We start from the raw sequence: 226,180 nt of genomic DNA, 5'->3' as shown, positions 1-226,180 counted from the left end.
GTTGCCCAGGCTGGTCTCAAACTACTAGGCTCAAGTGATCCTCCCACCTCAGCTTCCCAAAGTGTTGGGATTACAGGTGTGAGCCACTGTGCCCAGCCCAATCCCACTTTTTAAAAAGTATACCCCCAAATCCATACACTGGTGAGGAAGTGGAGAACGTGGAATCCTCACACACAGAATGTAAAATGGTACAGCTCTGGAGAACATTTTAGCAGTTTCTCAAAATGTTTAACGTAGCTACTACACGACCCAGCAATTCAACTCCCAGATATACACCTGAGAGAACTGAAAGGATATGTCCACACAAAAATTTGCAGAGGAACTTGTACACACTTGTTCACAGTAGCATTATTCATAATAGCCCAAAGTGGCAAAAACGCAAATGTTCATCAACTGATGGACAAATAAAGCATGAACAACTGATGGACAAATAAAGTATATCATTCAGCATATAAGAAATGAAGTGCTAATACATGCTACAACAGGAATAGACCTTAATAACATTTTGCTAAATGAAAAAAGCCAAACAAAAGGTCACATGTTGTATGATTCCATTTACATAAAAATACCTAGACTAGGCAAATCCATAGAGACACAAAGATCAGTGACTGCCCAGAGCCAGAGGGAGTGGTGAATGTGAAATGGCTACTAATGAGTACAGACTTCTTTTTGAGGTATTGAACATGTTATGGAATCAGATGGTGGTGATCAATGCATAACTTTGTGAATATACCAAAAACCACATGAAAGGTACACTTTAAAAGCCTGAATTTTAAGGTATGTGAATTGTATCTCCATAAACCTGTGATTTTGTTAATATACGCTTATTTGCAAATGAATACATGGATAATGAGGAATAATATGAAAGGTTAATGACAACCTTGGTGATAGGGTACAGGAGACTGGGAGAGGAAGATAAGTGTTGAGGTAGAAGAAGACAAAAAATAAAAGGCTAAAACAATAATCCAGGGCCAGAGGCCATGAGTTGGGAGATGGAGCAAGACGAAGTGTACAAAGAAATGAGCATAAATCATAAAAATGAGGGAACTAGGGTTGAAAACTCCAGCAAGTAGTTTGTAATGGGGGAGATGAAGCAAACCTAAGTAACTGCAATGATTCAACGGAATTTGCAGAAAATGCAGAAGGGCGAGAAAAGCAATGAAAAAATGGATCAGAAGATTTAAAATTGGCTCTACCCCACCAAAGTTTTAAAAAGCAAGCAAGAAGAAAATTCAGTTGCTCCTGGGCAAGAATTCTTGGGCCCAGTGGGGTAGAACCAAACCATGATAAGGAGACACCAGTGTTTTGTAAGCAAGAGAATATATTAAGGAGAGAAAAGGGGCATTTATTGAGAGAAAAGGTCTCACTGTGATTGTTCTGGAATAAAGTAGCCCCATCGGACTGCCTCAGGAACTCATGGTGGAAGAGGTGCCACTGGAAAATGGCTAAGTCGGGATCTTCCCCAAGAACACTAGAAGAGACAGAGGAAGAATAGAAGAGACAGAGGAAGAATAGAAGAGCTTTAAATTTTAGCAGATATTTCTTTTTCTTGTTTAATTAAAATAAATCTTATTGACCTAATATTTTTGAGACTGGGCTCTTGCAATGCTCCCCAGACTGAACTCAAACTCCTAGGCTCAAGAGATTCTTCCACTTCAGCCTCCTGAAAAGCTGGCACTACAGGTGCACACCACTGGGCCCAGCATAATGGCTATTTCTTGACAAATCTTGACAATGCCACCAGTATGTTTTTCTTTAGAGACAGAGTCTCGCTTTGTAGCCCAGGCTGGAGAACAGTGGTGTGATCCTAGCTCACTGCAGCCTCAAACACCTGGACTCAGGAGATCCCCCTGCCTCAGCCTCTCAGGTAGCTGAGACTACAGGTGCGCACCACCACACTTGGCGAATTTTATTTTATTTTTTTTTATTATACTTTAAGTTCTAGGGTACATACACCTGGCTAATTATAAAATGTTTATCTGTACAGACAGGTTCTCGTTATGTTGCCCAGGCTGGTCTCGAACTCTCGGCCTCAAGCAATCCTCTCCTCCTCACCTTCCAAAGCCCCGAAATATGCCCACATCCAGCCTGCCACCAGTTTCTTTGCATACTTCTTTCCTAGGCTTGACCAAGACCTTTACTTTCTTCTGTGTACAGCTCAGCATTGAAAAAAAACAAAAAAGTTTAGGCTGGGCACAATGGGTCACGCCTGTAATCCCAACACTTAGGGTGGCCAAGGTGGGAGGTTTGCTTGAACCCAGGAGTTCCACACCAGCCTAGGCAAGATGGCAAGACCACATCTCTCCAAAACAATTTTTGTAAAATTAGCCAGGTGTGCTGGTGCGGGCCTGCAGTCTCAGCTAGTGAGAAGACTAAGGCAAGAGGAACCCTTGAACCCAGGAGTTCAAGGCTACGGTGAGCTGTGATCACCTCTCCAGCCTGGGTGATAGGGTGAGACCCAGTCTCTGAAAACAATTAAAAATAAAAAAAGTTGAATAATGAGTCTTCTTTTTAGAGGCAATGTATTTTTCCTCTTTTTGTTTTCCTTAGGCTATATGCACAATAGACAAAGTTGAAATTTAATCTTAATCTCGTAAACCCTTACTGTCCAAACACATCAAACTCAAAAAAAAAAAAGACAAAAACAAAAAAGGTGAAAGGTGTACAAGAGAAAAAAGGGAAGTAATCTGTGCCAAATGTACATTCCTTCCACAATTTGGGACAAAAATGATGCCTACCTGGTCTCTGGGTGCCAAAATAAGACATTAGAGACACTCCCCTCCTTCAAGAAATAAAATTGGAATCAGACACTAAGATACAATTAAACAGACTTTGAAAGTTGGTATGCACTACTGGGAGGTGTCTCACAGCTGGCAGGGTCAACTGCAACTAGAAGAAAAGCTCCTAAGGGCAGAAACTAAGTGGCTCACTTCCTCTGTAACACTGCCGTGCCCAGCACTGTACCAGCACCCCAGCAGAGTCAACAACTTTCCGTCAAGCCACACACTTACGGTCTCATCGTCCAGTGGAGGCCGCAGATGAGACATAGTGTGCCAAATCCCAAATGCACAGGGTGCCAGACAAGTCTGCGGGAGGCAGGAGGACTAGGGAAGCCTTCCAGGCAAGGTGATGCCTGAGCTGAGTTGTTTTTCTTTTGAGTTTGGAACATTAATTTAATCGGAGGAAAACAAGGGACATGAAAAGGGCAAGGAAATAAGAAAATGAGCTGAGTTTTGAAGGCAATGATCAGATGAAGTGAGAGAAGAATATTCCAGCAGAGGGAGACAAGGAGACTGCAGAGATTTCAAGGGGCCAAGAGCTGTTCGGTGCAGCTCAGTGAAGCACCTAAACAGAGGTGGGGGAAGGAGAACAGGGGTCAAAGCCCAGTATTGAAGTGTTCTGGATACCAAGCTAAGGAGACCTTATTACGAAGGTACTGGGGCTGCTGAAGGGTTTAAATGGGAGAGTGATTGTGAACAGATTAATAGTTTGGAAAGATACAGGCAGAAGTAAACCTCTGGATTTAACCAAAAAATAAAGGACAGAACCACAATGAAGATGTTGGAAAAGATCAGGAAAAACACTGTTAAAAGATATTCACTCTCGGGGCCGGGCGCTGTGGCTCACGCCTTAAATCCCGGCACTTTGGTAGGCCGAGGCGGGCTGATCACGAGGTCAGGAGATCGAGACCATCCTGGCTAACACGGTCAAACCCCGTCTCTACTAAAAATACAAAAAATTAGCCGGGTGTGGTGGCGGGCGCCTGTAGTCCCAACTACTCCAGAGGCTGAGGCAGGAGAATGGCGTGAACCCGGTAGGCGGAGCTTGCGGTGAGCCGAGATCAGGCCACTGGAATCCAGCCTGGGCGACAGAGGGAGACTCCATCTCAAAAAAAAAAAAAAAAAAAAAGAGAGAGAGAGTCTGACTCTGTTGCCAAGACTGGAGTGCAGTGGCGCGATCTAGGCACATCACAATCCCTTCCCCGCCCCCGGGTTCAAGTGATTCTCCTGTCTCAGCCGCCGGAGTAGCTGGGACTACAGGCGCGTGCCACCATGTCTGATTAAATCTGTATTTTTACTAGAGACGGGGTTTCACTCTGTTGGCCAGGCTGGTCTCCAACTCCTGATCTCGTGATCCGCCCGCCCCGACCTCCCAAAGTGCTGGGATGCGTGAGCCTCCACGCCTGGCCACTAATTTTTCTTTCTTTCTTTCGTGTGTGTGTGTGTGTGTGTGTGTGTGTGTGTGTGTGTGTGTGAGACGAAGTTTCGCTCTTGTTGCCCAGGTTGGAGTGCAATGGTGTGATCTCAGCTCACTGCAATCCCCGCCTCAACAGGAGAGCAGGAATCTTCAGTGATCCACTGGCGGATCTGCAGCCATTGTGCGCGCCAGGTCTTCCCAAGTCTTTTGTGCGCGCGCCTCTCCTTCCAGTACCTATGCCGCCAGCGTCCCCTAGCCTCCCGCCATTGCCAGCAGGTGCTGAGATCGCGCCATTGCACTCCAGCCTGGGGGACAAGAGCGAAACTCCATGTCAAAAAAAAAAAAAAAGGATGAAAATTTTGGGAAAATATGGAAGAAACCAAATGGATTTCTAGCTCAACTAAATCGTAATTATTCAGTGTCTAGTTTTGGCAAGAAACCACATATTTCATGTCCACAATCAGGGACACAGTCCCAGCTCTCAAGTGTGGGTCTTTCCTAAGCAAATTGAAGAACACAGGCATAAAAGTACATTAAATCAATAAACCTTTTTCTCTCTGTCTCTCTCTCTCTCTCTCTCTTTTTTTTTTTTGAGGTGGAGGTTCGCACTGTCACCCAGGCTGGAGTGCAGTGCTGAGATCTCGGGTGACTGCAAGCTCCGCCTCCCGAGTTCACGCCATTCTCCTGCCTCAGCCTCCGGAGTAGCTGGGACTACAGGCGCCCGCCACCACGCCCGGCTAATTTTTTGTAGTTTTAGTAGAGACGGGGTTTCGCTATGTTGGCCAGGCTGGTCTCCAACTCGTGACATCGTGATCCGCCCGCCTCCGACTCCCAAAGTGCCACAGCCCAGGCCTTTTTTTTTTAAGACAGAGTCTCGGCCCGGCGCGGTGGCTCACGCCTTTAATCCCAGCACTTTGGGAGGCCGAGGCGGGCTGATCACGAGGTCAGGAGGTCGAGACCATCCTGGCTAACACGGTCAAACCCCGTCTCTACTAAAAATGCAAAAAATTAGCCGGGTGTGGTGGCGGGCGCCTGTAGTCCGAGCTACTCCCGAGGCTGAGGCAGGAGAATGGCGTGAACCCGGTAGGCGGAGCTTGCGGTGAGCCGAGATCAGGCCACTGGAATCCAGCCTGGGCGACAGAGGGAGACTCCGTCTCAAAAAAAAAAAAAAAAAAAAAAAGAGTCTGGCTCTGTTGCCCAGGGCTGGAGTGCAGTGGCGCGATCTCGGCGCATCGCAATCCCTTCCCAGCCCCCGGGTTCAAGTGATTCTCCTGTCTCAGCCGCCGGAGTAGCTGGGACTACAGGGGCGTGCCACCATGTCTGACTAAATTTGTATTTTTACTAGAGACGGGGTTTCACTATGTTGGCCAGGCTGGTCTCCAACTCCTGATCTCGTGATCCGTCCGCCCCGACCTCCCAAAGTGCTAGGATTATAGGCATAAGCCACCACGCCCGGCCTCTTTTTTTTCTTTTTCTTTTCTTTATCTGGAGACTGAGTTTTGCACTTGTTGCCCAGGCTGGAGTGCAATGGTGCGATCTCAGCTCACTGCAATCTCCACCTCAGCAGGAGAGCAGGAATCTTCAGTGATCCACGGGCAGATCTGCCACCATTGTGGGCACCTGTTCCTCCCGCGACCTTTGTGCTCGCCTCTCTCCTTCCAGTACCTATTGCATGACCCCCCACGTCCGCCTCCCGCCATTGCCAGCAAGTGCCTCGCGCGGGTACCTGGCTGCGCTTATTAATCCGTTAAGCTCGCTCTGTCACGGGCGCCCTGATGTGCTCACGCGCCCGCTCCCTCAGGTTTAAAAGGCGCGTTGCCCGGCAACAGAAGAAACTGCTGGCTTAGCCGTTGGCCGAGTTGGCGGCTGGACGAGGACGCTCAGAGCCCAGCTCTCGAGAGTTCAAGCAACCGACGGTTCCCCACTGCTCCCAGGAGCGGTTACCTGGGCACTCTGTGCCCCTCCTTCCTGTTCGGGCCCAGGCCGAGGACCTGCCAGTAGGGCTCAGTTGCCTGGAGCCCGTTCAGCCCATCCCCCAGTTCACTTTGCCTGTGGGATCTCCCCGTTGCTCCTGCCCGTGGACTGAGTGGCAGGCCATCCTACAAGCACCCGGACACTTGACATCAGTGGTGTCAAGACAACTCTAAGAAGGTTTTCCGTGATCCTGCAAGCCCTGCCTTCCTTCCTGGGATCCTGCCTTCAATTTGATTGCACAGGTACCACAGCAAGCCAGTGCTGTGTGCTCCGAGTTCCAGGGCGTCCTCCAGCTCAGCCACTGCACTGAGAACATGGACTCTCTGTGGGGCCCAGGAGCCGGGAGTCACCCCTTTGGGGTCCACAACACCCGGCTGTCCCCAGACTTGTGTCCAGGGAAGATAGTGTTGAGGGCCCTCAAGGAGAGCGGGGCAGGGATGCCTGAGCAGGACAAGGACCCTAGAGTCCAAGAGAATCCTGGTGATCAGAGAAGGGTCCCCGAGGTCACCGGGGATGCACCGTCTGCATTTCGGCCCCTGCGGGACAATGGAGGCCTCTCTCCCTTTGTGCCCGGGCCCGGGCCTCTGCAGACAGACCTCCATGCCCAGAGGTCAGAAATCAGATATAACCAGACATCCCAGACCTCCTGGACGAGCTCCTGCACCAACCGAAATGCCATCTCCAGCTCCTACAGCTCCACGGGAGGCTTGCCGGGGCTAAAGCGGAGGAGGGGGCCAGCCTCATCCCACTGCCAGCTGACCCTCAGTTCCTCAAAGACAGTGAGTGAGGACAGGCCTCAGGCTGTCTCTTCAGGTCACACCCAGTGTGAAAAGGCAGCAGATATAGCACCAGGGCAGACACTCGCCCTCAGGAATGACTCCTCCACATCCGAGGCCTCTAGGCCCAGTACACACAAGTTTCCCCTGCTGCCACGCAGGCGAGGGGAGCCTTTGATGCTGCCACCTCCCTTAGAGCTGGGGTACCGGGTCACTGTTGAAGACCTTGACCGGGAGAAGGAGGCGGCATTCCAGCGCATCAACAGTGCACTGCAAGTTGAGGACAAGGCCATCTCGGACTGCAGACCCTCACGGCCTTCCCACACTTTGTCCTCACTTGCAACAGGGGCTTCTGGTCTGCCTCCCGTTTCTAAAGCACCCAGTATGGATGCACAGCAGGAGACACACAAGTCCCAAGACTGCCTGGGCCTACTGGCCCCCTTAGCATCTGCTGCAGGGGTCCCCTCTACAGCTCCCATGTCTGGGAAGAAGCACAGACCACCAGGCCCCCTGTTCTCCTCCTCAGATCCCCTTCCTGCCACCTCTTCCCATTCCCAGGACTCAGCCCAGGTCACCTCGCTGATTCCTGCCCCCTTCCCAGCTGCAAGCATGGATGCGGGCATGAGAAGAACAAGGTGTGGCACTTCTGCTCCTGCAGCTGCCGCAGCAGCCCCTCCCCCCTCCACATTGAACCCCACGTTGGGGTCACTACTGGAGTGGATGGAGGCCCTTCACATTTCTGGGCCTCAGCCACAGCTGCAGCAGGTGCCCAGAGGTCAGAACCAGAGATCCCAGACCTCCCGGACCAGCTCGTGCCCCAAACGAAATGCCATCTCGAGCCCCTACCGCTCTACGGGAGGCCTCCCGGAACGAAAGCGGAGAAGGGGGCCAGCCTCATCCCACTGCCAGCTGACCCTCAGTTCCTGAAACACAGTGAGTGAGGACGGACCTCAGGCTGTCTCTTCAGGTCACACCCAGTGTGAAAAGATGGCAGATACAGCACCAGGGCAGACACTCGCCCCCAGGGGTGGCTCCCCCAGATCCCAGGCCTCTAGGCCCTGTAGATGCAAGTTTCCCCTGCTGCCACGCAGGCGAGGGGAGCCTTTGATGCTGCCACCTCCCTTAGAGCTGGGGTACCGGGTCACTGCTGAAGACCTGGACCAGGAGAAGGAGGCGGCTTTCCAGCGCATCAGGAGTGCACTGCAGGTTGAGGACAAGGCCATTTAGTACTGCAGACCCTCACGGCCTTCCCACACTTTGTCCTCACTTGCAACAGGGGCTTCTGGTCTGCCTGCCATTTCTAAAGCACCCAGTATGGATGCACAGCAGGAGAGACACAAGTCCCAAGACTGCCTGGGCCTAGTGGCCCCCCAGCATCTGCTGCACAGGCCTGTAGTCCCAGCTACTCAGGAGGCTGAGGCAGGAGAACGGCATAAACCCGGGAGGCAGAGCTTGCAGTGAGCTGAGATCGCGCCACTGCACTCCAGCCTGGGTGACAGAGCGAGACTCCGTCTCAAAAAAAAAGAAAAAGAAAAAAAAGTTATTGTGACATTTCTGTATGAAATCAGCCTTCACTACATGGATAGGACCAGCACGCTTCCGTGGCACGACTCTGCAATCATACTACATTTTTTTTTTGTATTTTTTTTATTCCTTTTGAGACAGAGTCTCACTCTGTCACCCAGGCTGAAGTACAGCCGAGATCTTGGCTCACTGCAACCTCCACCTCCTGGGTTCAAGCAATTCTCCTGTCTCAGCCTCCCAAGTAGCTGGGACTACAGGCACACGTCAAAAGGCCTGGCTAATTTTTGTATTTTTAGTAGAGATGGAGTTTTGCCATATTGGTCAGGCTGGTCTCGAACTCCTGACCTCAGGTGATCTACCTGTCTTAGCCTCCCGAAGTGCTAGGATTACAGGTGTATGTTTATTTATTTATTTAAGATGGAATCTTGCTCTGTATTTATTAATTTATTTAGTTGAGATGGAGTCTTGCTCCATCACCCAGGCTAGGGTGCAGTGGTGCAATCTCGGCTCACTGCAACCTCTGACTTCCAGTTTCAAGCGATTCTCCTGCCTCAGTGTCCCAAGTAGCTGGGATTACAGGTGCCTGCCACCACAGCTGGCTAATTTTTGTATTTTTAGTAGAGACAGTGTTTCACCGTCTTGGCCAGGCTGGTCTCGGGCTCCTGACCTCATGAACCACCTGCCTCAGCCTCCCAAAGTGTTGGGATTACAGGCCTAAGGCACCATGCTCAGCCATATTTATTTAATTATTTAGAGACAAAGTCTTGCTCTGTCACCCAGGCTGGAGTGCAGTGGCGCCATCTCAGCTTACTGCAGCCTCCGTCTCTGAGGTTTAAGCGATTCTCATGCCTCAGCCTCCTGAGTAACTGGGACTACAGGTACTCACCACCATGCAGGGATATTTTTTTCTATTGTTTTATAGAGACACGGTTTCACCATATTGGCCAGGCTGGTCTCGAACTCCTGACCTTAGGTGATCTGACAGCCTCGTCCTCTCAAGGCACTGGGATTACAGGCATGAGCCGCCAAGCCCGGCCTCTCACTACATTTAAGTGACGCCATGGCTCATGCCTGTAATCCTAGCACTTTGGGAGGCCAAGGCAGGTGGATCACCTGATGTCAGGAGTTCGAAACGAGCCTGGCCAACATGGGGAAACCCCGTCTCTAGTAAAAATACAAAAATTAGTCAGGTGTGGTGGTACAAGCCTGTAGGCCCAGCTACTTGGAAGACTGAGGCAGGAGAATCACTTTAAGCGGGAGGCAGAGGTTGCAGTGAGCCAATCTCAAAAAAGAAAGAAAAAAAAAAAGAAAAACATATGATGCTGGAGCATCTCGGCCTCAATACCTGCATGAGCACAGTCATGTCCAGGCCAGGGCTGCTGGTCGAGGTCCGGCCCCATCTCTTCCAGCAGAAAGGGAGTAAGCTTGCAGGGAGGCTGGGGGACAAGATCCCAGGATCTCAGCCTCCGCTCATGGATCAGCTCTGAGACCCCGAGTGAGCTGGGGGTGCTCTGTGTGCACTGGTTTCCCCAGCTGTCAAGTAAAGGGATTGGATGAGGAAGTCTTGTCAAGGTGGAATGATCTCAGATTTGGGGCAGCAGTGAATGATCCCGCTCCCTGGGCCATGCCAGTGGCCCGGCCTCGGCTGAACACAGCCCCAACACTCTGGAATGGGGATGAGGGGGCAGTCAGCTCTTGCTCCTAGTAAGAGAGATGCAACAGGGCTCTGTGGCTGAGCTGGGTGCCTTGCCTCACACCTGTAATCCCAACCTTTGAGAGGCCAAGGCAGGAGGATTGCTCGAGGCCGGGAATTTTGAGAATAGCCTGGACAACATAGCCAGACCCCATGTCTACAAAATAATAAGAAAACACACAGCTATAGTCCAAGCTACTTGGCAGGCTGAGGCAGGAAGGTCCCTTGTGTCCAGGAATTGGAGGCTGCATTGAGCTATAATCGCACCACTGCACTCCAGCTTGGGTGACAAAGTGAGACCCTGTCTCTAAAAGAAAAAAAAATCGGCCTGTGAGCATGGGCTTGATTTTCAAACAGGACCCGGAGGGTAGGGACAGACAGTGCTGTCACCCTTAGGTGCTGAACACTCAGAAACGGGCCAGCGGCAGCCCTTCCCTCACCTGCAGACACCAGATTGGGCAGAACAGCACGTGGCACTTGCAGCTCTTGCAGTGAGGGCAGAACCCAGTGTCAACCCTTCTGCCTGTGGAAGGGGCTGCTGAGGCCTGCGGAGAGGCCAGGGTGGAGGCTCGTCCCCTTGTCCAGCCCTTGGCGTGGTCTCCACCAGGTCCCCAGCCCACCAGTGCAGGGCGCCCCTGAGCCTGCTGCTGCCACGGGCCCTGTCTCTACCCAGGACGTCCCCACACCCTCGCAGTGTCAGGGAAATGATCATGGTGGCGGTGACACTCCGCAGGCAGGGCTGCTGAGAGAAGCTGAGAAGGGTCACACCGCAGGCAGGGGCCCGTGTGACAAGCCCCTCTCACCCCGAGAGAGCTGACCAGGCAGCTCACGAGCAGAGCCACATCCCGGGAGTCCGAGAAAGGTCCTGGCTGGGCTCAGCCACCTCATTGGCCACGGGCAGCCTTTGTCGTGTGAGCCTTGCTCTCCTGGGGAGGCTCAGGCTGACGGCTGATGTGGGCATTGCCGAAGGTAACCTGTGGCCCAGTGTATATGGCCGGGTCTCCTCAAGCTGCATTCATTCAAGTAGGACCCAGGGTGCATGCCCATCTCCAGCCCAGGGCAGCTCCCCTGTAAGCTGGGTGAGCTACTGAAGCCAAGGCGGGAGGCAGCTGACAACACCCACAGCCCATGCGGAGGTGGTGGAAAGGCTGGACTCAGCAGCAACACCAAATCCTGGACCAGGCAGAAACCACCCAAGACTGAGGGGCTCGTGCCAGAGCGGTGGCCACAGGTAAGAACCCGGGCCCAGGCTGTGTGGCAGGAATCCTCCATGTCCCAGGGCTTAGCATAGCAAAGGAAGACCAGCCGGGTCACCCTGGTGGCCATCTGTCCCTGTCCCACCTGCAGAGTCAGAACAGCCTCTCCCCAGTGGGGATCATCTCTCTCTGCCAAAATAACAGCGGTCCCTGCCCCAACCAGACTACCCCACTCAGTGGGGTTACGGATGCTGCTCCAGCATCCTAACACTGCCCAGCTGGTGCCTGCCTGTGCTCACCCACACCCCCCAGGCCGGCCTTCCCTGCAGCCTGGGCTTGGCCACCTTGGCCTGATTGAGCACTGAGGCCTCCTGGGCACCCAGCCCCATCACTGCACCTGCTGCTTCCAGCCCCACCCCACCGGCTCAGGGGTTCTTCCCAGCGGCGCTGATCATGAAGTCAACATGCACGCAAGTCGTCTCAGGAAACTTCTTAATGAAAGTGTCGGCCACGGTGGTGTGTAGGTGGCTGAGCTCAGATTGCAGCTGCTAAGACACCAGCCACTTACCAAGAGAAAGCCAGGCTGCTTCAAACCCAGGGCCCACGGCAAAAAAGCATCACTTCCGGCCGGGGAGTCTGGAAGCCACGCCTTGTGGGAGGTCACACTGGCATCTAGGCCTTCGCCTGCATTGCAGAAGGAGAGCCGGGTCCCCCTCCTGGAGAACGCTGCGTTCCCCAGCCCCACACCGGCTTTGCCACCACACAGGCTGTTGAGGCAGGAGGCGGGTAAGACGTAGCTGTAGACCCAAAGCAACCACCAGCCCTGGGACCCTGCGGGAGAGGAGCACTTTTAGAACATGGAAAAGTGTGGTCATCCCATCATTAGACAGCACACATCCTACATAAATAAAAAGTCGTATGGGGAAGGAGGTTGGGGAGGGAATAAAAAATTGGCACAGACATTGATAGACTGGTTTCCAGTTTCAAGGTAACAGATGCACATCATGAGACCAGAGGAGGCAGAGACAAGGCTGGATTTGGCTTTTCTAAGCAACACGTGTTCCTGCGCAGGGCTGAATGGTTGCTGAGACAGAGATGGAAGCCAGGACAAGGGAGCCCACCGGGCCCAGATAGGTACAGAGAGCAGAGGCTCCTGTTCTGTCCTCGCCACCCACGAGGGTGACACTGCTTGTAAATGGTGGCTGTGCTCTCCCAGCAAGAAAAAAGCACAACTAAATCCACACTGCACACAGACGCAGACAGAAAGCCTTCAAGTGGCTCTGTTTTCTGCTCCCTGCCTTGCCAGGTCCACAAGCAGAGAGGAGTGTCAGGCACATGGCCCCGCTGTCAGGCTCCCCAGTGAGCTGCGGGCTCAGCAGGAGCTGCCCACTGACACACAGGGGACACCCACTCCTGCCACCTTGGGAGCGGTTGCCAGACAGAGCCGTACTGGGTGCTGGTGTCATCCAGGGACCCCACACACTTCCTTAAATGTGATCCTGCTTCCCTCTGCGCAGCTGCATCCTCTCCTCCTGCAGGACCGTCTGGAAACTTGGCTCTCAGTTTGCTCTCCCTTCTCTCCTCTGCCTGCCCCAAGCCCCTCTTTCTAAAAAAGTGATGCCACGTTCATGGGATTATTTCTTGAAAATACTTGGCGGCCTCCATGCTTCTGTTTTCTTTGAGTCAGGTAGTCAGGAGGGTTTACAAACAATGCCTGGGCTCCCCCGCAGGTGCCGGCAGATGGGGTAGCGAATGGTCCTGTGCCTCCACCTGCTCCGGGAGGGAGTCTCCCGTCTCTAGGCCTGGCCCCTTCCTAACCCTCCACGTATCCTGTTCTCCAGAGACTTCAGAACCCACTCCTGAGAACAGCGGAGCCAGGCGCTTAGAGGAAGACCAAATGCTGCCAGGACACGGATTGTCCAGGGATTACATTCCAGCATCTTATTAGGTATCTGGATCTGTTGGGGAAAAAATTAGAAACTATGTATAAAACTTACAAATATTCAAGTATCAAAAGGTTATTTAGGATGAAAGTTTTAAAACAAGTCATCAGCAAGCTGCTACCACCAAGTGGAGACTTATACAAAAGTTGAGCGAGTCCACTGAGCTGAGAGGACAGAAATGAAGTCACCTGTGCTGGGGCAGGGGCAGGGACACTGGGGGCAGGGAGTGTGTGGGCAGAGAAGCCAGAGAAGTCCAGGCCTGTGGAAGCCAAACAGGAGAGCGTGGGCCGGAAGGGCGGTCAGGATCGGGGGACGAGGTCGCTCTCCCTGGAGAACGAACCCTAAAGTGCGTAGCCTGGGATTCCCTCCCTGGGGGTCCTGTCCCCCGACGTTTCACGGGCCTTCTGAGCTGCCTTCCAAGGAGGACTAACACGGCAACAAAAGACCCATTTCTGCACAAAAATCCCTCTGGGAAGAAAAAGAAGAAAGCCAAGAATGGAGTCAAAACGCTACCCAGTGCTGACCAAGCCTCTCAAACCCTGTTCTAAGTGGACTGTGGTTTCTAAGTCAGGGAAATGGAAGAGGCCCCACCCACACAGGGACAGGGCCATGGCCCCCACAGGATGAAGCAGCAGCGTTTATTCAAGATACAACAGTGAGGGAATCCAGTCACGTTCCCTTCTCCCCAGAGAGGGCGCTTCTTGACAAGTGATTCAGTAGAAATCTTTTGGACTCTATAAGTTAAGTTCATAAAAACCACTGCTTTCACCCTGTCTCCCAGGGCCAGGCCTGGACTCCGAGATGAACTGGTTTGGGGCGCCCTCGGGTGGCCACATAAAAAACCCACAGTCTGAGGCCAGCCTGGGGCTTTCAGACCTGGGCGGGATCTGCCCAGGCCACCTGTCCTTCTGCTTTGGGCCGCTGTCTCTTGGCAGATGGCCTGACACCTGGGGGTGGCCCAAGGATGCCTCAGAAAATCTTGATTCCCACTCTACAGATGGCCTGATTAGCCAGAGGTTTCCAGGCCGTCTGTCCGCCTCCAGGAGATGGACTGGGACCTTTAGACATCGGTGGAGAACAGGATGCTCTGTCCCTTGCTGTCCAGGGCAGGGATGGCCTCCAGCCGCAAGAAGTACAGCAGCACCTCGACCTGCCCTCGCGGAGTGGGGAAGAGGAGAGTGGCTCGGAAGGGGGCGCACAGCTGCTGGTGGGAGGTCTTTGGGGCCCAAGATCCCAAGTCCACCTCAGGTGCTAGAAACCCCTGCTGGTGTCATGAACCCCTTACAGTGAGACGGGGGTGGGGTGGGGTCCTGACAAGGCATGACTTGTTGGGTGGGGGGTGGTTATTTATTTTAGAGATGCACAGGGCCTTGCTCTGTCCCCCAGGCTGGAGTACAGTGGCTCCATCATGGATCACTGCAGCCTCTAACTCCTGGGCTCAAGCAATCCTCCTGTGTCAGCCTCCCAGATACCTAGGATTACAGATATGTGCCCCAATGCCTGCCTAATTTTTCTTTGTATTTTTTCTGGAGATGGGGTTTGCTACATTGCCCAGACTGGTCTCAAACACCTGGGTTCAGTTGTCCTGCCTCGGCCTCCCAAAGTGCTGGGATTACAGGCATGAGCCACCACACTCGAACACTTGGGGTGGTTTTAAGCCCCCAGCAAGGTGCACCAGCAGGACCAGGAGGTGGCCTAGGCACCCCCTATCACTCCCATCCATGCAAACCTAGGCAAGTCCCTGTCTCTGAATCTCAGCCACCACCACATACAATGCAAGTCGGAAGATGGGCAGGACTGGGGGTGGGGCAGGCAGAGGCCACCTCTGTCAGGCTGGGGTTGCATGGGCTGGAGGCTGTCTTCCCATACCTGGGACATGACCTCCAAGGACCAGCTGTCAGTCATGGTGATGGGCTGGCTGGGGTTGGCAGGGAGCTTGCTCTCCTTCTCGGAGGGCCGGAGCAGCGTGGGGCCAAACACCGTGCCAAGGTTGTGCAGGGACATCTTATTGACTGCCTCCTTCTCTGCCATCCTGTAGAGGACCGAAGCAGAGGGTGCTGTTTCAACGCCACCACCAGGAGAGAGGCAGAGGGGCTGTGCCGTGCTAGAGTCCTCAGGGAGGGAGTGACCTCGACCCTGGCTGTGCTGCAAGCTGACTCCAGCCTTGGTACTTCTGGGTCTCAGTGGCCCAGGACAAGGGGCCAGCTCTGGGCTGATGGGGAGGTCTTCCTGATGTGCTTGGGAGGGAAGGGGGGGCGGTCCAAATGCACTGCTGGCCACGGCCAAAGCTCTGAGCTCTTTGTTAAGGCCACAGTGCAGAGGGAGGAGGGTGGCAAAGAGGAGAGGCAGGGGCGGGGGTGGCAGTGGTGCTAGTCCTTAGAAGCAGTGAGTTACTGCAGACAGGGGTCGGGGGAAAAGGTCCTTGGTGCTGGGGGTCTGGTGGGAGCAGAGGGGCACCCCACGGCCTGGAGACCTGGAGTCCTGGGCAGCCACAAGAGAGCTGGGCTACCTTTCCAGGTGGTCTAGAAGGAAAAGGAAGGTGAGCAGGTTGGCCTCCGGCAGGGACGACAGCAGGTTGAGCATGCAGCTCTTCTTTGCAACTGGGTCTGAAAGAGCTGCAGGAGGCAGTGGGTCACTCCCCTGGGTTACGACAAGCCGGAGACCTCTCCCGAGGTGGTCACATGGAGCGCCAGGGACACGAGTCCTTGCGCAGTTTAGGCTTGTCATCATCGTCACACCCACAGCGCTGGCCGCCAGTGAGGACCCTGTGAGGGGCACCTGTGTGGGGTGTGAACCACCTGAACGCCTTTTCTCTACCTCGCAGGGGTCAGCAGCACCCGGCAAACAGCAGCAGGAGGAGCCGCTAGAGCAGCTGCTCATGGGCAGAGCTGCCCTCGGGCAACTCCTGCCACCACCCCCTCCCCAGGGAGCCCAAGGCAGGGGAGGCTCAGCATGGAATGAAACAGGGGAGTGAGGGACACAAGGAGGTGGGAAGTGGGAGGGTCCCAGCCCCACCAAGTACGCAGAGACCCCCTCGACATCCTGGACACCACAGGGGCACCTGCAGGCTGGGAGACCAGGTCCTCTGTGCATGGGCCCGGGAGGCAGACCTGCCCTAAGGGTGATGCACAGGCTACAGGTGCTGCACGCTCCAGCGCCCACTCTAGACATCAGCCTCCAGGTTGACTAAGGGTCAGGTCATGTTTGAAACCATGCTTGGCTGGACCAGGACCCATGGCAAGAGCACCTGGGCACCAGTGTTTAGCCCTGGTCTGCAGGAAGGAGGACAGCAGACTTTAGGACCCCACAGCACGGCAGTGCTGACCATTTCACCCACTTGGCCTCCTTGAGAAATATGGATGGGGAGCCCTCTGGGGATGGGCAAGGCCTTCCAGGATAGGCTCAGTTTTGGTCCCCTGCTTTTTGAGGTTGGGTTAAAATTCCGACCATGGCAGAGGAAGCACAGCTCGGGTTCCCACACCTCACTTTTCACAGCCTCTGAGGGCAGCAGTGCACGTGGAGGAGACGTCTCCCATGAGGCCAAGGCCTCCAGTGCTCACCGATGCCCTCTGCGAAGTTGGGGTAGAACTCGTCAGTGAAGAGGGGCTCGGGCAGCTCACGGAAGTACAGCTTCAGCATGCCTGCGATGGCGTTCACGTCCATCTCGCTCATCATCACTGACACGTCCTTGTTATCTGGAAAGAGCACGGAAATGCAGCGGCCTCCTTGAAGATCCTGAGTGAGTCACCCACCATCCCTGCCTTGGCTAAAGCACCGTCCCTGCCATGCTGACCACTGTGTGGGTCCCTCCTGGGCTTTGAGCAGCTCATCTGACTCCTCCCAAGAGCTGTGCATGGTTCTGTGTCTGCAGAGTTGATAGGGGTGCGTGGGCATTCCCATTCCTCTCCCCTGCTTGGCCTGATGTGATGGCCAGGAGGAGGCCAGCATGGCAGGACACAGCGCCTGCGTGGGGATTGGGTGGCTCTGCCCTGTACATAGCAACCACCCCTGCACCAGTGTCTTCTGATAGCAGGAAGGCCGTGGGAGAATCTGATTGGTTTCAGTGTTTGAACCGGTGTCTTCCTTTGGACCCAATTGGCCATTGGTGCTTACATCCTCACCACAGGCCAGGTTCATTCTGGGCCCTCAGAGGGAGCTGAAACTACCACAGGGCCCTCCCAGGGATGCTGGGCATTCTAGGGGTCCTGGTCAGGGTGGGTGGTGTGTGCTGCAAAGAAGGATCTGCAGGCACAAAATCCTGTTGCTTTGAAGATGCTGGGAAGGACCCTCTGGGGTCTCAGTGCCCTCCCCTGGCATTTGAGGCAGGTCCGGGTCCTTCAAAGCCTGTGAGGGTTGGTGAGATGGAGGCGGAGAGGCTGCAGCCCCGGCCTGCGCTGAATTTCATCAGTGCCCTCTGCCCACCACATCCTCATACAGGGCAGTGGACAGACCGCACTGAGTCCTGGGCTTCCACCTCCTGTCCAACCCCAAGGCAGGAAGGCCAAGGCCCCGCAGAAGCCCCTGGTCCACTGCACCAAGTGGCACGAGTGGGTACGATGGTGTAAAAACTGGCTTCTATAGAAGCTGTTTGTACAACTCTTGTTTTCTCTTTTTTAAAAATAATAAAACAGTAAATGAAGAAAAGACACAGAGAAGGATGTGACATGCCTGGGCCATGGAGCACTCTGAGATCTCATCGTGGACACCACTGCCCACACCTCCATCCCGTCCTGCGCAGGCCGACACTCACTGACGTTGAAGCCTGCCTTCAGTGCCTGGATGTCTGCGGCCACCCCAGACATGCGGTAGATGCCCACCTCCTCCATGCCTCGGCGCTCGATCTCCTCCACGCACTGACGCACGATGTAGGGCACCTTGGACCTCTCTCTCCTGCGGGAGGAGGGAATGTTCTCAGTGTCCTAACAGCCCTGCTTGGGCCATAACACAGGAGACCTGCTCCCTATCTGCGCACCCGGAGGTGGGGTGAGGACGGTGACGAAGGTACCCAGGTCTGGGGCTGCACACAGAGCCTTCTGCATGCCTGTCCTCCCTCTGCAAGCTCTGTCCTCATTGCATGTACTTTCTCAGGAACCTTTCAAGCGGCCAGAACCCCTGCGAATCACACATGACCTTTGTGGGAAGGTCAGGAGGCCTGTCTAAGTCAAGTCAGCACGGGAAGGGCATCTGACAGATTCCAGGCCTGGGGTTAGCAGCCTGTGCCCCCGGCTGGGAGGTCAGACCCGGTGTTGGTCCTGCCACCCACGTGCTGTGTGAGAGGAGAATCCCTGACCCCTGCCCTGGGCCTTAACACACATCCGACGAATGAATGAAGGGTTGCCTCAGCACCGGTGCTCCAAGTCCTGCGATGCTAAGTGCTTTTCTCCTCTGAGTCTTAGCAATGGACAATTCCAATACCTCCACACAGGACACTAGAGTAAGAATCCTTCACAGTTAGAACGCAGTGCTGTGCGGAGGCCTTAACTTGAGTTCTGTTTTGCACCTGGATTTACCAGCACATCAAAGCTGCTTCGCAAGCCCCCTCATCAGCAGGGCTTATGTGGGGGAGCTGCTGATGGAGTCCTCGCTGCTCATGCCCACAGCCCTCCCAGAGTGCTATGCGAGTGGCTGCCGTGCAGTTGGGGGTGGGGCGTGGTGTTTAGACACAGATAGGAGTCCAGGGTATGACTGATGGAGGCCCCGGCCCACGTGACCAGCAAGGTCAGAGGCCCAGCCAGATTCCATCCTGGGGAAGCAAATGAATTCTCAGAGGAAGTGGTCTGTGTCTGTATGAACTGCTCTCAAACCAACAAATAGGCTTCTCTTGGCAACTGACTCGTGACAAAGGGTTCAAGATTGTTTGAAAAAAAAAAAAAAGGGGGGGAACAGGGAGGCAGTAGGTCCTGGAAAAGTAAATTCTTTATTTTACAATAAGAAAGTGATTACATATTTTATTTTTTTTACAATGGTGGAAAATTAGAAGTGATTGTGAAAATGATGTCTACCCGCCTTGCTGATGAGTAGGATGTGATTTGGCTCTTTAGGAAACTGAATTTGCAGAACTTAAGAATATTGATTTATAAAGGGCATGGCCATTGACCCAGTCCATCTTATGCAAATCTGGATGCCATAAATAATATTTAAAAATGAAAGTATTGGGGTGGAGGTTGCAGTGAGCGGAGATCGCCCCACTACACTCCAGCCTGGTCAACAGAGTGAGACTCTGTCTCAAAACAAAAAAAAAAAAAAAAAAAGGAAGAAGTCATTCCCAACATTGCTCATCAAATTATGACCATAAATTTCCAGGATCAGACTAACGGCTAAAGAGACTGATGCATCAACACCAGGCAGAGAATAAAGCAGATTTTTTTTGTTTTGTTTTGGAGAGCCTCTAGGAACTTGAAAAATACATATGCCACACTCTTAAGACCCGGTGGTTCTTAATCAGGGATGTTCATTAAAATGCTGGAAAACTGTAAAGACTTCCAGGTCCCATCCAAGGAGATTTTGCTTCTGATTGACTGGCTAGTGGCCTGGCCATTGGTATTTTGAAAAATCCCTCCAAGTGATTCTTTTACATCCCAGCTAGAAAACCCTAAATTAAAGGTGAAAAACCAGACACCAAGTGGCATTTAAATAAATGTCAACTTTAACTCCACAAAGCATCTGGTTGCACGTGGACAGAAAGAGAAGGAAAGAGGGCCCTATATCTGGATAACTTGGAAATGTGCTCCCCCTAGCAAGATATCTACCAAAATTAAAACCATATTTGAGGATGCTGGCACTGCGAGCAATATATAAATGATGCATGTAACATCATTTAATATGATCTTATTTTTAAAAATGAGTAGAGTGGTGTTTTCTAGCTGTTAGTGTTTCCAAATATCAATGTAGAAATTAGCCTTCTGCAGCTGCAGAGGCAATTCAGTTTGCAGCTTGCTTGCATGTGGCCTAGAGCCACCCAGCCTGATATGTACTAATTTTTTGTTTAACTTGCCAGAGTAGAAACTCAGTTTCTGGGCCAGGCATAGTGGCTCATGCCTGTAATCCCAGAACTTTGGGAGGCCAAGGCAAGCAGATCACAAGGTCGGGAGTTCAAGACCAGCCTGGCTGACATAGTGAAACCCTATCTTTGCTAAAAATACAAAAATTAGCCCGGCATGCTGGCAGGCACCTGTAGTCCCAGCTACTTGGGAGGCTGAGGCAGGAGAATCACTTGAACCTGGGAGGCAGAGGTTGTGGTGAACTGAGATCATGCCCCTGCACTCCAGCCTGGGCAACAGAGTGAGACTCCATCTCAAAAAAAAAAAAAAGAAACTCAGTTTCTGGTTACATCTGATCTTTATTTTTTATATATCATCTAAGCTATAAAGTTATATTCCCTATTTGTGATCTTAAAAGAAGGACTCCAGGAAAGTGTTCAAATATTCATATATCTAAACTGGAACATATGTTTATATTTTTAAAAGTAGCCTGAGAGGTTGGCAACTAAAGTCATATGTTGAATGATCATTTCTCAAGAGTTTCATTTTATGGTCTTTCTCTTGTTCTGTAAAATGTGGGCATGGATAGATATAAAGTGCCTGGTGTCCATGCTTTTGTGAAATCCCTTCCTCTTCCATGTGAATGGGACCTGTGACTTTCTTCTAACCCAGAGAACACAGCAAAAATGATGTGATTTATCTGAGTCCATTGATGACATTGATTACGACTTCCCTTCACCACATTATTTAGGACTGCGTCGTAGGAGACTGGGACACATATCCACTTTGCTGGCTTGATGAAGTAAACTGCTAAGTTGAGGAAGCCCACATGGCAAGGAACTGTGGGCAGCCTTCAGCCAACAGGCAGCAAAAAGCTGAGCTCCTTGGAGCTACAGCCTCAAGGAAGTTACTTCTGCTAACAACCTGAAAAAGCTTGGAAGCTAGTTTCTCTCTAGTGGAATTTTTAGGGAAGAGCATGGCCCAGGCAAGATAAATAATGTAAGTGGAAAAACCTGTCAACAATAAAGGTTTTAAAGGAAAAAACAAAAAACATGTAATTTAGAAAGTAACTGCCAGGAAAAAAAAAAAAGAGACTGGGCCAGTGGCTTACTACACCTGTAATCCCAGCACTTGGGGAGGCTGAGGCGGGTGAATCACAAGGTCAGGAGATCGAGACCATCCTGGCTAACACGGTGAAACCCCGTCTCTACTAAAAATACAAAAAAAAAAAAAAAAATTAGCCGGGCGTGGTGGTGGGCGCCTGTGGTCCCAGCTACTGGGGAGGTTGAGACAGGAGAATGGCGTGAACCCCGGGACGTGGAGCTTGCAGTGAGCCGAGATCATGCCACTGCACTCCAGCCTGGGCAACAGAGCGAGACTCCATCTCAAAATAAATAAATAAATAAAATATAAGGTCTCAGGAACGTAAAGATTGACATTTACTCCCAAACTATTAATATATGTCCACCCACCTTTCTTGTAGCAAAATCTTAACTTGACGTTTGTTTCAATAGTTATTAAATTTAATTATAATGTCCTAGCCCAAAATACAGTAGAGGTAAACATCCAAGGTACTGGCTTGAGGCCACTGGCCCTGTATCTATAAAGGAGAGGGAGACCATCAGGGGAGGGAGGGTAAGAAAGGGAGGAAGAGGGCAGACAAGTTATCAAAAAACAACAGTAGGCAGGGCACTATGGCTCATGCTTGTAATCCTAGCATTTTGGGAAGCCAAGGTGGGCAAATTGCTTGCACTCAGGAGTTCAAGACCAGCCTGGACAACATGGCAAAACCCCATCTCTACAAAAAATCGGCCAGGCCTGGTGGTGTATGCTTGTAATTCCAGCTACTTGGGAGGCTGAGGTAGGAGGATCACTTGAGCCTGGAAGGCAGAGGTTGCAGTGAGCCGACATCATGCCACTGCACTTCAGCCTGAGTGACAGAGTAAGACCCTGTCTCAAAAACAAACACATCAGTTATTCATATTTCAGAGTAAGGACAAAACATTTTTAAGTAGCTGGCAAAGGACATCCCTATATTTCAGAGTAAAACAAATAGGCAATGCTTATCATTTGACATATTTTTAAACATTGTATCTGAAAAGTGAACAAAGAAATGAATGTGCTTATGATTAAATTGACTTTGTTACTTTGTAAACTTGTAGCTTTAGACCTGTCTCTTAGCATCACCAAGCCTTGATCTTTTCATCTATAAAATGGGCATGGTAATGCCAGCCTTGCTATGTTTATAGGTCACTTAGGAATGAGGTATGTATGGTGTTGACCATGGTTTCTGGCAAGTGGCATATATTCATTATACCATAGCTCTTTTCAGAAAGCTAAGTCACCACGTACATGTCAATGCAACCTGCTGAAAATAGGCATGGAAAAACTAGAAAATCTAGAAAAATTAGAAAATCACTGAAGAGGATTTTCTTTAAAAAAATACATACTTTAGTGTTTGAGTCATGAAGTCCTTGCCCGTGCCTATGTCCTAAGTGGTATTGCCTGGGTTTTCTTCTAGGGTTTTTATGGTTTTAGGTCTAACATTTAAGTCTTTAATCCATCTTGAATTAATTTTTGTATAAGGTGTAAGGAAGGGATCCAGTTTCAGCTTTCTAAATATGGCTAGCCAGTTTAGTTCATGTCCTTTGTAGCGACAGGGATGAAGCTGGAAACCATCATTCTGAGCAAACTATCGCAAGGACAGAAAACCAAACAGCGCATGTTCTCACTCATAGGTGGGAATTAAACAATAAGAACACGTGGACACAGGGTGGGGAACATCACACACCGGGGCCTGTCGTGGGGTGGGGGGATAGGGGAGGGATAGCATTAGAATAAATACCTAATGTAAATGATGAGTTAATGGGTGCAGCAAACCAACACAGCACATGTATACATATGTAACAAATCTGCACGTTGTGCACATGTACCCTAGGACTTAAAAGGATAATAATATATATATACATACACACATACACTTTATCCATGCATCTGTTGATAGACACTTAGGTTGTTCCCTATCTTGGCTGTTGTGAATAATGTGCCATAAATATGGGGGTGCAGGTACCTCTCTGACATACTGATTTCAATTTCCTTGGATATAGCCAGAAGTAGGATTGCTGGGTCATGTGGTAATTTTTTTTTTTTTTTTTTTGAGACAAAGTCTTGCTCTGTTGCCCAGGCTGGAGTGCAGTGGCATGATCTCGGCTCACTGCAGCCTCCACCTCACGGGCTCAAGCAGTCCTCCCACCTCAGCCTCCCGAAGTGCTGGGATTACAGTGTGAGCCACTGCACCTGACCTCATGTGGTAATTGTATTTTTAGTTATTTGATTAATTTTTGTGCCGTTTTTCATAATGCCTGTACTGATTTACATTCACTCCAACATGTACTAGGGTTCCATTTTCTCCACATCCTCTTCAACACTTGTTACCTTTCTTTTTTTAATATTAATCATTCTAACAGATATAAAGTGATATTGTTGTGGTTTTAATTTGCATTTCCCTAATGATTAGTGCTGCTGGGCATTTTTTTAAAAGAAGGAAATTATGTCATTTGCAACAAAATGAATAAACCTGGAGAACATTACACTAAGTGAAAGAAGCCAGACAGGATAGATAAGTACATGATCTCATGTATATGTGGAATCTAAAAAAGCCAAATTTATAGAAATAACAGGTAGAAAAGGGGTTATGAGAGGCTGGGGTGTGTTGGGGGGTACAGCAGACAGGGAGATGCTGTTCAAAGGGTACAAAGTTTTCATTAGGAGGAATAAAGTTTTGAGATCTATTGCACAGTATGGTGGCTATAGTAAATAATAATCTATCATATATTTCAAAATTGCTAAGAGTAAATTTCAAATGTCCCACCACAAAGGTGAGCTGGATGATGGATATGTTAATTAGCTTTATTTAATCATTCCACATTGTGTACACATATCAAAACATCACATTGTACTCAAGACATCTATACAATTGACTTGTCAACCAAAATAATAAAAATAAAGTCTATAAAATGTAAAATAGTTTTGTTACACAGTTTAGTGTTCTTTAAACCATATTGGCTGAGCTTCCTCTTTGCCTTGCCCCTTTCTCAAGTCTGGGTGCTGAATGGTAAATATAGAATCAGTTAATGTTTACTGAGGATCTAGTATGTGCCTCACACTGACCTAAACATTTTATAACTAATTTTTTCAATACCCTGGTGAGGTGGTTTTTATGATTATCCCATTTGGCTTGAGCTAGATGATCTCAGAGAGGTTAAGAAATCTTCAAATCTTCACAAGGCTGCAGAACTACTAAAAGGCAAGGCCTGTATAATTACTTGTTGAAGGAATGAATGATATGAGACTGTTTATTGTTTTAAATTATGGAACAATTTATACTTTGTAAAATGCAGAAGTTTTAAATGTTCACTTCTGTGAGCTTTGACAGTTATAGACCCTCATGTTACTATCCCAGTCAAAATATAGAACATTTCCAGAAAATCCTCTCACATCTCTTTCCAGTCAGTACCTTCATGGGTCAAAAACAACTACCTTCTGAGCTCTGTCACCAAAGATAAATTTTTCTTATGGCTGCATTTCAAATAAATGGAATCACACATCCACACTTTTCAATGTCTGGCTTCCTTCTCTAAATACATTTTTCTGTTTTGAGATTCACCCATGCTGTTGTGCGATTCTATAGTTCTCTTTTAATCACTGAATATATACTGTTGTGTGATACACCATGGTTTATTTATTTATTCACTGTCAAAGGACATTGGCTCATTTCCAAGTTTGGGTTAACGTAAATAAGACTGCTATGTTAGATTCTAGTACAAGTCTACGTAGGTGTACGTGTGTATACATACACATACATACACATACATACACACATAGACTTGTACTAGAAAAAATGTACTAAATGTACTAAAAAATGTACTAAAATGTACATTTTTATTTTTCTTGGATCAACAGCTTGGAGTAAAAGTGCTGAGTCATAGGTTAAGTGTATATTTAATATTACAAGAAATTGCTACACCATTTCCAAAGTAGTTGTTTTACAATTCCACCAGTTTTATGAGAGTGTTGGTTAATTCTTATTTTCATCAACATTTAGTATTATCAGTCGTTTTGATTTTGCCATTACAGTGGCTAAAATGTGAAATCAAATGAAATTGTATCTTGAGATTTTAACTTGCATCTTCCTGACTGTTAGTGATGTTGACCATTGTTTAATATACCCACTGGCTATTTGTATGTCTTGCTTTGCAAACTGTCTGTTCAAGTTTTTCTACTTTTTAATTGGCCTGTTTGCCTCTGTATTGTTAACTTGTAAAAGTTCTTTATATGAGATGAATTATTTGACAAATGCATGTATTACATATATTTCCCCAAGTCTGTGGCTTGCATATTCATGTTTATAGTGTCTTTTGATAACCTTTAATTTTCACTGAAGTTTAACCTATAAATGTCTTTATGTAGGGTTAGAGCTTTCTGTGTCCTTACAAGAAACTTCTACCTGTTCCAAGGTTAGAAAGAAGTACCCATTTGTTTTCCGTATGGAGTGAGAATGGGATGCAAATATTTATATTTTGTTATTCAAGCAGCATTTGGTACAAAAATTCTTCTTCCCTCTTTGAATTCCCTTGTCAACTTCTGAGTTCACTTTTTCCTCATGCACATTATTGGTAAGCATTTTGTGTAAAATAAACTGCCTTTATCAGAAGTGTACAATTTTTTCAGATATCTTTCCATAATCCTCTAGATTTGAAAGGTGATTTTTGGTTCTCTTGCTGACATGTTATAATTATAGCTCCCTTCTGCTGCCATGTGATTTGCAATCCTTTTTAATCTTTCCATTTAAGACCTTTCTTACTCCTATATAAAAACTATAATTGTGGCCAGGCATGGTGGCTCACACCTGTAATCCCAGCACTTTGGGAGGCCGAGGTGGGTGGATCATCTGAGGTCAGGAGTTCGAGACCAGCCTGGGCAACATGGTGAAACCCTGTCTCTACTAAAAATACCAAAATAAGCTGGGTGTGGTGTGTGTGCCTGTAGTCCCAGCTACTCGGGAGGCTGAGGCAGGAGAATCGCTTAAAGCCAGGAGGTGGAGGTTGCAGTGAGTCAAGATCGCGCCCCTGCACTCAGGCCTGGGTGACAGAGCAAGATTCTGTCTCAAAAAAAAAAAAAAAAAAAAATCCTATAATTGCTTTAGTCATGCATATATTGAAACACTGTGTACAATAATTAGGCAATTGAATTTTTGTATTTTTCTAAAATTCAAAAGGAGAAAAGCTAATCTAGTTTGTAATGATATAGATTCACTAAGACACTTGTTTCTGTCTTTAGGATAGAGCATTCATACTAACAGTGTGAGTAGTATGGATAAACCAGCATATATATTTTTTATTATGTTGAATTTCAATATCCAGCCGAATTCTGTCTAGTTGCATTACTTACAACATTGTGTTACAGTTTGAAATCAAGAAGAAACTTGTGAATGACTTTTCTACAATTTCTCTGTAAAACATAGATTTGTCAGATAACATAGTACCTTATGTGGTAATTAAAGAAATTGTTACAATGAGAACACATGGACACAGAGAGGGGAACATCACACACCATGGCATGTCAGGGGGTTGGGGGCAAGGGGAGGGAGAGCATTAGGGCACATACCTAATGCATACCAGGCTTGAAACCTAGATGACGGGTTGATAGATGCAGCAAACCACCATGGCACATGTATACCTATGTAACAAACCTGCACATTCTGCACATGTATCCCAGGACTTAAAGTAAAATTTAAAAAGAAATTGTTACATAAATGTTTTAGTGGCTTTAATTTTTAATTAAATTGTGTTAACTTTTTAGGACACGAAAAATTAAAATATGAAAAGTAAAATTTTACTATATGCACAGAAAAATCTCATTTACTTCTGTGAGGCAGGAAGTCTTATACTCTGAGTGGGGAAATATAAATGGCACCTAATTCCTGCATTTGATTATTACCGTTCTTGGCTGTTGCCACAATAGGTTTATCTTTTTACACATCAAAAAAAGGAAATTATGAGGAATCATATATCTGAAAGGGAGTGTTATCTGACAACAGCAGAAACTAACACTACAGAGGGACAAAACATACAAGACCCAATACCCCCAAAAAAACTGGGCAAAAAAACCTGAATAACAGACATTTCTGAAAAGAAGGTATGATATTGATTAAAAGGTAAAAAAGGTGTTTCTCAACATCACTGGTCATCACAAAACTGTAAATAAAGACCACACTCAGATACTATCTAACGCTAAGTAAAATGAATAATACCAAAACAGAAATAATTTAAAAATAAAAGTTCAGGGTGCTGTTAGATATAGAGATCCTCTTATACACTATTGGGAGAAATTTCAATGATGAAACGCACTGAGAAAACCACTTGGAGCACCCTCAGAAATTAAAAATGCAAGAACTGTTTCATCTAGTAATTCTAACCGTGGTTGTGAGCTTAAAGAAAATGAGATCGGTCTGTTGAAGCAACAGCTGCCTTCTGAGGTTTAGTGACCTACTACTCACTAACAATGAGTAACCAAGGTATGAAATCAACCTACCTGTCCACCAACCAATGAAAGGATGAAGGGACTTCAGCATACAGACATGATGAAATATGCCTCATGCATAAAAATTCATGACAACATGTCATTTGCAAAAACACAGACGAACCTGGAAGACATTACATTAAATGAAATCGACTAGGTAGAGAAAGGCAAACACTATGTGATCTCACTTATATGGAATCCAAAAAACTTTACCTTCAAGCAGAAGGTACAGTAGCGGTTTCCTGAGGAGAGGGGAAGGAGGGGGATAGGAGGGGGATGGGAGGGATCGGTTATGGAAACAAAGTTACAGTGAGTTTGGCGAAACACATTTTGGTTTTCTATGCCACAGCTGGGTAACTCTGGTTAACAAAATATTGTATTTTTCAAAAAACTAGAAGGGAGCAATTTGAATGTACTCACAACAAAGAAATAATACCTCAATGAGGGAATAGTTATGATAAGTACCCTGATTTGATCATTACTCAAAGTATACATGTATCAAAATGTCCCCAAAGAAAAAAACATGTCCCAGCATAACTTCTAATTGTGTATGTTATTATACATGGCAAAAATTTAAGAAATATGAATATAAAATGCTAATATTCACATAGAACCACTAATGGCCCTGAACCTCTAAGGAATCCTGAGAAATACAAACTAAGTTGGGAGACTCACAATTCCTGATAGCAAATTACATTGCAAAGCTGTAGGTAGCCAATATATATGGTCATGTGATGTGCTACTGTGCTCTCCAGCCTGGGTGAGAGAATGAGACTCTGTCTCAAAAAAAAAAAAAGAAAGGGAATCATGTAAGCGATAACTCAATCACTGGTTGTTATCAAACATATACACAGAAAAAAAATACAATGTAGCAAAATACATATCCAAACCAATACAAAGAACTTGAGTAGACATCTCTGCAAAGATGACACAAAATTGACCAACATGTAAGAGAAACGGTCCTCAACGTCTCTCATCAGAAAAAAAATGTACCTCAAAACCACATTCAGATGCCGTTTCACTTTTATTGAAATAAATGTTACTAAAAAGTTTTTTTTTAATTTTTTGAGACAGGGACTCAGACTTTGTCACCCAGGCTGAAGTGCAGTGTCGTGATCCCAGCTCACTGCAGCTTTGACCTCCCTAGCTCAGGTGATCATCCCACTTCAGCCTCTCAAGTATCTGGGACTACAGGTGCACACCACCATGCCTCATCCTCCCAAAGTGCTGGGATTACAGGCATGAGCCACTGTTCCTGGCCACAAAATTTTAAAAAGAATGCTGGTATGGATTTGGAGAAAAGGGAACTCTTATACCCTGTTGATGGGAAGATAAATTAGTACATATTCTATGGTAAAAAGTTGGAAGTTGCCATTTTCAAAAAACTGAAAATACAATTACCAGAAGGTCAATGTGGGCAGATTACTTGAGCTCAGGAGTTCGAGACCAGCCTGGGCAACATGGCAAAACCCTGTCTCTACAAAAAATTTAAAAACTTAGCCAGGCATGGTGGTGTGTGCCTGTGGTCTCAGCTACCATAGACTGAGGTGGGAGGGCTGCTTGGGCTGTGGAGGTAGAGGCCACAGTGAGCTGTGATTGCACCACTGCACTCCAGCCTGGGTGACAGAAGAAACCCCGTCTCAAAGAAAATGACAGAAAATGCAAATACTGTAAGATCTAGCAATCCCACTACTGGGTATAACTCCAGAGCAAATGAAATCGGCACCAGAGATCAGAAAGACACAATGGGGACAGGAGAGTTTCTTCATGAAATCATTTTGAGGAAACTGATATCCATATGCAAAAAAGAAAAGAAAAGAAATAGGACCCTTCTGTTACACGATACACAAAAATCAACTCAAAATGGATTAAAGATTTCAACACAAAACCTGAAACCACAAAACATTATTAAATTCCTGTAAGAAAAGATAGGGGGAGCTTACTTTCAGGACAACTTGAATCCATGCTCATCAGTTGGAAAGAGTTTCAAAAAGAAAAAGAGGAATACATAAGGGGTAAAAACCTCATGGAGAATGGAATGGTTTGTGAATGATTTTTTTAAATTGGGGACCAAAATCACAAGCAAGGAAAGCAAGAACAACCATGTGAGGCTACAAGAAACTGAAAAGCTTCTGTGCCACAACGGAAAAAATGAGCCCGAAGTTTGGACGAAAGTTTTGAGGAATCATATAACTGCTAAGGGGTTCTTACCGAAAATATACAACACATTAACAGTACTAAATAGCAATTTAAAACAACAACAAAAAATAATCCACCCCAAACTGGGCAGAGGCCCAGAACAGACATTTCTGCAAAGAGGACAAAAAACCCACACCGAGGAGTCCCTCGCCCCTGGTCAGGCGGCCACGGTGGGAGGGACACGAGAGGACACGCGCTGCCCAAAAGTGAAGAAGAGTGACCCCTGGGTCCTGATGGCAGGAACGAAGATTTAAAAATGCAGCAAGGCCCAATGCAAATCCTCCCTCTGAGGCTTGGACACGAGGCAGCCAGCCAGAACTGGGCCTGGCCCTGACTCCAACCTGAGCGGGGCTTCCCTCTCTCTCCCTCTACACAGGGGAGGTTCCCTCAGAAAAAGTCTTTTTCTGTTGTTGGTTTGGTTTTTTTTTTTTTTTTCAGAACTAGAAATGTATTTATTTATTTATTTATTTTTAATAAAAACCAAGATTTTTTTATTATTATTATACTTTAAAGTTTTAGGGTACATGTGCACAACATGCAGGTTTGTTACATATGTATACATGTGCCATGTTGGTGTGCTGCACCCATCAACTCGTCATTTAGCATCAGGTATATCTCCTAATGCTATCCCTCCCCCCTCCCCCCCACCCAGAAAAAGTCTTAAACCCCTAAAAATACCACAGTCTGCTACACTTGACACCCTCAAAAGCCTTCAGAGAATGAATACCACTGTAAAATAAATACTAAAACACTACAAGAGAAAGAGGAAAACCAGGGAGAACAGGAGAGGAATGAACAGAACATACCAGAAAACTAAAGCTTCTGTACTCACCATGCAGGAAAAATGCCAGGGAAAAGTGCATGGCAGCTTCCTCCTCAGCACTCAGGGCCCAGACAGGAGCGGTTTTCTCCCCAGGACACAGCTCCAAGTCGTCCAGAAGCCTCCGTGATGCCCCTCCTGGCGGGTCCTGAGGGTATCAGAGCTCCTCTCCTCCTCACGGTGGATGCCGCCACTCACTCCATGCAGCACCTGCGGGGAGAACACTGCAAGAGCACGATGTGGGGCAGAAAAGGTGGTTGGGGCGCCCCCTGATGGTCACGGTGCAGAGTGAAGAATGATCTCATCCCATGGTCAGCATCGGCCCAGGCTGCGGCCCCATCGCCCAGGAACTCCTCCCGCTCCTGCTCGGCGTGGGGTGCCACAGCCACCTCCTACTCTTCTGCTACTGTCAGTGCTGCCTGTCTTCTTGGTGCTCCAACGCTGACAATTTGGGGAGACATAAACACTTAGGCTATAGCAAGGAAAATCCAGAATGGTGGTGGAAGAGAAGGACTTAGCATCAGTCACAGTGTGAGACCAGCAGCAGCAACAGGACCTAGGATTCATTCCAATGAGAATCACCTGGAAATCTCCCCCAGGAAAAGAGATCAAACAGATTCCTGGAGGAAATGCTCTTGGGGTTTCTTTAAAGAAGCTAGTGGGACTAAGTAACACAAGACTGGGGCTTTTGTGGAAAGAGTGATGTCCACTAATAATGTCCTCTTAAGGACTGAACATCTCTTCCCAAATAGCTGAATGTGATCGGCAGTAGGCATCAGCTGAGACCTTTTATGACGGCCCTTGGGTAAGGAATCACTCAAGCTCCCTCACTCTTCCAGGGACACAGTTAGCACGGTGATGAAGCTCCAGCGCTCTCACCACCTCTAGACTCTGAGGGGCCATCCCAGCTCCAGAGCTCCCCACAGAAGTGGCTCTGTTTGTTGTAGGTGCATCACACCGAGGCTGGTTCTTTAAATTAACCCTGGGAGTGTGATGAAACCAGCAGTAAGTAGAAAGGACAGAAACAGGGAGTTGCTGCTACAAGACCCGAAAGTGCAGGAGGATGAGGGTGCACTCCTTCACCCCCACAGACACACACTAGAGGACCTCAGTCCCCAGCTTCAAGTGTCTGTGAGTGCCTAGGAGAGAGTCATGCCCACAGACATCCTGCATTGTAGGTCAACATCAAGCCCACCCAATAGCTCTGGTGCTCAATTCTCAAGAGATAACAAACAGCCAAACAAAACTTAAGGCTTTGATGTTTGGTGGTGACAGAGGCAGGAAAGAGCAGGTCACATGGAAAAGATAATCTTTGAGTAGTAAAGCAAGGAAAGATGAGCACACACATGACACTTAAAGGCCATAGATGATGGCTCTTTTAATTATGTCACTTTTTTTTTTTTTTTTTTGAGACAGAGTCTCACTCTGTCGCCCAGTCTGGAGTGTAGTGGCATGATCTCAGCACCGCAACCTCCGCCCTCCCAGGTTCAAGTGATTCTGGTGCCTCAGCCTCCCAAGTAGCTGGGATTACAGGCGCCCACCACTACGCCTGGCTAAGTTTTGTATTTTTAGTAGAGATGGGGTTTCACCATGTTGGCCAGGCTGAGCTCAAATTCTTGACCTCAAGTGATTCACCTGCCTTGGCCTCCCAAAGTGCTGGGATTACAGGCATGAGTCACCACGCCCAGCCAAGATACCCGATGTAAATCAAAATTAAAAGAATGCAAAACCATAAAGCACAAAATATATGCACATGTTGAGGTTAAAGGAACTCTCTTCTAGATTTCCTGATTCTGGTTGCTGAAGTGCAACCTTTCTCATCCCTTTCCTGTCCTGACTTTTCTGGGGCTCTAAGCCCATCCTTATCTGGCCCCCTGGGGGAGCTAGGTCTGCATATGGGATCTTGAGTAAAGAAGGAAATGAGAAAAAGCCTCAGGCAAAGGAAGAGCATGGACATGCAAAGGCCCTGGGGAGAAATAAGTATGACAGAGAAAGGGACTGGAAGAAGAGTCTTGAACATCTGCAAAGTGCAGACACACATTGGGCTAGAAACTGTGCTTTTACTGAGCAATTTCACCTAATTTTCACAAAACCCAATAACATGACTACAGATATGTTTTTTTCTTGAAACAGGATCTCACTCTGTCACCCAGGCTGGAGTACAGTGGTGTGATCACAGCTCACTGCAGCCTCAACTTCCCTAGGCCCAGATGATCCTCCCGCCTCAGCCCCCTGAGTAGCTGGAACTACAGTCGTGCACCACCATGCCTGGCTAATTTTTTTTTTTTTTTGTAGGGATGGGTTTTTGCCATGCGACTACAACTATTAATCCACTTCTATGGATGAGCAAACTAACATGTCGAAAGGTGAGATGCCTTGCTGTGGTCAGCTTAGGCTACACTATGCTATGATAACAGATGACCTCAAAAGTCCATGTCTTAGAGTAACAACCATTCCTTCCTCTGGAATGTGACACACACTTGCAGCTCAGCTCTGGCTCTGACCCTCATCACTTCATTCCAGGATTAAGGCTAAAGAAGCAACCCCCTTGTGGAAACCTGATGGTCTTGGGGCAGCAGTAAAAAGGGAAGGTGAGGCACAACCCTTGGAGAATAATAAATAAAGACTATCCATAGTATCACAAAAAGGGAGACCAAAGGGTGACCACAGAAGGGCCCTTAATGGGTCTGCCCAGAATTAGCACATACCACCTCCACTCATATCCCATTGGCTGAAAGTCACCCAGCCAACCTGACACCAGTGGGTAAAGATACGAAATCTCTTATAGACATGACCACATAGGGAAGGGCCCTCATAAGGTCATATATAACATCTCAAAAATAGCCAGACAGGAATTCAAATCAAAGTAGTTTTTCTCCCCCACACATACATCGTGAGCTCCATTCCAGCCCCTGGGCTATGCACTTTAGAGGACTCTGTTTGCTCAATAACAGCAAAACTCAGTCCTTCCAAATTAACCCCTGAAGGAAGGAAGGAAGCTCGAGCAAAGGAGAGGCAGCTGGACTACAAAGATATGATGCCCTTCCAAGATGCACTGTCCCCTTAAAATCTTATGCATCCTTCAAAACCCACCTCAAAAGGATGCTGTCTTTCCCCAGCTGAGCAGACCTCTCACTCCTATATGCCCACAAGTGGGCACCATACGTTCCTCTCTCAAAGTTCCTGTCCCCGACCACTGCACAATAACCTGTATACAGGTCTGTTTCTCCTACCAGACTGTGAATATCATGGAGACATAAGAATGGTGTCTCATTCAGCTCTAAACACAGTGCATAGCTTACTTGAGACATGCAGTAAAAGTCTGATGAATGAATAGGTTGGTCAGTGGATATATATGGGTGGTTGGTGGTGGAGAGGGTAGAAATCAAGTTTGGAATTAAATAAGAATTCTAGCTTTGCCACTCCCTGGCTGTGTGACTCTGGATTATTTACTTAACCTCTCTGGGCCTTTATAAAATAGGAATATAAGTATGTCTCTCACTGGGTTGTTAGGTTAGCAGAATGCCTGCCACACAGTAGGCACTCAGGAAATGGAAGAATGGATGGATGGATAGATGGATGGATGCATGGATGGATGCATGGAAGGATGCATAGATGGTATAATTTGACTTTAAACAGACTTGAATTTGAATCTGAGGTCTATCATTACAAGATGTGTGACTCTAAGAAGTACTTTTGCCAAATATCATCTCCTTACCTCTCCTGATCCACACTCCATATTCCCCCAACCTGGATCTCCCTGGGAAGCTGGCTTCTACTGACTGCATCAATAAGCTGGCTCCCTTACTCAGCTTCATGTTAAGATCAGCCAAAGGAGAGCAACAACAGAAGATGAAAGTGAGAAAGTGGCCGGGAACGGTGGCTCACACCTGTAATCTTTGGGATCTTTGCCATCTCTTTGAGAGGCTGAGGCATACGGATCATGAGGTCAGGAGTTCGAGAGCAGCTTGGCCAACATAGTGAAACCCCTGTCTCTACTAAAACTACAAAAATTAGCTGGGTGTGGTGGCACACACCTGTAGTCCCAGCTACTCAGGATGCTGAGGCAGGAGAATCGCTTGAACCCAGGTGGAGGTTACAGTGAGCCGAGACCTCGCCATTGCACTCAAGCCTGGGTGGCAGAGTGAGACTCCATCTCAAAAAAGAAAGTGAGAAGGCCGGGCGCAGTGGCTCATGCCTGTAATCCCAGCACTTTGGGAGGCCGAGGCGGGTAGATTACCTGAGGTCAGGAGTTCAAGATAAGCTTGGCCAACATGGCAAAACCGTCTCTACCAAAAATACAAAACATTAGCCAGGCATGGCGGTGGGCACCTGTAATCCCAGCAACTTGGGAGGCTGAGGCAGGAGAATCCCTTTTACCAGGAGGTGGAGGTTGCAGTGAGCCAAGATCACGCCGTTGCACTCCAGCCTGGGCAACAAGAGCAAAACTCTGTCTCAAAAAAAAAAAAAGAAAAAAAGAAAGAAGGAGGGAAAGAAAGAAAAAAGAAAGGAAACTGAGGTCAGGCTATTTATTTTTCTAGCTCCCTCCTTGCCAAGTAACTATGGACTAGCTGTGTCCTTCAACCAAAGGACCCAGCATCTTCCTGGTGGCCCTCTCCCCACAGCCTTCTGTGTCTCTCAGCTCCTCATCTATTCATGACTAGGGCTTGTAATCAAGTCCCGCCACTGCTCTTCCCAGGGAGCTGCAGTATTCCTGGTGGTTTCCTGCTTCCTGTCTCTGCATTGCAGAATACTAAACTGGCTGCCAAGATTGTTGCTCCCCTGGTGAACACCCCCTGCATAATGCCCTCCCCTTGAGGATGGGCTGGACTTGCAAATATGATGGCATTTCACACTGTTATTAGGTTGACTTTGAGTTAATCAAAAGGAAGATTATCCTGGGTGGGCCTGGCCTAATCAGGTGACCCTTAGAAGTCAAAGAGAGTTGAAGAGTGAGAGACAGCCACCTGCTGGCCTTGAAGGAGCAAACATCCATGCTGTGAATTGCCTGTGGACTTTGAGTGTGGTCTCTAAAAGATAAAAGTGGTTCCTGGACAACAACCAGCAAGGAAGTGGGGGCTTCAGTCCTACAACCACAACTAACTGAATTCTGCCAACAACTGGAAAAAGTCTGAAAGAGAACCCTGAGCCTCAGATGAGATCACAGCCTCAGCAACACCTTGACTTTAAACTTGTGACACACTGAGGAGACAATCAGGCCATACCTGGCCTGTTAACTTACAGAACTATGACCTAATGGAGGGGTGTTGTTTAAAGTCACTAAGTTTGTAGTTATTTATTATGGAGAAATAGAAAACCAATATACTGTCGGGCGCAGTGGCTCATGCCTATAATCCCAGCACTTTGGGAGGCCGAGGCAGGCGGATCACCTGAGGCCAGGAGTTCGAGACCAGCCTGGCCAACATGGTGAAACCCCATCTTTACTAAATCAGCCAGGTGTGGTGGCAGGCACCTGTAATCCCAGCTACTCAGGAGGCTGAGGCAGGAGGATCGCTTGAACCTGGGAGCTGGAGATTGCAGTGAGCCGAGATCGAGCCACAGCACTCCAGCCTGGGCGACAGGGTGAGACTCCGTCTCAAAAAAAAAAAAAAAAAAAGAAAAGAAAAAAAAATCAATACACTGTCTGCACCTCTGTAAATGGTACCTGTATTAAACTTTTCTTAAATCAGACTAATACAACTTTGCCATCTAACTGCTTGGCTCTGATGGGTGCTTCATTTAACCTCTGCATGCCTCAGTTTCCTCAACTGTAACGGGAGATAATGGTAGCAAAACTCTTGTTAGGATGCCTTGTGGCCAGCACGGTGGCTCACCCCGTAATCCCAACACTTTGGGAAGCCGAGGTGGGCGGATCACCAGTGGTCAGGAGTTCAAGACCAGCCTGGCCGACATGGTGAAACCTCGTCTCTACTAAAAACACAAAATTAGCCAGACGTGGTGGCGAACGCCTGTAATCTCAGCTGCTCAGGAGACTGAGGCAGGAGAATCGCTTGAACCAGGGAGGCAGTCGTTGCAGTGAGCCGAGATCATACCATTGCACTCCAGCCTGGGCAACAAGAGCGAAACTCTGTCACAAAAAAAAAAAAAAAAAAAAAAGCCTTGCACTTTTAATTTATTATTTATTTTATTTATTTATTTATTTATTTATTTATTTATTTATTTTGAGACTGAGTCTTGGGCTGGAGTGCAATGGCACGATCTCAGCTCACTGGAATCTCTGCCTCCCAAGTTCATGCCATTCTACTGCCTCAGCCTCCCAAGTAGCTGGGATTACAGGCGTGTGCCACCACACCCGGCTAATTTTTGTGTTTTTAGTAGAGATGGGGTTTCACCATGTTGGCCAGGATGGTCTCGATCTTCTGATCTCATGAGCCGCCTGCCTCAGCCTCCCACCTTGCACTTTTTAAGGGTCCACCACATAAAGAATGAGAAGGATGGAGTCCTCCTGGGGGTCTTGTGGTCTTGTCATTCTGGCTGGAAAATCAAAGCCCTGAATGTGGGTGGTCCCACCCCTCCCTAACTTTCAGATGCCCAGTGCCTTTGGGATGAATACCCCACCCTTCATGCTCTGTTTTGACTGAAGATTAGGGGGATCTTAGTGCTTCTGGGGTGTAAAAAGCCATTGTGAATGGTTTGTGCATAACCCAGTTTCCAACAGAAGGGCCCATTCTATGGAGAAGCCCATTTAAATGGCCTCAGCACTGCTCCCTTCAATGCCTGGTGGCTGAAAGGAGAAGGGGAGAAATGGGAAACTCCTCTTCTTAACCAAATGTCTCAGGAGGGCTTTTACCTGGGGACCAAGTTTGTTAAGAGGTTGATCTCAGAGCAGTGGAGAAACAGCTCAGAGGAGAAGGAGCTGGACTGCTGGCACTCATCATCCATGACTGTCAACCAAAAGTGGCTCTGCAGCCTTTCCTACTATGACATGCTGCTTTAAATCTCTCTTCCACCCTGGTATCAAAGTACTTCATTGAACCGGGGAGGCAGAGGGCCACATCCCCTGTTCAGAGATTATCTTAAAAGACTCATTTACTCAGACTCTGCATAAGGGATATTGCAAATAAAACAGACACTATTCCTGCCTTCAAGGAGAGAACAGCCAGTGGATACTACAAAATGGTAGGAAAGACATAAAAAAACCTGGATTTATGATATTAGTATAGAATTATTAAGAGGAAATCTTGGCAAGCTCCCTGAGCAGTAGACCTTGTAAAAACAGGTGTACAAAATATATAGAGGGAGAGATCTGTGTTCAAGTAACTTTGATAAACTGGTTCAGTGAAATGATGTGGGTGTCATTATTACAGGACTTTTCAGTGCCTTTAATGTGACAATGTGCCTTGTGAATCTCTCTAAGTTTGGCCAGTTGTCAGAATCCCCCTGGAGGCTTCTCAAAATGACAAATACACCACAGGCCTATGGAATCAGAATCCTCAGAAGTCAGGCTCAGGAAACTGCAGTGTTAAAAGACCTGCCAGGATGATTTCTGATGGTCAGCTAACTTGACCCGGAGATTACAATTTATGACTATGGGAATTTCCCAAGCTTCTCTGACTCCTGAATATATCTGTTGGTACCTGCTGAAACTCTTCAGCATGCGTCAGTCTGGATACTGTTCCTAATTATATTTATTTATCTGTTGTCCTCCACTCACCATTAGGAAATCTGCTGTGGGAATCTCAGTTCAATCCAGATGTGTACATTAAAAGAGCCCGGTGCACCCTTCACCACAACCAGCCCAGTGTGAGGAGACAGATATCCCTGAGTGCTCCAAAGCAGATCATGCACCTCAGTCCCCTGGGATTTTTCCATTGCAGAGCCTCTGTTGGAAGATCTGGTTTTGTTCTGGGTTTTCCCAAGGATGGAAGGGCATGCAGAGAACCCACTAAGGAGATGTCTCCAGAGGCTGGAGCTGGGGCTGTCTGGGTGGGTACTGGGAGTCCTAAAGCAACCAGAAGGCAGTGAGTGAGTTCTAGAAAGAGAATGGTCTTAAAATGTGGGGGAGACATGGCTGTCTCAACTCTTGGTTCTGTCTGTACTCTACAAGATTTCAAGAGGCTGACTGCCAACGTACTAGTCACCTTCCTCCTAGGGTGCTCACTGGCTACCTTATTATCTTTCAACAGCCTCATGCTGATAGCACACCTTTTAAGAGGCAATATGGGGCCGGGTGCAGTGGCTCATGCCTGTAATCCCAGCACTTTGGGGGCCAAGGTGGGTGGATCACCTGAGGTCAGGAGTTTGAGACCAGCCTGACCAACATGGTGAAACCCCATCTCTATTTAAAATAGAAAATTAGCAGAGTGTGGTGGCCCATGCCTGTAATCCCAGCTACTCAGGAGGCTGGGTCAGGAGAATCACTTGAACCCGGGAGGCAGAGGTTGCAGTGAGCCAAGATTGTGCCACTCCACTCCAGCCCGGGCAACAGTGCGAGACTCTGTCTCAAAAAAAAAAGCAACAGGAGGTAACTGACAATCATGGAATTTGTTAAAATAATTAAATATAATCCCCATTTCTTCTCTAGACAAGTTATTCAACATATCTGAGCCTCAGTTTCCTTATCTGTAAGCTAATAGAATAAAATCTACCTTCTGCCATGGTAAACATTAAATAAATGACATTCCAAAATACCTAGCACATAGTAAGTCTTCAACAGATGTGAGTGATTTTTTTCTTCCTTGTTTCTTTCTTGCCCCAAAGAACTTTGCGTTTGAGAGTCAGCAGAAAGAGGATAGTTCTTCATTGGCCTGCAGTGTGACATTGGACTTCTCTCAGGCTCTAAATTCCTTGGGATACTTTTGGCTGAAAGTAACAGACTCACTCAAATTGACTCAAGCAGTGAAGGGGTGGGGGGAGATCTGATGCAGCCAGGTTTTGGGAGGGGCCTGTGAAGAGGGCCAGCCCCTCCACACCTGTGGGTATTTCTCGTCAGGTGGGACGAGAGACTGAGAAAAGAAATAAGACAGAGAGACAAAGTATAGAGAAAGAACAGTGAGCCCAGGGGACCGGTGCTCAGCATATGGAGGACCCGCACCGGCCCCGGTCTCTGAGTTCCCTCAGTATTTATTGATTACTGTTTTCACTATCTCCGCAAGGGGAATGCGGCAGGTGAACAGGGTGATAGTGGGGAGAAGGTCAGCAGGAAAACATGTGAGCAAAGGAATCTGTGTCATAAATAAGTTCAAGGGAAGGTATTGTGCCCGGATGTGCACGTAGGCCAGATTTATGCTTCTCTCCACCCAAACATCTCAGTGTAGCAAAGAGTAACAGAGCAGCATTGCCACCAGCATATCTCAACTCCAGGCACAGGGTGGTTTTCTCCTATCAGAATAGAACAAATGTACTAGTGGGTTTTACACCGAGACATTCCATTCCCAGGGATATGCAAGAGACAGAGGCCTTCCTCTTATCTCAACTGCAAGAGGCCTTCCTCTTTTACTAATCCTCCTCAGCACAGACCCTTTATGGATGTAGGGCTAGGGGACGGTCAGGTCTTTCCCTTCCCACGAGGCCATATCTCAGGCTGTCTCAGTGGGGGGAAACCTTGGACAATACCCAGGCTCTCTTGGGCAGAGGTCCCTGTGGCTTTCCACAGTGCATTGTGCCCCTGGTTAATCGAGAATGGCGATGACTTTTACCAAGCATACTGCCTGCAAACATATTGTTAACCAGGCACATCCTGCACAGCCCTAGATCCCTTAAAGCTTGATTCCATACAGCACATATTTGTGTGAGCACAGGGTTGGGGCTAAAGTTACAGATTAACAGTATCTCAAGGCAAAACAATTTTTCTTAGTACAGATCAAAATGGAGTATCTTATGTCTTCCTTTTCTACATAGACACAGTAACAGTCTGATCTCTCTTTCTTTTCCCTACAGGCCTGGAAACAGGAACTGAGAGATGCCAGGAAATCTAAGATGTATTTTTTCTGTGTCCCTCATTCTTTTTTCTCCTCTATGAGCACCACTTCTCTTCGTTAACTAGTTCCCTGTTCACAGGAAAAATAATGGTGTCAACAGCTCCTCTAAATACTCAAGCTGGGTCAGTAAGATCCCTTCTCTTAAACTTAATTCCAAAATCTTGAGGAAGAGCTCCATTGGTCCAGCTTGGGTTGGACCCTACCCACAGTCCAATCAACAACATCCATGAGTGGGGCCATGAGGCTTTCAGTGGCTTGGCTTAAGATGGGCTCTATCTCCAGTCCAGTCAACAGCAGCCATTGGTAGGGCCATGTTGCGCAAATATGGTGGCTCCTACTATAGCTATGTGGATGCAGAAAGTAAAGGACAGTCTCCAGAGGACAGCTGGGTATGCCAAACAACAGGTGACTTGCTAAGAGCAATGAGAAATAATACCTGCCCTCAAGGAGCTTATAGTTTCACGAGGGATTCAGACCCAGAGACACACAAATACCATTCCTACTCAGAAGAGGCTACTACATTGATATGACTCAGAGACATCCACATAACCAGAGTTTGATGACAGAAGTTACCAGAAGTTGCACCAACTGCTGCCCCAAAGCCATCCTAGGACCTGATGAGCTAATTAGTCACAATTATTATTGATGACAGCACCAATCCACCTGTTTGTGTCACAAGACAGTTATTGCTGGGTGAGGTGGCTCACACCTGTAATCCCAGCATTTTGGAAGGCCAAGGTGGGAGGATCACTTGAGCCCAGGAGTTCAAGACCAGCCTGGGCAACATAATGAGAGCCCATTTCTACTAAAAATAGAAACTAAAAAATTAACCAGGCATGGCTGTGGTGTGCCTGTGTTCCCAGCCCACGAGGTCAAGGCTGCGGTGAGCCACGTTCATGCCACTGCACTCCAGCCTGGGTGACAGAGCAAGACCTTGTCTCAAAAAAAAAAAAAAAGGATGCTCAAAACTAATAAATTGAAACATTACAGGAGGGTATGCCATGAAAAGTGAAAGCCTCCTTCCTCGTAGTTACTATAAATATTTTACTTGTTTTTTATTTTAAGGTATATTCTAGACTTTTTCCATTAAAATTGAATGTTAATTTGAAAGTTTTTTTTTTTTTTTTTTTTGAGATAGAGTTTCACTCTTGTCGCCCAGGCTGGAGTGCAATGGCGCGATCTCGGCTCACCACAACTCACGTCTCCTGGGTTCAAGCTATTCTCCTGCCTCAGCCTCCTGAGTAACTGGGATTACAGGCATGCGCCACCACGCCCAGCTAAATTTTGTATTTTTAGTAGAGGTGGGGTTTCTCCATGCTGGTCAGGCTGGTCTCGAACTCCCGACCTCACGTGATCCACCCGCCTTGGCCTCCCAAAGTACTGGGATTACAGGCGTGAGCCACCGCGCCCAGTCAGATTTTTTTAAACATTAAAAAAACTCTTATTAGTCTAAAAGTCTAAGACTTTTAATGAGAAATTAATATTGAAATATGGCTATTCAAGACCATCGTGATTTTCGTCTTTGACTATTTTTCTTGTTTAGATTAATATGCCTAATACTATGGAATCATTCAAGCAGTCCCAGAATAAAACACTTAGCCATGGCATTTTATTCTCTACCTGCACAGTTGAGCCTTTTGTATTCATGTTTTATTATTTTTTTAAACGATATTCCCAAATGAGGAGTAGTCTGTAGTCTGTGGTCTTAACTTTTGTATATTACCCTTGGAATACTGTAGTATCAGAGTTATGATCAAGTTTTAGGAAAAACTATAAAGCGTCCAGTCTTGTGTTCAAGAATATGTTACAGGGCCAGGCACGGTGGCTCACACCTGTAATCCCAGCACATTGGGAGGCTGAGGCGGGTGGATCACGAGGTCAGGGGATCGAGACCAACCTGGCTAACACAGTGAAACCCCATCTCTGCTAAAAAATACAAAAAAATTAGCTGGGCGTGGTGGCGTGCACCTGAAGTCCCAGCTACTCTGGAGGCTGAGGCAGGAGAATGGCGTGAGCCCAGGAGGCGGAGCTTGCAGTGAGCCAAGATCACGCCACTGCACCCAGCCTGGGCGACAGAGCGAAACTCCATCTCAAAAAAAAAAAGAAGAAAACAAAAAAAGAATATTTCAGAGAATGAAGTTTCAAAGTATTCATTTACAAAACTATGCAAATACAGTGCTTTTCAGTGGGAGATATTGTTAGACTTCTTTCCAAATATTTTCCAAAATTAGTATTCTATTTAGATTTTCTTTTGCTGATTTTGTCATTATAGTCTCTTAGAAATACCATCAATTTTATCAATACTTTCTAGCTTATTAACATGGAATCGTATTTTAATTAATTTCCTTTATATCTGTGGCTGCCACCTTAAAATTTATTTTCATTTGAGAATTAGGAGTATATCAGTTTTGTGTTGTCAAAATGTATAATGTTTATGTTCTGTGACTATAATGAAGTTTTCTTTGTTTTGTCTAAGTTGGTCATAAGAATTGAAAACCAGTAAATAGCATTTATAATAATTATGGTAATGCACATTTTATTCCCTGCAAAGCCAAGTCGTGGTGTGACTGGACCCAGAGAGAAGGCAGATAGATGCCCCGCTGCTTTTGCAGAGAGCTGTGCAGGCTTGGGTACTGAAGAGCTCCTCCTACTTTTTTTTTTTTTGAGACGGAGTCTTGCTCTGTCGCCCAGGCTGGAGTGCAATGGCACGATCTTGGCTCACTGCAACCTCCACCTCCCAGGTTCAAGCGATTCTCCTGCCTCAGCCTCCTGAGTAGCTGGGATTACAGGCGGCCGCCACCACACCCAGCTAATTTTTGTATTTTTGGTAGAGATGGGGTTTCACCATGTTGGCCAGGCTGGTCTCAAACTCCTGACCTCAGGGGATCCACCCACCTTGGCCTCCCAAAGTGCTGGGACTACTACAGGCGTGAGCCACTGCGCCTAGCCCTCCTCCTATTTTCTTCCTAACTTTCTTTGCTGCTTCTAGATCATAGTCAGCTGCCACTGTTTTATGTTCACGGCAGGTTTTTTGGATTACTCTTCTGATGATTTGCTAGTCTTTTCGTGGGCAGCAGGAATATCTATATGTATGTAGATGTATTATACATACATACATATTATGTATACACATACATGCTTGATTGTGTAACATTTCTTTTTTCCCCCATAGGGATTGAGGATGGTAATGTTTTCAAGTTATTGAATGTCTCGCAATGTCTCATTGTGCCCTCAGTGTTCTGGTAGTTGATTTGACTGAGTATGGAATTCTTGGGTTGAAATATTTCCCTCATGAAGGCTACACTGCTTTATGATTGTGTAGCTGGTGAGGTGAGGAAACACCCCTTTCCCTCTTTCTGACCACACTCACTGGAATTTTTTAAAGTTTTCTTATGCTCTCTGATGTATCTGTTTCCTCTGCATCAGTTCTTCATTCACCTTGGAACTTTGCCTTTTTAATTATTTTTCTTCAAAGACTGTTAATCCTCAATTGTTCACTTTGCAATGGATTATTTAGAAAACTTCCCTAAATATAATATAGAATTGCTAGTTGTCCTGATTGAATGGTGATATTTTTTAGTACTGCTAGATCCTCAGTTGATCAGATTTTACAGTTTCTTTCTCCAATAGCATTTTCGTAATAATTGGTTTGTTTGTATTTTTTTGTTTTTTGTTTTCTTTGAGACAGAGTTTCGCTCTTGTTGCCCAGGCTGGAGTGCAATGGCACGATCTCGGCTCACCGCAACCTCCGCCTCCCGGGGTCAAGCGATTCTCCTGCCTCAGCCTCCCTAGTAGCTGGGATTACAGGCATGTGCCACCACGCTCAGCTAATTTTGTATTTTAAGTAGAGACGGGGTTTCTCCAAATAATTGGTTTGTAATATAAATAATACTTCATTTAATATTAAGGAAAAGGCCAGGCGCAGTGGCTCACGCCTATAATCCCAGCACTTTGGGAGGCCAAGGGCAGATGATCACTGAGCCCAGGAGTTTGAGACCAGCCTGGGCAACATAGCAAAACCCCATCTCTACAAAAAACACACACACACACAAAATGATTTTGACATGGTGGCACGCACCTGTGGTCCCAGTTACTCAAGGGGTTGAGGTGGGAGAATCACTTGAGCCCAGGAGGTTGAGGCTGCAGTAAGCCATGATCGTGCCACTGCACTCCAGCCTGGGTGACAGAGCAAGAGCCTGTCACAAAAAAAAAAAAAAAAAAAAGGAAAAAACTTTAAAAATCCATGCTGTTATGAATTAATATCCATTTAATAGTCCCCCTACATCACTCATGGTTTATTTTTCTCCTGCTACAGTAATTCTTTTTTATTGTATTGTAACTTTAACTTACTGAAGCTTAAAATATTACATTTATAATTTGAGAGAAATATTCTAAAGAAATGAACTTTAAATGATTTTAATTTTTATTTTTTAATTTTTTATTTTTTTGAGACAGAGTCTCATTCTGTTGCCCAGGCTGGAGTTCAGTGGTGTAATCTCAGCTCACTGCATCCTCCACCTCCTGGTTCAAGCAATTCTCCTGCCTCAGCCTCCCGAGTAGCTGTGAATACAGACTCATGCCACCACACCCAGCTAATTTTTGTACTTTTAGTAGACACTGGGTTTCGCCATATTGTACAGGCTGATCTCAAACGCTTGACCTCAGGTGTTCCGCCCACCTCGGCCTCCCAAAGTGCTGAGATTATAGGTGTGAGCCACCGCACCCAGCCTATTTTAATATTTTTAATATATATATATTTTAATTGGGATGGGGTCTCACTATGTTACCCCAGCTGGTCTCGAACTCCTGGTCTCAAACTATTCTCCTGCCTTGGCCTCTCAAGGTGCTGGGATTACAGGGGTAAGCCAACATGCCCAGCCTTAAATGTTTTTAAAAATAAAGTTTGGCAGCCAGGCACGATGGCTCACGCCTGTAATCCCAGCACTTTGGGAGGCTGAGTCGGCTGATCACCTGAGGTCAGGAGTTCGAGACAAGCCTGGCCAACATGGCGAAACCCGTGTCTATTAAAAATACAAAAAAAAAAAAAAAAAGACTAGGTGCGGTGGCTCACACCTCTAATCCCAGCATTGTAGGAGGTGGAGGGGGGAGGATCAATTGACATTGGGAGTTCACGACCAGCCTGACCAACATGGAGAAACCCCGTCTCTACTAAAAGTACAAAATTAGCCAGGCCTGGCGGTGCATGCCTGGCCAACATGGTGAAACCCCGTCACTACTAAAAATACAAAAATTAGCTGGGAGTGGTGGTGTATGCCTGTAATCCCAGCTACTCAGGAGGCTGAGGCAGGAGAATCGCTGGAACCCGGGAGGCGGAGGTTGCAGTGAGCCAATATCACACCACTGCACTCCAGCTTGGCGACAGAGCGAGACTCCGTCTCAAAAAAAAAAGAATTGGCTGGGTGTGGTGGCGGGTGCCTGTAATCCCAGCTACTCGGGAGGCTGAGGTAGGAGAATCGCTTGAACCTGGGAGGCGGAGGTTGCAGTGAGCCGAGATCTCGCCGTTGCACTCCAGCCTTGGGAACAGGAGAGAAACTCCTTCCAAATAAATAAATAAAGAAGTTTGGCCTGGAGAATTTTAATTGTTTCTCATTTTTCCTGAAGTGTTCTCGAGCATCCCATTTGAACGAAAGACTTAGGTAAACATTTCAACAGTAAGACAACGACAAGAATCACAATGGACTTTTTTTGGGGCACGGGACAGAGTCTCGCTCTGTCACCCAGGCTGGAGTGCAGTGGCACAATCTCGGCTTACTGCAGCCTCTGCCTCCCAGGCTCAAGCAATCTTCATGCCTCAGCCTCCGAAGTAGCTGGGACTACAGGTATGTGCCACCATGCCTGACTTATTTTTTTTATTTTTAGTAGAGACGAGATTTTGCCATGTTGGCCAGGCTGGTCTTGAACTCCTGGCCCCAAGTAATTTGCCTGTCTCAGCCTCTTGAGCCCGGGAGGCGGAGCTTGCAGTAAGCCAAGATCACACCACTGCACTCCAGCCTGGCCAACAGAGCAAGACTCCGTTTCAAAAAAAAATTCTACCCCAGTATTCCATGTCACATCCTCAACTGTCCTCTATTTAGATATTATTGAAATAGTAGATGATATCATGTATGAAAATGTCATTGTTCCTTTTTGGGGGTGTCTTGAATTTTTCATTTGTTGATTTTTTATTTCTGTAATCAGTATTAATGAAAGTGATAGCAATTAGTAATAAAGTTCCAAATACATTAAAAAGTAGAGTCTAGAAAAATGAACCCCAAGTTCCAACAATTACCAACTCATAATCAGTCATATTTCACTCTTATCCCTTTTCCCAAAAAGGATTATTTTGGAAATGCCAGTCATCTGTTATCTCATTTTTAAATATTTCAGTATACCTCAAGAAGATAAGGGCTTTCTTTAAAAACATAGCCATAGTAATATGACATTGAAAAAATAAATAACAGTAATTTTTCAAAATCATCAAATATTCAGTGTTTGTTTAAATTTCTTCATTTAAAAAGTTGACTTGTTTTGGGTGGGTGCAGTGGCTCATGCCTGTAGTCCCAGCACTTTGGGAGGCCGAGGCGGGTGGATCACGAGGTCGGGAGCTCGAGACCAGCCTGGCCAACGTGGTAAAACCCCATCTCTACTAAAAATACAAAAATTACCCAGGCGTGGTGGTGGGTGCCTATAATTCCAGCTGCCCAGGAGGATGAAGGAGGAGAATCGCTTGAGCCCAGGAGGCAGAGGTTGCAGTGAGCCGAGGTCACACTATTGCACTCCAGCCTGGGCAACAGAGCAAGACTTCGTCTCAAAAAAAAAAAAAAAAAAAAAGTTGACTTGTTTCATAGAAGCCAAAACAAAGTCTGCACCTGGCATTTGGATAGCACACTTCATAAATCTCTTTTAATCTATAGGCTCTTTCTCCCTCCTTTTTTCCTATTTGCAATTTGTTTGTGGAAGAAACAGAGCATTTGTCCTGTCTTGCTCAAACATTTTAACTGGCTTCTAGTGTTTTTCTAGCTGGACAAAGTTGGAAGTTGACAAATCATTTCTGTACTATTGGTCCAGTATGCTTTGTGGGAAAGAACTATTTGGGGATTGATGTAAAACATAGGTATGTGAGGACTAAACTCTTATTTTTTATTTTTTATTTTTATTTTTTGAGATGGAGTCTTGCTCTGTTGCACAGGCTGGAGGGCAGTGGCGCGATCTCAGCTCACTGCAAGCTCCACCTCTCGGGTTCACGCCATTCTCCTGCCTCAGCCTCCTGAGTAACTGGGACTACAGGCGCCCGCTGCCACGCCAGGCTAATTTTTTTTGTATTTTTAGTAGAGACGGGGTTTCACCGTGTTAGCCAGGATGGTCTCAATCTCCTGACCTCGTGATCCGCCCACCTCGGCCTCCCAAAGTTCTGGGATTACAGGCGTGAGCCACCACAATATATACATATATATGTTGGGATTACAGGCGTGAGCCACTACACCCAGCCTGTTTTCCTTCTTATATTCATGTCTGGCCACTGGGGCTGCAATCTAGCATTTCTTTAGCCTCAGTTGTCTGGTATTAGATTAGGTTCTAGAAGGTTCATATAACTATTAATAGCAATAGTTTTTTTCCTTCCAGAGACATATTTATTCCTCATGCAAAAATACAGAACTAGTCACTAAATAAGGTAAAATCTTGAAAGAATTTTGGATAAGAGATTTCCCATAAAAATGTTTACTTTTAACCTTTTTTCTTTTGTTGTTGTTGTTCAATGAATGAGTTATTTTTAAACCACTATCAGTTTGTTAGCATGTTACAATTAATGAAAGAAGTTCCAATGCAAAATATTTTAATAGGTTGTCAAATATACAGTTATTCGAATTATCTATCACTTATAAAAATCGGTACATCACATTATTCTATAAAATAAAAACACAAATCACACATTGACAACAACCCCTGCAGCCCAAGAATACCCTGCCGAGAGTACAAATTACAAACACATTTTTTAAAACCCTGATATGGGCCCAGCACTTTGGGAGGCCAAGGCGGGCCGATCACAAGGTCAGGAGATCGGGACCATCCTGGCTAACACGGTGAAACCCCGTCTCCACTAAAAATATAAAAAATTAGCCAGTGGTGGTGGCGGGTGCCTGTAGTCCCAGCTACTTGGGAGGCTGAGGCAGGAGAATGGTGTGAACCCAGGAGGCGGAGCTTGCAGTGAGCCGAGATTGCACCACTGTACTCCAGCGAGACTCTGTCTCAAAAAATAAAATAAAATAAAATACTAAAAAAAATAAAAACCTGATATGGTTTGGCTCTGTCCTCACCCAAATCTCATCTCCAGTTGTAATCCATATAATCCCCATGTGTTGAGAGCGGGACCTGGTGGGAGGTGATTAGATTATGGGGGTGTTTCCCCCATACTGTTCTCATAATAGTGAGTGAGTGCTCACAAGATCTGATGATTTTATAAGGGGCTCTTCTCCCTTAGCTCATTCATTCTGTCTCGTCTGCCACCATGTAAGATGTGCCTCTTCTTCCACCATGACTGTAAGTTTCCTAAGGCCTCCCCAGCCTTGTGGAACTGTGAGTCAATTAAATTGCTTTTCTTTATAAATTACCCAGTCTGGGGTCTTTATAGCAATGTGAAAACTAATACAAACCCTAAAGACAAATGCATTTAAACCAAAGTAACTGTGACTAGACTAAATGCATTCATTCATCAAGTACAATAGAAAAATTTAGCACTGCTGCTTATAGTCACTAATAACACAACTTTAGGTGCAATGTCACATGCTTTCATAAATCTTCCAGTACAGTTCCCACAGTAAAGAGACATGGTGCACGCCATTTTCGTTTATTTGTAGGTGCATCACACATCATACTTAAGACTATTTCACTTCACAAACTGTTTATATATATCATAACTGAACACCAGGTTAAAACATTAACCTCAATGATGACAAAACTTAAAAATGAAAGAAAATTCCTGAAAACATATGCCGATTTAATTGCCTAAATACTATTTTCACTTAGAAGCTGTTAGAATAAGTAATGAGAATTGAAATACTAACTCAAAAAAAGATAGAGGCTCCAAACTGTCCTAAAATATTAACACATTTTTAAAGTAATAATATAATCACTCCATAAATCAAAAGTAACTTCCTATTCTTTGCCAAATGTAAAACACCAGTGATTTGAAGAGAAGACTGGGGCCTAAAATCATGCTAAATTGTAAAATACAGGAAAGAGTGTGCAGCTAATTAGCTTGTGGATATGTAATAGAATCGCTTTCACAGGATTGTTGTGTTAAATGCTACTTTTTTTATTTATGTATGTATGTATTTATTATTTATTTGAGACAGAGTCTCACTCTGTTGCCCAGGCTAGAGTGCAGTGGCACGATCTCGGCTCACTGCAACCTCTGCCTCCTGAGTTCAAGTGATTCTCCTACCTCAGCCTCCTGAGTAGCTGGGACTACAGGTGCCTGCCACCACACCCAGCTAACTTTTGTATTTTTGGCAGAGACTGAGTTTCACCATGTTGGCCAGGCTGGTCTCGAACTCCTGACCTCAAGTGATCTGCCCACCTCAGTCTCCTGGGATTACAGGGAGCCACCACACCCAGCCATGTTAAACACTACTTTAAATGGGTAGTCTAGGCCAGGCGCGGTGGCTCAAGCCTGTAATCCCAGCACTTTGGGAGGCTGAGGCGGGTGGATCACGAGGTCAGGAGATGGAGACCATCCTGGCTAACACGTTGAAACCCCCTCTCTACTAAAAATACAAAACAAACAAACAAAAAAAAATTGCCCGGGCGTGGTGGCGGGAGCCTGTGGTCCCAGCTACTCAGGAGGCTAAGGCAGGAGAATGTCGTGAACCCAGGAGGTGGAGCTTGCAGTGAGCCGAGATTGCAGCACTGCACTCCAGCCTGGGTGACAGAGTGAGAAATAAATAAATGAACAGTCTAAATAAACATACCTTTACCAGCAAGGAAAGTGAAAATTAAGGCTTTTTTACACTATCTTCAACTATTAACACTACCCAAACTTAAAAGTCAAATAGAGGTTACAAACCTGCAAAATATTACTTCTAACATCTCTAACATACTGTTAGTTGCTTCCTCTCAACTCCATACTTATGTTATATAGATGCGCATTTTTCTATATCTCTATCTTAATTAAGCCCCCATCCCACCCCAACTAGACAGAATGCCAAAAATGGTTAGGGCCTTATCTGATTGGTTCACAACTGTATACTGTGAAGCTAAAAAATGCTTGGCACATGCTATAAATTAAATAAATATTTTTGAATGAACTAAAAACCCTGGCCTTCAAAGGCAACCCAAATTGTTTTCCCAAAGCATTAATAGATCATTGTTACCTCTTTAACCAGATTGACTATTATTATTATTATTATTATTTTGAAACAGAGTCTCACTCTGTTGCCCAGGCTGGAGTGCAGTGGCACGATCTCAGCTCACTGCAATCTCTGACTCCTGGGTTCAAGTGATTCTCCTGCCTCAGCCTCCCAAGTAGCATGTAATCACAGGCACACGCCACCACACCTGGCTAATTTTTGTATTTTTAGCAGAGAGGGGGTTTTGCCACGTTGGCCAGGCTGGTCTCAAACCCCTGACCTTAGGTGATGTGCCTGCCCTGGCCTCCCAAAGTGCTGGGATCACAGGCATGAGCCACTGCGCCTGGCCAGACTGACAATTATTAAGAAGAAATTGATGCCTTGTAGGCTATGAAAACATCATAGGATGTAATAGAAAGGATAACTGAGGCCAGGTGCAGTGACTCATGCCTGTAATCCCAGCACTTTGGGAGGCTGACGCAGGCTGGTTGCTTGAGCACAGAGCCTGGGTAACAATGGTGAAACCCTATCTCTACAAAAAAATTACAAAAATTATCCCAGCATGGTAACCCACGCGCCTGTGGTCCCAGCTAGTTGGGAGTCTGAGGTGGGAGGACTGCTTGAAACCAGGAGGGAGAGGTTGCAGTAAGCCAAGATCGCATGCCATTGAAATCCAGCCTGGGTGACAGAGCGGAACTCTGTCTTAAAAAAAAAAAAATCAATGAATGTAAACACTTTATTAAACTATTATACAATTTAAATTTTTATTAGAGAAATGTATTATTCACATCCACAACTTCTTTTTTTTATTTTTTGAGATGGAGTCTTGCTCTGTCACCCAGGCTAGAGTGCAGTGGCACGATCTCAGTTCACTGCAACCTCCGCCTCCTGGGTTCAACCGATTCTCCTGCCTCAGCCTCCAGAGTAGCTAGGATTACAGGTGCCCGCCACTGCGCCTGGCTAATTTTTGTATTTTTTGTAGAAATGGGGTTTCACCATCTTGGCCAGGCTAGTCTCGAACTCCTGACCTTGTGATCCACCTGCCTCTGCCTCCCAAAGCACAACTTCTTAAAGTCCTTTTTAAATGAGTATAATCCATAATAAATATGCTAAAATTATTACTTATGTTTCATAGGGGAAAAAAACTATGAGAATCCTATTAACCCAAGCTATATCCTTATTATGCTTATTTCTTAAACATTTGCATGTTCAGATATGCTTGGTGAATACTGATCATTCATACCAATAGTGGTAAATTTCAGCATAATCTTTTTTTTTTGAGACGGAGTCTTGCTCTGTCGCCCAGGCTAGAGTGCAATGGCATGATCTCGGCTCACTGCAACCTCCGCCTCCTGGGTTCAAGCGATTCTCTTGCCTCAGCCTCTTGAGTAACTGGGACTACAGGCGCCCGCCACCACACCAGGTTAATTTTTTAAATACTTTTAGTAGAGATGGGGTTTCACCATGTTGGTCAGGCTGGTCTCGAACTCCTGACCTTGTGATCCGCCCACCTCAGCCTCCCAAAGTGCTGGGATTAGAGGCACAGCTCACTGCAACCTCAAACTCCTGGGCTCACATGATCTTCCTGCCTCAGCCTCCCAAGTAGCTGCAATGCAATGGCATGATCATGGCTCACTGCAGCCTCAATCTGGGCTGAAGTGATCCTCCCACCTCAGCCTCCTTAGTAGCTGAGACTACAAGTGCATGCCATCATGCCCAGCTAATTGTGTGTGTGTGTGTGTGTGTGTGTGTGTGTGTGTGTAGAGATGAGGTGTTGCTGTGTTCCCTAGGCTGGTCTCAAACTCCTAGGCTCAAGCGATCCTCCCGCCTCAGCCTCCCAAAATGGTAGGATTGCGGGCATGAGTCACTGTGTCTGACCAGCAATTCCCATGTTTTATAGAAACACCATTCTCATGCAGCCCACAGCGGCCAGCTTCAGAGCCAGGTGAAGTTGAACGTGGCCCCCGTGGCCGTCTTCCAGATGCTCAAGTCGATGTGTGCCGGGCAGAGGATGGCGAGCGAGCCCCAGGACTCTGCGGCCGTGTCTCTGCACACGACGAGCGTGCCCGAAGTCAGAGCCGGGCCCATTGTCCCTGCCCCAGTGGTCGGGAGGTGGGGTGGAGAGGGGCAGGGGCAGCACAGCGCCAGCATGGCCCGGAGTGACCACGCCTGTCTGTCGGTCTCAGCCCAGCAGCTGCAGGGCCCATCCGTGGGCTCTGCTCCCTGGCTTCGCTGTTATCCTTAGGAGGCATGTCCAGGCCAGGTGGACGCAGAGTGCGTGCCCCACGGTGCTCCAGGTGGGCTAGGGCTCCTCCTCCTCAGCCTCTCCCCACCTCTTCACTCATGCCTCCATTCCACAAAGTCAGGAATCAAGACGACTTTGGGCTAGGCGCAGGGGCTCATGCCTCCAATCCAAGCACTTTGGGAGGCCAAGGGGGGAAGGTCGTTTGAGGCCATGAGTTTGAGACCAGTCTGGATGACAGAGTGAGACCCTGTCTGTAAAAAAAAAAAAAAAAAAAAAAAAAAGATTTTTTTTTTTTTTGAAACGGAGTCTCGCTTTGTCGCCAGGCTGGAGCGCAGTGGTGCTATCTCGGCTCACTGCAACCTCCGCCTCCCAAGTTCAAGTGATTCTCCTGCCTCAGCCTCCCAAGTAGCTGGGACTACAGGCATGCGCCACCAATCCCAGCTAATTTTTTTGTACTTTTAGCAGCGACGGGGTTTCATCATGTTGGCCAGGATGGTCTCGATATCTTGATCTCATGATCTGCTCACCTCGGCCTCCCAAAGTGCTGGGATTACAGGTGTGAGCCACCACACCCAGCACCCCCAAAAATATTTTTAAAAGACAGTTTTGGGCCAGGAGCAGTGGCTCACACCTGTAATCCCAGTACTTTGGGAGGCTGAGGCAGGCGTATCATTTCAGGTCAAGAGTTTGAGACTGGCCTGGCCAAAATGGTAAAACCCTATCTTTACTAAAAATACAAAAATTAGCTGGGTGTGGTGGCACACGCCTGTAATCCCAGCTACTCTGGAGGCTGAGGCAAGAGAATCAGTTGAATCCAGGAGGCGGAGGTTGCAGTGAGCTAAGATCACACCATTACACTCCAGCCTGGGTGACAGTGAGACTCCTCTCGAAAAAAAAACAACAGCACAGTTTTGATCCTGTCTTGTGGCATTACAGCCTCCAGGAAAGTGCCGAGGGAGCAGGGCAGGCAGAAGTCTTCCTGCCACCCCCTGCCTGTACCCCACTTGGGCCCAGGTCCTATGCAGGGGCTTGACCAGCCCTGGCCAGCTTCCCTCTGAGGATTGCAGGACAAGAGTCAGAGGCAGAACTCCCAGGGTACAGAGGCCTGCGGGGCCTGAAGGGCCTCCTCTCTCCAGCATGGTGACTGGGGCTGAGCAGATGCTGAGGCTGAGAGTGTGTCATGGTGGAGCCTCCGTCTCTGCTTTCCTCCCCACATGTTGCTTCTGCTCCTGACGGCTCCCTCTGAAATGCAGCAAAACCTCCCCGGCCACTGGAAGGAGGCCCAGAGCTGGCTCCCCACCTGGAAGCATGAGGACACCCACACAGGCATCCTGAGAAGGGGCGGAGAGCCGGCTGCCCCCATGGGGGCAGGGCCTGGGCACCCAGTCCCCCTGCCCTGAGAGGCCCCAGGCACCTGCGCAGAGGCCTCACTGACCCCGCGCTCTGTCTGCTCTCTTTGCGTCTCTCTCTGACCTCCAGAGGCCTCCTTTTTCTCTGCCAGGAACAATAACCCCACTGCGAACCCCTCTTTTCCTTGGGCCCTTGGCCTGCGGGCTCTCCGGTTCTGCCCCACAGCCTGGCTGCCACACACTCACCTTTCTCTCCAGCCCCTACCCCACCCCATTCCCTCCGCCTCTCTTGCTGCCTGTTCTTTCTCAGGTCGTGGTTATTGGCTTATCTCTGGTGGTTGGTGCTCTCCCTTGTTTCCATGGAAAGTGCCCGGCCCCAGGAGGCAGGAAAACCTGTAAGCTGCAAGGGCAAGACCATGTAGGCCAACGCTGCCCTGTGGCTTAGCGACAGGGCACGATTTCTGGCTCTGTTTATTAGAGACATGGTATGGCCCACAGTTGGGCTGGCATCTGGGGACAGGATCAACATCCCACACCCCAGAGGCGAACTGTGGTGAGTGAGACTTGTGCCCTGTAAAGAATTCCACCCACCCCAAGGGAGGACAGCAGGCTGAGGGGTGGTGTGCTGTGCTGGAGAGCACAGCCCCAGGCGTGACAAACACCTTGCCTCTTAGAAGCTGTCCCCTACCCCGACAGGAAGTCTGGAGGCTGAAACAGAGGCTCCCGCCTTCTCCGAGCCTCCTGGGCAGCACCACACAGATGCCGTGTGCTGGTCCCGTGGCCACACTCCAGCACTCAGCCCCTTTGCCCGCCTCACTCCTGAGTTGGGGCCACCTTCCAGGTGTCACCAGGTGTGATGAAACCAGGGGCCCAGAGCCAGGGGCCTGTGAGAGCCCAAGGGGCTCTGGTCGCACCTCCTGTACGCTCCTCCCCACAGCGCCCACCTCACTGCCAACCAGAGCTCAGGCCCAAGGGAGGGTGAGGAGGGGCTGAGGGACAGGCTGGGGTAGGGGTGCACGGACTGCAGGCTGAGATGAGCAATTGAAGGGCAGGTTTCCACGGGGAGGAAGAAACTGGGAACAGAGTCCTTGTCATTCTAAGGGATGTTGCCATTCACCCAGGGATTCTGGGTGCCGGGCCCGGCTGTCTGTCAGTGCAGAGGGTGTGGCAGTGAAGTGAGATGGTCCCACTCGTTCCAATGAGAGGTGGCGAGAAAAACCGCCAATGATGGAGGTAGGAGGAGGCTTCTGAGCAGGAGAGCAGTAAGGGTTACACAGGGCGGGACAGGAGGGGTCAGCAGAGCCCCGAAGGTGTGAGCTGGGGTGGTGGGAGGGGGTGGGCGAGGCAGAGTGCTGTCCAGGCGCTGGTGGGCCCAGGGCAGGAGGAGGGAGGTGGCAGGACATAGTCAAGATGTATTCGGGGGCCAGACGCAGTGGCTCATGCCTGTAATCCCAGCAATTTGGGAGACCAAGGCGAGCGGATGGCCTGAGATCCAGAATTAGAGACCAGCCTGGCCAACATGGCAAAACCCCATTTCTACAAAAAAAAAAAAAAAAAAAAAAAAAAATTAGCCAGGTGTTGTGGCATATGCCTATAATCCCAGCCACTCGGGAGGCTGAGGCATGAGAATCACTTGAACCTGGGAGGCAGAGGTTGCAGTGAGGTGAGATCACGCCACTGCACTCCAGCCTGGGAGACAGAGTGAGACTCCATCTCAAAAAAAAAAAAAAAAAAAAAAGATGTATGCGGGGGTCGTGGTGCTGGGAACACGGGCATAAAGGGGCCAGGAGGATCAGGGGTGCCGTGTGGGTGAACGGGGGCTCCGAGAGAAGTGAGAGGATACCCAAAACACGAGGACTGGAGCGGCCTGGCATGCTGGGCCCCTCAGGGTCTTTGCTCTTCAAGGGCTCTGTCCTGCAGGCTGGGTGGCAGAAGGCCAGGATATGAGGGCACAGAGGCCCTGGGGGGATGCCCCGTGGGGATAGAGGGAAACCTGGGGAGAAGGTGGAGGGGAGTGGGGCAGAGGTGGGGCCACACCAGGAGTGTGCTGCGGAGTGAGAGGCAGAGCCCGCAGATGGGATACCGAGAGCTCTCTGAGACCCGCGTGTTGCAGCATCCAAACACACGGAGCTCCAGCTGCCCCAGTAATGGCAGAATCTGGGGTGGAGAACATAAGAGGGGGTTGTCAGAGTGATCCAGCTGGAGGGCATGGAGGCCATAGATTTCACACAGGACTTGGGTGTGGAGTTCTCCAGGCCGCGGGCCAGGCCCACTCAAGCCTGCCTCTGTGAACTGCAGCAGGCGCCCCAGCCTCTCTGGATGCCTGTCCCCCAGCCATCCAGACAGCCTGCGGGGACCACCGCCACCAGGCTCACTCATACCCACAGGGAGGGGAAACAGAAGACACCAGAACAGACGGGCAATGCTTGTGGTGAGGGTCTGGAGTCATTGAGGGAAAACTAAATGCAGTCAAGCGGTCTCTAAGTTTAGGGAAACTACACATTTTTTAAAGTTGTCCAGAGCATGTAAGATGACGTTTGGTATGTGGAAGCCATGAGTCTCACATGAGCTGTGCTGCCTGATACGGGAACCACGAGCTATATATGGCTGGCATGGTCACTGCACTGCGTGTGTTATGCACAGCAGGTGCCAAAGGACTGGCACAAAAGTGAATGCAGGGCGTGGTAGCTCACGGCTATAATCCCAACACTGGGAGGCAGGGCAGGAGGATCACTTGAGGCAAGGAGTTCGAGACCAGCCTGGGCAACATAGCGAGATCCAGTGTCTACAAACAAAAGAACAGAAGTGAATGCAGGGCCAGGCACAGTGGCTCATACCTGTAATTTCAGCACTTTGGGAGGCTAAGGTGGGTGGATCACTTGAGTCCAGGAGTTTGAGACTGGCCTAGGCAATATGGTGAGATTCCCATCTCTATTTAAATAAAAAGGAAAAAAAAAGTGATTGCAACATTTCATGAAAAACTTATGTACTGATTACATGTTGAAATGATAATATGTTGGATATTTTGGGTTAATTAAAATATATTATTTGAATTCTAATTCCACATTTTCTTTTATTTTAGTGGTTACCAGAAAATTTAAAATTGTGGCTGGGTGTGGTGGCTCATTCCTGTAATCCCAGCACTTTGGGAGGCTGAGGCGGGTGGATCACCTGAGATGGGAAGTTCGAGACTAGCCTTACTAACATGGCGAAACCCCATCTCTACTAAAAATACAAAATTAGCCGGGCATGGTGGCACATGCCTGTAGTCCCAGCTACTTGGGAAGGTGAAGTAGGAGAATCGCTTGAGCCCGGGAGGTGGAGGTTGCAGTGAGCAGAGATTGCACCATTGCACTCCAGCCTGGACAACAAAAGCGAAACTCCATCTCAAAAAAAAAATTGCATGTGTGGCTCATGCCCCTGACTTGGGTTTGCTGAAGGCATGTCATGAATGTGTTGGAGCAGCACTGTCCGACAGGAGTATTAGGCGAGCCACAGACTAAAGGGCCTGCTGTGCTGCCCCTGCCCCTGCCAGTGAGACACCACTGCTGATGCCACCTGCCCTGGCTGCGGCTGCTTCTCAAGCAGGGCCAGTGGTGGTTTCCTTCCCTCTCAGTTCTCTCACGTCACCTCTGCCCGTTTTCCTTCCTAACACAAATGTTGGTCAGCCCATGTTGCCGCAAGTTCGCGCTGCCACTACGAAACAAGAAAGGCCACCCTTGGGGACCAGCAGAAGGGACACATCTTCATTCCCCAACCAGCTCTGCCCAGATGGGAAATGGTGGGGAGTTGGGCTCACATAGGCCACACCAAAGGTAAATGGCAGAGGGCGTCCCAGCTTGGTCTGGCCCACTCCGCAGCTTCAGGGATTCCCCAGATCATGAGAGGCTGACAGGCTGCTGCATTTTGAGATTTGCTTCGTTAGGGGCTCACAAAATGCCGAGTGGTCACCAGCTGGTTTCAGAGTAGCAGGAGCACTGACCTTGAAGAGAATGAGCCAGGCTGTTTTTGGTTTTGTTGTTGTTTTATTTTTGTATTTTTAAGTTTTGTTAATCTAATTTTTTTTTTTAGAGGTAGCCTCCCTCTGCCACCCAAGCTGGAGTGCAGTGGTGCAATCATGGCTCACTGCAGCCTCAGACTCCTGGGCTCAAGTGATCCTCCCACCTCAGCCTCCTGAGTAGCTGGGACTACAGGTGCAGGCCACCACACCCAGCTTTTGTTTGTTTTTTGGGTTTGTTTTTTTTTAGAGATAGGGTCTCACGTTTTTGCCCAGACTGGTCTCGAACTCTTGGCCTCAAGGGATCCTCCTGCCTCAGCCTCCCAAAGCCTGGGGTTATAGCATGAAGTCTGTTTTAACATGCATTGGTCATTGACTGTTTTTGGTGCATAGAAGGACCCTCCAGGGACCAGGCCTGGGGACATCAGTCACCCCACCCTCCCCCCCAACTTGCAGTAACACTTGGTTCAACCCCACTGTCCAACCCATCTGACTCAGTAGCCCCTCCCAAGGGAGCAGAGCTAAAAAAAAAAGCTGGTTTTCCCACTGCAAGATGCTGCAGGTCGTTCTCTTCTGGGCCTCCTCGTCCTTCATAAAGTGAGGAGGCCTGAACAGGGCTCCTCACTAACCCCAAGAGCACATGATTCCTGAAGGGTTCCAGAATTGTTTTCTTAATATCCATTATGGCTCAAAGTTATGTTAAGGGTTTGTCAGCCCTGTCAGATTTAAAGGTAAGCATTATTAGTCAGGTGTGGCCACATGCTTGTAGTCCCACTACTCTGGAGGCTGAGGCAGGAGGATTGCTTGAGGCCATGAGTTCAAGGCTGCACTGAGCTGTGATTGCATCACTGCACTCCAGCTCAGGTGACAGAGCAAGACTCAGTCTCTAAAAACCAAAAAAATTTTAAAAAAAATTTCAAAACCCTTACTTCCTCCTTTCTGCTTCCCTCTCATCCTTGTTTCCAGAAGGGACCGAGTCATTACTGAGGGGAAGAGAGGAAGCTCAGATGGTGCCAAGCTGAAGGGAAGCCAGCTCTGAGTCAGGCCCAGGTCTGCAGACTGCCCTGCCGTGTGCTGTGGGGAGCTGGACATTAGTCACCCTGAGAGCACGGGGACACCTAAACACCGCGGCTACAGACGCTCTGACTCTGTCTGGCCTGGCCCGCAGAGGGACTGTGGCCTCAGAGGAGGATGCTGGCCCATTGTGGGAGCTGCTGCAGGGTGGTGGGGCTCATCTGCTCATGGGAGATGGGGTCCTTCCCCCGACCAGTCAGTGGAGACTAAAATAATGGCAGTTTGTACCAAAGGAAATGCGAGGTGGCCATTCTCTGCTTTGTGCCTTTTCCACGAGTCACTGGTAGACTGAGGTGGCCAAACTTCACCCACCACATGCTTCTGGCTGCACCCCTCCTTGGTTCTGGGCAACCCTGACTCCGTCTTTCTTGAGTTGAGTGTGCCAAGCTGACAGAGTTCCAAGCGTGACACCACCATAACCTTCACCACCCACCGAGCAGCAAAGATCTCATTCTCTGAGGAAGAACTCCCCAGAAACTCTCACAAGGAGGGCCATCCTATCCCTGCAGGGATTTGGGGAGAATTTTCTTTTCAGTATTGGCATGGAAAGGGAGCTGGAGTGGCCTCTGGAGTAGCCAAGATCCATGGCGTCTCAGACACAGGAGCCTCCACTTGTTCAAGATGACAAATGGTGAAACGGAAATGTCCTCATGGATCCCTAAAACACCTGGTTGCATCTTTTTTTCAAGAGCGCAGTTTCCAATTGCAGGTGATTTGACTAAACTTGGTAAGAGGCCAGGGAAGAACCAGGATTGAGGCTGAGTGTTCTGTTGGCTGAACCGTCATCTGGTCTCACCCCAAAAGTGGTGGCAGGAGAGCTCCCGCAAGGGACTGCCCCAGACCTTCCACTTGGGTGACTGAGAGCCAGTTGGGATGAGAGCCAGTTGGAATTCCAAAGGAAGAAGCACTTAATGTGAGGGTGGTCAGTCCAAAGCATGTGTTAGGGGAACTTCCATACACACAAGGCTGCAGTATGGCCTCACGAGGGACGGCAAGGATGGAGGTTCTGCCTAGGCATGCTGCAGTGAGGGGGTGGAGTGTGGAGTTTATATAAGGGTGCAAGGAATTTGGCTGGGGCGGGGCCAGTTTCCACATGCTTAGCAACATGTCAGATCTTTTACTGTTTCAGGCAACAAACAACATGTTTATCAGTGTCTGGTAAGAAGCAAGGCCCCAGCTAGGGTTTGAGCCTGCAGGGGGAACATACAGCTGACCAGGTCACAGAGCAGTCAAGGCACACTCTTGGTCAGGACAAAGCTGGGGGGACAAAATGGGAGACCCAACACTGTGAGTCAAGCAGGGGACACATGCCCTGGTTAGAGCCCATGGGGCAGACTCTACCAGGCCAGAGCAAAGGAGAGCCCTGGCCAAGGTACTCCACATGGGGGGCTGTGACCCCATGGGCAAGCCTTCTACCCAAGCACATTTGTCCTCTAGAGGGTCCTCTCGGTCTTGCTGATGCTGACAACACCAAGTCCAGGGAAATCCATCCCGTTAAAATAAAGCTCTGGCCCAAGTGTGGTTGCAGATCTTTCTATCTTCACAAAAAGGAGTAAGCAAATTACAAATCGAGGGAAATCTGAACCAGTGGTCTTCATCTGGGATTCTCTGGTGGTCAGAAGGAAAGTCTCAAGCATTCAGACCACGGGAGGAACCCAGTCATGGAATCCAGTAGCTAAACTCCAGAGTGAGAGGCTTTATTGAGGGATCTGGCCAGCAGCCCGCAATGCAATGGGGCTCTCTCTTTGCTCCTAGGTGGATTGGCAGGTTGAGAAATAATAGACACACACAAGATAGTGAAAGCTGGGTCCAGGGGGTCACTGCCTTCTGGTCCCATGGTGCCAACAATGCACTGGATATACCAGCATTTACTATTAAGTTTAGTGAGGGCGGGGGTAGGTTAGTGAGGGATTTAGGGTCATTTGATTATGAGGTGAGATGGTCACATGGGGATGAAGTAATTCTTTAACATAGCATTTGTATGTAGAAGTACAGTACATTTGTATGTAGAAGTACGGTATACAAAGATAAGAATTTACAATATAGTGTGTGCATCAGTAATTTCTAACAGAGTCTTAGAACAGAAACACAGTCTTTCCATAACCTATGATTAGCAAGATATTAATCAGCAGTAACAATTGCAACAAAAGCTGGTTACAAACAATCCATGGAAACAGGACGTGAAGCTAGACAACTGGTTAGACCAGAAATTCTCAGAAGGGAGTATGCCTTCACCCTAAAGAGGCCTAGAAGAGCTGTGGCAAGATGAGGGCGTTTATAGCCGTATCTTATCCATATGGACAGGCGCCCCCCATGCATCCGTTTATAGGCTCTCCACAAGGGTTGCATTCCATTCCCAGAGCTATGAATATCTGCTTTTCTGGGATAGGAATCTTGGTGATGTGAAACCTCCCTGACTGCACGTCCATTCATAGGCTCTCTGCAGGTGGAAGGACATCACGTGCTGTTGGCTCGTTCTGGCAGTCCAAGCTGGCATTGTCTTTACACAATCCTGCATGCAATTTTGTATTTACAATAATCAGGAGCATTTCATCTTTTATTCCATAGCAATAGTTTCAGGGTGTCTCCCTACAAGGCTTGACCACTGTTTGCAGAATACTCGGGTAGGTAGGAAACAATGTGAGAGCTTCCAAAATCAAAATCAGAAACCCAATTCCAGTACTTGGTGACTGGAGTGTTTCCTGCCTGTCACCATCTAAGGCAGCTCAGATGTACAGTTCAGCGTGAACACACCTGGAGGATGAAGTGGCAAGTCCCTGCTGCTGCTGCTGCTTGGCGCCATCAGGGCAGACCAGGTTCCTTGTCCAGGCCAAGTATGGACCAGCCACCCTTACCCTTCCCTAAATGGACCCGTGGCCAAGGGCTTCTGGGGCATGACCTGCCTTTGGCAGTTCTGAGCCTCAGGACTCAGGACTGATACAGGGCTTTCAGCTTGAAGTGGCTTTGAGGGAAATGTGCAGACACAAATGTTGCTCAAGGAGCACACTTCAGTAGGTGCTGCAGTTACGGGGCTCGTCCGTTCCTATTGGCTGCGCTTTGTGTCTCCTCAGGGAGAAACAAAGACAGCACCTCCCTCGGGAGAGTGCCGGCCCTGTTGGAATGCAGCGGCCGCAAAGGATCCAGCCAGAGGACACCCCGCCAGCCCAGCGCTACCAGGCTGCCCAAGTGGGGTGGGCCTGGAAGAAGGCAGCAGGTGCGGGGCAGCACCTAGGATGGGCCAGAGACTTGTCACACCACTGTCCCCAGCAAAGGCTACGTGTTGTCTCCTTCAGTTGATAATAAGTCTTTCTGAGATGCAGAGGGTCCGGGTCATATGTTCTCTACTGTTTTTTGATGATATTATGGCACAAACATAGAATGAGGTTTTTATGCAGGTCCTGGTTGTGCCACAGCTGAACTAACCAGGTCACTTCACCTTGAGTCAACTTCCTGGAGCTGACTTTGGTTCTGAGAAAAGATATCTGGATTCCCAGGTCTTTTACAAACAGATGTTAACACACTTCACTTGAAGTGAAAGGTGCAAGGTTTTCTACCAAGACAGTTGACAATGCTGAGGGGCAAGGTGACCGTGTGTGTGCGTGGAGGGTAAATGCTGCCTTCCAGGTTACCATGGAGCAGTGGGGGGTCAGGATGGGTGTGTTGTGACCTTCTGTGGGTCACAAATACTGTGGAGAACTCAGTAACACTTTCCCCCTTCTAAAATGTCCTGACCTTACACATTTGACCTACAGCTTTAGGGATTTCATGGACACGCCCCATTCATAGACCTCAGATTTAAACACTCTGCTTCTAGGCTCTTCTTTTTAGCCAGTACATCCCATCAATAGAAAAGCCCCAAAAATTGCAAATTCAGTTGAAACCCTGACTTAGCTTTCCTAGAATTTAGGAAACCTATCCACTCAACGCTTGGCTTGTTTCTCCTGGGTCAAGTCACTTCCATGGCAGCTCCTTAAGTACATACACTCCTGCTGCACCCCAACCGCATGCCAGCAGGGCAGGCTGGGACCCCACTGACTGTCCATGCAGGCTCTGGGGTCCCACCTGCTCCTGTAGGCAGAGCCAAGCAGCATGACACACAGAGGTCTTGGTTTTATAGAGAAACTTTAATTGCAAACAACCTGAAAGCAGCCATGCTGGGGGCGGCAGGAGAGCCCACCACACCCTCCCCTCAGTATTCTTTGCCTTCTTCAGCCTCCGCTTCCACAGAATCCATGCCCACCTCTTCATAATCCTTCTCCAGAGCTGCCAGGTCCTTGCGAGCCTCAGAGGACTCCCCCTCCTCCATGCCTTCCCCCATGTACCATTGCACAAAGGCCTGCTTGGCATACATGAGATCAAACTTATGGTCCAGGCAGGCCCAGGCCTTGGTGATGGCTGTGATGTTGCTTAGCATCCACATGGCCCATTGCAACTTGGTCAGGTTTCCCCCAGGGACCACCGTCAGGGGCTGGTAGTTAATGCCCACCTGCCAGAGAAGGGCAAGAAAGCGGTCCGTGAAGCTTGTATCAAACCTAGAAATGGTGGCTACCTTTCCTCAAACAGAAGACCCCCTGTAGGTGACGAGGAGAATGCTCAGTTCACCCCCACAAACCTCACTAAGCCCTTCTCTGTGCCAGGCAGGGTGACGGTTCCAGCCAAGGAATAAAGAGAAAAGAGCCTTGGAGGTGGCCACCCTGGCAGGATCCCAAGCTGCCCGAAGGGCTGTGTCCTAGCAACTGTGACATGTGATAGGTGCCCAGGTAAAGACTGTCTTCCCTCTGAAAATGTACACTACTTGTCTTCTTTATAGATTATTTACTCCAAAGGGTTTTACAAGATAGTAATGAAATTCTGTAGCTCAACTTTTTCCACCCAGATAGATTGTGAGTACACAACTGTGATACCACGGGGAAGGTCATACCCCCTGCTGTCCCACCAAACAAGCCACTGTGAAATATGCAAAGGTGACAGGTCAAAGATCACTTGAATGGAGCTACCACAGCAGCAAGAGTAGTCCATGTGCTTGCTTGAGTAGGAAGTGACATTCCAAGGTGGGAACCAAAAGGGAAGCATTCCAAGTTTCAGAACTTGAGAATAACACATCCTGAGTAGTGCATGGGGTCAACTAGAGCAGGGGTCAGCAAGCCTGTTCTATAAGTGACAAGATCATACAAATTCTAGGCCTTACAGGCACATGGACTCTGTCACACCTACCCCACTCTGAGGCTGGACAGCAAAATTGATCTGCGATGAAGGGGTGTGGTGGCTGTGTTCAGACAAAACCTTATTTACAAAATTGGGCGGCTAGTCCAGCAGCCATGCTCACCCCTGAAGGAGAGAAGGAGAAGCCCAGAGTAGGAATTCCCACTTAGAGCTGACTGCAGTGGTCTCCCCAGAGGCAGTGGATGTCTGAGCCAGAGGAGGGAGGGAAAGCAAAGCAGAGGACGCAGAGGTCCAGCAGAGGGAGAAGCGACAGGATTTAGTCACCAACTCCTGGAAAAGCTGAAAGGGGACAGCAAGGTTTCTTTCATGTGTCAGTGGAAGGTGGGGACAGATTTTCTGTCTGAGGCAAACACAGGCCAACATTACTAGGCTTCCCAAAAGAGAAATAAAGATGGTGCTGTTTTCGTCACAAAAAGATTCTTGATAGTCTTTCTTTAAATCAAACACTCCAAAAGACATTTAAATTGGGTATAATTTCTACAGATGAACATTCTGACTGTGCCTTCATGGGTGATAACGAAGCCACCTATGACACATGTCGGCACAACCTGGACATACTTAGATGAAGCAAGACTTAGTGAGAGCAGTTTATAATAATGCCCAAGTTAAAATATATACACCACCCACATGATTCCCCAAAATGCCCATAAAATTTCTACTAAGTTCAACCTATCTTTTCCACACAAATTCTGCTGTCCAAGCAAGGGGCACCAAAATCCTCCAAAAAATACCTTTTTCTTAAAAAAACACAAAAACCTCACCACAGATACATAGTGTGATGACTCACAAAGGAAGTTCAAAAGACACCACTGAATTAATTATCACTCTGGTTCATTGATTTATGCCCATGAGCCTAGCCCATGGAACAGGGGCAGGGTGACGGTTCCAGACAAGCAACCGCAAAGGATGCGGGCCTTTGGGGGCAGCATTATTCTGCAGATCTGCTGCTTCCTGATGGCACAAGGACTCCACATCACCCAGTCCTCCCTTCAATCCAGTCGGGCACCAACCTGCAAACTAGATGGTGCGCTTGCTCTTGATGGTGGCGATGGCCCCACTGACATCTTTCGGGACCACATCCCCTCGGTACAACATGCAGCAGGCTATGTACTTGCCATGGTGAGGGTCACACTTGACCATCTGATTGGCTGGCTCGAAGTGGGCACTGGCGATCTCGGCCACGGACAGCTGCTCGTGGTAGGCCTTCTCGGCTGAGATGATCAAGGCATAGGTGGCCAGGGGGAGGTGGATGTGGGTGTACGGCACCAGGTTGGTTTGGAATTCTGTCAAGTACACATTCAGGGCCCCAACGAATCACAGGGAGGCCGTGATGGAGGACACGATCTGCCCAATCAGACGACTGAGGTTGGTGTACATGGGACACTCGATGTCCAGGTTGCACTGACATGTCGACCATGAAGGCACAGTCAGAATGTTCCAGGGTCGTGTAGGTGGTCAGGATGGAGTTGCAGGGCTCCATCACAGCCATGGAGACATGGGGGGCTGGGCAAATGGCAAACTCCAGCTTGGACTTCTTCCCGTAGTCCACCGAGAGCCGCTCCATGAGCAGAGACATGAACCCAGAGACGGTGCCGCCCCCAAAGCTGTGGAAGATGGGGAAGCCCTGCAGTCCCATGCACAGATCAGCCTGAGAGAAACCAGACAATGTGAGCCAATGCCCGTGGGAGCCACACCACCAACCTCCACCAAGCCGGGGCCACTTCTCTTTGCCTCTGAGAGTTGCTACGGATTCAGACTATCCATAATGAACACGCATCACACTTTGAAGCAGAGAAAAGCAGACAATACAGATCTATGCACAAATCACCACGCATACTTCATAGTAAGACGTTGCAGACTTAGTCGGACTCAAGATGCTGCTCTAAGTGCTGCGAAAATGACCTTCCTTTCACCATCCAAGGCCTATTCTCCTGTGCAGGACAACGTCCACATGAAGCCTTCTCTTCTTACCAGTTTGTGGATCCGGTCCAGGACAAGGTCTCCTTGCCGATGGTATAATGGCCTCTGGAGTAATTATTGGCTGCATCTTCCTTCCCACTGATCAGCTGCTCTGGGTGGAAGAGCTGCCTGTAGGTCCCTGTGTGCACTTCACCTACAAAGAGACCACATGTGCTGTGAGTCTTTAAGGCCTACTGTACACCAAGGTGAACACGTTCCAGGACTGTTCACTTCTACAAAGTACATGCTGTTCAAAGTACATGAGCTACATGTTGTAGGTCAACAGTGGCGGTGTCTGGTAGAAAATGTCTCTGTGATAACCAATCACAAATGCAATTTAAGGCCCTAGGAAGTTAAAGTCAGTTCTTGTATAAATGTCAGCACAGGCCGGGCGCGGTGGCTCACGCCTGTAATCCCAGCACTTTGGGAGGCCAAGGCGGGCGGATCATGACGTCAGGAGATCGAGACCATCCTGGCTAACACGGTGAAAACCCATCTCTACTAAAAATACAAAAACAAAATTAGCTGGACGTGGTGGCGGGCGCCTGTAGTCCCAGCTACTTGGGAGGCTGAGGCAGGAGGACGGCGTGAACCCAGGAGGCGGAGGTTGCAGTGAGCCGAGATCGTGCCACTGCACTCCAGCCTGGGCAACAGAGCAAGAATCTTTCTCTAAATAAATAAATAAATAAATAAATAAATAAATAAATAAATACATAAATAAATGTCAGCATAAACAGTTCCCAGTGAAGGGAAATAAGCTCTCGCATCGTCCCCCAGCACTGGTAATTCTACAGGTACATACATCTTTCCTACCCTTAGCTACTACATCAAAGGCTGTAAGTTAAAAATCTCTTACAAACTGGACAGTCACCAGGTCAGTGTGACTTCTGAAGGGCAGTCCCATCAACCTGTGTGGCCTGGGTCCCACGTGCTTTCAGGTGACATTGTCACCTCCTGGGGGACACTGAAAGGTACTATCTCTTTGCAGCTCTCTTTGGAAACTATCTGGGACTTCTAATCTGGATGAAGGAAATGGATGTTCTGTACTTACCTTCTACGCCTAAGATGCACATCAAGACTCTTCATGCACCAGCATGAGACAGTGCACAGCATTCAGGAGGGAATCAATGCCCCACACCCTGCAGGCAGGGCCACCTGTGCAGGGCTGAGGCAGCCACAGGGGAATCTCTCCACAGCCCATCTTACTGCTGGCAAAGCAGCTTTTCCCATACATCCTAAATTAGGAGCTGAGTCTCACATACACTAAACATGAAACTTTCAGTTTCCGCCCTAACAATGCCATGGGCATTTGCTTGTCTATCCCATCCATTCTGCAGGGGGATTCACAGGAGCGCACGTGGGGTTTTACCAATGCTCTCCCACTCTCCCAGGAAAGCTGCCATCCAGTGCCCGAGGACCTATCAACCACAGTGGGCTCCAGGTCCACAAACACTGCTCTGGGCACGTGCTTGCCAGCCCCAATCTCACTGAAGAACATGTTGAAGGAGTCATCCCCACCACCGATGGTTTTGTCACTTGGCATTTGACCGTCAGGCTGAATTGCAAGTTCAAGGCAGTACAGTTCCCAGCGGGCGTTGCCTATCTGGACACCTGCCTGCCCCACGTGGATAGAGATACTCACTCTGTGAACCAGAACATAAATGTGAACCCGTTCATTTCAAGACAGTTTGAAACTCTATGGCATGCAAAATATTCTGTGGTGACAGAAAAAAAAAAAGAGAATGAGAACAAAGTGTGTCTGCCTATCAGGGTTAAACCTATAAGGAAGAAGCTCTTAAAAGGGGAGAATAACAAACTAAAATAGAAGGGAGAAGGTAAATAGAAGGGAGAAGGCTGAGTGAGGTGGCTGACACCTGTAATCCCTTTTCCTTTGGAAAGCCAAGGTGGGAGGATTGCTGGAGCCCAGGAGTTCAAAGCTACAGTGAGCTGTGATTGTGCCACTGCATTCCAGCCTGAGTGACAGAGCTCTTAAAAAAAAAAAAAGTTTATTATTGCCACATTTAAGACCTTCAGCCCTGGAGCGGAGATTCAAGTTGCTTTGAATATACACTCTTAATTAGCAGCAGTTACAAAATGCTGTTTTTATTTTATTTTATTTTATTTATTTTGTTTTTCATTTTGTTTTTCTTTTGTTTTTTTATTTTTGTTTTTTTTTTTTGAGACGGAGTCTCGCTCTGTAGCTCAGGCTGGAGTGCAGTGGCAGGATCTCGACTGACTGCAACCTCCGCCTCCCAGGTTCAAGCGATTCTCCTGCCTCAGGCTCCTGAGTAGCTGGGAAAGGCACGTGCCACCATGCCTGGCTAATTTTTATATTTTTAGTAGAGACGGCATTTCACCATGTTGGTCAGGCTGGTCTCGAGCTCCTGACCTCGTGATCCACCGCCTCGGCCTCCCAAAGTGTTGGGATTACAGGCGTGAGCCGTCGTGCCCAGCCTATTTTATTTTTTGAGACAACGTCTCATTCTGTTGCCCAGGCTGGAGTGCAGTGGTGAGATCATGGCTCACTGCAGCCTTGAACCTCCTCAGGCTCAGGTGATCCTCCCACCTCAGCCTCCCGAATAGCTGGGACTACAGGCATGTGCCACCTTGCCCAGCTAATTTTTTGTATTTTTTGTAGATACAGGGTTTCACCATGTTCTCAGGGTTGGTCTCAAACCCCTGGGCTCAGGCGACCTGCCTGCTTCAGCCTCCCAAAGTGCTGGGATTACAGGTGTGAACCCCTGCACCTGGCCAGAGATGCTGTTTTTAAGAGAAAAGAAGAGGCAGTTCCTAAGTGGTTTACCAAGAATTGCTCTTTTTTAAAAAATTGAGATGGGTCTCACTGAGGCTGGTCTTCAACTCTTGGCCTCAAACAATCCTATCACTTCAGCTTCCCTGGCCACAAGAATTTATATTAAAACGACATAAGCTATTGGTTGTCTATACATTATTCTTTGTATCATAAATTCCAGAAACAGGAAGATAATGGGTTAAGCTAGTCAGGAACAAAATGCCTTTAAACAATTGCCCCCGGGCATGGATAAGAAATATGTTACTGAAGTCCCATATTCATTTCTTTTTCTTTTCATTATTATAATTATTATTTTTTTGTTTTGTTTTGTTTTGTTTTGAGACAGAGTCTTGCTCTGTCATCCAGGCTGGAGTGCAGTGGCATGATCTCGGCTCACTGCAACCTCCACCTCTCGGGCTCCAGCGATTCTCCTGCCTCAGCCTCCCAAGTAGCTGGGATTACAGGCATGCACCACCATACCTGGCTAATTTTTGTATTTTTAGAAAAGATAGGGTTTTACCATGTTGGCCAGGCTAGTCTCGAACTCCTGACCTCAAGTGATTCACCCACTTCAGCCTCCCAAAGAGCTGGGATTACAGGAATGAGCCTCTGCACCCAGCATATTATTGTTATTATTATTTTGAGACAGGGTCTCGCTGTGTACCCAGGCTGGAATGCACTGGTATGGTCATAGCTCACTGCAGCCTCAACCTCCTGACTCAGGACCACAGGTGTGTGCCACCATGCCCAGCTTTTTTTTTTTTTAAGTTTTTGAGGAGACAAGGATCTCCTGATGTTGCCCAGGCTGGTCTCAAAACTCCTGGACTAAAGTGATCCTCCCACCTTGGGCTCACCTTGGCCTCCTGAGTCTACAGGCGTGAGCCATCATGCCCTGCCTGAAGTCCCATATTCATGTCTCCGGACCTGATAAATTCTGCGTGCCTCACATAGCTCAAAGTTCTCTGAGCTATTTTTATTTTTCTCACTTTTTTAGTGAGAAGGGGTGAGTTTCTGGCTCCTTAGTGAGAAGGAGAGGAGACATATCCCTGCTCAGGAAAGTGCCGAGTTGGGACTCAATACTCCTTTTGAAAGACTTTGGAACAATTATTTGATTCTTCCTTTTTTTCTTTTTTAGACAGGATTTCACTATGTTGCTCAAGCTGGGCTCAAATTCCCAGGCTCAAATGATCCTCCTGCCTCAGCGTCCCTTGTAGGCTGGGCCTACAGGCAAGCATGCATCACCATGCCCAGTTTGATCCTTCCATTCTTTTTTTTTTTTTTTCGAGACAGGTTCCCACTCTCTCAACCAGACTGGAGTGCAGTGGTGCAATCATGGCTCACTGCAGCTTCAAACTCCCAGGTTTGAGTGATCCTCCCACCTCAGCATCCCAGGTAGCTGGAACGACAGGCACATGCCACCATGCCCAGCTAATTTTTAAATGTTTTTTGTAGAAACGGGGGTCTCACGATGCTGCCCAGGCTGGTCTGGAACTCCTGGCTTCAAGTGATCCTCCCATCTTGGCCTCCCAAATTTCTGGGATTATAAGCATGTGCCAGTGCGCTGAGCCTGATTCTTCCTTTTTTTTTTTTTTTTTTTTTTTGAGACCGAGTCTTGCTCTGTCACCCAGACTGGAGTGCAGTGAAGTGAGCTTGGCTCACTGCAACCTCCACCTTCTGTGTTCAAGTAACTCTCTTGCCTCAGCCTCCCGAGTGGCTGGGATTATAGCCGCCCACCACCACACCCGGCTAATTTTTGTATTTTTGGTAGAGACGGGGTTTCACCATGTTAGCCAGGATGGTCTCGATCTCCTGACCTCGTGATCCGCCCGCCTCGGCCTCCCAAAGTGCTGGGATTATGGGCGTGAGCCACCGCGCCTGGCCATATTTATACTTTTTTAATACCACTAGGCTCAACCCGTATGATATTTTTTGCAGCAGCTTTCTTGAGATGTATTTCACATACCGCATAAATCACCCATTTAAAATGTACAATCGAGCGGTTTTTAGCGTATTCATAGAGTCGCACATCACCACAATCAATTTTAGAACACTTTTATCACCCCCCAAAGAAATCCACATCCTTTAGCCGTCAACCTCCAATACTTCCATTTCTCTGCACCTAGGCAATGTATAATCTACTTTCTGTCTGTATAGATTTGCATACTCCGGATGTTTCACATAAATGCGGTCATGCGACACGTGATCTTGTGGCTGGCTTCTTTCACTTAGCGCCATGTTTTCTAGTTTCACCCGTTTTCAGCATGTGTCCGTCCTTTTCCTTCTTTTCGAAACAGTTTTATTGAGATGCCGTTCACATACCATACGGTTCATTCATGTAAAGCATCTGTAATTCAATTGCCTTTAGAATATGCACAGTTACGTAGCCATCACCACAATACATTTTAGAACATTGGTATCACCTCAAATTCCTTTTTATTGCCAAATAATATTCCACTGTATGGATATACCACATTGCATTTATCCACTGGTGGGCATTTTCACTCTTAGAATATTATAAATAATGTTGCTATGGATATTCATGCACGAGTTCTTGTGGGGACATATGTCTTCATTTCTTTCAAGTATATACCTAGGAATGGAAATAATGGGTTATACGGTAATTCTATGATTAAGCTTTTGAGGAACTGTCAGACAAGCCATGTGATTGACTGATTGATTTTTAAAGACAGGGTCTTATTGTATTGCCCCAGCTGGTCTCCAACTCCTGAGCTCAAGCAATCCTCCTACCTCAGCCTCTGAATGGCTGGGGCTACAGGCACGTGCCACTGCACCCAGCTGCCATGTGATTTTTTTCTTCCCAATTTTCTCACTGAACATTAATCATGTGTATTTTCATGAATGGTTAAGTGTTCTTTGAGCATGTGGCTTTTAACATTTAACATATCCAAATTTTAATTGGCCAATCCCGTTATTGGGGACACTTCCAATTTTCATTATGATAAACAGCATTTCCATGGGCATCTTTTTTTTTTTTGAGACAGAGTTTTGCTCTTGTTGCCCAGGCTAGAGTGCAATGGTGAGAACTGCAGCCTCCACCTCCAGGATTCAAGCAATTCTCCTGCCTCAGCCTCCTGAGTAGCGGGGATTACAGGTGTGCGCCATCATGCCTGGCTAATTTTGTATTTTTAGTACAGCTGGGGTTTCACCATGTTTGTCAAGCTGGTCTCAAACTCCTGACCTCAAGGGATCCACCCACCTAGGCCTCCAAAAGGGCTGGGATTACAAGTGTGAGCCACCGCGTCCGGCCCCATGAGCATCTTTAGGCATCAATCTTTTATACATCTCTGGTTATTTCTCTAGAGCACATTAGTCAAATGATTGTATCAAAGGGCACAGGCAGTTTTGAGGCTCTCAGTGCATGATGATAAACTGCCTTCCAAAAAGGCTGTGCCCGTTTGCATTCTCAAAAGTAGAGTGTGCACCCCTCCTTACATTTTAATAGTTTCCTGAGGTCACCAGAACATGAACATGGGGAGGGCAGGGACTTGCTTGGGCATCTTGGATACCATGCCCAGTTCAATGTGCAGTACTTAGTAGGGGTTTGTGTGACAGGAATGAGTGAGAGCACATGAAGGCCCAGATGAGTGCAGGGTCCGTGGGGCACAGAGGAGGGTACAGGTGTGTGAGCACCGTGTGGACTTAGCACACGGCTGACGTGAGGACTCAGTGCAGACACAAGTGGTAACAAGGCCTCGTGAGTCAAAGAGCTCCTCACCCTGGAGGTCAAAGCAGCTGATTGGAGATGAGGAAGCCACACTCCAAGGTCACTTAGGGACAGACGCTGGCAGGGCTGATCTGAAGACTGGCAGCAACTCCTTTTTATACTCCACTCTGCAAGCGCCAGTCTTTATGCAGAGTTCTGGAAGAATTCCCCTCACTGAGCTAGCAAGGCCATCAAACTCTGCGTTCACCTGGATATCCTAAGGAGACACCCATTACAAGGATGAACTTTGTTACTATCTGAGAACTTCACCATTTTTCACTCACACACGCAAGGTCTCAGAGAAGCTCCTTCGGGCAGCTTCTCCCCTGTGGATGACAGTCTCATACCCGCAAACTAGTAAGATCCAGGAGAGAAGGGGACAATGGGGGATGTTTAGAGGCCTGCTGTATTTATTTATTTAGAAATGGGATCGTACTGTGTCACCAGGCTGGAGTGCAGTGGCTCAATCATAGCTCACTTCATCCCTGAGCTCCTGGACTCAAGCTATCTATCCTCTTGCTTAAGCCTCCAGAATAGCAGGGACTACAGGTGCCCACCACCATGCCCGGCTATGCTGTATTTCCAGATCTGGGGGCTGGTTACATAGACACCTATGCTGTTTGTGAAAATTCTCCAAGCTCTATGCTTAATCTTTGTGCATTTTTCAGCATAGATGTTGTTCCTCAATTAAAAACAAAAAACCAAGGGGTTGTGAAGAACAGAACTGGCACTGATGGAGTCCTTCTCTGTGCAAGGCCTTTCCCTTAGGTCTGTCATCTCAGCTTATGTTCATGATGGCCTTGCGGGGTAGACGTTAGCCCCATTTCACAAAAACACAAGTCTGAGCCTAGGGAAAGATTTTCCTTGAACTATAAGTCTTCAAAACTATTTCCCTCAAAGCTCAGAATAAAATCTGGGCTAGTCAGATTATACTAGTGATAACAGATAACAACAGTTAAGGAATAGAAGATAGAATATTCAATTCAGGCTAATTGTTTTTCTTTGTTTTTTTGTTTTTTGGGTTTTTTTGAGGTAGAGTCTCGCTCTGTCACCCAGGCTGGAATGCATTGGCATGGTCTCGGCTCACTGAAACCTCCGCTTTCTGGTTCAAGCGATTCTCCTGCCTCAGCCTCCCGAGTAGCTGAGGTTACAGGTGAGCACCACCACATCCAGCTAATTTTTCTTCTATCTTTTACAACACAGAGTTTCACTCTTGTTGCTCAGGCTGGAGTGCAATGGCACGATCTCGGCTCACTGCAACCTCTGCCTCTGGGTTCTCCTGGAGGTGATTCTCCTGCCTCAGCCTCCTGAGTAGCTGGGATTACAAGTGCATACCACTATGCCCGGCTAATTTTTGTATTTTTAGTAGAGACAGGGTTTCACCATGTTGGCCAGACTGATCTCGAACTCCTGACCTCAGGTGATCTGCCTGCCTCGGCCTCCCAAAGTTCTGGGATTACAGGCATGAGCTACCAACTCCGGCCAAATTTTTGTATTATTAGTAAAGACAGGTTTTGCCATGTTGGCCAGGGTGGTCTCGAACTCCTGACCTCAGGTGATCCACCTGCCTTGGCCTCCCGAGGTCCTGGGGTTATAGGCGTGAACCATCATGCCCATCCCAGGCTTGTTATTGATTGATCGTTTATGATTCTTTGACTCAGAATCTTGTCCAGGATCTCACATTGATAGACACAGGATTTGGTCCCAACCCTGAACTGATTCCAAAGCCCATGGCATTCCCACAAGACTAGGGGCTTCTGATAATGACCATACATTGTGACAAGTAAGTGTATATTCAGGCAGGATAATGCCATATGACATTCTATTTCTTTTAGAATGACAGATCCAGTGCTGACAGGAATTCTCAGAGCAGCAGGCACATGGTTAAGGCAAGAACAGGCCATTAGAAGGAAATGGTAAGGACGTTTGACATCGGTTGTCCCAAACCTGAAGAATTGAAACTACACAGACACATTTCTGGAAAGGCTTTGACTCAAGTCTGGGTTGAAAAAAATCAGGGTTAGAATCAGCACTGATTTGTAACTCAATTTTTTTTGTTTCCTTCCCTTTTTTTTTGAGACAGAATCTGGCCCTGTTCCCCAGGTTGGAGTGCAGTGGCACAATCATAGCTCACTGAAGCCACAAACTCCTGGGATCAGGTGATCCTCCTGCTTCAGTCTTCTGAGTACCCGAAACTACGGGTATGTGCCACATGCCTGGCTAATTTTTTAAAAAGCTTTTTGTAGAGATGGGGACCTTTCTGTGTTGCCCAGGATGGTCTTGAACTCTAGGCTTCAAGGGATCCTCCCACCTCAGCCTCCCAACATGCTAAGATTATAGGTGTGAGCCATCTCACCTGGCACTTTTTCTACATTAAAAAAATCAAAATTCGCCAGGCGCAATGGATCATGCCTGTAATCCCAGCACTTGGAAGGCCGAGGTGGGTGGATCACCTGAGGTCAGGAGTTCGAGACCAGCCTGGCCAACCTGGTGAAACCCCATCTCTACTAAAAAAAATACCAAAAAAAAAAAAAAAATCAGCCGGGCGTGGTGGCACACATCTGTAATCCTGGCTACTCAGGAGGCTGAGGTAGAAGAATTGCCTGAATCTGGGAGCCGGAAGTTGCAGAGAGCCAATATAGCACCACTGCACTCCAGCCTGGGCGACAGAGTGAGACTCTGTCTCAAAAAAAAAAAAAAAATCAAAATTGACCCAAGACATGAGAGACCATGGCACAGGATCACTTGAGGTCAGAAGTTTGCAACCAGCCTGGGCAACATAGCAAGCCCCCATCTCTAAAAACTTTAGCCAGGTATGGTGACCTGTACCTGTACTTCCAGCTGCTTGGGGAGCTTAGACAGGAGAACCACTTGAGCCAAGGAATTTGAGACTGCAGTGAGCTACGATCACACCACTGCACTGCAACTGGGTGACAGAGTGAGACCCTGACTCAAAAAAAAAGTGGCAAAATTGAATGAAAAGGGATCCTAATCTCTCTCACAGCCACTCAAGTGAAGCTTCCAGCACCACAGTCCACCTGCAGACAGTCAGGGGAGGGGCAGAGGGCAGCCTTGCAGGTGCTGCGCCTGCAGATCGAAACCTCAGTGGATAGGGAGCATCATGCCCAGACCTCCACTTATCCTCTCTCAGCCAATGAAGAACCCAGGCAGGTGCCCCAGGTGAGATCCCGTGGAACCAGCAGTCTGGAGCGGGCAGAGCTGAGTGGCCCCATGCCTGCATTCAAGTCCCGTTGCAACTCTGCTTCTGCCACGCTGTGTAACTGGGCAGGGCTCTTGATTTCTGTAACCCTCACTTTCTTCTTCTAAAATTATGATACCTCACAGGGCTGCTGGGAGGATCAGAAACGAGGTTTATAAAATGCTCTTACTGAGAAATCCAGCAGTTCCAGGGCAGAGGCTGGATTGTCCTGGACAGACTTGAGGAGACCAAAGCAGCCTTCACTTCGCATGGGATTCCTGGACACCTGAGAAACACGCACACAAAGCTGCGAGAAGCCAGGTCCGGGAAGGCCAGAGAGCAATGTGAAAGGGAAGGAGGGGCTCCTCATCTCTGAGGACACAGCCACTATGGCCACACTGTTTCGGCTCAGAAGGTGTCTCCATCAGATAGTCAGACAGAATGCTCTGGTGAGGCTGCTGGGTCAGGGAAGAAAGGAAGGGAGAGGCCTCCGATTGATATAGACACACAAGACACACCCTTGCCTTTAAGAACTTGCCTGCTGGGGAGAGGGGAGGGAAAGGAAGCATCATGAAATGTGGTGTGATCAGCGCAGTGAGTGAGTGTGCACCAGCTCCCCTGGGAGGGAAAGGCTGGGAGGGGAGGTGTATCTGGGCAGGGCTCAGCGGAGCTTCCCAGGTGAGGTGGCCGGAGCTGGACACTTCAGCAAGAACAGCAGAGGAACAAAGGCAGGGGTGAAAAATAGTACCGTGTGTGTGTGTGTGTGTGTGTGTGTGTGTGTGTGTGTGTGTGTGCTCCAAGCTTGGGGTGAGAGCACTGAACTTGGAAGAGAGGGGCTGGCAGAGCCCAGATCCCCCATGACATGCTATGTTACTTTTTTTTTTTTTTTGAGACAGAGTCTTGCTCTGTCATCCAGACTGGAGTGCAGTGGTGAGATCTCAGCTCACTGCAACCTTCACCTCCTGGGTTCAAAGGATCCTCCTGCCTCAGCCTCCAGAGTAGCTGGGATTATAGGTGTGCATCACCACATCTGGCTCATCTTTTTGTTTTCAGTAGAGACAGGGTTTCACCATGTTGGTCAGTCTGGGCTCAAACTCCTGACCTCAAGCGATCTGCCTGCCTCAGCCTCCCGAAGTGCTGGGATTATTGGCGTGAGCCACCACACCTAGCTCCGCATGACATGATGCACTCAAAGCTTGGGTTTATCCAGAGGGGATAAAACTCCAACAGTTTTAAAGCAGGGCATGTTTCTGGTCCTGGGTAGCAGCTGGGAAGAAAGAACCGCAGCCAGGAATCCCGCAAGTTCACAGAAGCTAAGAGAGGAAGTCAGAAGAGGGAGGAGTCAGCAGGGTGAGCCCCTGCAGAAGGTGGGAGGGAGGGTGTGGAAAAGGGAGGGGCAGGCAGGCTCTGGGCCCCAGCTGGTGACTTGGGAAGAAGGAAGAAGGAGCCCCCCACCAGGAGGTGGCCCTTAGAGGGGGGTATGCGTTCAGGTTGGACTCTCACATTCCCACGTGTCTTTGGGACATTTAGAGGACTGTCTACGAGGTGACTCGAAACGCAGGTCTATGCTTCAGAGAGGTCCAGGTTCCTGTGAGGCAGGAAGCAGGGGAGGAGAGCTATGGGAGAAGCCCAGTAAGGCTAGGGTGGGGAGCTGAGGGCCGACAGAGCTGGATGTCCATACCCAGCTGGCAATACTGTCCCCCAGCACGTACCTGCTGTGGGCACAGTGGTCCCCTGGGGACCTGCTCCCGGCTTGCCTCCCTCCTGTGTCTGTCTTCTGCTCCCTGTCCTGCTCAGCACTCCCTCCCCACCTGCAAACCCAGGGGAAGGAACCCCAGCTGGGAACACCAGGCCTCAGGTGGGCCTGAGCAGTGGCCAACAGAACACCTGGGTGGGGCCTGGGTCTCAGCAAGGCCAGAGGAAAGGCAGGGGAGAAGATGAGGGAGACACAAGGGGTGCCCAGCCACCTTCAGCAGAGCAGCACCCCAGCCCACAGAGGAGGAAGGGCAGCAAGAAGATGTGGGAGAGAGGCTGGGAGGGATGAAGGGGAGAAGAGGAGGGCCAGGCCCCAGATTCAGGGTGAGTGGCAAGGGAGTGAGCCAGCCTGTGTGCACCTGCCTGCTGCCCCTGGGTGGGGGCTGTGGGGGAGGGATCTGTGTGGACTGTTACAGGGCAGGTCTGTGCTGGTGTCTCAGTCATCAGGCTAGCACTCACTACAAGAATCCTCAGCGTCTGGTTGACCCGGAGGCCCAGGCCCAGGCTCAGGGCTCCCATCGCAGAGATGCGGTTGTTACTGCAACAAAAACAACAGGCACATGCATTGTGCAACCTTCCAAGCAGCGGTGCAGAGCCCACTGCCCCAGGGTGCCCACTGGAGCTGCCATTGCAGCCACCAGGTTGGGTCTCTTGTTCCCTCCACTCACACCCCAGGAACCCTGGACAGATCAACAGGTAAAAGGTGGAGATGACACCGTTCAGAGGAATCACACGGCAAACACACCTAAAGCGTCCCTGTCCTGGTGGACACCAGCTGCCGCTCCTCTGAGCTCTGCAAGTGCTCCCACATATTCTGCCCCAGCTGACACCTCATGCCTATCACCATTACAACGCCTGTTCCAGAAAATCACCTAGCTTATGTTCAAGGCCTCTCCTCCTCCTGCCGTTCCCAAACTCCAGTCCTCAGCACCGCCCTGGACCACTTTGTCTCCGGAGTCAGTCCCGCTTCTCTCTGACTTCTCAGACCCCAGCTCTGGCTGCACCTCCGTATTCAGCCTCCGCGGCTGCCTCCAGTCTTAGCTCCTCCCATGGGGAGGAAAGCTGGGCAGGATTGAGTGGGGCCTTCTTGCCCACAGGGAGCTGCCCCTGGGGAGGGTCTCAGCCACAGCAGCCCATGACCTCCCTGGCCTCTGGCCCGTGACCTCCCTGGCATCCGCCTCTTTTCTTCCCTCTGGGCTTGTGCCTCCTGGCTAGGCTGGGACGCTGCCTGGCCTGGAGGAGCCCCTCACACAGGGCATGCTCCAGTAGCCACATGCTGAGCAAAACAGGCACTGGGGCCCACTTGTCAGGGTCCTGCCTTGCCCCACCCAGACTAGGCTCGTTTTACTCGCTCTGTTGCAATGCAGCCTGAAATCCTGAATCCTCGGCTCAAGCAATCTTCCTGCCTCAGCCTCCCAAGTACCAGGAATGATAGGTGTATGCCACCGGAAATGGACAATTTTTAGATTTCGCATAGAGATGGAGTCATGCTATATTGCCTAGCCTGGTCTCAAAATCCTGTCCTTAATGGATCCTCCCGCCTCAGCCTTCCTAGGTGCTAAGATTACAGTTGTGAGCCACAGAACCTGGCCCTGGCTCGTCTTCTGCAAGGGAGGAAAGCTTGCATGGAGCACCCACCATGCACCAGGCTCTGCCGGAGATGCTTTATACACCGTGTGCAATTCGCAGCCATCCGCCTGTGCTATAGGAATCACAGGTCTCTATGTAACAACGATGAACTCCCCATGACTGTAATTCCAGCACTTTGGGAGGCTGAGGCAGGAAGACTGCTTCAGCCCAAGAGTTCAAGGCCAGCAGGAGACTGTCTCTACAAAAAAGAAAAAATTAGCCAGGCTTGGTGACATACTCCTGTAGTCCCAGCTACTTGGGAGGCTGAGGTGGTGGGATTGCTTGAGCTGGGAAGGCCAAGGCTGCAGTGGGCCATGATCACAGCACTGCACTCTACCCTGGGCAATAAAGCAAGATGCTGTTTTAAATAAATAAATAAAATTATAAACTCCAGTGATAAGGATGACAGAGCTGCTCTGGGATTGTGGCTCAAGCCCCATCACGGGAATCCCCATCACGGGTAGACTGTGTGCTTCAGCAGCAAGATCATGGAGCCCATGATTCCTGGGGTGTCCCCCCGGGGATCCTCACCTCATGTTGAGTTCCTCCAACACGTTGTTGGCCTTCAGAGCCTCACCCACCGCAGAGGCTCCAGGATCCCCAAAGCCATTGTATGAGATGTCTAGAACTTTAAGGAAGATGTTTGCCTAGAATACCAAAGAGTGAAGTCATGGGACCCCATCTGACAGTGGAGCAAGCCAGGGTGCCACAGCCTCAGAGACCAGGAGCCCTGAGGTGCAAAGATAAGAGATAAAGGGCAGAAGGGGAGAGGCTCCAAGGAAGGGTCAGGAAAGTGCCATGCAGACCCCCTGGTGGCTGCAGCTTGGATGATGGTGGTCAACAGAGCCCAGTGGCCCAGAGCACAACAGGAAAGGACCGGTGTAGACGTGAATGGCCCTCAGAGAGACTGGGAGGGGCGTGTGCAGAGCAGCAGCAGGCCCCAGAAACATTGATCGGACTCCACACCCACTTAATGGCTCTAGAGGGCAGGGATCCCAAGATCCAGTGAACAGCTGTTGGATGAAACCTGTCCAGCGTACTGTGATGGGGAGAAGGGTAGGTGCTCTGGCAAGACAGAGTGTGACATGCCATCTTGTGGGGCAGGACCCCAAGGTCAGCCCCTGCATCAGGGCAAGACAGCAGCTGCCATGGCCTGAGGAGGGCCCCACAGGGTATCTGGCACTGGGGACATTGCAGACACCTTGTACCACCCTAGCACCAGCTTGAGCCACCCATTCCCGAGCCCTATGAACCACAACATGGAAGGGAACAGGTGGGTGTTTGAGAGGCTGTGCTGGCATCCAAGGGTGCAAGGTGTCATCTCAGGAAACCACCTGCGTATGCCCAACAGTGAGCATGTGTCACCAGACTGCACAGATGTCCCTTCCCAGCTGGGTGTCTATGGTGTCTGGGGAAGGTGCAAGATATTCAACAGTGACCCTTCAGGAAAGTATGTGACGGTGAGCACAGTGTATTGTGGTCACTAAGTGAAGCCAGGAAAATTAAAATCACCTAAAGAAACAGTCTTTAAGCTGTGCTTAAAAGATCCAAGGTTCATTTCCGAGGAGCTGCAGAGACAGGGAGGTGGCCCCTGGGAGACAGGCCCCAGCAGACAGGCTGTAGGGCCGACTAGGTGGGGGCTTCATACCTCCAGTCCCCTGGCAAATGCCACAGCTCCTGGGCCCCGGAGGTGATTCCAGCTCACGTTAAGCTCGGTGAGTCCTGTGTTTTCTGCCAGGGCTGGTCCAAGTGTCTCCCCTTCAGAAACACCAAGAGAGACCTTCTGACTCACTCTCTTCACTCCTTCAAAAGATCACACTGATGCCCACTGCGTGCCGAGCCTCTGCTGGGCAGGAGGGTCACAGACATGAAACTAATGTGGGCCTGCGGTGCCCTTAAGGAACTCACATTTCATGGGGGAGATACAAATGCAAATGTATGGGATGTGAGCTATTCATTTAGACTAAAAGGGGGAGGCGTGAGAACAGAGTGGTGGCCAGCCTGTCTTGGGGGAAGTCAGGAAAGAGGACAGAGGAGATAACTCAGGACTGAGGAATTCCCCAGGGGTGTGTGCATGCACAGTGGGGAGGAGACACAGGAAACTGCAAATGGCAGGGGCACCTGTGGAAATGCACACAGGCTTATGCACAGTGGGGAGGAGACACAGGAAACTGCAAATGGCAGAGGCACCTGTGGAAATGCACGCAGGCTTGGAGCTGGGCCTGGGGAGGGGGAAGCCAGTGAGGTGAGGAAGGAGTAATGGGCACTTGAGAGATGCTGAGGGGCCTTGTGTGCCAAGCCAAGGGGCTTAGGCAGCACATACAAGTGGCAAGGAGTCAGGGAGGGCCTTAGGAAGTGATGAGGCTGGATTAGCATTTCAGCAAGTGGCAGGTGTCCAGGATAGACTGGGCTGGGTGGGGGCAGAGGCAAGAGGCTGGGGGACCAGATGGAAGGCTGGTGCCATAGGCTAGGCAAGAGGCAACAGGGCTGGCACAGCTGTGGTAGAGAGGAGATGGGGGTGGTAGAGAAAGGAAGGTGAAAGCCAGGCAGTGGTGTGAGCCTGTGGTCCCAGCGACTCAGGAGGCTGAGGCAGAAGGATTTCTTGGCGCCAGGAGTTCAAGACCAGCCTGGGCAAAATAGCGAGACCTAGAGATGAAGGCGGAGCAACATGGCCGAACAGAACCCTCCAGCGGTCATCCTACAACCCTCACAGGAACACCAAAGCGAACATTTATACACACAAGAAAGCGCCTGCAGAAGAGCCAGAAACCAGCTGCACATCACAGTACCTGCTTTTAACATCATAACAGGGAAACAGGCACTAAAGAGGAAAGAAAGTATTTTTTGTTGTTGTTAAGACACGGTCTCACCCTGTTGCCCAACCCGGAGTGCAGTGGGACAATCACGGCTCACTGCAGCCTTGACATCTTGGGCTCAAGCAATTCTCCCACCTCAGCCTCCTGACTGAGACTACAGGCACATGTCACCACTTGGGGCTAATTTTTTTTTTTTTTTTTTTTTTTTTTGAGACGGAGTCTCGCTCTGTTGCCCGGGGCTAATTTTTTTAATCATTTGTTGTCACCACTGGGGCTCCCTATGTTGCCCAGTTTGGTTTCTAACTCCTGGCCTCAAGCAATCTTCGCCCCTCAGCCTCCCGAAGTGGTGTTGGCATTACAGATAGGCACAGTGCCTTGCCAAGTCTCACTTTTTTTTTTTTTTTTTTTTTTTTGAGACAGAGTCTCGCTCTTTCGCCCAGGCCGGACTGCAGTGGTGCTATCTCGGCTCACTGCAAGCTCCGCCTCCTGGGTTCATGCCATTCTCCTGCCTCAGCCTCCCATGTAGCTGGGACTACAGGCGCCTGCCACCACACTCGGCTAATTTTTTGTATTTTTAGTAGAGACGGCATTTCACCGTGTTATCCAGGATGGTCTCGATCTCCTGACCTCATGATCCACCTGCCTTGGCCTCCCAAAGTGCTGGGATTACAGGCGTGAGCCACCGGGCCCGGCCACCTCACTTAATTTCACTGACTTCTTGCAATAATTTTCTTAGAAGGCAAACTGGTTCTCTGGCAGTTATATGCCAGAGGCAATTCTCACAGGCCAAGGCTGATGTCACCCCACTTGCTCTAAGCAGCTGGAGACAGAGGAGTGCTTCTGAAAAACAATTCTCGGCCAGGCGCGGTGGCCCACACCTGTAATCGCAGCACTTTGGGAGGCCAAGGCGGGCGGATCACAAGGTCAGGAGTTCGAGACCAGCCTGACCAACACGGTGAAACCCCATCTCTACTAAAAATAGAAAAATTAGCCAGGCCTTGTCGCACGCACCTGTAATCCCAGCTACTCAGGAGGCTGAGGCAGGAGAATTGCTTGGACCTGGGAGGCAGAGGCTGCAGTGAGCAGAGATCACACCATTGCACTCCAGCCTGGGTGACAGAGCGAGACTCTGTCTCAAAAAATAAAAAATAAAAAGACGATTCTCCTGGGGCAACCATTAAAATACAGATTCACCAGCATTCCCCTAAGAGTTTGGTTCAGCAGGTCCAGGGTCAGCATCTGCATGCCTAACCCAGGGTCTCAGGTGATCCTTACCATTATTGGACCATTTGAGGAGAGGCAGGTAGAAGTGCAAATTCCTGGCAAAGCAGACAGCTCCTGAATATGCTCAGGGGCATGACAGTGATGAGATCAAGGAATCCCAATCACATCCGCTACCTCACTTGAAACAAAATCTTCACCGTTTTTGCCACGGCCTACAGCCCTGCAGCCCCCTCTGCCCTCTCCACCCCACAGCCTGGCCACGCTTCCCTGGCTCCCTAGCCTAGGCACACTGCTGTCCGCCAGTCTGGGAAACAGGCCCGCATGCTCACTATTCCTCTGCTTGCAATGCTCTCCCTCTGATCTTGCCATGGCTGACTCCTTCCCACCCTGCACATTTCAGCTTAAATGTCACCTCACAGAGGCCTCCCCAGCCACCTCTTTAAAGTAGGGGGTCCCTGTTCTTCTCTAGAATCATAAACTATTTGTTTCTTTTGTAGCACCAATAATTACTCAGAATGATGTTGTTAACATTGTCCCTTGAGGTCAGGAACTTGGTTTTGTTCAAGGTGGATCCCTGGTGGCTAAGTCAGTGCCCAGCACATACAGCAGCGCGCAATGAGATATTTGTGGAAGGAATGAAGAGTTCCGTGTGGCTGGAGTGGAAGAGGAGTGGGGCAAGGTGGGGTGTGGGGAGCAGGAACCAGAGCACATGCTCCCTGGCGATGTGCAGCGCGGTCCTGCCAACCCCCACCCATCCCTGCCCCAGGAAGCTGAGCTTTCATGGCCATGGTGCCCTGCGCAGGCGTTACCTGCTTGGTCATTCAGCTGGTTGTAGCTCAGGTCCAGGGACTTCAGGTCTGTGTGGGCCAGCAGGAGTTCGGCAAGGTGCTGGGCCGCCTGCTCCTCCAGGCCATTCCCTGACAGCTGCATCTTCCGCATGGCCTGGTTCACTGTGAGGGCGGCACAGAGGGCCTGGGCTCCTGCCACTCCCAGCTGGTTCTCCGACAGGTCCACATCTGGGGGACAGAACCACTCCTCGGCCAGTGGGATGCAAAGCCAGGCACTCCCCTACTTCTGCCATCCCCCAAACCTCCAGGTCTGAGGCTGAGGAAGGGGACTTACAGGTTAACTGTCCTGGGGTTGCATGGTGGCTCTGGCTCCCAATGGCTGGGTCCCCTCTGCCCCTGACCTCCCCCTCCCTGTGTGCCCACCAGCTTCTGTGTCAAGTGGTTAAAACCGCCTACCTCCTGGTACTGTAGAGACTGCTGTGGTGGGGGGCAGCTATACCGTCGATGGCTGCATCTGGCAGTGATATCACCACCCACTTCAGAAGCCCTCACAGCCCCGTTGCCAGGATTGGCAATAATAGCCCAAGTGGCCATGCATGGAGCACGTACATGGGTCACACACTCTTCTGACCACTTCAGGAGTGCATTTCACTTCATGCTCACCACAGCCCCAAGCCCATAAGGTATTTTGGGGGCCATTTCACAGATCAGAAACTGAAGCTCAGAGAGGTTAAGCTGCTTGCCCAGGTATCCAGCTCTTCAGTGGCAGAACTGGCATTTGGATCCAGCCCCATCAAACTCCCACATTGCCTACCTGCTTCTTACAATGCCCAACTCCCACCTCTCTGTGTGGAAGGACTCTCCCATCCTGCATTCAGGTACTGGGAGTCTCCCATGTGCTAGGTGAAGAGGGGGATGCTGGCCAGCAAGGGAGGGGAGTGATGGTGTGGGGTGGGTGAGGAAAGGACTTCTATCAGGCATCGGCTGCACAGCAGAGGGTCTAACTCCACCCCACATGCCCCCTCCTGTGATGAGGCCCCTCTTCTATCCACCAGCAACACCAGCAGGCCCCAGGTGACACGGCCCAGCTTTCAACGATGGAGGCACATCCCTGAGGAAAAGGAGGACACGCCTGCCCACCTGCCCCAGACCCAGCACCTACCATGGATGCTGCTGCTTTTGCTCAGGGCACCTGCCAGGGCCTCTGCACCTGCCCCACAGAGCCCATTGTCTCGAAGGTCCAGCCGCTTGACATATGGATTGGAGCTCAATGAGGAAGCCAGAGCCCGGGCGCCCTGGGACAGACAGAGCAAACACACTGGCCACTATCCTGGCTCATGCTCCAGGGCTCAGCCCACTCCACATCCTCCAGCTGGAAAGCCCTCCCCTTCCCACCTGTTTTAAGTGACACCTGCTTCTCCTTTTAGGCTCTGTGAAGGTCTCCCCCCACCCCCAGCTCTCCCTGACCCCCCAGCGGGTTAGGAGCCTGCAGGATCCACAACCCTTAACGCCACCTGTCACAGCCTCAATCCCATCTGTCTCCCAGATGTGGAGGGTAGGGCATGACTGACACAGGCAGAAGCTGGGGAGTGTAGGGGACAGACACAGGGGCACTCCCATGGCTGCTGTCTCCCGAGGCCTCTCCCCGTAAGCCTGGATACAGTGTCCCTCCAGTGGTACCTGGGGCCCCAGGCCACGGTGCCGGAGGTTCAGCTCTTGGGCGCTCCCTTGGCGCAGAAAGCAGGAGATGGGCACAACACTATGGGCCCGGCAAGACCTCAGGTACAGTGTGTCCCTGACCAGTTCTCCAAGCCCATCGGTGCCTGGCAGGAGACAGGGGGACGAATGTGGACCCTGCACAGCTACAGCCACCTGTGTCCTCCCCTGCCCTGTGTCACTACCTGGCCTATGTTTTGCCTCTAGAAGCACTGCTTCCTGTGCTTCTTGGGACCACTGCTCCCATATGACAGATGAGGACATCAAGCCTCAGGCAACGCAAATCTTTTCCTTAAAGTCATACGGCTATCAAAAGAAAGCTGGACAACCTGGGCAACATAGCTAGACAAATTTTCTTTTTTTTTTTTTCGAGACAGACTCTTGCTCTGTCACCCAGGCTGGAATGCAGTGGCACGATCTCGGCTCACTGAAACCTCTGCCTCCCAGGTTCAAGCAATTCTCCTGCCTCAGCCTCCCGAGTAGCTGGGATTACAGGCGCCCACCACCACACTGGGCTAGTTTTTTGTATTTTCAGTAGAGACGGGGTTTCACCATGTTGGCCAGGCTGGTCTCGAACTCCTGACCTCAGGTGATCTGCCTGCCTGGGCCTCCCAAAGTGCTGTGATTACAGGCGTGAGCCACCCCACCCAGCCAAAAAATTTTTATATTAGCCAGACGTGGTGGTCTCCTGTAGTCCCAGCTACTCAGGAGGCTGAGGCAGAAGGCTCACTAGAGTGCAGAGTTCAAGGCTGCAGTGAGCTATTATCCTGCCACTGCACTGACGCCCGGGTGACAGAGCAAGACCCTGGCTCTAATAAATAAATAATTTATTTATATATTTATTTATTAATAAATATGAGCCCAAGCAACCCAATGTTGTTTGTAGTAGAAGTCATGGCTGGCCTGCGCTGAGCATCCCACAGCTAGTGGTGGTAGCTAATCCTGCCAGAGTCAGGCCTCTGCCTGTCTGATGCCAAATTGCATGCTGTGTCTTTTAACCTGGATTGCAGGCCACAAATGTTTTGTAAACATTTTACGGGAGAAAAAACCGAGATAGTTCTAAATTCCATACATCCATTAGCTTAGTTTTTCCTGTGGATTGGGAAAACCCGGCTCTGATTTCATTTCAGGGTGGGACAGCCCTTGGTGCACTGTCTGGCGGGATTTTGCATTTTATCCTGATGCTTCCAGGAGCAATGAAGGGAAGGCAGGGGGCTGGAGGCGCCCCGCAGGCGGGTACGTTCCCTGCTGGCCTTAGCCCCAGCCCGCCTCCCCCAACCCCTGCGGGAGAAGACCCCCAAAGGGGAGGAGTCGGGCCTGCCCCCTCCCCCGAGCACCTTCCGTCTCCAGGTCGGAGTCCCAATTGGCCTCGGGACCCTGCTCGGCCTCGGGGACCCCTGAAAGACGCCCACAGGCCACCATAGCCTCTTCTTTCTGCTCTTCATCCTCCCCAGACCTCTCACAGGAACCCCTCATGGTTACGACCCTCTCGCAGTCTCAGACACTGAGTCGGAGACAGCTTGACCCCGCGCCCAGAGCGCGGCCCGGGATTGTGGGCGGAGTCTGCGGCTGCGCTGACCAACCGAATGTGCCGTCCAGCAACAGGCACCCCCCACAGCCAATAGCGACGCGCTCTCCCGCGGCGGTCGCCCCGGCAACCCGGTGTTGTCGGTTGCCGTAGAAACTGTGGCCGGCTTGTGCTGAGGCTCCTCGCCCGGGCTGATACACTGCATGCGCCACAGACCATGCACCGGATTGGGCGCCTTGCTGCGTTTATCCCCCTGCCTCCCCTAGGCGGTTCCAGCATCGCCCCCCTTTCATGGAATGGGAAACATGCCTGACTCCAGAGCTTGTGTTTTCTTCACTGCACTTGGGAATGGCTTTTCAGGAGGGCCTGGGGAACTTCGCAGAGCCAGGTCACCCTCTCACTCTGTGGCTCTCAGTTCTCTTGCATGCGCTGGCCTTTGCATACGCTGTTCGCTCCCCTGGGAACCTCCATCCCCATCTTTGTCTGCTTGTTGAACTTCAGAATCTGCAAGCGTCAGCTCAGAAGTCACTTATTCCTGAAGCTTTACTCAGAGCCCCCCCGGGGCTGTTGCTGCCCTCAGGCCGTCTTCTCACAGCACTGATAACAGCTGTCCTTCCCCATCCTCTCACCACGTCCACTCCCACCGGAGGAAGTGAGGCCAGAGGGCAGGGACAGAGCTGCTGTTTTCTGTGTGCCACCAGGGCCCAGCAAAGAGAATGTAGGGAGGGTGGGAGGTGCAGGGCAGCTGGGGTTAGGGGCTGAAGGCTGGGTGTTGGAGGCTGGATCCTGCTTTAGTGGAAGTGTCCCTTTAACAGCGGCTGGCGTGGCCTGGCTCGGGCCCTGCTTTGCCTCCTGTTCAGCTGCGGCTGCAGCTGCCATGCTGACTCATGTGCCCGCAGCTAGCAGGAGCTGGCAGCATGGGCTCCCCAGGGGCCACAGCAGACTAGGGGCTTCTGGATTATAAAACGGAGAAGTATGTGATGACCAGGAACTGGTGGGGGGGCGCCCTGCAGAGGCTGCTGCAGTTTGGGATCGTCGTCTATGTGGTAGGGTAAGAGAGAAGAGCTTTTGGCCAGGCTGGAGGGGCAAGGGAAGAGGTCGGGGGTGGGGCTTGGTCCTGCTGGGTTGAAGTTGAGGGTTGGGCTGTTTAGGGGCTGGAGGGGAAGGGGCCATAATGGGACGGGGTGGGAGGTAGGCAATACAAGACAGGAGAGCAAGAACAAGCTGTGTGTTTGTCCTGTGTGTCCACCTGCCTGCTTCCCAGTCCCTCCCCACGGCCCCACCCAGGGGGCACAAGACATTGTCCTTAACATCTGTGAGAGCTGGAGCACTAGGCCCCCAGAGAGACCACCAGCTATATCTCCGGTCAGGGGAGTCTATAAGCTCGGAGCTGGGTCTACTGAGGCTGGGGGTGGGTGCTGGCTAGTGAAGGTGATTGTCTGAGGGCACTGGCTCTCTGATGCATGGCTGGAGCTTCTGTCTCGTTCAGGGAGTCTACAGTGGGAAGTGGGGCCAGAGAGGATGCTGGACTGGGAGCCTGTAGGGTGTGGGGAGAGAACTGAGCATGTAGGGCCCAGCTCTGCCCCGTCACTACACGCTGGGGGGACACCACACTGCCCATCTTCTCCTTCCCAGGTGGGCGCTCCTCGCCAAAAAAGGCTACCAGGAGCGGGACCTGGAACCCCAGATTTCCATCACAACCAAACTCAAAGGGGTTTCCGTGACTCAGATCAAGGAGCTTGGAAACCGGCTGTGGGATGTGGCCGACTTCGTGAAGCCACCTCAGGTGGGGGCCCTGATGTTGCTGACGGGGGCGCAAGTCCTTTCCCCACTGACAGCTTGAACACCCGCCATGCAGCCAGTGTGTGCGAGAGAGAAGCATGTGATGCCAAAGGTGGCTGCAGGTTCTCAGGAAGGGCTTCACAGAGGAGTGGCACCTGAACAGGACTTTCAGGGATGTGTAGGAGGTTTCTGGTAGAAAAAGGGATGGGTTGAGAAACCAGGCCAGAGAAACTGCATTTCCGAAGGCTGCCAACAGAAAAGAAGGGAGTGTTTGAGACTAATGGCTTGAGCTTGAGAGTGGTGTGGGAGGGGTGTGGTGGGGCCAGGGCGTGGAACTTCCTGTAGCCCTGCTCCCTGACCTGGGGCACCTCGGTCAGGTGCTCCTCCTCCACCCTTCTCAGCTGCATTTTCCTCTTCCCTCCACCCAGCTTATCCACAGCCTTAACTTCCACCCACCTCTGCTCCTCTGATTCCCAGGGTGTATGTAGCCCCAGTGAACACCTGCCCAGAGCACAGCTGTCTTCCAGGTGCACACTCATATGTCCAAAGATCAATTATTTCCCTCTCCTGGCATGGCCTCTGTGACATCCACTAGTCATGATGGCTGTGACATCCACTAGTGCCTCAGCCAGACCCATGACTCAGCCTCAACCCCTTCCTGTCCCTTCCAACATTTTTCACTACTGCCCATGCCATGCCTGCATGAGACTATGGCCTCCTAGAAGGCCCTTAGATGCCCCTCTCGCCTCCTCCCTACTGCTTGGTGCACACCACACAGCAGCCAAGCTGAACTTTCACACCAGGCATCATGAGAGCCTGCAGCCCCTGTTTCTACCCTCAGGAGGCCCCCCGCCAATGATAGTGGCCACCCATCCCTCCTAATCCCAATGGCTGCCACTCTCAGCACCCTCTGCACAGCCCTCACCTTCCGTTCCTGGGCATGCATTCCCCAAATTCAGTGTTCTCATGGGCAGCACTGGAGGGTCAGCCTCCCCTTCCAACATCCTTGGCCACCCTTTGACCACAGGCAGAGCTTTCTGTCTTCTCACCTGTGCCCTGCCATGCCAGTGCTGCTGTGTGTGGGATGGGAGACTCACCTCCTCTCCATCCTGGCAGGTGCAGGGCCCAGCTCTCCCCTGGATCTTCAGTACTAGAAGCAGCAGGCTGTCGTAATATTCTGGTTGACGCCAGGCATGGTAGTTACAGCCTATAGTCCCAGCTACTTGGGAGGCTGAGGCAGGAAGATCTCTTGAGCCCAGGAGTTACAGGATGCAGTAAGGGTTGATGACACCACTGCACTCCAGCCTGGACGAGTAAAGTGAAACTCTGTGCGCCTGTAATCCCAGCTACTCAGGAGGCTGAGGCAGGAGAATCCTTTGAACCCAGGAGGCAGAGGTTGCAGTGAACCGAGTTCATGCCACTGCACTCCAGTCTGGGTGACAGTGAGACTCTGTCTCAAAAAAAAAAATAAAGAAGAAAGAAAATAAAAGATATTTTGGTTGAACAAATGAGAAAGAAACTTGTCTCAAGAGATGGACATGGGCATGAGGCTTCATGGTCTCAGAAATGGCCAGAACTGCTGCCAGCCTCCCATCTCTGCTTCAATCTGCCTTACGTGGGGACAGGGTTAATGATTTCATGGGGCCAACATCCCTTCCCTCATAAACCAGGCTGCCGGCTTCTGGCCTTTCCAGTCAATGCAAGCCCAGCCAGGCCAACTTTGAGACTTGCCTCCTAGGGAGAGAACGTGTTCTTCTTGGTGACCAACTTCCTTGTGACGCCAGCCCAAGATCAGGGCAGATGCCCAGAGGTGAGTTTGCCCAGGATACTCCCAGCGGGCCCCTCATTCCTCCATCAGCCCCAGGTGGCCACCCGTGTTTCCCTTTATCCTTCCCAGGTGGCTGAAGGCTCAGCATGTGCTTAGTGTCCCCCAGGCACTGGGCTACATCTTTGTGTGAATCATTTCGTTCAGTCTTCACATATCCCCTGCCTGGCAGGAATTCCTGTGATCCCCATTTCAGAGGCAAAGAGTGAGGCTCAGTGAGGTTGAATCACTTACTTAAGGCCTCCCAGGCTGTGGGTGACAGAAACCCGAGCTCTGGCTAGCAATGAGTCAGTCAAAAATAAAAATTAAAACAGTAAAAAATTATTTATAGCTGGGCACAGTGGCTCCCACCTGTAATCCCAGCACTTTGGGAGGCCAGGACAGGAGGTTGCTTGAGGCCCAGAATTTGAGACCAGCCTGGGCAACATAGCAAGACTCCACTCTACAAGAAAATTTTTCTAAAAATTTGCCAGGCATTGCCCCAGCTACTCAGGATACTGGGGCAAGAGGAGTTCAAGGCTGCAGTGAGCTACAGTCCCACTACTATACTTTAGCCTGGGCAATGGAGCAACACCCAGTCTCAAAAAATAATAATAATAACTTATTTACAAATTTTTTCCCACTTGCATTTATATAAGTTTAGTTTATTTAACAATTATATCTGAATTGTGAAAACTTCATGAAACATTAGACAAAGCTAGTTATTATCTTAAGTTTTATTTTGCTGGCAATTTTTATGACATATATATTAGGCAAATATCAAACATTATTGAAGTAAAGCACCTAAAATGTTAAACATTCAACACTTTTTTTAATCTCAGACTAGCATACTGGGGGTTGTTCTAGTTAATTCCTCAGATTCTTTTATTTTATTTTATTTTATTTTTTTGAGATGGAGCCTGGCTCTGTTGTACAGGCCGGAGTGCAATGGCATGATCTCAGCTCACTGCAACCTCCGCCTCCCGAGTGGTTCCAGTAATTCTCTCCTGCCTCAGCCTCCCAAGTAGCTGGGATTACAGGTGCATGCCACCACACCTGGCTAACTTTTTTAATATATATTTTTCATAGAGACAGGGTTTCATCATGTTGGCCAGGCTGGTTTCGAACTCCTGACCTCAAGCGATCCGCCCACCTTGACCTCCCAAAGTGCTAGGATTACAGGCATGAGCCACTGCACCCAGCCAATTCCTCAGATACTTAAGTTTTTTTTTGTTTTTGTTTTTGTTTTTTTTTTGAGATGGTGTCTTGTCCTGTCACCCAGGCTGGAGTGCAGTGGTGCAATCTCGGCTCACTGCAAGCTCCGCCTCCCGGGTTCACGCCATTCTGCTGTCTCAGCCTCCCCAGCAGATGGATAATTTTTATATATATATATTTTTAGTAGAGACAGGGTTTCACCATGTTGGCCAAGCTGGTTTCAAACTCCTGACCTCAAGCGATCTGCGCACCTTGACCTCCCAAAGTGCTAGGATTACAGGCGTGAGCTACTGTGCCCAGCCCAGTTCCTCAGATACTTAAGTTTGTGTTTTTTGTTTTTTGTTTTTTGTTTTTTTTGAGACAGAGTCTTGCTCTGTCACCCAGGTTGGAGTGCAGTGGCGCGATCTCGGCTCACTGCAAGCTCCGCCTCCCGGATTCACGCCATTCTGCTGTCTCAGCCTTCCCAGCAGATGGGACTACAGGCGCACGCCGCCACACCTGGCTAATTTTTTTGTATTTTTAGTAGAGACGGGGTTTCACCGTGTTAGCCAGGATGGTCTCGATCTCCTGACCTCGTGATCCGCCTGCCTCAGCCTCCCAAAGTGCTGGGATTACAGGCTTGAGCCACTGTGCCTGGCCCTTAAGTTTTAAAGATATGATAAGACTGGCGACAGAGCAAGAAAACTGAGAAAGAATGTAGATTTTCTCCAAGGAGTTTCAGAGCATATTTTTTGTTATCAGAGATCTAGGGTAATTTTTATGGTTTCTTTTTCCTAAGAGTACGATAGTCCAGTAGACTTTTTTGTGGTTTCGGCCTAAACATGGGAATGCCTGGAGCTGATGAGATTTGATTACAGAGCCCCAGGAAGTAGGAGGAATTGTAAGGTACAGTGAAGCAAGCCTGGCTGCTCATTCCCAGAGCCTGTGTTAGGTCTATTTTCTGGCTATCAGTATATACATGTCACCTGTATATCTTGGGCCTGGAAAACAGGCTGGGGTGCTTTCTGTGAATTTTATAGGAAAAGAGAAGTTAAAGTAGGCAGCTGGGCATTGAAAGGATATTTGGAGAAGTTTTAGGTCTAAAAGAAATTTGCTAAGGAGAATAGGGCCAAGTTTTGAGGAGGGTAAGTGTAAGTCAGGGGCCCAGATATCCGAAAGACCTTCTGGGGGATCAGGGACAGGGACTTGGGGGTTGAGCAGAGCACAGGTGGGTGGAGGAGGATAATTTACAGAGGGTGCAGATTTCAACTTTTTTTCTACATCTGATTTCTGTTCTTTAATATTGAGGAAGATTAAAGGAAGTCCCTAAAGCTAACCATATTTATTTTATTTTATTTTTTTTTTTGAGATAGAGTCTGGCTCTGTCACCCAGGCTGGAGTGCAATGGCATGATCTCGGCTCACTGCAAACTCAGCCTCCTGGGTTCAAGTGATTCTCCTGCCTCAGCCTCCTGAGTAGTTGGGACTACAAGCGCACGCCACCACGCCCGGCTAATTTTTGTATGTTTAGTAGAGATGGGGTTTCAACATTTTGGCCAGGATGGCTTCGATCTCTTGATCTCATGATCCACCCACCTTGGCCTCCCAAAGTGCTGGAATTACAGGCATGAGCCACCGTGCCTGGCCTATATTTCTTTGTGTCTTCTTTTTAATTTGATATTTCTCTAGTTACCAATAGGACGGTTGTTTGGGATGAAAGCACCCTTTTTTGTGGGGGGGGACGGTTTACAGATGGGGTCTCACTGTGTTGCCCAGGCTGGAGTGCAGTAGTGGCAAGATCATAGCTCACTGCAGCTCAACCTCCTGGGCTCAAGCGATCCTCCCACCTCAGTCTCCCACAAGGTTGAGATTACAGGTGTGAGCCACCACACCTGGCCAATAGCACGCTTTAATAAAAATACTTTTAGGCTGGGCACAGTGGCTCATGCCTGTAATCCCAGCACTTTGGGAAGCTGAGGCAGGCAGATCATGAGGTCAGGAGTTCGATACCAGCCTGGCCAACATGGTGAAACCCCGTCTCTACTAAAAATACAAAAAATTAGCCAGGCATGGTGGCAGATGCCTGTAATACCAGCTACTCGGGAGGCTGAGGCAGGAGAATCACTTGAATCCACGAAACAGAGGTTGCAGTGAGCCAAGACTGCACCACTGCACTCCAGCTTGGGCAACAGAGCGGAACTCTGTCTTAAAAAAAAAAAAAAAAAAAGCTTTTAGATTCAAAAGTCCAAATCTTCAATGTTATACCTACTTTAATTGTGACTCAAAACCAATAAGCCTTTTTATGGCTTAAAATCAGTATGCCTTTTCTGGCTTAACTGGAGGCACAGAAGAGCATCCCAAACAGGCTGGAAAAGATACAATCCCCCTCAAGATCCAAAGTCTTTTTCAAGATAGCCTAAGCAGGCAAATATCCTAATTGTTATCAAGGCAATGAAAGCTGAGACAAGTAGGACAAACTCCTCTGAGAGCTGGAACCGTTGGACAGAGACACTGTGTTTCTGATTCCTGGGCAGCTGGCTAGCAGCCTAACAAGGACTTGTCCTCCCAACCCCTGCAGCTGGCAGAAACCAAAGAGAATATTTCAATTGGTCACAGAGCCATGTTCTCAAGACATAAAACAAGATATGATAAACCACACAACAGAGACATGGAAAACAAGCCTTATTTCTGGGAGGCTGTGGGTCAATAGCCACTATGTATGCAGAGCCAAATACCAAATTCGGAAGTGTGAAATCAAATAATTCTTTTTTTTTTTTTTTTGAGACAAGGTCTCCCTCTGTCACCCAGGCTGGAGTGCAGTGCTGCAATCATGGCTCACTACAGCCTCAAACTCCCAGGATCATGCAATCCTCCCACCTCAGCCTCCTGAGTAGCTGGGACTACAGGTGCCCGCCACCATGCCGGGCTAATTTTTGTATACTTAGTAGAGACGGGGTTTCGCTGTGTTGGCCAGGCTGGTCTCAAACTCCTTTCTTAAGTTATCCAGCCACCTCAGCTTCCCAAAGTGCTGGGATTACAGGCGTGAGCCACCACCAAGCTGTTGGAACTTTACATTATTATGAGCCTCAGGAGGAATGTGGCCATGTGGCCTGAGGCATGGAGCATGCAGTTGCAACTTCTGCTTTTCCCTGTAAATGGTTAGAAATGTCTGAGCAGCATCAGAGATAAGATGACCTCAGAGCTTGACTTCTTCTCACAGAATGTTGAAACAATTTTCCTTGGAATGTAGCAAGCTGTACTAATGGAATCTAACATACTGGATTTGTACAGAAGATGTTGCAATCCTGCTGACACTGTTTCTGCCTCTATGAGTGAAACCTTAGCTTCCCCACTTTGGAGCAATGACCCCAACCCTTTGGAAGCTGTTTCCTGGGTGTCCATCCTCAAGCTTTGCACTAGAATAAAAATCATATTTCCTTTGGTTTTTTTTGTTTTTGTTTTTTGGAGACTAGGTCTGTGTCACCCAGACTGGAATGCAGTGATGTAATTATAGCTCACTGCAGCCTCCAACTCCTGGGTTCAAGTGATCCTTCCACCTTGGCCTCCCAAAGTGCTGGGATTACAAGCATAAGCCAACGTGCCTAGCTGATATTTTCTGAATCTCATTATTTAAGGTTGACATAAGAGTCATAACTCAAAGAATCAATTCTTACCATGCTTTTCTCCTGCCAGTTTGAATTTAGAAAGGGACAAGGAAAAATTTTACTCTCCTCTTTCAACCAGGCATTACAGACAGAGATCCAGAAGAGTTCACTTTGGGCTGGGCGCAGTGGCTCATGCCTGTAATCCCAGCACTTTGGGAGGCCGAGGCAGGCGGATCACGAGGTCAGGAGATTGAGACCATCCTGGCTAACACGGTGAAACCCCGTCTCTACCAAAAATACAAAAAAAAATTAGCCGGGCGTGGTGGCGGGTGCCTGTAGTCCCAGCTACGTGTGAGGCTGAGGCAGGAGAATGGCGTGAACCCAGGAGGCAGAGCTTGCAGTGAGCCGAGATCGTGCCACTGCACTCCAGCCTGGGCTACAGAGCGAGACTCCGTCTCAAAAAAAAAAAAAGAGTTCACTTTGGTAAGAATTCCTACCTGTGCCCGCTTTTATTTGTTCTCCCAGGATCCCATCTTTAGGCTTGAGAGGATCCCATCCTTGTCACCAGAAACTGTAGGGGTGGCAAAACTCCACTTCCATCCCTAGAGTCTCAGCTGGGCCCAAGAATTAAATTGACATAGGACAGGTTAACAGAAGAAAAGCACATAAATTTATTTATATGCTATTCTACATCTGATTTCTGTTCTTTAATCTTGCGAACAGAGTCCCTAAGGCTAGCCATTATATTTATTTATAAATAAGGGGTGCTGGAGTGCAGTGGTGAGATCACAGCTCATTGCAGCCTCAAACTCCTGGGCTCAAGCTATCCTCCCACCTCAGCCTCCTGAGTAGCTGGAACTGCAGGTACATGCCACCCACCACACCAATCTAATTAAAAAAAAAAAGTGTTGAACCGGGATCTCACTATATTGCCCAGACTGGTCTTGAACTCCTGGACTCAAGCAAGCCCCCCTCGGCCTCCCAAAGCACTGGGATCACAGGAGTGAGCCACCACACAGTCCCACAAATTTATTGAGTACAAGTTTTACATGGGTTGGGAACCCTCATAAGGACATTTGAAGACCCAAAGAAGAAGTTAGAGTCTGTTACTTATACACTGAATTGGACAAATAATAATAAGTTATGAAGAGGCAACTAAATTATATGGGGAGGCTTAAAAGATAACAGTGTTTTAACAAGGTCTGTATAGAATTCTCTCATTTCAACTTCTCATCCTTGAAGATAAGAATGTTGCATCTTTCACATGGCAACTTCATCTCCTGCATTTTAGAAATAGCACAGGCCTGGTTGGGTGGCTCACGCTTGTAATCCCAGCACATTGGGGAGGTTGAAGCAGGTGTATCACTTGAGGAAATGAGTTTGAGACTAACCTGGCCAACATGGGAAAACCCCATTTCTACTAAAAATACAAAATTTAGCCTGGTGTGACAGTGCACGCCTGCAGTCCCCAGCCATTCGGGAGGCTGAGACATGAGAATCGTTTGAATCCTGAAGGCAGAGGCTACAGTGAGCCAAGATCACTCCACTTCACTCCAGCCTGGGCGACAGAGTGAGACTCTGTCTCAAAAATAAAAAATAAAATTAAAACGAGCTATTCAGCCATGAAAAGTCATAGAGGAATCTCAAATGCATATTATTAAGGGAAAGAAGCCTGAAAAGGCAATATACTCTATAATCCCAACTATATAAGATTCTGCAAAAGTAAGACTAGACTATGGAGACAGGAAAAAGATCGGTGGTTGCCAGGTGTTAGCAGGGAGGGACAGGCAGAGCACAGAGGGTTTTTAGGGCAATGAAACTACTGTGTGTGATACAATAATGGTGTGTCTATGTGTCATTACACATTTGTCCAAACCCATAGAATGTACAACCGGAAGAATGAACCCTAATGTAAACTATAGACCTTGGGTGATAATGATGTGTCAATGTAGGTTAATCGATTGTAACAAATATGCCCCTTTGGTGCTGGATGTCAGTAGTGGGAGAGGGGGCTACACGTGTGTGGGAGCAGAAGTATATGGGAACTGTACTTTCTGCTCAATATTGCTGTGAACATAAAACTGCTCTGAAAACTCAACTTTTTTTTTTTTTAGATACAGGGTCTTGCTATGTTGCCCAGGCTGGAGTGAAGAGGCTATTCACAGGTATGATCAAGCTCACTGCAGCCTTGAGCCTCCTAGGCTCAAGCCATCCTCCCAACTCAGCCTTCTGAGTAACTGAGACTACAGGCGTGTACCACCATTCCCAGCTAATAAAGTCTATTTTTAAAAAATCACTTGACGATAAATGTAACTGTTTATTTGTGGACTGTCAATTCTATTCCGTTCATCTATGTGTCTACTCTTATGTCACCACCACAATCTTGATTACAGTCATTTTGCAATCAGTTTAGAAATCAGGAATTGTAAGTCCTCCAAAACTTTTTCAAAAGTATTTTGACTATTCTGGATCCCTTGCATTTCCACATGAATTTTGATGATTTTTGCAAAACAGGTAGTTGGGATTTCAATAGGAATTGCACTCAATCTATGCAACCCCTGAATCTGTAGACCAGTTTGGGGAATACTGCCATTTTATATTTAAAGTCTTACAGTCTATGAACATGGGATGTCTTTCCATTTATTTATGTTGCCTTTAATTTCTTTCTTTACTTTTTTCTTTTTTTTTTGAGACAGGGTCTGACTATCACCCAAGCTGGAGTGCAGTGGCACAAACATGCCTCACTGCAACCTCAACCTCCCAGGCTCAAGAAATCCTTCCACCTCAACACCACCCCCGACTCCCAGTAGCTGAGACCACAGGCACATGCCACCATGCCCATATAATTTTTTTACCTTTCCGTAGAGGTGAGGTCTCCCTATGTTACCCAGGCAAAATACCCAAGTATTTTGGCTATTCTGGATCCCTTGCATTTCCATATGAATTTTTTGTTTTTTGTTTTTTATTTTTTTTTGAGACAGAGTCTTGCTCTGTCACCCACGCTGGAGTGCAATGGCGCCATCTCAGCTCATTGCAACCTCTGCCTCCCGGGTTCAAGCGATTCTCCTGCCTCAGCCTCCCAAGTAGCTGCGATTACAGGCACCCACCACTTATTTTAATTTATTTATTTAGTAGTTTTGGAGACAGGGTCTTGCTTTGCCACCTAGGCTGAAGTGCAGTGACAGGATCATAGCTCACTGCAGCCTCAGACTCCTGGGTTCAAGTGATCCTCTCACCTCAGCCTCCCAAAGTGATGGGATTACCGGTGTGAGCCACTGGGCCTAGCCAAATACTGTATTTTTGATCGACATTTGGTTGAAAAATATCTATGTATTAGTAAACCTGTGTTGTTCAAGAGTCCACTGTGTTTTGCTGGGGATTTCTACATCTATATTCATAAGGGATTTTGGTCTGTGGTTTTCTTTTCTTGTGATGTCTTTGTTGAGTTTAGTGTCAGGGTAATCCTGGCCTTGCAGAATGAGTTAGAAAGTTTTTGTTTCCTGGTGGTTTGTCTTCACTGCATCACTGTGGGGTTGCTCTGTGTAGCTGTCTCACTCAGTAGTGAGGGAAATATCTCTGGAAATGTACAATTTACTGCATCAGCCCTGCTTAGTCTCACATATCCGTTGTATGTTGGTGCCTGTGGCAGAGGGTGTGGTGTCACACCTTCTCCAGGTAGATAAAAAGTCAACACTCCAAAACACTGGACACCAGCAATAAGGCAGTCATTGGTAAGGCCTTTGGGGAGCTCCCATTACAAATCTGCCTAACCCTCTGGCCTGAAGTGCCTAGACTTTTGTGGTGACATTTCAGGACAAGGGACGTCTGCTCAGGCAACACAGGGATGGGGTAAGGAAGCTACCATCCCACCGGAAGTGGGAGCCATCTGAGAAGTTCCTCAAGACAATACCAGCCAAATATTAGAAGGTATTGGCATTCTGGCCGAGGCAGAATGTTCCAAATTGGCACCATCTTGTCTGGGAGTCCATCATCCTGTCACCAGCCCAATAGGCTGGATAGGCTGCAGATGCTCCTAAGATTCCATTCCACAAACCACATGTAAGCCTGAACACATGTCTAGTATAGCGTTCTGGGGAGGCCAGGAGCCATGGTTCATGAATGTAATCACAGCCTTTTGGGAGGCCAAGAGTTCGAGACCAGCCCGGGCAGCATAGTGAGACCCAGTCTCTAAAAAAATTAAAATTAAAAAATTAGCCAGGTGTATTGTTGCATAGCTGCCTGCCTGGGGCGTGGGGCACTGGAATGCAGTACTCAGGACACAGTGGCTGTCGCTGATAAACACAAGTGGGGATCTGCTATTGGGGTCCCATAGGGCCCTCCCGGCCTGCCAGAGGTGCCTAGGCTAGGAAGGGCTGCCACTGGGGTCTGAGGAGCTCTACTCCCCCACAGGAGGGCTGCAGGCTGGTCCCAGAAGCTGCTTGCTTCCTTGCAGGACGTGGTAGCTGCAGGCTCAAAACAGCCAGAATGCATTCCCTCAATTCGCAGAACTCTCTCAAAAGGCTGCAGTCTCTTCCATTGTAAGAGTAGAGGTCAGGGACCGCCCCAGGCCACTCTGCCAGACCCATGTCTTCATCTAACTCACTGTGCCTGAAGCTCACATGACGGTGCTGTGGGGCCTGTCTGGGGCCCAGCTGGGTGGGGTTCATGTACTGGGGTGAGGGATCAAGAAGGGTGTCCGCTGCAGTAGAAAGAAGGTGGGCTGCGGACTTTCAGACGTGGCCCTTAACCTCCCCGAACTGACCTAGGCTAGTCAGTCAGCCGGCGGTCTGACCTTCTCCATCTGTGACTGAGTCACAGTCACAGGGCTTCCCTAGACCCCGGTGAGCTCCGGTAACGACCTTGCGAGGTCGGGCAGAGTGGGCAGGGTGAAATATCTGGGTGTGTGGCAGCGGGTGGGGCCGCGCGGGGGGCCTGGGATGGGGGCGGGCCCTGCGCTCGGCGCCGGCGAACTGGGCGGGCTCAGTGCTCAGAGCGGAGGCAGCGGCTGCGGCAGCAGCAGGTGGGTTGCAGCAGATCCTGCGGGGACGGGGACTGGGACGGGCTCAGGCCCAAGAACAGGCGAAGGCGCAGGTGTCCGGGGACGGGGGCGCGGCGGAGCAGGCTCTAGCAGCAGCGGCGTGTCGGACATGGGGAGGTGTGCGGGCCCAGGGCGCCCCTGCATTCCGCCTGGCGCGCGGATACCCCAGCCTGGCCACGGGTGCAGGGGCGGGGGTGTATGTAGCCGCCACTGTCTGTCTGTGGCCAGGTGGCTGCCTGGGCCACACCCGCCCCGACGCAGAGCCGCGGCTCCTGTTCCGGGTCCGGCTCGACTCTGGGGAAGCCTCGGTTTCACCTGGCTCTGGGACCCCACCACTGAGCCGTTCCCAGCCTCTCACCCTGCTCCCCCTGGAGCTGCTCCCTCCCCACCCCTCAGGGCCACCGAGCGGGTGAGCAGGTGGGGCCTCACCAGGCCTCCTTTGCTGCCTGGGATGCAGACAGGGCCTCCAGGCTTCCTGTGACCTCCTGCCCACAGGTTCTGACACCTGCCCCATTCCAGCTCTCCAGCAGGCCCCTGGTGAGGGTGTCCAGGTCCCCAGGTCAGGGACAGAGAGAGGACTGGGGGTGGTCAGACCAGGAGGGATGGAAGGCTGGTCAGGCCCCGGCTACGCATCCTGTCATTCCCCTCTGGCCCTAGCAGGTTCCAGTAGCTGGCTCGGTGCTCTTCTCGGCCACCTGCCATGGCCCGGGGGCTGCCCACCATTGCTAGCCTGGCACGCTTATGCCAGAAGCTGAACCGCCTGAAGCCGCTGGAGGACTCCACCATGGAGACGTCACTGCGGCGCTGCCTGTCCACGCTGGACCTGACTCTTCTGGGCGTGGGTGGCATGGTGGGCTCGGGTCTCTACGTGCTCACAGGTGCCGTGGCCAAGGAGGTGGCTGGCCCTGCTGTGCTCTTGTCCTTCGGTGTGGCCGCTGTGGCCTCCCTGCTGGCAGCCCTATGCTATGCAGAATTTGGGGCACGTGTGCCACGCACGGGCTCTGCCTACCTGTTCACCTACGTATCCATGGGCGAGCTGTGGGCCTTCCTCATCGGCTGGAATGTTCTCCTCGAATACATCATCGGTGGCGCCGCCGTGGCCCGTGCCTGGAGTGGCTACCTGGACTCTATGTTCAGCCACAGCATCCGCAACTTCACTGAGACCCACGTGGGTTCTTGGCAGGTGCCCCTCCTGGGCCACTACCCGGACTTCCTGGCTGCTGGCATCATCCTCCTGGCCTCTGCCTTTGTCTCCTGTGGAGCCCGCGTGTCCTCCTGGCTCAATCACACCTTCTCGGCCATCAGCCTGCTTGTCATTCTCTTCATTGTCATCCTGGGCTTCATCCTGGCCCAGCCTCACAACTGGAGCGCTGACGAAGGCGGCTTTGCACCCTTCGGCTTCTCCGGCGTCATGGCCGGCACTGCCTCCTGCTTCTATGCTTTCGTGGGCTTCGACGTCATTGCCGCCTCCAGTGAGGAGGCCCAGAACCCACGGCGGTCTGTGCCTCTGGCCATCGCCATCTCGCTTGCCATTGCAGCTGGTGCCTACATCCTTGTCTCCACCGTGCTAACCCTCATGGTGCCCTGGCACAGCCTGGACCCCGACTCAGCGCTTGCAGATGCCTTCTACCAGCGGGGCTACAGGTGGGCTGGCTTCATCGTGGCAGCTGGCTCCATCTGCGGTGAGAGACTCTTCCTGGGCAGGGTGGCAGGGAAAAGAGCAAGGGGGACCTTGTCCTCAGATTCTTGGGGAATGCACCTTCAACTGGGGCTGTTTTACTAGTTGCATAATGGGGCAAGGAAAGTGCTAATTATTAGAAACTCTTCACTTCAAAAAAAGTTTCTTCAGAAACTTTGGAAGGGACCGCCCCACACATGGTCCATAGCATATTAGTTCTGGGCATGTCCTTATAGATTATTTCCTAGGCAGAGGGACTCAGCCCTCATCCGATGCTCCAGTGGGCCTGTGACCTAACCCAGATGTCCTGTTCTTGGGCAAAGCGCTGACAATCTATTACTCCTACACAAACTCATGCTTACTCTGAGAGCCCAGACAAGCTCATGCCCTTGTTCCCAAGGAGCCACCCATGCACCGACCCCCAGCAGAGGCCCCTGGTGGGCTTCTCCGCCATGCTGACCCTCCCCACTCTCTCTGCTACAGCCATGAACACCGTCCTGCTCAGCCTCCTCTTCTCCCTGCCACGCATTGTCTATGCCATGGCCGCCGATGGGCTCTTCTTCCAGGTGTTTGCCCATGTGCACCCCCGGACACAGGTGCCTGTGGCGGGCACCCTGGCGTTCGGGCTCCTCACGGCCTTCCTGGCACTGCTGCTGGACCTGGAGTCGCTGGTTCAGTTCCTGTCCCTTGGCACACTCCTGGCCTACACATTCGTGGCCACCAGTATCATTGTGCTGCGCTTCCAGAAGTCTTCCCCGCCCAGCTCCCCAGGCCCAGCCAGCCCTGGCCCCCTGACCAAGCAGCAGAGCTCCTTCTCAGACCACCTACAGCTGGTGGGCACTGTACACGCCTCCGTCCCTGAGCCAGGGGAGCTGAAGCCAGCCCTGAGGCCCTACCTGGGCTTCTTGGATGGGTACAGCCCTGGAGCAGTGGTGACTTGGGCGCTTGGCGTTATGTTGGCCTCAGCCATCACCATAGGCTGCGTGCTTGTCTTTGGGAACTCGACCCTGCACCTCCCACACTGGGGTTACATCCTGCTGCTCCTGCTCACCAGTGTCATGTTTCTGCTCAGCCTCCTTGTCCTGGGGGCTCACCAGCAACAGTATCGGGAAGACTTATTTCAGGTACCTCCCCTAGCCAACACCCACTCACACTCGGCCCAGGCAGCTGCCTCCCCTTCCCCCACTACCATCCCAGAATGAACAAGTCTCACGGGGCTGGGGAGGACCACACACCCATCCCGCACCCCTTTCTGCATGGTGAGTGAGCACATGTCTCCACAATCTCCCGTGAGGAACAAAGGCTCTATGGATTCCCGAGAAAGTGAGCCCTGGGCTGGCAGATCTTTCCTGCAGCCCGGCCCAGCCCTGCCCTGCCTCTGCCTCCTCAGATCCCCATGGTTCCCCTGATTCCAGCCCTGAGCATCGTCCTCAACATCTGCCTCATGCTGAAACTTAGCTATCTGACCTGGGTGCGCTTCTCCATCTGGCTGCTGATGGGTGAGTGGGGGCCAGGCTGGGACCGGGGTCAGGAGGAGGGCAAAGAGGACAGGAAGGGCTGGAACCTGTACCTCAGGCTCATGCCCTGCCTCCTGCCCTGTCTAGGACTTGCAGTGTATTTCGGCTATGGCATCCGGCATAGCAAGGAGAACCAGCGGGAGCTGCCAGGGCTGAACTCCACACACTACGTGGTATTCCCCAGGGGCAGCCTGGAGGAGACAGTGCAGGCTATGCAGCCCCCCAGCCAGGCACCAGCACAGGACCCTGGCCATATGGAGTAGCTGATCAGCCCACACTTGCCCCGCCCTCCCACACCTGCTTGGGAGGCCAGAGAGGCCAGACAAGCCGAGAGCCCCTTCTGTTGTGGGCAGCCTGGGTTTGCAGGCCTGCACAGGCTGGGGAGTCCTCAGGACCTTAGGACCTTCATCCAGGGGCTGGGCTTCGGGTCTTCAGGAGTGGGCCTTGGCTGGTGCTGGTGCCATGGACTCTGCCCAGAGCCTTCTTGTTTATGATCAGCTCCAGCTACCTGGGCAGTTGTGGTGGGGTGGATGGGAAGGCCCACAGCCCAAGGGATCCATAATAATAATTGCTTGGCCAGCCATGTGGCCTGCTGGCGTATCCACTGTGGCATTCTTTGTGGCACCAAGTCTTCACCTGCCCCAGGGAACCAGGCAATTGTCTCCAATCCACATCAAAGATGCTGGGGCTCTCTAAAGAGTAGGTGCCAGTCCTGGGACCACCCTGAGTCAGGGACACAGGTGGGCCTGGATCCAGGTGCCCAGTGAAGAGGGGAGCCACACACACCAGGCAAGGAGGGTTCCATGACAGGCATGGGGTCAGGCTCCCCACGTCTGCTAGGTGGCAGATCCAGGGAGCAGAGCTTGGGCCCCAAGGAGGCTGCCTAGAAAGGGCAGCAGGGTTCTGAGCATGGCATGCACCTGAGGCCTGCCTGGCACAGGCACCCCCACGGGGACACATGCATCCCTGCAGGCACTACCCTGGGGTGCATGCCTGTGCGCAGACTGAGGCGACAGCTGTTTCTGAGCTCGGGCCCAGGCTGCAGCTCTCTTGCTGTCTTTGCCCACTCTTCAAGGGCTTTGAGGTGAAAAGAGTGTGGCCCTCATGCTCCTACATGGGTGCACAAGTGCCCAGGCCTGTTCCAGTTACCTTCTAGCCCACCTGGTAGCTGCAGGGCCTCAGTCTTCAGGGGTAGGGTCCCCAAGTCCACCCTGCACCACCCCACTGGTCTCTTCATGGCTGTGCCATGTCTACCATAGATGCCCCCCAACTTTCCAGTCATGCCTGTAAGGACTACACAGGAAGAGGGTGGCTTTGCTGGCTTTACTCCGTGACTTTGTCCAGCCATGACATCAGCTTCCTCTGGGCCCCAAGGAGAATCAGGTGCACGTGCCCCTCCTTGGATACCCAGGCCTCAGGGGCCCTGCTCTCCCACCTTCGCCCTTCAGAGCCCACCTCCCCATGGACATGGCTCTGGAGATTGAGAGGCAGCAGGGACCCCAGGCATTTTACTGAGGCTCCAGGTGGCAGGTGATTCTAGATGTCAGCCCAGTCTCAGCCCCACCCCTGGCCCTCCACAGCTTGCCCTGATCACCAGGTACCCACAGTGGAAAGCAGCCCCTTGCCTCCCTGGGGTGGACACTTAGAATTCCCTGCCCCGCCCTGGGACCAAGAGGAGAATTCCAGCTGCAAAACCTGGCCAGCCTGAGGGAGATCTCGGTGGTGTTGTTTGGAACCATTCCTTCCAGCCACTCCATCCAGCCTGGGATCAGAGCCAGGGCCTCCCTCGAGCAGCTGCCCAGACAGCTTCCTAGGTATGACTTGGACTGAAGTGAATTTCAGATGTACAGCCTCCCACAGCCTCCCACCCCCAGGGCTCTCAGGAAGCCTGGAGGAAAGATTCCAAGGGGTTGGGCTGGGGGGTTACCGAGGAGGGATATAGAAGGTCCTGAAGAACCCAATGATCACCAACTTAGCCCTGCCGCCCTCTGCTCTCTCTCCCAGACCTCCATGGCAAAAGGGCTACCACTGGAAAGCAGCCGGTCCTCATAAACTAAGCAGGTGTGGGCCCAAGACACATGCTCCGCCCTTGCCTGGGGGATAGGGAGGTGGATTATCTGCCTACTCCACCCCATTCCCTAGATTAGGACTCTCCTGGGGCATCACAGCACCAGAGAAGCTGAAACAATCCCCCTCCCCCATCACTCCTCTTTCTACCTTGCCTTTTTGGCTCCAGCTGCACAGCCCCATGTAGGACCGATGGGAGGGTGGGGTCTCTACCTATGATGGGGGTGCAGATGGGGGAGGAGGGCCAGGACCCAGGCAGCAGGAGGGTCTGTGCTGACAGCTGGTAAGCATACCTCTGCTAGGAACACTGGGGACAGAGCACTGGGAGAGAGACCTCCAGGCCCAGACGCAGCAGGAGCCCCTGCCACATGCAGTCGGAGCCCTGCAATACAGGTGCCTGCTGGGCTCTCCCAGTCTCCACGGGTCAGGTTCTGTCGCCGTCTCAAAACACAGCCGACTTCTATGGCTCCCTGAGGCAGCACCCTACCAAGGTGGGAGTCAGGGGAGGGACTGTCTGCTGGGGTTCAAGGGTGGAATTCTACCCCCAATCCTCCATGCTGGGGCCTCATCCTTGAGATCCCCAGGCAGGGCCCCGCCCTTCCCAGCCCCCAACTCTCAACCAGCAGGGAACGGCTACAGGCTCCCGGAATGGGTTGGCAAGTGGGTGTCAGAACTTGGACAGGGCCATCCTGGTGTCTGTGTCTGACTCCCAGCAGCAGTGGCCGTGGGTGCAGGTGCTGAGCTCCGTCTGAGGCACTCGGCCAGTCGGGCTTGGGATGCAAGGGCCAGCTCCCTCCACACAGAGTTGGCGGTTGCTTTCGGGGCCTTGGCCTGCAGATGAGGACAGCAGGTCAGGGATCCAGCCAACATCTTCCTAAGTGTGGCAGAACCCAGGGTCCAAGCAGAGCGACCTCAGCTCACCTCCTCATACTTTGTCCTCCAGTAGAAATGGGCTTCTCTATCCACATACAGCAGTAGCAGGTCACAGAAAAAGGTGACCTGGGAGAGGCAGGGCCAACCCATGTTCCAGCCCCCGAGCCTGCTCTCCTGCCACCTCCCCAGCCTGCACCCCGAGACTCAATGTGCAGGCACCGGAGGCTCCAGCATGCATTGGACACACCCTGGTCAGCAGCACTCACTGCAGCCTGCAGGTGCCCACAGTGCTCGCACTCACCACGCCCAGCCAAGCTGCCCCGGTGCCCAGTGTGACGGCCGTGGGGATGAGCCCGAACTTCCCTGCCTGAGAGAGATCTGAGCTGAACCTCTCAGCCCACGACTGTCAGCCTCATGCCTCCTCCAGCCCTGTCTGCCTGCCCCATCCCATCCCCGGCCTGACCCCTACCTGTGCCTACCTGCCCGGTGACGAGGATGTCGAAGCGGATTCCATAGAGCTTGAGCAGGGTGCGGGCCTCCACACCCGGTTGCTCCCACCAGTGAGTGGCTGTCCTGTGGGCAGGAAAGAAGGCTCTGGTGACCTGCTTTGCCCACCCCCAGGTGGGGCTGGCCCTGCCAGACCTCTGTCCAACTTGTCAATTGACTCTATAAACCCCCAGCCCAAGCCTGAGTCCTGGGTCTCAGCCCTATGTAATTGGTGAGAAAACAGAAAAAGCAAACGAAGACCTGTCCCTCAGAAGTTCCCTGCCTGCTGAGAGGACGGGGGACAGAGGAGTCCCTAAACAGACCCAGCAGCGGGGGATGTGAAGGGGCAGGCTCAGGGCTGAGGGATTCCAGAGATGGGAACTCACTCTTCCCTGGGAACTGGGGTAGACTTCCTGGAGGGGACATGAGGCTGGGCCTGAAGGAACATGCACACAGGTGGTTTGCCAGCACAGAGGTCAGGGGAACAGGATGTGGGTGGGAGCCAGCCCCACGTGGTTTCGAAGGGCTGGGGAGGTTGGGGAAGCCAGATCAGACGGGGTGCAGTGAGCTATGTTGAGGGGCATCATCCCCAGGCCTGGTGGTCGTGTGTGCCTGCCTGCATGACGAGGTGACGCTCGGTGGCAGAAGGATCCAATAGATCTGCTTAGAAGACTCAAAGACATGATAATAAATGCAATTTATGAAACTTGAGGCCAGGCACAGTGGCTCACACCTGTAATCCCAGCACTTTGGGAGGCTGAGGCAGGTGGATCACCTGAGGTCAGGAGTTCGAGACCAGCCTGACCAATATGGTGAAACCCCATCTCTAGTAAAAACACAAAAATTAGCTGGGTGTGGTGGTGTGCACCTGTAATCACAGCTACTCAGGAGGCTGAGGCAGGAGAATTGCTTGAACCCGAGAGGCAAAGATTGCAGTGAGCCGAGATCGGGCCACTGCACTCCAGTCTGGGCAACAAGAGCAAAACTTCATCTAAAAAAAAAAAAAAAAAAAACACAAAAAAAACAGGCTTGGTGGCTCATGCCTGTAATCCCAGCACTTTGGGAGGCTGAAGTGGGCAGATCACCTGAGGTCAGAAGTTCGAGACCAGCCTGGCCAACATGGCAAAACACCATCTCTACTAAAAATACAAAAATTAGTTGGGTGTGGTGGTGCACACCTGTCATCCCAGCTACTCTGGAGGCAGAGGCTGGAAAATCACCTGAACCCAGGAGGCAGAGGTTGCAGTGAGCCAAGACCACGCCATTGCATTCCAGCCTGGACTACAAGAAAGTGAAAACTCCGTTTCAAAAAAAAAGGTCGGGCGTGGTGGCTCACGCCTGTAATCCCAGCACTATGGGAGGCTGAGGCAGGTGGATCACGAGGTCAAGAGATCGAGACCATCCTGGCCAACATGGTGAAACCCTGTCTCTACTAAAAATGCAAAAATTAGCCGGGCGTGGAGGCGTGCACCCGTAGTCCCAGCTACTTGGGAGGCTGAGGCAGGAGAATGGCGTGAACACGGGAAGCGGAACTTGCAGTGAGCTGAGATCCCGCCACTGTACTCCAGCCTGGGCGACAGAGTGAGACTCCATCTCAAAAAAAAAAAAAAAGTTTAGGTAAAAGCGGAAGGGAGGCCAGACATGGTGGTTTACGTCTGTAATCCTAGCCCTTCGGGAGGCTGAGGTGGGTGGATCACCTGAGGTCAGGGGTTTGAGACCAGCCTGGCCAACATTGTGAAAACCCATCTCTATCTACCAAAATATAAAAATTAGCTGGGAGTAGTGGCGAGCACCTGTAATTCCAGCTACTCAGGAGGCTGAGGAAGGAGAATCGGTTGAACCCAGGAAGCAGAGGTTACAGTGAGCCGAGGTCGGGCCACTGCACTCCAGCCTGGGTGACAGAATGAGATTCTGTCTTAAAAAAAAAAAAAACAAAGCTGAAGGGGAGAAGGGGAAAGTAAAAATGAAACACCCCATTGCTGTGGAGGGGAGATACTAGAAGCGAGGTGGGGTGGAGGAAGGGCTGGCAGTGAGGAGCCTGAGCTGGGCAGGGGCCTGGGACAGATGGGGTGGAGGGCTCAGGACTTGGGGCAGCAGGACGGAGCCTGTGCTGGAGGATGTGGGGTTGAGAACAGCTCTCTCCTGCTCCTGGGACCCCCTTGCACACGTAGTGGAATATCTAGAGGCCTGGGCCTGGGTGTGGTCTGTCCTGGCCGCCACAGTGAGAGGGCGATGGGCCCAGCAGCTGGGCACTGGGAGCAGTGGGGCCTCACCTGAAGTTGTAGCTCTTCTCCTGCAGCTGGAAGGAGTAGTGAGGCCAGCAGCCAGAGTCCCCGGTGTCCAGGTCACAATCCCAGTGAACTCTGATGCCTACAGAGCCACCCTGCACATAGCACATAGCTTTTCCACCGGTGGGTGGGCCCGGGACCCTCTCCCAGAGCCCTCTAGGAACCCTGCCCCCAACTTGGGACCCACCAGCAACGCCAGGTCCTCGAAGGTCCCTCCAGCCTTGGCCACGAGGTCCCCAATGCGGAACACGGGACAGTAGGGGCTGAATTGTGGTTCATAGCGGCAGTGCTTAAAATAGGTGGGGTCCCAGGTCTCCAAGGCATTGGACCTGGGAGGAGTGGGAAAGGTCAGATGAGGTAGGGGACAAGGAGGGTCTTGGGGCAGATGAGACCCACTCTGCTTACTTAGAGAAGTTGAACTTGCTGAAGGTGACTGTGTTTTTGATGAACAGTGTGAAGTTCTGGGCCTGGGCCAGCAGGGGCCTCCTGCAGGTGGAAGGGAGGTGACAGCCTCTGCCAGGCCTGGGGCCCTGCGCCAGTTGGGGTAGGGGATTGTGGGGACACTTACGAGGGCACAACGCCACTCTCCACGGGGCACCAACTCCAGATCTCACAGGTCCTGTGGGTCCCATTGAACACCACACACTGGCCTGTTTTTACACCTAGAAAACAAAAGATGAACTCCAGACCTTCAAATCTCTGCAGGCCTGGGGAGGCCTTCAGCCAGGGGGTTGTTGGCAGAAAGAGAGATGCAGGGACAGAGGCGAGCAGGGCCTGCACTCAGGAGCCACCCAGGATCCCAGCCCGGCCCCCACCCTGCTGGGGGCACTGGAAGACAGAGCCCACAGTTACCGTGGCTGTGTGTGCCTCCCTCCCCTTCGGGGCAGTCCTCGTCGACCCAGCAGTTAGCCAGTGGGACGGACGGGTGCTGAGGTGGGAGAGAGAGCAGTCACCAATGGCACAGGGGATGTCTCCCCTCCACAGCCCAGTCTCAAAGGCAGGGAGGTTCAAGGTGGGAAGGACAGGCCCCCTTCCCACCTTAAACAACCTCACCACCCCGCCGCCAGAGTACCCTGAGTGTGGGGCCACACAGGAAAGCTGGAGGGTGCAAATAAAAGGAGGTGGTCAGAGGAGGGAGCGGAGCAATGCCCTGGCCAGATGAAGGTACAGTACTGTATTTCAAAGACAAAGGGAGACCCCTTTCCTCCTTTTTCAAAAAATTTATTTTTAGTGATTCGGTCTCACTCTGTTGTCCAGGCTCTAGTGCAGTGGTATGATCATGGCTCACTACAGCCTCGCCCTCCCGGGCTTAAGCAATCCTCTCACCTCAGTATTCCCAGTAGCTGGGACTACAGACACACACCACTGTGCCTGGCTGATTTTTTAATATTTTTTTTTTGTAGAGATGGAGTCTTGCTATGTTGACCAGGCTGGTTTTTAACTCCTGGCCTCAAGCAATCCTTCTGTCTCAGCCTCCCAGAGTGCTGGGATTACAGGCGTGAGACAACGCACCCTGCCCCTTCCCTCCTGACAGTTCTGTCCCTGGTGGATGCGGAAGTGATTCTTCCAGGTCTAGCTCCTCTGGTCCAATTTGGATGACAGATCAGGGAAGGTGAAGATACCTTGGGAGGGTGAGTTTTTGATGCCCGGCATGGGGACATAGCTGACAAAGATCAGGGCCCTAGAGTCAGGGGCTTGGGTATTGAAGCAGGACCCCACACCCTTGCTGAGGGACCACAGGCTACTCCTTCCTGCTCGCTCTTCTGTAACCTGGGGACATTAATGCCTGCACAGAGGCATAGGACTATGGGGCTCTGGCAGAAGGGGAGGACAGGTGAGCTTTCTGGGGTCCCAGACCCCAGAGACGAAGGCACCCTTGAGCATCGGGCACTCTCCCAGGCATGGTCCTGCCCCAACTGAGGATGGACACTGCTGCCCAGGGCACTCAGCTCAGGGGCAGCAGGAAGAACACCAGCACCAGGGGCGCAAGGAAGGCTGAGGGCCTCTGAGAAGCCAGAATGAGGCGGTGGGACTTTCTGAAAGACAGGGCCGTCGTGATTGGGTGGAGGTCGGAGCAGAGCCACATGCTCTGCTTCTTTGTCCCTACCTATGTCCTGTGTCTGCCTCTCCTCTTCACCCCAGCTGGGCTACCGTCTCCTCCAACTAGACCCCACAGTGACCACCAGTGGGGCCCCCACGTCTTCCCATACCCTCATCCACCTATGCCCAGCAGCCCAAGTGGTGCATCCCAATGTGCAGGAAACTGAGCACCCTGCCTCTGAGCCCACGTGTGGCTCTCTTCTGTTCCTCTAATCAAGTTTAGCTCCTGCCAGGCACAGTGGCTCACGCCTGTAATCCTAGCACTTTGAGAGTCCAAAGTAGGCGGATTGCCTGAGCTCAGGAGTTCGAGACCAGCCTGGGCAACAAAGCAAGACCTCATTGCTACAGGAAAAAAAAGAAAAGAGAAAAAGAAAACAAACAAACAAAAACAGTTTAGCTCCTTAGTGGGGCTTACAGGGGCCCCTGAAATCCTGAACTACCTTCTTCCCACCCCAGTCCAAATCTTCACTTCAGCTCCACCCAGTGGCAGGTAGCCCTAAAGGCACCTCACCTCACACAGCTCAGGGCCTTTACCCACCAAGCCCCCTCTGTGTCGACATCCTGCTTCAACCAAATCCACCTGCTCACCAGCTTCTCCCCACCTTTTTTTAAGATTCTGCTTGGCCTGGCACACCTGTAATCCCAACACTTTGAGAAGCCAAGGTGGGCGGATTACCTGAGGTCAGGAGTTTGAGACCAGCCTGGCCGACACAGCAAAACCCTGTCTCTATTAAAAATACAAAAATTAGCCGAGTGTGGTGGTGTGTGCCTGTAGTCCCACCTACTTGGGAGGCTGAGGCAGGAGAATCGCTTGAACCAAGGAGGTGGAGGTGTGCAGTGAGCCGAGATCACGCCACTGCACTCCAGCCTGGGTGACAGAGCGAGACTCTGTCTCAAAAAAAAAAAAAAGAAAAAAAAAAAAAAGATTCTGCTCAAGTGCAGCCCTAGGTCCCCCACCTACAGCCTCTGTCCCATCATAGGACCTGCCACCTGGGCTGGGCTGTCCATGTGGGTGGTCTTTGAAGTATGGGAGATGGAGTTTTGTGAATTTAGCCTAGCTAGCCCCCTGGCCCAGCGGGGAGGCTCAGCGGTGTCTGCTGAGGGAGGTGACACTATAAAGAGCATGGTGCATGTAAGGGAGGGATCAGGCACCAGGATCCCTAGAGGAGCTGGCAGAACTCTGGTCTTCCGGGAAAGCCAGGTTGTCAGATCTGATAATTACGACCCAGCCCTGACGTTTCATGGGAAGAGCCAGAAGTGTGGTTGCAGACAAAGAGGAATTGCACAGATTCTGAAAAACACAGACCCACAGATCCAGCCAAATTTCAGAACGGTCTACAAACTGAACACTAAATGCACATCTGAGCATTAAGAAAGAGAAGGACATTGTGTGGGTTCACCAAGAGTAAGCACATCCTGCCAGGCACAGTGGCTCATGTTGGGAAGAGGCCCCCAAAATCTGGCCATAAACAAAATCTCTGCAGCACTGTGACATGTTTGTGATAGCCACGACACCCACACTGGAAGTTTGTGGGTTTACCGGAATGAGGGCAAGGAAAACCTGGCCCACCCAGGGCGGAAAACCGCTTAAAGGCGTTCTTAAACCACAAACAATAGCATGAGCGATCTGTGATTTAAGGACATGCTCCTGCTGCAGCTAACCAACCAGAGCCCATCCCTTTGTTTCCCATAAGGAATACTTTTAGTTAATCTATAATCTATAGAAACAATGCTTATCACTGGCTTGCTGTCAATAAATATGTGGGTAAATCTGTTCGAGGCTGTCAGCTCTGAAGGCTGTGATACCCCTGATTTCCCACTCCACACCTCTATATTTATGTGTGTTTGTCTTTAATTCCTTTAGCACCGCTGGGTTCAGGTCTCCCCGACCAAGCTCTCGGCAGGCTCACGCCTGTAATCCCAGCACTTTGAGAGGCCGAGGCTGGTGGGTCACCTGAGGCCAGGAGTTCGAGACCAGCCTGGCCAACATGGTGAAACCCCGTCTCTACTTAAAATACAAAAATTAGCTGGGCACAGTGGCGGGCACCTGTAATCCCAGCTACTCAGGGGGTGAGCAGGAGAACTGCTTGAACCCAGGAGGCGGAGGTTGCAGTGAGCCGAGATCGTGCCATTGAACTCCAGCCTTGGGGACAAGAGCAAGACTCCATCTCAAAAAAACAAACAAACAAAAAGAGTAAGCAATCCTTTGTGCATATTTCCAACTACGGACATGGGATGTCTCCAGCAACTGTGCTAGGACCAGCCACCAGGGCTCAGGGGACAGCTGTCTGCACAACGACCCTCCAGCCCAGGAGGCACGTAAATGTTGGACTTGCCTAAAGATGTCACTGTGGAGGTAAACTTTCAGGACTATGTCCTGAGTCCCAATAGTTCAAACAAAATTCACAGCTGGAGAGAATGAGCATGCTCTGTGACAGATGCAGGATCCCAGGGACATCCCCAGGCAAGGGGAAAAGGTGAAATGTCAGGGGGAGAATCAGCATTTCTGGATCAGAAATGAAGAAGAACAAGGTGGGGGACTCTGGCTTGACCACGGTTGATGTAAAAACTATCCAGAAATCAGGCCGGGCGTGGTGGCTCACGCCTGTAATCCCAGCACTTTGGGAGGCCGAGGCAGGTGGATCATGAGGTCAGGAGATGGAGACCATCCTGGCTAACACCGTGAAACCCCGTCTCCACTAAAAATACAAAAAAAAAAAAAAATTAGCTGGGCGTGGTGGCAGGCGCCTGTAGTACCAGCTACTCCGGAGGCTGAGGCAGGAGAATGGCGTGAACCTGAGAGGCAGAGCTTGCAGTGAGCTGATATCTGCCACTGCACTCCAGCGTGGGTGACAGAGTGAAACTCCGTCTCAAAAATAAAACAAAAAAAACTATCCAGAAATCATAAGCAATCCTGAATTCACCATGAGCAAGAGTGTGCTGTGTTGGCCCACAAAGATGAAAGCTGCCTCAGGACATATTAATAGAGGCTGGGCACAGACAAGGGGAGGTGATATTCCAGCTTGGCTCTTGCTATTAGAACCTCCCTGAGCATGTGCGCAGCTCTGGGTGTCACACTACCAACCTGGAGAGTACCCAGAGGCAGGACCAGGATGGGAGGGCCTGGACACCTCATGGGAACTGCTGCTGCCCAGAGCTCGGGGTCCTGTCACCCACAGGCCTGGAGGCCTTAAGAAAGTGACTCAACCTCACTGAGCCTCAGTCTTCTCCTCTGAAATGGGGATCACAGGACTTCCTACCAGGCAGGGGATATGTGAAGACTGAACATAATGATTCAGGAAAAGATGTAGCCCAGTGCCTGGGGGACACCGAGCACAGGCTGAGCCTTCAGCCACCTGGGAAGGGGAAAGGGAAACACGGGTGGCCCCCTGGGGCTGATGGAGGAACAAGGGACCCGCTGGGAGGATCCTGGGTAAACTCACCTCTGGGCATCTGCCCTGAACTTGGGCTGGCGTCACAAGGAAGTTGGTCACCAAGAAGAACACGTTCTCTCCCTAGGAGGCAAGTCTCAAGGTTGGCCTGGCTGGGCTCGTGTTGACTGGAAAGGCCGGAAGCCGGCAGCCTGGTTTATGAGGGAAGGGATGTTGGCCCCATCAAGTCATTAACCCTGTCCCCCTGTAAGGCAGACTGAAGCAGAGATGGGAGGCTGGCAGTGGTTCTGGCCATTTTTGAGACCAGGAAGCCTTGTGCCCATGTCCATCTCTTGAGACAAGTCTCTTGTCTCAACCAAAATTTGTGTGTGTGTGTGCATGTGTATGTGTGTATTTAGAGACAGGATTACACTTCGTCACCCAGGCTGGAGTGTAGTGTTGTGATCAGTGCTCACTGCAACCTCTAACTCCTGGACTCAAGAGGTCCTCCTGCCTCAGCCTCCCAAGTAGCTGGGACTACAGGCTCCAGCTACCATGCCTGGCTCCAACCAGAATATTCCAACAGCCTGCTGCTTCTAGTACTGAAGATCCAAGGGAGAGCTGGGCCCAGCACCTGCTCAGGATGGAGACGAGGTGAGTCTCCCATCTCACACACAGCAGCACTGGCATGGCAGGGGCCAAGGGAGAAGAGGGAAAGCTGTGTCTGTGGTCAACGGGTGGCCGAGGACATTGGAAAGAAAGGCTGACCCTCCAGTGCTGCTCGTGAGAGCACTGTGAATTTGGGGAATGTATGCCCAGGAAGGGAAGGTGAGGGCTGGCCAGATGGTGCTGGGAGTGGCAGCCATTAGGATTGGGAGGAAAGTGTGGACACCGTCATGGGCAGGGTTGGGGGAATTCCTGAGGGTAGAAGCAGGCGCTGCAGGCTCTCATGATGCCTGGTGTGAAAGTTCAGCTTGGCTGCTGCGTGGTGTGCACCGAGCAGTAAGGGAGGAGGCGAGAGGGGCATCTAGGGACCCTCTAGGAGGCCATAGTCTCATGCATGGCATGGCATGGGTAGTGGTGAAAAATCTTGGAAGGGACAGGAAGGGGTCCAGGGTGAGTCACGGGTCTGGCTGAGGCACTAGTGGATGTCACAGCCACCATGACTAGTGGGCGTCACAGAGGCCATGCCAGGAGAGGAAAATAATTGATCTTTGGACATGTGGGTGTGCACCTAGAAGACAGCTGTGCTCTGGGCAGGTGATCACTGGGAATACACCCTGGGCATCAGAGGAGCAGAAGTGGCAGTTGAGGCTGGGGATGAGCTGGGTGGAGGGAGGAGGAAAACGCAGCCGAGAAGAGGGGAGGAGCAGCACCTGACCGTAGTGCCCCAGGTCAGGGAGCAGGGCTACAGGGAAGTTCCATGCCCCAGCACCTCACACCACTCTCAAGCTCAAGCCATTAGTCCTGGACACTCCCTTCTTTTCTGTTGGCAGTCTTTGGAAATGCAGTTTCTCTGGCCTGGCTTTTTTTTTTTTTTTTTTGAGACAGAGTCTCGCTTTGCCACCCAGGCTGGAGTGCAGTGGTGCAATCTCGGCTCACTGCAAGCTCCACCTCCCGGGTTCATGCCATTCTCCTGCCCCAGCCTCCCGAGTAGCTGCGACTACAGGCGCCCACCACCATGCCCGGCTAATTTTTTGTATTTTTAATAGAGATGGGGTTTCACCGTGTTAGCCAGGATACTCTCAATCTCGTGATCCACCTGCCTTGGCCTCCCAAAGTGCTGGGATTACAGGCGTGAGCCAGCACGTCCAACCCTGGCCTGGCTTCTTGAGTGGCCCCTTTTTCCACCCCAAAACCTCCTACACATCCCTGAAAGTCCTGTCCAGGTGCCACTCCTCTGTGAAGCCCTTCCTGAGAACCCGCAGCCGTCTCTGGCATCACATGCTTCTCTCTCGCACACACTGGCTGCATGGCGGGTGTTCAGGCTGTCAGTGGGGAAAGGACTTGCGCCCCCGTCAGCAACATCAGGGCCCCCACCTGAGGTGGCTTCACGAAGTCGGCCACATCCCACAGCCGGTTTCCAAGCTCCTTGATCTGAGTGACGGAAACCCCTTTGAGTTTGGTGATGATGGAAAACTGGGGTTCCAGGTCCCGCTCCTGGTAGCCTTTTTTGGCGAGGAGAGCCCACCTGGGGAGGAGAAGTCGGGCAGTGTGGTGTGTCCCCAGCGTGTAGTGACAGGGGCGGAGCTGAGCCCTACATGCTCAGTTCTCCCCCCACACCCTACAGGCTCCCGGCCCAACATCGAAGGCCCCACCTCCTCTCTGGCCCCACTTCCCACTCCAGACCCCCTGAATGAGACAGAAGCTCCAGCCATGCATCAGAGAGCCAATGCCCTCAGACAATCACCTTCACTAGCCAGCACCCACCCCCAGCCTGACTAGATCCAGCTTCCCCCTTACAGACTCTCCTGACCCGAGATACAGCTGGTGGTCTCTCTGGGGGCCTAGTGCTCCAGCTCTCACAGATGTTAAGGACTATGTCATGTGCCCCCTGGGTGGGGCCTGGGTGGGGGCCTGGGAAGGAGGCAAGTGGACACACAGGACAAACACACAGCTTGTTCTTGCTCTCCTGTCTTGTATCGCCTAGCTCTCCCCAACCCCGTCCCAATCTGCCCCCTTCCACTCCAGCCCCTAAACAGCCCAACCCTCAACTTCAACCCAGCAGGACCAAGCCCCACCCCCCACCTCTTCCCTTGCCCCTCCAGCCTGGCCAAAAGCTCTTCTCTCTTACCCTACCACATAGACCACGATCCCAAACTGCAGCAGCCTCTGCAGGGCGCCCACCCGCCAGTTCCTGGTCATCACATACTTCTCCGTCTTATAATCCAGAAGCCCCCAGCCTGTCGTAGCCCCTGGGGAGCCCATGCTGCCAGCTCCTGCTAGCTGCGGGCACATGAGTCAGCATGGCAGCTGCAGCCGCAGCTGAACAGGAGGCAAAGCAGGGCCCGAGCCAGGCCAGGCCAGTTGCTGTTAAAGGGACACTTCCACTAAAGCAGGATCCAGATCCAGCCTCCAACACCCAGCCCTCAACCCCTAATCCCAGCTGCCCTGCACCTCCCACCCTCCCTACATTCCCTTTGCTGGGCCCTGGCACACAGAGAACAGCAGCAGCTCTGTCCCTGCCCTCTGGCCTCACTTCCTGGGGTGGGAGTGGAGGTGGTGGGAGGGTGGAGACGGACAGCTGTTATCAGTGCTGTGAGAGGAGGGCCTGAGGGCAGCAGCAGCAGGGCGGGGAGGGTGTTGAGGAAAGCTTCCGGAAGAAGTGACCTCTAAGCTGACCCTTGCAGATTTCTGAAGTTCGACAAGCAGACAAAGATGGGGATGGAGGTTCCTGGTGCAGGGAGCAGCGTATGCAAAGACCAGAGCATGCAAGATAACTAAGAGGCACAGAGTGAGAGGGTGACCTGGCTCTGCGAAGTTCCCCAGGCCCTCCTGAAAAGCTGCCCCCGCCACCTTCCCCAGTGCAGTGAGGACAACACAAGTCCTGGAGTCAGGCGTGTTTCCCAGTCCACGAAAGGGGGGCGATGCTGGAACCCCCTAGGAAGGCAGGGAGGATGCCCACAAGGCGCCCAGCCCAGTGCATAGCCCGTGGCGCGTGCAGTTTATCCTCTCAGGCGAGGAGCCTCAGCGCAGGAGAGCCACGGTTTCTACGGCAACCTACAGCACTGGGTTGCCGGGGCGACCGCCGCGGGGGAGCGCGTCGCTAATTGCCGTGGCAGACGCCAGTCGATGGACGCCACACTCGATTGGTCAGCGCAGCCGCAGACTCCGCCCACATCCCCGGGTCGCGCTCTAAGTGAGGCGCCAAGCGGTCTCCGCCTCAGGGTCTGAGGCTGCGAAAGGGGCGTAACGATGAGCGGTTCCTGCCAGAGGTCTGGGGAGGATAAAAAGCAGGAGGAAGAGGCGACGGCGGCCTGTGGACGTCTTGCAGGGGTCCCCGAAGCCAAGCAGGGTCCCAAGGCCGATTCAGACTCCGACCTAGAGACGGAAGGTGCTCGGGGCAGGGGCCAGGCCCGTCTCCTCCCCTTGGGGGCTTCTCCCGCAGGGGTTGTGGGAGGTGGGCTGGCGCCGCCGAGGAGGCAGGAGACCTCTGTCCAGCAGGGCACGTAGCCCTCTGCGGGGCGTCTCCAGCCCCCTGCCCTCTCCTCGGCGCTCCTGGCGGCATCAGGAACTTTACCATGAGAAGGCGCTTCTAGAAGGAGGTTAAAATGGAAAATCCCGCCAGACAGTGCACCAAAGGCTGTCCCGCCCTGAAATGCAATCAGAGCTGGGTTTTCCCAATCCACAGGTAAAACTAATATAATGGATGTATAGAATTTAGAACTACTTCCGGTTTTTTCCCTGGGGAAAATATTCACAAAACATTTGTGGTCTGCAATCAGGTTAAAAGACATAGTGTGCCATTTGTCATCAGACAGGTAGAGGCCTGACTCTGGCAGGATTAGCTACCACTAGCTGTGAGACTTTATGTATTCATTTATTAGAGCCAGGGTCTTGCTCTGTCACCCAGCTTTCAGTGCAGTGGCAGGATCATAGCTCACTGCATCCTTGAACTCTGCACTCTGGTGAGCCTCCTGCCTCAGCCTCCTGAGTCGCTGAGACTACAGGGGGCTACCACATCTGGCTAATTTAAATAATTTTTTATCTCGCTATGTTGCCCAGGTTGTCCAGCTTTCTTTTGACAGCTGTATGACTTTAAGGAAAAGATTTGCGTTGCCTTAGCCTCGATGTTCTTATCTGTCATATGCGGGCAGTGGTCCTAAGGAGCATAGGAAGCAGTGCTTCTAGAGGCAAAAAATAGGCCAGGTAGTGATGCAGGGCAGGGGAGGAGGCAGGTGGCTATAGCCATGCAGGGGTTCACATTCATCCCCCTGTCTCCTACCAGGCACCCATGGACTTGGAGAACTGGTCGGGGACACCCTGTACCTGAGGTCTTGCTGGATCCATAGCATTGTGCCCATCTTCTGCTTTCTGTGCCAAGGGAGTGCCCCAGAGCTGAACCTGCTGCACGGTGGCCTGGGGCCCCAGGTACCACTGGAAGGACACTGGGTCCAGGCTTACAGGGAGAGGCCCCGGGAGACAACAGCCATGGGAGTGCCCCTGAGTCTGTCCCCTGTACTCCCCAGCTTCTGCCTGTGCCAGGCATGCCCTACCCTCGACATCTGAGAGACAGATGGGATTGATGCTATGACAGATGGCATGAAGGGTTGGGGAGCCTTCAGGCTTCTAACCCGCTGGGGGCTCTGGGAGAGGTGGGGGTGGGGGACACCTAGGTGGGGCCTAAAAGGAGAAGCATGTGTCCCTTAAGCAGGTGGAAAGGGGGGTACTTTCCAGGTGGGGGACGTGGAGCGGGCTGAGCCCTGGAGCATGAGCCAGGATAGTGGCCAGTGTGTTTGCTCTGTCTGTCCCAGGGCGCCGGTCTCTGGCTTCCTCATTGAGCTCCAATCCATATGTCAAGTGGCTGAACTTTTGGGACAGTGGGCTCTATGGGGCAGGTACAGAGGCCCTGGCAGGTGCCCTGAGCAAAAGCAGCAGCATCTGCGGTAGGTGCTGGGTCTGGGGCAGGTGGGCAGGCGTGAGTCCTCCCTTTCCTCAGGGATGTGCCTCCACCCCTGAAAGCTGGGCCATGTCACCTGGGTCCTGCTGGTGTTGCTGGTGGATAGAGGAGGGGCCTCATCACAGGAGGGGGTATGTGGGGTGGAGTTAGACCCTCTGCTGTGCAGCTGATGCTGGATACAAGTCCCTTCCTCATCCACCCTACCCCACCACTCTCCTTCCTTGTTGGCTGGCACCCATTCTCCTGCCCTGCCCTGCACATGGGAGACTCCCCAGTGCCTGAATGCAGAGTGGAAAGTCCTGCAACACAGAGAGTTGGGGGCGGGGAAGTTCAAGAAAGGGGTGGGCAAGGTGGGAGTTCATTGAAGCTGAATCCAAATGCTGTCTCTGCCACTGAGAAAACGGGGTGACCTATGAAAGCAGCTCAGTTTCCAATCTGTGAAATGGCCCCCACAAGACCTCATAGGCTTGGGGCTGTGGTGAGCATGAAGTGAAATGCACTCCTGAAGTGATCAGCAGAGTGTGTGACCCATGTAAGTGCTCCATGCACAGTCACCTGGGCTATTATTGCCAATCCTGGCAATGGGGCAGTGAGGGCTTCTGAAGTGGGTGGTGATATCACTGCCAGACATAATCATTGATGGGGTGGCTGCCCCCCACCACAGCAGTCTCTACAGTACCAGGAGGTAGGCAGTTTTAACCGCTTGACACAGAAGCTGGTGGGCACACAGGGAGGGGGAGGTCAGGGGCAGAGGGGACCCAGCCATTGGGAGCCAGAGCCACCATGCAACCCCAGGACAGTTAACCTGTAAGTCCTTTTCCTCTGCCTCAGACCTGGAGGTTTGGGGGATGGCAGAAGAGGGGGGAGGGGGGTGGTACCTGGCTTTGCATCCCACTGGCTGAGGAGTGGCTCCGTCCCCCAGATGTGGACCTGTTGGAGAACCAGCTGGGAGTGGCAGGAGCCCAGGCCCTCTGTGCCGCCCTCACAGTGAACCAGGCCATGCGGAAGATGCAGCTGTCAGGGAATGGCCTGGAGGAGCAGGCGGCCCAGCACCTTGCCGAACTCCTGCTGGCCCACACAGACCTGAAGTCCCTGGACCTGAGCTACAACCAGCTGAATGACCAAGCAGGTAATGCCTGCGCAGGGCACCATGGCCATGAAAGCTCAGCTTCCTGGGGCAGGGATGGGTGGGGGTTGGCAGGACCGCGCTGCACATCGCCAGGGAGCATGTGCTCTGGTTCCTGCTCCCCACACCCCACCTTGCCCCACTCCTCTTCCACTCCAGCCACACGGAACTCTTCATTCCTTCCACAAATATCTCATTGCGCGCTGCTGTATGTGCTGGGCACTGACTTAGCCACCAGGGATCCACCTTGAACAAAACCAAGTTCCTGACCTCAAGGGACAATGTTAACAATATCATTCTGAGTAATTATTGGCACTGCAAAAGAAACAAATAGTTTATGCTTCTAGAGAAGAATGGGGACCCCCTGCTTTAAAGAGGTGGCTGGGGAGGCCTCTGTGAGGTGACATTTAAGCTGAAATGTGCAGGGTGGGAAGGAGTCAGCCATGGCAAGATCAGAGGGAGAGCATTTCAAGCAGAGGAACAGTGAGCATGCGGGCCTGTTTCCCAGACTGGCAGACAGCAGTGTGCCTAGGCTAGGGAGCCAGGGAAGCGTGGCCAGGCTGTGGGGTGGAGAGGGCAGAGGGCTGCAGGGCTGTAGGCCGTGGCAAAAAGGGTATAGATTTTGTTCCAGGTGAGGTAGAAGACATGGTTGGGATTCCTTGGTCTCATCACTCTCATGCCCCTGAGTGTTTGCTTTGCCAGGAATTTGCACTTCTACCTGCCTCTCCTCAAATGGTCCAATAATAGTAACAATCACCTGTGACCCTGGGTGAGGCATGCAGATGTTGACCCTGGACCTGCTGAACCAAACTCTTAGGGGAATGCCAGTGAATCTGCATTTTAATGGATGCCCCAGGAGAGCTCTTTTCTGCAGCATTTCAGAAGCTCTCATCTGGCTCAAGCAGCTTAGAGGGAGTGGGGTGGCACCAGACTTGGCCTTTGAGAATTGGCCCTGGAGTGTAACTGCCAGAGAAGCAGTTTGTCTTCTAAAAAAATTACTACTGGGAGTCAGTGAAATTAAAAGACAGGCTTATTTCAGACTTTGACAAACTGAACATAGGTGTCTCTTTGGACCCGCACAGTAAAAGGGCAAGTGCCAGAGAGGCAGCCGGGATGGAGGGCCTGGAAGCTAAGGTGCTATGAAGGTTTCACAAACAGACACATGTACATGAGGGAGGTGGGTGGGGACTGGAAATCGACAGGCCCAGCAAGGCCATTTTTTTCCTCCAAGAGATCTGTGGGAGGGCCCAACTCCCTTGAGAGGTGAAGGAGCTTGGATCTGTGCGTCCCCACTTGATCCATGGCAATGGTAGCACCTACCGCATAGGATGGCTGCAAGGGTCACACAGAACAAGTATTGGCAGTTGCAGGGGTGTGTGGAAGAAAGAATCTTCCTGCCCTTGAGCTGTTCAGCAAAAACAGGGCCTCCCCACAAAGTGGGGGATTACTGTCTGACCCTGCCAGCCCTAGAAGTGTCTGAGTAAAGAGGAAAGCACATGTATTTGAGTACCTGTATTATCAAATCCAGTGCTGGGCGCTGAGTCTAGTTCTCAGGTAGAGAGGGGGCAATGCCCTGAGTCCTTGCTTCTGTGCAGGGAGCTCTCCATGGTGCTAAACAAGAGTGTCTGTAGCCACGGGTGCCAGTCCAGCAGGCTGGCTGAGCGCTCTGGTTAGTCCATCCGTTTTTCTTCTGTGTATTTCTTCAAACCAGCCTTCCTAGACCTCTGCAACGTCTTACTGTGAAGTGTGCGTGGTGATTTGTGCATAGATCTGTATTGTCTGCTTTTCTCTGCTTCAAAGTGTGATGCGTGTTCATTATGGATGGTCTGAATCCGTATCAACTCTCAGAGGCAAAGAGAAGTGGCCCCGGCTTGGTGGAGGTTGGTGGTGTGGCTCCCACGGGCATTGGCTTACGTTGTCTGGTTTCTCTCAGGCAGATCTGTGCATGGGACTGCAGGGCTTCCTCATCTTCCACAGCTTTGGGGGCGGCACTGGCTCTGGGTTCGTGTCTCTGCTCATGAAGCGGCTCTCGGTGGACTACGGGAAGAAGTCCAAGCTGGAGTTTGCCATTTGCCCAGCCCCCCAGGTCTCCATGGCCATGACGGAGCCCTACAACTCCATCCTGACCACCTACACGACCCTGGAACATTCTGACTGTGCCTTCATAGTCGACAGCAAAGCCACCTATGACATGTCAGCACAACCTGGACATCGAGTGTCCCATGTACACCAACCTCAGTCGTCTGGGCAGATCGTGTCCTCCATCACGGCCTCCCTGTGATTCGATGGGGCCCTGAATGTGTACTTGACAGAATTCCAAACCAACTTGGTGCCATACCCCCACATCCACCTCCCCCTGGCCACCTACGCCCTGGTCATCTCAGCCAAGAAGGCCTACCATGAGCAGCTGTCCGTGGCCAAGATCGCCAGTGCCCGCTTCGAGCCAGCCAATCAGATGGTCAAGTGTGACCCTCACCATGGCAAGTACATGGCCTGCTGCATGTTGTACAGAGGGGATGTGGTCCTGAAAGATGTCAGTGCGGCTGTCGCCACCATCAAGAGCAAGCACACCAACCAGTTTGTGGACTGGTGTCCGATTGGATTTAAGGTAGGACTGGGTGATGTGGAGTCCTTGTGCCATCAGGAAGCAGGAGACCTGCAGAATAATGCTGCCCCTGAAGGCCCGCATCCTTTATGGAGACAACCCCTTTTCACGTCAGCTAGGTTGCAAGGATAATAATTTTAGTAATTTATTTCCTACCGCCTTATACTTTACCAAATACTTTATGTTCCCTCATACCTTAACCACTACCCTTTAAAGTTCATGGGGCAATATTACCAGTATCTTACACTTTAGAAAACAGAGGCTGAGGCTGGGCACGGTGGCTCATGCCTGTAATCCCAGCACTTTGGGAGGCCAAGGCAGGCAGATCACGAGGTCAGGAGATTGAGACCATCCTGGCTAACACGGTGAAACCCCGGCTCTACTAAAAAATACAAAAAATTAGCCGGGTGTGGTGGCAGACACCTGTGGTCCCAGCTATTCGGGAGGCTGAGGCAGGAGGATGGCGTGAACCCGGGAGGCAGAGCTTGCAGTGAGTCGAGATTGCACCACTGCACTCCAGCCTGGGCAACAGAGCGAGACTACATCTCAAAAAAAAAAAAAAGAAAGAAAAAGAAAAAAGAAAAGAAAACAAAGGCTGAGATAGCTTTAGGTGTCTGGAGCCTCACAGGCAGCAAGTGATGCAGAGAGAAATCAGAGATTATCTGACTGCAGGTCCTGGTCTGTCCTCCACATTACTCCACTGCTCACTTTAGTAATTTGTCAGGTTCTATGTTATCATTTTTTGTGTTATAAATAGTGGTTTTTACACTTTACATCATCTTGGTCACCTGTTGTCACTGAATTTTGGGCAACACTAATATTTCTGTAAAGATTTTTAAATATATTGTGCAGTGTTTACTGTGAAGACCAAAGGCAGGTCTTTGCCCTTTCTCCAAACCAAGCAGAGACCTCTGCCTCACACACAATCAGACTGATGATTTGGTGCTCCTTTAGCTATGCTTACAGTCAGTTGTCTACCAAAAGAAAAGTACCATGTATTTGGAAGCCAAATAACAGAATGTCAGGCTCGAAGATCTGTTGTGATGACTAGGCTAAATGCCTCACCACACCTGTGTTGGTCAACTTTGTGCCCTATGGTTAGTTAAGAGCCCCTGTCTACAGTGGTTTCCCACATTAGGCAAAGCTATAGATCCCACATTTATAAGTCTCAATGAGTTCTGAAGGTGTTTGAGGAGTTGCAAGTTCCAGGATCATTCCAGATTGAAATGATATGAGAAAGTCACAGGTATGTGTCTTCTTTTTCCCATGTGGAATGGCCATAACTTGCCTCTGAACGCACACAACTTCTTGAATCTGTCTGGCCCTCTCTCAGCCACTTTACAACACCTTGACACAGATCATCTCTCTTTTTCATCTCACGTTGATGCAAACCATCTTTAAGTTGACAGATTTAAAGTGATTCATAGAACAGGGTAAAATCGGCCAGGCTCAGTGACACATGCCTGTAATCCCAGCACTTTGAGAAGCCCAGGTGAGAAGATTGCTTGAACCCAGGAGTTCAAGACCAGCCTGGGCAACATAGTGCGACCCTGTCTCTACAAAAGATATAAAAATTATCCAGGTATGGTTGTGCATGCCTGCAGTCATAGCTAATGGGGAGGTGGAGGTGGGAGGATCGCTTGAGACAGGGAGGCAGAGATTGCAGTGAGCCAAGATCACCACTGTACTCCAACCTGGGCAACAGAGCGTGACTGTCTCAAAAAAAAAAAAAAAAAAAAAAAAGAGGAAAAAGAAGGGTAAAATCTACAACAGTTACACCAACCTGGAATGTTCATTACATGTTACATAGGAGGATTACAGACCTTAGATGTAAGATGTTACAGGTAGGAGGTGAAACCCTCCATTCTGTGTCTAATTATTAAGCCTCTCAACTTGAGTAGAGGAATTTTTCTTTCAATTAGTGTTACATTTGGAAGGTGAAGACATCCTTAGCTGGCAGGCACTGTGGGAGATGCTATGCTGTGCAGAGGTTTCCTATTGTAACTAAGTATTGTGAGACAGTAGGGAGGCTAGTCTGTGGGGAGATAAAGTCACAGCCTCTCCTCCCCCCAGAAGATAGTCCAGCCTTAGATGGACCTTGTTGAATTAATTCTCTTTGCTCTTAAGTTCCTTTTTGTCAGTCTTAGTGTGATTTACCATACATTCTTGTTTGTTTGTTTGTTTTGAGACGGAGTTTCACTCTTGTCACTCAGGCTGGAGTGCAGTGATGTGATCTCGGCTCACTGCAGCCTCTGCCTCCCCGGTTCAAGCAATTCTCCTGACTCAGCCTCCTGAGTAGCTGGGATTACAGGCGCCCGCCACCATGCCTGGCTATTTTTTTTTTTTTTTTTTGAGACAGAGTCTTGCTCTGTCGCCCAGGCTGGAGTGCAGTGGCACAATCTCAGCTCACTGCAAGCTCCGCCTCCGGGGTTCATGCCATTCTCCTGCTTCAGCCTCCCGAGTAGCTGGGACTACAGGTGCCCGCCATCGCGCCTGGCTAACGTTTTTTTTTTTTTTTTTTTTATTTTTTAGTAGAGCCGGGGTTTCACCGTGTTAGCCAGGATGGTCTTGATCTCCTGACCTAGTGATCCGCCCGCCTCGGCCTCCCAAAGTGCTGGGATTACAGGCATGAGCCACCACGCCTGACCAATTTTTTGTATTTTTAGTAGAGATGAGGTTTCACCGTGTTGGGCAGGCTGGTCTTGAACTCCTGACCTCAGTTGATCCATCCGCCTTGGCCTCCCAAAATGCTGGGATTACAGGTGTGAGCCACCGCACCCAGCCAACCATACATTCTTTAACAACCATTTGCTTTTTTTTTGTTTGTTTGTTTGAGATGGAGTCTCGCCCTGTCACCCAGGCTGGAGTACAATGGAACACACTGCAACCTCCGCCTCCCAGGTTCAAGCAATTCTCCTGTCTCAGCCTCTCAAGCAGCTGGAATTACAGGCATGCGCCACCAAGCCTGGCTAATTTTTGTATTTTTGGTAGACACAGGGTTTCACCATGTTGGCTAAGCTGGTCTCGAGCTCCTGAACTCAAGTGATCCAACCGCCTTGGCCTCCCGAAGTGCTGGAATCACAGGCGTGAGTCACTGCACCCAGCTTCGGATATGCTATTTTCGAAGAGTCTTTTCCATGCTTAAAAACATTTGGGGGCTGGACCGAGTGGCTCATGCCTGTAATCCCAACACTTTGGGAGGCTGAGGTCGGTGGATCACCTGAGCTTAGGAGTTCGAGACCAGCCTAGGCAACATGGTGAAACCTCATCTCTACCAAAAATACAAAAAATTAGCCGGGCATGATGCCACGCACTTATAGCTACTTGGAAGGCTGAGGTGGGAGGATCACTTGAGCCTAGGAGGTGGAGGTTGCAGTGAGCCAAGATTGCACCACTGCACTCCAGGCTGGGTGACCAAGTGAGACCCTCTCTCACCAAAAAAAAAAAAAAAAGCTTGAGTCCAGGAGTTCAGGATCCATTGGGGGAACATGGTGAAACCCCATCTCTACACAAAATACAAAAAATTAGCCGGGTGTGATGGCACACACCTATAGTTCCAGTTACTTGGGAGGCTGAGGTAGGAGGATCACCTGAGACTGGGAGGCAGATGTTGCAGTGAGCCATGACTGCGCCACTGCACTCCAGCCTGGGTGACAGAACAAGACCCTTAGAAAAAAAAATACGAACATTTGGGTTTTTTATTATAAAAGTACTTATGTTGGCCAGGCACAGTGTCTCACACCTGTAATCCATTGGGTGGATGGCTTGAGCCCAGGACTTTGAGACCAGCCTGGGCAACGTGGCAAAACCTGTCTCTACAAAAAATAAAAAATTAGCTGGGCATGGTGGCACATTTCCTGTAGTGCTAGCTACTCAGGAGGCTGAGACAGGAGGACTGCTTAAGCCCGGGAGGTTGAGGCTGCAGTGAGCCAAGATGGCACCATTGTACTTCACTCTAACCTGGGCGACAGAGCAAAACCCATCTCAAAAAAAAAAAAAAAAAAAAAGCTGGGTGCGGTCAGTGGCTCACGCCTATAATCCCAGCATTCTGGGAGGCCAAGGTAGGCGGATCACCGGAGGTCAGGAGTTCAAGACCAGCCTGGCCAACATGGTGAAACCCTATCTCTACTAAAAATACAAAAATTAGTCAGGCATGGTGGCGGTTGCCTGTAATTCCAGCTACTCTGGAGGCTGAGGCAGGAGAATTGCTTGAACCCAGGAGGTGGAGGTTGCAGTGAGCCGAGATTGTGCCACTGCACTCCAGCCTGAATGACAGAGCAAGACTCCATCTCAAAAAAAAAAAAAAAAAAAAAAAAAAAAAAAAAAAAAAAAAAAAAACTTGATATGGGCCGGGCGCGGTGGCTCACACCTGTAATCCCAATACTTTGGGAGGCTGATGCAGGCGGATCACTTAAAGTGGGAAAATCGCTTGAACCCAGGAGGCAGAGGTTGCAGTGAGCCAAGATCACACCACTGCACTCAAGGCTGGGTGACAGAGTGAGACCCTGTCTCAAAAACAAAACAAAACCTGATATGTGGCAAAATACTGAAAGAATGCAGAAGACTGAAAAGCTGAAGTCCTCTTCTTCCCCAGAGCTGCTTCTGTCCTTTGAAAAACATTCTGTACATATTCAAGGCATATTAATCTCTTGTTATACAGGTGATGTTGACAGTGGCCAGCAGATATGTATGTCCCTTTCCTGTAGGTGACAGACCCAATTGCTGCACACAGGTGGTCACAGTAAACAGAAAGCTGGCAGCACTCCCACTTGGAAGGGCTGATAGGCTTGGCCTTAGAGTTGTGGGAGGACACTCCCTGATCAGGGTACGAACCCTTCTCTCTGCCCCTTCCAACTCCTGTGGAGTGTGTCTGTATCTAGTTGGTGCTAACTGCTACGTGCTTGGCAGGGCAAGGCAGGGTCACCACCTCAGCAGGCGTTTGTCCTCCTCCGGCATGATGCTACCCTAGCTGCCCAAGGTTCTAGCCTGTGTATGTTATTACATGGATTTTTTTACACATAAATACATAGACTTCAACTCACTTTTCTTTTTACAAAGTATACAATATACCTTGGATGTATTTATATCCCAAGACAGGGTTCTCATTCTTTTTCATGTGTTTTACTGTATGGGTAATATGGGTAATAATTTTTTTTTTTTTCTGAGACAGAGTCTCGCTCTGTAGCCCAGGCTGGAGTGCAGTGGCGAAATCTCAGCTCACTGAAATCTCCGTCTTCCGGGCTCCATCTTACATGCCCATAATCCCAGCTACTCAGGACGCTGAGGTAGGAGAATTGCTTGAACCTGGGAGACAAAGGTTGCAGTGAGCCGAGATTGCACCACTGCACTCCAGCCTGGGCAACAGAGCTAGACCCTGTCTCAACAACAACAACAAAGAAGGAGGAGAAGGAGGAAGAAGGAGAAGAAAAGAAAAAAAAAAGTCGTCAAAGGATATTAATTGTCGATAGATAACAGATAATGCCAAAAAATATAGAAGCAATTCTTAAAACACAGTGTTGGAACTGGTCCACAGCTCTGATTTTTAATGAGCTCCCATTTCTGAGGCCAATATAAACTTCATTCTATGCTGCCCATCTCTGACAGGTGGGCATTAACTACCAGCCCCCCACGGTGGTCCCTGTGGGAGACCTGGCCAAAGTGCAGCGGGCGGTGTGCATGCTGAGCAACACCACGGCCATCACGGAGGCCTGGGCCTGCCTGGACCATAAGTTCGGCCAAGTGCGCCTTAGTGCACTGGTACGTGGGGGAGGGCATGGCAGTGGGGGAATTCTCCGAGGCCCGCGAGGATCTGGCAGCTCTGGAGGATTATGAAGATGTGGGCATGGATTCCGTGGAAGCTGAGGCTGAAGAAGGCGAAGAATAGTGAGGGGAGGGTGCGGCAGGCAACCATCCCTCTGTATTCCCCACCATAACGCTAGGAGAGCTAATTACCTATTAAAATTTCCGTATTGCAAATTAGCCGGGCGTGGTGGCGGGCGCTTGTAGTCCCAGCTACTGTGGAGGGTGAGGCAGCCGAATGGCGTGAACCCGGGAGGCGGAGTTTGCAGTGAGCCGAGATCGCGCCACTGCACTCCAGCCTGGGCGACAGAGCGAGACTCCGGTCTCAGGAAAATAATAATAAAATAAAAAATAAAATTTCTGTATTGCGATACTGTCTTTCTCCTGTGTTGTACTTTGAGAGATTCCTCCTCCAGATAACCCTCCCTGAAGTCCACCTCCCCAGTACGAGAGTGAGTGCGGGCTCTGGTTTTTGTCGGGTTCTTTCGTGCAAGCGTCCCAGGCCCCGTTTTATTTCTTCCGTCAGAGGTCATTCCGAGGCGAGCTGCCGCCCCTGCGGCTTTCGAGGCTCCCAGGACACTGCCGCTTTCCGCTCCCGGGCCGCTCCCGAACGCTGGGGCCGCTCCATCGTGCCGGGGTGTTTACGGAGAAAAGTGAGGCCTGAGCGGACGAAAGAGAAGCCCACGTGGGCGACAATACTGGTAGTCCAGGGAGCTGGGACGACGCGGGCGCGTCAGAAACTCGCACGCTCGCGCCGCTTACTAACCCAGCTAGCTAGGACCTCGCCCCGCCCCGCCCCGGTGGCGGGGGCACCTCCGGCTCTCCAGTCTCTATGGTACCAACTTCCGGCGCGCGCTACCCCTCGCGAGACTTCGGCGGCGCAGCAATGGCCAGAGCGTGAGTGCCGCTGACAGAAGTCAAGAGAATCGGCTGGGACGGGGTTGGGGCGACAACGGGCCGGGGGGGACCCGACAGGCCAGAGCCCCTTGGGGAGGAGCGGCGGCTGGAGGCGCGAGGCTCCTCCGGATGCCCGGAGAGCCGCTTGCGACTTAACTCCCGCCTCTTTCCCAGATGCCGCGTCACTGCTCCGCCGCCGGCTGCTGCACACGGGACACGCGCGAGACGCGCAACCGCGGCATCTCCTTCCACAGGTCAGCGCGCGTGCGCCGCGGGCTCACGTGCGCATGCGCTAGTTGTTGCTCGCCTCGGGTCGCAACTGCGTAGAGGCTTCGCGCCTTTCTCAGATACTGAGGAGGCTTGAACCTGTGGGTGGGAGGTGAAGCGGAACGGTCCCGGCGGGACTGAATGCAGTCGGGAAGGGGAGGACGGGAAGTCTAGCCGGCTTGGACCCGCCCCACTCTGTTACCTGCCAGATGACGCTGAGGAAACTGCTTTTCTTCTCGAGGCCTCCGTTGCCTCGTCTGTGCCCGGGCGGTGGTGCTTACCCGGCGGGGTCGCAGGGAGGTCTCGTGGCGGCGCGTGTTGGGTCTGCGTTTCCCCTCTGGGGTGCTTGGGCAGCATGAGCCCAGGGCTGTGGACAGCCTGGTGCTCACGGGTTTGTGGCTCCACAGACTTCCCAAGAAGGACAACCCGAGGCGAGGCTTGTGGCTGGCCAACTGCCAGCGGCTGGACCCCAGCGGCCAGGGCCTGTGGGACCCGGCATCCGAGTACATCTACTTCTGCTCCAAACACTTTGAGGAGGACTGCTTTGAGCTGGTGGGAATCAGGTGGGCCTCCCTGCCGGCCGACGCTGGGGTAGGATGTGGGGCTCCCGGCGGACTGGGACAGCTGCAGGTCATGGAAGTCCCTTGAGCAGCCTGCGTCCAAGGGGGCTGTTTCCTGTTCCCAGCTCTGCACAGTGAAACCCACCCCCAGGATCACTGTGCCTGTGACACAAGGGGAAAACAGGAGCCTTTCCAGAGAGTATCTTTCAGAGCCCCAGTCTTGCCAGCAAGTCCACAAATCAAAGAATTCTTTCTGGCTGGTCAGCCCAGCTCGGCTTATGCAGGCTTTCCACACACCTGGACTGTGAGGAGTCCTGCGGGGAAGCGATTGGTGTAGCTGTAACTTGGCGTTCCCCAGACGTATTGTTTGCACGATGCCTTCCAGCATCCCACGGCGCTGCTGCTGGGGGCAGATTGGCCTGGGGAGGCAGCACTTGCTCTCCAGCTCATCTGGGTTGCTTTTCCCCGCAGTGGATATCACAGGCTAAAGGAGGGGGCAGTCCCCACCATATTTGAGTCTTTCTCCAAGTTGCGCCGGACAACCAAGACCAAAGGACACAGTTACCCACCTGGCCCCGCTGAAGTCAGCCGGCTCAGACGATGCAGGAAGCGGTATGTGATATGGGTGGGGGATGCCCCACTCCCACCCCTAGGCTGAGGGACTGGGCCCTAGGGGTGTCTGCCAGCAGTCTCGCTGGACAGGGTTCTTGCTACACAGAACCTGTGGATCGGGTTTGGGTGTTAAGGGTGGATCAGGTGGGCTGGTGGAGGGGGGTCTGGCAAGCCCTCAGCCTAGCCCATCAGTCTCTCTCTTCCCCCTTACCAGCTGCTCCGAGGGCCGAGGGCCCACAACTCCATTTTCTCCACCTCCACCTGCTGATGTCACCTGCTTTCCTGTGGAAGAGGCCTCAGCACCTGCCACTTTGCCGGCCTCCCCAGCTGGGAGGCTGGAGCCTGGCCTTAGCAGCCCCTTTTCAGACCTACTGGGCCCCTTGGGTGCCCAGGCAGATGAAGCAGGCTGCAGCGCCCAGCCTTCACCAGAGCGGCAGCCCTCCCCTCTCGAACCACGGCCAGTCTCCCCCTCAGCGTATATGCTGCGCCTGCCCCCACCCGCCGGAGCCTACATCCAGAATGAACACAGCTACCAGGTGGGCAGCGCCTTACTCTGGAAGCGGCGAGCCGAGGCAGCCCTTGATGCCCTTGACAAGGCCCAGCGCCAGCTGCAGGCCTGCAAGCGGCGGGAGCAGCGGCTGCGGTTGAGACTGACCAAGCTGCAGCAGGAGCGGGCACGGGAGAAGCGGGCACAGGCAGATGCCCGCCAGACTCTGAAGGAGCATGTGCAGGACTTTGCCATGCAGCTGAGCAGCAGCATGGCCTGAGGGGCTGCTGGACTGACCGAGGGGCTGCCCAGCAAGACTGCAGCCTCTTCCTCCCTCAGATCCCACCAGACCCACCAGGTGCCATAATAAAGCGGATTCTAGACGGAGGGCCTGCTGTCTGGCTCAGCTGGGGGCTGGAGCCCCTCTGAGTACTAAGCTTGCTGCCCCAGACAGTGGCTGCAGCTCCTAGAGGGCTCAGTCCAAGCTCTTTGCCAAGGAGAACAGGGAGCCTGGCTCTCACCCCTCAGAGCTACTGGTAGACAGGTGGCAGTCAGCCCTGCTAGCGCAGCTCCGTGCCCCACAGGGTTCTCTGAAGGGGCAGGATGGTGTGAGTAGGGGCCAGGAAGACAGCTCCAGGCGCCCTTTCCATAGGATCTGAAACAGCCCTGACTTAAACCAGCCAGCCCCTTTGAGAACACTTCTAAAACCCAGTCTAGATCCGGTTCTCAAGCAGGAGCATGACAGGCTTCTGTCCACAGGCCCCATCAGCCTGGTGGGTAAGCTGGACAACCCTCTCCCCGCCCCCTTCACTACCATCTCTATTTGAAAAACGGGGATGATGATGACAATCATCAACCTCCTGGGTCATGTCAGCAGGTAGTAAAGCCCCAACAAGCTAGTCCCTGGAAATCTAGGAAGAGGTGGCCAGAACATGGAGACAAGCACTCAGGTCCTGGCCTCAGCATCCTTTTCCTTCAACTCCCAGGAACCTGGAAGGCCTTGCTGCAGCTGCAGTTCTCAAACAGCTCCGTCTTGGGGTGACTCACTGCAAGTATGGCCTCTCCCTGCCGAGGAGCACAAATGAAATTCATTCTAGTCCCAGAAACTGCCACACAATTTCGTAAAATTTGCTTTTTAGGGCCCTTGGCATGTAATTTCATTTATTCATATAAGTCTAGATCAGGGTTCAGTGACAAGGGTCAGCATAGAGCAGGGTTGCAGACTGGTTCAAGGAGGCTTCTGGGTAGGCCCCTCCAGGAGGGATTTGGAGGAGGCTGCCCTGTGGGTGTGGCAGGAGCCACATCTTGTGGAAACTGGGTAGATGGGTGTGTGGCCCCACTCTGAGTGAATGCACCTGGCCCACATGGCTGGGCGCTGCAGCCTGCACTCCACTTCCAGGTGCTGACATATCCTCCCCAGCCATGGTCCTGGGCCTGCTGTGTCCTCACCTCAAGGGCCTCCCGGCTCAGCCTCTGCCCCAGCTCCTGCTCTCTCCTCCCTTGTTCCCAGCTCATCTTGCACTAGGCCACTTCCTAGCCTGCAGGCTGCCTATGGATCTCCTGTTAGCTAAGCAACTTGCCACTCAGGGCCCCCCACACACCTGCATACACCCAAAGGAGAGCAGGTCACTTCCCCAAGGAGCTGTGGCTTCATGGCAGCCACAACAAGAAAGGGGTCCTGGAATCCTGTTCCCAGTAAGGGAGCGCTGGCTCCCAGCACTAGAGTGGATCCACATGGGGCCCTCACTAGGGCAAGAGGGCAGCCCTCCTTCCACAGGAGCCAAGAGCATAGTGCAGGGGCAAGGCAGGGCAGAAGGGGCAGGAGCCCACCCCAGGCCTCCAGGATTCCCCTGGAAGGGGCCAGCCTGGAGGCCTTCACAGCCCTTCCCAATGTGACTGGGTGACCCCAGGTGGAGGCAGGAGTTGACAGCATGGATAGAGACAGGTAAGGCCACTGACCTACATCTGGGGGTCTGCTAAGCCATGGGCTGCTCAAGGGGCTGAAGCCAGCAGTGGTGGCCGGGCCAGCAAGGTGTGTGTGGTGGGTAGCACTGCTGTGGCTTTAATGGAGGCTTGTCTGTGACAGAATACTCAGCAAGGGACACGGGGGACTTTGCTGGCTTCTTCCCGGCCGAGCCCTGACATGCACACAGGTGGACTGGGATCCTTCAGCCCCTGTGAAAACCAGGCCTGGCCCAGCACGACCGACCTGGGAGCTGACCTCAGGGCCCTTCACTCCAAAATTCACCTCAAGTCAGGTGAGACCCATACATCATGGGTCCCCACTCACAAGTTCCAGGTGGGAAGAGGAGCCCCTTACATGGATCTCAGTGAGGGTGGGTGGGACAGGAGCAGCCCAGGCAGATTCGCTGGTGCAGCGCAAGTCTGCTAAGCCTCCTCCCGCATGTTGGAGGAGCCTTGGTGACAGGCCCCAGTGCCTGAGTCCACAACACGCCCAGGCCACAGAAGCCAGGCCAAGCCCCACTGGGTGGGAGGCCCAAAGTCTCTCCCCACTTCTGGGTGGTGAGCCCATCACTGAGCCGTGGCCTCGCATCCACACTACACCAGGAGAGGGTGATGACAGGAGGGGGTCTGCTTCATCATCCGCTCCCTGTGGGACCTGTGTCTTCAGTGAATTAATGAGTTTGGGGCCCCACATCCCCTCAGCTCTCTTTGGAGGCTCTGGGCACCCTGACCCTTGGCCTGGCAGGTGCACCCACTGCCATAGGCATGCGCATAGCCGGTAGTCTTCTCAGTAGGCAGGGCAGGCAGGCACGGCGATTCTTCACAATGGGCAGGCGCCACAGGGCCTCAGATGTCGGCGCCCAGCTCTGCGCACTGCTTGTCTGAGATGTGGGAGGCCAGGGAGTCTATGATGTCCAGCAGCAGCTGCTGGCTCAGCGACCGCAGGGTGGGCAACTTGGAGACCTGTAAGGCAAGCAGGCCGGAAGGAGATGGGACCAGATCCACCTAAGGGCCATGGTGGGCAGTGGAGCCCTGTGGGGCCTACCCTGCTCAGGGCTCAGGCTGGTCCCAAGGATGAAGCAAGGTGCGGCCAGTGATGGGCTGCTCTGCTTCTCTCACCCCCAGGGCCCACCACTGCAGGGGACCACAGAGCCTGGGCACCCTCCCTGCCTGGGCATGGCCACTGCCAAGGGGAAGCGAGTCCTGAAGGGGAGGCCAGAGCCCTGACCTTGGTGAACTGGTGCACAATGATGTGCAGGCAGTGCCGCTTCATGTCCAGTGCCTGCGTTTTGTCAGCTGCCTCCAGGATCTGCAATGGCAGGGACCTTGAGGCGCTGCCCCTTTCACCCACTCAGTGGGAGCTGCAGCCATGTGCACGGGGCTGGGGGGCTACCTGCAGCACGTTCTGCACCGTCACGTTCATCTCCAGGTTCTGCTTGCAGTACGCCTGCAGCCGGTTGTTGTAGAAGCCGTAGTAGTAGGGGGCCGCAAACAAGTAGCTGGGGCCTGGTTAAGGAGCTGACTAAAGGAAGCTGGTCCGCCCGCACCCTCCCAGGGAAGGACAGGGAAGGGCGCAGCTGGAGCCCCAAGCCCCCACGCCAGCATGCTCTCCAAATGGATTCTGAACTACTTAGTGGGTCAAAGGCCCCATTCAGGATCCAAAGAAAACCATGAATCCCCTCCCGAGAAAAATAGTGTCTGTACATCTGTAGCGCTGTTCCATGGCCTTGCAGGCCTAACAGGCATCCTGACCCTCCATGTTCAGACCCCTACTGAAGTGACATAAGGAGTACCTCCATGTCTGTGCTCAACTGTCACACAAAGCAATGACCCACCCCGTCCTCTGGGCAGTTGTGAGGGTCAGGAACCCACTGGTTCCTCCTGGCTGCAAACCCCTCCTTGCCAGCTGCCAACTGCTTCAGAGAGCACCAGGCCCAGCCCCAGGCACCAGCAAACCCTCTGGAGGGAGGCGCTGGGCCCAGATCACCTAGCTGGGGCAGGAGAGCGGGCCTCAAAGCCACCTGAGGTGGGTGCCAGGACCCCTTGGTGGGGACCTGGGAGTTCACTGGGGAGTGAGGATGCAGCGAGTCCTCGGGCGGCATGTTGACCTCGCCGTAGTAGATGTAGCGCAGCATGGACTCGAAGGCCTGCCTGCTGGGCACCATCTCCCCGATGGAGATGTTCACCTGCCCATCTTCGGGCATGAAGGACCGGAACATGGCTTCAAAGTAGCTGCAGACAACGAGCGGTAGGCACCTGGCCGTCAGCAGAACGAAGACACCATCCAGGCCCACCCTCCCCTCCTGTCCAGCCCCCACCCACCTGGAGCGGGCGGCCAGGATAGCCTTGTGGGCTGGCCGTGGGTGCCCGTCAAGCAACAGAGTGATGTCACAGAATTCCGCGCCCGCTCCCTCCAGGTATGCCTTCATGTCCTGGATCAGAGATGTGCCTGGGGGTAGGAGGGTCCCTGAGCAGGTACAGCCTGGGATTCTGGCCTTGGGGCCCCACGGCACTACCTTCCTGCATATCTGCCCATGTTGCTGCCCTGAACAAAACTTCACCCAGGCAGAAGGCCTCACTCGCCCTGAGGTACCATCAGCCACATTCTGTCCTCCCTCGGCGCCCTGGCCGACTCAAGCACTATGCCCCACGCACAGCCCACCACCCAGCGTCTCATCTTCCACCCAGCTTGCTGTACCCCCTCGCTGACCTCATGATCAAGCCCCCTCCAGGCCCACTGCATGGCCTCTGGTGCCTGCAGACATCACCAAGAGCCAGCAACCGGGGTCAGCACAAGCCCCAGGGAGAGCTGGGGGAATGAAGGGGCCTGTGACATTACAAGCAAAGAGAAGTCCAGAGACTGATCACCGTGACCCTGGGCCATCAGACCTGACATCCTAGCCCGAAAGAGGTGCCCCATGTCCACCCCCAGAAATTGGCTCAGGAAATCCCAGGTCACCAGGACACAGCCCACTGTGGCAAGCCCCATGGGTCGGGGGCTTCTGCCTTCATCTGTTTCCTCCCTGTACCCAGGAGAGCACTCTGGGGTCCCATGGCACCCACCCCCACCCCGAGGGCCTGGCAGGTGCTCTCCATGGCTCCCAATCTCCTACCGCAGATGAACACCATCCCTCCCAGCCCCCAGGGAAGGGGAACGGGGCTCCCTACCAATGTCCACTGGCTGGTCCAAGGGAGTGCGAGGGGGCGGCTGCTGCTTCCGCCGCACAATCTCCACTATCAGTGGAGAGGAGAGGCGCTCGAACTCCTTCATCATGATCACCTGGTTGAAGTGGGACTCCTTTACCACGAAGTTCAGGCAGTGCTCCTGGGGCAGACAGGCACAGGCAGGCAGGCAGAGTCAAGCCAGGGCCCCAGGCTGGGCGAGGGGCTCACAGTGGTGGGCAGGGAGGGGGCCTAAGCCTGAGCACACCCCACCCAACCCTGATTGCGCTGACCCCACCCCACACCTTGAGTTGGCTCAGCTGCAGCCGGGCGGCACTCTCGCACACAACCAGCACGTTCTGCAGGTCCACGGAGGCCTCGATGTACTGGCGGCACAGCTGCTCCAGGCGGCACAACTGGAAGCTCAGTGCCAGTTTGTACACATCCATGATGAGCAGCACATCCTCCACATGGCCTGCGCCCCAGAGCCCCCGAATCTCAGGGAGCCGGAGAGGGGAGGGCAGGGCACAGGGCGCAGGGCTCCCCCCATGGAAGAGTGTGGGCTGGGGCCACTAGGTAGGAACAAGGCCTCGGGGGACTCAGATGGCGTCCAGCTGCAGTGATCATGGGTAAGGAGGGTGACCTGCAGCCTCTGAGCCTCAGGGGGCCCATCAGTAAGGCAGGGCTGGCAGCACCCACCTTTTGGCTCTGCTGCCCGCACCCCAGCCCACACCAACCCTGCTCCACCCCCACCCAGGCGGACCTTTCCGTGGGTATTTGATCTTGTCGGTGTAGAGGAACTGCATGAGCACCTCGAAGGGCCGGGCCTCGGCCTCCCGGATGGCCACGTGCAGCAGGGGCGGCCGGGCCCCACCAGCAGCCACGCCGGGGGCCTCCCTGGGAACTGGGGCGGCCTCCTGCTCCAGCTTCTGTGGGGAGAAGGGAGCTCAAGGACACCCCAGTGGACACCAGGCATGGCTGCCAGGTCAGGGCAGGGCGGTTAGGCACCTCACCTGGGCCAGCCTCTCCCGCGCCTGCGTGATCTTCCTGCGAAGCCAGCGGCTCCGCGCTGTGACAATGGCTACGTGGCCCTGCACGCACTCCTCCTTCTGCACAAAGAATGATGCACTGGCAGAGGGCACAGGACCCTCGCCCCAGAGAACAGAGACCCAGCCAGCCAAGGTCAGCACCACCAGGCCAGCAGCTGTTTTTCTGAGGGGCGAAATTCCCACTGCCCAGGCACAGCAGGCAGAGCAGGGTGCGAGGACAGGCACCCACCTCACCCAGCACGAACTCCACGTCGCAGAACTGGCGGCTCTCCCACAGCCGCCCGTAGTCCTCGTGCAGCGTGCATTTAGGGTAACAGGAGAACTGCAAGAGGGGCCCAGTGAGACTAGATGTTGCAGACAGCAGGGTGGCCCCAGTGTGGCTGTGCAGGCCGACCCTGAGGTCCCCACCTGGCCCATGCTGACCCTCAGGGCCCAGGAGGCAGGTGGGCCTGGCTGAGGAGAGGAAGCAGCCGCTACCCCACCCTGAAAATACAGCCTGGCTCCAGCCTCAGCACCTGCAACTGTCCACGGCCGGCTCCACAGCAGGAAAGGGCTCCCCTGCCTCTCTTGCCTTCGGCTGGGCCCCAGGCCTCAGCAGAGCTCTGCCGTCTCCACTCTGCCTGGACCTGCGTCCTCACACTGGCCCCCACCAGCACATCCCAACCTCCTCCAGGAAGCTGGCCCTGACCTCACTGTGGCTGTGAGTCCCTGCCCTGACCACCTGCTCCTCCAGGCCTGGGAAGGGGCTGTCAACGCAAGCCACTGTCGGCCCTGGCTCTGCCCTGGGCCAGGCTATGATGCCTGTGAGGCTCTGGTGCTGAGCCCAGCTTGGCCCGGCTCCCTCCACTGACTCTGCCGTGAGCCCCAGCACCATCTGCCTGCCCCACTGCACGAAGGCTGCCCACTTTAGTGCCACCTCAGCCCACCCTCAGCCCACAGGGCTCCTCCCAAGGCTTCCATCCTGCCAGGTGTGGCCCTGGCAATGGCCTGGATAAGCCCTGCCCCCCAACTTGGCCTCAGTTTCTCATCACGGGGGATCCGTCCACCCAGCCGGCTCTACAGGCCCACAGGCCCCACACCTGGAACCTGTACATCTCCCCGCTGCGGATGTTGTTGTCCACCGTGCCCCCGAAGATGTACATGGCGTCCGAGATGACAGCAGCCGCGTGGAAGAGCCTCCCACTGGGCAGCTGGGGGACAAGAAGGCAGGGTGGAATGGTGGGGGAGCAGAGCCTCCACAGTGCGGCTGGTGCAGCCAGGTAAGGCAAGGATGCGGCACCTCATGGCCATGAAGGGCCAGGGGGCAGGGTCCCCAAGGGATGAGGGCCCCTGGGTACAGACACAGGTGGGACCTGGTACCCATGTAGGCGAGTGGGGCATGACGGGCCATGGAGACCCTCAGAGTGGTCAGGGCACTTGGGCCAGTGTGTGGCACCCACCCCAGAAAGCTGCAGCCTGGCCAGCAGGGTGAGGGCCCTTGGCCCTGTACCCCCTTTGTGGTGTGACCCCAAGCAAGTATTTCTCGGGGCCTCAGTCTCCCCATGTGTGAGAGGTGTTGATCACAGGACCTGTTTCAGGGGGTGATGGAGTCTTAATGAGGATCCCAGCCTGTACCTCCGAGGCAGGCTGGGTGGGCTGCTTGGCTGAGGTGGTGCCAAAGTCCAGGCCAAACACATCTCGGGACTTCTTGAAGCCAACCCGCTCCTCATAGGTCAGGGTGGGCACCTCCTCGGAAGCACAGGCTCGCTCGGGCACTTCAGCCCCACCAACCTGAAGAGGGGAGACACATGGGCATGAGACCAGTTGGCAAGGGCCAGGTAGGTGCCCAGAGACCCCCACCATCCTGGCCTTGAGAGTGGGTTCTGAAAGAAGGAAGAGCTGCATGGCCGTGGGCTTCCCAGGAAAGGTCTGCAGCACAGCAGCCCCATGCAGCCATGATGGGGTGTGAAGCGTTAACTACCTGCAGGCTGTGGGGTGAAGCTGGGGCTGGAGGCCGGGGCAGGTGTCCAGGGCTGAGGCCCAGGTGTCCTGGCCTTGCTCCTGGTAGCTGTCTGGAACCCCAGGGGGCCCCAAAGCTGTGAGGAGCTGGGTGGGAGCAGGGTAGGAGCTACTGGTGTCCAGCTGGCAGGTCAGGACACCCCTGGGCACCCTCACCTCGCTGTCGGAGCTGGGCTGGACGACCTCCCAGGTCTGGAAGTCCACGTCATAGCAGTGCAGCTCGTTGGGCAGCGTGTTGTCGGCCGCACCCCCAAACACATAGAGGTGGCGGTCAAAGGCCACCATGGTATGCCCGTAGCGCCGCTGCGGGGGTGGTGGGGAGCCCCGGAGCAGGTGTTCAGTTGGGATGCGTGTCCACCTGGGGGTACACAACAGTGAATCAATGCTGGGACAGGGGCTCCTGCTCACCCTCGGGGCCTCCCCACAGCAGGCCTTCACTGGGAGGTCCCCCTGCATCCCTTACGGTGACTAGCCCAGGGTCCAGAGGGAGGGCCTAGACACCTGCGCTGAGCACCTCTCACCCCATCCAGCACGGGCACCAGCCCTGCCTGGCTCCATGTGGCCCACCGCAGGGTCCTGCCAGAGCTCCCCCCTCTCCCCATGGAGCAGGCAGCAGTGATGGGCAGGAGGGTGGCATCTGACCCGCCCAGGCAGTCCTGCTCTCTGGGGAGTAAAGTTGTGCAGAGACCATTGCAGGTCACTGTGTTCACGCTGCCCAGTCAGAGCATCCCCACAGCTGAGTCCCCATCCTGGGAGCTGCCTGTACCCCACATCCTGATGCTGCCCCAGCACCTTCCACCTCCCAGGCTTCCCAGTACCTCCCAGCAAGTCCTCTCTTTTGCTAAGTTAGCTGAAGACTTCAGAACAGATCCTGGCCTGGCAGGGCTATGCCATCTGGCTCCATGCTGAGCCCCAGGCCCTTGACAATTTCCCTCATCCTGGGGCTCCCTGCCCTTCCTCCCACGCACCCGTGGCCTCCAGGGAAGCTCCCAAGTCCCTTCCCAAACCCCCTGTACCTGCAGCTCACACTCCTTGTGCCCTCTCCTGCAGCCCCATTGCAGGGATCAAGGGCTGGCCAGCAGCCAGGGGCAGCATGGGCCAGACCTCTCAGGACCTGCAGGCCCCTCTGGTCTTCTGCCATTATTTGAGATCTATGCAGGCCACGTCTGTTACTGGTGGCACTGACCAAGCTATTCACGAGGAAGGGGACGTCCTTCACGTTCAGAGGGAGGCCTAGCCAGGGGCCTCCTCGCCAGGCCTTATCTTGCTAAGCTGTAGCCATATCCTGGGGACCTGCCAGGGGCACCGCACATCCCTGCTCCGGGCTGTAACCTCCTGCTGTTTGCAGAGCTCACAAGGATGGTTACCATGGCCACCAGGTGCAAGAGGCGTTCTTCATATTCAGAAGGATTCGAGGGAACTGACCGTCCTCCCTCCACCCCACTGGCCAGAGTACTCACGTCTTGTCCTTGAATTCAAACTGGAAGAGGTTGTTGGTTATTTTGGCTCCGCTTTGCCCAGAGAATACAAACATCTTGTCCCGGCACACAGCCACGGGGAAGTTGCAGCAAGATGGGGGGATCTCGCCACTCTGGGCCACCTGCAGGGGGAGAGGACAGCTCAGCCCCGGCCTCACAGGGCCCGCTCACATTTCACCACACTCGAGACTGCTGAGATGGGACTGCTTTTATTCTTGAAACTTCCCCAGATGAGGATTCACAGATTCCTTTGTCTTGGAACAGCTCATAGCCCTGTCTCATCCACTTCACGGGGCCCAGTTGTGAACAGCTGGGGTTAAAATCGTCAGGGTTAAATCATCAGGGGCTAAACTCATGTTTTTCATGCCCAGAAGACTGAAAAACAATTTTTTTTAATGAATAAATAAATAAATTCCATGTTTCTAAAGGGGAAAGCAAGCCCAGGGGGAGCTCCAGGGAGCAGGACACTGGATAGCAGACGGCCCTCACTGCACTGAAATAAAGGGTGCGTTAAAGCAAAACCACATCCTCACACACGTGGCACTCTGCCCATCCAAAGCACCAAACCTCGAATCACTGTGCAGCCACAGTGAGGAACTGGTCGTGAAGGCCCGCAGGTCACCAGGGAGGAGAGCGAGGCTCAGGTCGAGGCTGGGCTTTGCAAGGGGAAGAAAGCAGCCTCGACCCCCAGCCTGGCTCCCCCTGCCTCCCACCTCCCTCCACCTGCACCCTGTCTCCCCATGCCCCTCACCTCCTCCACCTGCGCCCTGGCTCCCCGTGCCCCTCACCTCCTCTACCTGCGCCCTGGCTCCCCACGCCCCTCACCTCCTCCCAGCAGGTGAGCTCTCGGTCCTGGAGGCCAATTGTCCACATGTCATTCAACCTGTATTAGGACAGACCAGTGAGGACCCCTTGGGTCTGGTGGTCAGGGTGGGCCTAGTCCTGGCTGGAAGGGATGGCTGCAGGGAGGAGCCCCACCCCCACACAGGGTAGGAGACTTGTGCGGCCATGAGGCGGGAACTTCTGTGTGGGGTGGCAGCCACTGCCTCAAATCCCTGCTGTGCCAGGCCCCCTGCCCGGCCCAGACAGAACAAGTACTCTCATGCATGACATCAGGGCAGTGTGGCAGTGCCAGCTCCTCACTCAGTGTCCCTCCTGGGTGGGGAGAGGACACAGATATCCCAGATGCCACCATCACTGCATCGTTAGGAGTTTCTATGATGCTGAAGTTTTGGGAAACCAGCATATGCTACTTTTGTGATCAGAAAAAGAGAGCAAAGCCAACTTTCTAAAATAAGGAGGAAAAGGCCTTTGGCCTGGGCAAGAACCAGGGCTGGGCCTGAGCCTGGGCACCGCCCACCCGCCCACCAACTCAGCTCCGCAGGGCAACTCCTGGCTGAGGATCCTCATCCAAGCTACTCTGGTAGCCACGGGGCTCCACCCAGTGGCCCTCACCTCCATCTGTCCATCCTCCTCTTTCCCCATCCCCCTCCCAAGAAACCCCCAGACAGAGTGGCACTCAAAATCCACCAGGCACTCAAAATCCTCCCAGCCTAAGCCCTCAAATGCCAGGACGGCCTGCTCCGGGTCTCAGTGCTGTCGGAGGTGGGGTGCACAGGCCGGACCACCACCCACCTGGCGTTGCCGTCATAGCCAGCAAAGATCCACAGCTTGTCACTGTACACCGTGGCCCCATGGGCTGACCTAGCGACTGGCAACCTGGAGTGTGAGGGAAGAGGGGAGGGAGTGAGGCCGCCCAGCACAGACCTGAGCCACCCAGCCCCATGTGGTCAGTGCAGGGGCCACAGCCAGGCTGCATGGCTACATCCACCCGACACTGGGGCTTCAGGACCTCCACAAGGCACTAGGAATAAACAACAGCCCCAGAGGCCGACTAGTGGCTTGAAGAGGAATTCAGACAGCCACAGAGGCACAGAACCTTCTCCTAGGTGCCCCCAAAATATCAAAGGGGGTGCTCAAAAAGCGGGACCCCAGAAGCGCCATCAGCAGTACATTGGATCTTATTGAACATTTTTTTGTGACAAGGTCTTGTTCTGTCTCCCAGGCTGGAGTGCAGTGGGGCACACATGGTTCACTGCAGCCTTGAAGTCATGGGCTCAAGTGATCTTCCCACCTCGGCTTCCCAAAGTACTAGGACTACAGGCATGCGCCACCACGCCTGGTCCATTTGGGTCTCTTCTGAAAGGAGGGAGTCTAAGGGCTGGGAGCAGGCCATGCATAGCTGCACCGGGGGATATTCCACCAATCCCAAGCTCCCTGCTATTGCGTGCCCTCAGGGTCCTCATCTGGGAGGCAAAAGGGGGCAGATCCCAGGTCCAATGCCACCCAGGACCCAGCCTGTCCCAAATGTTTCTGCAAAGTTTCTCACCGTCCTTCAATTTTCCACTCCGTCCACTGGCCAGTTGCAAACTTGTATTCAAAGAGGTCGTTTTTATTCTTCAAGTTAGAATTGGAATAAATGTCCCCAGTGTAACCCCCTGAGTAAAGAGAGTGAGAAACTGTCAAACCCAAAGGGCAGTCTTGGAGATTTCAAACCCTGGAAGGTGGAGCAGAATCTGGCCCCCCTGAAAATGCATAAGCCAGGACTCCTTCCACAAGCCCCGGAACGACCTGCTGCCTGTCTGCCTCTGTGCTGGGCTCTGGGGACACAGAGATGAGCAGGACACTGTTCCCAGCCACAGCTCAGTAACACAGAAAGACACCCAACCCTGTGAGCTCAGGGCCGTTAGGGCAAGGGGTCCCAGATCCAGCGCAGAATTCCGAAGACTGGCAGACAAAGCCACGGGTGGAGAGAGAGCCCCTGCTGTACACAGCACGAGCACAAATGCCCCAGGCCTGCAGAAGGGCAGGGTGTCTGTGGGCCTCGGGGCGACACAGCCCCTGGGAGGCAAGAGGCTGCTTACCAAAGACAAACATGCTGCTCCCATAGACGACGGCCGAGTGGTGGTAACGGGGGGCCGGTGGGGTCCCAGTGGTAAAGGCCCTGGGGTGGGCACAGGGGTGGTGAGAGTCAGCGGGGGTCACCCATGAGGTCCACACCCCCACAGGGTGGCCCTGCATCCCTGTGCTGCCTTTCTTTTTTCTTTTTTTTTTTTTTTGAGACGGAGTCTCTCTCTGTCGTCCCGGCTGGAGTGCAGTGGCACGATCCCGGCTCAACCTCCACCTCCTGGGTTCAAGCGATTGTCCTGCCTCAGCCTCCTGAGTAGCTGGGATTACAGGCACCCACCATCATGCCCAGCTAATTTTTTGTATTTTTGTAGAGACGGGGTTTCACCATGTTGGCCAGGCTGGTCTTGAAGTTCTGACCTCAGGTGATCCGCCCACCTCAGCCTCCCAAAGTGCTGGGATTACAGGCGTGAGCCACCGCGCCCAGCTACGTTTCACTTTTGTATTTTGAAGGTGATACCTGTCTCATCATAGAAACTTAAAAAAAAAAAATCACCAATAAGGAAAAAACAAAATAGGCACTAAAGCTCATGCAAATTCCCATTACCAGAAAACCTCTGGCAACACCTTGAGGTCTTCCCTGCACACCTCTCCTACGCATACTTAGGCTTCCATGAAATTTTTTAAAATGGAATCAAGTGGCAGATATTTTGTAAATTGCTTATTCCACTCACAGAATGTGACCAGGTCCTCATGCTACTCCAGGACCATCCACACTCCTGCTCTCAGCAGCAGTGCAGCATCTTACAGCACGGGGTCCATCAATTTCATTTAATACCTATCTATCTAACCATCATCTATCTATCTACCTATCATCTATCAATCATCTAATCTATATAATCTATATATCCATCATCTATCCACCTATCATCTACCTATATAATCTATCCATCATCTATCTGTCATCTATCATCTATCTACCTATCATCTATCATCTATTGTCTGTCATCTATCTACCCATCATCTATCTAATCTACCTACCTATCATCTACCTATCATCTATCTATCGATCTGTCATCTATCATCTATCCACTATCTATCTATCTGTCATCTATCTGTCTAATCTACCTATCATCTATCTATCATCTCTCTTTGTCTTTCTATCATCTATCTATCTTTCTTTCTATCTATCTATCTATCTATCTATCTATCTATCTATCTATCATCTGTCTATCTATCTTCCTAGACAGGGTCTCACTTTGTTGCCCAGCTGGTCTTGAACTCCTAGCTTTTTTCTGAGTTTTATACTTAAGCAATTTTTGACAAATAATTGTGAAGCCTTCAGAATGATTTTTTAAATTAATTTGTAACTACTAGCCATCTTACAAAATCAAGTGTGAGAGAAAAGACATAGCAACTTCTGTACCCATACTAGCATCAGCCTCGAGGTAGAGGTGGACAGCCCAGAAGGGTGCCGCCCTGTGTGCCCAGCTTGGCAGCTGCAGGTGCGGGGTGGTTACTTGATCTCCTCAGCCTGACAGGGCGGCTCTGGATGTGGCATCCCTGAGGCCGTGGTTATCTCCTCCTGGAAGCTTCTTTCTAGCTTCCCATGATGAGAGAGACTCTGCTAGCAACTGGGACCCAGCACTGTGCCACTGTGTTCTAGGAGGAAAGGCAGGGCCCTGGAGCACGGGGCCACCCACCTGCACCAGGAGCAGTCTTTCACATCGAACCGCAGGAGGTCATTGAGCATGGTCTTCCTGAAAGGCAGCCGGAAGAGAGGGTGGCATTAGCCAGGTCTACTCTGCAGTGACCCCAGAGATGGGCACTGCATGTAGCCAGGGTAGAGTAGGGGGCTGTTGTGGGCTGGGTCACTAACACAGCCAGGCAACCAGCTGATGCCCAAGAACAAGAGTGGTGACCACAAAGGAGGCTCCCCAACTGATATGGGCACCAGGGCTGCCACACAGGCAGACACCAGCCTGCCTGGGGTCAGGACCAAAGCATGAATGTGGCCACCAGGAGCCCAACCAGCAGCTGACATGAAGGCATGAAATGGCCCAAAGGCCAGAGTCACCCTCACACCTCACCCTAGCCTCCAGAACCCCTATTCACACGTCCCAATCCCCTTCCTCTGCAGCTGTACCCTGCAATGCAAGTGCTTGCCCGTGCCTCAGGAGAGGCCCTTTGCTTCTCTCTGATCTTCCTGCCACTTCTTAAAAAAAAGAAATAGAGACAATGGGCTGGGCTCGGTGGCTCACGCCTGTAATCCCAGCACTTTGGGAAGCCTAGGCGGGCGGATCACTTGAGGTCAGGAGATTGAGACCAGCCTGGCCAACATGGTGAAACCCCATCTCTACTAAAAATACAAAAAAATTAGCCTGGCATGGTGGCAGGCGCCTGTAATCCCAGCTACTCGGGAGGCTGCGGCAGAATCGCTTGAACCCGGGAGGCAGAGGTTGCAGTGAGCCAAGATGGCGCCACTGAACACCAGCCTGGGTGACAGAGCAAGACTCCATCTCAAAAAAAAAAAAAAAAAAATAGAAACGAAGTCTTGCTTTCCTGCCCAGGCTCGTCTTGAATGCCTGGCCTCAAGTGATCTTCCCACCTCAGCCTCCCAAAGTGCTGGGATTACAGGTGTGAGCCACTGCACCTGGCCCCTGCCATTTCTTTGTTGCAAAAGCCATACAATCAAATAGAAAACAAATTCACTGGCCATTGCACCACCTAACACTACCAGCTGGCATATCACTACCCAGCCCTTGGGAAGAAGGGCAAACTGACAGGAGCCCAGTGCCCCGTCATGCCCAGCCTGTGCTGGGTGCCCCCTGAACGGTCTCACTTAGTCTGCACCAGTGGGTGCTCTCTCACCTCCATTTCACAGATGGCAACAAAGCCTAGTGGCTCAAAGGCTGTGTCTGAGGCCATGCAGCCAGGAAGCCAGGAGCCTAGAAGCTGGTGGTGATTGTGATACCGCCCCCCCCCCCTCCTTACTTGCCCCACGTGCCGCAGGAGGCCATCTTTCTTTGTACTCAGGCAGTCTTTATAAAGTTAAGACTAGTGTGAGACAAATTTGTATCCTATTTCTTTGTCATACTGCAGCAAAAATGTTTCTGCTTATTGCTACACAGTTGTCACACAAACTACCTGCTAAGGACACTCTTGAGGATGAAGGTCCCCCATTTCCCACTTGCTGCCTTGTACTGGACACTAAAGCCCTTTCTGGTTTGGAGGGTTCTCATTAAGGCTGCAGTAAATGCTTGTGGGTAGGCATCTCTTCTTCATTTCATTCCTTCATTTGACAAACATTTATGGAGTTTTCTAGATGCCAGGATACAATGGTAAAAGGAGCACAGGCCCTGCCTTGACTGAAGAGATGGATAATAACCAACATCTGTGTGCCTCAGGAACAAATGAAGATGGTAAGAGGTATGGAGGGGAAGCAATGGTCTCCAGTTGGTCCAGATGGCCAAGTAAGGCCTCAGTCACAAGAAACATCAGAGGAGGGGCAGGAAGGTGAGAGGAGAGAATGGGCAGTGCAAGGGCCTGAGCAGGGGGGCACTTGGTACAATCCAAACATAGCAAGGCAGCCCGTGCCGCCCCAGTGCAGTGAGGGACTGAGGGCAGAGGAGCAGCAGACTCTCATGAGGACTTGGGCTTTTACTCAGAGAGGCAGGGAGGCATTACAGGAGGATGAGCCAAGGAGGAGCATACTCTGACTTGCTTTTGTAAATGGGCCCCACCGGCTACTCCTGGGGAAAGAGAGTGGGAGGAAGACAGGCTTGAAGCCAGGGGACCATGCCCAAGGAGGCTCTTCTGCCCAGTATGCAGATCCTGGTGGGGTCCAGACTACCCCACCATCCTCAAGCCCGCCCCCCAAGGAGGCCTACAGGACCAAGGCTGCAGAGCCAGTAAGAGGCCAGACCTTCCAGGGCTTCATGCTAGTTCCTGGGGCTGAGAGGCAGGGCTAGGACACATGGACACAACTAGTCATGTGCAAATACTCCACCCTCTGCATAAGGAAACCAGCCACAACTTAAGTGGAGACAGTTTATGTGAAAGGAGGTGTGCCCACCAACAAAACATCACGTTGTTGCCTGATGTTTGGAGCAATTTGGGAAAACCCCCACAAAAAGTGAAAAATGCATGAAATAAATAAAACTGTGTCCTCCATACCGATGAGGCACAGGGAAAGAAAAGTGCCTGGCAGGGCTGGCCGCAAGGGTGGTTGTGTTTCTTTCAAGGCTGCATCTACTCAGAAGAGGGACATTTCCACATACTGAGCATGTGCCACCCACTGGAAGCTGTGCTGAGGACCATGAGTGCAGGATCTCATTTAATCCTCACCACGACCAGGGAGGTGAGTGCAAGGAATCTCACAGATGGGGAAACTGAAGCTTAGAGGCACCAGCTAGCATCTGAAAGGACAGTAATGGAGCTGGACAGGCCCAGTCCCTGACCACAGTACTTCTCCCTACCTGGTCCAAACACTGATGCTGAGACTCACTCACCCATTGTCTCCACCAAATACATAAATGGCATCTTTATAGGCCACCACTGTGTGCTTGCTGCGCCTGGAAAGAAAGGAGTGGAGGGCGGTAAGGACAGGACCCTCCTGGGGGGCACCCAAGGAATGGGACTAAGCAGGAGAGCTGCCACGGAAGTTAGGTATCACCTCTCAACTGCTAAGATCCATCATCTTCTAAGATAACACCAATCATCCTGCAAGTGAGGACCCCTGACACGGCTCCAGGACTCTCTGGACTCCTCACCCCACCTCAGAGCACCTGGGACCCCAGCCCAATATCCACAAACACAACTTAGTTCCAGTACCCTGTCCCGGGACATCGGGCTCTGGGACTCCCTCGGAACCCTCTCCCCTGCCCTGAACAGCGTCCTGTACAGCACCATCCACCTCATTACCAGATCCTACCCCAGGACACCACCCCCCGGCTTCGCCCCTGGACCCGCCCTGGGACCCTCGCAGATCGCCCTTCCTGTCCTCAGGACCCCATGAAGCCCACCGTACCGGGCACCCACGAACTCGTCGCAGGGCGGGAGGCGCCGCCAGCGATGCACTGTTTCGAAGGGCCCGAAGTTGAGCGTCAGGTACTCGACACTGTCCGAGCAGCTATGGTCGAAGTCCACGCTCGGGGCTACCTTGGACCGCGCGCCGCCTGCCAGGGCCGCAGCCCCGATCTGCCCCCCCGTGCTGCCCGGTCCAGCCATCCCGGGTCCACGCCGGATCGGCCGCGCTGTAAGCCCAACTTGCGGCCACCGCCCCGGGCCGGCTGGAGAAACCACATTTCCCGGCGAGCCCTGCGCTGACGGTGCGGCACGTCCGGCCAGCGCCGCACTTGCGCCCTCCAGCTCTTCCCGACAAGCCTACCGCTTGCCGAGACACCGCGGGCGAGCGCAGGATGCGGTTGTCGACCGCGCGGCGAGCGTGGGACCTTCTGGGGAGCGTTTCAGGCTATGTACTGGCGCTGCGTTGTCCCTTCCAGTGAATGCAGTGTGTCGTCCCTAGCCCCGTCGCGACTGCTCTTCCCGGCGCCTCCCAGGCCCACGCAGCCCGAAGACCCGCGGCCGGCTCGCAGTTCCCGGCATGCCCTGGGTCTGCGCGTGGCTCCGGCCTGGATCGTCTGCCGCTGCCGGGATCCCCCATGGAGGGTTCCGGGCTCGCAGCGGCCTCTGCAGGCGGCTCAACGCTCCCTTTCCTGCTAGCGCCCTCAGCCCTGACCCCCAGCAACTCCCCTCTCCCCTTGGCTTTCTTACTGACTGAGAGGCAGCCCGGCGAGGAGCCTCTGGATTCTCATTCCTACTTAGCAGGGCCTCAGCTCCTTCACCTCCGACATGGGGATTGAGAATGCTCCGGCTATGAAAAGCATGGGGTCTGTCTCAGGACACAGCTCCCACAGCCCTAAGTGGGCAAATGCCCCAAAGTGTCAAGCATGAGCCACCTCTGAAGGAGCATTTACTATCTCAAGACCTTTGGGCATGTTGTCCCTTCTACCTGGAATACCCTTCCTTCAAAACTCAGAGCCAAAAGCAAAAAGCGTTCGCTGATCGCAGAGGGGGAGAGGGATGTGGGAGGGCTTGGGGCGCAGAATTAGTTGCTACCTCCTCTGGGCGTTCACAGGCCAAATTTCCTTGGTGTGGCACCTGGCATTCTGTGATTGTGCCTGTTTCCCTGTGGTCTGGTCCTGTGCCTATTGGCCCAATTACACTGGGAGTCATACAGATCTGCAAATTTGTGCGTTTTAATTTTACGGTAATGTTTAACGTGTTGCAGGGTTCTTCAGGGGACCAGTCCCAATAGAGGGAGAAGAGGCAGGGCTTGTCCTGCCTCCAGTGCCAGCTGTCAGTGGCAGCAGAGGCCTTGAGGGTTGAGCATCTTCTGGATCCAGCAGAGGCCTCCCAGGAGGGGAGCCAGGTGGCTGAAGGCAAGCACTGGGAGGGCTCAGGTTCTGCCCTGGGGGATCCTGGGACTGGAGATTGGCACCTGCCCCCAAGGCTTGGCCTGTGCCCTTGGTGCCCCCTTTGCCTGCCCAAGTCTACTGCATGTGAGCTCAGGATCCTTTCCCCGTAAGCCAGGACATGTCGCCAGTCCTGCAGGAGTGAGGGGAGGAGGGGTCAAGACAGAAGAAAACAGGCTCTCCACTCTGGGCACCCTGAACAGCTGGCCCTTGAGGACAGCAGGGGGTCTGTTCTGTGCCAGACCCTAGTGCCCAGCAGGGAGGTGTACTTGGACAGAGGGAGATAAGACCATTGGGTGGAGGGTCTGGGCTGACATGGGAAAGGCTCAGAACGGTCAACATGAAGGACACACGTACTTGCTGTGCAGCACAAACAGCCTTCACGAAGGCAAGAGAGAGAAACGGAGAGAAGGCCAAGGAGAGAGCATGTCATTTATCATGTCCCCTTCTGGTCCTCCATTGTTTCCAGCCTGAAGCCTGCCCCTGTCTCATAGCCTCCCAGTGGCCTCCAGGCTGTCCCCAGTCCCTGGGAGCTCTCTCCCAGAGGGTGAATCTCATTGACACCACACCAGGATAAGGGAACTGGCTGGTGTTGAGTGAAACCTAGAACCACCCCCACCATCTATGTGGAGGGCATACCCAGGGCATCAGTAGCTGCATTTCCCACCTAGCTTCTGCCAGGCTCAGCACAACTATGTCCAGTTAGGTGTCCCACGCCTGGTGATTGCCCATGCATTGGGCCCTGACCCCTTCCCACAGCACTGGCCCTGCCTGGTGACACACATCTCTATCCCTTCCATCCACCATGAACACATAACCAGCCTGCTCTCAAACCATGATCCTTGCCCCACACCTCCCTGTAGTCCTGTAAGCCTCAGGCGATGCAAACCAAGAGGGGAAAGGCCCTGGAGGGTTGTGGGGGCGGCTGGCTGTCATAGGCACCTTAGCCAGTACTCCAGGGAACTACTCCCACCCCCAGGCTTCCCACACCCACACTCACTCCACCTCCCGCTTCCGGATGGCACGGCCTGAGGCCAGCACCTCAGCGACCTTGGACACAATGGGATCGTAGTTCATGCTGGCCACGGCGATCACCTCGTCGCCTCTGCAAGGAGAGGATGGCCAAGCCTGAGGACTGCGAGGCAGCAGCCCCTTTTTGAAAACCCTGATGCACTGCTGTCCATCTGGGGCCCAGGGAAGGACCTACCCCAGGGCAACAAGAATGGCCTGAGCACCCAGCCCTCCCTGCTTTGCACATCGCGGCTTGACCGTGCACAAGCTTCGGGCTTTCCTAAGGAAGCTCCAGCACTCCTCAGCGGGGCTCAGGGCTGGGCTCTTGTTCTGGGATTTTGCCTGGGATGAATCCCCCTTCCCGACTGAGCTCCCGCTGCTTCGCGCCAAGCTGCACCCCGGTGCTCTCACTTAGTGTAAAAAGCCACAAACTTCAGCTCCTCCAGATCCCCCTGGATGATGACGTCGTCGAAGCCTTCTCCGTAGCCTGTGGGCCGGGCAGGTGGGTGGCACCCACGTGAGCCGGGGGAGGGAACGAGACGTCACAGGATCCCCTCCTAACCCCGCCCAGGCCCTGCTCCATACGTCCTTTTAGGTAGTTCGTAGCCTTGCCGCCAGCGAGTTCTTACCGGCCTCTTCCTAGTGCGGTCATAGCCCTGCCCCTAGGCTCCCAGCCCCGCCCCACACCCAAGCCCCGCCCCTAAACGCCCTCGGCCCCGCCCCCATCCGAGGCCCCGGGGTTACCCGCGTAGCGCAGGCTCTTGCCAAACATGGCGGTCCAGAGGTAGGGCACAGTGCTCATCTCCGCCTCCTGCGCCAACATGTTCTGGGCTGCCACGCGCCCTGCGGGACCCAGGGCCGTGAGAACCCTAACTCTCGCTCTTACCACTCCCACACTACCTGCTCCTGATGCCCTGGGGACCCCTGACACGTGTGGCTACTCCTCCTGGTCTCCCCAGAGGTCAAGAGACATCATTGTTCAGCCCACTGCTCACTTGCACCTGCAGCTGACTGGTGCAGGGGAACACCTGCCTCAAAGCTAGCCACTTGATTGCTTCCTTAAAGAATCTGAATAAAGTGCCCTGACTCTGGAAGGTCTGCTTCTTGGGGTTGGGGGAGTACGCCACCATTTCAGCTGTGCACACAGACACCTAATCAGACGTATCAGGTCTGAAGAGGGAGGAAAATGGGGCACAAGTACACAGGGAAGCACAGATGACAGCCACACACAAGGCCCCAAAGAGACCAGTGTGGATGGCTCCCCAGTTCCTATGAGGCCCCAGTAGACCCCTGTAGTTGGATGTACTTCAAAGTCCCCTAAACTCTCTCAGTTAAATCCTAATTATACTTGGCTGATAAGTTGCCTTGGTTACTTACAACCTAGCAACAACTTTCGACTTTGGACTTGAATAGAAATTGGTACCAGAAGTGGGGTTTCAAGCAGCAGACCCTCAGGTGTAAAGGCAGAGGAAAGGGGAGATGGGTGCAGAGAAGTCCTTTGTCCCAGGCTGGGAGTCTGGCAGTCCTCTCTCTGAGGCAGTGAGGCAACTAATGTGATGGCACCTGCAGCTTAGGGGCCCAGACCAGATGTGCACAGTGGATGAGGCTTGGGGGACTTGGTGGCCAGCAAACATCAGGAGGGGAAAGCTATTCCTCAGAAAGCACAGTGCCTCCACTGAGCCCACGTCTCTGGGCTCAGATGGCACCTCGGGGACCTGCATGAGGCTGAACTGAGTTCACAGAGATACTTGAGTGGCCCAAGGGAAACAGAGGCATAAATGGGAAGGTGATCCACTAAATCCCTCCCTCCCTCCCCAGGGTAATGCACAGGTTGATCAGGAATTCTGCAGAATATATGTCCTTGAAGACAAAAAAGGGAGAGACTACCAGAAGGAAAACTGAGATTGAGGAGCTATGGCTGGCTCAGTGGGGTGTCGCTCTCTGTGTTGGCTGGATCGCCGAGATGAGGCTGGCCAGAGAATCCACATCAGAGCTTTGATGCCTAACAGTGTCCAGGACCCAAGGTCAGCAACTGAGGCATGGGCATGGGGACACTGAGACCCTGAGACTCCCTCCCACCCCTCCATGTGCCTCGGGACTGGCCATACCCTGAGCATGAGCCATCTGCCAATGTGGAATGTTCACTTTGCGGTTGTTCCTCCAGGCAAGGGGGAAGGTGACAGCATCGCCAGCTGCAAACACGCCTGGGACATTGGTCTGCATCATCTGTAGAGAGAGGGCCCAGAGCTCCATGGGTGTGACAGGGGCCCTGACCTGAACCTCCTGCCACTCCCAGCCCAGCACCGGGTCCTCCCCACCCAGTGCCATCCACCCCACCTTGTTGACAGGGATGAAGCCTCGGGAATCCAAACCGATGCCGCTTTGCCTCAGGAAGCCTGTGGCGGGCACTGCACCTGACAGGACGGAAGCCTGTGTCCACTCCCCTGTCCCTGCCTTCTGCGTAGTCACTCTCCACACCCTACAGCATGCGCTTGATGTGCCAGCCCCAGACTGATCCTCCAGGGGCTGTCTACCTGAGGCCTTCATGCACCCTGGTCCCCACTACCCGGTCTCCCACAGACCCGGTGCCTCCCGCAAGACCTCAGATATCACCTTCTCCAAGAAGTGCTCCATGAGGCCCTTAAGTGGAGGGACAGCATGCCATACCTCCTCAGCCCCTGCAGGTGCTACCACCTCCCATCTTGGCCCCTACCCAAATTGGCACTTCAGCTGGAGCAGAAGCCAGTTCGAGTCTCGTCTATGTCAACTCTCGCAGGGCATGGAGATGAGTGTTACTGGGCAGCGGGCACTGGGAGCATCCACTGTGCCAGGCCTGGGCTGAGCCCAGTACATACCTTCCCCAACAGCTCCGTAAAGTGGGGGCGGTTGGGGGTTCCCATTTGACAGATGTGGTGGAAACTGAGGCTCTGGGAGGGGAAGGGACTAGCCCAAGGTCACATGTGAGCATGTGCAGACGGCTGGGCTGCTTTGTGCCTGCCTGCCCACACACCAACTCACCAATGCCCACCACGCAGACGTCAGCCCGCACGACCTTGCTGCTCTTCAGCACAACCTCCTTCAGCTGTGGGGAGTGGGTGGATAAACAGGTGGACCCAGCTCCCAGGCTCAGGGGACAGAGGACAGAAAGCAGCAGGGAGAAGGGAGAAGGGCCCACCTTTCCCTCCTGGCCCCGCAGCTCAGACACCTCCGTCTGCATGTAGAACTTCACCCGGTTGTTCTCAAACATCTGTCAGGGCAAGTGGGCAGGTGGGCGGTGGATGAGAGCCCAGCCAGGGGCCGGGCTGGGCCCCAGGGCTCCAAGGCACTGGGTGCTGGGGTGGGCTCACCTTCATGAGGGCACGACCCACGCGCTCCCCCAGGAACCTCCTGAAGGGCGTCTCCTCCAGCTCCACCACAGACACAGAGTGGGCCTTCTCCGTCAGGTAAGCGGCCACCTCCATCCCTGGTGATGGGCAGGGGGTGGCAGGCTGGCACCTGCACCTTCCTCGACCAGAACTTCCCTGGGACTGGCCATGACGACCTGACCACCATCTCCACTGCCCACTACCTCTCACCCAGGAAGCCGGCTCCCACGACGACCACGTTGCGGCCTCGGGCCAGCCTCACCACGCGATTGGCATCCTCTGGCGTCCGGATAGTGAACACGTTCTCCACTTCTTTGCCTTTGCAGCTCAGAGTCTTGGGGCTGAGACATGGCCGTGTCAGTGAGGGCCTCCTGGCAGCCCCAGCCCCGTCCAGGCCAGTGCCCTGCCTAGTGTCCGATGGGTAAAAAGGAGACCCTCCCACCTGCTCCCTGGTGCCAGCAGCAGCTTGCTGTACTCCAGCTTGAAGCCATCCTTGAACACGACCTTCTTAGTTCTCACGTCCACTGTGACCACCTGCAATCCCCACCAGGCAGAGCATGAGCTTGGGCATGGGGCTGGGCCTCGCCGCCCACTCCCCGGTCCTGCAGTACACCCACAGCCCAGCCACAGCCTCTGAGAAGCTCCCATTAAAACAGATCCTGCCACCTGGGCTTCATTCTTTACGCTTCAGACATCACCTTCCCCTCAAACCTCTCCTTACCCTCCCAAGTCCCACCAGTATCTCCTATCCAGCCCTGATCGTTCATCTCCACACACCGTGGGGCTCTGTGTGTGCCTATGACCCATCAGGAAAAAGCTCCTTGCTGTCTCCCAAGCCTGGAGCACCTCCCAGGTGCCTGGGCTGTGGGGCCAGGAAGGTAGAGCACCAAGACCCCACCCCAGGGGCCCACACAACCTCACGGTTCCCACCTTCCCTCCTCGGGCCTGTTTCCCACCCTTGACCCTGTACCTGAGCCTCGGTGAGCACCTCGATGCCATAGGCTCGGAAAAACTCCTTGGGCCTCAGGGCCAGCTGCTCAGGCTGTGTGTCCAGGGACTGCAGGGGAGAGCCAGCTTGAGAGGAGCCAGTTTACAGCAGAAGACACTGGGGCCCAGGGAAGGTGGGGCCAGCCCCAGTCACATAGGGGCTGCAGGACAGAACTCAGCAAACCCAGATCTGGCCAGGCGCAGTGACTCATGCCTGTGATCCCAACACTTTGGGAGGCTGAGACAGGAGGATCGCTTGAACCAGGAGTTCAAGACCAGCCTGGGCAGCATGACAAAAATGACCTCATTTCTACAAAAAATACAAAATATTAGCCAGGCATGGTGGTGCGCGCCTGTAGTCCTAGCTACCCGGGAGGCAGAGGTGGGAGGATCGTTTGAGCCCGGGAGGTGGAGGTCGACGCTGCAGTGAGCCGTGAGACAGGCACTGCTCTCCAGCCTGAGTGACAGAGCAAGACTCTGTCTCAAAAAAAGAAAAGCCAGGTGCAGTGGCTCACACCTGTAATCCTAGCACCTTGGGAGGCTGAGGTGGGCGGATGGGCTGAGCTCAGGAGTTCAAGACTGGTCTGGGCAACATGGTGAAACCCCATCTCTACTAAAAATACAAAAAATTAGCCAGGCATGGTGGTGGTGCACACCTGTAATCCCAGCTACTCGGAAGGCTGAAGCATGAGAATCGCTTGAACCCAGGAGGTGGAAGTTGCAGTGAGCCGAGAAGGCGCCACTGCATCCCAGCCTGGGCGACAGAGTGAGACCCTGTCTCAAAACAACAACAACAAATCTAGATCTTTTGGGGGTACCACGGACAGGCCTGGCATAAGCAGGGAGGGCAGCCGGCCAGACCCCAATGGGGTGACAAGCAAGGCTTGAAGTGGGCTTAACTGGGACCCAGAGGGATAGGGTCCCTACTTGCCCCACCCCCTGTACCTTGCTGAGCTTGGGACGGTCGTAGGGAAGGTGCCGGTCTAGCGTGCACAGGACGATCCGGTCGGAGAAGCCCTCCTGCCGCAGTGTCTCTGCACACACCAGGCCAGCTGCACCTGAGGGGAGGGGCCCGTGGGCCAGGAACCACTTCTCACCAATCCCATCTCCCACCCTGCCCCTCATGACCCCACTACCAACCTGCACCCACAATGAGCACATTGGTGCTACTGCTGTACCCAGCACTTGGAGAGATACACTTGGCCATCACCTTGGTCCTTCGCTGCAGCTGTAGGGCCTGTGGGTGCCAGGAGGGTGGAGGGTCACTGCCATCCTCTGCATGCCATCATCCTGGCAGGCAGGTCCTGGCGCTCCAGCCCAGCCTCATCCCTACCGCAACCCCTCACTCTGCTCCAGTGACACGTGCCAAGCTCCTCCCACCACAGGGCTTTGCACATGGCATTCTCTGGGCCAAGATGCCCTCCCGGCTCCTCCCTTCTGCCTGAGCCCCGAGCTATCCCCTCACCTGCTTGCTGGCCCGGACGTACACCTTCTCCTTCTCAATCTTCACCTGCAAGGGCTGCATTGCTCAGGACCAGCCCCGAACCCCACACCCCCAGGTTCCCACCCCATCGCACTCCTGGCCCCACCTGGAACTTGTGTAGACTGTCCAGGCCAGGGAAGTCCTCCAGGTCCCCAGTGCTGATGTTGAAGCAGGCGCCGTGCCAGGGGCAGCGCACCCGACCACGGGACAGAACGCCTGGGAAGGGGAGGTGTTAGGCTGCGCCCACCAGCAGGGGTTGCTTCCCAAGGATCTCAGTGCCCCGGCAACTGCGGGCCCCTCCCCACAGCCCAGGAGACTTCACTAATAGATGAAGATCCTGGGGTCTGGGGAGGAGCCAAGCTGGCATGGGGCCTGGAAGGTCCCCCTCACGCCTCCCACCTGACAGCTCACCTTTCACCAGGGGTGCGCCGTAGTGCGGACACTTATGGCCCAGGGCGTGGAACTCCCCATTGTCCTTCACCAGCAACACCTTCCCCCAGCCCAGCTCCACTTCCCGCATCCTGGGGAACCGCAGCACTCAGAGGTCAGGCCAGACACCAGGCACAACCTCCTGGCAGCTCCTCCCAGTGTCCAGCCTTCTGGGGAGCAGGCCCAGACCGGTAGAAGCCACAAAGGCAGTGACCAGGGCAGCAGCTGGTCATAGCCCCTTCAGGCCAACCCCGACCCCCGGCTATGGCCCCCTCACCCTCCCACCTTGGGACCCCTGATCCCCGCTCCCAGGCAAGCCCAGAACCCACTGGCCATTCTCGAGGTCCTTGACGTGGCAGACAGCAGCCTCCACGCAATCCTGAGGGCTGGGGTAGGGGTGAGGGGTGGACAGGCGCTCCTCCGTGTGGAAGTGGCGGGCCGTGCCATTGCCCTGGTAGGCCCGGGGGCTGCCCTTCCCACTGGCCGACAGCTCCTCCTTGCCTCGCTCCTTCTCAGGCAGCACCACCTCGATCTTGAGCTCCACTGTGGGCAAGGCAGCGCCTTGAGCCCCCCACCTCAGCCAACTTCCTCCCCCATCCCTCAAGCTGGGTGCAGAGGCCAGCTCCTCGGGGTGCCAGGAGGCTCAGCCCTGCCTGGCAACCTCCCCAGAATTCCCTCTGCACCACCAGCCCAGCAAAGAGCCTTAAACCTGGCACGAAGCAGCGGAGGGGCATGGATGGGTGGGGGTGCTCCCGGGTCTGCTTGAATTCGTTTCTGCATGTCTCTTTTTTCTTTTTTTTTTTGAGACAGGGTCTCACTCTGTCGCCCAAGCTGTAGTGCAGTCATGCAATCTCGGCTCGCTGCAGTCTCTGCCTCCTGGGTTCAAGTGATTCTCCCATCTCAGCCTCCCCAGTAGCTGGGACTTCATGTGCATACCACCACGCCAGAGGTGTGGCGTGACAGGGTTGGTAGAGACAGGGTTTTGCCATGTTGGCCAGGCTGGTCTCAAACTCCTGACCTCAAGTGATCTGCCCGCCTCAGCCTCCCAAAGTGCTGGGATTACAGGCTTGAGCTACCACACCCCGCCTCCTTTTTCAATTACAGTGTTAGTGAGGGGGACACAGAGCTGAGTTCCTTCGACCCTGCAGTTCTCCTGGCTGCAGAAACCTCTGTGGCAGAAAGAACCCTGAGGCCCTACAGTCCTGCATCTTCTGATGGACAATGACAATGTCCCTGACATCTCAGGGTATGACTCATGTACATACAGGAATTCAAAAGTGGCAGCAGCTCAGTTCCCAGCCAGTGAATCTGGGTGACAGGAAGTCAAGGGTTCATTGTTCTAGTCTTACAACTTTCCCATATATTTGAATTTTTTTCAAAAATTAAAAAAAATGTACACAGCATAATTCACAGCATAATTTCAACTTCTTCTTTTTTTTTTTTTTTTGAGATGGAGTTTCGCTGTTGTTGCCCAGGCTGGAGTGCAATGGTGCGATCTTGGCTCACTGCAACTTCCCCCTCCCAGGTTCAAGCGATTCTCCTGCCTCAACCTCTTGAGCAGCTGGGATTACAGGCGTGTGCCACCACACCTGACTAATTTTTGTATTTTTAGTAGAGACAGGGCTCCATGTTGGTCAGGCTGGTCTCGAACTCCTGACCTCAGGTGATCCACCCGCTTCGGCCTCCCAAAATGCTGGGATTACAGGCGTGGGCCACCACTCCCGGCCCGATTTCAACTTCTCAAAATAGCTCTTCTCACCAATTTGAGAATCCTTCATCACTAACCAGGTGCTGGGTTTTCAGTGTCCTCGTGTGCCCTGGGGGTGAACCTGAGCATGGGAATGCATGTGGATGGCACAGAGGGGGCACAGCCCCCCCCCCCCACAGCCTCCATACAGAGCCACTTCCCCAGCGTGCCCACGGGGCCAGCTCTAGCGGGGAGTGAGCCAGAGATTGCCATTTTCTTCTTTATACTTTTGCACATTTTCCAAATTCCCTGTGATGTGCCTGGGATATTTTTCTAATTAGAAGGGAACAATAAACAGAATTTTTAGCAGCAATAATCTGGCCTCCCAGGCTGCTGCTGCAGGGAGGAAGCTGAGTGATGGACACTAAGCCCCTGGCACAGCATGGGCCCGATGCTGGAGCAGGAGGTACCTCTCTCACTTCCCAAGGCACCAGCACCTCTGGGTTTTACCTCTCATCCCTTCCACCTCAGAACTGACACTCCAGAAACCAAGAACCCAGAGAGGCTGCCGAGATGCACCTCCAGGCCTTTGCCTGAGCTGTCCCCTGGGCTGGGGCTGCCATCCTTCCTATCTACCCAGACAAGGCTCAGGAGTTGCCTCTCCTGGCTGCCCAGCCCATCCATCATCTCATGCTCTGCTAAATCCTCCACGCTGGCCAGGTCCCCTCCCCAGCCCCAAGTCCCAGCCCTCAGCTCAGGCCCAGGCATAGCAGGGCACAGGGGCAAAGAAAAGGTCAGTTCCTTGACCCCAGCCCAGCAGGGAGGATGCAGAGCACAGAGCCACACTGAGGCCATCGTATCAGGTGGGGGGTTATGGGTGGGGCTTTCATTCCATTTTCTATACCTTATGTAATGGTGTTAGAATGTTTTTGGAAGAATTAAAAAGAGAAATACTTTGGACTTAGCTGACACCAGCTGTGGAAGCTGTGGGAGCTCACAAATAGCCTGGCAGGGGGGCCAGATAATGCCAAGCCAGGCTGCTCTCATCCTCCACCTCCTCCCAGAAGGCTCCAAGCCCACTCACTGATGCAGTCTAATGGAAGCCATTAAGTCAGGGGCCCTTTGGAAAGGTAGAGGGGAGAGGCGTCTCTGCTCACCCACAAAACTGGATCAGCCCCAGCTCCATGACTTCTGGCTGCCCATAAGACCTGCCTTAGCCCCTTTGGGCCTTAAGATGCCTTTATTATAAAATGGAGAGAAGGCCAGGTGTGGTGGCTCATGCCTGTAATCCCAACACTTTGGGAGGCCAAGGCAGGAGGATCGCTTGAGTCCAGGAGTTCAAGACCAGCCTGGGCAACAGGGTGAGATGCAGTCTCTACAAAAAATTTAAAAATTGCCAGTTGGCCGGGAATGATGGCTCATGCCTGTAATCCCAGCACTTTGAGAGGCCGAGGCAGGCAGATCACTTGAGGTCAGGAGTTCGAGACCAGCCTGGCCAACATGGCAAAACCCAGTCTCTACTAAAAATATAAAAATTAGCCAGGCATGATGGCATGCGCTTATAATCCCAGCTACTTGGGAGCCTGAGGCAGGAGAATCGCTTGAACCTGGGAGGCGGAGGTTGCAGTGAGCCAAGATCAAGCCATTGCACTCCAGCCTGGGTGAGGGAGTGAGATTGTCTCTCAAAAAATAAAAAAGTTAAAAAAATAAATAAAATTGCCAGTCGTGGTGGTGCAGGCCTGTAGTCCCTGCTACTCAGGAGGTGGGAGGATCACTTGAGCCCAGGAGTTCTAGGTTGCTGCGAGCTATGATTATGCGACTTTACTCCAACCTGGGCAACAGAATGAGACCCCATCTCAAAAAATGAAAATAAAACAGAGAGAACAGCAAATGCCTACCTCGTTGGTGACAGTGAATGCTGAAGGAAATACTGTATGTAACCCAGAGTAGAAGCTCAATAGATGGAGTTGGGCAGCAGTGTTTTACCAGTTAGCTCTGAGCCTCCTAGCAGCCATGGTGAGGATGGAAAGCCTTTAGGTATCAGTTATGGCCTAATAAAAGGCAGGTGAACAGATGCTAAGAGAGCTGCACTTCCTCCTAGCTCTGAGCTAGGTGAGGGACTGGTCTGATACCTTCTTATCAACTACTCAGACAGGACACACAGGAGCACAGAGGGAACCCAGGAAGCAGGTGCTGATGCACACGGAGCCACAGAATCGAGTGGAGCAAGATAGAAAGTGAAGGATTTGCACAGAGGTCTTCTGCTTGATCTAGTCTCTTTGTGGCCCCTTAAGACCCCAGCTGAACCCTCAGGCCCCAAATGCTGTCACTCCCATATCTGGAAATTCCCTGAGCCTCATGCCTGACCTGCCCAGCATGGGCACCTGGGGCCTGAGCCTCTGGCTACAGCCCCACAGGGGAGGCCTGGCAGCACAGAGCCCAGCTCAGAAAAGGGATAACAAATAATATTCCTTGGGAGGCCGAGATGGGCGGATCACAAGGTCAGGAGATAGAGACCATCCTGGCTAACACGGTGAAACCCCGTCTCTACTAAAAATACAAAAAAATAGCTGGGCGTGGTGGCGGGCGCCTGTAGTTCCAGCTACTTGGGAGGCTGAGGCAGGAGAATGGCATGAACCTGGGAGGCGGAGCTTGCAGTGAGCCGAGATCACGCCACTGCACTCCAGCATGGGAGAAGGAGTGAACTCTGTCTCAAAAAAAAAAAATTCCGCAAGTGCTTCTGGTGTGCCAGGCCCTCATGCTAGGCACAACAGCCCCACTTTACAATGAGGATGCAGAGGCTCAGAGAGGGGAAATCACCTGCCCAAGGCCACACAGCCAGAAAGGGGCAGGGCTGGATTTGCCTAAGTTCTTAGGACTGCCTTTGGTGAGGGTGGCCACCCCCGACACTGGAAGTCCTGGGGCCACGGGTCCCAGGCAGGCCAGCCATTTGGGGTCCTTTAAAAGAACCTGCAGGTGGCATCTTCTGCCAGGGCCTCCTGCCAGCCCAGCGGTGCCACAGACGCCTGGTATGAGGCCAGCTGGCATCATCCCACCCACTGCTAGGGGGAGACAATGGACGTCATCTGCCCAAGGCACATTTTGAGGCAGAGAGGGATCCAGCCCAGGCCTAGGTGTCCACAGCACAGGAGCGGGGGAGGAAGAGTGGCTTCTTGGAGCAGAGGCAAGTGGGTCCCTCTGCCTGGTGGGTCATCACAGCCCTCCTCCCTCGCCCAAGTTCTCCCTTAGACCCAGGAAAGGGAGAAAAGCCTCACAAGTTCCAAGGTAACGGAGCTGATGGGTATCAGGTAAGGGGAGCTGGGGTGAGCTGGCTGGGGTGAGCTGGCTGGGGTGAGCTGGCTGGGGCAGCGTGGCCTGGCAGGTTGAGTGGAGCACTGGCTGCGCTCTTGAGGTCTCTCTAAGCCTCAGTTTCTCCACCTGTGACAAAGCTGCACACTCCTGCCTCCCCAGGTGTTGTGAGGAGAGAAGAGGGAAAGTGGGGGGCCAGAGGGAGAGCTCCGCAGACATGAGTCTTTAGTGGAGAAAAGACCCAGGCCTCCCCTAGCACCCCAGGACACTCCCACTTCTGGCTGGAGTAGCTCAGGCTAGGTTGGATGGTGATTTCCTGTATAAATGGGGAAGTGTGCCCAGAAAGGCCAAGAAGGCAGCCCGAGACCACACAGGGGATCAGAGGAGGCAAAGAGAGCCAGGATCTGCCCACTACACCCTCACAGCAACTCTAAGAGGTCAGGGTGGCCAGGCCCTCTCTTTTGCAGAGAGAAAAACAGAGGCTCAGAGGGGTAACTTGCATGCCCTAGGTCACAGAGTGGCTGAGCGTGTCCCCAGCTCCCCCCTTCCCTGGCCCTGGGGGCATAGCCCCTTCCCCAACCCTGCAACAGGAGGAACCCTGACTTTCCTTTTCCAAGAAGGGTCCTGCTGTTATTCCCACCACCAACACTCAAAGCCCCAAAGAAAAAGGGGCACCCACTGGAGCAGGGGCCAGCTGGGGGAACTGCTCCAGGCCCCCTACCCCCTCCTGGCGGCAGCGTATTAACATTCCGAGCGGGTTCTTGGATAGCCTGACCTACTTCGGAGGCCTACCGAGTGCAGAGGGGGAGGGGGGGGAGACGGGGGAGGAGGAGGCGGGGAGGGAGGAGAAAGGATGGAGACAAGAAGACAGGAGGTACCTGGTTTGGGTTTGGAGAAGCAGCCGCCCATGGCGAGTGGCCTGAGGATGGCCGGCAGGCAGGAGCACAGATGGGGAGCTGTCGGAGGCCTAGGGCGCCCCCCATGGGGCTGGACCCCCTGCAGGCCTTAGAGACGCTGGAGCCGCCATCCTGCTGGAGCTGCTCTAGGACCTGCAGGGGAGACTGGAGCCATCAGGACCGGGGCGTGTGGGCAGGTAGAGACACAGAGGGACGGAGAGAGACAGTGGGAGCTTCGGAAAGAGTCTTACATTTGAGCTGGGAACCATGGCGTGAGCCTGATCCCAGAGCGTGGGGCCCTGGAGGTCACCTCCCCTTTGAAGCCCTCCAAGCTCAGCTCCCTCACTCCTCCAGTGGAGTTCCTCTGCCCGAACCTCGGCCGCCCATCGTCCAGCCCCGCGGCTGCCTTGCCCAGGAAATCCTCCCTGATTTCTACTGCCTCCTCGTGCCCCCCTTCCCCTCTCCAAATCCCACAGCCTGAGAGCTCTGGGACCCTCCATTCTCCCGGGAGACCACTATGCCTAGGCTCAAAGAGGGGGTCACCTTGGGGAAGCCAAAGCCCTTCTCATCCTTGGTCTTCTCCCTCCTACAATGGGGGTGACATCAGGCTCCCCCTAGCCCAGCCCCACCCTGGCTAGCACTCCGGACACCCACCTCCTCGCAGGGCAGCCACTGCTCCGTGTTCCAGGCCCAGCAGTGGACTGAGGCTGCCGGGCCTTGGAAGGCCGGGCAGGGAGGGCAGGGGTCCAGGAGGCGGCCCAGCCTCCACCCTCCTCCCAGCTCAAGCTGTGGCCAGGAGGGGCTGGGGGGCGGTGTGGGGCTGGGCCAGTCCACTGGTCCCCAGGGAAACCCTGCTCTGTGGTGAACAGAAGTGGGCGGCCAGCCCGGGCCTGATGGGGTTAGGGGAAAGGGAAGCCAGGCACACAGCCCTGCCACGCCTGTGCCCAGCAGCCATAAGCTCCCCCTACCCCCGACTCCAGCCCTTCACAAACGCCCACCAGGCCTGTGGGCAGTCATGCCCAACAGCATATGGGGAAAGCAAGGGGTCAAGGTCCCATCAAGGTCAAGCAGCAGGGGCATCCCTGTGGCCTCCCACCCCACCCTCCCACCTTGATCAGTTTTAAGGTGGGCAGGGGCCCAGAAAGCCCCCATATCACCCTAAGGCCCTGCAAGGTGCCCTGGGGGAGGGGACACCTGCACAGCAGAGAGATCACTGTAGCCAGGTGCCTTCCAGGCTACAGGGTGGGCCTTCCGGAAGATGCAGCCTACAGGTGGACTTTGGAAGGCCCAGGGCACAGGCATAAGCTGCCTTGTTTGCAAATGACCTCCCCACAGTCCATCCCACTGCCATCCTCCAGTTTCCTCTGGAAGTTCTTCCTGAAGTCTCACTTGAGGTGGGGCTGAGACCCACCTGGTCTGGTCCAGATACCAGGAAGGGCCGTGGGTGGGTGCCTGAGAGCAAGGGGTGGAAACAAAAGGCCAGGTTGGAGAGGGACCCTTGGTGCCTGGCCCCTGCGCCTGTCGGTCCTCGAGGTGCCCATTACAGGGGAGGAGGCGGTGGCTCCCACAGCCACTGGGGCGTGCCTTGGCTCTTTCCCCCACTTGTCATCAAAGAAGGTCTGTAAAACTCAACTGCCACCTGCCCCACCTGCCCCTTCCCTGGGCACTAGGCTGTCCCTTCCTGGGTCCTGGTTTCAGCCCTGGTTCAGCCCTGCCCGCTTCCTTCCTGGCTGACCTCAGGCCTCACCTGATGGGCCACAGATCCCAGAAAAGGTCAGACCTGGTCTTGCCACTGGGGACCTGCCCAGGCTGTGCTGTCCCTTCCCGAGTACCCAGGGACCTGAATCCCCCAGGGCCTGGGCCAGGAAGGAGACTGGGTGGGGCCCCTGTGCCTTCGGCCTACTGTGTGCTAGATCGGCTTGGAGCCCAGTCACCCCACTCAAAGGCAAAGGTCCTTGCCAGGGGCAGGGCAGGAGGGACCCCCAGAGTGCAGAGCGCCCGAGTGCTATTCCTTGCCCATGAGCTGCCCACTGCAGAAAAGTTCTAGCAGAGCCCAGTGCTAACCACCCAGCAGGAGTCTGTGTCTGTCCCAGGGACCCCAGGACCTGTGAGGCGGGACTGGATTACTCCCATCTCACAGAGCGGCCCCTGCTCCACCTGACCCTCCCAGGGCTCCTGGCGCCCCCAGGGTGCAGGCTGGGCAGGGTCCTCTCCCCACTCCTCCACCTCTCGCCACCTGCCCCCACTGCCTCATCCCAAGGGCTCCTGCCCAGATCGGACTCCCAGTGGCTTCCAGGCGTCCTAGGGGTGGCATCTGATCCCAGTCCTGCCTTCGAGTGTGGGGGCTCCGCGCTCTCCCCTCCCCCACGGAGCTCAGGGCAAGCCTCTGTCCACTCTCCCCGCCTCTGCACGTGCAGTTCCCTCTCTCTGGGAAGCCGATGCCAGCAGCCTCGCCGGCTCCGTCCCGTTGCCCCCGCCAGACCTTGCAGCCCGAGAAGGGGGACTGGCACACAGTGGGGCCCCGCGGCGAGCCGGGAAGGGGCCGTTGTGGGACGAGAGAAGGACGAGGTGAGCTTCGGACCCCGGCCAGTGCCTCTGGCCCCGCTTGCCAACCCCCAGCCCCTAACGTGCCGGGCCGGGGTCCGAGACTTGGGAGCGCAAGCGCTGGCCCCCGGCGCCGGGGCGAAGAGGCGGGGCGGCGGGCGGGGACCGGGGTTCCGGGGACCAGGGTCCCCGGGGCGGGCGCTCACCTGGGCTCGGCGCGGGCCTGGGCTCGGGAACCGCTTGGGGCCGCGGGCGCGGGGGGGCGGGGAGGCGCGGGCGGGGCGTGTCTGGCGCTGCGTTTGCACTGCGGCCGGGGAGCCCGCGGGCCCAGCACCGCCCCGCCGGGCCGGAGCAGGTGGGGGGCGGCCGGGGGACAGGGGCAGGCCGAGGCCCTCGGCGTCCGGACCGGAGTCGCGGGGCGTAGGGAGGCAGCCAGGGGCCGCTCTGGCCGGGGGCGCCCCGGGCCCGAGTCTGGGTCTCCGGGGATCCTCGCGACCTCCCAGGGATGCCCAGCTGGGGCGCGGGCAGGGTCTTTTTTCCTTTTCTTTCTTTCCAAAGTCTCAGAACCATCTGTGGGCGGGGTGGGGGAACTTGAATCACTCTGAGAAACCTCCACAAGAAAGAAAACCCCAATCAAACCTTGCTGCCCACAGCTCCCTTCACTGGTTGGGGGAGTTCAGGTTCCCCGGTGTCCTAGGTTCCTCCCGGCCCTCTCTCCACACATACCAGGGTCTGTTTTCAATTATATTTTATTACATTTTCTTTTTCTCACCTGTCATTTACCAGAACTCCTTGGGTCTCCAGAAATCACAGTGCACCCTGATGTTGTGCCTCCTCCTCCAGGAGGCCCTCCCTGATCAGCCTCCCCTCTATTAGGGCTGATTATTCTGGTTCCTAACACTTGGGTGTTTCATTGTCCTTAATGTGTGCATCTCTGCGTTGTAGGTAGACCTTGTCTTTCAAGCAGGCTGGAGCACAGAGGCTGTGTGGGTTCCTCCCCGGTCTGGGCCTTGCTCTCCTCTCCTGTAAGGAGGACAATAATGACAGCAGTAAAGTCCCCTGTGCCAGGCCCAGCCAGCCTTCCCAGGCCATCCTCTGGGACTATTTATGCCCCACCCCACCCAGGGGGCAAGTTCGAGCCCCCACCACCACCACCCTCCTACAATTTTACAGATAGGAAATGCAGCCCAGGGAGTCCTGGTCTCGTTCAGGGTCAGGAACAGGCCCTGCATGGGTCACACTGGGGGCAGGTGGTGGGGTGACCAGGCCCAGAGGGCACATGTGGCTCAGTTCAGGCAAGTCCTCTCAGCTCATGTGTTGCTTCCACAGTGGGACCGTTGCCACTGCCACAGGAGAGTCCCATCACAGGGCAGATGGCAGTGCTTGGGGCTGGTGCCCTCAGTCTCCAACCAGCCTGCCCCCATTTCATACACGTGGTGATCTTGCTGCCCCACCCACCTTCAGAATCTCCTCTAGCCAGGAAGACAGTGTGCCTCATAGTAACTACAGCTGTGATTTTGCATGCATTTATTTCCTTACCCATCACAACAGCCTGAGAAGGAAAGTTCTCTTTGTATTATCTCCATTTCACAAACGGAGAAACTGAGGTTCAGTGAGGTTAGGGACTCTCCAGGGCCACACAGCTGCTAAGTGGCAGAGCAGCCCTGGGCAGGCTGGCCTCCCAGATGGAGGGCTGGAAGCAGGAGGGGAGAGGCCTACCAGGCTCATGCAAGACCACAGGGCCTCCAGTGCACAATGCAAGTCCTGTTCTGTGACCTTGGCAATCAGTGAGTGGACCCCTCTGCTCCAGCCTTCCCAGGACACCGCAGGTAACTGAAATACTCTCCCAGACTGCTGCCAGGACACCATGACAGGCACAGAGCCAGGCACAGGGGGTGCTTGGGAAGTGGGGTCGGGGCTGCTGAGTTTGGGGTGCCAGAGATAAAGCTGGGGAAACAGGTCAGTGTAGGGACTGAGGCCAGCAACTTGGGGAGATACCCTGACACAAGGCAAGTGCAGGCCTGACCTGGGGCAAGTCCATTGTGGCTCCCTTTGCCGCAGGCACTGTGCTTGAGGTTCCTGCTGCCCCATGGTGGGGCAGAAATCACAAGATCTTCGTAGAGCAAAAGCTAAAACCAAGGGCAGGCTAAAAGTGCTGCCTCTCCCGAAGGGCCCTCAGGCTTAGTGGAGATGCATGTGGACCAGGGGCCCCAGGAAGACCCAGGAGGGCTCTGAGCCCCGGGCAGCCTGAGGTCCTGATATTGCCCCAGGGATAGTTCTGGAAAGACGATAATATTCCAGCAGCTTTGACAGTACCAAATGGGGCACATGGCTGCGGTGAGATGACCTAGAGCAGCTGGGAGGTCCCTCAAGCCCATCAGACACCCCAAAGGCAGCAGGAGATAGCCAAGGTTAGAGAAGCAGTGAGTGCGGGGAGGATAATTCCACAGCCTGGGAGAGAGGTGGATCCCTAGGCACCCCCAGCCCTGGAGCACCCCACCACACAGCAAGCTTGTCCCTCTCCTCCTTACATGTACCCTCTACTGTCAGGTTCTCCTGTTCCCCACTCCCCTCACCCTAGGGTCTCCAAGTAGGGTGTGCAGGTATTTTAGGTAAGAAAGTGGCCGGGCGTAGCGGCTCACGCCTGTGATCCCAACACTTTGTGGGGGCTGAAGCAGGAGGATCACTGCCTGGGCAACATGGCAAAACTGTCTCTACAAAAAACAAACAAAACAACACTTCACCTTGGTGTGGTGGTGCAAGCCTGTAGTCCCAGCCACTTGGGAGGCTGAGGTGGGAGGATGGCTTGGGCCTGGGCAGTCAAGGCTGCAGTGAGCCATGATTCTGCCACTACATCCAGCCTGGGCGACAAAGTGAGACCCTGTCTCAAAAGAAGAAAAAAAAAAAAAAGGCCGGGTGCAGTGGCTCACACCTGTAATCCCAGTATTTTGGGAGACCAAGGTAGGAGGATTACTTGAGGTCAGGGGTTCAAGACCAGCCTGGCCAACAAGATGAAACCCCATCTCTACTAAAAATACAAAAATTAGCTGGGTGTGGTGGCACACACCTGTAATCCCAGCTACTCAGGAGGCTGACGCAGGAGAATCGCTTGAACCCAGGAGGCAGAGGTTGCAGTGAGCCGAGGTTGCGCCACTGCAGAGTGAGATGGCAGAGTGAGACTCCGCCAAAAAAAAAAGAGAAAGAGAAAGAAAAGGGAGGAAGGGGAGGGGAGGGGAAGGGAAGGGAGAGGAAAGGAGGGGACGGGAGGGGAGAAGGGGAAGGAAAAAAAAAAAAAGAACTGAGCCAACTTCAGTATCTAACATTGTGATTGACACTGTCGCCCCTCTGGAGCCCAATCTGAGAATCAGCAGGATTCTCCTTGTTCTGTCTCAGGGTTCTGAAGGCAGAAACAAGACTAGGGGCCTTTTCCCTGCAGGCTGAGGCGGATTTCCAGACGCAGAGACCTCAACTTAATTAACTGATCCCCAGGAAACGTTGAAGGACTGATACAGCACAGCCAACATGAGCCAAGGGCAGCTGTGTGGAGGGGCAAGCTGATGCAGTGGTGCCCACAGATGCACAGTGATTCATTCATATGGAAGCATAGGTTGGGGGATTCCCCAGGTCAAAGAACTGGGGCCCAACCCCATCGCCCATGCCTGTTCCTGCCCCTCTGCCTTGCCCTGGCTACTGCAGCCCAGCTTCTTCTCGGCCCAGGTCTGTCTACACAGGCCTGACGACTGTATGCCCAGCACCCACTGGATTCTTTGGGGTTGTTCAACTCTGTCCAAAGTCAGCTCCAGCCCATTGACCTATTCAGTTCAGACTAGGCCCTCCTCAAATGGCTGGCTTTGCAGCGCACACTCTCCTGTCCCCAGGCTCTGGGATAGCCAGTCTTATTTATTTATTTATTTATTTATTTATTTATTTATTTATTTATTTTGAGACGGACTCTTGCTCTGTCTCCCAGGCTGGAGTGCAGTGGCGCGATCTTGGCTCACTGCAAGCTCCGCCTCCTGGGTTCACGCCATTCTCCTGCCTCAGCCTCCCCAGTAGCTGGGACTACAGGCGCCTGCCACCATGCCGGGCTAAGATTTTTTGGTATTTTTCATAAAGACAGGGTTTCCCCGTGTGAGTCAGGATGGTCTCGATCTCCTGACTTTGTGATCCGCCCACCTTGGCCTCCCAAAGTGCTGGGATTACAGGTGTGAGCCACCGCGCCCGGACTTTTTTTTTTTTTTTTTTTTTTTGAGATGGAGTTTCACTCTTTTTGCCCAGGCTGGAGTGCAATGGCATGATTTGGGGTCACCGTAACCTCCGCCTCCCAGGTTCAAGCAATTTTCCTGCCTCAGCCTCCCGAGTAGCTGGGATTACAGGCGTGTGCCACCATGCCCGGCTAATTTTGTATTTTTAGTAGAGATAGGGTTTCTCCATGTTGGTCAGGCTGGTCTTGAACTCCTGACCCCAGGTGATCTGCCTGCCTTGGCCTCCCAAAGTGCCGGGATTACAGGCATGAGCCACCGCGCCTGGTGAGGGATAGCCAGTCTTAATCCCTGTTCTCATGGAGGGAGGTGGCAGGAGCTGAGGGCAGATGCCCGTAGGTGTTCATAGGAGAGGAAAAGGGCATTCACACAGAAGAAACAGTGTGGGCAAGGAGGTAAGATGGTAAATTCTGGAGAACTCAGAATATGCCAGTCCAGTCCAGCTTGCCATGAAGTTCTGGGCAGGGGCCTGGCATGGAGGTTGGCTGGTCTGGAGGAACAGGGGGAGCTGGGTAAGGAGTCTTCATCACATGTGTTTTGTTTTTGAAATGGGGTTTCTCTCTGTCACCCAGGCTGGAGTTCAGGAGTACGATCATAGCTCACTGCAGCCTTGAACTCCTAGGCTCAAGGGATTCTCCTGCCTCATTCTCCCATGTAGATGGGACTACAGGCATATGCCACTGTGCCCGGTTGCATGTGTCTTCAGGAAAGAAATCTAAGACTGGTGTTGGACTGGAAGGAGGCAAGAGGTAGGCGGAAGAGGTCAGAGGACTCCTACAGTGAGGGCTGGGCAAGAGCTAGCCCACAGGGCTGCAGGGTAGCCCTGTCCCTGTGGCACTTAATTAGACCCCATGAGGAATTTCTATCATCAATTTGGCAACAGGCCAGGAGCGTGGCTCACACCTGTAATCCCAGTTCTTTGGGAGGCCAAGGCAGGAGGATTGCTGGAGCCCTGGAGTTCAAGACCAGCCTGGGCAACATGACAAAACCCCCTCTCTAAACACACGCACACGCGCGTGCGTGCACACACACACACACACGATTGACAACAAGCTCCACACTCCCAGTGACCGATGAGCTAGTATGAGCTGTCTCAGGCCAGGCGTGATGGCTCATGCCTGTAATCCCAGCACTTTAGTAGGCCGAGGCAGGTGGATCATCTGAGGTTAGGAGTTCGAGACCAGGTTGGCCAACATGGCGAGACCCCGTCTCTACTAAAAATACAAAAAAAAAAAAATTAGCTGGGCATGGTGGCGGGCACCTGTAATCCCACCTACTTGGGAGGCTGAGGCAGGAGAATTGCTTGAACCCAGGAGGTGGAGGTTGCAGTGAGCTGAGATCGCGCCACTGCATTCCAGCCTGGGCGAAGGAGCGGGACTCTGTCTAAAAAAAAAACAAAAAACAAAATGAAACAAAAACAAAAACAAACAAACAAACAAACAAAACCAGCTGTCTCAGTCCACACAGTGGAATATTATTCTGCCGTGAAAAAGTTTTTTTATTACAAACATTTTATTATTTTTAATTATAAACAGTGTTTTGTAATTGTGTTAAAAATACATATTTTTTTTTTGATACAGGGTCCTGCTCTGTGGCACAGACTGGAGTGCAGTGGCGTGATGACAGCTCACTGCAGCCTCCACCTCCCAGGCTCAGGGGATCCTCCCACCTCAGCCTCCGGAGTAGCTGGGACTACAGGCATTTGTCACCATGCCTAGCTAATTTTTGTATTTTCTTGGTAGAGACAGGGTTTCACCATGTTGCCCAGGCTGATCTCGAACTCCTGAGCTCAAGCAATCTGCCTGCCTCGGCCTCCCAAAGTGCTGGGATTACAAGCATGAGCCACCATGCTGGGCCTAAATATTTTAAATATTTTCTTTTTTTTTTCTTTTGAGACAGGGTCTCGCTCTGTTGCCCAGGCTGGAGTGCAGTGGTGCGATTACGGCTCACTGCAACCTTCACTTCCCGGGCTCAGGTGACCCTCCCACCTCATTCTCCTGAGTAGCTGGGACTACAGGAGTGGGCGTGCCACCATGGCTGGCTAATTTTAAAAATTTTTTCGTAGAGGCAGGTTTTCGCCATGCTGCCCAGGCTGGTCTTGAACTCCTGGACTCAAGCAATTCGCTCACCTCGGCCTCCCAAAGTGCTGGGAATACAGGCATGAGCCACCGCACCTGGCCTTTCTTTCTTTCTTTCTTTCTTTCTTTTTTGAGACTGAGTCTTGCTTTGTTGCCCAGGCTGGAGTGCAATGGTGCGATCTCAGCTCACTGCAACCTCCGCCTCCCAGGTTAAAGCAATTCTCCGGCCTCAGCCTCCTGAGTAGCTGGGATTACAGGCGTGGGCCACCACACCCAGCTAATTTTTGTATTTTTAGTAGAGATGGGGTTTCACCATGATTAGCCAGGCTGGTCTCAAACTCCTAACCTCAAGTAATTCACCTGCCTCAGTCTCCCAAAGTGATGGGGTTACAGGCATGAGCCACCACACCTGGGCCAACTCCCAGGTTCAAACCATCCTCCCACCTCAGCCTGTGGAGTAGCTGGGACTATAGGTATGCCACCAAGCCCAGCTAATTTTTTCATTTTTATTTTTTTGTAGACTCACTATATTGCCCAGGCTGGTCTTGAACCCTGGGGCTCACATGATCCTCTCCGCCTCAGCTTCCCAAATTGCTGGGGTTAGAGGTGTGAGCCACCGCGCCCTGCCTACGGGTCTTTTGAATGCTGCATCCTATAGCTATTTTTTTCCTTCAACCCAGAAGCCAAAGCATAATTCCCTAAATTCTTCAGAGCTGTCTTGGTGAGCTCAGGTGGTCTGCAAACCGCTGTTTCCAGAAGGCTGGCATGGGGGCCTGTGTCTTCCTCCTTGCAGCCCTGTCCAGGCCCCTCCTCTTCTTGGCTCCCACCCTCTAGGCAGTTACTGGTTATCTACTCCGTCCTTCCCGGACTTGACTGTTGGGCATCTCGAGGGCTTCCCCCTTGTTAGTCTTCTCTTCCTCAGACCCCTTAGCCTGAAAGTGTGTTCCCCCAGGGCTTTCCTTGGCGGGCGGGCGAGCGGGCGGAGGCTGTCCTCTTGGGGCCCCCACCCTGGCCATCCCATGCGGCCGTCCCTCCTCCACACGGTCCTGCTTCCATCTTAGGGAGGGCAGAGCTCAGTGATCCTGCGCCTCCCTCAGGGACTCTGGGACACAGGTTACTTAGGGCCGAGAGCCCAGGAAGCCCTGAGAGGGCAAATGCAACGGCTCCGAAGAGCCATACGGAGAAGGGCGGCGCAGCCGGCCGTTGGGCCCCATGCCCCGCCTTCTGCAACCCCACGCCACCCAACCCCACCACACGCCACCCTCCGCCCCGCAGCTGCCCCGGCCCACAGCCCCCAGTCTCTGCAGTCGCTGAATGCGCCCCCCTCCCCTCCCCGCCATCCGTGGACGCCAGAAGCCATGGGCACTGGAGGATGTCAGGGAAAGGTCAAGTTCTTCCTTGGGATCCGAGAGCGAGGACGGAGCTCCCGGAAGCACCAGGGGCCACGAGAGTTGGGCCGCCCTCCACACCCGCCCCGCGCAAGGTCCGCCACCCTCTACCCCCATCCCAAGCTGGGATCCTCCCTGCCCTTCACCCCCTTCCGTGCGATGTCCACCTTCCCCGGAGTCGGCGCTGGAGATGCCCTACCTCGGCTGCCGCGGGCGGGGACCGAAGGTGCAGCTCGGCCTGGCGATGCGGGGACATGAGTAAAGGTCTGGAGGACACGGAGCTGGCCAGGGTCCGGGTTGCACGCCCCGCGGCCACACCGGAGTCCACGCTGCAGCGGGGGTCCGAGCCCGTTTTCAGGGTCCAGGGACGTGGCGGCCTGGCCCTCAGCCCCGCCTCAGGGCTGTGCCCCCGACTGCGCCCGGCTCTGTCCCCACCTCCCCAGCCCCAGGTAAGGGCGCGCGAGAAGGGACGCGGAGAGCGCCGGTCAGGAAGCCCGGACTGAGCGCGGGGGCTGGGATCTGGGATCCAAACGCCGTGGCCGCGGGCCCGCGCCCGGGCAGACCCGGGCTCCGCTCTCACGTCACGCGGTACATGGGCTACAGTTCCTTGTCCGAGGGCTTCCGGGAGCTGGAGCCGCACAGAATGAAGGGGTTCACTGGTAGTGGTTCCCAACTTCGTTGCATATTAAACCCCCCTGGAGAACTTAAACTCCAGTGCCCAGTCCTATGCAATCAGATCCTGGGTCTCCACTGTGCAGCGCCCGTGGAGAGCCAGCGATGTGGAGGGTCGAGATCACCCAGTTCTTTGGGGACAGGGTCTCACTGCCACCAAGGCTGGAGTCCAGTGGTGCAATCACGGCTCACAGCAGTCTCGACCTCCAGGGCTCAAGCGATCCTCCAGCCTCAGCCTCCCAAGCAGCTGGGAGCACAGGCGCATACCACGCGTGGCTTTTTTGAGACGAGGTCTTGCCATGTTTCCCAGGCTGGTCTCGAACTTCTGGGCTCAAGCGACCCTCCCGTCTCAGGCCTTCCAAAGTTCTGGGATTACAGGCGTGAGTCACTGCCCCTGGCCCCATCCAGCTCCTTCAGCCTGAATTACCAGTATTTCCCCTCCTCCAGGAAGCCAAGAATGCTTCCTAAACCCGCCTGGGCTCCATAGCGCCCCTCATCCTCAGCACACTAGTTACCACCTAAGCTGCCCCAGCTTTCCAGTGCGGGGCCCTGAGCTCCAGCTCTGGTTGCTACCGGAATAGTCCTGCTTGCTGCCCTTGAAGAACCAGGGTGTACACTAAGACTGCAAGAGCAGAGTCCAGCCATAATAGCGGGTTGGGGAGTCACCGACTTGGCAGAGAAGACACCTCCAGAATTACCAGCCTGGAGGTGTCAAGTTTTTGTTGCAGGGTAAGGTTTCAAGACTGGCTGGGCCAGCTGTACTGTTAACCCAGCAGGGAGGCAAGCAGAGGCCCCCACTAGGTCCCATGTCCAAGAGTTTCCCTCACCTCAAAGGAACCCAGTCCAGCATTGCTGGCCAAGATATACCTGTTCAAACAAGTTATTTTTTAGTTATTTATTAAAAATTGAGATGCTGGCCAGGTGGTGGCTCATGCCTGTAATCCCAGCACTTTGGGAGGCCAAGGTGGGCGGATCCCCTGAGGTCAGGAGTTCAAGAGCAGCCTGGTCAACATGGTGAAACCTGCTCTCTACTAAAAACACAAAAAGTAGCTAGGCATGGTGGCGCAAGCCTGTAGTCCCAGCTACTGGGGAGGCTGAGGCAGGAGAATCGCTTAAACCTGGGAGGTGGAGGTTGCAGTGAGCCGAGAATACACCACTGCAGAAGACACTGTCTCAAAAAAAAAAAAAAAAAAAATTGAGATCCTACTATGTCTCAATAGGTGTCACTATGTCGACCGTGCTGGAGTGCAGTGGCTATTCGCAGGCACAGTCATAACTCACTGCAGTCTGGAACTCCTAGGCTCAAGCAATCCTCCAGCCTCAGCCTCCAGAGTAGCTGGGACTATAAGAACGCACCACCGCACCAGGCTCTAAAGGTAGTTTTCAAAGATGTCTCTGGAGTATTGTTTCTTCCAGAATGATGTGACAGTTTTGATATTTCAAGACAGACTTCTCTCAAATTCAGCAGAAACCTGAAAGTAGGAACCAGGGACATTTTAGCCTCATAGTTCTATATATATATATATATATATATCCTGGGCCAGGCACAGAGGGTCATGCCTGTAATCCCAGCTTCTGAGGAGGCCAAGGTGGGAGGATTGCCTGGGCCCAGGAGTTGGAGGCTGCAGTGAGCTATCATCTTACCACTGCACTCCAGCCTGAGCAAGACACTGTCTTAAATAAATTTTTAACTTTTTTTTTTTTGAGATGGAGTCTCACTCTGTCACCCATGGGGCTGGAGTGCAGTGGTGTGATCTTGGCTCACTGCAACCTCTGCCTCCCGGGTTCAAGCAATTCTCCTGCCTCAGCCTCCCGAGTAGCTGGGATTACAGGCGCCCGCCACCATGCCCAGCTAATTTTTTTATTTTTAGTAGAGACGGGGTTTCACCATCTTGGCCAGGCTGGTCTTGAACTCCTGACCTTGTGATCCAAAGTGCCTCAGCCTCCCAAAGTGCTGGTAAATTTATTTTTAAGACAGGGTCTCAGCTGGGCGCAGTGGCTCATGCCTGTAATCTCAACACTTTGGAAGGCTGAGGTGGGTGGCTCACCTGAGGTCAGGAGTTTGAGACCAGCCTGGCCAACATGGTGAAACCCCGTCTCTACTAAAAAATACAAAAGTTAGCTGGACGTGGTGGCACACACCTGTAATCCCAGCTACTCAGGGGAGGCTGAGGCAGAAGAATTGCTTGAACCCGGGAGGTGGAGGTTGCAATGAGGTGACGTCACACCACTGCATTCCAGCTCTGGGCAACAGAGCAAGACTGTCTTAGTGGGGGTGGGGGCGGGGAGGGCGGTGAGAAGGATCTTCCTCTGTCACCCAGGCTGGAGTGCAGTGGTATGTCAGCTCACTGCAACCTCTGCCTCCCAAGCTCAAAAGATCTTCCCACCTTGGCCCTCCCTGCACAGTAGTTGGGACTACAGGCCTGCATCACCATGCCTGGCTCATTTTTATATTTTTTGCCGAGATGAGATTTCACCGTGTTGGCCAGGCTGGTCCTGAACTCCAGATCTGCCCATCTCGGCCTCCCAAAGTGCTGAGATTACAGGCATGAGCCACCACATCCAGCCATAATTTTTAAAAATGGCTTCCTGAGGTTTTACAAGAAAATATGCACCTCAAAATACACAAATAGGCATGGGAATAGAGTACAGTGAAGTGAAAGATAAAATGTACTGAGAGCTGGGAGTAGGAGAGACAAGGCCCTGGCTGAGGGGGTGTCAGTGGGCCTCCCAACACCTCAAGCCAATCCACTTGGAGGTCTCCCAAAGTTCATCAGGAGAACCACCTACAGCCAAGAACAGAAAAGGATTCAAGAAAGCCGCACAGATATCATGCCCTGACCTGCAATGAGGCTGCTCACTTCCCATGACTTCTGCTTGATACCATTCAACCCTGGTTAGCTCATGCTGAAGAAATATTTACTAGAAGCCTCAGATATGGGTGCCTAGAAGGAAAAAGATCCAAGTTCTCTGTGGTGGTGCAACCTGTGGGAACTATTGCCTCATGCTCAGAAGGCCAAGCACTAGGCTCCCATACAATACCTACAAGACAGACACTCTGGGAGGCAGATTTCTCTTTTGGAGGGAGACCCCAGGTGCTCTCCTCTGGGTGCCCGAGTGTTGGAATGGGCGGATGCCAAGACTTCATTCTAGCTCTTGGTCAGCAGCAGCACTAAGGGTCTCTGAGAAGCATCAGAGATTTCACCACTGATGAACTGCCAGGAGGCTAGTGGGGGCGGACTGAGGAGACACTGAAACACCGAAGCTGCCGCCACCACCGGCTGATGCAAGTTTTATTGAGACAATATACAAACAGGCCATGGAAACAAGGGTTTTGATGCTGGGACCAGTAACGTAAAACGGAATACAAAAATAAAAAGGCACTAATCTGTTAAGAAAAGACACTCGATGTATTCTAAGAATATAAGTCATTTAATACTGTTAATTTTATAGCACAAAATAAAACAAGCTATGATCCCCAAAAATAATTTTAAAAGCTTACACAGAAAATATTATTGCCTGAAGTTTATGATCTTTAAGTTACAGGTCAAAAGAGTTTTATGTTGTTGTTGTTGTTGTTGTTGTTGTTTTAAAACACACAGTGAAGACCGTCTAAGAAGCAAGGCCACTGTTCCTCCTGTAGGGACAACGATCCTGTCTCAGAGACCTGTCCTTCTGCTCCTTTAGAAAACAGAACCAGCACAGCGTCCACACCGACAGCAGTTACTAGGGGCATAGTCCTCCGGTCGCAGAGGGTGGAGTTGAGGCAGAGCTCAGTGGTGTCCACAGAAAGCATTAGTCTTAGGTACTGTGTTAAAACAATCAAGAATTCATTCATGTTTAAGAGGTTAATAACCATAATATTAAAGGATTAATTATAAACACCTGGCAAAAAACCACATCATCCCTTTTCAAAAATAAAATGTTCATATTCCTCTGAGCAAACATCACAAGAGCAGTGGCCATCTGCCTCAGGCCTGCCTTGTCTGTAAACAGCTGTAAAGGAAAGCTAGCACAGCGCCAGGGACACATGAGCTCCCAGGAGGGCACAGCTGTCCTTCCCTTTCAGCTTTCCAAACATGAGCACAGAAGGTGTCTAGTCTGGGTGACCAAAGTCCTCAAACGGCAGCCGGTCAACACATCGTCTTCCTCGTTAACCATGTCATCAGGTGGTTCCACACAGCACAGACATGGCTGACTCCTGTACCGCAGGTCCTTCCCGGGATACACAAGTTTTTAACCAGTCAATGCCCTCTAGTACGTAATTTGTTTCCTTCCCAGGTGAAAAACCATAGTGAGTTAATTTAACATCCAAATATTTCTTTAAACATGGTAGAGCAGAGCAAGTAGCAGTTATGAACACCCACCCTCTGGGTCAGATGTGCACTGCTCTATGGAGCACAACAGTCTTCCCAGACCAGTGGGGAACCCAGGCACGAAGCTGAGCTGAGGCAGCAGTGCTGCATTCATATGTTTAGTGTGAAAAACAGAGTATCCCTGCCTCATTAAAAAAACTGACAAGGTTGTAAGTCCGTTAAGTTTTACTAGTTTTGGCACATATCTGGAGTGCAGAACTCAAGCTCGCCTTGTTTTGAGCTCTGAATCTCCTGGCAGCCCTGGATGCCATTTTCATGGGCTGAAGTAACGAGCTGATTAATTATAAAACCAAACCACAGGTATACTCTAGGTATATCTGATTCTGAAGTGCGCCACACAAGGTGAGTCGGGGTATTGGTCAGTAGACAGGGCTGAAAGGAAACCTTGCTTTCCAAAATGGCCAGACTTCTTGCACTCTGAGTCAACTGCTGTAATTCAAAGGTGTCAAGCCCTTCAGCTAAATCTGGTTGAAAAAGGCCTAAGGGTCGTGCCCTCCTTGAACAAGGCACACATTCCTCCCTCTGTTGGAAACTCCACTCATGGCTCAACATGGGCCGGGATGAACCACGTCACTGGCCAAAGGGCAAACACTGTTTCTAGGCAGAGTCTGGGGACTCTTGTGATATGTCTGCCACTTGTGGGTGCTACGCCAGGCCTGAACCCAAAATAAGCCAACCTGACACACCTAACCAGAAGCGGCAACTGCCGCAGACCGTGCAGAGCAGGAGGCGGTCACCGTTCTCACTGGCAAGGAAGGGCTAATCTCCAAGGCTTTTAGAGGAAAACCACAGATGGGAAGCCATGGCGATAGTTTTCCCAAATGACCATTAATTCTGTCTCAGGAACACTCTCAAGATTCATGAATACAGCAGTTATCTGCCTGATGGAATACTGATTTAAAGAAAAATTGAAAAATGGCTGTTCTGCTGGTTCTGTCTCCAGAATGCATTGCTCTAAATCTCAAAACCTAGGAACCTCCAGACAGGGCCACAGTCACAGCAGATGATCAGTAAATGAAAGCTACTCAGTAGGCTGCTGCTACATTTCTAGGTCTGCTGTGTTCACTATGAGCTGAGGCTTTTCTTTACCAGGGTCCACAAGGGAGAGCAGACTGAATTGCACAGGGTTCCCAGAATTCTAGTCTGCTATGTGCAGCAGATGATGGATGAACCACACGTATATACCAGTTGGCTTGTATGAACAGGCCTCTTTTAGCTAACAGGGAAATGCTTTAACATCAATACACTGATAAGTGGTTAATGATAAACTAGTTAATGGTCTCCCTAGTCACTAAAACACTAAGACATCAAATACATTAACGAATTTCCAGAGCTTGCATTTCCTTTGCTTGGGAGCATCACAGACACTTACTTAGACTGTGAGACCAGTATGAGCAGCACCAACTTTCTCTGGCAGCCTGACGAGATTGGGCCTGGGCACGGAGGTCTGGGCTTCAGTGAGTGGAGTTGAACGATTCATTAATGAGTCCAACGATTCTATGAACAACGCCACTTTTTAAGGAAGTTTAAGTCTGAACCTTAAAGGGGTACATTCACTGAAAAGCTGAACAGAAAACTGGCCAAGTGCCCTCCAACCCACTGCTCTTATCACTGGCAAAACAAGGTAAGCAAAGGTTTCCCTAAAGTACCCCCAACTCTGATGCTTTTTAAAACAAAGTAATCCAAGGGGCTGTGCACATAGCATGGCACACCACAACTGCATTATTTTGTGTGTTGTCTGCTACATGGCAAAACAAGGTACTACTGGCAACCAAGACAATAAAGGCCTCTGCTTCAGGGTTGTTCTTTTCAGATTCCTTTAGTTACAGCAGCTTCAGTTTAGAAGCTCAGAGGCATGAGTCATTCCTTGCACTATCATAAAAACCCAACCTGCTACTTAACCTGTTTAGAACACACAAGTCTAGGCCAGGCGCGGCGGCTCACGGCTGTAATCCCAGCACGTTGGGAGGCTGAAGGCGGGTGGATCACCTGAAGTCAGGAGTTTGAGACCAGCCTGGTCAACATGATGAAACCCCGTCTCTACTAAAAATACAAAAATTAGCTGGGCGTGGTGTGCGCGCCTGCAGTCCCAGCTACTTGGGAGGCTGAGGCAGGAGAATCGCTTGAACTCAGGAGGCGGAGACTGCAGGAAGGCGAGATTGCGCCACTGCACTCCAGCCTGGGTGATGCAGCGAGACACCGTCTCAAAAAAACAAAACAAAACAAACAAAACAAAACAAAAAAAAACCCCCACACAAGTCTAATTAATTAGTTTTCCAAAACCAAACCAAAACAAAAGAAAAAAAAAAGCCAGATTTTGGAGTTTTAGAACAGAATTCTCTCTTCCTTAAGGTTCACTTCCTGTTGTCCAAAGAAAAGCAAGATGGCAGCTAAGCCACTGCTTTGTGGAACAGCAAACATGCAGTATCTCGCCATGGCCTCAAGCTTTCTCTGGTGAACACAACAGAATCAGTCCCATGTACAAACGGGCAGCAATGAGAAGGAAGACCCTTTCCATGTCAACTTCTCTCCACTTGTGTGCTTCCATCAGTATTTCCAGTTTATGATCCAAAAGAACTCTAAAATCGGCTACTCTTTGACAATACGACTATGATACAAACATCAGGAGGCAGCCGCTGTGTGCATTCCAAATGTGTGTGCGACTGCCAGTCTGCAGAAAGCTGGACTTCGGCAATGCAGTGTGACTTGCCTATGAGAGAAAATGCTTTCCCACTTCAAAGGAGACTAGGACAGGCAGAACAACAAAGCAGCAGGAAACAGGGCAACAGCAATCACTCGTTTTCATCTGGGTTTTGAGGGTCAAAGATTTTGACGTGCGTAAAGGGGAAAAGCCCTTTGCGCCCGTTCACTTCGCCTTCCCACTGGCCATTTATATTCATCCTTGTGACTTTCACGATGTCACCAACCTGTATGGATGAAGAAGACAAAGTTAGCATTTCTCTGCAACAAGAAAAAGACAGTTTACATTAAATCACAAACACTACCTTATCCAAAGGGCCCATACATTATTATTTAGACACAGGGTCTCACTCTGTTAGCCATGCTGGAGTGTAGTGGTGAGATCCCTGCTCAATGTAACCTCTAACGCCTGGGCTCAAGTGATCCTTCCACCTCCACCTCTTGAATAGCTGTGACTACAGGCGTGCACCACCATGCACATTATTTTTTAATTTTTTATAGACGGGGTCTGTCGCCCAGGCTGGAATGCAGTGGCCCGATTACAGCTCATTGTAACCTTGAACTCCTGGGATTACTTGAGGTCAGGAGTTCGAGACCAGCCTGGGCAACATGGTGAAACCTCATCTCTTCTAAAAAATAGAAAAATTAGCCGGGTGTGGTGGTACATGACTGCAGTCCCAACTACTCAGGAGGCTGAAGTGAGAGGATGGCTTGAGCCCATGAGGCTGAGGCTGCAGTGAGCCGTGATAGTGCCACGGCACCCCAGACTGGGCAACCGAGTGAGACCCTGTCTCAAAAAAACAAAAATCAAAACACACACACACACAGAAACAGCTTTTGAGCACAAAGCAGCTCCCCACCCCACACCAACCTTCTATTTTGGCCACTAACCCCAACAGGATAGAAATGAACACATGATTCTGAGAATGGTTAAAGTCAAATTACACAAAAAGGTGTATTTTAAAAAAAGACCTTCAGGTGGTAGTCATTGTAGACAGGGTGTTACTCTGTTCAGCAGAGCACTAATCTAAGGTTCTGTATTGTGTACTTAGGTCCATAAAAACGCTACTTGAATATAAGACCCACCTAAGATCTAAGACAATAAGAAATAAGCTTTTGTCTGCTTAAACACATATAGAACCAGGCATCGTGGTACATGCCTCTAGTTCCAGGTCCTTGGCAGACTGAGGTGGGAGGACTGCTTGAGCCCAGGAGTTTGAGACCAGCCGGCGCAACGCAGCAAGACTACATCTCAAAATAAAAACAGGCATAAGGTTTTTATGGCACAGTCCAATGGTCCGTGCCATGAACTTTGGAGCATGCAGGACACCAAACAAATGTCCTGGTTCTGCCACTTTTAGAAACTACATGACTGTAGCAAACTGCTTAAGTTCTCCAAGTCTCAGTTTCCTTCCAACTTTGAAAGGTTCTTGCAGTAATTAAATGATTGTTACTTGAGTAGAGATTCCTGAATAGAACCCATCCCCCAACCCCACGCCCCCTCTAATGATCATACCCTTTGGATGCACGAAGGGAAGAGCTGGAATTAGCACTGAGAAGCACAACACTGTATATATCAGAGGATTTCCAACCTTGTCACCAACAAGGGTCCTCTCAAAACCAATGAGGAACAGGCTGAAAACGGGGTCTAATAAATGACTGTGATGGATACTAAGCAGCCAAAGAAGACTACGGGAAGATTAAAGATGAGGCTAAGGATTGAAAGCTGCCAAGAACACTCACACCTCACGCCTTCCAATTAACTTGTGAGTCTGGCGGTCTTCAACAGGATACTTTCTACATGATCCTACCTAATCAATTAAATAAATTTACTGAACATCTACTCCATGGAAAATGGGCAGGTCAGTTCGTATCCTTAAAAAACTTCTGTCTTTTGAGTGGGATACACAATGAATCTTTGTCAGATAATAACATAGTGTGAAAAGCACAAAGTGGCCGGGCGCAGTGGCTCACACCTGTAATCCCAGCACTTTGGGAAGCTGAAGTGGGTGGATCACTTGAGCCCAGGAGTTCAAGACCAGCCTGGGCAACACAGTGAAACCCTGTCTCTAAAATACAAAAATGAGCCAGGCGTGGTGGCATGCACCTGCAGTCCCAGCTACTTGGGAGAATGAGGTGCGAAGATCGTTTAAGCGCAGGAGGCAGAGGTTGCAGGGGTGCAGTAAGCTGTGATCACACTACTGCACTCCAGCCTGGGTGACAGAGCAAGACCCTGTCTCAAAAAAAAAAAAAAAAAAAAATGAAAAAAAGAAAAAAGAAAAGAAAAGAAAAGAAAAAGCCTAGGCGCAGTGGCTCACATCTGTAATCCCAACACTTTGGGAGGCCAAGGCAGATGGATCACCTGAGGTCAGGAGTTCGAGACCAGCATGGCCAACACGGCAAAACCTCATCTCTACTGAAAAATACAAAAATCACCAGGCGTGGTGGCAGATGCCTGTAATCCCAAATTCCAACTACTCGGGAGGCTGACGCAGGAGAATCACTTGAACCTGGGAGGTGGAGGTTGCAGTGAGCCAAAATCGTGTCACTGCACTTGGTGTAGCTGGGCGCAGTGGCTCACACCTGTAATCCCAGCACTTTGGGAAGCCAAGGTGGGAGGATCACTTGAGGCCACATGTTCAAGACCAGCCTGGGTGACATAGTGAGACCTAGCTTCTATTGAAAAAAAAAAAAAAGAGAGAGAGACAGAAAACACATAAAAGCAGCAAGTGGCAGAAAAACACTATTAACTCAATGCTGCAGAGCACAGGATTCAAGGAGCTACTGCTTAGACAGAGGGAACCTGGACCAGCAGAAGTAGGTCAAAGAGCAGCCTAGGAAGAGAATGGCTGAGAGACTTCTGGTGGCCCCTTGACCATTAGTGCCTCATTGTGGCCTTGCAGGAGTTTCCACATGCTAAAACACCATCATCATTCTTCATGCTGTTTTCTATCTCAACACAGTAAAGATATCCTGGCTGTTATGCAGCCTGCTGTCCAGTTACAGGCCTGGCTATGGACCAGCTTCTTCCATGGCTCTACCAAACAGTGCTTGTGCTCAGATCCTAAAATGGCTGGTAGCTTGGCAGCCATCTTGCCGTTTCCCTCATCACTCCCTATTCTGGTGTGGTGCTCTTCCTCTGGGTTCATGGTACACGGATCCAGCTCAAAGAAGCACTCACTGTGGAGGGCAGATCAATCTGTTTTTTTTTTTTGGAGGGAGGGGTGCTCTACACCTTCAGAGAAACTTCTCTAGTAATGAACTATAGAAATGATCCCTGAAAGTATAGTCTTAGAGGGCAGACCAATCTTGATGTGGGTAGATACCAACTCAGTTCACGGGGCAAACTACACCTGGGAGATGTGGCTGACCTTATCAACAGATTAAGAGGAAGCACATACCTAATGCATCATCCTTATTAATTTTCACTCTATGGAACAGGCCAATCCTAATCATTATTAGAACTGTCAAAACACTATCTTTGTGGCTGGCCGCACTTAGCACCTGGGGAGTGGACACATTAACTCTAAAACACATATGCCAGGGACACTAGTCAGCCCTTTTATGTCTACCAAGAGTTAAATGGCAAGAGGGTACCTCTTGCTGCTGGCAATAGTTTCCTACAGCCCTACTTGTCCAGAGTGTTGTCCAGGAAATGACTCTACTGACTGGCATCTGGCACTTGATTCAAAGAGCAGTCAACGCACTGGAGGGCCCAAGCACTGGTCGTCACAGCAGTTTTTTGGTTCCATAATCAGTCTCCGCTCCCTGTACTGATAGGCTGAGATTGTATGCTTTCAGGTTACATAAAAGTAAGATCAGGAGTACACTGGTGACACTGGAATCATAAATTCTAACTTGAGTGATGTGAATGGGTCTCAGTGATCAAAGAACATCCTGCGAAGTTGTATGCAAATACATGAATGTATGCTGTTTTTCTGAAGACTGCACAACTTTCACTGGATTCTCAAAGGGGCTTATAGCCCCCAAAATATCTAAAACAAAACAAAGCCCATGTACTATAATCACCAGACAGGTATCATCCTGCTCTCTGTGGCTTTTATTCCTCTAGTCATTCAACAAATATTGAACATCTATGTGTAGGCCGTGAAGAGATACAACAGAGGACACAAAGGAGACAAACACCCCTGGCCCTCACGGAGCTGCATGGGTCCACTGCCTGCCCCTGTGTTCTCTGTGCACCTGCACCTGAATCAGAGTAGCCAGAGAGATAGAGGCTTTAAGAGGGCTAGGCTCCCTGTCTGTGTGCCCTGGCTAGCAGTCAAGTAATCTCATACACTCAAACCCACAACTGAATGCTATCTAATAGGGTTTTAATACTGAAGACTTGGTCTCTTTCTTAAAATTACCACTATCCTTCAGAGTAGTAACTTGATTCAAGAGGGCTGTTTACTGGTTAACACAGAGATTTTATTTGGGAAAGGTAGGGGGCGGGGCTAAAGGTATCACAGGCCAGTATGCTGTGGTACAAGAGTATGTGGGCTTTTGGAAAAGAGGAAGTCAAGACACGATCATATATATAAGAAAAGATACAAATTCAGCAAAGTCGCAGGGTACGAGATCAACACATAGATATCAGTTGCGTCTTATATATTGGTAATGAATAATTAAGAAAGTAATTCCAAGCCGGGTGCGGTGGCTCATGCCTGTAATCCCAGCACTTTGGGAGGCCGAGGCAGGCAGATCAGGAGGTCAGGAGATCGAGACCATCCTGGCTAATACCGTGAAACCCCGTCTCTACTAAAAATACAAAAAATTAGCCGGGCGTGGTAGGAGGCGCCTGTAGTCCCAGCTACTTGGGAGGCTGAGTCAGGAGAATGGCGTGCACCCGGGAGGTGGCGCTTGCAGTGAGCCAAGATCACACCACTGCACTCCAGCCCGGGTGATAGAGCGAAACTCCATCCCAAAAAAAAAGAAAGAAAGTAATTCCAGGCAGGGCACGGTAGCTCATGCCTGAATCCTAGCACTTTGGGAGGCGCCAAGATCATGCTGGGCAACATGGTAAAACCCCAATTCTACTAAAATACAAAAAAAAGTTAGCTGGGCGTGGTGGCAGGCACCTGTAGTCCCAGCTACTCAGGAGGCTGAGGCACAAGAATTGTGCCACTGCACTCTAGCCTGGGCAATGGAGCGGGAGTGAGGCTCTGTCTCCAAGAAGAAAAAAAAAAAAGTGATTCCATTTACAATAGCATCTAAAATAAAAATATCCAAGAATAGGCTGTGCGGTGGCTCATGCCTGTAATCCCAGCACTTTGGGAGGCCGAGGCAGGTGGATCACGAGGTCAAGAGATCGAGACCATCCTGGCCAACATAGTGAAACCCCATCTCTACTAAAAATACAAAAATTAGCTGGGCATGGTGGCGCATGTCTGTAGTCCCAGCTACTTGGGAGGCTGAGGCAGGAGAATCGCTTGAACCAGGGAGGTGGAGGTTGCAGTGAGCCGAGATTGCACCACTGCACTCCAGCCTGGTGACAAAGCCAAGACTCTGTCTAAACAAAACAAAACAAAACGAGAATAATTTAACCATGGTGAAACACTTGCATACCAAAAATTATTAAAGACCTAAATAAATGCAAAAACATTTGTGTTAATGGATGGAAAGACTTATGATTAAGATATTAATATTGGCTAGGTGCAGTGGCTCACACCTGTAATGCCAGCACTTTGGGAGGCTGAGACAGGAGGATCACTTGAGCCCAGGAGTTTGAGACCAGTCTGGGCAACATAGTGAGACCCTGCCTCATAAAAGAAATTAAAAAAAAAAAAAAAAAAAAAGCTAATACTACCCAAAGTGATCTACAAATACAACACAATCCCTATCAAAATTCTAACAGCCTTTTTTTTTGCAGCAATGGGAAAACCAATCCTCAAATTCATATAGAATTGCGAGGAACCTGAATAGCCAAAACAACCTTGAAAAGCATCAAAGTTAGAGGACTTACACTTCCTTGACTTCAAAATTACTACAAAAAGCTATAGTAATCAACAGTGTGGTGCTGGCATATGGAGAGACATATAGAACAATGGAATAGAACTCAGAGGTCAAAAATAAACCCACACATTTATGATCAAGTGATTTTTTTTTAACACGTGGGAGTCTCACTATGTAGCCCAGGCTGATCTTCAACTCCTAGGCTCAAGCAATCTTCTCACCTCAGTCTCCAGGGTACCTGGGATTACAGGTGTGCACCACCACACCCAGCTTGGCCAACTGATTTTTGACTAGGGTGCCAAGTCTATTCAACAGGGAAAGAATAACCTTGCTGGGACAACTGCACCAATTTCCACATGCAAAAGAAAGACTCTGAAACCTTACCTCACACTATACACAAAAAGTCATTTAAAATGGATCAACAGCCTAAATACAATAACTAAGGTCAGGCATGGTGGCGCACGCCTGTAATCCTGGCACTTTGGGAGGCCAAGGCAGGTGGATCACCTCACTTTAGGAGTCCAGAAGAGCCTGGCCAACATGGTAAAACCCCATCTCTACTAAAAATACAAAAAATTAGCGGGGTATGGTGGTGAGTGCCTGTAATCCTGGCTATTTGGGAGGCTGAGGCAGGAGAATTGCTTGAATCTGGAAGGCAGAAGTTGCAGTGAGTCGAGATCGTGAGTGCCATTGTACTCCAGCCAGGGCGACAGAGTGAGACTCTGTCTCAAAAAATATAAAACAAAATAAAAAACAAAAACGCTCAAATAACCCAATTAAAAAATGGGCAAAGAACTTGAAAATATTTATCCAAAGATTTGCCAAAAGCCAATATGAAAAGATGCTCAACATCAGTCACTAGGAACATGCAAATCAAAACCACAATGACATACCACTTCACACCTACTAGGATGGCTATAATAAAAAATATGGAAAATAACAAGTGTTGATGAGGATGTGGAAGAATTTTTTTTTGGCGGTGAAGAAGGGAGCCCTTATATACTGCTGGTTGGAATGGAATATGGTACAGCTGCTATGGAAAATAGTTTGACAGTTCCTCAAAAAGCTAAACATAGGAGGCTCATGCCTATAATCCCAGCACTTTGGGAGGCTGAGGTGAGCGATCAGTTGAGGTCAGGAGTTCAAAGCCTGGCTAACATGGCAAAACCCTGTCTCTACTAAAAAATACAAAAATTAGCCAGGTGTGGTGGCACGTGCCTATAATCCCAGCTACTCAGGAGGCTGAGGCAGGAGAAATCGCTTGAACCCAGGAGATGGAGGTTGCAGTGAGCCGAGATGGTGCCACTGCACTCCAGCCTGGGCAACAGAGCAAAACTCCGTTTCAAAAAAAAAAAGCTAAACACAGAATTACCCATTTGACCCAGAAATCCACTCTGAGATATATAACCAAAATAACTGAAAGCAAGGACTCAAACATTTGTGTGTCAATGTCCACTGCAGCATTATTCACCATAGCCAAAATAACGAAAACAACTCAAGTATCCATCAAGAGATAAATGGATTAACAAAACGTGATATATACATAACAATGGAATATTATTCAGCCCTAAAGGAATGAAGTCTTTATCATAATTTCCTGTACAGATGGAGTCTCACTATGTTGCCCAGGCTGGTCTCAAACTCCTTGCCTCAAGTGATCTTCCCACCTTGGCCTTTCAAAGCACTGGGATTACAGGTGTGAGTCACCCCATGCTGGGACAAGAAATGAAGTTTTGATATATGCTACAATCTGGATGAACTCTGAAAACATTGTACCCAATGAAATAATTCAGACCCAAAGGACAAATATTGTATCATTTTACTTATATCAGGTAGGTAGAATAGGTAAATTCATAGACAGAAGGTAGATAGTTGGCAAACTATATAAACCTCAAGCTCTTAGTGTGGGAGCAGTCATGAGAATAAACTTCTCTCTGTGAACCCCTAGCTGATGGTTCTTCTTACTCAACAGCTATCACCAGAGAACAGCTATCACAGAAAACAGAGGTCAGCCTAATGACCAGGATGGGACAGGCCCTGCCTGAACCACACCAGGGCCCCAATTCCATGGCATTCTGACTTAATTTACACATTAGGAAAGAGGAACAAAAACCTTTTAAAAATATTTTTTTCTGGGCCGGGTGCAGTGGCTCACGTTGTCAGGAGTTCAAGAGCAGCCTAGCCAAGGTGGTGAAACCCCATCTCTACTAGAAATACAAAAACTAGCCCGGCCTGGTGGCGGGCACCTGTAATCCCAGCTACTCGGGAGGCTGAGGCAGAGAACTGCTTGAACCCGGGAGGCAGAGGTTGCAGTGAGCTGATATCATGCCACTGCACTCCAGCCTGGGTGACAGAGCAAGACTCTATCTCAAAAAAAAAAAAAAAAAAAAAAAATATATATATACACACACACACACACACACACACACACACACACACACACATAAAATATATATATATATACACATACACAAACACACATATGTATATATTTTTAAATACGAGAATATTCTAAAGGACTTTCTAAAGATTCCTACATTTGCATGGTATTATAGTCAAGGAAAAAAAGCACTTTTGGTACTAAAGAAATAAAGCTGAGATGCTGTGAAGGACAACTGACACAATGTCAAAGACAGAAGGGTGGAGGAGGATCCTGGTCAGTCCTGATGAAAGGTCCAAGGAGGCAAGTGGAAATGATTCCTCGGGCACCAGACATCCACACACCACCACGGCATGGGAAGGACACACCTGAGATTCTTGCTTAAGGTGAATGCTAACTTGTGGGCCTTTCTGGGAAGCCTTGGTAAGAAGGCTTCACGTTGCTAGAATGTGACGTGAGGTGAGGGACAGAAGCCCCATTACACTGGGAGCCTGTAAGCTTGCCACATGGACCCCCAGGGCTGAGTCAGATGCTTCATGATGAACACATACAGCCCCAAGAGCACTGCAGGCCACCCAGCAGGAGGAACTCATGATGATCTCTTAGGGATTCATCATGAGTCCAATACAAAGTCCAATCAGTATTAATGAAACCTAAACTTACTTTGCAGATTACTTCACCTCAGCAAGCAGATGCAGCAATGAAGAAAATGCTAATACAAATTTAATTCTAAGCAATGAAGCAAAACCAATTGGTAAAGTGGGAATCTGATAATTCCAGGTCAGTCAGTAAAGGAAGTTGTACCATGGGCCCTTGGGAAGGCCAATTCAAAAGACACAGAGACCAGATGTAATCCAAATTACTACAGGTTTTGAAATGGGGCAAAGACAATCCAAGAAGAAATTATAAAAACGCAATCACAGATGACACAGAGCAATTATGGGAATGAAGAGCAAGAATGTTGAGGATGCTGGTGACCTCAAAGAACGCTGAGTATCACTAAGAAAAAAAATGCCAAAAAAAAAAAAAAAAAAAAGGAGCACCAAAGATGAGGAAAGGGTGTTCTTAAGAGCTGACCAAACACACTGGCAAACAGCAGTAAGAGTCCAAGACTAGTCTCCTGTCATAGAGAAATTACATCACAGGACACTGGAAGACTTAGGAAGGGTCAAGTCTCTTGTTTTTTGTCAAAAGATGGCAAATTCCATAAAATGTAAAACAGTGAGCTTGAAATGAAACCCAGACAAAATTCTGGATGCGATTAGCTAACAGATGGTTTGTGAGAATTTAGAATGGGAAGTGGAGCATCTGGAAGCAGCATGAGCCCACCAAGAACAAGTCACGCCAGATCAACCTCACTGTCTTTTTATAGATATAAGAGGCAGATCTGGAGAGGCTGCATAGAAGGACTTTAGTACAAAGATCTGTTGGTGCTTTTACAAAACCTGCAGTTAGGAAACTGGAGGGTAATGAATATGCTAGATGACATAACCAGGATTTTAAAAGATTCAGAGGCTGGGCGTGGTGGCTCATGCCTATAATCCCAGCACTTTGGGAGGCTGAGGCGGGCGGATTGCCTGAGGTTAGGAGTTTGAGACCAGCCTGGCCAACATGGTGAAACCCTTTCTCTACTAAAAATAAAAAAATTAGCCAGGCGCGGTTGGCAGGTGCCTGTAATCCCAGCTACTCAGGAGGCTGAGGCAGGAGAATCACTTGAACCTGGGAGGTAGAGGGTGCAGTGAGCCGAGATCACGCCATTGCACTCCAGCCTGGGCGACAAGAGCGAGACTTCAACTCAAAAAAAAAAAAAAAAGGATTCAGAGATGTACGCAGATCATATGACAAGACCAATAAAAACCAAACCAACAACAAAACTACAAAACTCAAGAGGGACAACTATGGGGCCATGCACTTTTAAGTCCACACACTGGGCTAGGCAAACACAAGAAGGGGACTTGGCTGTGGCTTCTTTCTCCCTGGTGGAGAGCCAGAACACAAGACTTGTCAGCTACCACAGCCATACAACATGAGACAGACCACCTCATGAAACTGTTATGGGCCAGGCGCGGTGGCTCACGCCTGTAATCCCAGCATTTTGGGAGGCCTAGGCAGGTGGATCACGAGGTCAGGAGATGGAGACCATCCTGGCTAACACGGTGAAGCCCCGTCTCTACTAAAAAATACAAAAAAAAAAATTAGCCGGGCGTGGTGGCAGGTGCCTGTAGTCCCAGCTACTCCGGAGGCTGAGGCAGGAGAATGGCGTGAACCCGGGAGGCGGAGCTTGCAGTGAGCCAAGATGGCGCCACTGCACTCCAGCCTGGGAGACAGAGCAAGACTCTGTCTCAAAAAAAAAAAAAAAAAAAAAAAAAGCAACTTATGTTCCAGATGTGCCACAGGAAATACATCTTTGTTTTGTTCACTACTGTATCCCAAGTTCCTAGCCTGTCACATAATAGGCACTCAATAAACTTTTGTTGAAGTGAATGTTTTTTTGGAGGTGTCCAAGTTGAGACTGGAGGGCCATGGAGTTAGACTCTGAAGAGGGCTAAAAGCACAGGGAAAATGATTGAACTAAATGACCTAAGGTATCAATACAACCTTTCTGCTTGATTTATACCAATTCCATCCCAAATCACTTTAAGTCTCACTTGTAAGCCTGGGAAACTATTTTTCCTCCACACGATCTGTTTCACTGACTTCAATTCCCACAGATCCCCAGCTTGTGTCACCAATTGTTTTCTTATGCCACACCATGGGGGAAAAGCACAGGTGAGGCTGCATTTAGACACTTAAATACAAATTTTCATACAAATAGTCATGGGTGTGTGTACCCAGGGTTAAGTACAATTCTAAAGTTGCTATTTCTTCCGTTTTAGTCAGAAAAGCATACTGGAATGCAAATGAATGAGAATGATATTATTACATGACAGTCAAGCATTTGCTCTAAATTTAAAAATTAATATATAAAAAGAAATTGCCTGTAAACCTGACCTTGTCAGTTGTGAGAAACTGGCTGTTTCATGACTCAAATGAAGGCAATGCAAGAAAATTGTTAATCTCCTCAGCTCAGCCCTTCGTGATATGGCAACAGCCCACTGCCCTGGCTGTCTTTTGCCACTTTTGCCCTTTGCCCAGCATGCTCACCTGTCTACAGCTATTCAGTGACGTTAGTCTCATCACACAAGCTCTACTCACCTTACAGATACCAAGTATTCCCCTTCAAATCAAATCTCAGGATCAACTCTTTCCTTGCAGAAAAGTCAGCAAGAAAAGAAAATAGCTAAACACAAACTGGTTTTAAAATATCTCTTTACTTACAGGAATCCTCTTTTGAAAATCAAGATTAAAAAAAATTGTAAAATAATTTAAGGAATAAAGTCACCTAAGCCATCATCATTCTCTGTAATACTATCTAGGGGAATAACGAAGCTTCAATTATCAGCACATTTTGTCCTACTTGTCTGTTTCTCATTTTAATTTTAATACTTTTCCTAGTAACCTAATTGCAAAAGTCCCAAGAGTTGTTTTTAACAAGATCAGACAGGCACCACTATCCTAATAATAGTTTTAGAAGATAACAATCATAAAAACATTTACCCCAGCTACTCAGGAGGCTGAGGCATGAGAATCGCTTAAACCCGTGAGGTGGAGGTTGCAGCGAGCGGAGATCATGCCACTGCACTCCAGCCTGAGTGACAGAGACTCAGTCTCGAAAAAAAAAAAAATTTACTTATGCTATAACCTAAAGTTTCATTTAAATATTCAGAAAGCAAAATACCACTAAATGGAATTTGGTAAAGGTCTATTTCTCAGGTCCCATTTACATTCTCTCTCAGTCAAGCACCAAACAAACCCTTGGCTGAAGCTCAGCTGGCTGGGTTAGTGTCATGAGGCTCAGGTGTGGAGAACCTCTCTCTGGGGCCAGAGAGACTAGGAACTATGTATGGCCAAGTATGTAGGTTATCTTAAAATACACAATCATTAACCAGGCTTCCTTCCTCCTACTCCTGACCTCTCTCAGGCACCTACTTATCCACCCACTCACCAAGCTCTAAGTGATCCCTTCTGTAATACCTGGTATTCCTCCCTACAACCTCCTAGTACTCGCTCCAGTGAGCACACACGCACGCACACTAGATACAGGTTTCTAAAACACACATCCTAGAGCCAGAGGTCAACAGGCAGGTACCTAAAATTCTGACTGGGAGCCTCGACTTTCAAGGTTCTCAACGAGCAGCTGCCAAACACACACGAGTCACACCCACTCTGACTCCTAGCTCCCCAATCCTATGCTATGATGGACGTGAAAATGCCTCAAAAGGCTGAAAACACAATGCATGCTACAGGGTATTAACAGCCCAGAGCACCAAGGTGCTGAGGCATAGACCAGGCCAGAGGCATGCACCTGTGCCTAGGCAGGTCTGTGTGTGGGTGAGAAAGCTGGAAGGCCTGGCCAGGTGCAGCGGCTCACGCCTGTAATCCGAGCACTTTGGGAGGCTGAGGCGGGCAGATGATCAGAGGCTAGGAGTTCAAGACCAGCCTGGCCAACATAGTGAAACCCGGTCTCTACTAAAAACAGTTGGGTATGGTGGCGGGCACCTGTAATCCCAGCTACTTGAGAGGCTGAAGCAGAAGAATCGCTTGAGCCCAGGAGGCAGAGGTTGCAGTGAGCTGAGATTCTATCAACTGCACTCCAGCTTGGGCAACAAATGAGACTCCATCTCGAAAAAAAAAAAAGGAAAGAAAGCTGGAAGGCCTGCTCAGCCAGCACTCCTATCTGTGGAGGCAGCCTCCTGAGACCTGGAGCCTCTCAGTCCCTGACCCCCACCACAGCCTCAAATGCTCCTTTTCCTTATAGCCAACATGAAAGGGAGGCAAAAAATCAAACATTGAAACAAACCTTCAGGTGCAGTTCATTCAGATACTACTACTGGTCCAAAGAAAAACTTGAGGGCCAGGCATGGTAGCTCACGCCTGTAATCCCAGCACTTTGGGAGGCCGAGGTGGGCAGATCACCTGAAGTCAGCAGTTCGAGACCAGCCTCACCAACATGGAGAAACCCCGTCTCTATTAAAAATACAAAAAAATTAGCCGGGCATGGTGGCACATGCCTGTAATCCCAGCTACTCCGGAGGCTGAGGCAGGAGAATGGCTTGAATCCAGGAGGCGGAGGTTGCAGTGAACCGAGATCGTGCCATTGCACTCCAGCCTGGGCAACAAGAGCGAAACTCCGTCTCAAAACAAAACAAAACAAAAACAAAAACAAAAAAACACTGAGGACAACCTATGGAAAAATACCCATGAAACCAATTCTAGCTAACTTTTATCTGTGGGCAGGCTGTTTGGTGAGTCAGGATTTGGTTTTTTTGAAGCAAGAGGGTCCCTTACTTCATCCTTCTGAAATGCACTTAGGCTCTCTCTCAACATTCTCCCCCCTTTTTTTGAGATAGGGTCTCACCCTATTGCCCAGGCTTAAATGCAGTGTCATGATCTCGGCTCACTGCAACCTCTAATTACCTGGTTCAAGCAATTGTTCCACCTCAGTCTCCTGAGTAGCTGAGGCTACAGGTGCATGCCCACCACGTCTGGCTCATTTTTGTATTTTTTGGTAGAGATGGGGTTTCACCATGTCTGTGACCAGACTGGTCTCAAACTCCAGACCTCAAGTTATCCACCAGCCTCGCCCTCCCAAAGTGCTGGGATTACAGGCATGAGCCACTGTGCCCAGCTGAGAAAGAGTTTTTTTAAAAAGTAATATTTAGTTAGAAGAAAATGACTTGGCCAAGTGCAGTGGATCATGCCTGTAATCCCAGCACTTGCGGGCTAAGGTGGGTGGGTCACCTGAGGTCAGGAGTTCGAGACCAGCCTGGCCAACATGGTGAAACCCCGTCTCTACTAAAAATACAAAAATTAGCCGGGCAGGGTGGTGCATGCCTGTAGCCCCGCTACTCGGGAGGCTGAGGCAGGAGAATCACTTGAACTCAGGAGGCGGAGGATGCAGTGAGCCAAGATCACGCCACTGCACTCCAGCTTAGGCAACAAGGCAATAGAGCGAGACTCTGTCTCAAAAAAAAAAAAAAGAAAAGAAAATGACTTGGTAATTAAAATGTTCAAGTTCTATTTCATGCTATTCTAATTTACAAAATCCATAACAAGCAAGGGCTGATGTATTTTAAAATCATTCCTCTATGGCTGGGCGTGGTCGCACATGTCTGTAATCCCAGCACTTTGGGAGGCCAAGGCAGGCAGATCGCCTGAGGTCAGGAGTTCAAAACCAGCCTGGCCAACATGGTGAAACCCCATCTATACTAAAAATACAAAAATTCGACGGGCATGGTGGCAGGCATCTGTAATCCCAGCTACTAAGGAGGCTGAGGCAGGATAATCATTTGAACCCAGGAGGCAGACGTTGCCATGAGGCAAGATCATGCCACTGTGCTGGAGCCTGGGTGACAAAGTAAGACTCCATCTCAAAAAAAATCATTCCTGGGCCGGGCACGGTGGCTCACACCTGTAATCCCAGCACTTTAGGAGGCCAAGATAGGCAGATCACGAGGTCAGGAGATCGACACCATCCTGGCTAATACGGTGAAACCCTGTCTCTACTGAAAATACAAAAAAATTAGCCAGGCGTGGTGGCGGGTGCCTGTCGTTCCAGCTACTTGGGAGGCTGAGGTAGGAGAATGGTGTGAACCCAGGAGGTGGAGCTTGCAGTGAGCGGAGATTGAGCCACTGAACTCCAGCCTGGGCGACAGAGTGAGACTCCATCTCAAAAAAAAAAAAAAAAAAAAAAAAAATTCATTCCTCTACCAAGCTCAAGAGAAATTCTAAGACATTTTCATATTTCTCAACTGATTCCAATGTTAGAAATACAGAACCATATATGTTGATTTTGCCTCTAGGTCATGGGTCTTCCTTAATCATTATCTTTCCTTACTGGAAGAAAAACCAACAACTGCAAAACTAAATCTGTTAGGCTTTGGGAACAAGAAAGAGCAAGAAGGCTGAGAATTTGGGGCAAACAAGGAATAGGACAGAACAAAACAAGCTGTGAAACACTAATAATGGGCCAGGCATGGTGGCTCACATCTGTAATCCCAGTACTTTGGGAGGTCGAGGTAGGAGGATTGCTTGAGGCCAGGACCTCGAAATCAGCCTGGGCAAACAACTCTTTTAAAATTAGAGACCTCGTCTCTATAAAAAAATTTTAAAATGAAACGCTAACAGTGCGTATCTTCCAAAATCATCCAGTGCTCTAATTCCATGAATATAAGCTTAAATGAGCAGAAACTAAACTAAAACTAAAAATTAAAACCAAATGTCAAAGGACCCAAAAAGCTAATCTGAACAGATTTTACCTCTAATGCCAAGGCAGTCTTGTCATAAGCACAGGGTACTCTTTTCTGGATTGCTTTCGCAAAGACAGGTCCATTCTGTGTGGATGGCAAAGGGGTGATTGCTGCCCCAGGAGAACCGGAAACTGCAGGTAGAGGAGTTGTGGTCTGAGGTTGAGCGTATGCATGAGCAGGTTCTGGGATCCCATAACTGTTGGAATTCCTATTTCCATGCTTTCCGTGTGGTGAGGATCTCACAAGCTTTTCGACATAAGGGACAGGAATCATCCCAACCCGGCCATCCTTGTTCCGGGCACTCCACCACTGTTCTTCAGGCTTCTCTATTATCACTAGGATCTCACCCTTTTTAAAGGGCAGGTCTTCGGCATCATTCCCAGGAAAATCATACAGAGTCCGTACATATTCCAGGTTATCTTCTGCTGTAGGCAGGTTGGGTGCTGAGACAGATCCCATTGGTGGGCTTGGATACCTTAAGAGAGAAAGAAAATTACTCTAAGAGAAAAATCTTACTCTAAGCCAGTGCCTGTCAAACTTCTTAATATACCACTCTCCTCTATAATAAATTATTTTCCTTTTTTATGAGACAAGTTTTGCTCTTGTCGCCCAGGCTGGAGTGCAATAGCGTGATCTTAGCTCACTGCAAACTCTGCCTCCCAGGTTCAAGTGATGCTCCTGCCTCAGCCTCCTGAGTAGCTGGGATTACAGGCGCCCACTACCACGCCCAGGTAACTTTTTTTATTTTTAGTAGAGAAGGGGTTTCACCATGTTGGCCAGGCTGGTCTTGAACTCCTGACCTCGGGCGATCCACGCACCTCGGCCTCCCAACGTGCTGGGATTACAAGCATGAGCCACCATGCCCGGCCTCTACATTTTTTTTGGAGATGGAGTCTTGTTCTGTTGCCCAGGCTGGAGTGCAGTGGCAGGATCTCAGCTCACTGCAACCTCTGCATCCCAAGTTCAAGCAATTCTCCTGCCTCAGCCTCCTGAGTAGCTGGGACTACAGGCACATGCCACCACGCCCCGCTAATTTTTTCTATTTTTAGTAGAGACGGAATTTCACCTTGTTAGCCAGGATGGTCTTGATCTCCTGACCTCGTGATCTGCCTGCCTCGGCCTCCCAAAGTGCTGGGATTACAGGTGTGAGCCACTGAGCCCAGCCTTTTTTTTGGAGACAGAATCTTGCTCTGTCACCCAGGCTGGAGTGCAGTAGCGCAATTTCAGTTCACTGTAACCTCTACCTCCCGTGTTCAAGTGATTTTTCTGCCTCAGCCTCCCGAGTAGCTGAGATTACAGATGTGCAACACCATACCCAGCTAAATTTTGTATTTTTAGTAGAGACAGGATTTTGGCATGTTGGCCAGGCTGGTCTCAAACTCCTGCTGGCCTCATGTGATCCACCCGCCTCAGCCTCCCAAAGTGCTGTCATTACAGGTGTGAGCCACCACGCCTGGCTTTATTTTCCTTTCTATATTCTTAGTAGTTAAGAAGGTTCTATCATGTTGTAATTTTTGTAGTCTGTACTGTCCCAAAAGTTACTATTCTGAATGTCTTTTCAAATTACAAGTATACACACACACATACACTCCATCTCTGTTTTACAGAAACCTTTTGATTACACAGAGATACCTGGTTTAAATTTATTTTTATAATCTCAAGTAAGTTCGGAAGCTGCCTTCCTTTGGACCCTTGTCACAACCACCACACACTCTTCCTCCCAGTCCTAATCTATGGCTTACATCCTGCACACTTCCCTGGACACACAGAAAATGACAAAGGCCTCTGCCTCTGGCCTCTTGAAAAAAAAGGAACAAAAAAGGGCTTACAGACTTGCCAAATTAAAAATAATAAATCCACCAGGCGTGGTGGCTCAGACCTGTAATCCCAGCACCTTGGGAGGCCAAGGCAGGCAGATGACTTGGAGACCTGCCTGTCCAACATATCAAAACCCTGTCTCTACTAAACAGACAAAAAATGAGCCGGGCATAGTGGCACACACCTGCGGTCCCAGATACTCAAGAGGCTGAGGCAGGAGCATTACTTGAGCCCAGGAGTTAGAAGCTGCAGTGAGCTATGACTGCATCATTACACTCCAGCCTGGGCAACAGAACAAGACTGTCTCAAAACATAAATAAATAAGAGGCCGGCGCAGTGGCTCATGCCTGTAATCCCAGCACTTTGGGAGGCTGAGGTGGGCGGATCATGAGGTCAGGAGATCGAGACCATCCTGGCTAACACGGTGAAACCCCGTCTCTACTAAAAATACAAAAAATTAGCCGGGCATGGTGGTGGGTGCCTGTAGTCCCACTTACTCAGGAGGCTGAGGCAGGAGAACGGTGTGAGCCCGGGAGGCGGAGCTTGCAGTGAGCCAAGATTGCACCACTGCACTCCAGCCTGGGTGACAGAGCGAGACTCCGTCTCAAAAAAATAAAATAAAATAAAATAAAAATAAAAATAAATAGCTAGCAAGAGTAGTAGGAGCAAGAGTAATAATAAAGAGCTCATACTTATTATCTATGCTAGGCATGGTTTACGATCTTTGAAGAGATTGGATTATTTAATAGTCTGTGAGGTAGATGCTGTTATTATCCCCATTTTACAAATGAGGAGCCAAAGAAGAGGTTAGACTTGCACTCAGGGAGTCTGGTTCTAAACTCTTCACTCATAATGAGCTAATCAGCCTTAGGGACGAACCCTGCATCTGTCAGGTGTATGAGAATTAATGGCATAATGCATGTGAGGCATTCAAAATTACCGAGCAGCACCAAGCATCCAATGTACCGACATGAACACACACATACCCCTTCAAGTATATCCCTGCTTCTATTTCTTTCTCTTTTTTTTGAGACAGGGTCTTGCTGTCATCCTGGCTGGAGTGCAGAGTGGCACAACCACAGCTCACTGTAGCCTCCACTTCCCAAGCTCAAGTGATCCTCCCACTTCAGCCTCCTGAGTAGCTGGGACTACAGGCAGTTGCCATCACACACAGCCAATTTTTAAATTTTCTGTAGAGATGGGGGTCTCACTATGTTTTCAGGGCTTGTCTTGAACTTCTAGCCTCAAGCAATTCTCTCGCCTTGGCCTCCCAAAGTGTTGGGATTACAGGTGTGAGCCATCACACCCAGCCCCTGCTATTTCAAGAGCCACAGAGAGCCTGTGAACAGTCCAGTAAGTACCATATAAATTTCAGACACTATTAAGAGCACAGTCAGTTCCACCTTAGACTCCATCCAAGAGTATTTTATTATTTGTATAGTTAAAAGCAGTTAGCCAGTGTGTGGTGGCTCACGCCTGTAATCCCAGCACTTTGGGAGGCTGAGGTGGACGGATCACAAGGTCAGGAGATTGAGACCATCCTGGCTAACACGGTGAAACCCTGTCTCTCTACTAAAAATACAAAAAATTAGCCAGGTGTGGTGGCACACGCCTGTAGTCCCAGCCACTCGGGAGGCTGAGGCAGGAGAATGGTGTAAACCCGGGAGGCGGAGCTTGCAGTGAGCCAAGATCACGTCACTGCCTGAAACAGTTAAGACTCTATCTCAAAAAAAAAAAAAAAAAAAAAAAAAAAAAGCCAGGCGTGTGGTGGCTCACGCCTGTAATCCCAACACTGGGAGGCCGAGGCGGGAGGATCACTTGAGGTCAGGAGTTCAAGACCAACCTGGCCAACATGACAAAAAACCCTGTCACTACTAAAAATACAAAAGTTAGCCAGGTGTGGTGGCGTGCGCCTGTAGGCCCAGCTACTTGGGAGGCCGAGGGAAGAGAATTGCTTGAACCTGGGAGGCAGAGGTTGCAATGAGCTGAGATCACACCACTGCACTCCAGCCTGGGTGACAGAGCAAGACTCCATCTTAAAAACAAACAAAAAAAAGAAGATAGCCAAGCCCATTCATTTACGTATTGTCTATGACTGTTTTTCACTACAAAGGCATAGTTGAGTAGTTGGACAGAGACTCTATGGAAAAGCTGAAAATATTTAAAATCTGACCCTTTACTCAACAGTTTGCTGATCCCCCATCTAAATTCCTGGGTTAGGGAGGCAAAGTGTGCTTTTCAACTTCCTTGCTTCCCTGGTGAGGGGTATGTCTGTGTAGAAATTTGATAAAGATAGTTTCTATTTCCCTCCACTACTATACTGCTATAGTGACCTTGGGGCTCATTTTCTGTGTTAGTATCTGCAGAGATATTCATAAATTTGACACCAAATCAATCTCACCAGCCATAACCCTGACACAAATTCCAAGTCCTCTGCCCTATATTCTCAAACTCATTTATTCATCAAACTCCCCTGAAAATTACACATTAGTTCCACTGAAGAGATAAATACATGTTGCTCCATGTCAGATATCTTAGCCTTTCCATTAGACCCCACTGTCTAAAGAAATATGAAGCATATTCATCAGAAAATTTATTGCTTCCCAATTATTTGTTCTTTGAGCAAGGTTGAAAATAGCACCCTCCCCCAACTTCCCTTTAAAATATAAAGTGTTGCCCAGGCGCAGTGGCTCATGCCTGCAATCCTAGCACTTTGGAAGGCCGAGGCAGGTGGATCATGAGGTCAGGAGTTTGAGACCAACCTGGCCAACATGACAAAACCCTGTCACTATTAAAATACAAAAATTAGCCAGGTGTGGTGGCGTGTGCCTGTAGGCCCAGCTACTTGGGAGGCTGAGGCAAGAGAATTGCTTGAACCCGGGAGGCGGAGGTTGCAGTGAGCTGAGATCATGCCACTGCACTCCAGCCTGGGCGACAGACAGAGATTCCGTCTCAAAAAATTAAATAGATAAGGCAGGTGCAGTGGCTCACGCCTGTAATCCCAGCACTTTGGGAGGCCAAGGCGGGCGGATCAAGAGGTCAGGAGATCGAGACCATCCTGGCTAACACAGTGAAACCCCATCTCTACTAAAAATACAAAAAAATTAGCTGAGCGTGGTGGCAGGCGCCTGTAGTCCCAGCTACTCGGGAGGCTGAGGCAGGAGAATGGTGTGAACCCGGGAGGCAGAGCTTGCAGTGAGCCGAGATCGCGCCACTGCACTCCAGTCTGGGTAACAGAGTGAGACTCCGACTCAAAAATAAATAAATAAAATAAAATAAAATAAAATGCACAGGGTTTTCAAGCCCATCCAAACACCCTTGACCATGCTTCTCACTTTTTGCCTATTGTCCACTACACACTTTGAGCAGCAAAGCCCCTAACAACTAATTCGTAACTGACTTTTCTTTTCTGATGATAACGAATCTCTCAGCTCTTTTGGTTAAAAGCGTTCTCAGTTTCTACATGTATAAACCATACACAAAACATCTTTAAACCAAGTGCTAATATGTTCTAAGCTTAAAATCTCCTTATGCATGCTAAGAACCAATACAATCAACTTCTAGAAAAAGGAAGTTTCAAAGGTGCTGGTAATATTCCTTTTTTTTTTTTTTTTTTTTTTTTTGAGATGGGATCTCGTTCTGTTGCCCGAGCTAGAGTGCAGAGGCACAATCATGGCTCATTGCAGCCTCAACCTCCAAGGCTCAAGCGATCCTCCCACCTCAGCCTTCTGTGTAGCTGGGACTACAGGTGCATGCCACCACATCCGATTAATTTTTGTATTTTTGGTAGAAACAGGGTCTTGCCATGTTGTCTAAGCTGGTCTTGAACTCCTGAGCTCAAGCAATCTTCCCACCTCAGCCTCCCAAAGTCCTGGGATTACAGTCTGGGCCACCACGCCTGGCCAATGTTTTATTTATTTATTTTTTAAAGGGAGCACACAGATGATAGTTTTTTTTGGCTTGTTTTGTAAATTTTTTTGAGATAGCGTCTTGCTCTATGGCCCAGGCTGGAGTGCAGCAGTACGATCATGGCTCACTATAGCCTTGACCTCCCAGGCTCAAGTGATCCTCCCACCTCAGCCTCCCATGTAGCTGGGACTACAGGCATGAGCCACCATGCCCAGCCAATCCTTGTTTAATTTTTTGCAGAGATGGGGGTTTATGTTGCCCAGGCTGGTCTTGAACTCCTGGGCTCAAGCAATCCTCCTACCTCAGCCTCCCCACTATTTGGGACTACAGGTGCATGCCACCACACCCAGCTTACATATACTTTTTTTTTGAGACAGAGTCTCACTCTATTGCCCAGGCTGGAGTGTAGTGGTGTGATCTCAGCTCACCAAAACCTCTGCCTCCTGGGTTCAAGCTATTCTTGTGCCTAAGCCTCCCCAGTAGCTGGGATTACAGGGCCCCACTACTGCCGGGCTAATTTTGTATTTTTAACAGAGATGGGTTTCACATGCTGGCCAGGCTGGTCTTAAACTCCTGACCTCAAGTGATCTGCCTCCCTCGGCCTCCCAAAGTGCTGGGATTACAGACATGAGCCAACGTGCCCAGGCTTACTCTTTTTCCTTTTTTTTTTTTTTTTTTTTTTTTGAGACAGAGTCTTGCTCTGTTACCCAGACTGGAGTGCAATGGTGCGATCTCAACTCATTGCAACCTCCACCTCCCGGGTTCAAACAATTATCCTGCCTCAGCGTCCCAAGTAGCTGGGATTACAGGCATCTACCACCACGCCCGGCTAATTTTTGTCTTTTTAGTAGAGACAGGGTTTCACCACGTTGGCCAGGCTGGTCTCGAACTCCTGACCTCAAGTGATCCACCTGTCTTGGCTTCCCAATGTGCTGAGATTACAGGCGTGAGCCACGGCACCCTTACTCTTTTCTATGTATGAAATATTTCACAGTTAAAAAAAAAAAAAAAAAGGTAGAAAACTTAATTCCAGCTGGGCGTGGTGACTGGCTCATGCCTGTAATCCCAGCACATTAGGGGGCCGAGGCAATTGGATCACCTGAGGTCAGGAGTTTGAGACCAGCCTGGTCCAATATGGTGAAACCCCATCTCTACTAAAAATACAAAAATTAGCCGGGCATGGTGGTGGGCGCCTGTAATCGCAGCTACTCAGGAGACTGAGGCAGGAGAATCACTTGAACCCGGGAGGTGGAGACTGCAGTGAACCGAGATCATGCCACTGCACTTCAGCCTGGGCGACAGAGCGACACTGTCTCAAAAAAAAAAAAAAAAAATTCAATTCCAAGATGAGCTAAGTACTTCTCTAGTGAAACTGCTTTAACCACCATTCTTTTTTTTTTTTTTTTTTTTTTTTTGAGACGGAGTCTTGCTCTGTCACCCAAGCTGGAGTGCAGTGGTGCGATCTTGGCTCACTGCAATCTCTGCCTCCCAGGTTCAAGCCATTCTCCTGCCTCAGCCTCCCGAGTAGCTGGGACTATAGGCGCACGCCACCATGCCTGGCTAATTTTTTATATTTTAGTAGAGACAGGGTTTCACTGTGTTGGCCAGGCTGGTCTCGAACGCATGAGCTCAGGCAATCCACCTGCCTCCGCCTCCCAAGGTGCTAGGATTACAGGCGTGAGCCACCATGTCCAGCCAGTAACCACCATTCTTTATCACTGACCAGCATTTAATGCCCAGGTCCCCTCCCTTCTGTCCCTGGGCTTTCAGGCCATCACTAATGGCTCCTCCTCCTATGCTTGTGGCTGCCTCTCCTTCCGCAGCTTCTCTTTCTCTACTTATTCCTGTTCTGCCTCCTCATTCTGGGTGATCCCATCTAAGCTGCGATTCCCAAATCTATATGTATTCAGCCCTTACCTCTCTTCTCAATAACAAACCCATCAGATTGCTAAATACCACCTGGCTTCCAGCAGGTACCTCAAAGAAAGATTCTTCCTGTTGAAAAGAATCACGCACCCACCCTAATCCCTTTCTCTTGTCTCAAAGGCACCACTCAATCCTCTCTGAAGTCATCATACCTCTCCCCTCACCTTCTATGTGCCACTTTACATTCCTATGGCATTTGATCTTGGCTCAGCTTCTCAGGGTCCCTCTCCAGTAACAGAGAATTAGTCCTTCAGATCTTTCCCCACCCAGAGCAGTTTCTCAAAAGTAAAACTCATCAGTTCTCCTTTTAAAATCTGACAGTTCTCTTTTTAAAAACTTTAGATGGCTCCCATTGTTAAGCTCATTTACAAGGCTGAGGAGGCCCTTTACAAGTTGGCTTTATCTTTCCTTCCTAGGTTCCTGCCCATCATCTACATTAATTATAACTGTGTCTTTACCAGCAAGCACTGCCACCATCTCTTCTACCACCACCTCTTCTACCTCGTATACTTGTTCTCATCCTTAAAGAATCAGTTGAAGAGCATCTCCTCTTTCAAGCCTCTCCCCACCTCTTAGGTACAGTTGATTGCCTTTGCTTTTAAGCTGTCATGGCATTCTAATTTTTTCAATAGACCAAAGCTTCTCAAAGACAAAAATCAAAAACAAAAACATGGTTTACTTCCATTAGATTCCAAGAGTCTAGCAGTGAGCTTTGGTATATTGTAGGCCTCTATATATCAAAGAACTTCCCTTTCCTATTTCCCTCCTTTTTTGTTTCTGAAAGCACAAAAGCTCAGGTATTCAAATTACCTAACTCTGGTTTAATACTGTCACAAAACTGGTGTGACAGAATTCGAATACCGTTGAGTGTGCACCTTCAAAGCCTCTTCTCATCCTCTTCCACTGTTCTTGTCACGTTCATTCCAGGTGAGTTGCTATGTGCCTGGTGGCCCCACCCAACTTGTTATGATTTTAGCTCAGATTCAACTCAAGTTAATCTGAACTCCCAACTAATAGGCTGTGCCCCCTTTTACTTATCTGAAAGAATTAAAATAATGTTTTTTGTTTGTTTGTTTTTTGTTTTCCGAGACGAAGTCTCGCTCTGTTGACCAGACTGGAGTGCAGTGGCGCTGGCGCAATCTCGGCTCACTGTCATCTCTGCCTCCCAGGTTCAGTCTCGAACTCCCGACCTGCCAGACCTCCCAAAGTGCTGGGATTACAGTCGTGAGCCACCACGCCCGGCCCAGAATTAAAATATTTTAATCTTAAAGACCCTCAGAAATCTAGTCTAATCATTCAGATCAAAAGGAAAAATTTAGGTCACAATTCTGTGGATTTGAGTTTTAAAAGTCACAAATCGAATGGCTACTAGTACTTTCCATGGGAACACAACTCTTTTTTTTTTTTTTTTTTTGAGACGGAGTCTCGCTCTGTTGGCAGGCTGGAGTGCAGTGGTGTGATCTTGGCTCAGTGCAACCTCTGCCTCCCAGGTTCAAGCGATTCTCCTGTCTCAACCTCCGGAGTAGCTGGGACTACAGATGCATGCCACCACGCCCAGCTAGTTTTTGTATTTTTAGTAGAGACGGGGTTTCACTATGTTGGCCAGGATGGTCTTGATCTCCTGACCTCATGATCCGCCCGCCTAAGCCTCCCACAGTGCTGGGATTACAGGCGTGAGCCACCACATCCGGCTGGGAACACAACTCTTAATTGGACAAGATTCCATTCTCAGCATGACAGTGTTCTTGTTTTTTGTTTTTTTGGAGAGAGTCTCACTCTGTCGCCCAGGATGGAGTCCAGCTGCACGACCTCGACTCACTTTAACTTCCACCCCCCAGGTTCAAGTGATTCTCCTGCCTTTAGCCTCTTAGGCACACGCCGCCATGCCCAGCTAATTTTTTGTATTTTAGTAGAGACAGGGTTTCACCGTGTTGCCCAGGCTGGTCTCAAACTCCTGCACTCAGGCAATCCACCCACCTTGGCCTCCCAAAGTGCTGGGATTACAGGCGTGAGCCACTGCACCTGGCCATGTTCTTGTATTTTTCTCTGAATCAAATTCACATGATTTTAACTACTGGTCAGGAGAAACGCAAAGGGGTTTATTCACAGAGTTGAATTCTATGCTGATTAAAATTACTGGCAATCCTTTCCCCATTCCAAATTATGGAAGTCTAGATTTGAGTTCTTAAATAATTAGAACAGGGGATGTAAAGAGGAGGCACAACCATGCTTCTTGTTTCCTCCTGTCCCTTCAGGGATTGGCTTCTACTTCACAGGTGTGTGAGGCTCCTCTTCTGGGCTCTCAGGTTAGACTAAGCACCCTTTCTCAGTTCTCCCACAGCTGTTTCACCATGCATGGAGATTAAATATATTAAATATATACAACTTACATTCATTCATTCATTCATTTTTTGAGACAAGGTCTGGCTCTGTTGCCCAGGCTGAAGTGCAGTGGCATGATCATAGCTCACTGTAGCCTCGACCTCCCATGCTCAAGCAATCTTTCCACTTCAGCCTCCCAAGTAGCTGGGACTTAAAGGCGCATGACACCATGCTCAGCTAATTTTTTAATTTTTTGTGGGAATGGGGTCTCACTATCTTGCCAGGGCTGGTCTCAAACTCCTGGGATCTAGCGATCCTCCTGCCTTAACCTCCCGAAGTGCTGGGATTACAGGCACGAGCCACCGAGCACAGCCAACCTTTACATTTTTTTTTTTTTTAGTAGCCAGGCGCGGTGACTTACGCCTGTAATCCCAGCACTTTGGGAGGCCGAGGCGAGCAGATCCCCTGAGGTCAAGAGACAGAAAACCATCCTGCTCAACATGGTGAAACCCCATCTCTACTAAAAATACACAAATTAGCCAGGTGTGGTAGCGCGTGCGCCTGTAGTCCCAGCTACTTGGGAGGCTGAGGCAGGAGAATCACTTGAACCTAGGAGGTGGAGGTTGCAGTGAGCCAAGATTGCACCACCACACTCCAGCCTGGCAACAGAGCAAGACTCTGTCTCAAAAAAAAAAAAAAAAATGCCAGGCGCGGTGGCTCATAACTGTAATCCCAGCACTTTGGGAGGCCCAGGCGGGCGGTTCACGAGGTCAGGAGATCGAGACCATCCTGGCTAACACGGTGAAACCCCGTCTCTACTAAAAATACAAAAAGTTACCCGGGCATGGTGGCGGGCACCTGTAGTCCCAGCTAACTCAAGAGGCTGAGGCAGGAGAATGGCGTGAACCCAGGAGGCGGAGCTTGCAGTGAGCCAAGATCCCGCCACTGCACTCCAGCCTGGGCGACAGAACAAGACTCCGTCTCAAAAAAAAAAAAATTTTTTTTTTAGTAACCAGTAAGCTCCTCAGAAGCATGATAGGGCTGTCTGATTCAATGTTGGTTCCATATTACCAGGTACATGTAATGCTCAAAGTCTGCTGAGTACAGTACATTATTTTCTTGAAGGGCCAACTTCCTTTAGTTTTTAATGGTAAAATTTTATTTATTCTAATTTTTCTTCATAGCCTGAATTTATCTATCGACACAAGCTAGAAATGGAAAATGTCAAACAAAGCAAGCTACCTTCTGAAGCATTCTGTTGTTAAACTGGAAACAGCCCTTATTAAATAAAAATACACTAGAGCTAGGCCAGGCGCAGTGGCTCACACCTGTAATCCCAGCACTTTGGGAGGCCCAGGCAGGTGGATCACTTGAGGTCAAGAGTTCAAGACCAGCCTGGCCAACATGGTGAAACCCTGTCTCTACCAAAAATACAAAAATTAGCCAGGTGTGGCAGTGCATGCCTGTAATCCCAGCTACTAGGGAGGCTGAGGCAGGAGAATCTTAAACCCCAGAGGCGGAGGTGGCAGTGAGCCCAGATTATGCCACTTCACTACAGCCTGGGGGACAGAGGGAGACTTGGTCTCAAAAAAATAAATAAAATAAAATCCACCATAGGAATACCACAAATACAAAAAGCAGTTAAAGATAAAAACACAGAAGATAACAAAGTTACAAATAGACCAAATCATCCCTTCTTCCCTTTCCCTTCATCCCCACCCACCAGCAAATCAATTTTATCTCCAAAATAGGCATCTCCAAGTCACAGCTCCACTGTCACTATTAGTCACCATCATTTTGTAGCTGGATTACAATAACAGCCCCAGGTCACTCCTCTGCCTCAAATTCCTTCCTTGGAGCCCACAGCACTTTAAATAAAAACCCAATTCCTGACCCTGATCTTTATCTCCAAACTCATTTTATATGTCCCCCTTTCTCCTTTAAGAAACACACTCCCAGGCCGGAGAGGGTGGCTCACATCTGTAATCCCAGCACTTTGGGAGGCTGAGGCAGGTGGATCATGAGGTCAAGATATAGGGACCATCCTGGCCAACATGGTGAAACCTTGTCTCTACTAAAAATACAAAAATTAGCCGGACATGGTGGCGGGTGCCTGTAGTCCCATGCAGTCCCAGCTACTCAGGAGGCTGAGGTAGGAGAATCACTTGAACCTGGGAGGCAGAGGTTGCAGTGAGCCGAGATTGGGCCACTGCACTCTAGCCTGGCCACAGAGTGAGACGTCATCTACCAAAAAAAAAAAAAAAAAAAAAAAGCCGGGCGCAGTGGCTCACACTTGTAATTCCAGCACTTTGGGAGGCCGAGGCGGGCGGATCACTAGGTTAGGAGATCGAGACTATCCTGGCTAACATGGTGAAACCCCGTCTCCACTAAAAATACAAAAAATTTGCCCGGCATGGTTGCAGGCGCCTGTAGTCCCAGCTACTCGGGAGGCTGAGGCAGGAGAATGGTGTGAACCCAGGAGGCGGAGCTTGCAGTGAGCCGAGATCGCACACTCCAGCCTGGGCGACAGAGCAAGACTCCGTCTCAAGAAAAAAAAAAAGAAAAAAGAAAGAAAGAAAAGAAACACACTCCCAACACAATGGACTTTCTCACCTCAGGACATCTACATAAGCTTTTCCCTAAACTTGGAAGGCTCTTCTCCTCCTCTCAGGCCAAGCCTTGCCTAGGCTGGGTTCTTCTTTACCCTCAGGTCTTAGCTTCATGCTTTCTCTGACCACGCCACCCCAGGTAGGTCCCTCCTGTATATTGATCTTACTAGTACTTTATTTTTCTACTTTTCAGTCTGTCTTCTCCACTACAGTAGGAGTTCCACAGGAAGAAAGTATGTCTGTCACACATCTTTCCCAGTACCTACACTGGGTTACACTGGGTTATAATTCTCTTATAAACATTTGAATAAAAATATAAAATTAAAAATTATGAAGCATTCTAATGAAAAGGATAAGACTATAACAATGCAAGCCACCAGTCCTTAAATTTCGAGTAGGACATTATTGTTACAAATTTTAGCTATGCAAGATAAACCAAAATATTAGCCAAGAGGCATGAAACTCTGGCTTTAAAAGCTCAGTTTTGATGCCTGCAAAGTTAAGCCACTAAATGTACCCTGTTTGGGATGCGAAGAAGCATTACACTGAGTTTTCCGTTTGGCCCAGGCTCTAGTAGTCACTAGCTTTCTATAAAAGGCTAATAACATGTTAAACCTAAGCCATGAAAACCAGGCTTGGGAGTGGCAATTCGAAGATTCAGTATAACAAAGTAAACTCAGTCAGGATCTAATTCAACCAGCATGGTGATCTCCTTCAGAGATACCTAGGAAAATGAAAAACTAAATTAAAGCAACAGGCCTGAGGCAGAGGGCACAGAGAAGGAGAAACAAAGCTGAACGTGAGGGGTAGGGTCAGAGAAAGGCCCTATAATCTGTGAGGGGACTGGAACAACAGGTAGGATTTCAACAGATGGAGAGTGAGGTGTAGTTAAGGCAGTCAGTGAAGAGCCAACAGCTGGAGCAAAGGTGCAAAGGTACAAAGGTATGAGTAAGGAAGGATGGCTACCAGGGAATAAGTGAGCAGCCTAGTACAGCTGCAGTAAAGGAAGGACGAAAGAGGGCAAAGACAGAATTACATGCTTGTTCTCTAAGAAGATGCATGCATGTACGGAAAATCTGGAGGCGATTCTGTGGATAGAGAGAAGCGGCATACTTCTTTTCCTTCCTCTAGAAGGAGACTCAAGTCATTAACTTTTTCCTTTTTTTTTTTTGAGACAGAGTCTCACTCTGTCACCCGGGCTGTGCAGTGGCGCGATCTCGGCTCACTGCAACCTCCGCCTCCCGGGTTCGAGCGATTCTCCTGCCTCAGCCTCCCGAGTAGCTGGGATTACAGGCACCCACCACTACGCCCAGCTAATTTTTTGTATTTTTAGCAGAGACGGGGTTTCACCATGTTGGCCAAGATGGTCTTGAACTCCTGACCTCGTGATTCGCCCGGCTTGGCTTCCCAAAGTGCTGGGATTACTGGCGTGAGCTACCACACCCGCCCATTAACTTGCTTTTTGAAACAGCTGTATTATTAGTACTCATGACCTCAACATAAGCATATGCATGGCTTAATGAATGCCTGGTATTAATTATATAATTCACGCTCACAAACGAGAGGAAGAATTTATTCAGTCATATTACAAATCTCACTACAGTGGGTTCTAAGATTCTCAACTCCTTAAATTGGAATTATATTGTGCTCAAAGTTGACTGCAACTACCAGCATCTGCCAGGAACCGCAGGTTTCACCAATCAGATTCTTGGTGTCCTGGTCTTTGTTATACAGTATTTGATTTATAATCACTTTCTCCCCACTTTTAAAGTCCATTTAGTTCAGTAGTTAATCTTGTAGTCATTATACTGTCATGGCTTTTTTTTTTCTATCTCTATCCCACTATGCAAACAGTTGGTGTCCTCAATTATAATAGCTTTTAATGTTTAAAGTTTAGAGTAATACCCGGTCGACAAATCCATAAAGTCATAAACATCTAACCCTGGAAAAACTGTATCAACACCCAGTCCTTTTAAAATAGATGTTTAAGAAACGAACTGGCCAGTTTGTTACTTTAAAAATTCTAGGCAACTTTTCAACTCAAATTTGGGATAATTTAAATAAAAGAAACCTCTGATAAAATCAGTGTTACAGGGCAAACACAACAATAAAAGCAAATCTCTGCTAAAACGCTTAAGGCAAATTAAAGCAACTAATCAATTAAAATAACGTATTTCACTTGGAAAAGAGAATGCTTGGTCACTTTGCGTTAATTTTAAAATAAGAAATACAAAATCATTAGACTTAACACAAAAAGCATGTCTGAAATTGAACTAGGATACAACTAAGTGTCATTCAAAAATTTTCCTTAATAACATTCTAGCCTAATTCCACCTTGGAAATTAACCAGACTGATCTCTGGCCTACTAATGGTCCTCGGGGAGAAAATATGCAATAAATTTTCCAAAAAATATCCTCGCTGAAGCCAATGCACCTTCTCTTATCTTTGTAATTAACGTACTATAAAAGTGGTGGTGTCTGGCCTGCTTCAAACTTGGCACCACAGTATCAATATACAGTTCTGATATTTTGGTTAAAGGTTTTTTTGTTTCTAAACGCTAAAGCATTTTCATTTTTTTGACTGTTCCAAAGGCTGCAGTCCTGGAGTTCTTAACCTGGAGTTCAGAGATCTGGAGGGAGTACAAGCACCCGGGATGGTGTGCAAACTTGTGTGTACGTGCCTTTGGCGGGGAGGGGTGGGGGTGGGGGTGGGGGTGGGGTGGTGAGTGCTCGGCTATCTTCAGATTCTCAAAGAAGTCTATGGCTTAAAAACGGTTTTTGGCCGGGTGTGGTGGCTCACGCCTGTAATCCCAGCATTTTGGGAGACCGAGGCAGGCGGATCACGAGGGCAAGAGATCGAGACCATCCAGGCCAACATGGTGAAACACCGTCTCTACTAAAAATACAAAAATTAGCTGGGTGTGGTGGCGTGAGCCAGTAGTCCCAGCTACTCGGGAGGCTAAGGCAGGAGAATCGCTTGAACCCGGGAGGCGGAGGTTGCAGTGAGCCGAGATCGCACCACTGCACTCCAGCCTGGCGACACAGCGAGACTCCGTCTCAAAAAAAAAAAAAAAAAAGAGGTTTTTAGAAAAACCAACAAATCCCTGCATCAGTATTACACCCAGAGAAAGTCACGAAAGGCAAAAAGCGTGCATTTTAACTATGCAACCACCGTTAAACATTCAAAACGCATCCTCTTCACATTGAGAAACAGCCTCGTGAGAGGGAAAAAAAAAAAACGCATCCTCTTATCCAGTGACCCAGATCCTGACACTAGCTTTCTGTTAGGAAGGCCTTCTGGAAAATAATTTGGTTCAGAATGCGGGGAATATGGGTTCAAGCGCGCCCCACCCCCCTATACAAGCACTCTTCGACAGACCCGGTTCTCGACCTTCCTCCGCGGTCGGGGAGGGCTCTCGCGTACCTGGGCGCAGGCTCGATGAGGGTGGTGGTGTCCAGGTAGTGGATCTTGTAAAACTCCAGCAGGGCCGGCAAATGGTCAAATTCCTGGTCCCCGATCTTAAAACGGCGGTTGGGCAGCGAGTTGATGATGTAGTGGGAGACCCGCGAGTTCTCGGACACCGACAGCACATAGTCCCCAGGGCAGGTGGAAGAATCGCGGACGAGGAACATACCGTGGCGCTGGCCCTGGAGCCGGGTCTGCGCCTCCTGGCGAGACACCGGCCCCATATACCAGGCGGAGCGGTCCGAGGAGTCGAACCTGGCGGAGGACATGGTGTTGGACCGGGGACTCTGCGGCGGTAGGGGCGGCGGCTGTCCTCGCCTGCTCTGCACGCCTTAGCCCGGCAGACGGCTTTGGGGCCGAGGAAGGGCCTCTCGCACACCTCGAGGAGCGCTCAGAGGGCTGGGCCAGCACTTTCCTCTCGGCTCCGGGCCCGCAGCATCCTCCGACGCCGCCCGCCTGCTCCGGGGCCGCCACACGGAGAGAGCCGCCCGGGAATGCACGGCAGAGCCGGGGGGTCGGGGCAGGCAAACCCGAGCCGCAGCGGAGGCCACCCCGGGGTTCTCGGGCTGCTCGGCGTCCCAGGGGTGCCTCCAGTGACTCCCGGCCTGGAACGCGCCGGCGCCGCAGCTCGACGGGTCTTCACCGACCCCCGCCGTCACACGAGGCACCGAACTCGAAGGAGCGTCGCGCCTCCGGGGTGCTTTTGCCCAGCTTGTTCCCAATAGCCACAGCAACAAAATGGCGGACGCGGGAGAAGCGGCAGCCACCTCCCCCTCCGCTCAGCGCGCTCCGTCTGCGCACGCGCTGGGCCCCGGCTCCCGGCGGCCGCCGGGGCCCTCCCGTTACGTCACACAGCGCAGCCAATCAGGAGCACCGTCGCGACGATCAGGGTGGGCGCTGGTCGCGCCCGCTCCCGCGTTCCAGGAGGAGGCTGAAGAGGCGCCGGCGGTAGGCACTCTCTTCCTGGGCCGCTGCGCGCCGCTGGGGGCGCTGCGGCTGCCGGGTCTCCCAGCGCTGGCAGGAAAACAGCTGGAGCCGAGAGGGAACCGCGTTTCGAAAACCTGCTTCTGGGAACAAAGCGTAACGTGCAGGCTGAATCGCGGGCCAGGGAGGCGTGGCACTGAGGCGACCTGGCCAGCCTAGGGGCCTGAGGGAGGTCAAGGACTGACAGGTCCCGATGGGCCGAGGTGGCCCAGTAAAAGGATGAGCCCAGGGGCAGATGTGACCACCAGATAGGTGACTGACTGAATGACTCAGTCCCCAGGTGGCCTGATAGGCTAAGGAAGCCCTAGTGGCTACGTGACCCGCTAAATGGAGTGAGAGGAGAGAGAAGGTGAGGGTTAGATTGACTCAATTAAGTGGTCAAGGAAGTCCACAAGTGGGTAACCTGGCTATCATGGGCTCTGAACTGCTGAAAGTAAAATACAAATGCCTCTCGGGCGTGGCCCCGAGGCTTCCCCTGCCCCGGATTATGCCTGCTTCTGCCTATTTATTAATCCCTATTTGTTTTTGTTTGTTTTCTTTCTTTCTTTCTTTCTTTCTTTCTTTCTTTCTTTCTTTCTTTCTTTTCTTTTTTCTTTTCTTTTCTTTCTCTCTCTCTCTCTCTTCCTTTCCTTTCCCTTTCCCTTTCCTTTCCCTTTCCCTTTCCTTTCCTTCTTTCGACGGAGTCTCGCTCTGTCACCAGGTTGGAGTGCAGGGGCGCGATCTCGGCTCACTGCAACCTCCGCCTCCCGGGTTCAAGCGATTCTCCTGCCTCAGCCTCCCGAGTAGCTGGGATTACAGCTGTCCGCCGCCATGCCCTGCTAATTTTTGTATTTTTAGTAGAAACGGGGTTTCACCATGTTGGCCAGGCTGGTCTCAAACTCCTGACCTCAGGTGATCTGCCTGCCTCAGCTTCCCAAAGTGCTAGGATTACAGGCGTGAGCCACCGTGCCCAGCCTGTTTGTTTTATTTTGTTTGTTTTTGAGACAGGTTCTCCTTCTGTCACCCAGGCTGGAGTGCAGTGGAACTATCATGGCTCACTGCAGCCTTGATTTCCCCATCTCAAGGGATCCTCCCACCTCAGCCTTCCGAGTAGTTGGGACTACAGGCTCGCGCTGCCATGCCCAGCTAATTTTTTTGATTTTTTTTTTTTTTTTTTTTTTTTTGAGACGGAGTCTCGCTCTGTCGCCCAGGCTGGAGTGCAGTGGCGGGATCTCGGCTCACTGCAAGCTCCGCCTCCCGGGTTCACGCCATTCTCCTGCCTCAGCCTCCCAAGTAGCTGGGACTACAGGCGCCCGCCACTACGCCCGGCTAATTTTTTGTATTTTTAGTAGAGACGGGGTTTCACCGTTTTAGCCGGGATGGTCTCGATCTCCTGACCTCGTGATCCGCCCGCCTCGGCCTCCCAAAGTGCTGGGATTACAGGCGTGAGCCACCGCGCCCGGCCTTTGATTTTTAATAGAGACGAAATCTCACCATGTTGCCCAGGCTCGTCTCAGACTTTTGAGCTCAAACAATCCTCCCCCTCAGCCAAGATGTGAGCCACCCCGCCCAGCTATGTATGAAACAAGTTAATATATGCAAAGTGCTTAGAATAGTACCTGGCACATAGTAAGCATCATATGAGTCTTCCATTATTATTATTCAGTCATTCCCTGGGCCTCTACCTCTATACCCTAAAACCCTGAGCATACACCCTCAGTGGGTGGGTGAGGGTGGAGAGAAAAATCTCCACTTTGTTTTCTAACTACTTTTCACTGTCAGATTTACCACTTCATAATCACCTGCTCCTTGCCCAGCCCTTTTTTTTTTTTTTTATTCTGATACGGACTCTAGCTCTGTAGCCCAGGCTGGAGGAGTGCAGTGGCGTGATCTCAGCTCACTGCAACCTCTGCCTCCCAGGTCCAGGTTCAAGCAATTCTCCTGCCTCAGCCTGCCAAGTAGGTGGGATTGATTACAGGCATGCACCACCATGCCCAGCTAATTTTTGTATTTTTAGTAGAGACAGGGTTTCACCATGTTCGCCAGGCTGGTCTTGAACTCCTGACCTCATGATCCTCCTGCCTCAGCCTCCCAAAGTGCTGGGATTACAGGCGTGAGCCACCGCCTGTAATCCTAGTGGTGATTTTTTAATTTTTAAATTTTTTGTAGAGATGAGGTCTCACTGTATTGCCCAAGCTGATCTGGAACTGCTGGGCTCAGGTAATCCTCCCAGCTTGGCCTCCCAAAGTGTTGGGATTACAGACGTGAGCCACCCACCCAGCTGCTCAACCTTCTTAATCTGGCTTCTACCCATGCTTTGACTGAATTAGGCTTTTTGGGTTTTGTTTTGTTTTTAAAGACATGTCTCTCTGTTGCTGACTCTCGTCTCAAATTCCTAGGCTCAAGTAGTCCTCCTGCCTCAGCCTCCAAAGTAGCTAGGATTACAGATGTGAGCCACAGCAACCCGCTCTCTGCCCTCTAAATGCAGAGCGTCCTTCACCTCTCCATAGTTTTTCCTTTAGTAGGCTAATAATCAGCATGAAGCATTTAGGGGTCACATCTCTGGTGACTCCAAACACATATTCTAAAAGCAGAACCAAAACTGACCATACTCTCTGATTACTATGTATACACTGTGGGCACAGCCTAAATTAATTTTTATCACATTCTATTGTAATTGTTCATAAATATTTTTCTCATCCCAATCTGAGCATCTTGAGGGCAGCCTGCTATATATTATTTTTTCTATTCCCAGTACCTAGCACATAATACATACTTTTTTTTTTTTTTGAGATGGGGTCTCATTCTGCTGCCCAGGCTGGAGTGTAGTGGTGCAATCTCGGCTCACTGCAACCTCTGCCTTCTGGATTCAAGTGATTCTCCTGCTTCAGCCTCCTGAGTAGTTGGGATTACAGGCACGCGCCACCATGCCTGACTAATTTTTGTATTTTTAGTAGAGATAGGGTTTCACCATGTTAGCCAGGCTGGTCTCGAACTCCTGACCTCATAATCTGCCCGCCTTGGCCTCCCAAAGTGCTCGGATTACAGGTGTGAGCCACCACGCCCAGCCGATACATACTTAATGTATGGTTTTTGAATGTAGATGGATAAAGATGGGAGGAAGCCAGAGAAAAATGATAATTGAACATTAGCTGCTGGCTCACTCCCTTTTCAGCAGCCCTCTTTGCCTCAGCCCTCTTTGCCTCATCTTTTCAGGGTGTACTATCTGTCTATATAAACTATCTGCTCTTGGCCAGGTGCAGTGGCTCACACCTGTAATCCCAGCATTTTGGGAAGGTGAAGCAGGTGGATCCTTTGAGGCCAGGAGTTAGAGACCAGCCTGGACAACATTGCAAAACCCCATCTCTATTTTAAAAAAAGTAAAAACATTCTTTTTTTCGAGACAGAGTCTCACTCTGTTGCTCAGGCTAGAGTGCAGTGGCGTGATCTCGGCTCACTGCAACCTCCGCCTCCCTGGTTCAAGTGATTCTTCCTGCCTCAGCCTCCTGAGTAGCTGGGACTACAGGCGCATGCCACAACACCTGGCTAATTTTTGTATTTTTTAGTAGAGACCAGGTTTCAACATATTGGCCAGGCTGGTCTTGAACTCCTGACCTCGCAACCCGCCCACCTTGGCCTCCCAAAGTGCTGGGATTACAGGAGTGAGCCACGGCACCCAGTCAATGTAAAAACATTGTAAAAATAAACTCTCTGCTCTCTATTTTCCTTAAATAAACTCTCTTTTTAGAAAAAAGTAAAGTCCGGGCACAGTGGTTCACACCTGTAATCCCAGCACTTTGCAAGGCTGAGGTGGGCAGATCACTTGAGGTGAGGAGTTCAAGACCAGTCTGGCCAACATAGTGAAACCCTGTCTCTACTAAAAATACCAAAATTAGCTGAGCATGGTGGCGCTCACCTGTAGTCCCAGCTACTTAGGAGGCTGAGACAGGAGAATAGCTTGAACCTGGGAGGCGGAGGTTGCAGTGAGCCAAGATTGTGCCACTACCCTCCAGCCTGGGAGACAGAGTGAGACACCATCTCAAAAAAAAAAAAAAAAAAAGAACCAAATATCTCTCATTTTGCTTCTAAATACTCCAGAGGGGAATAAGGTGTGGGTTAGATAAAAGTGAAACAAGAATGGCCATGTGAGATTGATAATTATTGAAACCAGGTGACATGATGCGAGGGTAGGGTTAATTATATTCTATAATACTTTTATGTATGTTTGGAATTTGTCATAATAAAATTTTTGTAAAAGATACTTTCCTTTATTTTTCCTTAGCACAGTTGAGACAAGCATAAAATAAACTTTCCAGGCTGGGCATGTTGGCTCATGCCTGTAATCCCAGCACTTTGGGAGGCCAAGGTGGGTAGATCACTTGAGCCCAGGTGTTCAAGTCCCAGCTACTCAGGAGGCTGAGGTTGGGGGATCATCTGAGCCCAGGAGGTCGAGGCTGCAGTAAGCCTTGATTGTGCCACTGCACCTCAGCCTAGGCAACAGAGCAAGACCCTGTCAAAAACATTCCAAAAAAAGTTACTAAATGCTGAGATAGCAAAACAGCAATGAGTAGAGAAACAGAAAGAAACCATTAAAAAAGCTGTAATAGGCCGGGCGCAGTGGCTCATGCCTGTAATCCCAGCACTTTTGGAGGCCGAGGTGGGTGGATCACGATGTAAGGAGATCAAGACTATCCTGGCTAACATGGTGAAAACCCATCTCTACTAAAAATACAAAAAATTAGCCGGGCATGGTGGCAGGCGCCTGTAGTCCCCGCTACTCGGGAGGCTGAGGCAGGAGAATGGCGTGAACCCGGGAGGCGGAGCTTGCAGTGAGCCGAGATTGCACCACTGCACTCCAGCCTGGGCGATAGAGCCAGACTCCGTCTCAAAAAAAAAAAAAAAAAAGCTGTAACATATAGATTTTGATTCTTCCTTAGCTTGCATATTCCCAGGGTTTCTAGATGGTATTATACTTAAACTCTTGTCTTCTAAAATAATTACAATCGCCAGACCAGCTGCGGTGGCTCATGCCTGTAATCCCAACACTTTGGGAGGCCGAGATAGGCAGATCAGCTGAGGTCAGGAGTTCAAGACCAGCCTGGCCAACATGGTGAAACCCCGTCTCTACTAAAGACCAGGCATGGTGGCACATGCCTGTAGTCCCAGCTACTGGGAAGGCTGAGGCAGGAGAATCGCTTGAGCCCAGGAGGTGGAGGTTGCAGTGAGCCGAGATCGCACCAATGCACTCCAGCCTTGGTGACAGAGTGAGACTCCGTATCAAAAAATAATAGCTACAGTTGCCACGTGTGGTGGCTCATGCCTGTAAACACAACACTTTGGAAGTCTGAGTCAGGAGGAGTGCTTGAGCCTAGGAGGTTGAAGCTGCAGTGAGCCCCAGATCATGCCACTGTATTCTAGCCTGGGTGACACAGTGAGACTGTGTCTCAAAAAAAAAAAAAAAAAGGGCTGGGTGTGGTGGCTCACACCTGTAATCCCAGCACTTTGGGAGGCCAAGGCAGGCAGCTCACCTGAGGTCAGGAGTTTGAGACCAGCGTGGTGAAACCCCATCTCTACTAAAAATAGAAAAATTAGCGAGGCATGGTGGCGTGCGCCTGTAGTCCCAGCTACTCAGGGGGCTGAGGCAGGAGAATCACTTGAACCTGGGAGGCAGAGGTTGCAGTGAACTGAGATTGCGCCACTGCACGCCAGCCTGGGTGACTGAGAGAGACTCTGTCTCAAAAATATATATATATTTTTATCATGGATTAGTTTCAGATGAATAATGTCATAAATAACCATAGGCTCTAAACACCTTATATTTTCCAGGGCTTTATAAATTTGCTCAACTAAGCCTTTTTCTGCTTCATACATGATTACCACCATCACTTGTTACCCATTTTAGCAGATTCCACTTTGGGTTATACTGAATTATTGTTTTCTCAACTTAAAAAGAATACGTATATATATAATGCACACACACACACACACATATATATGTAAAAACTCTGCAAGGCAGGCATTTGGTGCTGGGCTCTTACCTGTTCACTTGCCATTACTGAGGGAATCCTGGTTAGTTTCTTTTCCTCTGCTGACTAATATGCTTAAATTCAGCTGGTCATCACGTCTGGTCTGAGTTCAAGTCTTTTATTTATTTATTTTGTTATTGTTTGTTTGTTTTTTTGAGATGGAGTCTCGCTCTGTCGCCCAGGCTAGAGTGCAATGGCATGATCTCGGCTCACTGCAACCTCTGCCTCCTGGGTTCAAGTGATTTTCCTGCCTCAGCCTCCTGAGTAGCTGGGATTACAGGCGCGCGCCAACATGCATGGCTAATTTTTGTATTTTTGTAGACACTGGGTTTCACCATGTTGGGCAGGCTGGTCTTGAACTCCTGACCTCAGGTGATCCGCCTGCCTCGGCCTCCCAAAGTGCTGGGATTACAGGTGTGAGCCACCACACCCGGCCTATTTATTTATTTTTGAGACAGAGTCTCACTCTGTCACCCAGGCTGGAGTGCAGTGGCATGATCTTGGCTCAGTGCAACCTCTGCCTCCCAGGCTCAAGCGACTCTCATGCCTCAGCTTCCCGAGCAGCTGGAATGACAGGTGTGTGCCAACACGTCTGGCTAATTTTTGCATTTGTAGTAGAGACAGCGTTTCACCCTGTTGGCCAGGCTGGTCTCGAACTCCCGACCTCAGGTGATCTGCCTGCGTCAGCCTCCAAAAGTGCTGGATTACAGGCATGAGCCACTGTGCCTGGCAGAGGTTAAGTCTATTAGAGATGAGGGCCCACTGTGTTGCCCAGGCTGGTCTCGAATTCCTGGGCTCAAGCAGTCTGCTGTCCTTGGCCTCCCAAAGTGTTAGGATTACAAGCATGAGCCACCATACCCGGCCAACTTTTCAGAATATTGCCTATAGTTATTCCATGCACACTATTCAAGAGAAATGTATTTGTCAGTGATTTTATATTCAGCATTGGCACCTCAAATAAACAACAATTGAGCACTAATGGTAACATCTATCAAGTCGTTGATAATCAAGGAAAATCATTCAAAATCATTTTTCTTTGGACACTTTTCTTCTGCTACGACAAACACAATTTAATGAACTCACCGCCAGTAAGCAGCTTTCTTTGGCTAACACATAAGCCCCTTGGAAACTTACTTTTGCAGTTTCATTTTCATTTTTTCTTTTCTTTTTTTTTTTTGAAACAGGGTTTCACTCTGGCACCCAAGTTGGAGTGCAGTGGCATGATCACAGCTCACTGCAGCCTCTACCTCCAGGGCTCAAGTGATTCTCCCACCTCAGCCTCCCAAGTAGCTGGTACTATAGGCATGTGCCACCACACCTGCCTAATTAAAAAATTTTTTTTTGTACAGGCAGGGTCTTGCTATGTTGCCCAGTCTGGTCTCAAACTCCTGGGCTCAAGTGATCCTCCCACCTTGGCCTCCCAAAGTGTTGGGATTATAAGCATGAGCTACCACACCCAGCCTCATTTTTCATTTTTGTGCAGAAATTCTGATAAGATGTTCCATTTGAAATTTTCCTATTTTTTTTCTTTATTTCTTTCTTTTTTTTTTTTTTTCCTTTTTCTGAGACGGGTTTTGCTTTGTCACCCAGGCTGGAGTGCGGTGGCATGATCACAGCTCACTGCAGCCACGACTTCCTGGGCTGAGGCAGTCTTCCCACCTCAGCTTCCCAAGCAGCTGGGAGCACAGGCACATGCCACCACTCCTGGCCAATTTTTTTTTTTTTTTGGTAGTGATGAGGTCTTGCTGTGTTACCCAGGATGGTCTCAAATTCCTGGGCTCAAGCAGTTCTCCTGCCTCAGCCTCCCAAAGTGTTGGGATTACAGGCATGAGCCACAGCACCTAGCCAAAATTTTCCAATTTTTCTGACTGTTGCTTTCCTATAAATTGGTAATACTGTGATGACTGCTTAGTCTAAGTTAACATACATTTTATTCTTTTAGCACAGATACGGTGTCACTGCATAATAAACACAATACTTCGCAATTGTATGCTTTTTTTTTTTTTGAGACAGTTTTACTCTTGTCACCCAGGCTGGAGTGCAGTGGTGCAATCTCGGCTTACTGCAACCTCCGTCTCCCGGGTTCAAGTGATTCTTCTGCCTCAGCCTCCCAAGTAGCTGGGATTACAGGTGTGAGCCACTGCGCCCCCGACCTTGCAATTGTATACAGTAACAAAATAATCTACACTTTGCCTTGAAAGTGTGACATCCAAAGTCTACTTTTCTGGCCTGGTGTGGTGGCTCATGCCTGTAATCGCAGCACTTTGGGAGGCTGGGGCAGGAGGATCACTTGAGGTCAGGAGTTTGAGACCAGCCTGGGCAACATAGCAAGACCCCATTTCCACAAAAAATTTTTAAAAATTAGCTGTGCATAGTGGCCCCAGCTACTCAGGAGGCTGAGGTAGGAGAATTGCTTGAGCCCAGGAGGTCAAGGCTGCAGTTAGCTGTGATTAAACACCACGGCACTCCAGCTTGGGCATTGAGACAGCGAGACCCTGTCTCAAAAAAAGAAAATTATACTTTTCTTCTTTTGATACAAGAACGTGCATTGGCAATTTTTTTTTTTTTTTTTTTTGAGAAGGAGTCTTGCTCTGTCGCCAGGCTGGAGTGCAGTGGCATGATCTCGGCTCACGGCAACCTCCGCCTCCCAGGTTCAAGTGATTCCTCTACCTCGGCCTCCTGAGTAGCTGGGACTACAGGCACCCACCACCACACCTGGCTAATTTTTGTATTTTTAGTAGAGATGGGGTTTCACCATGTTGATCAGGCTGGTCTCGAACTCCTGACCTTGTGATCTGCCCACCTCAGCCTCCCAAAGTGCTGGGATTACAGGCGTGTGCCACCACGCCTGGCCAAAATACTGCTGAATTATAATTGCAGCACTCCAACTTGTAGTGCACTGAGCAGCAGCACAAAGGGATGAGAGTGCCAGGTACGTGTCTGCCACAACTACTCAACTCTGCCATTGTAGTGGGAAAGCAGCCACACTGTATGTGACTTTGTCCCAATAGGTTTAGGTACAGCTATATTCCAGGAAAACTTTATTTATGGGCCCTGAAATTTGAATTTCACATAATCTTCATGTATCATGAGATATTCTTTTGATTTTCCCCCCAACCGTTTAAAGATGTAAAAACCACTCTTGACTGGGTGCGGTGGCTCACGCCCAACACTTTGGGAGGCTGAGGTGGGTGGATCACCTGAGGTGAGACCAGCTTGATCAACATGGAGAAACCCTGTCTCTACTAAAAATACAAAAGTAGCCAGGCGTGG

At 51.2% G+C, this 226,180-nt stretch overlaps 7 protein-coding genes, 2 long non-coding RNA genes, 1 other non-coding gene and 7 pseudogenes across 67 annotated transcripts, besides 33 other annotated features; 7 read left to right on the top strand and 10 right to left on the bottom strand.

Annotated features, from left to right (window-relative positions):
- Positions 4,521–5,389: an enhancer, noted in NCBI's record as "H3K27ac-H3K4me1 hESC enhancer chr22:21483022-21483890 (GRCh37/hg19 assembly coordinates)". NCBI's record gives its function as "activates a minimal SCP1, AML or CMV promoter by ChIP-STARR-seq in primed H9 embryonic stem cells {active_cell/tissue: H9 hESC(primed)}" and the evidence as "EXISTENCE:reporter gene assay evidence [ECO:0000049][PMID:30033119]".
- POM121L7P (POM121 transmembrane nucleoporin like 7 pseudogene) lies at positions 6,030–21,334 on the top strand (annotated as a pseudogene).
- Positions 11,836–31,106, bottom strand: BCRP2 (BCR pseudogene 2; annotated as a pseudogene). Its single transcript, NR_037566.1, has 6 exons — positions 30,896–31,106; positions 18,121–18,193; positions 16,864–16,998; positions 15,813–16,081; positions 15,173–15,335; positions 11,836–13,318 (listed from the first exon to the last, which is right to left on the bottom strand). The product of NR_037566.1 is annotated as a BCR pseudogene 2 (transcript).
- Positions 30,739–31,710: an enhancer, noted in NCBI's record as "H3K4me1 hESC enhancer chr22:21456701-21457672 (GRCh37/hg19 assembly coordinates)". NCBI's record gives its function as "activates a minimal SCP1, AML or CMV promoter by ChIP-STARR-seq in primed H9 embryonic stem cells {active_cell/tissue: H9 hESC(primed)}" and the evidence as "EXISTENCE:reporter gene assay evidence [ECO:0000049][PMID:30033119]".
- Positions 31,241–31,290: an enhancer, noted in NCBI's record as "active region_18696". NCBI's record gives its function as "activates an Ori minimal core promoter by ATAC-STARR-seq in GM12878 lymphoblastoid cells {active_cell/tissue: GM12878}" and the evidence as "EXISTENCE:reporter gene assay evidence [ECO:0000049][PMID:35858748]".
- LOC112268300 (uncharacterized) lies at positions 41,136–63,067 on the top strand (annotated as a pseudogene).
- Positions 47,733–47,933: a silencer, noted in NCBI's record as "peak4461 fragment used in MPRA reporter construct". NCBI's record gives its function as "represses an SCP1 promoter by STARR-seq MPRAs in K562 erythroleukemia cells {active_cell/tissue: K562}" and the evidence as "EXISTENCE:reporter gene assay evidence [ECO:0000049][PMID:32103011]".
- Positions 63,949–68,655, bottom strand: TUBA3GP (tubulin alpha 3g pseudogene; annotated as a pseudogene).
- LRRC74B (leucine rich repeat containing 74B) lies at positions 69,954–88,176 on the bottom strand. Of its 18 annotated transcripts, NR_027006.2 has the most exons (11): positions 87,997–88,176; positions 86,624–86,766; positions 84,965–86,238; positions 84,666–84,808; positions 81,764–81,873; positions 80,647–80,762; positions 80,125–80,314; positions 78,946–79,024; positions 76,922–77,189; positions 73,545–73,749; positions 69,954–72,398 (listed from the first exon to the last, which is right to left on the bottom strand). NR_027006.2 is itself a non-coding variant. In NM_001291006.2 (10 exons), the coding sequence occupies exons 1-9, from the start codon at positions 88,133–88,135 to the stop codon at positions 73,594–73,596; spliced, it is 1,179 nt and encodes a 392-aa protein (NP_001277935.1). In that variant the 5' UTR covers positions 88,136–88,176; the 3' UTR covers positions 69,954–72,398; positions 73,545–73,593. The 18 variants fall into 18 exon arrangements, 7 of the variants coding, with proteins under 7 accessions (NP_001277935.1, XP_011528477.1, XP_011528479.1 ...); NM_001291006.2 differs by lacking the exons at positions 80,125–80,314; positions 84,666–84,808 and having other exon boundaries at positions 76,922–77,017; positions 84,965–85,171; positions 86,106–86,238; NR_110991.2 differs by lacking the exons at positions 80,125–80,314; positions 84,666–84,808 and having other exon boundaries at positions 76,922–77,186.
- Positions 77,997–78,529: an enhancer, noted in NCBI's record as "H3K27ac-H3K4me1 hESC enhancer chr22:21409882-21410414 (GRCh37/hg19 assembly coordinates)". NCBI's record gives its function as "activates a minimal SCP1, AML or CMV promoter by ChIP-STARR-seq in primed H9 embryonic stem cells {active_cell/tissue: H9 hESC(primed)}" and the evidence as "EXISTENCE:reporter gene assay evidence [ECO:0000049][PMID:30033119]".
- Positions 80,735–81,246: an enhancer, noted in NCBI's record as "H3K4me1 hESC enhancer chr22:21407165-21407676 (GRCh37/hg19 assembly coordinates)". NCBI's record gives its function as "activates a minimal SCP1, AML or CMV promoter by ChIP-STARR-seq in naive H9 embryonic stem cells {active_cell/tissue: H9 hESC(naive)}" and the evidence as "EXISTENCE:reporter gene assay evidence [ECO:0000049][PMID:30033119]".
- Positions 81,247–81,760: an enhancer, noted in NCBI's record as "H3K4me1 hESC enhancer chr22:21406651-21407164 (GRCh37/hg19 assembly coordinates)". NCBI's record gives its function as "activates a minimal SCP1, AML or CMV promoter by ChIP-STARR-seq in naive H9 embryonic stem cells {active_cell/tissue: H9 hESC(naive)}" and the evidence as "EXISTENCE:reporter gene assay evidence [ECO:0000049][PMID:30033119]".
- Positions 88,177–89,872: 1,696 nt separating the features above from the next.
- On the top strand, positions 89,873–91,730 carry P2RX6P (purinergic receptor P2X 6 pseudogene; annotated as a pseudogene). Its single transcript, NR_002829.1, has 2 exons — positions 89,873–89,973; positions 91,708–91,730. The product of NR_002829.1 is annotated as a purinergic receptor P2X 6 pseudogene (transcript).
- Positions 92,617–92,845: a silencer, noted in NCBI's record as "fragment chr22:21395566-21395794 (GRCh37/hg19 assembly coordinates)". NCBI's record gives its function as "represses an EF-1alpha promoter that drives an FKBP-Casp9 reporter gene in an ReSE screen in K562 erythroleukemia cells {active_cell/tissue: K562}" and the evidence as "EXISTENCE:reporter gene assay evidence [ECO:0000049][PMID:32094911]".
- MIR649 (microRNA 649) lies at positions 99,850–99,946 on the top strand. Its single transcript, NR_030379.1, has one exon. It is a non-coding gene; the product is annotated as a microRNA 649 (primary transcript).
- Positions 101,505–102,015: an enhancer, noted in NCBI's record as "H3K27ac-H3K4me1 hESC enhancer chr22:21386396-21386906 (GRCh37/hg19 assembly coordinates)". NCBI's record gives its function as "activates a minimal SCP1, AML or CMV promoter by ChIP-STARR-seq in naive H9 embryonic stem cells {active_cell/tissue: H9 hESC(naive)}" and the evidence as "EXISTENCE:reporter gene assay evidence [ECO:0000049][PMID:30033119]".
- SLC7A4 (solute carrier family 7 member 4) lies at positions 101,561–105,404 on the top strand. 2 transcript variants are annotated; one of them, NM_004173.3, is made up of 5 exons: positions 101,561–101,591; positions 102,270–103,291; positions 103,771–104,411; positions 104,678–104,786; positions 104,892–105,404. In NM_004173.3, the coding sequence occupies exons 2-5, from the start codon at positions 102,310–102,312 to the stop codon at positions 105,065–105,067; spliced, it is 1,908 nt and encodes a 635-aa protein (NP_004164.2). In that variant the 5' UTR covers positions 101,561–101,591; positions 102,270–102,309; the 3' UTR covers positions 105,068–105,404. The 2 variants fall into 2 exon arrangements, with proteins under 2 accessions (NP_004164.2, XP_047297428.1); XM_047441472.1 differs by having other exon boundaries at positions 101,561–103,291.
- A 709-nt stretch (positions 105,405–106,113) lies between these two features.
- Positions 106,114–124,323, bottom strand: P2RX6 (purinergic receptor P2X 6). Of its 30 annotated transcripts, none has more exons than XR_937952.3 (13): positions 118,784–118,957; positions 118,030–118,180; positions 116,062–116,133; positions 111,371–111,446; positions 111,087–111,180; positions 110,924–111,004; positions 110,706–110,847; positions 110,504–110,613; positions 108,224–108,317; positions 108,046–108,111; positions 107,793–107,870; positions 107,165–107,702; positions 106,114–106,614 (listed from the first exon to the last, which is right to left on the bottom strand). XR_937952.3 is itself a non-coding variant. In NM_005446.5 (12 exons), the coding sequence occupies exons 1-12, from the start codon at positions 118,945–118,947 to the stop codon at positions 107,505–107,507; spliced, it is 1,326 nt and encodes a 441-aa protein (NP_005437.2). In that variant the 5' UTR covers positions 118,948–118,957; the 3' UTR covers positions 106,114–107,504. The 30 variants fall into 30 exon arrangements, 25 of the variants coding, with proteins under 25 accessions (NP_005437.2, NP_001381620.1, NP_001153026.1 ...); XR_007067990.1 differs by having other exon boundaries at positions 110,504–110,600; XR_007067992.1 differs by having other exon boundaries at positions 118,862–118,957.
- On the top strand, positions 119,835–125,919 carry TUBA3FP (tubulin alpha 3f pseudogene; annotated as a pseudogene). The gene is made up of 3 exons (NR_003608.1): positions 119,835–120,340; positions 122,532–122,738; positions 124,669–125,919. The product of NR_003608.1 is annotated as a tubulin alpha 3f pseudogene (transcript).
- Positions 119,928–120,077: an enhancer, noted in NCBI's record as "active region_18695". NCBI's record gives its function as "activates an Ori minimal core promoter by ATAC-STARR-seq in GM12878 lymphoblastoid cells {active_cell/tissue: GM12878}" and the evidence as "EXISTENCE:reporter gene assay evidence [ECO:0000049][PMID:35858748]".
- Positions 122,975–123,790: an enhancer, noted in NCBI's record as "NANOG-H3K4me1 hESC enhancer chr22:21364621-21365436 (GRCh37/hg19 assembly coordinates)". NCBI's record gives its function as "activates a minimal SCP1, AML or CMV promoter by ChIP-STARR-seq in naive and primed H9 embryonic stem cells {active_cell/tissue: H9 hESC(naive and primed)}" and the evidence as "EXISTENCE:reporter gene assay evidence [ECO:0000049][PMID:30033119]".
- Positions 123,748–132,200, bottom strand: THAP7-AS1 (THAP7 antisense RNA 1). Of its 2 annotated transcripts, none has more exons than NR_027051.1 (2): positions 131,293–132,200; positions 123,748–125,455 (listed from the first exon to the last, which is right to left on the bottom strand). It is a non-coding gene; the product is annotated as a THAP7 antisense RNA 1 (long non-coding RNA). The 2 variants fall into 2 exon arrangements; NR_027052.1 differs by lacking the exon at positions 123,748–125,455 and adding an exon at positions 130,850–131,204.
- Positions 124,533–124,678: a silencer, noted in NCBI's record as "fragment chr22:21363733-21363878 (GRCh37/hg19 assembly coordinates)". NCBI's record gives its function as "represses an EF-1alpha promoter that drives an FKBP-Casp9 reporter gene in an ReSE screen in HepG2 liver carcinoma cells {active_cell/tissue: HepG2}" and the evidence as "EXISTENCE:reporter gene assay evidence [ECO:0000049][PMID:32094911]".
- Positions 131,009–131,399: a silencer, noted in NCBI's record as "fragment chr22:21357012-21357402 (GRCh37/hg19 assembly coordinates)". NCBI's record gives its function as "represses an EF-1alpha promoter that drives an FKBP-Casp9 reporter gene in an ReSE screen in K562 erythroleukemia cells {active_cell/tissue: K562}" and the evidence as "EXISTENCE:reporter gene assay evidence [ECO:0000049][PMID:32094911]".
- THAP7 (THAP domain containing 7) lies at positions 132,004–135,018 on the top strand. Of its 2 annotated transcripts, NM_001008695.1 has the most exons (5): positions 132,007–132,036; positions 132,211–132,290; positions 132,711–132,866; positions 133,335–133,475; positions 133,690–134,350. In NM_001008695.1, exons 2-5 carry the CDS (start codon positions 132,211–132,213, stop codon positions 134,240–134,242), a joined length of 930 nt encoding a protein of 309 aa, NP_001008695.1. In that variant the 5' UTR covers positions 132,007–132,036; the 3' UTR covers positions 134,243–134,350. The 2 variants fall into 2 exon arrangements, with proteins under 2 accessions (NP_085050.2, NP_001008695.1); NM_030573.3 differs by having other exon boundaries at positions 132,004–132,290; positions 133,690–135,018.
- Positions 132,041–132,150: a silencer, noted in NCBI's record as "silent region_13506". NCBI's record gives its function as "represses an Ori minimal core promoter by ATAC-STARR-seq in GM12878 lymphoblastoid cells {active_cell/tissue: GM12878}" and the evidence as "EXISTENCE:reporter gene assay evidence [ECO:0000049][PMID:35858748]".
- Positions 132,171–132,340: a silencer, noted in NCBI's record as "silent region_13505". NCBI's record gives its function as "represses an Ori minimal core promoter by ATAC-STARR-seq in GM12878 lymphoblastoid cells {active_cell/tissue: GM12878}" and the evidence as "EXISTENCE:reporter gene assay evidence [ECO:0000049][PMID:35858748]".
- Positions 132,941–133,150: an enhancer, noted in NCBI's record as "active region_18694". NCBI's record gives its function as "activates an Ori minimal core promoter by ATAC-STARR-seq in GM12878 lymphoblastoid cells {active_cell/tissue: GM12878}" and the evidence as "EXISTENCE:reporter gene assay evidence [ECO:0000049][PMID:35858748]".
- Positions 134,403–134,958: an enhancer, noted in NCBI's record as "H3K27ac-H3K4me1 hESC enhancer chr22:21353453-21354008 (GRCh37/hg19 assembly coordinates)". NCBI's record gives its function as "activates a minimal SCP1, AML or CMV promoter by ChIP-STARR-seq in naive H9 embryonic stem cells {active_cell/tissue: H9 hESC(naive)}" and the evidence as "EXISTENCE:reporter gene assay evidence [ECO:0000049][PMID:30033119]".
- Positions 135,090–151,825, bottom strand: LZTR1 (leucine zipper like post translational regulator 1). Its single transcript, NM_006767.4, has 21 exons — positions 151,551–151,825; positions 151,033–151,095; positions 148,225–148,281; positions 146,539–146,618; positions 146,004–146,112; positions 145,250–145,333; positions 144,440–144,497; positions 143,597–143,736; positions 142,293–142,494; positions 141,753–141,908; positions 141,218–141,328; positions 140,368–140,460; positions 140,103–140,198; positions 139,853–140,018; positions 139,395–139,564; positions 139,096–139,252; positions 138,250–138,376; positions 138,010–138,159; positions 137,321–137,426; positions 137,156–137,236; positions 135,090–136,890 (listed from the first exon to the last, which is right to left on the bottom strand). The coding sequence occupies exons 1-21, from the start codon at positions 151,748–151,750 to the stop codon at positions 136,774–136,776; spliced, it is 2,523 nt and encodes an 840-aa protein (NP_006758.2). The 5' UTR covers positions 151,751–151,825; the 3' UTR covers positions 135,090–136,773.
- Positions 151,628–151,757: a silencer, noted in NCBI's record as "silent region_13504". NCBI's record gives its function as "represses an Ori minimal core promoter by ATAC-STARR-seq in GM12878 lymphoblastoid cells {active_cell/tissue: GM12878}" and the evidence as "EXISTENCE:reporter gene assay evidence [ECO:0000049][PMID:35858748]".
- Positions 152,148–152,247: an enhancer, noted in NCBI's record as "active region_18693". NCBI's record gives its function as "activates an Ori minimal core promoter by ATAC-STARR-seq in GM12878 lymphoblastoid cells {active_cell/tissue: GM12878}" and the evidence as "EXISTENCE:reporter gene assay evidence [ECO:0000049][PMID:35858748]".
- Positions 152,298–152,377: an enhancer, noted in NCBI's record as "active region_18692". NCBI's record gives its function as "activates an Ori minimal core promoter by ATAC-STARR-seq in GM12878 lymphoblastoid cells {active_cell/tissue: GM12878}" and the evidence as "EXISTENCE:reporter gene assay evidence [ECO:0000049][PMID:35858748]".
- AIFM3 (AIF family member 3) lies at positions 152,764–168,950 on the bottom strand. Of its 5 annotated transcripts, none has more exons than NM_144704.3 (21): positions 168,915–168,950; positions 166,147–166,317; positions 160,602–160,815; positions 160,255–160,364; positions 159,950–160,059; positions 159,826–159,870; positions 159,501–159,597; positions 159,306–159,418; positions 158,344–158,430; positions 157,816–157,907; positions 157,584–157,714; positions 157,356–157,471; positions 157,184–157,255; positions 157,027–157,090; positions 156,346–156,422; positions 156,117–156,234; positions 154,753–154,851; positions 154,420–154,495; positions 153,998–154,102; positions 153,355–153,375; positions 152,764–153,130 (listed from the first exon to the last, which is right to left on the bottom strand). In NM_144704.3, the coding sequence occupies exons 2-21, from the start codon at positions 166,175–166,177 to the stop codon at positions 153,091–153,093; spliced, it is 1,818 nt and encodes a 605-aa protein (NP_653305.1). In that variant the 5' UTR covers positions 166,178–166,317; positions 168,915–168,950; the 3' UTR covers positions 152,764–153,090. The 5 variants fall into 5 exon arrangements, 4 of the variants coding, with proteins under 4 accessions (NP_653305.1, NP_001373743.1, NP_001018070.1 ...); NM_001386814.1 differs by lacking the exon at positions 168,915–168,950 and adding an exon at positions 166,819–166,867; NM_001018060.3 differs by lacking the exon at positions 153,355–153,375.
- Positions 154,428–154,722: an enhancer, noted in NCBI's record as "tiled region #818; K562 Activating non-DNase unmatched - State 25:Art, and HepG2 Activating non-DNase unmatched - State 8:EnhW". NCBI's record gives its function as "activates a minimal TATA promoter and a strong SV40 promoter by Sharpr-MPRA in K562 cells, with weaker activation in HepG2 cells {active_cell/tissue: HepG2 | K562}" and the evidence as "EXISTENCE:reporter gene assay evidence [ECO:0000049][PMID:27701403]".
- Positions 162,023–162,214: a silencer, noted in NCBI's record as "fragment chr22:21326197-21326388 (GRCh37/hg19 assembly coordinates)". NCBI's record gives its function as "represses an EF-1alpha promoter that drives an FKBP-Casp9 reporter gene in an ReSE screen in phorbol 12-myristate 13-acetate-treated (for megakaryocytic differentiation) K562 erythroleukemia cells {active_cell/tissue: K562(+PMA)}" and the evidence as "EXISTENCE:reporter gene assay evidence [ECO:0000049][PMID:32094911]".
- Positions 168,951–169,441: 491 nt separating the features above from the next.
- LINC01637 (long intergenic non-protein coding RNA 1637) lies at positions 169,442–177,030 on the bottom strand. Its single transcript, NR_110537.1, has 2 exons — positions 176,636–177,030; positions 169,442–169,731 (listed from the first exon to the last, which is right to left on the bottom strand). It is a non-coding gene; the product is annotated as a long intergenic non-protein coding RNA 1637 (long non-coding RNA).
- Positions 172,106–172,165: an enhancer, noted in NCBI's record as "active region_18691". NCBI's record gives its function as "activates an Ori minimal core promoter by ATAC-STARR-seq in GM12878 lymphoblastoid cells {active_cell/tissue: GM12878}" and the evidence as "EXISTENCE:reporter gene assay evidence [ECO:0000049][PMID:35858748]".
- Positions 172,206–172,295: an enhancer, noted in NCBI's record as "active region_18690". NCBI's record gives its function as "activates an Ori minimal core promoter by ATAC-STARR-seq in GM12878 lymphoblastoid cells {active_cell/tissue: GM12878}" and the evidence as "EXISTENCE:reporter gene assay evidence [ECO:0000049][PMID:35858748]".
- Positions 176,698–177,293: an enhancer, noted in NCBI's record as "H3K27ac-H3K4me1 hESC enhancer chr22:21311117-21311712 (GRCh37/hg19 assembly coordinates)". NCBI's record gives its function as "activates a minimal SCP1, AML or CMV promoter by ChIP-STARR-seq in naive H9 embryonic stem cells {active_cell/tissue: H9 hESC(naive)}" and the evidence as "EXISTENCE:reporter gene assay evidence [ECO:0000049][PMID:30033119]".
- Positions 176,896–176,985: a silencer, noted in NCBI's record as "silent region_13503". NCBI's record gives its function as "represses an Ori minimal core promoter by ATAC-STARR-seq in GM12878 lymphoblastoid cells {active_cell/tissue: GM12878}" and the evidence as "EXISTENCE:reporter gene assay evidence [ECO:0000049][PMID:35858748]".
- Positions 177,264–177,459: a silencer, noted in NCBI's record as "fragment chr22:21310951-21311146 (GRCh37/hg19 assembly coordinates)". NCBI's record gives its function as "represses an EF-1alpha promoter that drives an FKBP-Casp9 reporter gene in an ReSE screen in phorbol 12-myristate 13-acetate-treated (for megakaryocytic differentiation) K562 erythroleukemia cells {active_cell/tissue: K562(+PMA)}" and the evidence as "EXISTENCE:reporter gene assay evidence [ECO:0000049][PMID:32094911]".
- On the bottom strand, positions 180,375–216,715 carry CRKL (CRK like proto-oncogene, adaptor protein). Of its 2 annotated transcripts, NR_156180.2 has the most exons (4): positions 215,877–216,715; positions 199,878–200,343; positions 182,857–184,411; positions 180,375–180,916 (listed from the first exon to the last, which is right to left on the bottom strand). NR_156180.2 is itself a non-coding variant. In NM_005207.4 (3 exons), the coding sequence occupies exons 1-3, from the start codon at positions 216,185–216,187 to the stop codon at positions 184,277–184,279; spliced, it is 912 nt and encodes a 303-aa protein (NP_005198.1). In that variant the 5' UTR covers positions 216,188–216,715; the 3' UTR covers positions 180,375–184,276. The 2 variants fall into 2 exon arrangements, 1 of the variants encoding a protein (NP_005198.1); NM_005207.4 differs by having other exon boundaries at positions 180,375–184,411.
- Positions 181,602–182,101: an enhancer, noted in NCBI's record as "H3K4me1 hESC enhancer chr22:21306309-21306808 (GRCh37/hg19 assembly coordinates)". NCBI's record gives its function as "activates a minimal SCP1, AML or CMV promoter by ChIP-STARR-seq in primed H9 embryonic stem cells {active_cell/tissue: H9 hESC(primed)}" and the evidence as "EXISTENCE:reporter gene assay evidence [ECO:0000049][PMID:30033119]".
- Positions 182,102–182,603: an enhancer, noted in NCBI's record as "H3K4me1 hESC enhancer chr22:21305807-21306308 (GRCh37/hg19 assembly coordinates)". NCBI's record gives its function as "activates a minimal SCP1, AML or CMV promoter by ChIP-STARR-seq in primed H9 embryonic stem cells {active_cell/tissue: H9 hESC(primed)}" and the evidence as "EXISTENCE:reporter gene assay evidence [ECO:0000049][PMID:30033119]".
- LOC124905167 (uncharacterized) lies at positions 187,404–187,477 on the bottom strand (annotated as a pseudogene).
- Positions 208,844–209,491: an enhancer, noted in NCBI's record as "NANOG-H3K4me1 hESC enhancer chr22:21278919-21279566 (GRCh37/hg19 assembly coordinates)". NCBI's record gives its function as "activates a minimal SCP1, AML or CMV promoter by ChIP-STARR-seq in naive H9 embryonic stem cells {active_cell/tissue: H9 hESC(naive)}" and the evidence as "EXISTENCE:reporter gene assay evidence [ECO:0000049][PMID:30033119]".
- Positions 215,999–216,058: an enhancer, noted in NCBI's record as "active region_18689". NCBI's record gives its function as "activates an Ori minimal core promoter by ATAC-STARR-seq in GM12878 lymphoblastoid cells {active_cell/tissue: GM12878}" and the evidence as "EXISTENCE:reporter gene assay evidence [ECO:0000049][PMID:35858748]".
- Positions 216,349–216,798: a silencer, noted in NCBI's record as "silent region_13502". NCBI's record gives its function as "represses an Ori minimal core promoter by ATAC-STARR-seq in GM12878 lymphoblastoid cells {active_cell/tissue: GM12878}" and the evidence as "EXISTENCE:reporter gene assay evidence [ECO:0000049][PMID:35858748]".
- Positions 223,968–224,147: an enhancer, noted in NCBI's record as "active region_18688". NCBI's record gives its function as "activates an Ori minimal core promoter by ATAC-STARR-seq in GM12878 lymphoblastoid cells {active_cell/tissue: GM12878}" and the evidence as "EXISTENCE:reporter gene assay evidence [ECO:0000049][PMID:35858748]".

The sequence above is a fragment of the Homo sapiens genome, chromosome 22 (assembly GCF_000001405.40).
Source record: "Homo sapiens chromosome 22, GRCh38.p14 Primary Assembly".
Classification (NCBI taxonomy): Eukaryota; Metazoa; Chordata; class Mammalia; order Primates; family Hominidae; genus Homo; species Homo sapiens.
This window is presented reverse-complemented; position numbering and strand designations above follow the sequence as displayed.

Coding starts and splice junctions, on each gene's coding strand:
- CRKL (NM_005207.4), bottom strand. CDS start 216,187: ATGTCCTCCGCCAGGTTCGACTCCTCGGACCGCTCCGCCTGGTATATG. Junction 200,344..215,876: donor CTCATCGAGCCTGCGCCCAG/GTACGCGAGAGC, acceptor TTCTCTCTTAAG/GTATCCAAGCCCACCAATGG. Junction 184,412..199,877: donor AGACTGCCTTGGCATTAGAG/GTAAAATCTGTT, acceptor TCATCCATACAG/GTTGGTGACATCGTGAAAGT.
- AIFM3 (NM_144704.3), bottom strand. CDS start 166,177: ATGGGCGGCTGCTTCTCCAAACCCAAACCAG. Junction 159,598..159,825: donor ACGTCCGGGCCAGCAAGCAG/GTGAGGGGATAG, acceptor TGGCACCCACAG/GCCCTACAGCTGCAGCGAAG. Junction 158,431..159,305: donor ACCGTCCCAAGCTCAGCAAG/GTACAGGGGGTG, acceptor TCTCCCCTGCAG/TCCCTGGACACACAGCCTGA.
- SLC7A4 (NM_004173.3), top strand. CDS start 102,310: ATGGCCCGGGGGCTGCCCACCATTGCTAGCCTGGCACGCTTATGCCAG. Junction 104,412..104,677: donor ATCGGGAAGACTTATTTCAG/GTACCTCCCCTA, acceptor CTGCCTCCTCAG/ATCCCCATGGTTCCCCTGAT. Junction 104,787..104,891: donor CTCCATCTGGCTGCTGATGG/GTGAGTGGGGGC, acceptor TGCCCTGTCTAG/GACTTGCAGTGTATTTCGGC.
- P2RX6 (XM_011530498.3), bottom strand. CDS start 118,947: ATGTGCCCGCAGCTAGCAGGAGCTGGCAGCATGGGCTCCCCAGGGGCT. Junction 108,112..108,213: donor CACCGGGCAGGTAGGCACAG/GTAGGGGTCAGG, acceptor GATCTCTCTCAG/GCAGGGAAGTTCGGGCTCAT. Junction 107,703..107,792: donor GGAGGACAAAGTATGAGGAG/GTGAGCTGAGGT, acceptor CCTCATCTGCAG/GCCAAGGCCCCGAAAGCAAC.
- LRRC74B (NM_001291006.2), bottom strand. CDS start 88,135: ATGAGGGGTTCCTGTGAGAGGTCTGGGGAGGATGAAGAGCAGAAAGAA. Junction 86,767..87,996: donor CTCCGACCTGGAGACGGAAG/GTGCTCGGGGGA, acceptor GTCTCCTGCCAG/GCACCGATGGGCTTGGAGAA. Junction 86,239..86,623: donor ACCGTGGCCTGGGGCCCCAG/GTACCACTGGAG, acceptor TGTCTGTCCCAG/GGCGCCCGGGCTCTGGCTTC.
- LZTR1 (NM_006767.4), bottom strand. CDS start 151,750: ATGGCTGGACCGGGCAGCACGGGGGGGCAGATCGGGGCTGCGGCCCTG. Junction 146,619..148,224: donor AAAGACTGCTCCTGGTGCAG/GTGGGTGGCCCC, acceptor TGCCCACCCCAG/GGCCTTTACCACTGGGACCC. Junction 140,461..141,217: donor GGGAGATGTACAGGTTCCAG/GTGTGGGGCCTG, acceptor CCCCTCTTGCAG/TTCTCCTGTTACCCTAAATG.
- THAP7 (NM_030573.3), top strand. CDS start 132,211: ATGCCGCGTCACTGCTCCGCCGCCGGCTGCTGCACACGGGACACGCGC. Junction 132,291..132,710: donor CGCGGCATCTCCTTCCACAG/GTCAGCGCGCGT, acceptor GTGGCTCCACAG/ACTTCCCAAGAAGGACAACC. Junction 132,867..133,334: donor TTTGAGCTGGTGGGAATCAG/GTGGGCCTCCCT, acceptor TTTTCCCCGCAG/TGGATATCACAGGCTAAAGG.